A 288,358-nucleotide genomic window follows, 5' to 3' on the forward strand; every position below is an offset into this window, starting at 1 on the left:
GTGTCGAAGCCACCAAGGAAAACAGAGAACTCCATGCATTTCTGAAAAGAAGACACCCGTGGGCACTCTGCCAATATTTGCAGTGTCCTCTGCCCTCACCCCAAATGGATGGGGGCATCTCATTTACCCCTTCCTAGGGGCAGAAATCTGCAGCCAGGGAGGGCTACATAAGGTGCCCCCTCATCCACTTAGGGTGGGGGGGAGAGGGCCACCCCCCTTGCAAAAATCCCTGGTGGCTAGTGGTTCTACCCGCACCCACCCCACCCAAACTACTTGTGCGGGGAGGGCCGTTCCCCCTTTCAAACACAAAAAATCCTGGTGGTCTTGTGGCACCCCCGACCCCCACCCAAAACAAGTCATAATATATATATTTTTGTTTTGCCCTTCACTAGGGGCAGATGGGCATGCGTGTTGCCATCTGCCCCCAGGGGGGTCAAAACGTACTGCCCCAGGCTTGGGAGGGGTGACTCCGCCAATATTTGCAGTGGCCCCCCCCCCCACCCCAGATGGATGGAGGGCATCTCATGTACCCCTTCCTAGGGGCAGAAATCTGCCGCCAGGGAGGGCTACATAAGGTGCCCCCTCATCCACTTAGGGTGGGGGGGAGAGGGCCACCCCCCTTGCAAAAATCCCTGGTGGCTAGTGGTCCCACCCGCACCTACCCCACCCAAACTATGTTAAAAAAAAAAATATTTTTTTTTGTTTGCCCCCCTTCCCTGGGGGCAGATGATCACCCATCTTCCCCCAGGGTATTGCCCCCATACTTTTGGGGCCAGGGGGAGAGGGAAGCTTACATAGTAAGCAGCCCCTCCCCCCACTTCAAAATCAGATCCGTGCAGAACACACCAAACACATATTCTGGGGGGATAAATGACATTACATCCCCCCACTTAAAATTGTGGGGGGGATTTGTCCCCCCTGTTTCCCTCATGTCCTACGCCCATGCATGTGTCTAGCCTTTGCAGATTTCCAAGAGACTGAAATGCAACGTTATTAAAAAGTTGTAATTCTAACCTCTTGCATGGCGTTATACCCATTGAAGCAGCATGATGCATGTGTGCCCTTAGAACAGTAAGCACATCACAAAGGGACCTTCGGCGGCACAAAGTGAATTTATTAAAATAACGTAAATCCTTTTATTTTTTCCCCAGGATTCACTAAGCCAGCAAGTGTACAAAGAGTGAGGGGTAACGCTATATGTGGCTTTCAGCCATTTAGTTTCTTTCACCCACTTCGTATAATCCAAGTTAAAGTCAGCAATAAACTGTGAATAATCATTTACTTGAAGAGCCTTTTTTCAATGCCATGTCTGTGAGATGGGCTATTCTGTGTTCCTTGGAACGAGACATGTTTAAAGTAATTTACAGCTGTGCTCACTTTTGCCAGAAAACGCGTTTCTAGTTTATTTCTCATTCGATTCATTTTGCAACGCAGAAAAACGCTGTCTAAATGATCAAATGGCTCGAGGAATTTGCATACATGCAGTGACGGTGTTAATGCACACACGCACCCGCACCCCTACTGTTTTATTTCAAGTGTACTACATTTGTTATAACCAAATGTACCCATTGCGGTTTACCTGGGGTAGGGAGCTGGGGTGTCCTTTGCAGCAGACTCGGCGGTATGCGGTGGAGACCAGCTCATAGGGGGTAATACAAATCACTGGGATGGAGCGGCAGCCCAGACCCGCTGAGCCCTGTCGCTCCCAATGATTTGTATCACTGACTGCTGATGGTGCCATGGTGTCGCGGCCAACTGCCGCCAGCCCGCCGCATTCATCAAAGAAAGGTAACAGTTTGGTGTTACCTTTCTCTGCATCCGTGGCGGGCTGGCGAGGCAGCAAAGGATCTGTGTCTGTCGGTGAGGTGCTGGGGCCGGGTACTGAAGCCCACACCTGGGCTGGAATACGGCCCGGGCGTGGGCTTCAGGAACCAGCCCCTCCCTCCTTCTCTGCCTTTCCCCTTTTCTCTGCAAACAATGTTTCTAGACAAGTCCGATCTATGAAAGTCTCGTTGAAACAGGTTCACCCCTGTTCCTCCAAAACTATCAAGGACCACATCGACTCCCTGGCTCCAGCCCTGGCTGATTTCTGCAATTACTCCTTTGCCACTGGAGTCTTCCCATCCCCCCTGAAACACTCCCTTGTGCACCCTCTTCTTAAGAAACCCTCTGCCGACCCCTCCTGCCCAGCTAACTATCGCCCAGTCTCCATCACTCCCTTCCTGGGCAAGCTCCTGGAGAAACTGGTCATCTCCCAGCTTAATGTCCACACTGAATCTGTTGGTTGTTTTAATGACCATCAGTCTGGCTTGAGAGCTGCCAGAAGCACGGAAACTGCTCTCCTGAACATCCATGAAGACCTGCTCTCCAACCTCGACTCCAATACCCTGTGTGTCGTCATCTTGCTTGATCTCTCTTCTGCCTTTGAAACTGTCAACCACGCCATCCTGCTCAATCGTCTCCATGATAACCTGTGCATCACTGGTCACGCTCTGGCGTGGCTGACCTCTTTCCTCTCTGACCGACCCTCCCAGGTCCAACTTGGGTCCTTTCGCTCTGATATCTTTTTCTCTACCTGTGGTGTCCCCCAGGGATCAGACCTCTCTCCATGGCTATTCAACCAATACCTGGCACTCCTTGCCCACCGTATTGCCACTCTCTGCCCCAATTTTCAGTGCTATGTGGATGATACCCAGCTCATTTTCATGCTACCCTCGGCCTCCTCCTCTCCTTCCCTCATCTATGACTGTCTGTCTGCTATCCAGGAGTGGTGTGCCGCCAATGACCTCTGCTTTAATGCCAGTAAGACTGAGATTTTACTCATTGGCACACCTACTCCCTCCTTCCCTGCAGCTCTCTGGCCGGCCTCTCTTGGCCCTCTTCCTGCTCCCACCTGCCAGGCTAAAAACCTCAGGTCTTCTTCGACTCCACACTCTCCTTCTCTCCTCACATCTCTGACATCTTCAAGAAGTCACATTACCAGCTACACCTCCTCAGAGGTATTCTTCCTTTCCTCTCCTTCCCCCAGAAGCTCACCGTCTCCAGAGCCCTGTTTCTCTCTAGGCTGGACTATTGCAACAGCCTCTATCTAAATCTGCCTGCCTCTACTCTCCACCCTCTGCAACTTATCCAGAACAGGACTGCAAGACTTGTTATTGGCCTCAAGCCCAGGGATCGTATCTCTCTAGGACTGAAATCTCTTGACTGGCTCCCAGTGGCTGCGAGGATTAAGTTCAAAAACCTCTGCATTGTCCACAAGGCCTTCTGTGGTTTGGGGCCAAAATACCTTCAACTCTCTCTTCCTAAATATCTTCCTTCTCGAGCTCTTCGCTCATCTACCTCTAACTCCCTCAGGGTCAGTCCTTCTCCAAGCAACGAGTTGGTGGCAGATCTCTTTCTTTGGCTGGTGCCTCCCTCTGGAACAGCCTTCCTGTCTCCCTCAAACTTAAAGTGAACCATCTCCGGTTCCGGAAGCACCTCAAAACCTTCCTCTTTGCTTTTGCTTTCTCTCCTCCTCTCCCCTGCTGAATTCCTGACTGAAGCTGCACTGGTACCTGGCCACCCTATGATCTAGGGCCCAGGTCACCCCCGCCCCACCAGTTGCATACCTGCACTGCCTCCCTGGCAACCCCTGCACTTGTGGACTGTTGTCTGTATCCCTACAGTTCCCCTCCCAGCGCCTGCCACATGCACTTTCCCTTGCACGTGCCACCAGCTGGCCATATTTTTATATTGTTCTATTTTTTTTCCTATTCATCCCATGTACTGCACTTTCCCTCTCCCTCCCCCTCGCACTTTTCCCTTTCCACCTTCCCATGCATTGGCGCGGTCTGAATGACACCTGGCCTAGTAGGATCGTTGTCTGTCTTCCACTTGTTCCCCCTCCCTTGCCTCGTTGAGCCTCGAAACTCTTGTGTATAGGCGCGTTATATATGCCATATCATATATCATATCATAAAGTATTTGTTTCAAGCTTGGACATAAATGCAGACATGATAGACACAACCTTTGTAGTGTTGGCTTGGTTTCAATTTCAGTTTTATATAAATATGTGGGTAGATAAACTCTGCCTCTCTTTGGAATGCAGGGACGACAGTGCCTACCTCTCTCACTGATAAAAAAGGAATCAGGCTGACCATCACAACAGCCAAATACAATGTGTTCATTTTGGAATAGATATAAATTACTTTGTTGACTATAACAGGCATCTATCGCAAAGGTTGTCCACTCTACGTTTCATTTCAAGATGTCGAAGGCCTCCAGAGACCCAAAATTCCTGGGCACAGATATCTCGGGTTTCAATTTTTATTATCAACCACAAAGCATATATATTTGGTGCTGTATTCCCTCTTTGAGTGACATAGCTTGTAGAGAGGTTAACATAAATACATTTAATTCCTATCAGGGATGTAATTCATTCTTGAGACATTTGTCTAAATACTCTGGCATCCATGTATTTACTTTTGTTTGGTCTCTGAAAGCCCTTTGAAAGGTAGGGGCATCAACCGACTTCAGGCAACACCACTGTAAACATAAATCCTTCCCAAGTAATCTTTTTCTGTCTTGGAAAAGTCTTCTGTACTCAGTCCCATCTGCAAAAGGCCTTTGTAAGGAGATTTCATATCCAGTACTTCCGGTTTGATTCCAAAGCTGCTCCTACCAAAGTCAGACAGGGTGTGTTGCTTTTCTCCTGTTTGAGTTTAAATAACCATCAAAATGTACCTATGCAGATTCTTTTCATGAATCAATTTTGGGTTTCACAGAGTCTGTAATAGGTGCCCTTCACTTACTGATACCCCACAGGGCCCACCTCTTTGATTTAATTGGTCTATTGAATTCTCTGTGCTATAAGGGCATGTGCTAGCTATGAGTTAGCCCTCCCCTCAAGACCGAGGAATCAAATTGGAATGAAATATATATTATGATTGAAATTATACTTTCTCAATGTTCAGACGCTTTCTCTCAATTATCTATTTGTTGATTAGTAAAGCTGTCAGTGTAGAATGTGTATATCCATATGTGGGGCCCATTCTCACTGTGCCTGGAGATTCAAACTGTAAACTCAGTTAGAGGTTTGAAACAAAATCTAGTGGTTTTTATTATCATATGCATCAGGTACATGTCCTGGCAGTTTGGGCTAAGCTGCTTCTTTTGGGGGAAGTTTGTCTTACTGAATAATATTTGACCCCTTCTGTAATGGCACAGAATAGTGGAGTGGTAGTGTGGTTCCAAATAAACAAATTTCAGTGGCTCTTGCAAAGAGAGGAAAATTAACTAACTTGAGATTGCTGGTACTCTCTGGGGTTCTTGGGTATGGCATCAAGAGCAGTGATGGGAATTCTCAACAACTGCTGCCACTACAGGGGTTGTTACTGGCTTGTGAGTTGTTGTTGGAAAGAGGGGTGCCTTGATGTAGAGAATTGGTCAGAATTTGTAGAAATACCTTAACATGTCTCAGCTACAGCCCTTACGGCCTCTACAAATGACAACATTCTAAAACAAGATATTGTAAAATGTATTACAGCTTTCAGCACATAGGTCAATGATTTAGGTCGATGTGTCAGAACACAGTAAATAAAATCAGCAATGTTATTTATTTATTTATTCATATTTTTTAAAAGCGCACATCAGCCCTAGGGCATCGTGGCATATGTTGTGCAAATATAGAAGTGTCATTTGTGCTGTGTTCTTTGATGAGGTCCATGCCTATCAGTAAAGAATAAATCATGCTCACTGAGTGACGTCTAGTGTTTTTTGTTTGAATTCCACTAATACATCAACAAAAGTAAGGTTAATCTCTGAGGAAAGGGAATTACACAATACCATCTTTCAGAATGTACTGTGAGTTTCACAGTTCCATCTGAAGGGGTCAACATTGACCTATCACTGGAAATCTCGTGGCCAAAAACGCCAGCCTTAAAAGGACAAGGTGTCCCATCTTATTGCCTAAGAAGGACTTCAAATGGGGCCTCGGTAGCTCTTGTGAAGGTTTCTTTATGGACCCATAGTTATCTGTTGACCTATTTTGGAGGTCTAGATATGTATTTCCTATTGAGCTTTTGTCGTGTAGTGCTTTTGTGAAAAAGCAGTCTCAAGATAGTGAACATGTGGGATCATGAGGGTGGAATTTGTGAAAATGAACTTTGCTTCCTGGTGAAGTTGGAACTACAACAAATTGGCATTGTTATATTTTTTTACTTGAGTCCTGCGTTATACATTTGACTTTCTTATTCTTCGGTCTCAAATTGCAGGCACCAGTTTTTAAGGATCGGGGTTGTTTAACTAAAGGCAAACAGTTTGTTGGCGGGATTATTTGTGGGCTATTCCGCCGCAAATATGTTTGACCTTTGCTGAAACAACCCATTCGCTGTGCTGGTAGAAGCCTGACACTAATCCCCCCCACTTACCTCCTTGTCAGCCGCCGGTGCATCTTCTACAGCCCTGCAGTGTCAGTTCCATCCCTCTAACACGGCCGGAGCTGAAGCTGCAGGGGCCGTTTGTTTTGTAAACATTTATTTGGAGTCCCTCACTTCCCATGACTAGGAAACGGGGGATACCCCTGCAACCCCCAAAGCCCATAACACCCACGCAGCCTCTGCTCCTCATGTTCACTATATTAGGCTTTGAATAAAAGGTACACCCGAAATTCGATCAAAGCCTCCATACAGACAGTTTTTTTCTTCCAAACAAATTGGGTGTTACCATTTATAATAGTTGCCAAAATGTGTTTCCTGCAATTCCAAAAGTATTAATATGCCCAGTGAAAAGTGGCAGTGGTTTCAAAACCTAAGCGAATGCATTCCATTGTTTATTAATTCCAAAAAATTAAACAACCAAAACCTGACCAAACAATTATTGCATAAACACACGGGCCGATTCATGGAATAAATGTGCGCCGAAAAGGGGAGCACAAGCGTGAAAATTGCAGCACACGCGTGCCAAAGCCACGCACATCCATTCATGGAATTCAGTGCGCGTGTAAATCCTGGGATGTGTGCTAAAATCGTGGGTGGCGCATGCGGGCGCACACGTTATTAAACGGCATGTGCGATGCGCACAGGGAAAGCGCACATAGTGCAGTGCACACAAGAAAAGTGGGCGTTACGGGGGAAGTACAGGAGGTAAATGCTTGCAACGCTCACTCGCGTGCCAACAACACGTATTCATGGAATCGAACAGGGGAAAGGCGTGCGCCAAAAAAGACGCGCTAATCCGGAAGCAGGCGTAAGCGGCCCCGTGCAGCATAAAAGTGCGCACAAACAACAAACAAGCTCAGACGCTACGATGAATATATCGTTCCTCGCAGCAGCGGTCGTGGGACACCGCAGGAGGAGCAGGATAGCCAGGCCCCGCATTTTTTTACCCAGGACCAGCCTTTTTGGGATGCCTGATGACCAGGTGTATGGGAGGTACAGGTTTCCACCACACATAATCCTCGACCTGGTGAGTGAGTGGGAGGATGACCTCACATCACCCACCCTGTTCTCGCAAGCACTGAGCCCCTTGGAAAAGGTGCTCAATGTACTGCATTTCTTGGCTACTGGTTCATTTCAGCGGACAAGTGCCATAGTGGGGGGTGTGTCACAGGCCACGCAGTGACGCTGCCTACACCAGGTGTTGGCCATCATGGCTGCACGCCCCTCAGTCCGCAGTCACATATACATGCCCAGAACACCTGCAGAAAGGCAGGCCGTGGTCCAGGACTTTTACGGGGTGGCACACTTCCCCAAAGTGCTAGGTGCCATTGATTGCACCCATGTGGCTCTACGTCCTCCCAGGGCCACTGAGCACATATATCGAAACCGCAAGCACTGGCATTCAATCAACGTGCAGGTAGTATGTGATGCCAAGGTAATCATCACTTCAGTATATGCAAACTATCCAGGGTCAAGCCATGATAGTTTCATTTTCAGAATGTCACCCCTAACCCGGGACCTGGAAGCTGGGCGGCATGGCGACACATGGCTGATTGGTGAGTATAAATGCCTCTGCACATGCATGCATCTTCAGATACTGAGTAATGTGAAAACCCCACTAATGATAGCCATCATCACCTCCCCAGGGGACAGTGCCTACCCTCTGAGCACCTACATGATGACGCCAATTCGGAACCCCACCACACTACCCAAGGTAAGATACAACACAGCCCATATTGCAACCCGGGGCATAGTGGAGCTCAGCTCACATTCGGAGTGCTCAAGTCACGCTTTTGCTCCCTTGACCGCTCTGGTGGGCAGCTGCTATATGCGCCCCCAGTAGTGTGTAGGATCATAGTGGCAGCATGTGTCCTGCACAATGTTGCAACCCGCCGGGGCGTGCCGGTGGACATGGTGGTGCCCCCACATCCCCAACCACATGCACGGCTGCTGCGTATGGGAGGTGAAAGGGCACGTGGTGAGGCAGCCCGTACCCAGCTGGTGGCAAATTACTTCACCTAAAATCCCACCCCTGCGGAGTGCACACAGCCCTGGCACATACCAGCTGACAATCAATGATGATGACAAAAGGGACAGTCAACTGTCACAACCATACCATCCTGAGATTGTTCACCAGGAAGTGTTACACTTTGTGCATCCCTACCTACTTAAAGACACCCAATGTTGTGTCACAAAAAGACACGCATTCATGCAGCATGAATGACTACCCCCTTGCATAATACCACATCAAAATAGTGCCATGTCACCCAACCCCTCCCCATCTCAGCTACCCAACACACCATGGCATGGCATGCAATGTGAAAGCAACCAAATGAATGCACAACACATGACACAAGTGTCACAAAGTGCACTGTCCCTATTGTAAACAGGCCACAGACAATATGCTTTCAGTAATCAATAAGAAACAGCACACATGAAAAAATACTTACCAGCAACACAAAACATCAGTACGGGATGAAACAGTGGCAATATATGACAGCAAAAAATTAAAGTACTGCAAGTGTCACAACCTGACTAAGGCAGCACATCGACCCCTTCCAACTGCAGAGTGTTGCTGTCAGGCAAATGTGTTAGTGTACTGCATACAACATGAACTGCATCTGCAAAGAAGATGGGCTTGTTAAGACATGAAAAAGCTACATGTATATAAGGATAAAGACATGGTTGCACAAGCAAATATGAATCCACCAATCAGTGGAGAATCGAACAACAATCCCCACTAGGGATGTACACACAGTTTTGACTACAGACCGGTCACACAACTCATGGGAGCCCAATTTCACTGTGTAAGTTACTGTCACTTGGTCACACCCTTTGCAAGCCCATGGTAATGGGAATCAGGAGGGGTGTGTGTGTCAGGAACCCAAGCATCTAACCCAAAGACAGGACAAGCCTGCATGTGCCCAGCTGGAATACACAGTGGATGCCAACGGGAGCCACACAAAGCACACACTGTAAAAAAAATAAAAAAATAAAAATAAAAATTACCATGTGTGGACCGGGGGGGGCACCCAGGAGGGATGAGGTAAAGGGTGCACTCTAATACCCACATGCGTGGATGTTGAGAGAAAAAAAAAACCTCAATGGGCTAATAGCCTGCATGGCTATGCTACAGTGGGAGAACTGTCATCGCTGTCATCACCCTCTGCTGCTACTTCAGGAGGTGGCTGTGATATGGGAGGCAGACCACGCAAAGCCCTGGTATGGTCCTCCATGGCAGCAAGCATGCAGGTGTGGAAGGTTTGGTTCTGGAGGATAATGGTACAGAGATCCCCATACAGAACCTCACGGGTAGCACGCATTTCTGCCTGCATGGCCTCGCGTGATGCCTGGATCTCCTGACGGGTTGCCCGGAGCTCAGCTGACAGTGTACGTGTCAGCTTCTCCAGCTGCTGTTCTGCCCTTGTACTCCGGGACACCTCAAGTTCACCCAGAGTATCTCTGAGGGAGCTGTGTTCTAACCTGAGGTCTGCCTTGTGGGCCTGTGACTCTACAGATATGGCTGTGCGCAGAGTCTCCAGTCCAGTCCGTCGGCCCCTGTTGGGAGCCAACCTGTCCTCCCTGTGTGAGTAGCAAATGGAGGTCTGTTGCCTGCTGCTGGAGCTCCACCTGCCTTTCAGGGGGGAGAATGGAAGTGGCCACCCTATCCATTGCCTGAGCCATCATTTCACACAATGCCCCCTGTTGTGCTGCTATACTGTACATGGAGTTCTCCCACACAGTATTGCCTGGTGGCGCACGGCCACCGGGTTGGCAGGCACCACACCTGTTTGGGGCAAGGCGATGTGCACCTTGCTGTGCTGGCACTGCCTGAGGCTGCAGGACTGCATTCCTCCTTTGATCTGCTGGCCCAGGAACAGGAGCAAATATTGTGGAGTGTGACCCTGCATCCGTACCGCCACAGGCAGACTTTCCAACACTGAAATCCCCATAGAGGGGTCTACCCCTGGTGCAGGTGGGTTGGACAGGGCAGCATCCCTGCCAGAAACACTCACCTGCGACGGCACATATGTCTCAATGTCCGATTCAGCACCTGATTCATAGAGGTCTCCGGAGGTGTACCCAGAGACACCCATGGACAGCATGGTCTGTAGGACAAATGGGTTTTCACCCACCACCAAACCACGTCCTCCAGTGGTGCCCGGTTGTGGCTGTGATTCCTCCTGAGTCTGCACCATCTCCTCCTCAACAGTATCAAGTGCCTCATCACCTGCAAAAACATAAAAGATAAAAAATGGAAACAGGCATGAGCACCATAACACACACACATAGGCCTGACAAGGCAGAGATCCAGTACATAAATTGCACATGTCCCACATGACAATAACCCTGGCATGCATGCACTGTCAAAGAGTTGGAAGGGGAGGCAAAAAGCAGACACTGAGGACTCCAAGATGGAAAAGCAACACATGTGCTGCATGCTGGATATCACTGGCATCACACATTAGCCTGTGAGTGGCATGTCAATACACATACATGACACATGGCATCACACAGATGGCACGTAGCATAGCCATGGTACATTTGACAAGTACAGCCATATGGTAGGAAATAAGTACTGTCACCCATCCATGTGAGATGGACATCATGAGATAAAACATGCAAAATAGTGTGACAAAACACGCATGTGCCACACACTGCAACAAATCCAGTGTTCGCTGATGCAGTGATGGTAGGCAGATGGATACATCAATGGTTGGTCACTTCAACATGACAGAAGAAAGCAGTCATGTTCAACATTCAAACAGGGCCCAAAAATGATCGTGTGCAGGCCATTACTCAATCAGCCTGAATGGTTAAATCATTCCCATAACTAGGTAATAAATGTGGGCCATTGTGGGGTGTAATCTATGACAGAAGTATATTACGTTTGTGGCAGTACGGCAAAAAAATGTGTGTTAAAATAGCAAGGATTAAAACAATCAGGCTGAATGACCAGGAAAACATTTTGAACAATGTTGTTGCAAGATGACAGTTGAAGGGCAACTGCAGTAATCTGGTGCAAATTGGCAACTGTGGTCAGAAGGGATACTGTCATACCCAAACCCAAGACCGGGGAATCGTTTGGAGGGACCACATGGGTGACCCATACCAGTCATGACTACACAGCCCCACCTGGCACTCAATCAGAACACATCACCCAAGCAACATACACATGGATTGCACACACATGCATGGACACTCACCGGACAATGCTTCAAGATCTGGTAGGTCTCCCATGCCTCGGATCTGATCCTCTGTGATGAAGCCTCCAGCGACAGACTCATGTTCAGTGAGTTGGTCGTCCTCTGGTGGAGACCCACCGCCAGTCACCAGAGTAGAGGCATGATTGGAAGCCAGCTTGTTCTTTGCTCTGCGTTTCAGGTCATTCCACCGCTAGAGCAATCATCAGCTGTGCGCTTCACGAATCCAAGGGAACTAATGCGGTCTGCGATGGTCTGCCAGTGGGCCCCATGTTGAACAGGCGTAGTCTTGCACCCTGCAGTCACCACCATTTCTCGGCTATGTGCCAACACATAGGCCACAAGTGCATCTAGTTTGGCGTCATTGAAACTAGGCTTCCTTGACGTGCCGGAGTGTGTAGCCGTGTCTGGGGTCCCAGCATGTACTGCAAGAGCACCCTTCTTCTTCTTGGAAGGCGGTGCAGACCCTGAGTGGCTTACGCCGCTCTGGTTGGTAGGGGCAGAAGCGCAGGTGGACTGGGCACTGGAATTTTCCAAAGGCACAATGACCAAAGGTCTCACTGCAGGCATTGGCTGCAGGGTGATGTTGACAGGACCAACCTCGGTGTGATGGAGTTGGACCGACACTGTCCCGGCTGGGAGACTCGGAGCTGGTGTGGATTGAGCTGCAGCTGCCCCTGCAGCCTCCTCACCCTGGCTACTTGGAGCAGCAGATGACATTGCTGCCCCAGATCCACGTGGCCTGGTGACAGCAACTTTCACCGCCACACGTAGCTTAGACTTGGTGACACAGAAGTCAGCCTGGGAGTCATCCTGTGCCGGTTCAGTTGACAATATGGGCCGGTTTAACAAGAGCTGAGCTGGGATGGTGTCAGCTACATTTCCCCAAACCATTGGGGGCATGGGAGGGCATAGGTGTCCCCGATTGGTCCTCCACACTGGCCTCTTGGGCCACCCTGCACATCCTGGCCAAGTCCCCTACCGCACACACCTCTTTGAGCTCAGCCACCTTTGCCTCCCTTACTGCTTGGTCGCCTCCCAACCATGGCACTGATGTTGTGCGTATGGGAGTTGCAGTTAACAATTGTCCTGGGCAATTGGGGTGAAAGGGGTAGGGTACTAGATGGAATTCGTACCCTAGTGCTCTAGCAAGGCTGTCTGTGACCCCTGGGGGAAGATGACGGGTCACACAATGCACAGGCACCCCAAAAACAATACTAAACATGCATACAACCATGTAGACCACATGCATGGAAAAATGAACCGGCACTACGCTGTGGCACCCAGAAACACAAAAATAAGCGCACGTGTGATACACACAGCCTACAATGACCTTTGAAGGGGTATGCGACACACGGGGGCAACCACAGTTGGAAAATACGTGCGCGACTCACCGTCTGCCTGGTAAAAGAACGTGAAAAAGACGTGCGTGTGCGCGTTCGCGACACCCCGCCAAAAGAAGGATTGAACGCTGTCTGAGTAAACAGGGAGTACAAACTGGAACCGTTGTGAAGTAATCGCATGTGAACCGACAAGAAGTACAAGAATCACCCGTTCACTCTCCACAAAAAGCATGTACGAGAAAATTGTGTCATACGCGTGCCTTTTGAGCCAGCCCACACGTGCAATGTCACTTAGGCGCGTATGCGCTAAGGCCCTTTTCTCCAATTGCACGCAGTGACACACAAATGTGCGTCACGTCACAGACGCGCTTACGCGCTAAGGGCCTTTCCTCGAATCACATGCTGACATGTTGTTTTTTCATGTCCTGATTCACTATGCACCCGTGTTGAGGGAAACGCCCATGCACATTACGTCACAGACGCGCTTACGCGCTAAGGGCCTTTCCTCGAATTACACGCTGACGTGCAGTTTTTTCACATGCCAAATCACTACGTATCAAGCTGGCCACGCGACAACACACGGAAGAGCACACTCCTGCCCAAAAGGCCATTTTCCTGCCCCCCAGAGCCTCGAGCACGCTCCCACCTGCCATCTGCTGCTGCCTGCCTGCTGCCCACGTGCCCTGCTATTTGGTACTTGCACATCAGCCATCTGCAGGGGTCCTGTTGCTGTGTCCACCTCTGCTGCAACAGAAGACTCCTGACTGGGATACCATCGCTCCACAGCCCAGCCCCAGGACCCAGTTGCCCACCGACACCTGCCTCGGGGGTCGCCATGTCGGGGCAAACACCATCCGAGACCACTGGTGACCCCCAGCCAGAGTGGCAGAGGGCTACCAGCTTCACCGATAAGGAAGTTGGTACCCTGGTGGAGCAAGTTCTGGGGCATTATGATGCCCTCTTCACATCATAGTGCGCCAACAAGGAAGGACAGGAGAGGATCTGGGAGGATGTAGTGGTTGCCATCAACGCGGACGGGGTGGCAACCGGCAACATCAAACACGTCCGGAAGCGCTGGGAGGACTTCAGGTCCAGGACCCTCAACAAGGCCCGGTGCCTCTTGAAGGCAGAGGATACAGAGGGGTGCCGGGTCAGCCTGACCAACATCCAGATGAGGGTCCTGGAACGCATAAGCCCAGCGCTCCACGTCCAGATCCTTCAGAGGCAGACCAGCCTGGAGTTGAGCGGTAAGTGGCCATGCATTGCTGTGTGAAACAGGGCATGTTGCAGTGTGCTGGTAGTCAACTAATTGCCTGTATGTGTGACATAGGCCATGTATGGATGTGTGTGTGCAGGGACATCATGTTAATGCATGTGAGACCAGTAATGCGTGAACAACATGGATGGTGCATGTGTTCCAATGAGACATGGGGAGCAGCATGCGGAATGCACACATGAATGCATGCCTGTCTCTGTTCTTGGACATGGATGGGGTGTGATAGATGGGTGGTGCTCTCATGCACATGTATGGTGTACATGTCTGTGTGTCTGAGTAGCGTGTGTGTGACTTAGATACGCCATGGATGCATGACACATTTCCGTGACAATGTGTTGATTCACTTATGCAGTCTAGTCATCCTTGTATCCACTGTGTCTGTGGTGTACAAGCCCTGATGCATGACCCTCTGGTGATGTGTGTGCATGGGATCAGTATGAGCCATGATGCATGTGAGTTTGATGCCAACATTTCTGTCAATAGAGGCCCTTGTACATGGATGCTGAAGTTGAGTGCATGCGCCGTGCCTGTTTCTGCATGTGTGTTGCCTGCATTGACCTATGTGCTGTGGAGGGACAGGATGGAAGTGACGTTTGACAGTGCCACTAATGTGTTATTGCTTCCTGTCTAGGGGACTATTGTACAGTACCCTGATGCTTGTGTTCTATTTCTCCCTCTACACAGCATCGAGTGAAGAGGAGGGCGGAGACGGCGCTGTGGAGCAAAGCGGCGGGGATGTCTCCACCGGGCGGCGACGCAAGGCCCAGCCACCTTCCCAGGAATTGCCATCATCTGGGAGCGAGGGGACTGGTGCCTCGTCTGCCACTACGGCTATAGCGGAATGGCCGGGTGACCAGGGCTTGCGATGGCGGAAGACGGTGCAGAGACATCCAGGTCCCCTGGAATACACGTACCCAGCTCCCCAAGGCCTATCCTGTGTGATACTCCATGCGCACCCCTTGGAAAACACGTACCCCACTCCCCAAGGCCTATCGGGTGTGATTCTCCCGCGCACCCCTCGGAATACACGTACCCCGCTCCCCAAAGCCTATTGCGTGTGATTCTCCCCACGCACCCCTCGGAATGCACGTGCCCCGCTCGCCCAACGCCTATCGTGTGTGAAACTTCCCGCACACCCCCTAAATGCACTGTCCTGGCCCTGTGAACTGGTGCAGGGTTAGCGCGGCCCCTTGCGTTGAATTGAGGATTTCAATCCCTTATCCTTGCATAAGGGGCGTTCCTGGGGGTGTATCTTGCACTGCGGGATGTTCTCTGCGCCAGCGCTCAAAATGGCTTTGATATTCCATGAACATGCTGTTTAGCGCACACGGCTGGCGCACGCTGGCACACGCTAGCTCTCTGCGCTGCTCGCGTGCACTGCCTCTGCGCTGAAATCTATGAATTACCCTGTAAGTGTTGTCCTGTTGCTGCACTTCTAAAACAAGTGCTAATGCAGACCATAATTGTTTTGTCAAACAACAATGACGGAGATAATTAGAGCATGTCCCTAATGTTAGATGAGATGCAGTTTGGTTAACCTTCAGTAGACACTGGCAGACATTGCTGAATGGGGCATGTACACATATGGAGGCCTAAATCCGGAAATGTACTAATGGATTGATGGATACTATCTATCCCCAAGTATGGTGATGTTTAAACAGTATTTCTGAGTAATACGATATACCGTTTTGAAGACATTGGCCCTCATTCCGAGGTTGGTGCTAGTCATGGCGCTATTAGCTATTAGCGCCATGACTAGCACCAATACCGGTACCGCCACCGAGTTGGTGGTATGCGGACTTACCAGTCTATTCCGACCATTGCGGGACAGGTAAGTCCCCATTTCAAAAGCCATTCCCCATTCCCATTTGAGCCCCCATAGTGCTCAATGGGAAGGCATCAATAACGGTACCGTAAATTGCGGTACCGTTATTGACCCCGGTATCCCTTTGCCGGTCCCGTCCTTAACGCCTGGGCGTTAAGGAAGGGACCCGCAAAGGGACCTCGGAATAGGGCGCAAAGGGATTACCGGCACCGGTGTCATTACCGGTGTCCGGTATCCCTTTGCGCCCAGGTCGTAATGACCCCCATTAACTTTATAGATAATTGGAGGTAGAAAAAAACAGTTAAAACACAGTTCTCCTTTATTTTACTAGCATTCGGACTATTCATAGATTATTTTCTATTTATATATGAATAGGCTGACTCCACTCGCTCAGAGCACTACAATTGAGAGTGGAACTATCTCGATCATGCCCCTATGATGCCCATAGAGACTAACGCACCATTCCTGGGAATCAAACAGTTTCATGTCAGGGTGGAGGAGAAAATTAAGAAATCATTCTAAATCTATGAATCTTGGAATATAAGATGCTAAACTATGTAGGACAGCTTTAAGGAAGTGATGTATTTAAAATGATTGCAGGCAGACTTAACCCATGACAATGAACTAAGAGCAAAAGAGAGAACAGTACTTGAAAAGAAATTATCATCCAGGATAACGTGCATTGAAATAATTATTCATGTTGAAAATATGTAAGAAACGAATGTGTGTGAAAAGCATTCTGCCTGCACTCTTGGCAAAATAATGCTGAACTGTCTATTACAACAAAGCTAATATGAAAGAGGATGCTAATTTATCAGTTTATCATTTCATTCAGACAAGGCTAAGTTGCTTTAGAATCATAGAATTGTGAAGAACTCCCTAACGCATGATGACAAAGACAAATGAAATGTTACATTAAGAGAATTTCAGAACTTCTACTAAGAACAGAGAAGGCATGGATGTTAAGTAAATATAAGGACATATAGAAATGTTTCATCTTGCCTATATTTGTGCCCATAAGAGAGACAAACTTAAGCAGAATAATGAGAAAGAAGAATACATTAGTAATTCAGTGTTTATTGCATTTATGGTTTACAACCAAACATTTTGCAAGGAACAGATACATTAAGAATATATTAATAAAATAGAATACAACAACAAAATGTGTAAAACATCCATTAGATCAAACTAAAACTATCCGTTTAATTTAATGCATAATCTTGTCAGACTAAACCTTTGATAAACATTCTAAAACTACAATACTTAAGAAGATTTCATAAGGATTTAAAAGATGAAACCAAAAGTAATTTGTGGTCATAGTTTGTAAAAATCTGTTAAATCAAACGGAATCAATACATTTAATTAGAAGAATAAATTAGACATATATCACTATTGATATATGGGTTGAGTTCCTTTTGTTGATGAATTATCAGTCTATGTGGGAGAGTGTGACATGACTGAACCATTGTTATATTTGTGATAGAAACCAGTTTTTATTTTGGGAAGGGTTTTAATGACAAAAACTTAACATGATGATTTTATTTATTGACCAAGCGATAGTGTTCAGCTCTGGGAATACACTATTTAAATGCGGCAAATATATACTGGCATTCACAGGACAAGTGGCTCAGCGAGATGTTCCAGTTGAGTTTTTTTATTTTTATTGATGAATTGAACATTCTATTAACATGGCTACCTGGCTAAGTGGGGAGGATTGTGAGAATATCTGACGAGTTTGTGCTCAGACAATGTATTTATTTATTGCATTTGATACACGGCCAGACACTTGGGTATCACGGCAAGGTTACAGACAACTTAATAGAGCATACATTCAGTCACCCATTGTGGCGCAGTTGCATTAAGGATATTAGAAAGAGCAGTGTATAATAGTGAGAATACAAAGTTATTTACAATACAGAGATGTATATACAATTTCAGAAATATTAACATTTGTTATGCTGGCTGCTATTTTTAATATATATTGAATAGCCAAGTTTTTAGCACCTTTTTGAAACCTGAGAAGGTTTTCTCATTTTTTGATATTGAGCAGTAGAGAATTCCAGTGTTTGGGGGGTAGGTATTGGAAGCTGCTGCCCCCTGCTCTGGAGTTTTTGTACCAGGGTATAGCTAGAAGCACAAGGTTGTTAGATCTTAAGGATCTGGTGAATTCTTTTTTGGCAATGGTGTGGTTTAGATAGATGGAAGGATTTCTGTGGAGAGATTTGAAGGTGATGCACAGGGTTTTGAAGATTACTCTAGCTTTGATGGGAAGCCAGTGGTGCTCTCTTCTAGTTCTGGAAATATGGTCAGTTTTTCTTATTCTGAGGGCAGCTCGAAGGGCTTTATTTTGAATAAGTTGTAATTTATTGGTGTTAGTGGTAGAGGTACCAAGTAGTAGAACGTTGCAATAGTTGAGCCTTGATAAAATCAAGGCCCTAGCTAATGTGATGCAGTTGGTAGGGGTCAGGAATTGACGACTGAGAGAGATACGTTTAGAGGCATATGAGGTGGAGGATGAAAGGGTGTTGATGTGTTGGGTCATAGAGAGGTTAGTGTCCAAGTTGACTCCTAGCGCTTTTACATGTTTCAGTACAGGTATTAAGGTGCCATCTATGTTGATGGCTGTGTAGTCTGGATGCAGAGCGTTAATTTAGGATTGGGGGCCCAGAATGAGAATCTCTGTCTTCTCATTGTTGAGGCAGAGGCTGTTTAATACCATCCAGTTTTGGATTATGGCATAGATTGTATTGATAGTCAGGGTGTCTTGGGTCTAGTTCCCTGAGAGTGGGGTAAGGATCTGGGTGTCATCAGCAAAATTAGTGTAGATGACACCCATATCGTCCAGTGCTGAGAAGAGGAGTTTCATATATGCATTGTAAAGTGTGGGTGAAAGGCAGGAGCCTTGAGGAATGCCAATTGCAAATGGTATGGGGTCTGCAGCTTCTTTGCCTATGGAAACTCTGGATGTCCATTGCACAAGGAAGGATTTGATCCACGTGGTTGCGTCTGAGGAGAAGTTGAAATCACTAGCTAGGGTGGAGCAGAGTTTGTTGTGATCCACAAGATCGAATGCAGTGGAAAGGTCCAGAAGGAGGAGGATGCAGAGTTTTCCTGCATCTCTAAAGGAATCCATTTGGATTTTGAGATCTAGGAGGACTGTTTCCGTACTGTGGTTAGGACGGAAACCAGATTGTCTGGTGCCAAGGAGTTGGTTCTGTTCCAGATGTGTTTGGAATTGATTGAATGCTATTTTGTCGAGGATTTTGAGAAGAAGGGGGCCTGTTGTTGTTGGTCTATAATTGGTGGGTACAGTGGGGTTGAGGTTATTTTTTTTTTGGAGGGGTGTGACCCATGCTTCCTTGATGCTAGCTGGGACCCGATTAGTATTGAAGGATGCATTTATGAATTTAGTTATGATGGGTGTGCGTGTGGGCAATTGCTTTGGCTACTTTGGCTGGGACGGAATCTCCTTTGCAGTTTGATGCTTTGAGCTTAGATAGGGTGTTAAGCACTTTATTCTTGTAAGAAAGGAGTGTAGTGAAATGTGGGGTTGGTGTTCTAATTGAGGGTGGGTAGGTGATTATCCGTGACAGGTTTGTTAGCTAGAAGTTGTTTTTTGGTTGTGATCTTAGAAGCTAGCTCGTCTTGGACATTGGTACACCACGCTCTACTGGTGTTGATGGAATTAGTGGCTGGGTCTGGATTTTCCAGTTCTTTTAGGATTGAGAATAATTATTTTGAATCGGATGCAGCATTACTGATTCAAGCATTGTAGGCATTCACTTTGTGGGTGATGATAGCTTTTTTGTAGGTTCTATTAGCCTCATTGTAGGCTAATTCGGTCTCTGGTGTGGGATGTTTTCTGAAATTGTGTTTTAGGGCTTTGTGGGATATTTTTACCCATGTCGATGCACCCCACTGCACCCCTTTGCCAATGGGGAAAGAAATAGCCAAAAATTGGAGTGCTAACCCCGGTGCGCAAAAAAATCTGCCAAACTGTGCATGGGTCTCACTCACCAAAGGCTGCACACCCCTGCCACACAGTCAAAGTTGGGGTAAAAACAGAACTCACTGCAGGAGAATGCCATTGGGTGCTGTTACATGTAACATGAAGCAAGGCCGCAGAAGTGGGCTAACAACCAAAAAGGCCTTTTAAAATGCAGATTCCTCAACCAATTGCAACCTTCAATTTGCTGTTTTGGCACTAAATTCAGTCATTTTCCAAGTGAACTATTGAAATTAAGAGTTTGCTGAAATCACAGATCCTCCCGGTGGCTCAGAAAAAGCTGGGCCTCACTGACTGACACCAGCTAAGAAATGTATTTCATGAAAAATGCAACCCAGAAACATTTATTTTAGTTCCATAGGAAAAATGCGGCCAAAAGTGGCAACATATAATAATTTCAGCCGTGCAGAGAAAACTCCAAGCAAAGGCTGAATACGTATTTCCAGACTGCAAACAAAATTCCAGCACTCAAGGACAGAAATGGTGCTGAGTAGATGTGTATGCTGCAAAGGAAACTCTGATGTAAAAGACTCAGTTTAAATGTGCTTTTTCTCTGAAGAAGTGCACATTTTGCCTGTTTAAAAGCATGTTTTTGTGAAGGGCTTAATTCCTTTAATTGTTAAAATCCCTGATAAACTCTGTGCATTTTAAATCTTGTATAGGAAAGATTTTAGGTGAATCTTAAAGTAACCCAGTTTTGAGTTAACTGGTTAATTCTGATTGGACAGTGCCGAGCTGGGAAAGATGACACTTCATGTTGACACCATGCTGCTACCAGGAAGGTTTAATTGATGCTGGAGGATTTAGAACAAAGACCTCATTAGCCATTCGTCTTTGGCTGAACCAAGGACAAAGGACAGGCTGAGCAGTGACCCCTTCTGGGGAGGTGCAGGAAACTTCTCTACACCACACCCTGATCAAAGGAGTTTGGCAGCTGTTGTTTGTTGAAAGGAGAGAAATAAAACTGCTCAAAGCAATCTGTTGTTTAAAATGTATATGTGTGAGTTTGGAAAACCTTTAACTTTGCAACATGAAGGAGGAAAAATCTAAAAATTAGTAGTGGTAAATCTAATGTAAAGCTCTTTCTGTAGAGAGGTTAGTGAACACTGTACTGCATAAGGAACCAAAGTTACACCAAAACCCTAATTGTGGCAAAACTATTGATGCTGCAAATATGATATTGTATGCCTATGTCCTAGGGGTAATTGCCCAGATATGTATTGAATTAGAAATTGTTAGGCCAAACCGTTATGATTAAAATGGACAAAATTCCACAGAACGACAAAGACAACTCTCACAGAAATGGGAATTGGACATAAGGATAACTCACAAAATATATAATGTATGTGTCTGATTTTATTAGGGGGCATAATTATAGAAATGTGCATTTGTTCAAAAGTTAAATTGTGGTTCAAATCAATGTGGGAGTTCCCAAAACATATCATAAAGATGACAGCTCTTTTCTGACTTCCAACCAGAACAAGGCAAGTGCCTTTGACCACTCACAGCCGTGGGAGTGTGGTTTGAAATTCTGCCCCTAACATAAACTTTGTGATGTCACTTGGCATGAAAAATATAGGAACTTCACCACACATAGAGGACACTGATTCCTGACTACCTCCTTATTTCCGCGCAGTGATTGGTTCCTGACTTCTTCATCCTGTCCAGAACTTTTCATCTTGTCCTGATTCCAGACTTATTTGCAAAAACCAAGGCCCAGCAAATGCTGAACTCTTTTCAGCTAGGCCCAAATCCAACCATCCTAAACTTCAGGAAAGAATAATTCTGATCCAGTCTGGCTTGTTACCATCACGATTGAAAGCTGAAACACGCCATAACGCTAATCTACCGTGTCCAGTGACCAGAAGGGAAAATCCAAATCCAGTCTGAGGTGCAGTCCAAATTGACAAGAACCACCCAGCTGACCATCGTGCCAGAGGTGCCCTGCTGCCAGTAGACCCGATCCGGGATGACGAGAACCCTGACGGTTCAATCTTAAATTACAGTGGACTGTAAGTATAAACAGGAATCATAGTCACCCATAGTATATATTTGCCTTCTCCTATCCCAATCTTAACCCATCCCATCTTTAATTTCAGAACCTCTAACATTGTCTGAACCATTCTTGCACTGATTTTCTCTCATTTGTTTCATTAAACCATAACCCATTAGTGATTTGGATTCAATAAAGTAATTCCAATACAGAATGGAAAACAGAGTATCATACGTGAAGAGTTACAATCGGCCATGCGTAACTGTGGAGATTCACTTTGGCATTCTCTTTTTCTTAGTCAATAATATAGTTTAATAAAAACCAATCTGTCATTTCTAAAACCAAATTTCTACTTTCCTCTGCTCTATTTTTTCAAAAACACCTCTCACTAAAACTTACATAACTTCTTCAATTTTATAGATAGAAACGTAATTTCGACTCTCACTTAAACCTAAGACCCTTACATACATCCATGGAACAGTATATTTGACCCGTTGTTATGAAAAATTGCATAGTGAAATTTTGCCACAAATTTGCATTTTGCAAACGTTTTACATGTGCCTTTTCCCATTCAAAGTGTTTCTTAACTTCCATTCCGATCGAAAGTGTGTACTGTTGTTTATCTTGTAGCTCATGTTTATTAGAAGTTGTTTAGTATTGCTCCCATAGGAAATGATATCAATTTAAGCATTTTTGCAAATGCTTCATTGTTCACAAAGCCATTTCCTCTGTCAGTTTTTAAAAGTGTCAAAGTTCCAAAAGGTTTCTCTCTTGTTTGGGGAGGGAAGATAATATTCCAACACTGTATTCTGTTGTTTATTCCTGAATACCTGCTGCTCACTTACATCTGTGTAGAATTGCTCATGCGCGATTTAAGAACTTTGCAGGGGGAAATCTTAACCTAATCGTTATCTGTTCACAAACCAAATTGTCTTTTCCCTGTGTTTATCTTTTGTGCTGCTCAAAAGTGAATTCAATTGCCTTACTTATTTTCTGATTTGCATTGTCACCAATGCAATACAAATTGATTGCTGCCCAATATATATATATATATATATATATATATATATATATATATATATATATATATATATATATATATATATATGGTGTGTGATTTGAATTTTAAATAAATAAATATATATTTACCTTTACCACACAGCCTGATTCCTGGTCCACTGTGACCTGGGGGTATTTTGAGATGGGTGTGATATGAGTGGTATATCACTCAGAATATTGACCTTTAGACATAATAAATAAGTATTTATTTGTGCATTACATGCTAGGCGAGACCCGGGTGTGTGCCTGATTGAAATCCTTAACAGATTTTGGGAGCTTGTGCCGTGATTTTGAGTTTCAGTTACCACCCATTACAGTCTAACACAGCATACTAGCCTGCAGGGTATACACCTTGCTGGGTTGTGTACTGTGCTACACTGTACAAGCACTTCTCAAAATAAATACTTCAAAAATCAGGCTTGTTTGTAAAAGTAAATTCAACCTAAAATAAGTCATAAGGAAATTGATATTTCGAAATGGCGATCCCAGTACAAATGAATCAGGCTAGGGTGCACCTCCTGCACAAACAGTTTGTCAGGGGTGAGTGGCCAGAACAGATTGAGCAGATCTGGCTACAAGAAATCAAAGAACAGGTCACTGCATTGGACCTAGATAAATGGCAGGACAAGGGCCCATTACAAAAAGCTCTTAGAACTGTACATGGCACCAAAAGCTAAAGAGGAGCAGACAGAAATTGCCGGAATAGCGCCCTACCTATACCTCCACATAGGAGTAATACAGGAAAAGCATGCAGAAAACATAGTTCTGGCAAAGAAGCAGGTGGAAACACTAGAGAAAATCCAAACTGATTTGGACTCTGCAGGCCAAAGGCTACAGAAGAGCCAAGAATCAGAAACAGAGGCTAGGCAGTATCTGACAAAACTAAAGGAAGATCTGGCACTCCTACAGCAAGAGAAGGCAGAGCAAGATACCCAATTACAGACACTCCAGAAACTGGAGCAGCAATTAACTTTTAACAAAGTCTGTGCAGAACAGCTAGTTATTTTACAAGACCGGATAGACAAATTAAAAGAGGAAAACAATAAATTAATTCTGAAAGATTTAGAATCTCAAACAGAATTTGACGAGGAGCACCAGAAATCCAGTATTTGAAAAACAAAGGGACGACCTGGCTGAACAGAGGGGCACCCTAAATCAGGAGAGGGACGCCTTAGGCCAGGAAGTCAGCCAATTAAAATCTAAATTAGAGGAAAGAAAACTGGTCCTCCAGGAGCTTAGTGAAGTTAAAACTGAATATGAGAAGCTACTAGAGCACACCAGGGGGTGGAGAATGCTCTGGAAAAGAACACCCAGACCAATAATGATAAAAATCAGGAGGTGAGTCTCCTGCAGCAAAACTTGGCCCAGTATTTCCAAACCAGGCAGGAAGCACAGAGAGACAATGAGGCTCTCTGTGAAAAGAATGATAGGCTCCACAAATAGATAGCCATGCAAGAGCAAATCATTGCAACCAGTAAGGCCCTAATAGAGGAGCAAACCAGTCAGATTTTGGCATTTCACCAGGGAATAGGGGCTGAAAGAGAAGAGGTATGGAGGGACAGAGAAACCCCTGAACATAACATCAGGACCCCTGTCATCAGGGACTCTAACCCCTTCAGTACCATGGACTCTGCCACTTTGATGTTCACTGGCTCATATTAACCAAGGGCCATGGGGATGGTAGACTTCGGCAGAATTGGCAACATTGGACTGACAGATTAGCGTCTCCCAGAAATTGATGGGCGGGTATCTCTGTACAGATCCCCAAATGTTAAGGCTAGCCTCTCAGATCAGGAAGACTCCTGTGAGGGTAGAGTCAGGGAGTTGGATCCTCAAAAATACTGCCTACCAAAGCTTCAGTTAGTCAAATTTGGTGGGGAACTCCAGGAAATCAAAGTCAAAAAGAGTTTTCTGAGCGCCACAGGCATCAAGAAGCTAGGCCCCCCGCATTCTGCAAGTCCTTCTCAGGCTTGCAGAATCAGGGAGAGCCTAGAGGATCCGATAGCCACCTCCAATAGTAGTGCCTCTGAGTCAGAGGATGAGTGGACTCGGGTGACTAAGACCAAAAAGGCAAACAAAATTAAGGGGGCTCTACAAAAAGATCCCCTGAAACAGATCAAGGCCATTAGGAGTGTTATAACTCCCATCACAAAAATGCCAAATATTCAGTCTGGGAGCACCTCGAGTTATACGAACAGATGATGCATACTTTTCATTTGAAGGATTGTTAGAATTGCAACCAATATGTAAAATGGACATTTTCCCCTGTGTACTACAGCTTCTTTGCGCAGCTGGAGGATCAAAACCACTCAAGATGGTCCGCATACAGGGCGGCCATCTTAAAAAAAATGTTTGTCATAGGAACCCCCAAGAGGCCCACAAGGCGGCCTACAATCTGCAGTGTGGGGAAGATCAGGCCCCACAAGAATTTGTGCAAGAACTTAAACATGTCTTTGCGCAGACCACCAAGAGGGTGCGCACAGACAGCAGGGAGTTCATTAACACCTTCTTTCATGCACTCCCTAAATACATCATGACCCAGCTGGTGAGGGACTTTCACGAGAAGAGATCACTGGACTGGGTCATTGAACAGGCGACCGTATTTATGAAGTGCAGAATCCATCTAGCCAAAGAACCAGAAGGCCCTCGGGCCAATCCCAAACAGGTAGTCACGGAGGTATCCCACAAATGGGACCCCTGACTCCCCTGATTATATCAGCCCCCATTACAAGGGCAAAAAAACATCCTGGGGTATGTGTGGACTCCCCCAGCCCAAGGGGGGATCCAATCAGGTAGGCACCACCCCGGCAAACTTCCCTGCTAACTTTCCCAGGAGGGCAGTAATCCTCCAAATGCCGGGTTGAGCTTCTTTCCCCGGTACCTGCAAAACTTAAACCCGCAAAAAAAACCTTCTTTCTTTCCCCACTTTCCTGAGCCCAGAAAGCCCAATCTGGGAGAGGGGAGGCCAAGGGTGGAGGGTTACCAGAACTATCCCAACCCAGGGTATTATGGGAGAAGGGACAGTTACCCTTCCCGTGATCCACCTAGGATGAACAAGAGACCCCCGTACCAGCCAGAGCGGATGTCCCAACTGGAGCACCAGGTCCACAACTTTTCCCAGGATCTGGGTTGCATGTTGAGGGCTCAGCAGACCCCTCAGATGAACATGGTGGCCCAGAGCCCCACAAACCAAGGGCCTGGTACTCCAGAGCATTGACGGGGAGAGAACCCTGATGACCCACCGGTTCCAAAGGAGGAGGCACAGGGGAAGGTGGGGGATAAAGCCTGGGAGGAAGCTTCTTTCCCCACTTGTGAAAAGCCCCTGGAAACCCAGGAACTGGAACTAAAATCTCATGGCCCCAAAATTCTGCACCCGAAGGAACAGAGGGCGGGTAGGAGAAATAAAGGACCTAAAAAGAACCATTTTGCGGAAGAGGTTAGTGTCCTCCAATTTGAAGGAGAGGGGTCCTCAGGGGACTCTGGAAACGGATCTTCTCCTTGAGGGATGGGGGAACTCCTCCCAAAGAAAAATGGGTCCCGAGAGATCCTAATCAAGACTGGGTAAATTTGGGGACTGAGCTAGAACCGCCCATCTTTGAACACCAGAATGATAAGCCAGAAAGCCACCTTGCCCAAAATTATTCTGGGGACTGCCTCCAAAAAGGGGGTGGTGGCCCAGGATCAGAACCGGGGGAGCCCAAAACTCCCCCAACATCCAACTGCCATATTTTTCTTACAGATCTCCAAGCGCTCACACAGAATTCTGCCCAAACTACCCCTGTGTCAGACTCAAGAGCCAAGAAATTAACCCAACATCTGCCCCAAGATACACATTATCTTTGCCCCCTTGAGGAGAAGAAGGGAAGATTTTATGCCCCGGTCCAAGTACAAGGGCAATGTACATTTCTGGCACTGGTGGACACTAGATACCAAGCCACCCTTCTGTCAAAGAGTGCCTTTGATCAGCTGAATTCAGGAAGGGGGGAGAGATACAAGATCCCTCTCACCCCTCTTCCTGGACAATTTCAGAACTTTGATGGGAATGAAATTCCTGTCGAGGGGACTGCGGATTTGGAAATGAAAATTGGGCGACACATGGTGAAACACCCGGTCATAGTTGTGACTCCGGAGGGCACACCATATTTACTGGGGAATGACATCCTGCATAGGCTGTCTCCCCTCATAGACTGTGTAAAAAAGGTCCTCTGGACCTAGACTAACCGACCAATAAAATTAAAACATAGTGTCAACCATGTTAGTTTAAATGGCACATGCCACGTAGTTGAACAAAAACAGGATCAGATTGAATTCCATTTTCAAAACAACCAAATCTCTGATGTGACAGTAATTGCAGTAGGACAACAAACTGATGATGGGAAGTCTACTCTATTTTTGAAAATCAACCTTCCGTTCCAGTCTCAAGTGCCATTCCACACTGGAAGGAAATACTCTGAAATTATATACCAATTCACAATAAGAAAATCCCACTTCCATAGTCCAAAATGATGAGAAACCAGCTCAAAGCTTAGCTGACAGTTAGAAGTTTAGAGAACAGTTGTTCATCCCTATTCAGTTAAATGAGGGGAAGGACTCTGTTCTCGCCCGAGTGTGCTTGAACAATGGTAAGAGCTTCATCAGCAAAGCCATGTTCTGAAAACTCCCAAAAGATCCAGCCATTCCCACATTTAAATTGATAGTAAAATGGGAAATGGACTTGGAAACTCCCAATTCCAAACATCTCCTGCCTAGCAGGTGTATGCTCAAAATTTCGATAGGCAACAAAAATATAGTCCATAACTGTTGGGTTGTGCGAGATGTCCCTGCTGCATTTTATTTAGGCAGTGACATTCTCAATCGCTTTGCCATTAGTTTGGACCTGATAAACTTCAAAGCTTGGTCACGATTAGCGGGTAATCCCATGGACTTTGATGATCCAGAGAAAGCATTTCGGTCAGCTCAACTGCTGCCATATGCAGTTGAAGTTCAGATTGGAGAGGAAGTCAACATCCCAGAATGGACCCCACTATTCCCACTTAAAGTAAAAATTAAAAGAGGCGAGAAACTGCAAAATCCTGACACATATCTTCACCTCAACGCCCATATCCAACAACAAGGGTTGGGGGTAAACCCAACACCACTAGTCAATACAGAACATGACACCATTCAAATAGTGGTGGATAACAGCAACCCTAGGAGTATCACTCTGGGTGCAGGAACCATTATTGGAATGGCGGTTGATGACTGACATTTTTCCATAGATTTAGGTAATGAACTGATAGGACCAATTCCCAATGATTGTTTTGACAGTGGTAGCGACAATGACACAACACCAGACAGGATCTTCACCTGGCATGGGGGGAATATCCTGGTGTACTCTTCCTGCCCTTATGGTAAGGAAGAGGTGACATGTGACTTCAGGAGGGATGAGGTGATCTTTCAAGTCCACCAGGACTGACTTCCCCACCTCAAGCCATCAGTCCAAGTCAGTACTTTAACCAGGGACTTCTCCACCCAGCTGGAGGAGGCTGCTGAGATAGCCAAACCAGAAGTCTTCCCGGGCTTCAGGCAGATGGTTGAAGAGAGAGTCAACCTAGCTGATGCCTGTGAGACTCAGGAACAAAAGCTAAAGTTGAAACAAGTTTTCTTAGGTCTTCAGGTTCTCTTTGCGGTGAACTCATATGACTGTGGTCGCACCGAAATTCATACAACAACAATTCCCATGGACCATGGTATGACTCCATAGTTTGTGAAGCAATACTGCTTGCCTCTCGCATCCATGGAGTCTCTCACAGAAATAATTAAAAACCTTGAGTCCTGTGGGATAATCCGTCCAGTCCACAGCACCTTCAATAATCCGGTGCTGGGGATTTTGAAACCGAACAGCCAGTGGAGACTCTGTGCTGACCTAAGGGAGCTAAACAAATGGGTCCACACTTCCCGATGGCCTCTTCCCTACATTGACCAAGGGCTGGCCCAGATCCAGGGGTCAAAGGTCAAAGGTATACACTGCCATTGACTCGACAAATGAGTACTGGACTGTACCTGTCAGTAGGGAGGACCAATACAAGCTGGCCTTTACCTTTGGTGGGCAGCAGTACACTTGGACCCAGACTTTCTTCGGATACATCAACTGAATTTAACATCTTCTTGCATAAGGCCATTCCCGACTTGGGTGAAAGGGGTAACCTGGCCTATGTAGATGATGTTCTGATCAAAATCTCAACTGTGGAGGAACACATAGCAGAGATCTGTTATGTTCTGACACAGTAGAGGGCTGCCGGAGCAAAACTATCTTTCCAAAAAGCACAATGGTGACCAGTGGGTGTTCCCTACCTCATTCCAAAGCCTGATGCTAAGTCATGCCCATGACGCGGCCACAGCCGGTCATCAGGGGTTTCATACGACATTAGATATCTTGTGAGAGGTGCATACTGGCCACACATGCGGCAGGACCTCGACCAGTACTTGAAGGGGTGTCTTGTGTGTGCACAATTTCAGCCAACATCACTCATACACCGTGCTCCCCTCCAAAAGAGGGGGATGACACTGCTTTGGTCAGTTTTGCAAGTCGATTTCATCGGCCCCATGATTCTCTCCTCTAAGGCGAACAAGTACATGTTAACCGTAACATGCTTGTTTACTAAATGGGTGGAATGTCTCCTGGCCCCAAATTGCAAGGCAGAAACACCAGGTGCCCTGATGATCAATCTCATCTTCTCGCGTTTTGGATTACCCCAAAGGATTGAGTCAGACCGAGTCACTTCACTAGTGAAGTGATGACAAAGATGTGGGAGATACTTGGGTCAAAAAGGAAATTACACATTGCGTACCGCCGTCCTTTAGTGGTGGAGTTGAAAGGTACAATACAACCATTGTGAGCATATTAAAAAAGCGTGTGGCAGACTCTGGGCCAAGTTGGGATATTCGATTACCCCTTGTCCTGATGGCCATCAGATCTACCCCTTCTTCTGCAACTAAAATGTCTCCATTTGAGCTGATGACTGGACGAAGGATGGTGCTACCCCAGCATCTGCTCTATAAAACCCAAGAGCAGACATTGATCAATGCCTCTACAACTCATGAGTATGTTGAGAATCTGGGAAAACACCTTCAACATGCTTTTGCGTATGCTCAGCGGAATCTAGAAAGATCTGCAGACAGTATGAAGACCCACCATGACCTTAAGACAACCAAAATGGAATACTTGTACAATTTCCAAAGGAACCAAGCCAAGGAGCGCACATTTCTGCCTAGCTGGCGGGAACCATTTGAAATTGTGTACAGAATCTCACCAGTCGCCTACAGAATCTGCATCCACAAGGTAAATTTGACAGAAGGGGAAGACAAGTGGGTCCACATAAACCAGCTAAAAAGTTGCCAACCCAGGCATAATTTGTGGCAAATAGAAGAGCCTACCAGAAACCCAGAGGGGGAGAATCCAGACATCTAGGGAAAATATCAAATTGTCATTGATTATATGCAAGGAAATTGTTAAAATTGTCATTGAAAACATGCTGGGAATATTGTCAATTGTTAATGAATGCATGCGTCTCTCCCAATGCTGAAATCCTCCTGGGAACAGTAGTGGGAACCTTTTCATAACCGCATTATGTTCTGTTTTCTAGTACTGGCACTAAATACACATAATCACCAAGGAGGACCTCCTCGGGGAACCAGGAGGAAAAACCTAAGAAATCCAGAGGGTCGCTAGAAAAGGAAGCAGGGTAGAAGAGGGGAGTATCTTCTCATTCCAACCAGAACCGGCGAGGAGAGTGTGTCGCATCAATCGCTGACAGGTGAAGCAACCAGATTTCTTCGCAGGGACAGAAAGAAAAATCGCACGTGCCCAACTTCCCCACGGCTGGAAGTCAAGCCGAAGTCGGGGGGGCTTTGTGGGATATTTTTACCCATGTCGATGTGCCCCACTGCACCCCTTTGCCAATGGGGAAAGAAACGGCCAAAAATTGATGTGCTAACCCGGGTGCGCGAAACAATCTGCCAAACTGCACATGGGTCAGACTCACCAAAGGCTGCACACCCCTGCCACACAGTCAAAGTTGGGGTAAAAACAGAACTCACTGCATGAGAATGCCAGTGGCTGATGTTACATGTAACATGAAGCAAGGCCACAGAAGTGGGCTAAAAACCAAAAATGCCTTTTAAAATGTGGCTTCCCCAACCAATTGCAACCTTCAAAGTGCTGTTTTGGCACTAAATTCAGTCATTTCCCAAGTGAACTATTGAAATTAAGAGTGTACTGAAATCACAGATCCTCTCGGTGGCTCAGAAAAAGCCGGGCCTCACTGACTGACAGCAGCTAAGACATGTATTTCATGAAAAAAGTAACCCAGCAACATTTCTTTTAGTTCCATAGGAGAAATGTGGCCAAAAGTGGCAGCATATAATAATTTCAACTATGCAGAGAAAAATCCAAACAAAGGCTGAATACTTATTTCCAGACTGCAAACAAAATTCCAGCACTCAGAAATGGTGCTGAGTAGATTTGTATGCTGCAAAGGAAACTCTGATGTAAAAGACTCAGTTTAATTGTGCTTTTTCTCTGAAGAAGTGCACAATTCGCCTGTTTAAAAGCATGTTTTTGTGAAGGGCTTAATTCCTTTAGTTTTCAAAATCCCTGATAAACTCTTTGCAACATTTTATATCTTTGACATGAAAGATTTTAGGTGAATCTTAAAGTAACCCAGTTTTGAGTTAACTGGTTAATTTTGATTGGACAGTGCCCAGCCTGGGAAAGATGACACTTCATGTTGACACAATGCTGCTACCAGGAAGGTTTAATTGATGCTGGAGGTTCTCGCATATTCAGAACAAAGACCTTATTAGCCATTTGTCTGGCTGAACCAAGGACAAAGGACAGACTGGGCAGTGACCCCTTCTGGAGAGGGGCAGGAAACTTCCCTCTACACCCCACCCAGATCAAAGGGGTTTGCCATCTTTTGTTTGTTGAAAGGAGAGAAAAAACTGCTCAAAGCAATCTGTTGTTTAAAATGCATATTTGTGATTAAGTTTTGAAAACCTTTAACTTTGCAACATGAAGAAGGACACATCTAAAAATTGGTAGTGGTAAATCTAATGGTATGTTCTTTCTGTGGAGATGTTAGTGAACACTATACTACATAAGGAACCAAAGTTACACAAAAAACTTAATTGTGGCAAAACTATTGATGCTGCAAATATGATATTGTATACCCATGTCCTAGCGGTAATCACCCAGATATGTATTGAATTAGAAATTGTTAGGCCAAACCATTATGATTAAAATGGACAAAATTCCACAGAACGACAAAGACAGTTCTCATAGAGATGGAAATTGGATGTAAGGATAGCTCACAAAATATATAATGTGTATGTCCGATTTTATTGGGGGGCATAATTATAGAAATGTGCATTTGTGCAAAAGTTAAATTGTGGTTTAAATCAATGTGGGAGTTTCCAAAACACATCATAAAGATGACAGCTCTTTTCTGACTTCCAACCAGAACAAGGCAAGTGCCTTTGACCACTCACAGACGTAGGGGTGTGGTTTGAAATTCTGCCCCTACCATAAACTTTGTGATGTCACTTGGCATGATAAATATAAGAACTTCACCACACATAGAGGGCACTGATTCCTGACTACCTCCTGATTTCCGCGCAGCGCTTGGTTCCTGACTTCTTCATCCTGTCCAGAACTTTTCATCTTGTCCTGATTCCAGACTTATTTGCAAAAACCAAGGCCAGCATTTTCTGAATTCTTTTCACCTAGGCCCAAATTCAACCATCTTAAACTTCAGGAAAGAATAATTATGATCCAGTCTGGCTTGCTAACATCACGCTTACCTGCTGAACATCGCCATCACGCTAATCTACCGTGTCCAGTGACCAGAGGGGCCAATCCAAATCCAGTCTGAGGTGCAGTCCAAATGGACCAGAACTGCCCAGCTGACCATCCTGCCAGAGGTGCCCAGCTACCGGTAGACCCGATCCGGGATGACGAGAACCCTGATGGTTCAATCTTAAATTACAGTGGACTGTAAGTATAAACAGGAATCATAGTAACCCATAGTATATATTTGTCTTGTCCTATCCCGATCTTAACCCATCCCATCTTTAATTTAAGAACCTTTAGCATTGTCTGAACCATTGTTGTGCTGATTTTCTCTCATTTGTTTCATTAAACCTTAACCCATTAGTGATTTGGATTAAATAAAGTAATTCCCATACAGAACGGAAACCAGAGTATAATATGTGAATAGTTACAATCGGCTGTGCGTAACTGTGGAGATTCACGCGTGACATTCTCTTTTTCTTAGTCAATAATATAGTTTAATAATTGCGGAACAGTATATTTGACCTGTTTTTATTAAAAATCGCATAGTGAAATGTTGCCGCAAATTTGCATTTTGCAAACCTTATACATATGTCCTTTCCATTCCAATCTAAAGTTTGTACTGTTGTTTATCTTGTAGATCATGTTTGTTAGAATCGTTTTAGTATTGCTCCAATAGGAAATTATATCAATTTATGCATTTTTGCAAATTTTTCATTGTTCACAAAACCATTTCCAACTGTCAGTTTTTAAAAGTGTCAAAGTTCCAAAAACGTTTCTCTCTTGTTTGGGGAGGCAAGATAATATTCCAACACTTTATTCTGTTGTTCATTCCTGAATACCTGCTACTCACTTACATCTGTGTAGAATTGCTAATGTGTGAATTAAGAATTTTGCAGGGGGAAATCTTAAACTAAGCGCTATTCGTTCACAAACCAAAACTGTCTTTTCCCTGTGTTTATCTTCTGTACTGCTCAAAAGTGAATTCAATTGCCTTACTTATTTTCTGATTTGTATTGTCACCACATTGGTGATTGCTGCCCCATTTATACATATATATTAAAACTTATGTGTGATTTGAATTTTAAATAAATACATATATATTTACCTTTACCAACCAGCCTGATTCCTGGTCCATTGTGACCTGGGGGGTATTTTGAGGTGGGTGTGATATGAGTGGTATATCACTCAGAATATTGAACCTATAAACATAATAAATAAGTATTTCATTTGTGCATTACATGCTAGGTGAGACCCGGGTGTGTGCCTGATTGAAATCCTTAACAGTGTGTTTGGTTCTCCTGAGTGCAACAAGGGGTCGTTGTTGAACCAGAATCATGATCGTTTGTCAGAGCTTTTAGTTTTAGTGGTGAGGGGGGCTGCAGCATTAATTGTGGATGAGAGGCAGTTGTGGTAGGCCTCTGCTAATAGGCATGGGTTATCATTGGGTAAGCACAATGTTTCTATCGCTTTGGAGATTAATGGCTCTAAGTTCTCAGAGGTGAGTTTGCGAGGATTTCTGGTTTCATATGAGATATGTATTTTAGGCTTGGTTACAAAGGGTTCAGTGGCATTGATGGTGAACATAATGTTGTGGTGATCCGTCCAATCATGCAAGGATATCGAGTCGATGGAGATGTTGGTGTTGAGCGAGAGGATCCAATCAAGGTTTCTTCCTTTGATGTGAGTAGGGTCATTTACTAATTGTGTGAAGCGCATGTCCTTCAAGGAAGAGTGTAGTGCTTCTGCTCTGTGGTCAGCAGTGTCATTGAACCCTAGGTTCAAGTCTCCCAGGATGACACATTTCGTGTTAGGCTTTATGAGTGGAGCTAATAGCAATGGGATGTCTATTTCCGGATGGCTGTTGGAGTTAGGAGCTCTGCAGATCACTAATATGTTAATAATATTTTTTTCGTTTATAGGTAATTTGGCGAGCAGTATTTCGTAACCTGCCATGTTTTCAACTGTGCATGATCTTAGTTGGAGATTAGTCTTTGCAATGATGGCTACACCACCTCCATGCAAATGGGTCCTGTCCGTTCTGAGGACAGTATAGTCTGGGGGGTGGCAATCGTGAGGAGAGGGGCAGAAGCCTATTGGAGCCATTATTCGGTGATGACTAGTATGTCGAGCTGTGATTCTGTGATTAGGTCATGTATTTCAATGGCATGAGCTCCTAGAGAGCGGGCATTTATGAGGGCGCCATGGAGGATGGTTGGAGGTTTTAGCATAGGGGTTTCGGCTGACATGGGAGTCTTGGGTTTAGATGTTAGTCTAAGTTTGGTATTTGTTTTGGATTTAATGTGGTGGTCATACACTAGTGTCTGAGTACTTGGTTTTTCATTAGGTGGTGGGCAGTTCACCTGGTGCTGGGTTCGAGACCTTAGACGAGAGCATCTTGCTTTGCCTAAGACAGGTACAGTGTGGTTACCTTCAAGATTATTGGTCTTCTGAGTGGGCACCAGCCAGAGTCTGGTGGTAGGTTGATGATTGGTGTCATGTGAACTGGCATTTAGTTTTAATGTGTGGGTGCAGTTGGCGGCAGGTGAGAACGGTGGAAGTGAAGGTAGGAATGGTGTGGGACATGGGATGGGATAGTGCCTAGGGCAAGCATGTTTGAAGAGGCCATTTTGTACGCAATATAGTGATTCCCTGTGCAGGGTGTATTATTCGGGAAAAAACAAAACGGGATCATTATGATAGATAGCCAGCCTGACATGGTAGGGTGTGGATGGGGTGGATGTGGGAGGGGGCTTGTCTAAGCAAGTAGGCAAATAGTGCAAAGTCTAGGCAAATAGGCTAGACTGGCAGGCAGATAGGCTGGTCTAATCGTAAGGCAAATGGTCTAGTCAGGCAATTAGATGAGTGGGCTAGTCCAACAGGTTATTCATATAATTAAACCGGCAATTTAGCAATGGCTAGTCCAACAAAAACAGCACAAGTTAGGCACATAATCTAGCCAGGCAATTGGGTAGATAGGGGAGTAGAATTAGGCACATAAACGAGCAGGCAATTTAGCCGTGGCAGACACCAGATAGAGGATAATGGGCTAAGCCAACATGGTGGGGTGAACTAGATGAACAAGGGGTTCGGATGCCTAGCAGTAAGGTGAGCTGTACCCTTCGGTCTGATGGAGCTCAAAACTAGATAGCTGCAGTGTATATGGTGGGTGTGCAGCAGTTATAGTTATAGTGGTTCAATGCGTACACTATGGATAACACTTAACAGATATGACACCCTGCCGGTCTGGACTACAAGTGTTTCTATGGTGAGGCCAGGGGCACCGGGTTGAAAATAGTTCTGGCAGTGAGATGGATGCAATGGGATAACGACGTTCCAGTAATGAGATTGGGGTACTCACATATCATATGAATAAAGGTTCTGGTTGGCTCTAGGATTGGAACCTGCCCATGCTAAGCACCATTTATAGGTTGGAAGGTTTGTTCTGGTGTCGCAAGATCACAGGAGTGGTTAGGGGTTTAGCCAGGACCCCAATTTGGTGCGTATGAGAAGTGGGTTTACTCCTGGTTATCTTGTCTGATTTTCGGTATCAATAATCCTTCTAACACGGTAGTTAGTGCGATACAGGTTCGCTTTTATTGATGGTTTTTGAAAGATTCCACTTGATACAATGATTAGTGTGTAGAACACTGTTATGGCATTTTGTGCCTTGGTGCGGTCAGCCGACACGTGTTTCAACCCATAAGGGTCTTTCTCAAGGCTGAACAATATTCAAAGGTGCAAGGTGATATGTGGTAAAAGACATTTTGTGACCAGCATGTTTAATTAAAACCATTAAACGTGGTGGGTGATGTGTGGTGGTGGTAGGAAATTTAAAAACATTGCATAATTGTACATTGCATTTACAAGTTGGATTATTAAAACAGTAGACAGCAGAAAAATGGGGAGAGAGAAAAGAGAGAGGTTTAGCAAGAGCGGTGGGGAGGAGGATGGGCAGAAGGGGGATTGGAGAGATAGGTGGTCTTCTTACCAGGTATGTCATGCTGCGATCCCTAGGTGGGGTTCTTATTGTGTTGTTGGTGGCTGTCCTTGTGGCAGTCTAGCTCCTATTGGGCTCTGAAAATAATTCATGAAATAGTCCGTTGTTACAATTGGTAGATGATTTAGATTTGTATAGTTCGAAGGAGGTGGGCTGAGCCCTTCTTTAGGTATGGCGAGTTGCAGCGAGGGTTGGATCGAGGTGGCATTGCTTACCTTCGTCAGAGTAGTGTCTGTGATGAGTTGCTCCCTGCGGCTTCAGTGGTGAATGAATGCCGCCATGATTATTATACTTACGCATGCGCCTACCAGCCGTGGTTGGACTGGCGGCGCATGCGTGAGCGTGTAGTGTCCCAGCGGGTGCTACTGCGCGTGCGCGAAGAGATAGTGTTCTTAGGAGGCAATTGCGCATGCACGAGTGCGAGTTCGCGATACTGGTGTGTGCACAATTTGATGTTTATCTGATTGGGCCATGGCCCGGTAGATTGGGGTGGTGTTGTTGGAGCCCAGGAGGGCAATTAAAGGGGGATCAGAATGGAAGGGTGTAAGTGGTTGTTTGCTAAATTCTGTTATGAGTGGATAACTCATTTCAAGTGTAATTGGAAAAGTCATTACGGATGGTCAGTCGTGGCTTGCCAAGAATATGTCGATGTCCGAAACTGTTGTTCGTGTTCGTCGGTCGGGCCAGGGTGTGAAGCCCATTGGAGTATATCATAGTGGAGGCAGATTTGGTGGTTGAGAGGGTTACAGAAAGACATTGAGGTCGTGATCTCTGTTAAGACCATTTTTAACACATCTAAAGTGACAGATAAGTCGCGCTTCTTCTTGTCTGAGTTTCTGGATTCTGTCTCCTCCTCTCGGGCCCAGCCTGACGATTTTCAGTCCGATGAACCTTATTTCACTTTTGTCGTTCATTTGGTGGTACTTCTGCCAGTGATTGGCCAGCGGTAGTTTAGGATCTTGCGAATGCATGCTGTTCATATGTTCCCTTATCCTGATGCGAGCTTCTCGGATGGTGCTGGTGCAAGAGATTCTTGCATGCATTCTCGCTTGCTCTTGTTGTTCTCTGCAAGCGTGCTTAGGAGGTGGATGTCTTCAAGGTCTCTGATGGTGAGCAGGCTGGGTTTTGGTACCGTTTCTGGTGGTTTGTAAACCGTTGTTTTGGTTGCGAAGAATTTTGTGAGTTTGAGGCGTCTAGTAAATTTGAATAGATCTATTTGTATGTCTACAAAGTTGTTCTTGCTTGATGGTGAGAAGGACAATCCCATGTTGAGTACCCTTATTTCCAGATTCGTAAGTTCTCTGTGTGACAGGTTCATGATCAGATTTTGTTGTGTTTCTGTCCCACAGTTTTCTGTGATTGTGACCTTGTTTGTCTTTGTTCGATTTCCTCTTCCAGGTCTCTTGCGTCCTCTGTCTGTTCTTGACCAAACACTGAAATGCGGAACTTGCTCAATGTGCAAGTATGCAACACAAACTAAATGTGCCAAATTCGCAGGTTGCCCAATATTTAAAATCACGGAGCACATTAACTGTAGAAGTAAGTATGTGATCTATGCTTTGATTTGCGTATGTGACAAGATATATATTGGCAGCACCATCCGAGAAGCTCGCATCAGGATAAGGGAACATATGAACAGCATACATTCGCAAGATCCTAAACTACCGCTGGCCAATCACTGGCAGAAGTACCACCAAATGAACGACAAAAGTGAAATAAGGTTCATCGGACTGAAAATCGTCAGGCTGGGCCCGAGAGGAGGAGACAGAATCCAGAAACTCAGACAAGAAGAAGCGCGACTTATCTGTCACTTTAGATGTGTTAAAAATGGTCTTAACAGAGATCACGACCTCAATGTCTTTCTGTAACCCTCTCAACCACCAAATCTGCCTCCACTATGATATACTCCAATGGGCTTCACACCCTGGCCCGACCGACGAACACGAACAACAGTTTCGGACATCGACATATTCTTGGCAAGCCACGACTGACCATCCGTAATGACTTTTCCAATTACACTTGAAATGAGTTATCCACTCATAACAGAATTTAGCAAACAACCACTTACACCCTTCCATTCTGATCCCCCTTTAATTGCCCTCTTGGGCTCCAACAACACCACCCCAATCTACCGGGCCATGGCCCAATCAGATAAACATCAAATTGTGCACACACCAGTATCGCGAACTCGCACTCGTGCATGCGCAATTGCCTCCTAAGAACACTATCTCTTCGCGCACGCGCAGTAGCACCCGCTGGGACACTACACGCTCACGCATGCGCCGCCAGTCCAACCACGGCTGGTAGGTGCATGCGCAAGTATAATAATCATGGCGGCATTCATTCACCACTGAAGCCGCAGGGAGCAACTCATCACAGACACTACTCTGACGAAGGTAAGCAATGCCACCTCGATCCAACCCTCGCTGCAACTCGCCGTACCTAAAGAAGGGCTCAGCCCACCTCCTTCGAACTATACAAATCTAAATCATCTACCAATTGTAACAACGGACTATTTCATGAATTATTTTCAGAGCCCAATAGGAGCTAGACTGCCACAAGGACAGCCACCCACAACACAATAAGAACCCCACCTAGGGATCGCAGCATGACATACCTGGTAAGAAGACCACCTATCTCTCCAATCCCCCTTCCGCCCATCCTCCTCCCCACCGCTCTTGCTAAACCTCTCTCTTTTCTCTCTCCCCATTTTTCTGCTGTCTACTGTTTTAATAATCCAACTTGTAAATGCAATGTACAATTATGCAATGTTTTTAAATTTCCTACCACCACCACACATCACCCACCACGTTTAATGGTTTTAATTAAACATGCTGGTCACAAAATGTCTTTTACCACATATCACCTTGCACCTTTGAATATTGTTCAGCCTTGAGAAAGACCCTTATGGGTTGAAACACGTGTCGGCTGACCGCACCAAGGCACAAAATGCCATAACAGTGTTCTACACACTAATCATTGTATCAAGTGGAATCTTTCAAAAACCATCAATAAAAGCGAACCTGTATCGCACTAACTACCGTGTTAGAAGGATTATTGATACCGAAAATCAGACAAGATAACCAGGAGTAAACCCACTTCTCATACATATCATATGAACACTGATGTGGTGTGTTTGGCTTGGCGTCGATCCAGATTTACTAGTCTGCCCCCTGTCGCCCAGTGGCGAACAGGGCTAACAGGGCCTTTTCCTAGCCTTCTCCGGGCCGCCGGCTTTCCGCCTACCGGCGGAGGTTGTAGATTTAAATAATCTACACGTTGCTTAGCAATGTAGATGCATCCAAGCCTCCTTTTCAGCCCGTGAAGCGCCCAGCATTTTGTTTTGGATTTAAATGCGGGTGAATATAGAAGATCAGCTATGAATGGCTCTGGATGTTTAAAGGAACAGAAAGGAGCAAAATGTGGTAGGTTGGGGCAGCAGTATGCTCATGGGGCTATGCAATCCTCACCACGGTGGGGTCATCTGCTATGGCGAGTCACATCCCGCGCCGAGTTGCTGTGTCCCTGTGGTTGTGGAGACGCTCGGGGTTGGTGGGGGCTCCTGCCCTCTCCACCTTACTGGTGCATGTGCGGGGGTCAGGGCTAACAGGGCCTTTTCCTGGCATTCTCTGGGCCGCCGGCTTTCCTCCTGCTGGCGTAACTTGTAGATTTAAATAATTTACATGTTGCTTAGCAACATAGAGGCATCCAAGCCTCGTTTTCAGCCCGTGAAGGGCCCAGCATTTTGTTTTGGATTTGATTGCGGGCGAGTATCGGCGATCAGCTGTGAATGGCTCCGGATGTTTAAAGGAGCAGAAAGGAGCACAATGTGGTAGGTTGGGGCAGCAGTATGCTTATGGGGCTATGCAATCCTCACCACGGTGGGGTCATCTGCTATGATGAGTCATGTCCCGTGCCAAGTTGCTGTGTCCCTGTGGTTGTGGAGACACTGGGGGTTGGTGGGGGCTCCTGTCCTCTCCACCTCGCTGGTGCAATAGATATCTATGGACAAAGTGGGGGGACAGATAATCCCTCTATAGTTGAAAGCATCCATAGTACAAAGAAAATAGAAATGTTTGAATGAATGCACAATGAGAGTGGACCATGGAGGACAGTGATAGCTCTCAATGAAGGGTCTAGGTCGATTGATGTCACTAATGACGGCATATTTAGAAAGGACTTAATAAATGATGAAGTGATGTTTCTTTAGGAGCATCACACACTGAAAGAGAAAAGGGAAATCATATAGCATGTGGCAATGATGCAGCAGCGCTCAGTATATTTTCAGGAAGACTTGGAGAGAGTACCAAATGTCCTGTGGACTACAGGCCTTTATGACACAGATGTATTCAAACGAATAGGGGAACAGAATAAAAGTATAAACATGCAAGGGATCATAATATGAAACATATCATAGTTCCTCTCTTGGAATACACTATTTAAATGTTTAAATGCGACACATTTATACTGGCATTCACAGGACAAGTGGCTCTGCGAGATGTTCCTGTTGAGTTTTTTTTATTTATTTATGAGGTGAGCATTCTATTAACATGGCTACAAGGCTTAGTTGGGAGGATTGTGAGGATACCTGACAAGGTTTTGCTCACACAATAGATATCTATGGACAAAGAGGGGCGACAGATAATCCCTCTAGAGTTGAAAGCAGTCATAGTACAAAGAAAATAGAAATGTTCGAAAGAATGGACAATGAGAGTGGACCATGGAGGACAGTGATAGCTCTCAAGGAAGGGTCTAGGTTTATTGATGTCACTAATGACGACATATTTAGAAAGGACTTAATGGATAATGAAGTGGTGTTTCTATAGGAGCATCACACACTGAAAGAGAAAAGGGAAATCCTTTAGCATGTGACAATGATGCAGCAGCGCTCAGTATGTTTTCAGGAAGATTTGGAGAGAGTTCCAAATGTCCTGAGGACCACAGGCCCTTATGACATGGATCTATTGTAATGAATAGGGGAACAACATAAATGTATATACATGTAAGGGATTATAATATGAAACATATGAGGGTTTGAATTGTAATTAGACTAATTAATGTAAGATGATCAAAATAGATAATGATAAAAGTGCAGAAGAAGTTCAAAATTAAGAGACTGATGACAAGTCAGGGGTGAAATAAATAAATAAATGAAACATGAATGAATGAATGGATATTAATTGCTGGTTGCAATTAATTAGTGTATTTTGAAGAAAATAAAATATGATCAATGAAAGGCCAAAGGTGTATGGGTGGCCAAGATTGATCTAACAAAAATGATAAAATCTTTAGTAGAACTATACCAAAGAACATATGAGATCAAGTGACAAAAACATTTTTTGTATGTATATGATGTCGATTTATGTTTTACTGATGAAAACTATTGTCGTTATTGAGCACAGGAGGAATGTCTACATGGCATTAGCAGAGAATCGCAATATAATGAGAAGAAACATTATATTATGACAAAAGTGAGTATTAAGTGGACAAGTAGAGAAGGAAAATTTGAGTACCAGTTGACACAGCAAGTGTGTGAACAAACTATTGATCATTATTAAGAGTAAGAGGATCCATGTAAGTACAGAAAAAGGCAATAAGGGATACGGTCTTTGAATAGATAGCATTTTCCCAAGAGAGGTGCAAACAGGTGTGAGCATAGAATAGCATAGATATACAAGTATGGCCATATCTAACAGCGAAAACGAAGAAGACTTTGAATAGAAGGTGGAGTAAACTTTTTGTAATTCTGGTCAAAGAGAAGTGCCAAATAGGTATATTTGGTAAATGCATAAGGCTTTGAGGATAGGCAAAACGATATATGCCTATATGTTACACTTGCATGCATTTAATAGGAACAGTGCTGGCTTCCAAATACCATGGATAGGCAAGGTTAGTGTAGGTAGGATGACAAAAAGCTTCAATTATGTCTCAACAGAATAAACACAGCAAAGAACGAAGAGACCATGGTCCCACGCCACCAGCAGGAGGACTTCAAAAGTACAGAGAACATTTTCAGCATAGCAGGAAAGATTAAAACTTAGGGCACGTATCAAAAGGATGAAGGAATTTAAATGTGCACAAATATGTCTTTGGGGACAGAAAAGTAGGCCTATATTTCAGTGGGCTGTGAGGGTCAAGGGACTGAGTAAAGGTTTTCCCTGAGGAAATAATTGATCGCTTTGTTAGCTAAAACGTGACTGTGCCTCTATTTTGGTTTTCTACAGAGAGCAGGAACCCACACCAGCGTCTTCTTCCTCAGCTACGGATGCAACAAGAAGAAAGAAGGGGAGCGATGGAAGAAAATGCATCCTTTTTCAAACAAAATCTTTTTTGAATTTGCTATGTTGTCTGTCTTATTGTTTATTATTTTATCATAAAGAAGGAGACTGCATGACTCTTTGGTTTGAGAATTTCAACCACAGAGGAAGTGTTTTCTTTAGAGCACTATGCAGTGTGGAAAAAGAAAGAAGCCCATGAAAAATAGGGCAATGCAGAAAAAGTAAAAAATGTATATCTTTTGGTACCTCAGATCATAGCCACGTCCTGGTATCAGCCAGTATGTATGAAGTATAAAGCGACACCAAGATGTTAGCAAAGAGAGAAAGGAGCAGCCATCCTGTTGTATTTGAAAAAGAGAAAATGCAGTGGAGATTGTTAAGGAGGCAGGAGTGTTTAAAAGAAACATATAGGTATTTTAAGGGTTGGGTTTGAGGAGGCAGTACTGAAGTTAAAGACATATTTATTTTTCAAAAGAGACTCATTCAGTGTTATATTACAGATGACGAGAGATACCTACACATCAGGTGATTGACGGCAACCGATTCTGCGAGCAGGGATAAAAGATCGAGGGACCCAGCCAGATGCCTAATTGCATTCGCTTTGTGTTTGAAAGTTTGTTCCTAGGAGCCTCCCCCATCCTTGTGTTGAACGCCTCCCCTTTATCTGACTTCAAATCAAAGAACTAATAGTTCAAGTACTCTGAGATGTAAATAACAATGAAAACCAACAGGACTGGCCTAAGACAAAGGGCCTATAAATGTGCTGCAAAGCAGCTCAAAGGGCAAATAAAAATATATGAACTGAGCTTAAAGAAGGTCAGTGGATGCGGAATAAGCTAAAACAAGATGAATCGAGTGGAAGATGTGGCAAAGGAAGAAAATGTGCATGGGGAAAGAGCAGGAAACAAGGAAACGTGGGGTTGGAGGAAGGAAAAAGTGTAAAGTACAAATTGCATTAGGACTAAATCAGAGGAAGATGGGCTGGTGGGTTCACTCAAGGAATGATTTCTCTCAATTCTCGAGGTGACAAAAAGGAAATCACGTAATTGTGTATGTTATGTTTACATTTAACTGGGTAAAGTTATTCTTTGAGGATACGCGCATAAAGTTCAAAGAAGGTAAAATGTTGCAAGGATCATCTGGCAAAAGGAGATACATATATGTTTTAGAATAAGAGAGTACAAAATGATTGAAGACACTGTTGATTCAGTAGAAATGTTTCTATGATACCTCCTATGCTGAGATGAAATCACCACATTGAAGGGAGTGACTGGGACAGGGATGCATAGGTACACTAAGTATGGGGGAGGGTGGACACAGGGCATAGTGGTCGTGTATTGAACAGTGGCCGAATACCGACTTGTGGCTGGTGTGTAGAGGGGTACCAGACTCCCTGCCCTCTTAAACTGAGAGCAGATAACATGATAGGTTGATCAATGGATCCAGTATTGCAAAAATCAGAATTATAGGGCTTTTTAAAGATAAAGAGTGCATGTGAGGTGACACATATTTTTGTGGTCAGAATGATTTAGGAAGTGAAGGGTGTCTCAGGTATTATACACACATCATGAATATTTAAACATAGACTCTGAAAAATTGATAGAAAGGAGTTATGCTCAAAAGCAAATAACAACTCACCTTTGGTAGCTGAACATCTAGGCAGAACAGACTGAGATTTTTCTAAAATGGATGCCAAATACAAAATGGTGTCTTGGGAGCAGGTGTCAAAAGGCCTGAATCATGCTGATGTTGAATATTCTTTGACAGCTGTTCACTGTGAGATAAAGCACCTGTGGGATGGTATATTTAGAAATGTTGTCAAGGAAAGCAGGCAATGATTGATAGTAAATCAGATAAAGGCATGGGAAAGCTACCAATTAGACAGACAGCTGCTTACTTGGCAACAAATGAAATGAGCTCAGGGAGTTTTTCACAGTATGAGCTGCCAAGTAAATTTGGCAGGACCTCGAGCAGTAGATAAGGGCTGGTTCCTGGGAGGAATTGAGGATTTGACGTAATTAGGTCGGGCTGGGTCTCAAGTAAGCTTATCAGTCTATGGGGGTTATTCCGAGGTTGGAGGTAAGGGAAAAATGATGCCGGTAATGGATTACCGGCATCGTCTACCGCTACGGGCTATTCTGACCAACCAGACCGCTATTTACGGCACCATAAAGTACGATGCAGTAAATAGTGGCCTTGGATCACGCACGCGACATGCCATGCCGATATTAGCGGCATGGCGTAAACCGGAGATGATCACAAGTAATGCGCACATGTAAATAAAGGCCTCCTTAAGCCCATAAAGTACCTTACCGGCATGGAGTACATACAGGCATCTCAGAGAAGGTGTTAAGAACCCTGAACAGTGGTTCTCAGAGGCACAGGTGCACACAATCAGCACAGGTGTAGGCAATGGAGTCTGCCTCAGCAGAAAAGGATCACACCCACACACCACACCCCCTCCCACACCAAGATGATACCAATAGTAGTAGCATCACTGAAGCGTGAGGCCCTGCTTGCAAGGCCTCAACTACAATAATAACACCAACAACACCAGGCCCCACCACAGAGGAGACACAGGAGGAGAAGGAGGGTGAGACAGGCCCAGCATGCACCACCAGTGCAGCCACCGTTACCACCCCGGCAGCCCTCAATCCCACACATCAGGTCCAGTCCCTCGACCTAACCCCTGAGCAGATCCACACCCTGTACCAGCTTGACTGTGACACCATCACCACCATAGTCGACCTGAGACATGATGACACAGTGAGCATCATAGAAATACGCACTGCCATCCCCCGACAACTGAAGGTGGTGTCAGTGCTCCACTTCCAGGCCACAGGCACCTACCAGCACACAGTGGGGCACATGCATGGCATATCACAACCGTTCATTTCACGGACACTGAACCAAGTGCTGGATCACCTCCTCAAGCACACAAGGGACTACATATCCCTACCATGGACTACCCAGGAGATATACAATACAAAGGTTGCTTCCCATATACTGGCAGGCATGCCAAATTGCATAGGTGCCCTTGACTGCACCCACGTTGAGTTGTTGGTCCCACAAGGCATGGAGGTGGCGCATCGCAACCGCAAGCAATACCACTCCACCAACGTGCAGACGGTATGCAATGCAAGCAAGATCATCACCCATGGGTGGGGCTGACATCCAGGATCAACTCATGACTCAATGGTCCTGCTGAACTCCATACCACCTCACTACATGGAGTGACATGTAGGACGACATGCCAGGCTGCTTGGTGAGTTGCCTGACTGTGCCATGGCAGTGCATCGGTGTCATGGGGTGGGTGCCTGTATACTCAAACCGGGTGGAAATGTCAACACCAGTGCATGATGTGCACCCCACCAAACACTGTGCCACAGAGCCAGTGTAACGGCACATTACTACAGAATCCCACATTGATGAAGTAAGGCCCACACCTAACACTACATGACCAACAGGTGACAAGGCTACATCCCACAACACATGCAACACTCATCGGCGGCCCTCACACACCGTAAGGGCATGTAGGAAAATGCACTGCATATGCACTATGTGGCTGCCTCCAGCATATCACCACACTGGAGATTAATCCCTGGGAGTGGATTGAATTGAGGCCAGAAGGGATACCACACAGCATCACCGGTTCGGCACACCCATAGGAGTGCTGGAAGTCACCAGAGTACGGATCAGTGCAGTATGATGAATATGCTACTGACTACAGCCAACACACCCAACTACGGAATCTCACAGTACACGGCACTTCAAGGATCTTACCCCAAGAGTGCTGCATGCATAAACTATGCTTGTTCCTCAAGATGTGCGTGCCATAGTCCATAGACCATCTCGAAGATGCTACCCCCTACATCATTCCATTGCACAGGACACATAGCGGGGCCAGGAATGGGGTCAATGCATCCATGGACATGTGCGCATGGGCGGAAATGACCTGCTACCATGTAAGACTAGTTCAGTTGTCCACCATGAAAGTCAAAACACTTACCTTCATTCCCTACATATGCAGGTGATAGTGGCGGTCCCTTCACGACGTGGCTCAGGACCCCTGTCAGAAGCCAACTGAACAGACCCAAGGAGGCCTACAATTTTGCCCATACCCATGCACGTGTGGTGATGAAGCAGGCACTTGGCCTGGTGAAGGAACAAATAAGTCGCCTCAGCCGGTCGGGTGGGGCACCCATCTACTGCAATGAGAAGGTGTCCAAGTCCCCCATGTCATGTGTAATGCTGCACAATATGTGCATCCCTTGAAACGTGCCCCTGTCCCCTGACATGGGACTGTTACCACCAGATGATGATGAAGGGTAGGAGGAGGAGGAAGGGGCAGGACAGCATCATGGTGCCGATGCACAGGAGGGACATGCCGTGTGGCAAACATTGATTGGACATTAAAACCGAAACACAAGTCAGCAAAGGGTGTCATGTCATGGGGACATATGGCACTGTGTGTGGGGATACATGTACTCCATGCACTGTCAGATATCAGAATACACATGCTCAATGATGAATGTCCACACAGGTTTACCTTTGCAACACAAACGGTGTATTGAAATTGTACGTGCATAAGTGTATAACAAACCCTCCACCACCCCACCCCCTTCCCCTCACCCCAAACTCTCCAACACACCCTCCCCCCTCCCCCCAAACTCACCAACACACCCTCACATCCCTCCCCCTCCCCCCAACTCCCCAACAGTAGTTCCATGGTGTCCATCCAGGCCACATGTGGCAGGTATCCAAGTCAATGCGCACTCTCAGGGCCCGGGGTAACCATGTCCTGGCGGCGCTGGGAACAAGGTGAACGTCGCAGTGGGCTCGTCCGTGTTGGTTGACTGGTGGAGGGGGTGTCCTCCTGGTGAGCTGGCTGAGAAGGATGTGCAGCCTCAAGGGCATCAGCAATGCATCCGAGGACTTCGCATAGGCGGTTTGTGCTGTCTGTCACCACCTGCCGCATTGCCCTTAGTTCCTCCCGCCACTCCTCCCTGCCCTGGCGATTGTCTTGCATCGCCTCTGTGATGAGGGCAGTGAGCTGTGCTGCACGCTGTGCATCAGCAGATGGGATGTCATCCCTGCAGGGGATTGGGCTTCCATGCCCTGACAGGGCTTTGGCTGGGGGACTGGGCACAGGATTGGCCTGTTCCCGTGCTTCTCCACGGGCACATCGGCCAGGTGTGTCCGGCTCCCCTGAGTCGCTTCATGACACCTGTGGGTAGTTGCTGGGCTCTGGGGTGTGAATGATTGGGTATGAGTCTTCCTCTGCCACTCTACAGATGGACAAGGGGCTGTCCACGGTTTCCAGGGGGGCCGTGGCTGCCACCTCCCCAGCGATGTTGGACTCCGCCTACCTTGGGGTGGACAATGTACCTGCTGCCAATGCAGGGAGGGGCCTTGCACTTGGAACTTGCCTGGGTCGCAGTTGGTTTGGCATGATTTTGATGGGGGAGAGGGCACCATGCAGTGATTCCTTGTGCGGGCCTTGGTATTGTATATCATGGAATTGGCATTGGCAGTGTTGACTTTGGACACTCACCTCCATCATCGGACGACGGTGCCCCACACTCCATGTTGCCAACGCCTTCTATCGATTCCTGTCCTATTAGGCCGGCACACGTCTCCTCCCATGGCATAAGTTTCATCGGGGAACTTGGGCCCCCTCTGGTCTCCTGGGCCCATCTGCGGTTGGCAGAGAGGATGCTCCTCACCCTCAGCCGCAGGTCATCCCACCGCTTGCGGCAGTCCTTAGGGGTGCGGGGGGTGGTGCCGACTGCGCGGACCCTCTGGGCCACTAGTGCCCACATGTTCTTTTTCTGGAGCACCGGCTCTCTGCGCATGTCCCCGCTGAACACGATGTCAGCGTGCTCCTCAAGGGTGTCAATCAAGGCCTGCAATTCATCCGGACTGAATCACTGCTTGTGGACCCAGTCTGCTGTCTTCTTAGGTGCTTTTGGCATTCCTCCAGATTCTGATGGCCTTTTCCAGAGTTCAAAATGCTCCCAAGGGTGCTGCCTGTTGAGGATGGCAATGGATTGTGTTTTTAAAGATGGCCGCCGCGCTCCTTCCCGTTCCTGTGCGATGACGATATTTCCGGTTCCGTTATTTAACGGTGCCCGTAATTTACGGCCACCGTTATTTACGGACATCGCTGTTTCCACTTTGTTCTATGGCGGTATTGTTAAGTATGGTGCACTTCATGCTGGTAAGGGCTTTTTCGGCCCTTTTGCGGCATGGCGCTAGGTACTTTACCGGCATGGCGCAAATCACGTGCCTGCGAGGTCGTAATAGGCCGCAATTAGAGGTCTGTTACCAAATCGGACACGTTGTTTGCTCCATGCCGGTAAAGCCCAGTTCTTACCTCCAACCTCGGAATGACCCCCTATGTGTCAGTCAACCGGTGATTTCCAAAATTGGCTAATATGTGCTTTGTGAGGGACAGATAAGCCATCCAATCAGAGGAAAGGAGAGCTTATATTAAAGCTTTATGTCAGTGGAGAAAGCCTATAAAAGCAGGCTGATTGTAGCAGCTCTGTGTACCTTCCAGTATGTCTTTTTGAATCCTTATGAAAGAAGGCTGTGAATTTGTACCTGGGTGTCTGTTCCTCCTTTATCCAATCCCCAGTGCCAGAGTCTACAGATGTCAAAGCTGATGAAGTACAGAGGGTCCCCCTTTACACTGGTACTCTGGGGGGTTCTTTGGTATGGCATCGAGAGCAGGGACGGGAATTCTCAGCAAGTGCCACCACTGCAGGGGTTGTTACTGGCTTGTAAATTGATGTTGGAAAGAGGGATGCCTTGATGTAGAGAATTGTTCAGAATATGTAGAAATACCTTAACAATGGCTCAGCTTCAGTCCTTGCGACCTCTACAAATGTAAACATTTTAAAACAAGCTTTGTAAAAGGTATTACAGCTTTCAACACAGAGATCAATGATTTAGGTCAATGTGTCAGAGCACATTAATTGCAATCAGCAATGTTGTGCAAATGTATAAGGGAAATATGTGCTGTGTTCTTTGATGATGTTCATGCCTATCAGTAAAGAATAAATCATGCTCACTGAGTGATGTCTAGTGTTTTTTGTTTGCATTCCACTAATACATCAACAAAAGTATAGTTCATCTCTGAGAAAAGGGAATTACACAATATCATCTTTCAGAATGTATCATGATGTCTCACAGTTCTATCTCAAGTGGGTAAGCAGTGGAAAGTTCATGGCAAAAAAGGACAAGGTGTCCCATCTTATTGTCGTAGAGGGACTTCAAATGGGGCCTTGGTAGCTCTTATGAAGGTTTCTTAATGGACCCATAGTTATCTATTGACCTATTTTGGAGGTCTAGATATGTATTTCCTATTGAGCTTTTGCCGTGTAGTGCTTTTGTGAAAAAGCATTCAAAAGATAGTGAACATGTGGGATGATAAGGGTGAAATATGTGAAAATGAACTTTGCTTCCCGGTGAAGTTGACTGTACAACAAAATGTCATTGCCATATTGTTTTACTTGAGTCCTGCGTTATACATTTGACTTTTGTATTCCTTGCTCTCAAATTGTAGGCACCACTTTATAAGGATGTAGGTTGTTTGACCGAAGGCTAAGTCTTCCAAGTTCTTTAATCGCTACCAACCGGGATCTACAAAATGTGATATCAAGGATAGCTGCGTATAACTACTGTGCATTACAATGGATAACCTAAGGATCTATGAGTGCAATGGAGGGTTGCCAACATATATCCTTGAGCAAAATGGATGGGCTATCATTATAAGGTGCATCACAGGATGTCCCACCCAGATTGATCTAATTTCACACACTGCCCACCCTGTGATCCATCCAACTAATGCAGATCTTCTAAGTGCAATACAAGTGGCAGCCTTCAAAGTTCTTTAAGTGAAATAGGTGTGATAAATGTACAAACTGTCTTCTAAATGCAGTGTATGTGCTGACCTTCAGAATTCTTTAAAAACAGTACAATTGTTGGATTTTGCATTTCTTAATGTGCAATACATGTGCCAATCTACTCAATTCCTTCTAAGTGCAATATAGGTGCCAGCCCACCCAATTAGCTCTGTGTGAAACCCAATTTCCAGCCATCACTGTTCTTCATGTATAAAACAAGTGCTAGTCATACCCACATTCTTCCAAGTGCAATGCATGTGCTAACCCACACAATTGCCTCCAAGTGTTATACAAGAGCTAACCTCTGCAGTTTCTCTAAGGGCAATACATGTGCTAACCTACAACATATCTCTAAGTGCAATAAGTGTGCTGAACTACAAATATCCGCCAGGTGCAGTACATGTCCTAATCTTCACAGTCATTCCATGTGCAGTAGATGTGTTAACTTACAAAACTGCTCCAAGGGTAACACATGAGTAAGCCTACATGTGCTAGTTTTCTAGTTGCAATAGCACGCTAAACACATATCTAGGTACAAACCCAGGGCTGTCCTCACAGGAACTGTAGGTGTGAAAGAGGGGCTAATATCAAGAATCGGCTAGGTGCAACGCCAAGGCAGGGTACGGTAGGAAGATATCCTGACAGATCTTTAAGCACAGAAGGGGCAATCATAATACATCCATACATACACATAAAACGTCACTTTGGTAGAAGTTTGGCTATTGATTTCTCTTGTTGACAATCGCTTGGTGTTTGTGGTTTAGTCATTAGCCACAGATATGAACACAATAGTCAGTGACATATGCTGGAGTGGATTGGCAGGGCATAAACACCTCCCTCTTTGGAAAGAATTGTGTGAAGTGGTGGTCACCAAGAATGAGGGGAGAACTGCCATCAGGCACACCACCAAAAATGCCTGACATCATTGGGATGATATTTTGTGCTGGGAGCTGGACTTCCTTACAGACCTAGGCATGAGGGCTTGGGAGGATATGAAAACCAGGCCCACAACATATTAGAAGGCGACAGTAAGAGCAGGTTGACTGTGAAATGTGATTCTTGTTTGACTGCAAACCTACTTTTAAAAACGAAATTTGAAAATACTAACTCTAAACTCTAACCAGAAACTTTAAGACATAAACACTAAACAAACTGAAAACTCAAAACTATGAAGTCTAAACTATACTATATATACACTGAGCTATACTAGTTACTAATGTATACTATACTTGTATTCATACATACTTGTTTCCATGTACATAACCCCACCCCTCTATTTCCCCTGCTACCACTTGTCTAGTGCACCAAGACCATGTGATTAGGCCGAGCACTGAACACAACTTTGATTGAACAAATACATAAATACATTATGTGCACTAAATACAATACTTTTCTCAGATGAAAATCAGGTACCACATCTGAGAACTCCCAATGACACACGGAAGTCACTGTGTCAAAGGATGTTTGCTTGGGTGTGGGAACTCTACCTAACGAAGAGACAACATCCAGCAGTGACTCCCTCCCACCAAGCAGGCACCACTACCAACCCACAACCACCGGTAGATACTGTAGACACAAATATATGGGTATTTACAGAAACTCCAAAACCAGTTGGACCATATGGATGCTATGGTTGGGTGAATGGGGAGAGGCTTGACAGGGTCTTCTAGATGGGTGATGTTTTATAATTTCCGTTTCTCTTCTTCTGTTTGTTTTTGTTATTTATATGTGCCTGGATGGTGGTACACTCCTTTTTCATGTGGCGTTAACATTTGTGTTGCTGCTGTGAGATAACATTTTATTTACTATGTTTCTAATAAAAAATTTATTTACACCCCTTTGAGACATTTGTCAAGTAATATTGTTTGGCTTACTAGAGTCCAAGACCAGTGTTGACGTGTCAAGGTGAGTTGTGGCTGGATGTATGGATGACAATGGGGCAAAGTCATTTATGTCTTGTGACCTGTAGTAAGTATGTATATTGTTGTCTTCCTCAGTAGCTCTTACAGGTTAATATTTCACATTTGTGAAGTGATTGCTTACAGTATATTTCCATTTCCACACGTCACCCAGTAAATCACGTGAAATGCTTACCTTGAGGAACATGGAGTGTGGATTCAAAAACAAATTATATAAAAAATATATACATAGGTGTTTAAAGTCCAGTGCATCATTCATGCAATGATGGACTCCAATGCAATACAAATCAATTCAGAATTGACACTGGCAGCAGAGTACAATAGATATTTGATTGGCAGCCTGTTTAATATTTGGTCACTGCTCCATTTTGTTGTGCCAATAAAGCAGAGCATTGCCGTTTATGGGTAACAGCATCGTCTGTGAGATATTGCTCAAACATTTCCTCTGCTGTACTTCTTGATCTATGTAGTTGTTCTGTTGGCTGTATCATTAATTCGAGTTTGGCTAACCCTTTCCAAATAGGTTTTTCTGCTTTTAACATAATTCGAGAACCGCCTGTAAAAGAAGACAGACGTGACCATGTGCTGCTGTGTTAACTATAAATGATGAAAGAGATTTTGGAGAATCCCCAGTCCTTGCATTGTGCTAACAAAGGAGGTAGTGGTGGCAGTGGAACTGGGAAAACTCTATGTGAGGTGGTGCATCAGGGAGTTTCATCATTTCCTTTCCATCGAAGTTGCAAATGTTGCAAATGAGACCACTCCATCTAAAGTGCCGCAATTCAGTCCAGGATCCATGTCTTATATTTGGCCATATCACTGTCCTAAAAAAGTGGCCAATCAAGTTCTGTAGAATAGACTTAAAATTGTGGCAAGGATTAACTCCTCATAGCCAACTCTGTCGTGTTGATCTGACATTTGTTTCTAAGTGCTGATGTTTGCTGTTGACCAGATCTTCAAAAACCTCTTCTTCACTAATTTCCTGCCCCATAGTCTGAATCGGGTTTTTGGGCAGATGAGCGAGAGGTAAAGCATCCCTGATTGCGATGTTATCATTTCAGATAGCCTATGTAGCATATTCAAAAGGTGCTAAAAGCTGAATGCAGCGTTTTCAGTACCTATTACATGGAAGTTCAAAACATGGATGGCTTTGCTTCAGTGTTTCATTACACTCCATAGTAGTTGACAGCTCGATGCTGTTCACAGATATATTGAAGCATACATAGGGTTGAATTTAATTGGGTGGAAACCTCCTGCACAAGACACAGCAATGAAGGCCATTTGCATTTTTCAATTTTAAAAGTGCTTAACAGGTGTTGACAAAATGTTTGAAATTACCACACATTTTACAAAATATTGCCATTACATTGGCGTCTTCTGCGTTTTGTTTTCAGGAAGTCCTACACTATGGGGTTGAAACAGTGCCCAAAACAGGACACATGGTAGTAGATAAAATCCTCCATTGTAAGCATGATGTTACTGCCATTGACTCTAGCCACAAAACCAACTGTCAATCATTTTGTTTAAGCTATCCAAAATCCTTTGCTGTAATTTCTGCCAGGATGTTTTGGTTTCCGCTGTGTGTGCCTGCTGCATGGTAAACATTTCAAGAGTATTTGCGGTTTGGCAATTGAGGTAGTGGTGGATTGGGTGGCCAGTTTTCAGTTCCTTAAAAAAGATCAATGTGCCATGATGCACATATAAGTGTCATCAAAAGTTGGGCGGTATTCTGGTCTACTGGAAATAGGGTTACTGTTGTGCAGTGGTATTAGCGCTGCATCACAACCTGGTGTGAACGCATGGCCCACTCCAGCGGTAACACTAGTACTGACAGGCAGAAACTGTGCCAAAATAAGGGTTACAGCCAAAATATCAGCATAAATAGCGCTACCAATGGTGACCACTGCGCTATTAGCACTGGTGGAAATTGCGTAATCACCCGGAATTGGAAGCATTGAGGTGGCCATTGTGAAAAACACAATCCACCCAGAATCTCCCACTTCCTGCAGCCACCCAGACCTGGAAACAGTGCAATATGTCACATGAGAGGACGAGAGGCAAGGTGCCCAAAAATCACTTGAGGAAAGCTAAATTCAGTGAGGGGCAATTGGTGGTCCTCACTAATGAAGTTGTTGCCCACTGTGAGGAGCTGTATGGCAGTAGGCAGCAAAAAACCTCTGGCCAGCGCAGGACAGCCATCTGGCATGCCATCAGCATGAAGGTGACTGCTGTGACCAGCACAGCCCATGATGTGGAGGACAGCAGGAATGACCGGAGGGTCAGGGTGCGTGGACTCCTATCCCAACACCGCCAGGAGTCCCTGGCAACTGGAGGTGGTACTGTGGAATCCTGGTCCTCACTGCCTGGGAGGAAAAGTGTAGTATGGTTCTAGACATGGAGGGCATAGAGGGAGTTGGGGGTGCGGAGGTGGGTGCCAGCAGCCAGGAGGCAGGAGGTGAGTCAACCCCCCCAGCTCAAGTGCACTAACAAATGTCAGCCTAGCATACCATGCCCCATTGGACAGGGGCACATATCATCAGACCCACAAACTGGGCACGCCAACAGGGCGAAATGACGGGGTGATACATCAGCCACCCTCCACAGCAGCCATGGGGCAGGGCACCAATGGCACCCCTGAGCGTTACAGCAGCAGGAAGGGGTGGCAAGTGACCTATTCAAGTGCCACACACACCACACCCCTGCAGGTGCACCCTGTGCTAGCAGGATTGTGGTTTGATTGATTGATTTGTTATTTATTATGCACCTATACACAAGTATTTCAAGGTGCAACAAGGCAAGGAAGGGGAACAGAGGGAGGACAAGACAATGATCTTACTAGACTTTGTGTCATTGAGATTGTGCAAGTGCACAAACAAGAAGTGCAGGGGAGAGAGTACATGGAGAAGTCCCCCAGAGCAGAAGGGCCCTGAGTTAAGTGCTGGGTTGTTGTTGTGTGATGCGATGTGGCCATTTGTCTACATTGCTTTTGATTGTGCATGTTGCCATGTTTGCCACTACAAACACAAACATCAACTGCAGTCATGTTTGTGTTTGTAATTGCTGCTGAATGTGTACATCAGCTTATCCATCCAGGGAAGTCCGACATGTGCCTGCTCCCTGGGTTGTACTGTGACATTGGTGTGGGCAGGGCCATCTTAAGCATTTTTGGGGCCCTGGGCATGGACATCTTTGCCCCCCCCTCCACCAAACAAAAGGAATTAAATGTTCAAGAATATCTGGTGGCACTCCCCCCCCCACCGTGATCATAATCTATAGGTTGATATGCTGCCTCGCAGCATTCAAAATATGCATGTTTACTCCCTTTAAGTCCCCTTAACCTCTTCATTCTTGCTATAATCAGAATGATAAACATGGAACATTCTCTAATTATAAAATTACTGTTACGAAGACTCAGAAACGGGAAATGTGGTCTGATTAATAATTATTTGGGTATTCATGTAAACAGAGATATTGAATCTATAATACATATACCATCTGCCTGAAAATTACGGAAATAGATAGACTCTGCTGTAATTTTGAGAAGTTAAAATAGTGCTTATGGGGTAAAGTAAATGAGGTGAAGATGTCTTCCAAAATGTTACTATGTTTTTAGCATGCTCCCTTTGCCACTCTGAAAAAATCTATTGTTGAGTATGAATAGGTCCATGAATAAATGTATCTGGGGGGAAGGAGGCCATGCAGGAATCCCAAAAGATGTACTTCATAAATCTGTGCATTTGGGTGGTTTTGGTTATCCCGACATAAAATGTTATCATACTGCATTTATGTTACACACATTACACCATTGGTTGGCAGCTGATCAAGTTAACTGTCCAAGTTTGATTAAAATTGAGAAAAACCATTTTGCCCACCCCCCTAGATGTTCTTTTGTTCATGGACAAAATTTTGTTGGTTGGCGCAACTCCACCTTTTATAAAACATGTTGTGAAAGAATGGCATAAATGTAATGAGGTTCAGGATGAGAAATATTTACCGTGTGCAGATTCCAGTCTATGGAAAAACCAGGCTGTGAAGCAGAATAATAGTTTTATTGTGGACTTCATGGCAAAGGGCAGGTATCTGGAGAATTGGACAGGTGCATGATGGTCAGAATATGGTTGATTTTGAATTCCTTCCCTTTAAATATAAGATGAAAGCAACTGCGTTTCCTCGTTATAATGCATCACAGGATCATTTTGATGTACTTTTTTCATCAGTGAATGGTACAATGCACACAACACATGCAATATTATTTCTCTCCAAGACAATGCCCTTGTCTGCATCTACTTTTGTATACATTGATTGCACCTTCTACATCTCAATTAACATCGCAATGTGGTAGAGGGAATTAGGATTTAGATCTGGGTTACTCGTTGTCAGATATTGAATGGAACTGCATATGTACAGCTCCAGTTAAATACAACGTAGATTTAGGCCTGAGGTACACACAACTAAGAATTAATCACTATCTATACTGGTCTCCATGGAGGATGAGATTGTGCAAGTTGTGTAATGTCGATGTTTGTTGGAATTGTAAAAGAGGGGCGGGCACCACGCTCCATACGTTGTGATTATGTGGAAAGATATAACTATTCAGGGATGGTGCTATCAGAGAATGGAACTGGTTATGGATTTATCGCTACCTAAAGATCCGCTTCTCAGTGTGTTAGGTTTAAAAGCTTTAAATATTGTATTGTCTAGTAGTAAAATGTTCTGGGCATATAGAGCTCTTCTACTGGCTAAGAAGCAAATTCTGAAATTCTGGAAAAGTGACACATCCCCTAATGTTGTTGATTGGTTGCAGAGTCTGTCTCTTTTGTCTAGGAGAGAGAAAATATCCTTTAATGGCAAGGATCAACTCGATAAATATGAAACAATTTGGGGTGCGTTTAATGATCTTTATGCTTGGCTATGCACATTCTATGATTCTTGTTTTCTCTTGATTTTATATTTGCCTCCTTTTTTTTTCTTTCTGTCCTCTTCTCTCTTTTCTTTTGCTCTCTTGTTCACCTGGATTTCTATCTTTCTCTGTTGCTCTTTTTAAAATTAGGCTATTATGTTGCAATTGTATATGCATTACATTTACATTATTGTATTATGTTTTATTGTTTATGTAAAATTTTAAATGAATAAATACAATTAAAATATATATATATATTTATATCTTTTTTTCGATAGGAAAAAGAAGAATGATAAACAAGTAGCATTTGAAGGCCAACATTAGCAATCTACAAAGAGGTTACTTCTCTTCTAGTATAGAAACATGATTTTTTTAAATCAATGCTGTCTGTAGTATTAATGCAGGACTGTATGTTAAAGGTACATGTAAACCGGAATAGGCAGATAACTCACATTAGCTGCCTCAGAGAATGCAAAAGTGCTCAAGCATGGATACAGTAGACCAATTGTAAGGAAGGAGAAGGCTACACATAGCATGGATAGTGAATGCAGATTAGAAGCTACCAGGAAGGTGTAGCTATCCAGACAGACTGAGATTAGAAGTGGGACATGGTTTTCAAATAGTGTTGCCATTAGAGATCAAGGTGTGCAGTATAGCAGTATATCAATGCTCGCTATTATAGTGGAAGCAACCCTGGAGCCAGTGAAAGCATGAGTGAGGCTTTTATGAAGATGATACCCTGAGAAGGAAATCCCTCTGAAGGGCTGACCATTTTGAAAGGTTTAGGGACAGGCAATTCTCAGAGGTTAGGAAATAAAAAATTAAATGAGATGCCCAGGATCACACATTGCTTAAGGGGTGTAGCTGGGATTTGTAACAACTATGCAATTTCTGCATTTGAACACTTTCTTTTCCAGCTCTTACCATGTACTAAAACAATCTCATTTTATAAAACTGACTTGCAAAGTACACAAATCACAATTCCAAACCTGACCATTTTAAAAACCAGAATATTACAGACGGGTGTTATGTAAAATGGGAACGATTCTAGCTTAATTCTCTCCATAATCAAGGGAAGTATCTAAGTACCAGCATACCAAACAATGTGATTTAACAGATTTAATCTAGGTATGTCTTTTGTACTTTTAAGATTGAAATACTTCCAAAACAATGGCTTGTTAAATTGTCATTCATAAACGTGCAGAAAAACCTTTGACTTTTATAGAAAAAGCAAAACGTGTTTTGTGTCAAATGAGCAGACCTTAAAATATGCTTGCTCAAGGCCTACAACATCTAGTCTGCTCGCTCCTATCTACCACCCCTTCCACTCAAATGGCCTACATAAGAAATATCAAGTAATGAGCTAAACGATGCCACCAGCATGCAAGAAGGCAAAACTCACAGAAGACAGCACAGTAATGCAAGAGATATATGATTTGACCAGAATTACTGTATCGTCTGCCAGGATACAAGCATGAGCACTTTAGTTCCACAGTCTTGAATTTGGATACTTATTCACCAGTTGCACTAATAGTTTATGCTCATCTTTGGAGGGGATTGCCTAGGTTTTAGAATGCCTCACCTGAACAAACCAATTTCTAGACCTTCACCATACGAATGACATGTTAGTTTTTATAGCAACCCCTATCTGGTGCAGGAACATTGCTGATAATAGGACCTCTTATCCTGCAAAACTAAGTACATTTGCAGGTATGTTTATAAACTTCAGACACAGGAAAGGTGCAGCCAGCCTTGCTGGAATGTGCTCTTCTAATCTTTCCGATGAACACATATCTCTGCAATGAGTGCTTAACACACGCAACTAACTTCTGAACCATTGTGGCACTCAATTTATCAATATGGATTTCAACTTTGGCTATTGCACATGATCAACACAATTCCCACAGGAAGGAAAGTATGCTACAGAAGTTGTGCCGTACGGAACACACAAACTATGTATTCCACAGTGGACACAGAAAGCATTACATGATTAATTGATCAAGGCGGAATGTACTTGTCAATGCAGACAGGCAATAGGTTTAGCACCTCAGCAGCATGCCATAAAATCTTCTGGCATGTTCTATTTAAGTCTGGTGAACAATCGAATCTTACTTTAGATCAGGCAGTCTTGTGGGGGCCCCCTCCCTGGGCAAGTGCCCCTTTTTCCCTCCCATAAAGACGTCTCTGTGTTTGCTTGTCATGACATGCTTTGTGTAGTTATTCAGACACCCTTCCCTCATTTGGTCAGGTGCTTCACAGGCAATGTTCCTCACCCACTATCCAGGTCCATTGTCCTCTGTGCCTCTCCATGTATCCTGGCAGTGCGCTGTTCCGTAGGACCATAGAATTGTGTATGGAACCAGTTAGAGGGCACAGCAGTGGGTAATGTACAGGTTGGGTTTTCAGGTCACCTATACATTCAGGGAGTGGTAGTTTTTCCGGTTGAGGTACACTGCTTCGTCGGCCTGCGGGGCCACCAACGCAAGATGAGTACAGTCCAGGGCTGCAATCACATTTGTCATTTGGGCAATGGCATAGACCTTTGCCTTCATGGCATTAACGTGGGCTGGAGTGTTAGACAGTGAGATTTGGCATTACACTTGCCGCAGGAGGGCTTGGAGCACCTGGGCCAACACTGCACAGAATGTGGGCTGAGCCATGCCATGCATCATGGCCATGGCGTGCTGGAAGGTGTCAGTTACGAGGAATTGTAGGATGGACACTAGCTTCAGCAGTGGGGGCACAGCTGTCTGGATGTTGGTCATGCGCCCTATGTCATCCTATATTGTTTTGAGCAGCTTAGTAATTGTCTTCCTGTTGAGGTGGTACAGGCTGACCAACTAGCTGTCAGTGAGGGTCCAGGGTGAGGGCCTTGTTAACCCTTGTTAGGCCTCATCAGTGAGGTGAGGCTGTGCCTCTCTGAGCACAGTGATCAGGGAGTCCACGTCTGGTTGCCCCCAGGTAACTCTGGGTGACCAACCCCATGTTCCTTGCAAATACTTCAAAAAAGGCAACCAGACGTGGACTCCCTGCTCACTGTGCTCAGAGAGGCACAGCTCCACCTCACTGATGAGGCCCAACAAGGCTGAAACACGTGTATAAGGTTGCGGTTGGTACTCTTGTTCAGAAGGGAATTGCCATAGCAGTTCGGAGCTGGACTGCCCACGTGGGCGGGACAAAGACTGATATGCAAATGGTTATTTCCCATCTGTGAAAGGTACAGTGAGCAAAAAGCAGATGGCTGCGAATTCTCAAAGTGGTTAAAAACCACTGAACAGGTTATCATGCTGTGTTCTTTCGAGAGAGGGGCGCCTGCTAACGTTTTTGTATTTTGGAAGGAACTTGGGGTTGGTCACCCTAAGTTACCTGGGGCAACCAGACGTGGAGTCCTTGCTCACTGTGCTCAGAGAGGCACAGCTCCACCTCACTGATAAGGCCCAACAAGGCCGTAGCACGTGTATCGGGTTGCTATTGGTACTCTTGTTCAGAAGGGAATTTCCATAGCATTTTGGTGCTGGACTGCCCACGTGGACGGGACAAAGACTGATATACAAATGGATATTTCCCATCGGTGAAAGTTACAGGGAGCAAAAAGCAGATGGCTGCAAACTCTCAAAGTGGTTAAAAACCACTGAACAGGTTATCGTGCTGTGTTCTTTCGAGTGTGGGCCGCCTGCTACCTTTTTTGCTACCTTTTTGTACACTGACCCTTTAAGATGTAACTCACTGAAAGCTAAAGGACAGGCATGTCCAGATAATTGGATTATGGAAGGTCAGGCAGGCTCTACACTGACCAGACACCTGCAGCTTGTTAATCTTTTGCAAGTGTATAAAAGGTTGGGCAGTCAGCAGTGCAGGAAACAGCAGTGGGAGGCACAGCAACAGAGAGGCTGTGTGGCTGAATCCCGCAGGGGATACCTGACTTGCAAAGAACTTACATTTTTCAGGGAACCAGCAAGAAGGTGGAGAGAGCTACCCCCTAGCAGTGCAGAGCCTCTGGGGTGAAGGAGCAAATGAGCCATGTCTCCAAAGAGCCGGTGTGGTTAAAAAGGGAAGGCAGTGGGCAGGGCTGACCTTCCCTTATGTAAGCCGGGTATGCTCATTCTCCGGCCATGGCCAGGAGTGTCTGAGGGGCAGGTGCAGTGTTCAGAAAGCAGATAGCCAAAAAGTGTGGGAGACTCGAAATGTGATATGCGCTGCTAAATACTATTTAGCAAGTGCAAGCGGAATGAAGAGAACCCCATTGTCAACGCCTTCAGAGTGAAAGTACTGTATGCAGCAAGACAAATGATCGGTACCTTATTTGATACAAAGTTACCGAGTGGTCGTGTAAGGAAAATTATGTTGTCGAAAGTCTTGGTGAACTGAAAGAAGGAAATTGACATCCTGAATCCTGAGGGGAGCTGGGTGAGGTACGAAGTGTGAGCAAAGTGGTGCTGGCAATCGAGAAACACGGTGAGATCTGTCAGAAGGCTGTACATGAGAAAGGAACACTTTTAAAGGGCCGGAGCAAGTAAAGCCTAGCCATGTCTAGTAAACTAAGTGAACTGGCAAGGAAGGGGCAGAGCTAGAAGCCCCATGCCCTGGGTTTCGTGAGCTATAATGGGTGAACCGTGTGGTCCGATGTTAGGAAGAATTCTCAAAATGTGCTAATTTCCCTTACATTTTGAGACCCCCCAACTTAGCTGGATTTCTATAATTTGATTTTTTTACCTGGGAACAGTGTGAGCCTTTTTCCCCCACTCTTCCATGTATTTTGATGAGTGTTTTACTTTTGTGTTCTTTGGTTATGGAGTTTTAAAACAACTCCATGGGCATCATCTTTTCTGTGTGTCACACAGCACCTTTAGTGCAGTGGCACAGGGATGATTTTCAGACTTCCCAAGGTTTAAATACCTTCTCTGGAACTGACTACTGTCTCCCAGAACCTGCAAAGTTAAATTGACTTTACTAGTCTCTTTAAATTTACTGACCCATCACACACTATCTTCCTATAGCGTGTTGGAGGGGTGGCCTAGCTTTCCCTGAGTCAAAACACTCTTGTAACAGTCAAATGTTACCCTTTCCTACTTTAATTGGCTGGTGGCAGTGGTTTAGATCAAACTACCATGATTTATCTCGACCGCAAACAATGGTAGCTAAAAATCGGATCAGCCATGTTTTTCAATATGGCGCTCCAGACCTATCTGTAAAAACAGACTCCGGTCGACTTTTTTCTCCATTTCTTTTAGGAAAGGTCCTTCTGGTGTTTGTCTCTGCGTGCCAAACCAGGTTTGGTCAGTTTGTTTGTTGGCCTTTGGCGGGCTGCAGTGCTGAAACCCTCTTCTGGAGCCCAGGTGTCTGGGGTGGACAGAATGTGAGGGAGGTCCCCGAAACCCCTTGTGCTTAGTCTCCTAGGAGACCTGAATGCACTCTGGTGTGATTGGCCAGCTGGCTGTCCGGCAAGGACAGCCACCCTGCTGTGTGAGTGACAGCCAGGCTGGAATGAATGGGGTAAAACTGTTTAAAAGCAGGTCTCTGGGACTTGGAAAGCAGAGACGACTACTGGAACGAAAGAACCAAAGACGAGCTGAAGGAAGAGGACTGCGGCAACTCCTGGACAAGCAGTGAAGCCCTGCTGCAGGTCAGAATTTCCTGAAACTCCATCGACAGAGAAGCCCTTCAAGGTTAACTTCTTCCCTTGAATTTGGTGGGAACAACCAACTCACAAGCCACCTGGACACTGTCCCCCATCTGGTCAAATTTTCTACAGAGTGCTGGTGAAAACGGGATAGCCAGAGCGAAGGAAACTAGCTTGTGGACTTTAAGGCACTCACAACTTAAACCGACAGCTTGCTAAAGCTTTTGGCTTTTGGACGTCCTCCTTATTGACCCCGCGACCGAAGCTCAGGAACAGCAAGATCTGTTCAAACTGCCAGGAACAACTACCTCAGCTACAGCTCTTCTTCACGTTCAAGGTACTGTGCAAACGCGGTCCGGAAATCTTTTCGGCCATTGCGAAAGTTTGGGGAAACTTTCTCAACTTTGAAGACTTATCTTTCCCTAAACATTTGTCTAACTTTTTGCCTAGCCAAATTCTTCTAAACTATGTGCCAAAGATTTAACTGTTTACTACCAGACTGTGCTATCCTATACAAAGACTCTGAAGCATTGACTTTGGCCCAGGCCTATGAACTGAATTGCTGGTTGTAGTTTTCTGAAACCCTTTGCCCTGCCTATGCAAGTATGTGTGCTATTTATTCTTATAACCTTGTCTTTTTACCGCTTTTGAAAGTATCTGAAGTGCCATTTTGCTCCCACTTCAGGGGAGCTAAACTTGTTCATTTACTTATTGGTATTTGTGGTTCATTTGTGTGTGATATTGTGCTGCTCTTGCTAGTGCAATGTTTTCAAACTGACTGTGTAAATAAATGTATATTCTCTTACCAAGAAACCTTGAGTAAGTGTTTGAATCACTGTAATTGTTGGTCCTTTGTGTAGCTTGTTCTACTGCCTACTTTAGTCTTGAGATACGTCTGGCGCTCAGCCATCGCTACCACTTTACTGTGTAGGATGGTCTTGTACCAGAGGTGAAATTGTACTTACACTTGTAGTCTTAATTGAGTGTAGTGTTCCCAAAGGGTACTGCACATGATTCTGCCTAACATCTGACAACTACGCCCAGACCAGAGGGAGCCTGAAAGTGGAACATAAAGTTGTGAAAGAGAAACCCAGAAGTATTTGCGAATGACTAAAACAGCTACACCTAAGAGCTGAGACTGAGGGAAGGGACCCTGAGTCGAAAAGGTACGGTGGACATTACAGGGAAAAGACAAAGTGCTGCTTTCTGAATTCAGGCAAAAGAAGCCTAATAAACTAGCTGGACATTTGTCGTTTGTGCATCTGAGAAAGAGGAGACATTTCAGGGCTGGAGAGAAACAGTCCCTGAGCTTTAGGCCAATGATAAGTATTGCAGTCTTGTTCTGGATTAGTTGCAGGGGGCGAAGAGTAGAGATAGGCAGATTGAGAACGAGTCTGTTGCAGTAGTTCAGCCTAGAGGGAACCAGGGATCTGGTGACAGTGAGCTTATGGGGGAAAGTGAGGAAAGGTAGAATACCTCTGAGGAGGTAGAGCTGGAAGTGGGCCATTTTGACTAGGTATGTGATGTGAAGAGAGGAGAGGGTGGAGTTAAAGATGACACAGAGGTTTCTTGTCTCACAGGAAGGCGAATGTAGAGGGCCCAAGGAGGGTTGCCAGAGTGAGAGATTGAAAGCTAGAGCATGGGTCCCAATGTGAAGGATCTCCGTTTTACTGGCATTAAGGCAAAAGGACATTGGAGGCACACCAATCCTGAAAAGTGAACAGACAGTCAGGAATCAGCAAGGGAGGAGAGGAGGTTGAGGGAAGCCTGAAAGAGAGCTGGCTGTAATCAGCATAACACTGAAGTTAGAGGAGAAGGTGGAGATCAGGTGGGCCAAAGGGGCCAGATAGACATTGAAGAGCCAGGGTGAGAGGATAGAGAACTGAGGGACCCCACATGTCGAGAGAGAGGTGGTGGAGAGAAAGGACCTAAGTTGAACCTGGAAGGGATGGTCGCAGAGGAAGGAGGTCAGCCACACCAGGGCCTGATCCGTGATGCCCAGGCTCACATGGAGTCTGTTGATCAGGGTGGCATGATTGACCATGTTGAAAGCAGAGGAAAGGTCCAGAAGGATGAGGACAGGAAGGAGAGCTGGAGTCAAAGTTAGAGAGCAGATCTTCACGGGTGTTTAGGAGAGTAGTTTCCGTTTCCTCTGGCTGCTCTGAAGCCAGACTGATGGTAATGGAGACAGAAAACCGATTAGATGTGGTGGGTAAGCTTGGAGATGGCCAGATTTTGCAGGAGTTTGCCCAGGAAAGGAGTGATAGAGATCAGGCGAAAGTGTGCCAGACATAAAGGATCAGCAGACAGCTTTTTTAGCAGGGGGTGCAGAAGGGAGTGCTTGAGGGGAGGGGGGAAGGATCCAGTGGCGAAAGAGTGATTGCAGAAATCGGCCAAGGCTAGAGCGAGGGTGGCAATGTGGTTCTTGATGGTTCTGGAGACTCAAGGGAGCACCTGTTTGGATGACACTTTCATTGATCGGACTTTTCTAGTGACATCGTCAGGTGTATTCAGAGTGAAGGAGGAAAAAGGAAGAGGGGAGGGAGAGGAGGCTAGAAGGGGTCTGGGCAAGGTAGGGAAGAGGAAAGCGAGGACAGGATGTCCTGAGTTTTAGTGGTGAAATGAGAGTCCAGAGCCATATAGAAGGCCTGGGAGGGAACAGGAGAGGTGGAGAGTGCAGTGGGATTGGCAAGCTCCTTGCAGATTCGAAAGGGATTGGCCATGTTTTTAAAGGCCGCAGAGACGCTGTGCTTGGATATGGATCCTCTTCTTGGAGAGGCCAGAGAGTCTGTATTGCCTTTGGAGCAGACAGCAGGCTAGTTTGTCAGAGGATGCACCCGAAGACCTCCACTTCTTCTCAGCCACCCTGCACTTACGTTTCAGGGCAGCAAGGTAAGAGTCTAACCAAGAGTTGCACTTGGAGGTAGACTTCAGCTGTATTCTCATGACAGGGGCAAGGATGTCCAGAGTGTTGGAGATTGATAGATTCCATTAGAGAGGGCTCTGTCAGTGTGGAAGTCAGCCGAAGTAGTAGGAGGAGCAGAGAAAGTAGAGGAACATACATGCACTTACACTCGCGTCATGGGTCGAATGACCAAGAAGGAAGGTGGCACTGCTGGGGTAGGCTTTGCTTGAGGGGTAAGATGTTTCAGATGAGAGGAGAGCAGAAACTGGCTAGTCCAAGAGAGAGGAGTGGTGAGAGGGTTAGTGAGGGTGATGTTGAGGAGATGAGAACATCCAAGATGTGTCCAGCAGAGTGTGCCGGACCAGAGGGTAGAAGGAAATAGAGAGAGTTGTATAGGTTGCGGAAGTGCCCAGAGGAGGGATTAGAAGCATCCAGGTGGATGTTGAGGTCTGCAAGGATGAGAAGTTGAGAGGTCCAGGCAAGGAGGGAAGGAGAGAGATCAGCCGATTCTGAGAGGAAGAGGGTGACCTGACCAGATGGCCTGCAGATTGTGGTCACAGTCAGAGAGAGACCAGGAGAGAAAGAGAGCCTGCAGACTAAGCATTCAAAGGAGGAGTAGGCCTGCGTAGTAATGACAGATGCAGGGACCCAATCCAGAAAGATCAGAGCCACTCCACCTCAGGGCCAGTAGGTTCTGGGATCAGAGAAGATCTTGTAGCCCTCAGGGAGGAGAGTGTCAAAACTTGTGACAAAGCTGGCGTAAATCATGTCTATGTGAGAGCGAGGACATCCAGGTCAAAGTGTTTTAGGGGGTAGCAGATGTCAGAGGAATATTTGACAGCAGAGTGAGAGTTGAGAATAGCTATGTGGAGCATATTGCCACATTTAAAAGACTTGTGGGGTGCAGTGCAGGAATGGGTACAGCAAGCAAAGGCAGGAGAAGGGCCTGAGAGTGGGCAGAGGCAGTAGATTGAGATGGCAACGGGGCCAGACTAGAGGAGCAGGAGGGTGAAAAAAGAGGTGGTGGAGAAGGAAGGTGATGACAGAGAGGCCATAGAGGTGGTAGTTGGACTGGAAGGAGAATGGAGGAAATGGATGAGATGCAGGAGACATCTATAAAGAAGGAGGAGATTGGACTGAGAGCCCTGGACCATGATGGTACCATCTAGATAGACATTGATGATGGTCTTGGAGGAATGGAAGGGGGCCACAAGGACCTCCCACCAGGCGCCACCATTAATGGGAGAGGAGGAGAAAGGAGAGAGAAGAGAGACCATATGGTCCATATGTCTGGAGAGGGAATGACAAAGAGGATGTCGGTGAGAGTCTGTCTGGATGAAGGGATGAGATAGCTATCAGCGATAAGGAGCCCTGTGTTGGGGACTAGGATATCCCTCTTGAACTTTTGTCTTCCAGACTCACTGAGAGGGGTAGGATACGAGATATGGTAGCAGTTTGAGAAGATGGGAGAGATTGAGAGCATCATAGAGGGTGCAAGGAGGCAATAAGGGAGAGTGAGGGAGGAAAGTAGTACAGCCCACAGCCGAGCAACATATAACAAGGCACACAGGAGGCAACAAGCAGGCAGCACACCACAGGGGAATGCAGGAGCAGGGTGAACAGAATTCAATGGGGGGGACAGCACACTGCAAAAAACACATAGGGGGTCATTACGAGGTTAGAGGTAATGGAATAACGATGCTGGTAAAGGATTACCTGCACCGCATACCACTCCGGGCTATTCCGACTCAAGAACCCAGTATTAGCGGCGCTGCTGATACTGTGGTCACTAATAGCAGCATGCGTGCTGGCACATGGCCCTTCGGGCTGGCAATATCGGAATGCCACAAAAAGTGGAGGACATCACAAATCAGGCAGACACGCAAATACCAGCATCACGAAGGCGCTAATAAGGGATACCGGAATGCTGGAAATACCAGCATCACGGACCACCCGTAAACAGCTTTGTGCAGTGTTACCGACTGCCACAGATGCACACAATCAGCACAGGTGGAGGCAATGGAGCCTGGCCCAGCACAAAAGGAGCACACCCACACACCACACCACTTTCCACACCAAAATGATTCCACTAGTAGTAGCAATATTGGGGCAACAACAACAACAAAAACAGCAGGCACCACAGAGGATGCACAGGAGGAGAAGGAGGGTGATACAGGCCCAGCAAGCCCCACCAGTGCAGCCAGTGGTACCACGCAGGCAGCCGCCAATCCATCCCATCAGAGCCAGTCCATTCAACCTAACCCCTGAACAGATCCACACCCTGTACCGTCTGGACCGGGACACCACCACCACCATTGTGGACATGATACACAACGGCATTGTCAGCCTTATTGAAATACGCACCGCCATCCCCCTCTACTGAAGGTAGTGTCTGTGTTCCACCTCCTGGCAACAGGCACCTACCAGCACACAGTGGGGCACATGCATGGCATATCACAACCTTTATTTTCTCGCATGCTGAACCAAGTGCTGGATGCCCTCCTGAAGCACACAAGGGACTACAATACCCTACCACGGACTCCCCAGGAGATCTTTGACACAAAAATTGGCTTCCATGCACTGGCAGGCATGCCAAATTGTATTGGTGCACTTGACTGAACCCATGTGGAATTGGTGGTCCCGCATGCAACAGAGCTGGCGTACCGCAATCGTAAGCTATACCACTCAATCAATGTACAGATGGTATGTGACTCCAGCAAGATCATCACACATTGTTGTGCCCAATTTCCCCGATCAACTCATGACTCAATGGTCCTGCGCAGCTCCACGCTAACACGCTACATGGAGCGACATGCAGGACGATGTGCCTGGCTGCTTGGTAAGTTACATGACAGGCACATGGCAGTGATTTGGGGGGATAGATGCACACACCACCATGGTGTCATTGTTGTGGTGACAGCACAACGTGCACATCCCAAAACACTGTGCCCCAAAGCATCGCAAACTGAACATGACAACCAATTTCCATAGCAATGAAGTAAGCTGCACACCTATCACAACATGCCAAACTTAAAATCACCCCACATTCCACAACATGTGCACCACCCATCATCGGACCTCACCCTCCATAACATAATCCAGCAACATGCTGTGAGTATTCACAATGTAAACGTTTGCAGCAAATCACTACACAGGACAAGCATCCATGAGAGTGCACAAAACAAAACCACCAAGGGAATCCACTGCTTGTCACAGGGCCACCACCACAGTAGTGCAGCATGCAGCATGTCACTATGGGAAAAATCAGTGCTGAATGCCAAATAATGCAAAGGCTACTGCCAACGCTGCCAGTTAGAAAATCATACAGAACACTAGACATCACATATATATCACAAACACAGCAGTATGCGTCCACAATGCATGAGCAACATCAAGGCAGTGTACACCGTGTATCGTCTTGAAGATGCAATCCACACCATAAGACCATGGCACAGCACACATTGAGGGAAGGAAAAATGTGTGCATACAACCAGGGACATGTGCATGTGATCAACAAATATCTGTAGGCATGTGTGATAAGTACAGCTGTCCATCATGAATCGACTAACACATACCTTTTTTTGCTCACATGCAGGTGACAGTGGCTATCCCTTGAACCCATGGCTCCTCACCCCTGTCCGAAAACTGCAAAACAGGCATGAGGAGGACTACAATCGTTCCCATACATGTACCAGTGTGGTCATCGAGCAGACCTTTGGCCTGTTGAAGGCACGTTTTCGCTGCCTTAGCCGGTCGGGTGAGGCACTCCTCTACAGGCATGAGAAGGTGGCCAAGATTATCATGGCATGTGTCATGCTGCACAACATGTGTATCCGACGGAACGTGCCCCTGACATTGAACTGCAACCACCAGGTGATGATGAAGGGGATGAAGAAGATGTGGGCGCACATCATTGTGGTGCCAATGCACAGGATGGATGTGCTGTGTGCCAGTCTCTGATTGGACAATATTTCTAAGATACATGGGTGCAGAGGGTGATATGAAAGTGGGACAGAGGGCAATGGGTGTGGGAGTATATGTACACTATGCACCACTGTATAGCAATAAATGACACATATGCAATAAGGAATGTCCACTCAAGTATTTTTTCTGCTACACAACGGGTGTATTAAACGGTTAAATAGTACAAAGTGCTCAAACCCTCCACCTCACACAAGCTCTCCCTCCTCCATATCCCCCCAGAACTCCCCCACATACCCTCTCCCCCTCCGCCTCCCCCAACTCCCCCACACACCCTCTCCCCTCTCCCCTCCCCCACAACTCCCCCACACATGGTGTCCAGGCAAATGCTGCAGGAGTCTGCATCTATTGCCTTAATCAGGCTGCCCCATCTACATTTGTCCACTTCCCGCACCTGGTGGCGGCATGTCCGATCGCCGCAAGGTGCGCGCAGACCTGCGAAGGGGGCTGGTTTGAGTGGAGCTGGATGATGATGGGTTGCTGCTTGCTCCAGTCTGGGGGCTGGACGCTCAGCCTCCAAGGAATCCGCTATGCAGGAAAGGACCTGCCTCAGAGCAGACACCTCCTCGCATATACGCGTAGTGCTGGCCTCAAAGACCTGTCTCAGGGACGCAGTATTGTCACGCCCCTCCTGCCTTGCCTGGGCACCGTCAGAAACAAACTGCCTGACTAGGGCTGTCAGCTCCTCCTGGCGATGCACCGTATATTCCATTTGCTGCACCCCCGTACCGGACACCAGTGGAGGTGGATGGTGCATGTGTCAAATCTCCAAATCCGTGTGGCTCCCCTGTGGGGCTCATGCTCCCTTGACCTGTCTCCCCTTCAGACTGCTCCGGTGTGGCGTCATGGTAGGAGTACAATGGTATGACCTGGGGTGATGGTGTGGGACTGGGTGTGGCAGGTAAGTCGAAGAGTCATCCTCCACAGGGACACACACCTGGCCCTGGCTCTGCGCATCCTCATATGTCTGGGGTGCCGTGGCTGCCGCCTCCCCAACAGAGCTGTTTGTAGCTAAAAGAGCCCCATTGGCCACTGTCTCCTGTGCAGGGGACACAGATATTGTGGGGACTGTAGCAGTGGCCCTTAGCGCACTAGTGCTGTGGCATCCTGTGGTGTTTGCCCCTTCTGTGCCTGCCATGGCTTGGCTGGCCCTTTCGATGTTGAAGGTCTGTAGCCTTCTTCCCTGGCCCTCCTCCGGGGACTTGTTGCCTGTGGGGCTGAGTCCCGGACCTCGCTGTCAGGATCTGAGCCTGTGGGGGACCGAGAGAGGGATGACATCAGTGATGGTTCGACAAGCATCATGCATACATTGGTATTATTGCTGTTCTACACATTAGAGGGGATTAGGTATTGGAGTTTTGACACTCACGTTGCTTGCTATATGAGTGGAGCATGCAGGCATCCGTCAGGGTCACTCATGTTGGATCTGGTGTATGCTGTGTGACATGCATTTCTGTTGTGGACTGCGTGCAGTGTGACTTATTCCGTTTTCATATTTGTGTGGTGTGTCTCAGGTATGGCATTGCCATGCTGCATGCATGTTGGTGTGTCTGTGCTGAGGACGGCATCTAGGCAGGGATGTGTCAATGTGTATGCAATGGGCCATGCATTGCCTCTTTGGATGGACAAATTGGTGGACTTTCATCATACGTTGCATTACAGTGTTTTCTTAGGACACTCACCTCCACCCGCCGATGAGGTGGCGCCACGTTCCATCTCGCCCACACCTTCTGTTGCCTCAATGCCAATAGTGCTGGTGCAGAATTCCTACCACCGGCTTAGTTTGATGGGTGAGCTAGGACCACCGCCAGTAGCCATGCCCTGGCTCCGGTTTGCCGACATTATGTTTCTGACTCCCAGGCGCTGGTTGTCCCATTGCTTGTGCACATCCTTTACTGTGCGGGGGGTGTTCCCTAATGCACTGACTTTTTGGGCAACAAGTTGCCAGATCTCCTTTTTCTTCATCTGTGCCTCTCTCTTTTGAGGTTGTTGGCAAAGACATCCTCAGCATTATCTGCCAGTGTCTCTGCTAGCATTGTCACCTCGACCTCCGTGAAGCACACTTTGCACTGCCGGGATGCGCCTTTTTTGACAGCCTTAGGCATGATGCTGGTGGTGATGGTTTATTTCTGCAGTTGGAAATAGGCTCCAGGTCCTGTGTGGTGAGGATGGCAATGGATTGTGTTTTTCAAGATGGCCGCCATGCTCTTTCCCGTTCCTGCGCGATGACGCTACTTCCAGTTTCGCTTATTAGCGGGCACCGTTATTTAGGGGAGGATGGCAGCGGTAGTGCTGTCTGCGCTTTCCATGATGCCGCCAAGGGGCATTTTTGGGCATTACTGTCGATACCGGCATGCCGCTACGCTCGTGCACACAAACTGTTAGCGGGCTCTTTCCCTCACGGACATGGTATTTGCTCCATGCCTGTAAGGACTGTTTCTTACCTCCAACCTCGTAATGACCCCCAAAGATTTGACTTTCCTAAAAAGAGGGTAAAAGGCCTAGTTTTAACACAAACAGTGATGGAAAATCACCTAGATTAGACTTTCCTAGAAAGAGGGAAAAGGACCTCCTTTCAACACAAACAGTAATGCAAAACTACCTAGATTAGACTTTCCTAAAAAGAGGGAAAAGGACCTTTTTTCAACACAGACAGTAATGCAAAAAACACCTAGATTCGACTTTTATAAAAAGAGGGAAAAAGGCCTAGTTTCAACACAAACAGTAATGCAAAAACATTCCACCACATTGTTAGTATTAGAGGTAAGGGCAATTATAGGTTGTGACACAGACAGCATTTTACTTTGGATTTATAGACACAGGGTGGCCTTAGATACATCAGTTGAGGGAAGACCCCTCTGAGAGTTAGGTCAAGCTAGGCTTTACTCCCATCCTGACATTCTAAATAAAGGTTTTCCAACGGGATCTCTTGCGTCTGTGTCTAACTGTTGATACCATGTCTGTCTCACATTAGACATACATGCACTGTGCATGGCCTTGTTTGCATTTTCAGTATGCTGGATTTGTTCTAAAAAAAATGTTAAGGTACACACATAATTCATTTCTTTTTTTATTGTGATTTTGGTACATATACCGTGCACGAGTATAAAATACGCACAGAATAAAAACTGTAAATTATCATTAGCTACACTAGTCAACACTACAAATAAAAAAAAAGAAATTCTCAATCATTTCGGTTTCCATAATACACCTCTACAAATATCCAAATACATCAATAACTACCAATCAAATAATCAATTCACATCCCAAGTTGTTTCTAAAATTTCAATTCTTTGTCTATCCCCCGAATGCAGTCTATCCCACGAATGCACTTGTTTAAAAGTTTATTTTAAAAAGCTTGCCAGCGCTATTATTAATGAGACTTGTGGACCATTCATTCCCATAGACTTACTGAGAAAAAGGCAGCTGTTGATGCACAAATGTACATAAAAACGTTATCCTCAAGGATGCCTGCAAAGGGCATACCATTACAACATGGCAAATGGTTTCTATGCAATTCAAGTCAGACAGTCGACACACTCTCAGCTCCTTTGGAATTTGCAAATTTGTTCGAATGATCTCTAAAGTTGGTAGACAGTTTAGTCTGAATTGCATGTACCATGTTCCAATTTCATTGGAAGGGAGCATTTCAAATACAGTTTAATATCTCTTGCAGTTGTATACCTAAAAGTCTTCTCTTAATACCATTTACGTTTTAGTCAGTCATTATTGTTTGCAATCTTATCCCACCTCCTTAACTTCTTTTTTATCACCCATTTTGAGACCCCACAATTGAGGACGGCTTCCTTCATAAAACCATCACATTGTTTTCGAAGGTTGAAAATAAAAGTGCTTGAGTTTTCTATCATCATCTCTCTCAAACATGTACACAAACTCGACCCATCTAATTTCATAACTATGTTGTATAACCCAATCTCCTTATTTACATACACAGACCACCAGGTTTGGAGACCCTGTTCCAATCTTACAATACTGATTGGTAGAGATTTAGGGAAACCCAAAACAATCTTCCAAATGCTGCCTTCCAGCATATCAAAGTCTTTCTCTTTCCTATTAGTTATAGATAGTAATTCTAACACATATAAGAGCAATGATGTCACTTTGGCCCTATAAAACTCGTTTAAGGGTAACAATGAAAAGGCACATAATTCGCTATTTATCACTTTCATCAAGATAATACATGCCATGACTTTTGCCTCCAAATTTTCTTTTTGTTTCACTAAGCTGATCTTTGTCGAAAGAATTATAACTAAATATGTTAAAGATTCTGCTTCTTTTATTCTTACATTGTTTATAGTCCAGAAGTAATGTTTCCTAAATATCATGTTGCTTATTCTCATGAATTGGGGTTGAGCTGCATTAATAACCATTTTATTTTCAGATAAAAAAGGAAAAATCTCATTCAATGACCGCTGAAGTCCTGCAAGCGTAAAATCAAAACAATTCAAATCATTAGCGTTTGCTATACAGTTCTAGCTGAGACTATTCCATTTTGGCAGAAAAGTACCACACTTTTTACTCTTTTCCCACAAATGTGTCATATATAAATGAAAAAGTGTGGGTGCCATAACACACCCTTGACAAACCCCTCTTCCTGTCTGCATTGCTCTGGATAAATCACCCTCCGCATTAAGTCGAACTTTAACCTCATTATTGGAGTAGAATAGTTGCAGCATCGCTAGCAAGCTGGGATCTATCACGCAAGCACTTAACCCACAATCCTTCTCTATCAACCTTACCGAAAACAGAGGATACATTGACGCTTGTCACATACAACGTTCTCCCTGTTCCACAGCCTGCTTGAGGGAAGCATGTCAGAACTGTCATAGCACTGATGATAGTGCCGATCCCTTTCCTATACCCAGAATGTAAGGGGCAACGTTTGGGTGTACTCTATGCCTGCTTTTTTTCGATACTTCAACACAAGACTGGCTAATATCTTTGACAAATTATCTATGAGAGAAATAGGTCAATAACTTAAAGGTGACTCTCTATTACCCTTTTTATGAATAGGTATAATAATACCCTGAGTCCAGGCCACTGGAACAGTTACTGACACCACAAGTTATGTGTACAGATTGAATAAAATATCTGCCCATAGGTCTGAGTTATTCTTCAGAAGGGCAGTTTTCATCCCATCTGGACCACTTGTTCGCAAACTATTTAATCTTACTATCTCAAGCTTAATATCATCTTTATCAAATGTAACTGTCCCCCTGGCCCTCAACTGCGTGCTTTCCTCGCATAGTCTTTTTTCGCTGCCACATGCACCCACAACGAGGTAAAATGAGTCATCCAATCTTGTTCAGGAACACAAGTAGATTGTGATTTCACTTGGAATCGTTCTTTTTTTATTTAATTTCCACCAGATGCCTCATGCATCTTTTTTTAATGAAATCATTTAATATTCCTTGATTCTCTGGAATATACAGTTGAATTGTATAGAACCTTATCGAGTTTTCATAGGACTGACAAATTCGTTGTATTTTTTCTTTCTTAACCATTTAATCCACATTGCATGATCTAGTGACCTTCCTTATTTGTAATCACATATCTTGTTTCTTACCGTTTATAGTAGTATCAAAGTTCCTACCTTTATTTATGCATTGATTTTTGCCTCCACCTAACTTCTATTTCTTTCAATTCTTTTAACTTAGTCAGAGTACTCATAAACTCTGCAGGGGGGTGGGGGAGGTGCCATAGCTATTAAACTATCCCACCCCTTACTAAACTGTAATAACGTACACCCCACTGGCCTCATCACATTTCTACATGCCGATATTACTACACACATTGTCAAAGCTAATCTACAGAATTTCAAGGCAAGGAAAAAGTGGTCACTCAAATGCATCTTGACTACTTCAGAACTACAGATATCCTTTAGATTCACTTTTGCCACATTGATATAATCAATGGTGGAGTCTGATAAAGGACCAAACCAGATTGGTTCTCGACAAGACCACTTAGTAAAGAGAACATTCTCTTGACAAAATCACCATAGAGCAAGGAATGTTGCCAAAATGAAACAACTCTTAACTCGTTTCATTGGACCCCTTGAGACTATCAGGTTTCTCTCCCTTCTGTTCTGATCAAAATTCATCAAAGGGAGTCTCGAAATTGCCCCCACCACAATTTCCATGCCTTTCTCATTGTTTTTTAATGAATCAACGAGAATATGTTCCAACTCATCAACAACATCAACTGTATTGACATGAACAGGATTAACGTAAATGTTGAACACAAGAATCCCTGCTTCCGTTCCACCCCTATAATCCAGGACACAGTTTACCAAAAGTGCCTCTGACAGTATTTATCCTCTTGATCGCACATCCCTAGGCAATTTTAATTGCAGTTAACAGTTCAATGTGCTTGTGAGTGTATTGGACATGCCCATGAATCTGACTGAGTTCTGGACATGAATGGAGCAAATGCTGCATGAAAGAAAAAATGAACATATTACTCTATGTGTCATTAAAGTGTGTGAACATTTATTTAAATCTTATATGAATTGTCAGTCTCTGTTTTTTCTTTCTTCTTTCTCACTTTTTATGTAGTAATGATTAAACAATCTTTTTTCATCTGCCATCCCCCTTTTGATTATTTACTATGCCCACTATAGTCCGAAAATGTAATCATTCATTAAAAAATAATTTATGAAGAAATAGCATAGTGACAAAAATAATATCGATCAGAGATAATAATGTAATATAAGTGGTCTTGTATAGAACCGTTCTGCCACTAGTGTTGGCCTTGCTGCCTGTGATAGTCACAGCCTATTAAAACATGTTGCAATTCATGAAAATTACTGTAGTGATAAAACAAAAATAAAACGGATCATAAATTGTCATAATCAAGGTAAATTTAAAAAGTATAGTAAATTGTTAAAAAACAACCTAGTGACAAAACAGTGCCAATTCATAAAAAAGACTACTGTGACAAAAAATGTTATATTGATCAACAATAATAACAAAGAGGGGGGATAAAAAGGTAGACATTTATTAAAAAATACTACAGTGACAAAATTGCTAATTAACAGAAATACTAAAGGTGAATAAATATCATTGTAGTAATTCATGAAAAATACTCTGCTGTCTCCCACAAGCCTTAAACTCATCTCACACAGTAAACACAAACATAGGCTAAACTGGAATTCAATCCACCCTCACAGGCCACTACTCACCAAGTGTTGAGGCAGCACTAGAATCTCACTTTCAGAAGCATGCTGCAACCCAGCTATGGGTTTTTCACAATTAAATTAGAAAGAGAAAAGATAGAAGGTGGAGTTTGACTTATAGGGGTGTGGCAGCTGCAGGCAGATGAACTTAAGCATGCTGGCAGTGCGAGAAACAATGTTTGGTTGGGGGGGGTGATAGGGTGAACAGTCCAATGACACTGCAATCTCGAATTTGCGGTCACTTTGCCCTCTTACTAGCTAATTAAGTATCTCAGCCTGGGCAGCAACTACATGATTCAAACAGGGCAAAAGCAGGCATACAGTTATCATATAATTTTAAGGGCTGGTCTTTCAGAAGTCAAGGGTGATGCATGCACAGCGGGGAGCTGTCCCCATAGGGGGTCTCCTTGAGCCAGGAAGGAACCGCCCCACCCATTAACAGCTTTTGTGAACTAGAGAAAGAATATGGGCTACCTTTGTGTTGAAGTTTGGGGTGGGGTGGACTGAGTTGTGCTCTGGGGTTTCCAACTTTAGATTTCCTTTGGTTGACTGGTAATTGTCTAACTTCTTGTGCTACAAGGGCTCTTCATTTAGGGGGATAGCTCTAGCGCCTTCGGCTTCATCATTTAAGGTACAAATTATATGATACCACTACCACACCCATTCACTGTAACATCCTGATGCCTGCATACTATACCCTTGCACCCTTTCCACGACAGTGACTAGAATCATATACAGTATCTGGAAACCATTGAACCCTGCCTCTCTGGTGAGGCAGGACACACCCTAGCTCACCTCCTCTATGCTCTTCATCCTTGCCTCATGAAAGGGATCTCCTTGACCACCATTACTGTTGGACCAACACTAATAACACAAGGAAGCCACTGCCTGTCAAAAATAATCTTGATAACTACTGATGACTCAAGATGCATTATAGTCAAGCCCTGTCAGAGCAATATGGAGTGTTGCTAATGCTGCCATGCACACAGTATCAGTACTATGCAAACGAGCAACATCATCCTGAGTGTAACCCTCATATTACACGAAGAGGCCAAGCTCAAGATCTTCATGTCCCACTTCATTCTGCACAAATACAAAACCCCATCAGTTGTTGCACGCCTCATGCCCTTGGCCCCCTTGTATATCCCTACAACATGCACACATTACTTTTCTCTTCGCAAGTGGCATTACAAGTGGACTGGCTGTTTGGCTGTTAGGGTGGTCGTGCTTAAACAGCCGTTATACAGCTTTACTTGCTGTTGGCCCTGCCCCCTTTCCAAGAAGCGGATAAAGTCAGCTGCTCGCACGCACCAGCGTGGGCGCACCAGGCGAAGTACCTGAAGTGCCTCTTTGCCTCCCACGCTGACCTGGACATGTTGGATTTTGTATATGCTTCATTGCATTAATTGTCCTTAAACAGCCGTTATACGGCTTTACTTGCTGTGGCCCCGCCCCCTTTCCAGGAAGCGGATAAAGTCAGCTGCTCGCGCGCACCAGCGCGCGCGCACCAGGCGAAGTACCTGAAGTGCCTCTTTCCCTCCCACGCTGACCTGGACGTATTGGATTTTGTGTCTGCTTTGTTGCATTAATTGGTATTTACCCTCACAACAACACTGAAGTTGCTTGTACGGACTCACTAACATTTACAATTACTTATAGCATACTTCTTTGCTTTATTTCAGTGCTTAAACAGCCGTTATACGGCTTTACTTGGTGTGGCCCCGCCCCCTTTCCAGGAAGCGGATGAAGTCAGCTGCTCACGCGCACCAGCGTGGGCGCACCAGGCTAAGTACCTGAAGTGCCTCTTTGCCTCTTCGCCGCTGAGGTGCGGCGGTGCGGCGAGGAGGCACTTCAGGTGCTGGCGTATCGTGTTTGAATCGTGTGATGCAATTACGTTCGTCCAAACAAAACTTACTGCAGCCTCGTTTAAGCCCCCTTTCATTCAGAGGTAGAGGCATGTCTGTATCCAAGGGACTCTTGCGCCCGACCTCTCATCTGGCTTCTACGCCAGTTCCATGTATCAACAAGCAAGCTCTGCTTGTAACAGAAAAAGTATTGAGAGATGCGGACATTCGTGCCTTTTACAAAGACATCACAGGAAAGTCTTGTGTAAACACTAAGCCATCGGCACTGACGCAATCCGCCAAGCTAATGGTGAAGACGCCCAAGATTGCAACAGTAACTACAGCAGCTGTAAAGGCACATATGGACACAAAATGTGACTCAGTTGATGAGGCTGAGAGGTGTAAGTTGCCAGTTTCCTCCATTTCTGTGGTGAATGATACGAGTGAACTGAATGCATCTAATGTTGCTAATGTGGCTAAAATGTCATCTTATAATCCATCTGTAACTGATAGCACGATGTTAAAAGCGCTACCTCCAACTGCAAAATTAAACTATAAAAACAAATTGGAGGGGAAAAGAGCACAGGATGCACAGGTAATTGATCTTGAAGATGAGGGATCGGGGTTCTCTGGGCAAACGCTGCCTGACAATTTGTCAGCATCACCAGTAATGTTTGGAACTCCGGAACCCAACTACACAAGCTCGCCCATAATTGTTTCCTTTTTGCGTCCCACCCCAAGAAGACCTACTTCTCCCATAAGTAAAAGAAGTATGGCGCAATCAGGCTCGCATGGTGAGCGGATGTTGGAAGCCACCTTGCCGGCTATGAATTTCGCCATACAAACATTAGGGAAACTATTTGAGACACTAAATATTAAATTAGGGAAGCAGGCTGTTTTGTTGGAACAAATGTACAATTAGCAAAATACCACTGGCATGGCAATTAGTGCTGAACTACATAGGCCAAGTATCCCCAAACATAAAGACACAGCGATGTTGTCAGTAGCTGCTCAAACCTCTGTAATAACACAGAAATTTGATCTTGCTATCCCTTTGATTGAAGGGATCATTGTTGAGACCCCCTCAAGTGAGAATCCGCTGTCTAACAGCGGCCTGGAGAGTGTGCCTGAAGTTAACCTGGCGGCCCCCACAACTACATCAACAACAACAAAAAAAAAGTTTATACCATCTTTACCCCTGCTAATGGAAAGATAAATAAAAACACACCGGCCCTCATTACGACCCTGGCGGAAATCGAAAAACGATGGCAGAAATGTAATACCGCCATCGAATACCGCTCGGTGCGATTATGACCCGTCACCGTAAAGTACGATGCCATCAGCGACACCGTAGTGAACGCCAACGCTAACTGCACCAAGTACGCGCACGCGCGCCATGCAAAACCGTAATTACCACCATAGCGCAACGGTACGCGAATTCTGACCCTAGCGGACATTTACTTAACGCCATCAAGCATGGCGGAAAGTACCATTCCGCCATGGTGAGAATTACGGCATCGTGAACCAACCGTAAATGGCCCGACTGAGTGCCTGTACACCACTCCCTGCCCACATTGCACAACTCCTCGTAGGTGCAATGAAGTTACACAATGCAACCAGTGAAATGTACAAGTTACCCATGCATGCCAACGAACAAATGAATGTAGGGGCTCCAAGTGCCTTGTGAGTGGCCATCCATATTTGGCATGGCACCATTGCCGTACTGATGCAGCACAGGCATGTGAAGGTTCAAGTACAGCAATATGAACAGAAACATGAGACAAAACAACAACAGGCCCCCATCGCTTGACACCAGTGTAAGGCAACATTCAAAGCAGTATCCTGAGGGAGACTGCACCAGCCCTGTACCCTTGCCAGTAAACAAACCAACCATCAGCATAAGCATGTACCACACAAGTTGGCAGAGTGACTGAGCAGCCAAGCTCATCTCAAGAGGGGCCAATGGGAGCTGCAGGGCACAGATGGCACGAATACAGAAGCTATTCCAATGGACATGACCTCAGTCTCCCTCCAAGAAACGCACGCAAACACAGGCACCTGTGACCAGCCATTTTCTGATAATCACATCATTCCACCAATCCACCTGGCTGACCGGCATCTGTTACACAAAAGCTAATCCCCCGCCCCTGAGCATGACATCATTAAAACAGTCATAATGGCAGCCCCCATCCCTGACCTTACTGGGCTTCGTAGGCAAACGCGGCCAGTACAGTACCACGCAACTATACTCAGAAGCCGGAACCCAATGCAGATCTTCTCACAATACATCGCTCCACAAATAGGAATATGCTACATTACTTGCAAAGAATAACGCTACACGGTTGATATCAGAATCAAATTTTAATGCACATCAAATTCACCAAGCCCATACAGCTATTAGGTCATAAACTCCAAAATATTATTCATTACTGTGGGCTGCATCCGCAATAAATGACCAGCTTCTTCTTGTGTGACGCCCTGTTCCTTCATGGTACACAGGGGCTACATTCACGTTCAAAAAGGCAACATGGAAGCGCCTAGAACCGCAGGGCCGTCCCATTAGGTAGGCACTAGTCCAGCTGAAAGGTTGATATGTAGCTCCTAGCCACTAGTACTGCGTAAGGGCATGTGGCCCATTGGCGATCGTCCCATAAGATCGTAATGGTGCTCCACTGATTAACTCGAAGCAGCAGGTGTCGGGAGTAAAAGCCATCTGCAGGAGTGGCATACAGATGGCAGCGGCAAAAGGGGAGGAGATACCTGTCACCCAAATGAAATGAAAAAGAATAGTATGGGCATCAGAACTTCATTTGTATTACTCACTTCAATGATCACACTAAATCTACAGCCATATGCATGCTAGCCCACTCAAAAGGATTATTTCCACCCAAAAATCACTTGCGAATCATAACTATATAAATCGAGGTGAAAACACTATTACAAACGAGTGTTTGTGTGCATGCGTCTGTTAAGACAGAATCCATTAGATGGGATTAGTAACGTGCATAGACACAAGTGTTTGAAGGCGCGTCGAGACAGGGAGGGTTCAACAAGGGCAGATAGACGATGGTCCCACTATGGCAGCTCTGCATCACATAGCGCAGGGGAAGGGGATAGATTCCAAAAAGCCATGTACATGGCAAACTCTCAATTAAATCATCTGTCCATGCATCCATACATCATTCCCTCATCCCGGTATAAAAACGCCTGATTATTTACTCACATCACATTTGAAATTTCCATTGAGTCTGTGCGTAATGCAGTCTGCAAAATCCACTGTGCTCCAGCCCGGAATTATAGTGTTGTGAAGTAACATGTATTTGGGAACGTCCTGCCTTATCGTCCACTACGCTATTGCGCATCCCATACTATTCATATCAATCATTGCATTCTCGCCATGGCCCCTGTCCCAAGGACATTAAACAATAGAACGTTATATTTGCAGTCAGACCTGTGGGCGTCTCCTCGCCGCTAGCTGAAAACCGAAAGCGCTGTCCTTCGAATTCCTCATTTGCAACATCACGTCGAAAAAAGGCATCTGTGACCGCTTGAAATCACAAATTCATCCATGTAGTGCGGCAGTGTGTGAAAATGGCAACTGGCTTCACTCACATATGGGACGCCCCGCCCGTCGGTGAACCTCGGTACAGTGCTGCATGAGGGTCCACCGTTAATCGAGTACTACATTCCACTGACCCTTCACAAGTTTGTTCGCGACTGCAAAGATAGTATGTGAAACAATGGGACCATAGCAGAATGAACATATAAACCAATATTTCACTGCCATCGGGATTAAATACATGATTGTAATAGCAAGATGCCATGCGTCACATTGCAGCGTTGTGTGCGGGACGTGCTCGCCCAAAGGGGATTGCAGCTGGCACAGGTGGAATGAATCACCACAGGTGGAGGCTATACAGCCTGAAAACACATAAATTGCACACCCAACCCCCTCCCACAACCACACCCACTCCAAAATGCTACCGGCAGGACTAGCGATGTTGGCCCTGGGCGACCTGATAGCACTGCAAGTACTACAACTTCAAGAAGAAGACGAACACCAACTACTACAACAACCGGCCGCACAGAGGAGACGCAGGAGGAGGGGGAGGGCAAGGCAGGGCCAGCAAGGGCCACCAGCACAGCCACTACCACCACGCAGGCAGCCCGCAATCCCACGCCTCCGAGCTCATCCGTTCAACCTCACTGCTGAGCAGATCCACACCCTCTACCGTTTGGACGGGGACACCATAACCGCCATTGTGAACATGACACACGCTGACCTTGTCAGCATGATAGATAGCCCAACCGCCATCCCACCCCTACTGAAGGTGGTGTCTGTACTCCACTTCCTGGCCACAGGCACCTACCAGCACACAGTCGGACAGTTGCATGGCATTTCACAGCCACTGTTGTCACTGACACTATCGCAAGTGCTCGATGCCCTCCTGAAGCACGCAGACGACTACATCTCTTTACCACGCTCGGAGCAGGAGATTACAAACACAAAAGTGGGATTCCATGCACTGGCCGGCATACCGGGTTGCATTGGTGCCATCGACTGCACCCATGTGGAATTGGTTGTCCCACATGCCATGGAGGCCCAGTACCGCAACCGGAAACAATATCATTCTCTTAATGTACAGATGGTGTGTGACTCCAACAGGATCTTTACACATTGTTGTGCCCGATTTCCTGGATCAACCCATGATTCTATGGTCTTGAGGAACTCTACAATACCACGCTACATGGAGCGACACGCAGGGAACAGATCCTGGCTACTCGGTGAGTCTCATTTCATGCATGATAATGTGGGGTATGTGATGCGGCAATGACCTGGCAGGAAGGGGGGGGGGATGCGTACGTAGCAATGTCATTCCACAAACATCCTTTATTGTCCACATACAGGTGATGCCGGGTATCCACTGAAGAGATGGCTCCTTACACCACTCCGGAACCCACAGAACCAGCATGAGGAGGACTACAACCATGCCCACTCACGTACCCGTGTAGTCATAGAACAGGCATTCGGCCTACTGAAGGCTCGTTTCCGCTGCCTCAGCAGGTCTGGCGGGGCACTCCTGTACCGCCATGAGAAGGTTGCAAAGATGGTCATGGCATGTGTCATGCTACACAACATGTGCGTACGTAGAAATGTGCCCATGCCCCCTGACGCAGAACTGCAAGCACCTGAAGATGGTCATGATGAGGGTGGGGATGTGGCAGCACCTCAAGGAGTCCGCGAGGCACAGGAGGCCTGTGAAATTCGTCAGAATATCATAGATTCATGCTTCTAGCACTCACGCCTGGTGGCTGATACATGGACACGGGACTTGTGGCACTGTGTGTGTCTGGAACATGCACAATGTGGACTGTACGCCAATGAAGGCCTCGTACACAAAGATCAATGTCCACACATCTCATTGGATGATTATGTAATGTTTATAGCATATATGAAATTATATTACACACCCCATCGACCCGCCACCCAAGAAAGCCCAACACCCCCCCTCCACCCTCCTACCTCCCCCCGAACACCAGTGTCCAAAGATGCTCATTGTCAGTGGGCAGACGCTATTGCAAGCCCCCTCTCCGGGTATCAGGGGCACCCCTGCCTGTGGAGCGCAGGTTCCTCCCAGATCTACGTTGGGGGCTGCCCTGGACGGAACTTGCAATGGATGATGTCTCTGCCTGCTCACGTCCATGCATGTCCCTAAGGGTTTGTGAGAGCTCAGTGAGCACACGGCGCACAGCGGAAAGTTCACCACATACGTCTTTGGACGTCGCATGCAGTTCCCCCCTCAGGCTCTCGGTGCTTCTCTCCATTTGTACCCTTAGTGTCTCTGTACTTCTCTCCATTTGTACCCTTAGTGTCTCTGTACTTCTCTCCATTTGTGCCCTAAGTGTCTCAGTAGATGTTTCTATGACTGCCTTAGAACCCCCACATTCATCAGCATGCTCCTTGAGGAGCGTGGCCAGTTGCTGCTGTTGCACGATCACCTGGTCGAGGGACTGTTGCCTCTGCTGGGCCATGGCCATTTGCGGTGGTGTCACAGAGGGGCTGATCACCTCATGTTGCCTTGCCACAGGGCTTGTGGGGGATGGCCAGTCGTCGTCTTGTGGGTGCCCCTGCGTGGTATCCTCATGGTGTACGGGATGAAACAAACAGGGGGATTGAGACAGGTCATGGATGGGTCCTACATCGACAGCACCGTTTTCTGTGTCGGAGCATGCTGCCATTATTGCAGTGTCACCTATGGTGCTGCTGCCACCAGAAGCAGTGCCTTCTGTGGCATCCATTGGGGGGACCTGTGGTGCTGCTGTTGTGGGCATGCTGGCTGCTGGGGTGCCTGTTGAAGTCCCCTCCTGTGTGCTGCCACTTGATTTGTGCTGCTGCCGTGTCTTGATCCGTGCAGCTGAGGTGGAGGGTCTTTGGCCGTTGGTCTTGGCCCTCTTTGCAGGTGTGCTGGTAGGGGTGTCCTGGAGCTCGTCGTTTGAATCGGACCCTGTGGTGGAGTAAAGGAGGGCGAGCGTTATTTATGGGTCTGTGGAAATTGGAATGGCAATGTATCACATGCATTGGGGTGGTACCTGAGGGTGATTTGGGTCAGGGCCTTGGAGGTGGTTTCATTTTTGTGTGGATTGAGGATGCAGTTGTTTTGCAGCCTGCAGTTAGGGTGTGCATGCTGCACGTGTAGAGGGTGTTTTTAGGATTTTTGATTATTTATGTATTTAATGTGACTTTTAAAGTGCGCTATCAGGCCAATGTATGTGGACGTTCTCCTGGACATGTGTTTCTGTTGCACTATGTGGACACATGGTACTTCACATGATTGGACATTGTGGATTTAGCATTGTTTTATTTGGCCCACCTACCTGATTCTTCGGATGTCTGCACTCCTTTCTCCATCCCTCCGACTCCCTCTATACTCTCCATTCCAATGGTGGAGGCACAGATTTCTTCCCAGGGGGTCAACTTGATGGGTGATTCCGATCCTCCCCCGGTAGCTGTGGCAATGTTATGGTTGGCTGATAGTATGCTCCGTACGCGTATCCGCAAGTCGTCCCATCGCTTTCTGTATTGCTGTGGGTTGCGGGGTGCGGTCCCCACCGCACTTACCCGCTGTGCCACCAGGGCCCATATGGCTTTCTTGTTCGCAAGTGCCGTCCTGGTCATTTGCGTCGAGAAGACGACGGCAGCATTCTCCTGGAGGGTCTCTGTGAGCACGGTGAGTTCCTCATGGGAGAAGTGGACCTGCCGCTTGCGGTCGCACGCTTTTTTAGCAACTTTTCCCATTTTGATTGTTTTAACTAGGGTGGCTAACGGGTTGGGATGTGTCTCAGGGTCGGATTTGTAATGGTTGTGTTGGGATTCTGATTTTGTAGGTGTACGGCATGCTGTTTCCCGTTCCGGCCCCATGTTTTTACTTCCGTTTCCGTATATTTACGGTCACCGTATTTTGCGATTACCGCTCATTACGGTGACCGCTATGATGGGTGGCGGAATTGCACCTAGGGCGCCGTACGACGGCGGTGAGGGGCGTTTTGGGGACATTTCCGCCATCGCGGACTTTGCACTTCCGCCATGGCGTAATGCTTGTGCCCGATGGGTCAGAATTAGCCGCACTTTACTCCATCGTGCAATGGCGGAAACGCTATTTACGCTATGGCGGTCAGGTCAGTTACTTTCCGCCAGGGTCGTAATGAGGGCCACCGAATGGTAAGTTACCTAAAAATCAAAGTGCCCCCAAAGTGGTTTCAAACTCAAGCACTAAGCAGTTTTTTAAGGCCCTTACACTCCCCCCCCAAAAAAAAGTGTCACTATGGCATCTGAAGCCATAAGGAAAAAATATAAACAACAGATGCAGGTCAAATCTATCAGTCCAGTAATTCACCTGAACCTGAAGATTATGCACCTTTGAATGCACTGTTGAAGGAAGTGAATCTACATAGTGCCGCAATCTTTCAGAAAGCAAACAGGGGGGTGACACTGAACTCTGTTAATAAAAGGCGGGCTAATTTGACAGAATGGAGAAATGAAGATGCTATTCAGGCTTACAGACATGAAATTAGAATGGCAGTGGATGCATATATGTCTGATCAAGGCTTGATAATTCCATCAAGGTGGGGTGTTGAATGCCTCGCTTCTAATAGGGTGGCTGAGCAGGAGGTAAGGATGGACTCAGATAAAAATAGTGTAAAATTTATGGACCACCCTCAATCCACAGGAACTGATACACAAATGAACATGCCCACTCCACAACTGCCGGTGACATACACTCCGAGTCGAGTTTGTGACCACCTAGACTTGAGGGAAAGTCGGCATCAGAAATCACCAATACAACCCCCTCATCCACAGGGGACGAATTTAGCATTGGAAATGATGGGTTTAGTAGAGATTGCCCTAAAACAAATTCAGGCGAAAACAAAAAATGAACCACTGAGAGATCACCACAGTAACAATCAGACTCCTCTACTCCCTGTGAAAAAGTCACAGGTGAAAAAAAGACTGGCACCATACTCATTAATTTTGGCTTGTAGAACAGTACCGTGTAAGCAATATGACCTTAACAGAAGATCTGTTATGGCCATATTTTCTGAAGTTGTACAGTTGGAAGATATTAACTCAGCCGATATTGAGTATGTGGAGTTTGTGAGTGATGAGAATCTCAATAGTGTGAGATTGTGGTTGAACTCGCGGGTTGTGCAAAATCTTATTTGGTCAGCAAAAGTTCACCTGTTCAACCTGGGATTTGAACTTATAGCAGAAAACAAGACAACTATTCCAGCTACCACTAACCACCAGGGTTCTGTAGTCGTTCAGAAAGGAAAGGGAGAATCTACAAGAATCAACACTTGTCTCTGTAAATGTTCCCAGGAAAAAATGAAACTAGACCTTGTCCATACACAAGAACAAATCTCATTGCTGAGTTGGAACACTAGAGGGTACACTCATCTTCTTAACAATGATCCAAATCAGCTTGGAATGTACGATCTAATTCTTCTACAAGAGACCTGGCTTATAGATCCTCCAGTCTGGAATGGCTTTGATATTCATATTAATCCCGCTTACAGGCCCTCTGTTGGTAGACCATCTGCTGGCCTTCTCACAGCCATCAAAATCCAAAAGAGAGTGTCATCGGAGCTATAGGCCCGTCCAAACAAACACATGCTTTTGGTAAAGGTTAGGGCAGAGGGCACACAATACGCTGTCCTCAATGTATATTGGAACACTGCGGCCATAGGTGATAATGTCTTCTTTGATGATGTCATAACGCTGTTGGATTTGGTTGCCGTAGATAAGTCAGTCACTCATTTGATTATTGCTGGTGATTTAAACATCAATCTCCTTAGTAAGAAAAATTCATTGGGTAGAGGCAGAGCCCACAGAGCCCACAGATGGCACATGCTAACTAAATCTCGTGACTTACATATGCTTAATGGCACATTTAAAGACGACACACCTGCTAGGGCAACTTGGCGCAATGGCCAAATGGATTCAGTGATTGATTATATCTTCGTGAGTCTTTCCTTACTGCCCATGATTAAGAGTTTTGATATTGTTGATACTAAACAAAGTGATCATAACATCTTAGCAATGAAATGGTGGCAGAAAGACCTTAGAAAAACTGATCAAAGTGGCCAATCCCAAGGTGCGCTAATTGTGACTTCAGGGCTTAACAGACTATGATGGTTGGAGGATACCTTATATCAATTTAATCAATATTTATTAAAATCAATTTAACAAAACTCTACTGATGTCAATAATTTGTGCATTCAGTATAGTAACACTATGCAACTCTTTCAGAACCCAAGATCGAATGCACGACCTAAAATTAAACATCCACATACCTTTGACTTCATTATGAAATCAAGGAAAACCGAAAAGCGTGCTGAATTGAGGCTTGCTTCTAAGTATCCTCCGGTCATCAGAGCCCTACTGGTTAGGAAAATTAAGCTGAAATACACAAACTGGGTAAGAAATAATTTTGTCAACACGATGGTGCAGTTATGTTGAACACATTAGCAACTAAGAATACCGCAAAAATGTGGTCTATTATCAACTGTGCCACGGGGTCGACACAATTGGCAGCTCAATCAAATGCGGTGTCTGAACAAACTTGGGTACAGCATTTTTCTGACCTATACTCAGTTCCACAAGGTGCCATAGCTTTTGATGCCTCTGACCCGAATGGCCAATTTAATCTTGAGTTTGATCATGACGATATTGTGCACTAATTAAAACAGCATCCAACTCCAAAGCAGCTGGACCTGACGGACTCTCAAATTACACCTTAAAGTTGCAGCCACTATTGTGGGCATCGATATTGCACTCCATATTCATAGCAATCAATGCAGCCCAAGCCATTCCAAGAACATGGACACATTCCATCACTGTTCCAATATTCAAGAAGGGTGATCGGCAGGCGCCTAGTAGCTATCGTCCGATCTCCCTTCTTGATGTTCCAGGAAAACATTTTGGTAGATTGTTACTGAAGAAATTTAATGCTTGGTCCTTTCAGGCACAAGTAAGAGACAGTTTTCAATCTGGCTTTGTCTCCGGTTTGGGTACAATCCAATCATAATGTGCCTAAATTTGATTAAAATGCAATACGCTACTAGAGGTCAGCCATTATATCTGGCATTCATTGATTTTCGGGCAGCGTTCGATTCTATTGATCGGGCGCTGCTCTATAAGAAACTCAAAAGTTATAATTGCCCAAATTCCCTTTGAAATCTGTTGATGTTACTACATTCAAATACTACAATGCAGGTATGCCTAACGCTTGAAGGCATATTATCTGCAACTATAGAGACTATGAGAGGTCTAAAACAGGGTTCCCCCTTGGCCTCAGGTTTATTTAACTTCTTCATCTTTGATATGGGAGACATCTTTGGTACCATCTGTTGCGATCCTCCAAAATTAGGTATTGACAAAGTCAGCTATCTTCTTTATGCAGATGATTTAGTACTGCTCTCGCAAACACCATATGGACTACAACAAATGCTAAATAGGCTAAATCAGTACACAATAATCATTCATTTGCAAATAAACGCAACCAAATCCCAAGTATTAGTCTGTCACAACACTCTTAAACGTAAGAAAAAGAACTATGCTTGGACAATTCAGGGCAAGGAACTTGTTGTGGTGGAACAATATAAATACTTGGGTGTCACCTTTACTAATTCTGTCGTGTCAAAGACTGAGACTTGGGAACTACGAAACAAACTGCAAACCTTGACCTCTCAGACAAGGATCCTTGTTGCTAGATTTGGTAAATTTTCATTTAAAAACGCATTATCTTTTTACCAAATGAAGGTAGTACCAATACTATTATATGGAGTTGAAGCAGGAAATCTACAAAATCGTTTATACTGGGACAGAATAGAGGGTAAATATTGGAGACAAGTGTTACAACTACCCAACTGTACTCCACTACCTATGATACGTTTTGAGTTGGGTGTATTATCCCTGTATTCACAGATATTGTGAAAAATGTGTGCCTTTTTGCGGAAGTGTCTGTTAAGCCTTAATGTACCGAATGTATTGGGCATAGTAGCACAGTACATGCTCTCAAGCTCAATTGGATTCTCTAATAAGTGGTGTACACTACTGTACAACGAAATGGCTGAGGCTGCGATAAGCATTGAGATACTGGTCTCCAATCCAGATTCAGCAAAAAAAAAAAACTTTTGGAATATGACTGGATTAGGAATTTAGCAGCGTGTCGGACTTATAAAGACTTCGACACTGAAGTTTTTGGCTTAAAAAAATACAAAGTCCTGGCGGAATATCTAATTAAGTGCCCTTCGCCTCATATACGACGACAATATATGAAAGTTAGATTTAATCTATGGCACACCCGCAATGTATTACAGAGGAGAAACCTAATTGCCCCAAATGAGAATTTCTGTCGAAATTGTTTAAATCAACAACAAACAGAAACTCTTCAACATTTGGATGTTGCATGTCCTTGTTTAAAGTTGATGCGCATGAAACTATTTCAAAATGCACTGTTGTTGTTCTCTGAGTTGGATGAGGGCACACTTTGGAAACTCCTTTTCACAATTCCAAGATTGGCTGTAAAGGCGCGATGGTACACTTCTTGGAGGCCACTGTTCCAGAATTTGCATGCACATAAAAGACAAGTTGTTAATAAGAGAAAAATGTGTCTAGGTAAGAAAAAAGCATTTGCAACAGATGGCATTTATTCATTTTCATAACAATGTTCCATTTCAGCTATCTAACAGCTATCAACTGAGGTTGAGGCTACCTGACTAATGTTTGAATTACTCATGTTATGACTGTGGTCTTGACCATGCTTTGGTTTTAAGGAAAAATGCATATAACAGCTATCAACTGAGGTTGAGGCTACATGACTAAAGTTTGAATTACTCATGTTATGTTTTATCTGGATGTGAACAAAATTTTAAACATTTGAAAAGTTGTTTTAACAACTAACCAAATAATAAAAAAAATGTTCTTTACCTAACAGGCACTAAAGTAGGTCCCATGGGCTACTACCTGTCACACATATACTCCAGGATCTCTTTGAGTAACTGTGCCACCTATGCCACTCTAACTACACATGTCTTTATCACTCAAAGGTCACCCACTATCAGAAGCAAACTGGTCAAGTTATACAGGAAGATTGTATCGTTCCTGTGACTTTCTAGTAGTACCTCTTTGCAAGTTCAAGGAAACACCACTCAGGCACTCATCCCCAGAAACATGTCAGTGTTTGTGTATCACTTGCAGCCATGTTATCAACTAACTGGCAGGCACTCTACCAGTGTGGCGTCAAGCTACCCTCACTCAGCTATCTACAATGTACTGGCCCATACGCACAGCCTACTTATCTTGCCTCACCATATAGTGCTGGTGAATGGGTGCCACTATGACGAACCATCAAATCCTAGCATGGAGAGTACTTCACATTGCAGGCGCTGATGACATCTCTAAAGCTCATGCTCTTTCATTACATTCTATTGACAAGCACATACCCTGAAGCTTAACATGCAACAGAGCAGTGACGTTCAGAGTGTGTGACTTTTTTAGTATGGTCACATGCATCTTTATTCCAGAATACTGTCTGACATGGCTATCCTGAGATGAATGGGCATAGGAAATGCACAAACATATACTCAGCAAGCTGCATTTGCCACAAGGTAGTATAAGGGCGCAAGCCTAAAACATCCTCCTTTAATGTGTCAGAGGACACACCATTTTACCAACATGTCAGTGGCGAACAGTGTAGCAACACCTCAGTGTGTACTAGCAGATCAGATGGCAAACCTGGAACGATACACCACATGGCCCATTATCACTGGTACATTAATAATATCAAAAGTATTACTGAAAACATAATGGGGAATGTAAGTCCAATGCTAATTACAGTTAACATTACCCCAAATGCATCAGTTTCCCTGAATCTGTCAAGAATCTAAACACATGCAACTGTAGCACTAAAAGTACTGCTTTCTCCAAACGTCGATTATAGGTTGTGGATTGTAGATGTCACTTTATCGAAACACTGTGTAGCAAAACTGTTGATATTGACAGTGGTGGATGACAAACAAACATGAATACACACCCATTGTAGGGATCCTTTATTAATCACTTTTTTTATGATTTGCTAATTTCGGTACTGTTATTTGCTCCTTCCCCATTCCCATTGAGCCCTATGGGGGCTCAAATGTGAATGGGGAAGGGCCATGGTGAATGGGGAATTACCGCCCTGCCAACCTTGGAATGGGGCGGTAATTCCGCCATTCACCATGCCGGATTCCGGCGGCAACCATGGCGCTACTAGCGCCATAGTTACCGCCATCCGTGTAATGAGGCCCTATGTATTTTGTTAATGAAGAGAAATCCTTCTATCAATAAAAGGCTTAATTGTATAGTCTGTGTTTCACGTGTTGACCGTAGAAGGCTTATAATGGCATCATTGGGGCATATGAGGACGTACGTGGCTGTTTTGGCAGCACCAAGCCATGTGACACTATAACTTACGTAGGTTGGCTATATAAGACTTATGAGGATATTATTTGAGGCTTATTTGACATACAGTGTTATGGCAGAACCTGTGGGGCTATCCTTCACATGTAATGACTTCCATTAAGGAATTATGGAGGAGTTCAAGGTTGGACTTAGCATATAATAGCAGCACCTGGACATTGGGGTTATGCCTAAGTATATTGTAACTATAGCAGACCTACGATACTAGGTCTGTTACATTGTCCAAGTGCCGCGAGCTTGGGCACCAAGGCAGCTCATAGGCACGGGATAATAATCAGAGTGGGGGATGGAGCAAGAAAACTGGACAACTGATGAGACAATGGCTGCTCAGCAGCCCTTGTCACCAGCAGGGAGGAGCGGGCACCTCACCCCCACAGCACTTGTCACACTGCAGGGAGGGGGAAAATAAACAAAAGCACAAGGTGTAGGCAGGAAGGGAGGGCCAAGGTCACACACACACAGGTGTGAATGGCCGTTGGCGCCAGAAGGCCATGACACAGGAAGCCTCTATTGTCTTGCTTGCCCGCAGGCAAGCACGAAAGAGAATATAAGGGAAGGCCTGGCTGTGAGGAAACCAGTTCTCTTTGGTACTTTGTACTGAGTATCAAACAAGTCAGCTGCGTACGCAGGATAATTCTTTTGTTTTGCCATAGCCCTGCCAGACTTCGAGCCATGATCTTTGCCTTGCTCTGGAAATACTAGTGTATTTGCATACTCAAGAGCTTTACCTTGCTTTGAGTAAATGAGACTTTGCTCAATACTGGCAGCAAACCTGTGGCGGAAGATTTACTGGAGCACGCCGAAAGCAGAGAGCTGTTTTCCACCTTCCAATCCGAAAGGTCTAAAGCGGATCAACAGCTGTTGATGAGGGACGTATGGAGCGAATGCAGCCTGCCGCTCGTACACCATTGGGCCAGAGTAGAAGGAAAGGGAAGTTCGGCTTGAGCGAAGCAAAGGTTTCAGCTTGGTACAGCATCAACAAGAATCAAAGAGTGTTTGGTTTTGCATGCGCTATGATCGACACATTTTAAAACATAAAACCACCTACCTTGATTACAGCTGAACAAGCGGCAGCAGGATGCGGCTTAAGGAGGGGATTAACATGAGGCAGAGCAGTTATCAGCCGGGAGAAGACTCAACAAGCATTCTGATTGGCTCTCGCCGTGTCATTACCCGGCCGAGAATCCTTTGATTCTCAGCCTGGATTCCAGCCGCTTTGTCCCCGGCGGGGGGCGTGACAGCCAATGAGGAGCCAATGAGGAGGCTCGAAGCGGGGCCATCCCCGCTACCTTGTGGCAAGGAAAACACACTTGGCAGTGAACATGGTTAAAAGGGCGCAAACATTATTTAGAGCGTGGAACAGCGAGTTGCGGCAAACAACGAAATAGTACGTATTTTCACATGGCGTAAAGGCACACAACAAGATTGACATTTCGGCAACAGCTCGTAAAAGCAAGATGGCAAATGCGAGTAAAAAGAAGAGCGCAGCAGCGGGCAAAATAAACACACTAGCGGAGAAACAAGTCAAGAAGCTGGTAGAGTGGACAGCAGAGGCAGAGAAAATTCATGGACGGCCATGGGTACGAAAAAGACTGAACGAGGACTCTGATAAAGAGGAAGAGATTGTGGAGCTAGAGGAAGAACCCCTAAGGAAGAAAGCGAAAGAAGGGGAGATGACAGCATCATCAAAAGTAACAGACAGCATAAACAGCCATCTACAGGCATGGTTGGGGGATAATGACATAGGAACACCCCAGTGAGAAAGAATGCTATGGAAGGCGGAACTGCACTCACACCCACTGTAATTATAAGCAACCTGAACGGGGGGAAGTCACTGCAGGGGATACAGGGCCTCCCCCCAACAGAAATGAACACAGGCAACCTTAGAGACAATGCTACTAATGAGACTAACAATGACACTACTTTAGAGGTGAGTGCAGAATTACAGGCATTGATACCTTCAATAATCAAACAAGTAGAAAAGGCGTTACAGAACAAATTCAAGAAATCGCTAGTATGATATGATATGATGTGGCATTTAGAACGGACTATACACAAGTGTTTCAAGGCACGAAGAGGCAAGGGAGGGGAAACAGAGGGAAGACAGACAGCGATCTTACTAGGCTCGGTGACATTGTGATTGAGCAAGTGCAAGGGAAGGGGGAAGGTGAAAAGTGCAGAGGGGAACATTGACCAGGAAGCAAAGGAGAAAATCTGCAGAAAGGAATTTATTTAAATGTTTTCATTACTAGAAGCAGAAATAAAAGCTTATGATGTCTATAGAGATCCCAAAAAGTTAGAAGCAAAAGAGTTTAGCACGGAAAGCCCAAGTGGCACAAAATCATGATAACTGGTGCAAAGCATTTAAAGGAATAGTGCGCTCATAATGTGTATGGTCTTAATAGAGGGGCAATAATAAAAAATATATAATAATCATCTTTTAAATGAAAGTTCCTATGTTAAATGTAACACAAATAATGTTTAAACCCCTTTAATATCAAGCACTAGGAGGCGTCCATTTTGTGAAATGGTCGAGCATCCTGTGCTTGAGTTAATTTCTGCCCTTGCAGCACTAATGAAGCAAAAGTCACCTGCTGGTAGCTTTTATTACAGCCAGTTTTGCTTCATTAGTGCTGGGGAGCAGAGAAGTGCTTTTAGAAATACAACATTGTTGTATTTATGTGTTACGCTCACCTGGTCTCCACGGGGGCACCACACGATACTGGATGGGGGTCTAAGCGCTATAACAGACCCCTCTCTGCTTGGTTATGTGCCAGACGTTGGGTAGCGCCATAGGTTTTTGTGCGTTGAACTCTCCGTCCTGCATCTCTGTGCAGGGGCACATAGTTGGTGCGGGCGTTCTGTGAACCTAGTTGCTTCACTGGTCCGTGTGCCCTTATGTCAGGTCCAGACCGGCTGTGACTCCGACTCTGCTTGCTGTCTTTCAGGTGAGTTATAATGTCTTTTCCATCTTTATTCTGTCTATTTCTTTCCCTCCATTTTCTCTGTCTTCTCTGCGTATTGCTCCGCTACGCTGTTCCCTAACTATGTCTCTTTTTGTTTTTCACAGGGAGGGTTGTGATCTCAGAGTTGCTGCGCCGATGGCGAAGACCACGGTGAGTTATTGATGCGCGGAGTGCTGCGCTGTTTATTGGTGCTAATTGCTAACCTGTGTTCTCTTCTCTTCTTTGTAAAGGTTGCAGTGATGTTCCGGAGTGATGACCGATCGAAGCGCTGCTTGCCCAGGTAAGTGCTTTGTTAATGCTGACCTTGTTTCTTCTCCCTTGCAGGTTGCGGTGAAACCCGGAGATGGGTGAGTTAAGAGAAGCGCAGGGTGCTGACAGGACATGCTGCTTGCTCAAGTAAGAGTTGTTATAAATGCTGTCCTTGTTTCTTTACCTTTGCAGGTTGCGGCAAACTCCGGAGATGGGTGAGGTAAGCGAAGCACAGGATGGATTCAAGGCAGGTTACTTCACAGGTAAGTGTTCTTGCTTGCTAATGCTGTTCTTGTTCTTCCAGGTTATTAATGGAATCTGGATCTAGGGCTTCAGGATCGGGGCCGCCGGAGAAGCAGATGAGCAGGAGCTGGACACGGTGAGCGTTAGGCTGCAGGAGTGTAGAATAACTTGAAGCGTGTTCTGCTGTTTGGGTGTGGTTTAAATAGCTCAGGTAAAGTAGTTTCAGGCCAAGTAGTTCCAGGCCCAGCCACACCCAAAACACTAGACCGCATGGCTTGGTTCTAAAGAACTGAGCTGTGTGATAGGCCTCCATGTTGGATTAAGGTCCAAAACTGGCATTGGTTTATTCCTGATAATGAGCCTGGTGCCAAAGGTGCCAGGACTGACTCATGTATGTTTCTGATGGAGTTTTAAGGCCCTTGGAGCCAGTGTGAAGGGCTTTAGCTCCACTGCTGTCCGGGGGCTGTTATACCTGAGGGGGTCAGGGGCATGGATCATGATAGCACTCCCCCCTAATGCCCCTGTCAAGGTATTTCCTCCGTTTAGCCCTGGTTTGGTTGGATTGTGCCGATGAATTCGTCTTACCAGGCATGGCGCATGGACGTGCTCGCTAGGCTCCCATGTCCAGTCCTGAGGCCATATCCCTTCCACTCCACTAAGTAATATAACTTGGACCTGGTGAGTTTAGAATCTAGGATGTCCTTGACTTCAAATTCGGGTTCTCCGTTAACCAGTACTGGATTTGGTGGTGTTTTGACCCGAGTTCCAGGCTGAACAGGTTTTAAGAGTGACACATGGAATACGGGATGGATCTCCATATTTGGTGGTAAAGCTAACTTTACTGCCACTGGATTTATAATAGCCTTGATGGTATAGGGCCCTATATATCTGGGACGAAATGTTCCAGTTCCTCTTATGGGCACGTGCCGAGACGCCAACCAGACTTCATCTCTGACTTGGTAGTCTGGGGCTTTTCTTCGCTGTTGATCAGAGAATCTTTTCTGTCTTTCTTTGGCTTGGATCAAGTGTTCTGCTGACTTTTTGAAGGCTTGAGTGATGGTCGTATGTAAAGTTTTCACCGCAGGCATTTCCAAGGCTATGGGGGTATCTAATTCGGAAGTACGTGGGTGCCATAAATAAATAAATAAATGGTATAGAATGGACTCTGTCCGGTACTGGTGAGTAGCGAGTTGTTGTGGGCATATTCGGCTATCCACAGCACATCCTTCCAGCTTTCTTCCACTTGATGTAACATGCACCATAGGTATTGCTCTAGTGTCTGATTTGTCCACTCCGTTTGGCCATCAGTTTGGGGATGGTGACTAGTGGACAGACGATTATCGATTTGGACAATTGCACAACTCTTCCTCCAGAAATTAGACATGAACTGACTCCCTCGGTCAGAAATCAGGACGGAGGGTAAACCATGTAATCATACGATTTTCTCTAAAAACACCTTCGCCAGACTGGATGCGTTTGGTAGACCCTTGAGCGGAATGGAATGGGCCATTTTAGAGAATAGGTCAACAACCACTAGGATAGTGTTGAACCCTTGACAGGGAAGCAGATCTGTGATGAAATCGAGGGAGAGTGTGTGCCAAGGTGCAGATGGAATTTCCAGGGGTTGAAGAAGGCCCGCAGGTCTTTGTTTCTGGGATTTATTCTGTGCACAAATGCCACATGACAGAACAAACTGTGTAATGTCCTTTCCCCAGGTCGGCCACCAATAATTTCTTTTCCCCTTGGCTAGGGTCTTGGCAATTCCTGGATGTCCTTCTATCAGAAGGTCGTGATAACCAAAAATAACTTGTTCTTGTAGTGCCTTATTCGGTAGATATAAACGCCCTCTAAAATATGGGAGTTGGTTCTTTATTGTGTAATGTTCACCTTGAGTGGCCCAGTCTTGTAGAGCCTCAGTGTTCATTAGGAGCCAAATTTCCTTTTGGAGTTCGTCCAGAGATAACGGTGTTGTCAATCCTAGTAGTTAGTCACCTGGAATAATGGCCACCGGGTCTGGGGTTGAATATGCGCTATCATCAATACCCATGCAGGATGGGGCGTCGGCTTTTCTGTTCTGGACTCCAGGTTGGTGCGTGATTATGTAATCATATTCTGTGAAGAATAAAGCCCATTGGAGTTGACGGGATGATTGAGCCTTTGCTGTCTTGAGGTATTGTAGGTTGCGATGGTCGGTGATTACTGTGATGGTATGTCTGGCGCCTAGGAGTTAATGCCAACAAGCCTTAAAGGCCTTGATCGCTAGGAGTTCCTTGTCTGTTATTGCATAGTTAAGTTCAGGTGTAGTAAATTTTCGCAACCAAAAGGCCACAGGATGTAACTAGCCTGTTTTGGGATCCCTTTGAAGAAGAACAGCCCCCATTGCCATGCTGGAGGCATCTGTTTCCACTACATATGGGAGATCTGGGCGGGATTGTCGTAGAACCGGGACTGAGGTAAATCTTTTCTTGAGTTCCTGGAAGGCCTTCTCCGCCTCTTCTGTCCATTGGAACAGTTTGTTGTTTTTTCATAATAAAGAAGTGATCGGGTGCACAATCTGGGAGAAACCCGGGATGAATTGGCGATAAAAGTTTGCAAAGCCGAGCATACTTAGGACACCTTTCACTGAATACAGTGATAGCCAGCTAAGGATGGCATCTGCCTTGTACATATCCATCCGGGCGCCTCTGGGAGTGAGGACAAAACCAAGAAACTGGACTTTGGTGACATGGAAGAAGCATTTTTCAAGTTTGGCATATAGCTGGTGCTGTCTAAGTTTTGCAAGGACAGAGCGAACGTGCCTGACATGGTCCTGTTTAGAAGAGGAGAACACCAAGATGTCGTCGATGTAAGCTAGGGCACATACGTGGATCAATTCCCGTAGTACATCATTCATGAAGTACTGGAATGCGGCGGGAGCATTGCAAAGCCCAAAGGGCATCACCTGATATTCGTACAGCCCATTCTTAGTAGGAAAGGCGGTCTTTCATTTGTCTCCTTTCTTTACACGCACAAGATGGTATGCCCCCCTGAGGTCCAATTTGGTTTAGATTTGCACATCCTTGACTTGGTCCAGCAGTTCTGGGATAAGGGGTAGGGGATAACGTTTTTTAACTGTTACCTGGTTTACTGCACGGTAGTCGATGCACCTTCTCAAGTGCCCCTCCTTCTTGGGTAGGAAGAATAGGGGCGAGGCTGCTGGGGATTTGGATGGACGGATAAAACCGATTGCCAGGTATTGGTCCAGATATGATTTCAAGTGGAGATTTTCAGGTTGGGTGAGTGCATAAATTCAACTACACAGGATTTGTGCACCAGGTACAAGGTCGATCTGACAGTCATATGGCCTATGAGGGGGTAAGGTATTAGCCTGTTCTTTTTGTAAAACGTCTTGGAAATCGTGGTATTTGCTTGGTAGTGTACTTATTACACCTAGTACCAACGCCTCTTTATCTTGGACATGTGTCTCTGGGTAAGACGATGGCATTTCCACTTGGTAGCACGAATGAGCACACTCATTGGAGAAGGCTAATTTCTTGGCTCACCAGTCGATATAAGGATTGTGAGCCACCAACCACAGCATCCCTAGAATCACCCGGAACTGAGGGGCCTTGATAAGGTTGAAGGCAATGGCTTCCCGATGTCCGTCTTGGCACATAAGGGTCAATTCTGCTGTGTGTTGAGTTACAGGACCAGAAGCTATCTCTGTGCCATCGACAGTAGTGACCTTCTCAGTTGTCGTTTTCTGACAGAGGGGAAGCCCCATCCTTGTTGACAGGCCTTGGTCTATGTAGTTACCAACGGCTTCACTGACTATGTATGCCTCCACAGCATCTGAGACGGTTGTTGGTGGCTGATCAAAATCACAGGTAGGGCAAGGTGTGAGGTCTGTGGCTCTTTTCCTTCGCTCAACAAACGGACCTCTACGCTTGCTGGGCCTGGAAGTTTTCTGACTCTTGGTCTCCTCCTTCTTTCTCTGTAGCTCCAATTGTTCTCCGAGGGGGTTTTACGGGACATTCTCAGAGGAAGTGCCTGATTTCCCACAGTACAGGCAGATTTGCTGTTGTCTCCTTTTGTCTCTTTCGGCCTTGGTTAATGGGCTCCGTACCCCCCCAATTTGAATGGGTTCCGAAGTATTTTCTGATGAATGCGGATTGTTCACCTTTGAGCGTACATACACAGTCCGATTCTCCATTCTGGCTCGATCTGTCCTTCGATCTTGCAGCCTGTGGTCTAGCTGCACCACTAGGTTGATGAACTCCACAGTCTTTTGGCAGATTTACCACCTGAGCTAGGATGTCTTTCAATTCCCCCCGTAATCCTCGATGGAATAACATTGTTCGTTTCTCCTCAGCCCACCCAGTTTCAACGACAAGTCTGTTAAAAGTGGCGATAAATGTTAACAAATCTTGGCTGCCTTGGCGGAGGGACATAAGTTCATTATCCAGAGCTTGGCCCTGGGTATGTCGGGCAAATAGCTTCTCAATCTCCTGTTGAAACCCCCTGAAATCCCACAGGAGTGGGTCATCCTGGCTTACTAACGGTATGGACCAATCCGCAGCATCGCCACTCAGATATGACAGAATGAAGGCAACCCGCGACTGATCTTTAGGAAAGGTTGTGGATCTACAAAGAAAATGGAGGTGGCATTGGTTCATGAATACTGCATATTTTCTTGGGTCCCCGTAAAACGTTCTGGTGGGTCAAAAGGAACTGCCCCAGGGAGGACCACCTGCACTGGATTGACGGATGTGGCTGGAACCAACGGAGTACTTCCTAGCAACAAAGCCTGCCCAGCCTGTGTTTGGAGCAATTGTATGGCTAATTCATCGGTGAGGTCCTTGGTGACAATCAACTCCCTCCTAAGGGGATTGGTTTCCTCCTGGGCGGAGTGCACCTCGGCCTGTAATTCTTCCAGTAACTGGGCTAGTTGGTCAGTCTCTGATGTTTCCATGACACCCAGGTGGATGTTTTAATTGAGGATTCGAGTTCTGTTATGGTCACCTGGTATCCACGGGGGGGGCGCCACATTATAATGGATGGAGGTCTAAGCGCTATCCCAGAACCCCTCTCTACTTGGTTATGTGCCACACGTTGGGTAGCACCTTAGGTTTTTGTGCGTTGAACTCTCCGTGCTGTGTCTCTGTGCAGGGGTGCAGGGTTGGTGCGGGTGTTCCATGGACCTAGTTGCTTCACTGGTCCGTGTGCCCTTATGTCAGGTCCAGATCGGCTGTTACTCCGACTCTGCTTGCTGTCTTCCAGGTGAGTTATAATGTCTTTTCCATCTTTATTCTGTCTCTTTCTTTCCCTCCGTTTTCTCTGTCTTCTCTGTGTCTTGCTCCACTACACGGTTCCCTAACAATGTCTCTTTTTGTTTTCACAGAGATGGTTGCAATCTCGGAGTAGCCGCGCCGATGGCGAAGACCACGGTGAGTTATTGATGCGCGGAGCGCTGTGCTGTTTATTGGTGCTATATGCTAACCTGTCTTCTCTTCTCTTCTTTGTACAGGTTGCGCAGATGTTCCGGAGTGATGAACGATCGAAGTGCTGCTTGCCCAGGTAAGTGCTTTGTTAATGCTGCCCTTGTTCCTTCTCCCTTGCAGGTTGCGGTGAAACCCGGAGATTGGTGAGGTCTGAGAAGTGCAGGGTGCTGCCAGGACTCGCTGCTTGCCCTGGTAAGAGTTATTATTAATGCTGTCCTTGTTTCTTTAACTTTGCAGGTTGCAGCGAACTCCGAAGATGGGCGAGCTAAGCGAAGTGCAGGATGGATTCAATGCTGGTTACTTCACAGGTAAGTGTTCTTTCCTGCTAATGCTGTTCTCGTTCTTTCAGGTTATTAATGGAATCCGGATCTAGGGCTTCAGGATTGGGCTGCCGGAGAAGCAGATGAGCAGGAGCTGGACACGGTGAGCATTAGGCTGCAGCAGTGCAGAATAACTCGAAGCGTGTTCTGCTGTTTGGGTGTGGTTTAAATAGCCCAGGTAAAGTAGTTCCAGGTCAAGTAGTTCCAGGCCCAGCCACACCCAAAACACTAGACCGCATGGCTTGGTTCTAAAGAACTGAGCTGTGTAATAAGCCCCCATTTTGGATTAAGGTCCAAAACTGGTATTGCTTTATTCCTGATAATGAGCCTGGTGCCAAAGGCGCCAGGACTGACTCCATGTATGTTTCTGATGGAGTTTTAAGGCCCTTGGGGCCAGTGTGAAGGGCTTTAGCCCCACTGCTGCCAGCGGGCTGTTATACCTGAGGGGGTCAGTGGCATGGATCGTGACATTATGATTGCTGTGGTTAGAAAACCATGGAAATCATAAATAAAACAAAGTTATATTTATAATTTAAGTGGCTTTTGCTTTTGGGTCTCCCAGGCTCCTCCGACCAGGGGGAGCCTGAGAGACTGAAAGTGAAAGCCACTGCAATCAACCATGTTGTATTTATAAATACTGTGGTTTTCTTTTTATGTTTCCCAGGCTCCTCCAGCCCGGGGGAGCCCGGGAAATTTATAAATGCAGGTACTTTTGTTTTGAGTCACTCGGGGTGCCCCGGCTTGGAGGAGTCCGGGAGACTCAAACCGAAAGCCGCTGCAATGATAAATACAATGCATTTGTATTTATAATTGAGTTGGTTTTCTTCTTAAGTGTCCCAAGCTCTCCCGAGCCGGAGGAGCCCGGGAAACTTAGAAAGAATAACCACAGCAATTATAAATACAACAACATTGTTTTATAAATGCAGGTACTTTTGTTTTGAGTCACCTGGGGTGACCCGGCTCAGAGGATCCCGGGAGACTCAAAAACGAAAGCCGCTACAATCAGCCAAGGGAGTCCAGGAAACATAGATACAACACTACAATCATAGATACAACACTATTTATGATTGCTGTGGTTTGCATAGAGAAAGTAAAAAAAATCAGCATTAGCGGCAGCAGCCTTCCTGCCTGCATTCTCTGCTCTCTGCGTCTCCAGCAAATAAAAGATACCAGCAGGTGGCTTCTGCTTCATTAGTGTCACGAGGGCAGAGATTAACTCAAGCACAGGAGGCTTGTCCATTTCACAAAATGGACGCCTGCTAGTGCTTGATATTAAAGGGGTTTAAACATTATTTGTGTAACATTTTACATAGGAACTTTCATTAAAAAGATGTTTATTATATTTTTTTTATTATTGTCCATCTTTTAAGACCATAATAATTTTGAGCGCACTATTCCTTTAACCCCTTAAGTGCCGCCGATGTGGTATCTTGTCCTTGGGATTACCTCCCTGTTGCCAAGGACGAGATACCTCGTCCTTGTCAATTAAGGGGTTAATGAAACAGAAAATGTTAGAAGGCATTGAATGGCAAAATACCAAAATCACCAAAAAATGCCTTGGCAATGGGGGCGGGGGACCCATGGCAGTTAAAAGGTAATATCATGGCAATTGGTCATATTGGAAACATTTCCAAAGGCAGGCATGGCGCTCTTTGCATGTCAAGACAAGATTAGGCAAGTGAGGGAATAATTTGAAGGGGATGCATGGCTTGCTTATGATATTGAATTCAGAAGACACAATGCCATTCACCCAGAAATAGAATGATATGAGAGGTTATTTATATCGCTCTTTATACCCAGAGGTTTCTAATCGAACCCATGTTGCTCCATGTTGTCTTGCTTCCAAGGTGAGCACGTTGCCCCTGAGCTATCCTCCTGAGACCGGAATGGAAAGGGACTAGGTGGATGCAAATATAAATACACAAGTTATTCAAAACCAAATCCACATGTTGCACAGGCAAAAACCTGGTACAGACCAAAAACACACAAAATAACAGTGTGAAGGTCACTGACAATGAGCAAAAGAACAAAGGGGAGCTGCCCTTTCATAAAAATCAGCCATGGGGGGCTAAGTCAAATACCTATAACCAGAACAATGGAAAGACCTATAACACAGGTAGAAGTAATGTCACATGCTGGAAATTTGAAAAGGGTTGCTGTTCATGGGGCAAAGATTGCAGGTACAGACATGCTTGTACCAAATGTGGGGGGGAATCACAGCAGCAATGGGTGCACCAAGCTACCCAATAAGAACTGAAGAAGAGAAGAACCATAAATTAAATAGAGGAACAAGGGGGAATGGGGAAGATGCTGAAGAAACTGGTTTACAAAACGAAATGCAAATGAACCCGGGTAAAACACCCACAAGAATAAACAGCTTCAAAAACGTATTGAAAATCTACCCTGACAAATACATAAGCCAGTCCATATTAAAAGGCTTCATGGTAGGTTTTAGCATCCCGTTCAAGGGTCAAAGATCTAATATAATACCAGCTAATCTAGAATCTGCCATTTAAAATCCCACACTGGTGGAACAAAAAATACAAAAATAACTGAACTTGGGTAGAATTGGGGGTCCCTGGGAAAAATACCCATCAAAAAATACATATGTTCACCCCTGGGTTTAGTACCTAATAAAAGAGCCAGGGCAGTACAGGATGATACATCATCCGTCATACCCAAAGGGCAAATCAATAAATGATGGAATACCCAACACAGAGACAGCAGTGTATTGCACACAAACAGGAAAAAATGCATTAATGGCCTTGGCTGGGGTTCACATTTGGTGGAAAATGTTATTCAGGCAAGTGCTTACCCATGGGGTGTGTTATATCATGTGCATTGTTTGAGCAATTCAGTTCATTTTTTCTATGGGCTTTTTAAAACGGAACACAAGGGCACAAGCAACCCATTATTTAGATGACGCGCTACTGGTAGGTCAGCCAGAAACTAAGGAATGTGAGCAAACTCTGGGAAAAATTATAGCAATGGCCAAACACTGGGTCATCCCTTTAGCAGGGGGAAAACAACACAACCCAGTACAAACAGAATATTTCTGGGAATTGAAATAAATTTAAAGGCAGGGAATGCAGGATTTCAGCAACAAAAAGAGATGAGCTACTCAAAAACATTTCAGCCATAAAAAAAAAAAGACAAAGGCACAGTCAGGGCACTACAGTCATTGGCAGGTATCTTACATTTCGCTGCCAGGATAATACAGCAGGGTAAAACTTATGCAAGAAGTTTAGAGATAAAAACCAGGGGGATGCAGGAACCACACCTACATATAAGGTTAGGTGGGAAGGTGAAAAAGGATTTGGAGGTATGGGAAACATTTTTGAAAGATTTCAATGGAAAAAGAATATGGTGAAAGCCATTAAAGAGCAGCAATAAATGGGTTCTGTTTACAGATTCTTCGGGAAGTAAAGGTTTTGGAGCTATATTAGATAAAGCTTGGTTTGCAGGACCATGGCCAAAACATTGGACAAACAAGGCCTGACTAGAACATAACCTTACTCAAGCTCATACCAATATGGCTGTCACTCCAAATACGGGGGGAGCGCATGTCCAATTCAGAACTAACCTCATGGTCAGACATCATGGCAGTGGTGGGAATCATGAATAAGAGATCAACCTCATGCCAGTCAGTGTTAAAAATTCAGAGAGCAATTACTTTATCGACACTGAAACACAATATCAATATAAGAGCCAAACACACAGCTGACACAGACAATAAAATTGCAGATGTTTTGACTCGCATCCAGTGGGACAATTTTTGCAAACTGAAGCCAGAAGCAGAATCCCAGATGACAGAAATACCTGAGGAATGCTGAGACATACTAGCATGATGAATTCAATTCACCCAAGTCAACGCTGGATGGCAGGGACCAAGGTGAGAACAATTTCAGAACAGCCACCTCAGAAACGGGCGCCAAAAGAAACAGGCCGCGAAGCAGTGGCACAGACCCTGATATGGGGTTCCTAATAGGGCTGGCCAAAAAAGCACTAACAACAAATACTGTAAGACAGTACAATAAGTGTCTGGAGACGGTGCTAAAAGTCACACAGCTAGAACACGTAGAAATGTTAACAACAAATCATATCAATCAGTTTTTGAGATGTGCTTATAAGAAAAACAAGAGAAAAGAATGGGCTAAGAGGCATTTAGCAGCAGTAGCATACTTTTGAAAGATACAAGGAGGGGCAGACCCAACCCACAGTACACTGATAACATACACATTAAAACGGTGTGGGAAGTTGGAGGGCGAGCACAAGGATAAGAGACACCCACTAAACTTTGAAAAACTAGTAATATTGTTGAAATTGCTATAAACAGTATGAACGATGCGTATGAAGTACAGCTTTTCAAAACAGCCTGGCATGTTTTGGGGCCTTCAGTGTCAGCGAACTTATTGCATCAAGCACCAAAGCTGCTGATGGTTTGGGTATGCCAGAAGTACGGGTAGAAAGTGAGTACATGGCAATGAACATACAAATGTCAAAAACAGAGCACAGTAGGAAATGTAAGATTTACTGTATTGAGGGCAGCGACCACTGCCCAGTGTACATAAGCAACCAATACCTCAGAATCTGTCCCAAAATCGGAGGAGGTTTTTTAGTGCACTTGAGCTGGAAAGCCTTAAACCAATACCAATTTCATGCGATCCTCAAAACAACCATTAAAAGAGCAGGTTGTGACAGCAGAGAGTTTGGAACACACTCTTTTCAAATAAGCACAGCCACAACGGAATGGCAGGGGGGTCTGGAGGCAGACCAAGTAAAGAAAATAGGAGGGTGGAAATGTGATTGCTATAAATGATACATAAGGCCAGATTTAACATAAAATGTTTTTTTTCCCAACAGAGCATGACGCTCCACTCAAATCGGCATGGAGTGTAGGTCGTTCCTTTGTTTTTAGGATGGGGAGATGGTCCGAAGAGACAAAAGAGAGGCTGGCTTTTAGGAACATCATTACTTCATGGTGGGATTATAGGGGTTTAAATTGGGAAGAAATCCATGATAGACTGGCGGATTTGGTGGCGTTCAGGGATTCACCAGAGTTTTTGATAATACAATTTGGGGGGCAACGATCTGGTGAAGCAAGGCAGGAAGAAACTGTTTGCGGACACATGCGCATCATTGGCAGGAATTGCGCACATTGGAGGTACACACACATATTTTATTCAGCCATGCTACCAAGAAAATCATGAGAGGGGCAATTTCTTGCAAAGCAATTGACATTGCAAGAAAAAAGCTCAACAGAGGGATAGAAAATGTTTGCATTAACATAGGAATTTACCTGTCGGTCAAAGGAATGGAGAGGTTTCACACTGAGTTTATTGAAACCTTAGCAACCAGAGGAGGCAAATAAAACCGCAATTTTTGGGGGTAACCTGGACGGCCGTGAACCCATCCAGGTGTGGCGGCAGACATCATGGAGACGCCACTGGCCCGGTGCCCAAAAGATTACAGTTGTTTATCATTGTGTTTGTTAGGTTAAATAAATGTACCCAATTGTCATATGATACTACTGTCTGCAATAAAAAGCCACAACCGTTTTATTGCCAACCACAAACAAAATGTCTCGGGTAACTTTTTATTGCAACACCAAAAATAACAGGTTTGGACGGCTGTGGCCTCCTCAGATTATGTCCAGGTGCCGCAAGCTTGGGCACTAGGGGAGCTCCAGGGCACAGGGAAATAATCAAAGGGGGGACAGGGCAGCGCTTGTCACCAGCAGGCAGGAGAGGGCAGCCCGGGAACCGCAATGCCGGGCACCTCACCCCCACAGCACTTGTCACACTGCAGGGAGGGGGAAAAGAAACAAAAGCACAAGGTGTAGTCAGGAAGGGAGGGCTAAGGTCACACACACAGGTGTGAATGGACGTCGGCACCAGCCGCCCATGAGGCAGGAAGCCTCTAGTGTCTTGCTTGCCCGCAGGCAAGCACGAAAGAGAATATAAGGTAAGGCCTGGCTGTGAAGAAGCAAGTTCTCTTTGGTACTTTGCACTGGGTACCAAACAAGTCAGCAGCGTATGCAGTAGACCTTTCTTCTTTTCCCAAAACCCACCCACCCTGAATGGAAGGAAGAAGAGAATACAACAGGGCAACGAACAGGGCACACAAAGTTGTGTGAAGAAATTGGCGACATGGGCCGGGTAGACGCCACTGGCCCGGTGCCTAAAAGATTACAGTTGTCATATGATACTACTATCAGCAATAAAAAGACACAGCTGTTTTTTTGCCAACCATAAACAAAATGTCTCAGGTAATTTTTTATTGCAACACCAAAAGTACCAGGTACGGACGGCTCTGGCCTCCTCAGACTATTGAAGTTGCACTTGACATATAGCAGCCAGCCTTGACTGGCATTGAACATGCTTATTTGTTTTTAGTTCGGATTGGCTGAGCCACACTTCTGCATCTCCGGTATTGCATTTTCTTCAGTGATAAATATACTGTATTCCTGCACTCGTGTTAAGGAGCCGGCCAACACGACAAAGGGTGATGAGCTTGTGACTAAATTTATGTGTAAAAAGAAAGTTGATGTGAACAGCTTTGATATATTAAGGAGGTAGCAGTACAAAGAACTAAAAGTAGCACAGGCTGACCGAACAGGTTTTAACTATGCTCTAAAACAACTATCAAACAGCAAACATATAGCGCTTTCTAAATGTTATTCAGCCAACCATTTAAATGACAAGTAAGGCTGAAATGCAATAGTGAGTTAGTCGTGTTTGACGAGTCCGCCATGGTGCAATGGGAAATTACCACCCCATTCCAAGGTTGGTGGGGCGGTAATTCCCCATGCACCATTGGCCCTTCTCCATTCCCATTTTTGCCCCCATAGGGCTCAATGGGAATGGGGAAGGCGGTAATTACGGTACTGCAAATTGCGGTACCGTAATTACCTTCACGGTCACTTTGCGGGTCCCTACTTTAACGGCTGGTCCAGACCAGCCGTTAAGGTCGGGAGCCGCAAAGGGACCTCGTAATTAGGCGCTAAGGGGTTAACGGCGCCACAGCCTTTTACGGCGCCGTTAACCCCTTAGCGCCAGGGTCATAATGAGGCCCAATGAGAAGGTCTGATTTTGCTCTCGTAGTTGGAGACAGCAAGGCATCCTATGATACGGTGAAGGGGGGACATTTTAGAAAAATTCACTTGGATATTGTAGTCAAACATGACTAAAAATACATTTTACTTGAACCTCTTGAGAACTCTCTCTGTGCGGACTTGTAAGTAAAATAAATTAATAACTCTAAAATTAAGAAAAGGTGGAATGGCAGCCAATGTATCCATAAAAAAAGCATGCAGACTGAAATGCGAGACACATATTTTATAATTTCATGCCTCATCAGTTAGTTTCGTCAATGAAATGGAAATCCTTGTTTGGTTCCTTCAGATGAATGAAATCGGAACCAGTCTGGCATGCACCATTCACTATGCAATTATATTTGTGAACTGTGAACTTTGAACTTTCTTTAGAGAAAATTCCTTACTAGCTAATATATTTCCCTCACAAGATTCCTTATTGGGACCTAGTCCTCTAATCGGACATTGGTAAAAATATGGCTACAAACTCATCAGTAATACTGGAGGCTTGGAATGGATGTGCCCCATGGAGGCCCTATGCTATTAGTGCCTCATGGATGAGTGGCTACATAACCAGTTGATCTGGTAGTCTTGTAAAAATGTAAAAGCAAAGGTTGTAGGTTAACCTTTCAGTGATCAAAGGCACTGTACCATGAAAAAAGAGGGGATCCAAGTTGGCATCAAGCACTCTATGTACTTGGACAAATAATGTATGCGACTTTGCAATTTAGCAGCATTACCCACTCAAACCCTACATTAGGTATAAATAAATATTTAACAGCCATGAGTAAGGAGTCCACTTCCAGCCTGATGGGCTTGCAAATGAAACTGAAAAGAATCTGGAGGATTTACCAGATTCTTGAGAGATTAACTGCAGGTTGAAGTCGCACCCAAACTCATATGCAATGTTGGCACGCAGGCACTCACAACAAGCTTGCACACGCGTTCAGGCAATATTTTGCATGTGCTTGACCACTGTGCATGCAAAACAATGCTGCAAGTGACTACAACTATAGACACAGTCAAACATTGGATGGGGCCTTCTTTGCACATGCTCAGTGACATCTCATATGTGAATATGGGATTGGTATTGTAGTCCTTAGGAGGTCTTCGGTAGGAGATTGAAACACGTGTCAGCAACAAACCCGTAAAAAATATATGCCAACATTGGAACTTGCCTGAACTTATTGAAACTTATATGCAACAACGACATTATCTTTAGGGTGTGGCGCAACAGGCCTGGAGTTTACTTGTAGTTGTGTAAGTTTAGTGACGTAGGGTTAGTGGTCACATTTGTAAACCAGTGCTTGCCCCTCTTTGGACATTGTAGATGGCTCTAACTTGGTAAGAGGAAGTTCAGTGGAGGACTTAACCATTCTATGTATATTCTGCAAAAAAACGATTTGCACTGCTCTGTTAATCAGGGCCAGTTCAACGTGTTTGTTGGCAGTGCAAAGTGACTTTGCAGCAGTGCAAAGTCACTTTGCACTGCGCTAAATGTTCCATGAATTAGGCCCTTAGTGAGGTACTTCCTGTTATGATATGGATTCTGATTCACAGAAGTACAAGGATGAGTAGGGGTAAAATGACCAACTCAGCCCTCACACTTCTACAAACCAAAACACAACCCAGTCAGGGACAATTAAGAGATATACCTCCTTCCTTTTGTGTCAACGTATACTGAGGGAAAGCTATGCTCTTAAGAAGGAAGAGAAGATGAACCAGTAGTTACCCAAACAACACAGTATCACAGTCCAAAATAAAGGGAATGTCCAATCAATTTCCATAAAAATATAAACATGTTAATTGAACACACCATCTGCATGAAGAATGAAAATAGATTACTACTCAAAAACCCACCGCAAATGAAGAACAGAGAACAAACTGGAGAAATACTTCCAGAGGGTGGTAGGTAACGTACTAGCATAAAAGGAAATCTTGTGGAAAACAGGAGCAATTGTGACTTAACAAGTCTCTAGGGCGCAAGTGGGCTGAGAGGGCTTTTCAAAGTAAACATTACCTGGATTCAGTTCTTGGTGGGCTGACACAACACAGCCTGACCTGGGGTCGAACGTCAAACATTGATGCAAGCTGATTAGGCTCAGTTCAGGCATGTAGGATCATGGAGGCCCTGGCAGCAAGCGGGCATCAAGTAGGGGCAGCAGAATGGCGGTTCTTCTGTGATGCAGGTCTGGGCGGTCCCAGGAACGCTTTGCAGTTGGTGAGGCAGAGTGAAGGTTTAGCTGGGAAGCGGTCGATGAGTGATGCTCCAGTGGTTTGAGTCGGCGTGTGGCAGTCACTGAAGTGGTGATCTTGGGTGCTTCAATGCGCAATGCATGAGGCGGCAGTTCAAGAACTAGCTGGATCGAGCGGTGGATGAAACCCCCAGTTAGGGTCAGTGAATTACTCTCCAGTGATTCGGTCTGGGATACAATGCTGAGTCGAGCTGGTTTAGATGCAAGCAATAGAGTTTGGTTGGTTGGAGGAATGCATACAATAGCACAAGTGCCTCCCCTCTGGCTCAAGATGAGGTGAATATGGAGCAACTGGTTCGATGTAGTAGAACAGGGAGCTCTAGTTGCTCTGAGTCCTCCATAGAGTACTCAAGGATAGGATGCTTTTATTCAGGATCTGCTCCGCAAGCTTGAGGAGATCCATTGCAGAGTGGTTGGTCCTGGTCTACAGCACTTGTCACTTGCCATGTGCCCTGGGACTTGTCAGAGGACAGGTCTTCCTTCTGTCTTGGAAAGCTGCTTCTTCACCTCAGGCGGAGGGCTTCAGACGATTACAATTACTGTACAACTGTCCCAAAGGAAGTCCAATGAGACCTTCAGATGAATTTGTGACCTTAAAGGATCTGAGAGGATCTGAGAGGAATCAAGTGGTAAGTGCCCCTTCTTTAAAAGGCACATGTCCCCAGGTGATTGGTCTAAAGCTATCCTGCTATAGTGGACCAATCCCTGCTCCTGGCTAGAGTGGACTTTGCCTGTTGATGTCACACCCAAAGTGCTTTGCTCCAAAAGAAGTGGAGGGTACAGGAAAGAGAAAGAGAGAGACAGTGAGAAACAAGATGGTGGAAGGTTTCTTCTAGTGACTTGATCCCTCCTGCCTATCCTACTTATGCCCCTTTCCCTCCTAACAACAAAGGCCTTTAGACATGCAGCATGCTGTTGCAAGACTATTCCTTCTGAATGGGTGTGTTCCTTTGATACATGGGCCCAGGACAGCTGCCTGCTCTGTAGCTGTCTCTGGGAGAGGGTGCTACCGGCCCTCAAAAAGGGGATCAAAGAGAGGCTTGGTCCTCTGGGTTTCTGTCTTGCTATTTGGAAGTATCAGCCCATTTGACCCAAACACACATTCCCTTCCACAGCAGAGTGACTCACAGGAGCAGACACACATGCAATATCAATTTGAATGTGGTGGCCATGATTATAAGTAGTGCCATGCACTATGTCTGAACTCAGACACATCTTATTTTTAGAGATAACACGGTCACCAAGTACACATGATCATTGTATCTTTGGTACATGGGGCATATCTTAAATGCCTCCCCTCTGCTGCAGTGACTTAGCTGTTGCTGTGGCTGTCGATCGGGCATCTTTTGGCCTTTCAACCTGCTATGTGACACGAGCAGAGCAGGTGCTGTGGATCAGGGAACTGATGCAGCTGGGCAAAAGTACACCATACTTTAGGCATGGAGTCAGCGACAAAGGGGGATCTGGTTAGAAGATTATCCTTTGGAGAAGAAATCACCTGCATCATTTTATGTATGAATAAAAATAAAAAAGCCAGGGCGTTGTACCCTTGCCAGATGGCAATTCCTCACATTTGCATTAATATACTTGTTGGAATCTAAAAAGGCAGTCACAAGGCACCAGCTGACAATCCATGCATAAAAAACAGGAAAGAAAAATGTAATATATGCGCCTTAATTTCTGCTTTTTGGTGAAATGACTGGATTCCACCCACTTTGAAGAGTATGAAAACATATTGAGATGCCAAAGTTGAAAAGTGCAAGATTGAACTCAAGAGGAGTTTGCAAGATAATGTGCTTACAGAGCAGAGCTATGCGGGGCAGACAGCAGCCGAGAAATGCCAATTGAAAGTAAAAAGACCGGTATCTGGTAGATGACTGTTTGAAAGTGCAACTGTGTCGGTACAGGGGAACCATTTATAAAGTGTGCAACTCTCACACATGCACCATTGTGGTACTCACTTCCTGATTCTGCCTTTTTGAATAATTCTGGGTCTGTGTGTATGAAAGGTAAAGCAGAAAACTAACTGCTGCACAGATGGTGAATGCAAATTTGAGTGACACATGTCAGCTCAGAAAGTATGATGAGTCATTGCAGTATTCTTCAAGCAGACAGTGTGGTCAGCGGTACTTGCCCATGTTGCCACTGACATCCTAATCTGCCCCCCAATAGGGTGAAATCAGGATTTGTTTTCAGTGCTGCTTATGCAGCCTTAAAATGTTTTGTCTCTGGCAACATGAGAGGTCGCTCTGTACCTCATGTTAAACAACTGCATTCATCAAAATAAATGGATGTCATATGCCAGCAGACTTTGCAACATCACAGTGCCTTTGCAAGGTCAGCCACAATAGTGAGTGGAAGGAGGGGATATTTTGAACTCCACCTCCCCTATTCCTGCACTTCCTAGGAAGGCCCAGTCACGGCTGCTTTGGGTTCAGGGCCCAAGCCCAAGAGCACTTGTGCGGGACTACCCCTGGAACTCTGAACCCCTTCTTGTGATGCCCCTCATAACAGTATAAAATCAGAGGTGGATAAGACTCCATTTTATAAAGCACCAACTCCATTTTTGTAATGTTAAAACAACTGTGAGATTCCAACGCGAGCCTGCAGCTCTCCCAGCCAGGCGGGCACACCGAGCAAGTTCCTCCCCTAACCTCCTCCCCCTTTTGCCGTCTCTGCAGATGTTCGGTTCCCATGAGAAGACTGTCTGCGAGAATGCGACAAAATCCACACTGTATCTTTTGCATTCCGTCTTACTTCACTAACCCAGATACAGCCCTGAGCAGGGGTTAAGGCAAAAGCTATCTGTCTCTATAAACCTGCCCAATACCCCCACAGACCCTGGGCATACAAAACATGATACCCCCCCAGGAAAGAGTTAACAGCTAAGAGTGACCCTTGAGTTTGTTTCGATCATTTATGCTCTAACATAGACAGAGCCAATATACCTCTTGCAAACAGGAGCATGTAAATCCAATGTGGGCCAATGTGAATATGAGTGAACAATATAATATGTATGTATAACCGGAAATTCTTATGTTAAACATTAGCGGTGAACGTATGATGTATATTAACGCGGGACATAAGAATGATCATGGCGACAATGCAATGCATAATCAGTTTAACCTTGTACACACCAGCACGGAGCAACCTCATGCTCATTAGTCTCTAAGTTTAAATGTAGATATACGTGTAACATTGTGTAAGAATAATATAGCAGCTAGTCCCTCCCAGCAGCCACAATCCCTGCTAAAGGTGCGCATATAGGCTGTAAGTCATGATCCGCCTCTTTATTTTCATATATATGTAAAAGATGAACATTGATTCAAGTATGTGTTTTTAAATCTGAAGTGAACTCTGTTGTTTTTCTTCATTGGAATAAGAATATCAAGCTGAATGGGAAATATAGTATGTTTTAAACTAGCATGACTTAAGTGTAACTCAGCAAGCCAACTGTAAAAAGCCTATATGTACAATTGCGTTCTTAAAAGCCCTGTTTCATTGTGCAACAATGAACTATACCGCAGTCTCAATTCTCCCATGCCATAAGGGTGTCAAAATAGGTCAGCAAAGAGTTAATGATGTTTGGACACTGAATTACTGAGCCCCCACAACAAAATGTATACCCATAATGATATGTGCGTTTTGTGACCCAGTCATTTCAGCCATATATTTAGAATATTCTTTGTTGTTACCAGGTGGACACCCCAGACCATATAATGACCCCATGGGCTCTACCCCCAAACAGTATATCCTGAACTGTTTAAACAGGTCAAGCGTGGTATCTAGCAGATGAAACCCGATCTGTGACCAGTAATAAATAACATGCCTTTGAACTATGCTTTTGTAAGGATTAAGATACAGGTCTCTGAGGTTACCGAACAAACAAATCATGGTAGGGAATGAATGGGAATGTGTGACCACAAGGGCAAATGTTACATGACTTCAGTGATACAAGAAACATAAGTCTCAACACGGCATATCAACATGATGAGGCCAGCTGACCGATTGACCCGGGACACAACGTCATCTCACCACGTGCCTTCAAGCCAATCAAGCACCTCCGACCCTATGGCAGCTATAGGTGACCGCTCTTAGTGTCCAATCCCGATTATTTCTGTGCCCGCTAGGCCTTCCCACAGCTGAGGACGTTTTTTTTGTATATAACTAAGCTGTAACATGTTTTCTGCAGAGCTCTCTCGGCATGAGCAGAGTAGATTCTGCTTGCCCTATTTTAGATAAAGCTTTCGTTACCTCCAGCACTTGGTCTTGGTCTCATTCCCTCTTGGGATGCGTCATTATTGACTCCATTGGGAGGTTTAACTGTATTTTTGGGGTCTCTCACTTACATTGGTGCCCCCGACGTGATTGCATTCTTTTCCGTCCTTCTGACACGAGACGTCCCCCTGCTTTGACCCAGAGCACGCTCCCTCACGACCTACCCACCAACGGCAACCGGTACACCTAGATGTGCGCACGCAGTAGGGCGAGAAGGTACAGGGTCCCCCTTTACAAAACCCAATGTACCACTCACCGGAGCCAGGCATGGTCTTTGAGCGAGGAGAAGTGCACTGACCGATCGGGTCCAGAGGGTCTTGGATCAAGATGGACATGTGAGTATCAAGTACGGGTGGTACTGAAAGGTGGGTGGGAGTCCGATCAGAGGGTATTGGGACAAAAGACATAATTTGGGTGAAAAAGATGGAGAAACGTAGAGCATAAGGGAGAAAGGTATAGGGGTCAGGAGCCATTTCTTTCTTCTCTATATTCTAACCTACTTTGTCTATCGCATATGGCCATTAGGACAGTGATGGAAAATAAGGTGTAAAGAGGTTAAGGTATCCTATTTCCATTGGGGGGTTGAAGGCATCGCTGCATAGTGCTATCTCGACTAGTACAGGATAAATAAGTGTGGGAAAAGTGAGGAAAAAGAGTATACGTGGGGGTTTTAAAGGAAGACCCAGAGTAGTTTTAGAAACGCTTTTTTCCAACGTTGTCTTATCTATCACTTTCTCTCTCTCTCTCTTTCGGGTGGGCTGGAACAAGTGAAGGGGAAAAGTAACTTGGAGGGGGTGTAATTAAGTAGGGGTAGAGGGGATATTAGGGACGGTAGAGTACAGTATATGTCATTTTAATTTTTTGTTATATGTGAAGTCTGTTAAATGTTGGTTCTTTTATGGAAAATAGTGTTGTTTATGTGGATAAGTATTAATTAATAGGTTCAACATTCTATGACATGTGTTGTATTCATAGAGCTGCTGCCTCAAAGTGTAAAAAAAAAAGTAAGTGAACAGTTCAATTTGTAAAAAGGATTGCATAAGTGTGTCGAGTTCATTATATAAAAGGTGCACGAGTATATGTAAGAATTGGCATTTGGATTACATTGAGAATAATGTACAATGGGTGCAGAGACACCTCTCGCTCATATTTGTAGGACCCTGCCGGGGTATGCAGAAAAAATAAATAAGTACCACGACCAGTGGGTCGTGGAGCTGAAGGGAGAAGGGTTACCCCAGATTTGGCCAGAGGGAGGGTCTTTTCATAAAATGGTACTAGACATGACCGCAACCAGTTTGTTCATTAAATATAAGGGGAAACTGTTGCAAAACAGAAGAGAAATATTGGACTTGTGGCACCTGTTTGAGGAAGTGACCCCGGAAAAATGTAGTGAGAAAAACACATCTCCCCTGACAACAACTGGCAGTGAAGGACCGATCACACAAAGCGAGGAAATGGTGGAGGTAACACGTATCTACCCCTTATTGTCAAAACCAGTACCTGCAGAAGGATATAGTGATCCTGAATATGTAGCACAGCCCACAGCGCCTCCCACAGTAAAACCATCTAGCACTGCGCCACCCCCTTATGAGAGCTAAGAGATAACTAGACAGGTGAGTACCACCACAATTGATATTGAAAAGCTCACACAGGATCTAGACTCACGATTAACAATGGCTCAAACTGAGTTATCCCACCTAAGAGCTATGGGAGAACAAGGGGGGTCGCACACCCCTCGAGCAGAATGTGATGAGACGCCCCAGCCAAGTGTAGGGACAGGCGAAGATGAATGGAAGAAGGGAGAGATATTATTTTGAATAAATGACCCACCCACGTGAATCATAGAAATAAACACAGCTGACAGTGAACGTGAGATCGAAAAGGGAGGGGTGACATCAGATCGAGAGGAGGAATATTGGAGTGACTTAGAAGAGCAGGAGAAATAAGGAAGGAGGTTGGGGATTGCCACCGGTGGGCTTCTTTGGGAGGGGGGTTGTCTCACATGGAAGAATGGAGGGGGAGGTTAAGGAACAGAACCGGGCGCATGGCTGTGACCGGAAAGAAAGGGATGAAAGTGATTATTACAAAGGGGGGGAAGGGTTTACAGCTGCCACTAATACACAGGGGGACAGGGAGGCCAAATTACAAGGCCAACCTACTCAAACAGCTACCCCCACTGTCAGGAGGCCCCAGCAAGTGGATATATACATTTGAGAAACATACAGCAGGAGTGCCCTTAGCGGTGGGGGATGTTAAAAGCCTGCTGGTATCTGCAGTGGGAGACCAAGCCAACAGGGTCTGAGCTAAGGTGGGGTTCCCCCGAATAACATTAGACTGTGACTGCCATGATGGGGCCTCGTTCATCACAGTGCGAACACGCTCATGAGATGCATTGAGAGAAACGTTCCTAGACACTCCAGATTTACAGTCAGTGATGCAATGTACAATGAATGATGAGGAAGATGCAATGTCCTTCATTCTCCTGGTGCAGGACATGTGGAGAGCAGAAACGGGAACGGCCTGGGATCAGTCAACATTCCTGTTTTACCTCATTATAAAGAGGGGGCTCCCAAAGGAAGTGCAGAAGGCCCTTGATAAAATAGCTGGGATAGATGCCAAGGGGTGGCCTGAAATTCAAAGCATCATAGTACACCACTGTAAAAGGATGAAAGGGAATGAAAAGGAGGTAGCCCAGCGGCGGTTGGCAGACAAAGCTAAATTAGTGCAAAGTAAACTATTGAAGGTCAGTGCAGTGATGACAACCAGCGTAGCAGCCAGGGAGCGGGAGGAGGAAGACTGCCATATGGGAATGCCAATGCAAATGGTGGCAAATTGTACAGGTAATGGATCAATGTTTCGGGGAAAATCAGTATGAGGGACCACAGTGCCCATCGAGAGGGGGGAGGGGCAATAGAGGTGGGTTCAGGGGATCAAGAGGAGGAGGCGCAGGGTATGGAGGGCCTCGAGGGGGAATGCAAGGACAGTGTTGGAATTGTGGGAGGTGGGGACATTTTTTGAGAGAATGTCAAAACAGGCCCAGTAACCCCTACCCAAACGAACACCAGATCGGATACCCCCATCCAGGGAGCCCCTACGGGCTACCGATGGGCGGGAATAGAAGAGACAGCCAGCCTGATCCAAGACACATGAGTAAGCGCCCAATGCCAGTGCAAAATAGATCTTCACACCCTCAGTGCCATGATAATATTACCCCCATGCGCAATAACACTTATGCTACAACAGCAAATAGTGCACCAACCGCACCTTGTAGAGGGACAGCAATGTTAACAAGAAATGTTTTTGATGTGGATGAACTCCTGTGGCATTCAGCATAGGACAGACCACAGAGAGCACTTACGTGTCCTGTACTGTCGACGACCCGTAACGCAGCAGAGGAACCACTGGTGGGGACGGCGATAGGAAACAAACAATTCATATTTATGGTGGATTCGGGAGCAGAAAAATCATGCCTCAAGGAAGGCAGGTTCTCGCTTTCTAATCGGACCTTGGAAAGGGAGGGGTTCTCTGGGGCAGTGGTTGAGGTTCCATACACTGAAGAGCTAGACATAATGGTGGCAGGAAAAACTATACATGCACCTCTGCTGTATTACAAAGAGTCACCCATTAATTTAATGGGGAGGGATCTTCTTAGCAAACTCAACATGACTATCTCCTTCACTGACAAGGGATTGTGTGCTCTACACCAGGCATATGCGCAATCTGCGCCATGTTAGTGATACACACACAAGCAAATTTTCCTCAAACATGTGGCATACCCGTGAACCCATACATGTTCGTGCAGGGGTTGAAAATTCTCGCAAGGGTAGTGCCAGAGTTGAAAAATGAAAAATGTGGAGTGCCCTCGGAATTTGTTTTCCGCCCAATCACAGACCCAGAAATAGTGCCAGGAACCATAGTATCCCTAGACATATATGCAATACAAGTGTCATCTCGCATAACAGTAATAACAATGGATATGGAGGGATGCCAGTGGAGAACAGTGCTGTGCATCAATGCCAATACAGCCCTGCGAGAGTTGACAGATGAGGAGCTTTTTTATGACTCAGAAGATGAAGGGGAAGTGATGATGGAAATCGCTATCCCTTGTGATGTTATGATCCAAAGAAGAGAAGTAGCACTACCCCTCGTAGCAGTGATTAAAGCCCCACCAGCATTCTTTCAGAAAGATATGTCCCAAGTGCCACAGCAGCTGTGGACCACAGACCCACATGACGTAGGGCTACTACACAAAGTGACCCCAGTGAAAGTCAAGCCTAAACACAGGGCCATTTTACCTCGGGTAAAGCAATATACCCTGTCTAGGGAAGCTAAGGAAGGGATAAAAGACACAATTTATGCACTAATGACACAAGGAATAATAGTGCCATCTAACTCGCCCTGTAACACTTGCATTTACCCAATCAAAAAAGCTAAGGGAGGGGCGTGGAGGATGATTCAGGACCTAGGCCCCCTCAATGACATAATACAAAAGGAGTTCCCTCTTGTCCCGAATACTGCTTCAATCTTATGTAGTATCCCAACAGAGGCCACTCACTTCACGGTAGTGGACCTAAAAAACGACTTCTTTTCAATTCCACTTGATCAAGGTTCATGGTACCTGACGGTATTCACAGTAGTGGGGAAGAGATATGAGCACTGCAGCCTGCCAAAAGGTTACTGCGAAAGCCCTAGTATTTTCAACAGAATATTGCATAAAGACCTTGGAAACATACACACAACCAGTCCCATAATTCAATACATAGACGATTTGTTAGTCTGCGGTAGGGATGAAAATGAGTGCAGAAAGGATTCTATCACTCTGCTAACACAGCTTGCACAGAAAGGGTACAAGGGGGACAGACAAAAACTGCAATATTGCTTGACTGGGGTGCTATACTTAGGTCAATTAATATCCAAAGATGGTAAAAGAATCATACTTAACAGAGCAGCGGCAATAAAAGCTGTAAAAGAGCCCAACACAGTAAAAGAGATGCAAAAGTTTCTCGGCATGTGTAATTACTGCCGTGCCTGGATATTGGATTATGCAGCAAACACAAAGCCCCTTTTGCAGGCGCTCAAGGAAGCACAATGGGAAAATACAAATTTACAATGGACACAGAAAATGCACACCGCTTTTAACAATCTCAAAGAACTGATATCCACTGCCCCAGTTCCTGTGATCCCTAATTATGAGCATGAGTTTTATTTATTCTCACATTGTAATGGCACACTCATGACAGCTGTACTGAGACAAAAAACATCTTTGGGTCACAAGCCCCTAGCATTCTACAGTGGAACGCTAGATGCAGTAATGCAGGGACACTTCGCATGCGAACAGGCTCTCGCAGCCTCCGCATTCGCCATAGAAAAAAGCTCTACCATCGTGATGGGATGCTCTGTCACATTGTACGTAGAACACTCCCTGTTTGCCATCCTTGAAAGATCAAACAGTACACTAACTTCTCAAAGAGCCACAGCGTATGAACTGATTATTTCTAGTGCAAACATTCACATTGTGCGGTATGAAAGTGTAAACCCAGCCACATTTATCACAGAAGAGTGCACAGAAGAACACATGCAACAGCATGACTGCGCCACATACACAGGAGATGATGATGACACACCCAAAGCTCATGAGAACACACTGTCAGATGGAGAAATACTTTGTGGATGGGTCAGCCTCTATAGATTGTGAGACGGGAGAAAAACACGTAGGAGCAGCAGTAGTGAGAGTGGAGGACGGTGAGTTTGAAGTAATCGTGCAAAAACGACTACCGCCGCATATTTACGCCCAAGCAGGAGAACTGGTTGCGCTCTAAGAAGCGCTGCACACCACAAGGCGGTGCATAGTAACAATCTATAAATACTCTGCCTATATGGCAACAACAGTACATGGAGGGTTAGCAAGATGGGGGAGAAGAGGGTTCCAAAGGGCAGATGGGTCCCCAGTTTAGCACGCAACACTACTAGGGGAATTAAGCGATGCATTAAAAGAACCTGCACTTGTAGCAGTTGTGAAATGTAAGGCCCATACGCACGGTGATGACGTCATCTCATTTGGAAACGCGGCAGCGGACGCATCCGCAAAGGATGCCTCCTATTTGCCAAAACCCCCACAGGCGAGTACATATTACAGAAGGTAGTGGAAGACAACCAGATGGGTTCAACTCATTACCAGTCTCTCAAATCATTGAGCTAAAACAAGATTCATCAAGCGAAGAAAAGGAGATGTTGGTGAAAAGAGGGTGCAGTCAGTCATCCACAGATCTGCTATGGAGACAGAATAACACTGGCAAGGTGGTCATACCAGCAGAATTTTTAAAGGTTGCATTTAAACAGTTGCACGTCCCAGCCCACAATGCAAAGCAGCACATCATCGCACACATACAGGAAAATTGGTTTGCCCCCAGAGTACAGGAACAGGTGACCAAGCTGATAATAGAATGTATCACCTGCCAAACGTACAACTCTGGCATGACATTACAGACCCTTAGGGGAACGTTGCCAAAACCCAAAGGGCCCTTCAGAGAAATACATAGAGACTATGCAGATATGGGAGAGCGTTGTAATGGGGCTTGATATTTGATTGTTGTTGTATGCCCCTTTTCCTGGTGGGTGGAAGCCGGACCCTGTGCTCACCCAGACGCACGGTGCACCACCAAATCTCTTGTGAGAGAGGTATTTCCCTGCTGGGGTATCTGTGACATCATACATTCCGACAACAGAACGCACTTTGTGAATGACATGTTTAAGCATATTACTGCGATGCTAGGCATAACCCACAAGCTCTGTATGATTTATCATCCGCAATCAAATGGGGGTGTAGAAAACATTTATGGATTGCCCAAGAGTATATTGTCAAAACTGTGCCACACCCTCAAGAAGAACTGGGTGTATTGTTTACCCCTGGTGCTTTTTGAGATGAGAAACCAACCCAGCAAGTACCACCACCTGTCACCCCATGAGATTGTGACAGGAAGAAGAATGCACACGGCCCATTCTCCCCTGTGCAGGCAATCAGACGCACACCAAAGCGCAACAGTTCTAGGAGAGGAATTTCATGAGTACCTCAGAAATTTGAGAAGAGCGGCTCAAGTCATAGCCAAAAAACTAGCAGCCCCGTTCACACAGGTAAGCACTACTGACACAGTAACACCAGCCACAGACAGCCCGGATTGCCAGTTGATGACAGGCAACATGGTATACGTGAGGAGTTTTGTGCCAATATGGAACAGGCCAAGGTCCCACGGTCTATACAAGGTAATAAACTGCACGTCTACCGCAGTTAAGGTTCAGTGCTTGAAGTACTGGGTGCATTTGACAGATGTTCATAGAGCCCATGGAAGCACAGACTGCAAGAATCACGAAGGTAATAGGGACGAGCATAGCACCCAAACGTAAAAACTGGGAACTGTGGGAATCTAAGGAGAAGTGTCAGGAAGCAGAGAAGAGTATAGAAGACATAACTTAAAAAAGGTGTAAATAAATGTATAGTTTCTCCAAGCATTGGTGGTATGTGTAACAAGATAAAATACAAAATGAAATAGTCTCTCGCTCTCTCTCTCTCTCTCTCTCTCTCTCTATCTCTCTCTCTCCCTTTCTCTCCCTCTCTCTCTCTCTCTCTCTCTCTTTTTATCTTTTTCATTCCCGATTTAATGGTTGAAAATGTCTATAATAATTAATTTTCCTTCCTCAGTAATAAAGTTAATCAACGGGAACTTGCCTCCCTCGGTTCCCCTCCCCCAGACTTGAGGTGTGGGAGAGGAAAACGGAAGGATGCAAAATAGTGAAATAATGATGTCCCAGAAGTACACCTATGAAAGCAAAAAAGAGGGAACAATGAGAATAAAAGGAGACGAGTTTAAGCGGCAAAATGTATGATATGTAAATTATAAAATGGTGATATGCATGATTAACAAATGTTTATATTTCATTTATTAGGAGCTACAATGGCCATGGATGAGGCCCCGACTACCACAACTAATAGTGTAGATATAAATAGAAGAAAGAGATATGTTTATCCTAGTTATTCATTTCAGTGCATGTTGTTTGTGTGTGCAGTATTATTCTTTTCCACACTGTTTGGCCTTTTCTTGTATTGGGTCATTGCATATATTTCAGTGAATACTGGCCAGGGGGGTGTGGGTATAGAGACTATCAAAAAGGGGACCCATCTGATTTGGGAGGGTACCAAGTTGATATGGGCATACAGGGACCAAGAAAAAGAGTAAAAGGGCACTCCAGATATTACACATGGTACAGCTATACAAGCCACCCTCCAGTCTTCATATGTGAATAAATCGAATTTCAGTGTGTACACAATGAATGACCGAACTCCCTCAGAACTTACATGGGTACAGAATCACCCATACCCAAAAACCATCTCAGTTTCTGGAACAGCCACGGCAAAAGACACTTTTTGCATCAGGTATATTTTGACTGGGAACTGGAGTGTGCGCCTCGCCTTCCTCACTTTTTCTCATAATGATATGGGAGTCCCGGGCTCCAGAGGCAGCAGTGCAGGGGTTATTATGCCCCACTTTGGAGAGCCATTATAATGGTTTTCCCCCCTTCCCCAATTTTGGGAAAGATGTGTAGTCCAGGAGGGGTGTTGGCTCCTGGTCACCTGAATTGAAAACATGTTCTCACTACAACTCCCAGAAATTTTAGAGACTGAAAGATCAACTAAATTGGCGACACCTGAAAAGAAACACAGCCTCCCTGATGATTGTTTGTGACAAGAAAGCGCCTGGAGGAGAAGAACTAAAGAGCAACTGAATTGCAGCACTTGGGATTTAACCCTGTTATTACTTGCAACTGTACTGCAGCACTTGGGATTCAACCCTGTTAATACTTGGTTGTTCTTGGGATTTAACCCAGTTATTTTTTGCATCTGGTATATTTTGACTGTGAACTGGAGTGCGCGCCTCGCCTTCCTCACTTTTTCACATAAGGATATGGGAGTCCCGGGCTCCAGAGGCAGCAGTACCGGGGTTATTATGCCCACTTTGGAGAGCCATAATGATGGTTTTCCCCCAACCCCCAATTTTGCGAAAGATGTGTGCTCCAGGAGGGGAGTCGGCTCCTGGTCACCTGAATTGAAAAAATGTTCTCACTACAACTACCAGAATCCTTAGAGACTGAAAGATCAACTAAATTGGTGACACCTGAAAAGAAACACAGCCTCCCTGATGATTGTTTGTGACAAGAAAGCACCTGGAGGAGAAGAACTAAAGAGCAACTGAATTGCAGCACTTGTGATTTAACCCTGTTATTACTTGCAACTGTACTGCAGCACTTGGGATTCAACCCTGTTAATACTTGGACGTTCTTGGGATTTAACCCAGTTATTTTTTGCATCAGGTATATTTTGACTGGGAAATGGAGTGCTCACCTCGCCTTCCTCACTTCTTCATATTCCAAGAAATAGTCTTGTCAACTTGCTGGTTTGAAGTTTAGGCACCTGAAGAATGTGACAGTGCCACATGTCTGTCTCCGTCAAGGTCCAGACTCCTCTCCTCCCAGCATAAACAGCCTATTACGGCAGTACCTGAGCCAGACCTACCCCAGATGTGGTGTGGGGTAGTTGCGTCGGACCCCCATTACAAGATCCCTGGCATGGGTGGAGATGTGTATTTGCATTGATGCCTCTGTCTTTGACCAGATGCCTGTTATCCTCTGTCTTGGCCAGACCTATTCTCTTCTTTTTCAAATGAAACACAACATCTAAAATAAAAATAAAACTCCTCACACCCCTGGGATGGATAAAGATTCACAGGAAGCAGCACTGTGCGGAGAAAAGCTACAAGTACCACAATGTACCTCAGCACAATGGACAAGACCCGGCCAAGAAAAGGAGGAACAAACTATGTACCCAAATGAAAATTAACTAGGCTTCCCCCTTTAGGTGCTGAATGGGAGACCAAATATCTACTATAGACAGCCCAGGTGAGCAGCAGCAGACATTGAACCAGCTGTGAACAACACAGTCCTAGGGGATACCAGTGAAACCCCCCTAAATACTTTGTGGACATTTACTTACTTCAGAAGAGAACCAGAGAACAAATGAACAAATTACTGAAGTGACTGCATGCCTAGGTAGAGTAAAATGGACACTGGAAAGGAGTGGGAAAGACCCTGGGGAAGTCCTGGCCAGAACATTAGTAGATGGGAGGAGTTGGAGTTGGGATTAGTATAGGCATAGATTGGTCCTGGGAAGCAACTGATTTGGGTAGCAAATGGGAGCAGAGAGTAGCTTCTAGGAAGGAAGGGTAGGGCTTTAGAAAGTCAACAGAGTGCATTGTTAGTGAGAGGGGTTTGTGTTATGTTAGTGATGCTGGAGGAAAGGAAGACCACAAGACCAGACAGAAGGAGGTAGCAGGTGGGGGTGGACTTGGAGGACACATTTAGAGTGTTTGGCGAGAGGCAATCTAAGGTGATGGTGCCAAGAGAGTGGTACCAATGTAGCTGTTTGTGTGTCAGTGAGTGATATATTGATTAAAGGTAATTTTGCAGGGAGACCATGTGGGGGGATGAGAGTAGGAAATAGAGGGAGAGAGAGCAAGAGAAAAAGAGAGAGATAAAACAAGAGCAGAAAAGAAAGAGAGAGAGAGATAGAGAGAGAGAGAGAGAGAGAGAGAGAGAGAGAGAGAGAGAGAGAGAGAAAGAGAGAGAGAGAGAGAGAGAGAGAGAGAGAGAGGAAACCAGAAAGTGGGTCATCAAGAAGAAAGGTGCACCGATGTGATTAGACTACACTGCAAGGTGACCTAGGATGTCCTTGAGAATGTCAGAGAGATAAGGCCACTGCCTTCAGGCCTCTGAAGGGAAGGGACAGACCAGACAGTAGGAATACCTTGGCTATAGTAAATGAGTACTGCATCAAGACCTTTGAGGGTATAAATCCTGGTCTCTGGAGGTAGGAGCCCCCTTCAAGGATGGTGAAATGTGGACATGGACCACCCCTAGACTTGAAACATTAATTTTCTCTTTTGGTATATATTGTTATAATAAAAACCTAAAACATATCTCTGGCATCAAGTGGCTCATTGAGGACATTGTCACAAGAATTAAGTTGATTTGGAATTTTGATAAATGTATTCCTCCAGCCCTTATGGCCCTTCAAAGCAAAAGCTGTTAATAAATTAAGAGAATAATACGGTGGGTGGCAATAGAAAATCAGCAATATATGGAATTAGGACAGACACAAATTTGAGCAAATGTGAATTACGATCTTGTTTTAAAATCTGAGAAAAAATGTTGATTTGCCACGAACCTCTGTGGATACCTTGCAAAAAAATAAGTAGCAGTTTGCACTGTTATGAAGAGAAATGCTGGGCAAAGACCTACTACTGTAAAATAGGCTACAGTTGTGTACTGCAAGATAAACTAGCAGCAGGATTAGGAACAACAGTCAAAGTGGTGAAACAGCCACATTGACAGAACTGAGATTGTGTACAAATCAGTAAGTCTCCTTGACCCCGATATTTCATGGGTAAACAGCAGCTCCGTTAAGCTATTGCCTTCTCAACCAATCTTGATTACTCCCTTAATACCTTCTGCAGTGCATATACTGTGGCTTTCAGCTTCAATCCCATTCCCAATATTTTGTGTAAAACCACATTTAAGTCTCTGTCAGTGGTTGGAAGGGTTTTCGTTCTTGCTTGTTTGCAAAAATGTATGTTGGCCCAATCCACCTATTTGGGGCAGATTTCTAAATTGGTGCTGAGAAGTGTTTTAGTTTATTCTTTTAAATTCACTCTGAGGGTTCTTGTAATGTACAATTGCATATCTGCCATAATAGAGTGCAGCTTCTAACAATGTATTAAGAGTGGCATATGTGGTGTTATGATAGGCTATTTTCACAGGAAGCTCGTCTTGGAACTTGGCAGGATACGCACATAATTTAGGTAATCTATGGACAATGTTAAACAAGTCTGTTGAGCTCCGTGGTGTATGTAAAGTCAAAAATGTATTTCCTGCCCTGGGATTTGTCTTAAAGTGTATTTTGCAGTAGTAGTTTGAGGACCGGTGGTAAGGAACCCTTGTAAAGTTGAAGAAGCACCTACTGTAAGAGTCCTCAAAAAGGATAGACAAGCTTCCTCAATGACATAATATATCAAGGGCTGAAAGCGATTATAAGGTGGAACCTTCAGTCATAGTATAAGGGTAGTGATTGAACTTGAGGAACTTTTGGTGATATCGTTTGTGTTGTACCTTCACAACCTGAAAATTGTCTCAGATCTTTTTAGTTTCTCTCTGTGTTTTTAGTTCAGGTTTTTGTATATGTCCTTTGGTGTGTCGCATAGGTGTGTGCAGCTACGGAGACTTAGAGTTCCTTGACTCCATTGGTAAAAAGGGAAATTGATGTGTGTGAGCTTACACCTTTTCCTGTGCCAATCATTTAATTCCTTCTATTATAATACTTTCACTTTCCAGTTTTAGTAAATAAAGATTGCAATTAAGTTTGTTCATAGGATATTTATTTGTGGTTTTGGCCTTTTGGATGACACGTGTTTTGGCATTAAGACTCTGGCCCTCATTACGACCCTGGCGGAAAGTGACTGACCGGACCGCCACCCATCACAGCGGACACCGCAGTGTGCGCCTACCGGAAAGTACGGTGACCGGAAATATACGGAAACGGAAGTTAAAACATGGGCCCGGAACGGGAAACATCCCGCCGTACACCTATAAAACCACTAAAACCACACAACCACTAAAAACACTACCCAGAGACACACCCCAACCCGTCATGCACCCTAGCGAAACAAAGAAAAATGGGAAAAGTAGCGAAGAAAGAGTGCGACCACAAGCGGCAGGTCCACTTCTCCCGTGAGGAACTCACCTTTGCTAACAGAGACCCTCCAGGAGAATGCTGCCGTCGTCTTCTCCACGCAAATGACCAGGACGGCACTTGCAAACAAGAAGGCCATATGGGCTCAGGTGGCACAGCGGGTAAGTGCTGTGGGGACCGCACCCCGCACCCCACAGCAATGCCGAAAGCGATGGGACGACCTGCGGATACGCGTCCGCAGCATACTCTCTGCCAACCGCAACATTGCCACAGCCACCGGGGGAGGCCCTGATTCACCCATCAAGTTGACCCCCTGGGAAGAAATCTGTGCCTCCACCATCGGAATAGAGAGCATAGAGGGAGTCGGAGGGATGGAGAAAGGAGTGCAGACATCCGAAGATTCAGGTAGGTGGGCCAAATAAAACAATGCCAAATCCACAATGTCCAATCATGTGAGGTACCATGTGTCCACATAGTGCAACAGAAACACATGTCCAGGAGAACGTCCACACACATCGGCCTGATAGCGCACGTTAAAACCCACAATAAATACATAAATAATTAAAAACCCCTAAAAAACGCACTACACGTGCAGCAGGCACACCCTAACTGCAGGCTGCCAAACAACTGCACCCTCACTCCACACACAAATGAAAGCACCTCCAAGGCCCCGACCCAAATCACCCTCAGGTACCACCCCAATGCATGTGATACAATGCCATTCCAATACCCACAGACCCATTAATAACCCTCGCCCTCCTTTACTCCACCACAGGGTCCGATCCAAACGACGAGCATCAGGACACCCCTACCAGCACACCTGCAAAGAGGGCCAAGACCAACGGCCAAAGACCCTCCACCTCAGCTGCACGCATCAAGACACGGCAGCAGCACAAATCAGGTGGCAGCACAGAGGAGGGAACATCAACAGGCACCCCAGCAGCCAGCATGCCCACACCACCACCACCACAGGTCCCCCCAACGGATGCCACAGAAGGCACTGCCTCTGGTGGCAGCAGCACCATAGGTGACACCCCATTGATGGCAGCATGCTCCGACACAGAAGACGGGGATGTCGAAGTCAGATCCATCCATGACCTGTCCCAATCCCCCTGTCTGTCCCATCCCGTACAACATGAGGATACCACGCAGGGGCACCCACAAGACGACGACTGGCCATCCCCCACAAGCCCTGTGGCAAGGCAACATGAGGACAACAGCCCCTCTGTGACACCCCCGCAAATGGCCATGGCCCAGCAGAGGCAACAGTCACTCGACCAGTTAATCGTGCAACAGCAGCAACTGGCCACGCTCCTCAAGGACCATGCCGATGAATGTGGGGGCACTAAGGCAGACATAGAAACATCAACTGAGACACTTAGGGCAGAAATGGAGAGAAGTACAGAGACACTAAGGGCACAAATGGAGAGTAGCACCGAGAGCCTGAGGGGGGAACTGCATGCGACGTCCAAAGACGTATGTGCCGAACTTGCCGCAGTGCGCCGTGTGCTCACTGAGCTCTCGCAAACCCTTAGGGACATGCATGGACGTGAGCAGGCAGAGACATCATCCGTTGTAAGTTCCGTCCAGGGCAGCCCCCAACGTAGATCTGGGAGGAACCTGCGCTCCACAGGCAGGGGTGCCCCTGATACCCGCAGAGGGGGCTTGCAATAGCGACTGCCCACTGACAATGAGCATCTTTGGACACTGGTGTTCGGGGGGGAGGTAGGAGGGTGGAGGGGGTGTGTTGGGCTCACTTGGGTGGCGGGTCGATAGGGTGTTCAATATGATATCACATATGCCATAAACAGTGCACGATCAACCAATGAGATGTGTGGACATTGATCTTTGTGTACTAGGCCATCATAGGCGTACAGTCCATATTGTGCATGTCCCAGACACACACAGTGCCACGAGTCCCGTGTCCATGTATCAGCAACCAGGTGTGAGTGCTAGAAGCATACATCAATGAGATGCTGACGAATGTCACGGCCCTCCGGTGCCTCGCAGACTCCTTGAGGTGCTGCCACATCCCCACCCTCATCATGACCATCATCAGGTGCTTGCAGTTCTGCGTCAGGGGGCATGGGCACATTTCTACGTACGCACATGTTGTGGAGCATGACACATGCCATCACCATCTTTGCAACCTTCTCATGGCGGTACAGGAGTGCCCCGCCAGACCTGCTGAGGCAGCGGAAACGACCCTTCAGTAGGCCGAATGCCTGTTCGATGACTACACGGGTACGTGAGTGGGCATGGTTGTAGTCCTCCTCATGCTGGTCCCGTGGGTTCCGGACTGGTGTGAGGAGCCATCTCTTCAGTGGATATCCAGCATCACCTGTATGTGGACGATAAACGTATGATGTGGAATGCCATTGCTACGTACGCACACCCCCCCCCCTTCCTGCCAGGTCATTGCCGAATCACATACCCCACATTATCATGCATGTAATGTGACTCACCGAGTAGCCAGGATCTGTTCCCTGCGTGTCGCTCCATGTAGCGTGGTATAGTAGAGTTCCTCAAGACCATAGAATCATGGGTTGATCCAGGGAATCTGGCACAACAATGTGTAATGATCCTGTTGGAGTCACACACCATTTGTACATTCAGAGAATGAAATTGTTTTCGGTTGCGGTACTGGGCCTCCATGGCATGTGGGACGACCAATTCCACATGGGTGCAGTCGATGGCACCAATGCAACCCGGTATGCCGGCAAGTGCATGGAATCCCACTTTTGTGTTGGTAATTTCCTGCTCCGAGCGTGGTAGGGAGATGTAGTCGTCTGCGTGCTGCAGGAGGGCATCGAGCACTTGCAATAGTGTCCGTGAGAACAGTGGCTGAGAAATGCCATGCAACTGTCCGACTGTGTGCTGGTAGGTGCCTGTGGCCAGGAAGTGGAGTACAGACACCACCTTCAGTAGGGGTGGGATGGCGGTTGGGCTATCTATCATGCTGACAAGGTCAGCCTGTGTCATGTCCACAATGGCGGCTATGGTGTCCCGGTCCAAACGGTAGAGGGTGTGGATCTGCTCATCAGTGAGGTTGAACGGATGTGCTTGGAGGCGTGGGATTGCGGGCTGCCTGCGTGGTGGTAGTGGCTGTGCTGGCGGCCCTTGCTGGCCCTGCCTTGCCCTCCTCCTCCTCCTGCGTCTCCTCCGTGCGGCCGGTTGTAGTTGGTGTTCGTCTTCTTCTTGGAGTTGGAGTACTTGCAGTGCTATCATGTCCCCCAGGGCCAACATCGCGAGTCCTGCCGGTAGCATTTCGGTGTGGTTGTGGGAGGAGACTGGGTGTGCAATTTATGTGTTTTCAGGCTGTATGGCCTCCACCTGTGGTGATTCATTCCACCTGGGCAAACTGCTCTCCCCTTTGGCCGAGCACGTCCCGCACACAACGCTGCAATTCGAGGAATGGCATCTTGCTATTGCAATCATGTATTTGTACCCGATGGCCGTGTAACATTTGTTGATATGTACATTCGGCTATGGTCCCATTGTTTCACATACTATCTGTGCAGTCGCGAACAGACTTGTGAAGGGTCAGTGGAACGTAGTACTCGAGTAACGGTGGGCCCTCATGCATCACTGTACCGAGTTGCAACGACGGGCGGGGCGTCCCATTTGTGGGTGAAGGCAGTTGCCATTTTCACACACAGCCGCACTCGATGGATTAATTAGTGATTCCAAACGGCCACAGATGCCTCTTCGACGTGATGTTGCAAATGAGGAATTCGAAGGGCGGCGCTTTCGGTTTTCAGCTAGCGGCGAGGAAATGCCCACAGGTCTGACTGCAAATATAACGTTCTATTGTTCAATGTCCTTGAGACAGGGGCCATGGCGAGGAAGCAATGATTGATATGAATAGTTTGGGATGCGCAATAGCGACGTGGGCGATGAGACCGGACGTTCCCAAATACATGTTACTTCACAACACTGGAATTACGGGCTGGGGCACTGTGGATTTTGCAGGCTGCATGACGCACAGACTCAATGGATATTTCTAATGTTATGTGAGTAAATATTCAGGCGTTTTAATCCCGGGATGAGGGAATGATGAATGGATGCATGGGCAGGTGATTTGATACAGAGTTTGCCATGTACAGGGCTTCTTGGGATCTATCCGCCTCCCCTACGCTATGTGATGCAGGGCTGCCATAGTGGGACCATCGTCTATCTGGCCTTGTTGAGCCCTCCCTGTCTCGACGCACCCTCAGACACTTGTGTCCATGCACGTTACCAATCCCATCTGATGGATTCTGTTTTGACAGACGCATGCACAGGTACACTCGTTTGTGATGGTGTTTACACCTCGATATAGATAGTTATGAGTCGCAAGTGGTTTTTGGGTGGTGATGAACCTTTGGAGTGGGCTAGCATGCATATGGCTGTGGATTTAGTGTGATCATTGAAGTGAGTTGTTGGAATGTAGTTCTGATGGCCATTCTGTTCTTTTTCTTTTCTTTTGGTTGACAGGTATCTCCTCCCCTTTTGCCACTGCCATCTGTATGCCACTCCTGCAGATGGGTTTTACTCCCGACACCTGCTGCTTCGTGTTAATCAGTGGAGCAGCATTACGATCTTATGGGACGATCGCCAATGGGCCACATGCCCTTACGCAGTACTGGTGGCTCGGAGCAACATTTCAGCCTTTCAGCTGGACTAGTGCCTCCCCATTGGGACGGCCCTGCGGTTCTGTGCGCTTCCATGTTGCCTTTTCGTACGTGAATGTGGCTCTGTGTACCATGATGGAACAGGGCGTCACACAAGTAGTGGCTGGTCATTTCTTGCGGATGCAGCCCACAATGGTGAAATGTGTTTTGGAGTTCATGGCCTGATGGCTGTATGGGCTTGGTGATTTTGTTGTGCATTAAATTTCTATTCTGATTTGGCCCGTGTAGCGTTCTTCTTTGCAAGTGATGTGGCATATTCCTATTTGGGGAGCGATGTATTGTGAGGAGATCTGCATTGGGTTCCAGCTTCGGAGTTTAGTTGCGTGGTACTGTACTGGGCGCGTTTGCCTACGAAGCCCGTGAGGTCAGGGATGGGGGCTGCCAATGTTGTCATGCTCAGGGGCGGGGGATTGGGTTTTGTGTAACAGATGCCGGTCAGCCAGGTGGACTGGTGGAATGATGTGATTTTCGGAATATTGCTGGTCACAGGTGCCTGTGTTTGCGTGCGTTTCTTGGTGGGGGACTGTGGTCATGTCCATTGGGATGGCTTCTGTATTCGTGCCATCTGTGCCCTGCAGCTCCCATTGGCCCCTCTTGTGTTTCATTTGTTCGTTGGCATGCATGGGTGACTTGTACATTTCACTGGTTGCATTGTGACTTCATTGCACCTACGGGGAGTTGTACTTTGTGGGCAGGGAGCGGTGTACAGGCACTCAGTGGGGCCGTTTACGGTTGATTCGCGATGCCGTACTTCTCACCATGGCGGAATGGTACATTCCGCCATGCTTGATGGCGTTAGGTACATGTCCGCTAGGGTCGGAATTGGCGTACCCTTGCGCCATGGTGGTGTTTACGGTTTGGCATGGCGCGCGCGCGTGCTTGGTGCAGTTAGCGTTGGCGTTCACTACGGTGTCGCTAATGGCTTCGTACTTTGCGGTGACGGGTCATAGTCGCACCGAGCGCTATTCGATGGCGGTATTGCATTTCCGCCATCGTTTTTCGATTTCCGCCAGGGTCGTAATGAGGGCCTCTGTCTTTTTCAAATCCGTGCTGTTCTATTTTACAACAAAAGAAATATTGAATGTAATTAAAGATTGTTATGAACTTTTGTCCATACTGATCAATAAAAAGTATACAGATTCGGACACCCATAGTGATTTGCATGTTTCCAAAAGTTTCCTGTTTGTGAACATAATAAAATAAATACTGTGATATCCCCAAATCATAAAGCGAGAGCAAGAATAGGGTTGGGGTCCGGGTAGTGCATGTTGGTTTGTGAGAACTCTTATGGTTGCAACGAAAACTCATGATGGTCCTCAACCTTCTTCCCTTTTGGTTTGGATCACAATTTTGCATCATTTGTTTATGATTTCATGATTCTATATTTCATTTTTGAGTTTATCCCACTGTTATATTTTTGTTGTTGTTTTGATTGATTAGTATCATGGTTCTAGGGTATTGCATATTATTATTTAAACCACTAAACTCGAGTAGCCTTGTAAACCTCTCCCCACCAGGTCGGAGTTTAGAAATCCATCTTAACAGTTACAAGCGTACCAGGGAAGTGACAGATAAAGTTGACTATACCCTTTCCTGTTTTAGGGACTGTCAAATTTTCTTGTTTGATTCTCAGTTTCTTCACTTTCTCTTGTACCTTCCCTTTTACATATTTCAGGGCGCAGGTGTTTGATTTAGCAGTCGAAAATGCATCCCACTACCTGTTTTGGACCTCCAAACCTCGGCACTCAAGAGGTACCTCTTAGTTAAACATCTAAATTAAATATACCTTCCTTTGAGAATTGCATAGTGATGTCACATCATAAAGAGTAGTGCCATTGATCCAGAAACGTGTCAAATCTTGGGATAATAGTTAATTAACATAAAACGAGCTGGGCTCCCTTTGGGAGGGAGGGTCACTTGCTTCAGCTAACTTGTTTTCCCATTCTTACAGGGTTAAGACAATAGTTGGCTTATAAATAAGGTTGTGTCACTCATCACAATACTCAGAAAAATTGTGCAGACTCATTGATAAGCCCAACAATAGCTCATGACTACCATGCAGTTACTGTGCCCCATGCTCTATCATTCAGAAACAGCATATATTCAAATTATCGGTCCAGAGACAGGTTAAGGAACAAAACAGGCTCAGTCTAACATGAGGCTGAAAAATAGTGATGCCTGATCCAATCCAATTGATAGACTAGGAAAGAAGGAAATATGAAGAAGTAGGGGCTAGATGAGTGTAACTGTCACTGATGTTGCTTAACAGACGTCACTGGAACTGGAGTGACTCAAACAGGGGGTCCATGTCACTGGTGCCTTGCAATGGTAAACTCAGAAATTGGGATGAGTCAACAAAGTTACATATGCCGAGGCATTGAGCTTTGGCTGCACACATTAATTGGGATCTGGAAGGGAAGACAAATGGACAACTTTAAATCTTGCATGCAGGTCACTTTTTGCCAAACATAGAGTATTGTATGTAGCCAGCCCTGAACAACAACCTAGCCCGGGTTATACCCCCTGTTGGGAGTCGTAGAGTATGTATGATGGTTGTCCAGCAGGTTTGAATTCATACAAGAATACTGACTCCCTACACTACGTAACTCCACTTAGCATAGTGCTTGAATGCAAGGAGACTGCCCCTTGGTGGTAGCAGTGAGCTGTATAAATCAACATAGCATAACATAGCAAGTGCTTTGTGAGTCAACTGGCTGTTCCCTGACCAAATGTGGTTTTAAGAACGTTCATCCAGACAGAGCCAGAGTAGCAGTTCTAAAGTACAGACTAGTAAACATGCTAAACATTTACTGAGCTAACCTCTGAATAAAATGTCTTTTTCTCCAGTTGACTAAGTGCTCCCCTGACTCGTGGGTGCTCCCTTTAGTAAATTCCCCATTCCTACAAAATTGCATTCACTTTTCGGATGGACCATAAAATGTTACCGAAGAGATCGCCCATGATCGTTCTGGGGTGCCTTCTCGGACAAAGGATCTGAGTCATAATATCAGATTTAGCGGATAGCAAAACACTGAGATTGACTTCTTCATGAAATCTTTAATTTACAATACAGCAGAAACATACAGACTACGAAATACACAGGGGCACATATACCCGTAATGCTTCAAATAATACCACCCGCTCCTCGCGTTAGTGCTCTTTCAATGTAAATACTGAAAGTGGAATATTAGCATGATGTCATCGAGAGGGTTGGTCTTCCACAATTACGACAATAACTGATTCTGTGAAGCCAGACTGTCCCAGACACCCAAGGTGAGAAACTAAGTTTATCAAAGATCATTTTGCAGCTGTGTGCAAGTGATATAATTAAGCATTAAATCCTATTTTAATGGTAGCAGCATGAAAGCAGCTTATCAGTGTAATTCCATCTTATTTTGAAGGTGAAAGGATTCCTATCAACAATTTTGCAGGTGCAGCAAATTCAGACACGTAAGTAAATGTATTATTCTTTTCAAAGTTGTTTGTTTCTATTATGCTTGAATGCACATAATTCAAGATTTTGTGACTGATTTGAGACGTAGTCCAAAAACAGAAAAATCAATTGTGGATAAATAGTACTGTGTCCTGTCAAACAATTCATTTCCAAAGTTCCCACTGAAGCATACAATCATAGACCTTGGATTGTCGTTTAATTAATTAATTCAATTGCCCTTTATTGTCAATAAAATGATATCTGAATCATGGTATCACATACTAAAATGTTTGTAAATATGTCCCAGCCTATTCGTGTTTCGAGCAAATTACTCTCCATCAGGGCATCAAATCAGTCTTGTGTTAGTATTGCACACTGTGCAAAACAAATGATTGTATTGATTTCATTAAAAAAAAATCCTATGTGCATATTTCACATTCCCTTGGTAAAGTGGGCATAGTGCCTCTGCAGATTGTCTACTGCAGATCACTACAGGTGGTCTTGAGCAGCAGACTCATGTCATCAATGTTCTCTACCTGTCTTTCTTGAGTGTATTCACTTATTTGTCAGGATAAAACCTAGCCAGAGTGTTTCCACCCCCAACCTACCTCCCCTTTTAACTGCCTGAGTAGAAAATACTACCCAGATAAATGTTAGTTCTATGCTTGGAGGGCACGTTTGTAAACGTTTGCATCTGTTACTATGCATTTCCCCACATGTATTGTGTATTCAGGGCGTTATCTTTACACCATTTGAAATACACTAGGAGCATGAAGGCTGAAAATGCTAGCTCTCCATTTCCTGTATTTCTGGCAATAGTTACTGCTGGTCCAGATCACCCTATTAAAAAAAGGAAAAATAATTTCTAGACATAGGCCTAAATAATGTCTTCTAGATTACTAGTTTTAAATGTACCTTATGTATACCCTAGGTTTACTGGGCCAGGGTGCTGTAGTGAGCTAAAGTGGTCTTTGGAGGGTAACAGTTTTCTTCCCTATCGTATCATAAAAAGGGCTGCTAGGCTAGTTTGCACTTATTTATTTGGCGTTAATAATGTATAATTCTACCTCGTAGCACAAGCAACCATTTTTTAAACGTTTGGTTCAAAGTATAAAATTATAAACTGAACCCAAAGCAGGCTTTAGATTTTTTGGAAAATCAGACATCCTTTGCCATTTAGCTGGAGGATCGCAAAGTTTCCTCTGGTGGGCGACCGATATAGAACTCATGCAAGAAAATCTATATAGGTGGGACGGCTCCGCTCTTCACGAAATCCCTCCTAGTTTCCACAGGTGCTGAGTGGACCAAAGATGACGGTGGCTGATTGGAGGAGGGGACGATCACGAGGATCTTGAATTGAAAAGCGAATGGTGAGTTGATTGGGGGGACTGGCAAAATATGGGAATGGGGATTGTGGTATGAGAAAAGTAACAGGGGGTTGATTAATATATGACAAGGAGTGTCAGAGATATATGACAAGGAGCGTCAAAGAGCTCATTGTCCTAGCTCAAGGAGCTGTAAAAGGAGTCATTTAAATACCCAAGTGGGTACTTAGGCAGCACGTAAACAGGTTTTATGATAGGGAATGACACAAGCTCCAATCAGAGTATTTTAGGGCTGAGAGAAAAACAGTATCATGATGAGATGGTATCAGGTAATATTATCGCTATATATATGGTCGCCGTATATAATATCGCCGGGAAAAGGTTGTGGCGATATTATATCGGTGACCATATATATAGGGACATGGGCAGCAGGGATTGCGGGGGTGTCCCCCACTCCCCATGAAGAAAAAAAAGGGTTTGGGGTTCCATGTAATAATGTCCCCACAAAAAAGGCCATTTTTTGGCGTTTTTTTTTTGCATGGCGATATTTTTGAGGGGACATTATTACATGGAACCAATGAAATATATGTAAAGTCTACTACTCTCTCTGTTTGTGTATTTTGAAATTGAAAAAAAAAGTGTCAAGGAGCGACAAAAGTAACATTTTAAGGTTAACAAAGAGATAGAACTTTGTTATCTATCTTTTAGTCATTGTCAGCGCCGACTGAACAGGTAGATTGAAATAATTGAGAAGTAGAGGCTTTGAGCGGCGAGGGTCGTGCACGCTCATATTTGTTATTTTTCTGAAATGTATTCTATGTAAATCAACGGTAAGTAGCAACAGTCAATTAAGGTTTGTCACAATGGGGGATGTTACTTCACTGATGCACCGGTGCACGACACTGCCAAAACATACACCTAAGCTCAAACAGTATAGTACAGAATGGGTAAGGGGTACAGCAGACAAAATGATCATGCCATGGCAACAAGGAGGATCGCTGTCAAAGGCGGTTTTGCAACACATGACCACATACTTGCACGCTGCATACGCAGGGAAGCAATTGGAGAAAAGGCTAGCTAGTTTAGAACTCTGGAAGATGTACCAGGATGAACGGGAAGAACAGCCTGCTGAGGACTGGATGCTTAATCAGTGCAGAGAGAAAGGTGCTGAGCCTTCTGCTAGCTTTGCCTAGCCCGAAGTAAATGGCGATAGTACAAATGATGAAGGATTGTATTGATTAAATACAGATATAAAGAAATAAACACAGATATACAGAAATAAAGATCTTTAATGTCTTAAAAGACAAAGAGGAGAAAAGCGAACAACCAAATGTGACCCTAGATATAGAATGAGAGATTAAGAGATGGAAAGGAGCAAAGGATAAAGCTGACGAGGTAACGCTCATACAGAATGAAAAGATGGGTGGACAGATATTGATGAAGCTCTATGAGAAAAGTATTGAGGAAGTTGGGCAAAGGGAAATATAAAGACACCCAGGATCGAAAAGACAGGGAACGAGAGAAACGATTGAAAGAGGACAAACAGAAGAGAAAGGGTAGACAGAGGCAAGAACAAATATCAAGAGGAGCAGTAAAAGAAAGAAGAAAGTGCAGAGGAGCAAAGGAGTATGTCAATAGGTAGAGACCAGTCAAAGAATGAGATCGGCCAGAAAAGAAGAGAGAGGAAGAAAAGCTCAGAGATTATGGGATAAAAGAATGCAAAGGCGAAGGGAAGAAGAAGTGTGTAGAGAAAATGAAAGAAGGGAAGAGGAAATACAAGAAGAGAAAAGGGTTAGTTGGGAAGCGAGAAAGCAAAGGGAATTAGCTGAATAAATGGGGCGAAAAAGGAGACAGAGGGAATGCGATATTGATCACATTCAGAAAGAGTTAATGGAACCGAGTCCAGTAATATCATGGAGTTATATAGAGAAGTTAATCCCGTCACAGGGAGTAATGGCAGAACCATCTAGGATAACACTAGAGGAGTTTCTCCCGTCACAGGGAGTGTCATGATACCTACCCCCGGAGCATCAGGCCAGGCCCAGCACCCCCGGAAGCAGGCATCATGCCCTCGGGTAAAAGCCCAGCGGCCCCTTATAGGGACTCTTTGGACTCAGTCCTGGCGCCTTTGGCGCCAGGCTCATGTTGGAAATCAGTCCTGGCGCCATAGGCGCCAGGCTCATAAAGGGAGGTGTTTTGTGCACTTACCTGATGCAGACAATGCTGCATGCTTCAGGCCTCCCTGAGACCTGAAAGGGACTATTTTTTCATAGGGACTATTTTTTCACTCGGGCGTGGCCAGGGAAGGATACATACTTAGTTGGGGAAGGATACATACCTGGGACATCTTTGGGGGCTATTTAAGCCACACCCAGACAGCAGCTCATGCTGCGCGTTGTTCTGCTTCCTGCAGCTTAACGCTCACCGTGTCTGCTCCTGGACTACAGCCACGCCCGTCTTGTACCTGCAAGACCTGCAAGGAAGGAAGAGAAGAGAAAGGTGAAAACCAAGGATTACTTCAAGCTTCTTACCTGCATCCGGAATCTTCTCGCCGGCATCCCTGAAGGAAGACTTCAATTTAAAAGCATCGCGTTGCTCGCTGCAGCGCCACGCTTCACTCACCTGTCCTGTCCTCGAGACATCTCCCGGCTCCATCGCGGCTGTCAGCATCGGACGCCACATCTCTGCACCTAGGGGAGAGAGGAAGAAACAAAAGGTGAGCAGAAGGACACACAGAAGGAAAGCCTGATTAACAGCCATAATACTTACCAGCTTTTCTTCTTCCACATTTCGGGTCAGCGCCGCCCCGTTGGCAGGTACCGTACCCCGGCCCCTATGGGGAAAGGACTAGAGACATTTCAGAGGAATGATAAGGACATCTAGAGGGATCGCCCTCATTACTACTCACCTCGGCAGGTTAACCCCTCGACGCATCGCCTTCATTCTGCACCTGAAATAAAGGACAGATCACAGATGAGAAAGACAGCATAAAGGGGGCCTCACTTGAACTTTGAACTTTCATACTTACTGCGCATCGCTCAGGAAGGTCAAGTGGATTTTGCCAGCGCCATTCTGAAAACCAGTGAAGTAACTGGACGAACGCGCGCCCCTGCACCGGAAGCAGGATGGAGAGTTCAACCTTCCAAACCATAAGGTGAGCTTAAACCGGGTTTGGAGGAATAGAGAGGAATGGAGGGGGGAATGGGGGAGCTAGCACACCATTCTGCAGACTGTTAATCCCCTTTCTCATCTGCAGAAGGATATTCCTACGGGCCAAGGAAGCACGATTTGGAGGTCCTGTCCAATCGGTGTTCCGGGTCCTGCGCATCACGCTAGAAGAGGCCGCAGTAATCCAGACTAGATCAGCGTCCCCGTGGGAACCAGGTGGGCGCTACAGAATGCGAAGCCTCCCTACAAATTTCCACCCAGGCGCTATGGAAACTTCTGAGACTGACCAACTGGCCCAACTACTGGGGGAATTACTGGCCGAGGTACACGCCGCTCGTCAAGAGACTAATGCCCTCAGAAGAGAAGTGATTGTAACAAGGGAAAGGACTGATGACCTGGCTAGACAGCTTTTGCAAGCTCAAGCTGGACAAACTCCTTTACCCGGTTCCGGGGGGAACCCCACTCCTGTGGTTTCCAGTAACCCTGTGCTGATTAATCTACCTGCAAACATGCCGCTGGCCCCACCCGAACGCTTTGCTGCGGACCCCAAACGATTCGCCGTATTCATGAATCAGTGTCGTTTGCACTTCCTATGCAGACCCGGGGCCTTCCCTAATGATCAGACCAAGGTAGCCTTTGTGTTGTCATATCTCAGCGGCTGTGCTGCCGATTGGTCAGTCCCACTGGTAACTCAAGATGACCCGATTCTTCGTGATTTTCAAGGATTTCAAACAAGCATGGAAAGGTTATTTGCTCGACATTCCCAGGGACAGGCTCTGGCTGACGAACTTCTATCTCTGCGACAGGGCAATCAAGACCTTCTATCCTACATTGCAACCTTCAATAGACTAATTGTGGAAACTGGTTGGCCAGAGGATAAAAGAATCACGTTATTCTATCGAGGTCTACGCGGAGATCTTAAAGATGTCCTGGCACAAGTTGTAAATCCGCCCCAAGAATGCAGTGAATATATAGACTTAGTGGTCCAGTTCGATCACAGGCTGCAAAACAGAAAAGCAGATCGGTCCAAGTTTGAAACCCGGGTGTGGGCCAAAACCCACGCTAACCCCAAGGGGGCTGATGCCTCGGAGCCTATGCAAATCAGAGGAGTTAAAGGACCCCTAACTCAAAAAGAACGGGAAAGAAGACGACAGATGCAATTATGCCTTTATTGTGGGTCCTCAGGACACTTTCTACGAGATTGCCCGGTTAAGCCGCCCAAGAGGGTGGTAGGAACCGCTGATAAAATCCATGGAAACTCTGTATCGGGAAACGACCATGCCCGGCAAGCGTAGGGGTCCGCTTGCCGAGCTTGAAAACTAACTCTCAGACCTCGCATTTCATTGTGCCAATGGTCCTCATAGATCCGGAACAGCCAAAACGGTTGCATGCTATAAAGGCATACATCGATAGCGGGGCTATAGGAAACTATGTGGATCGAGAATTGTTCTCTAGGATAAACCTCCCTCTGCGTCCTAAAACCAGCAAAGATGTCATCACCACTGTAGATGGAACCGAAATTGCCTCTGGACCAGTAACACATTCCACAGCTGAGGTGACACTTGTAGGTCCGGATGGCCATCGGGAGGCAGTTGTGTTTCATGTGATCAAGGCTCCACAGTTTCAGCTTATTCTCGGAGTCCCTTGGTTAGAGACACATAATCCTCGAATTGATTGGCGAGCGAAGAGAATAACCTTCCCGGATTGTGCACAAACCTGCTACCCAGAAAATCCAAAGATTAATCTAGCATCAGTAACCTCTGTCCCCATGCAACTACCTCCAGAGTACCAAGACTTTCAGGACGTCTTCCAAAAGGAACAGGCCAACATGCTACCTCCCCACAGATCGTACGATTGCCAAATCGATCTGGTGCCCGGTGCACAACCCCCTTGTAGCAGGATTTATGCCCTTACTGAACCTGAGAATCTGCATTTGAGACAATATTTAGATCAATACCTCGCCAATGGTTTCATTCGCCCGTCAAAGTCCCCGGCATCTTCAGCTTTGTTCTTCGTGCCTAAAAAAGAGGGCGACCTTAGGACTTGTATCGATTACCGCGCATTGAAACAGATAACTGTTAAAAATCGTTGCCCTCTGCCTCTGATCCCTGAACTCCTTGACCAGGTGAAGGACGCTTGCGTATATACCAAGTTAGATCTCCGAGGGGCTTATCATCTGGTACGAGTAAAAGAAGGCGACGAATGGAAAACGGCCTTCCGTACAAAATATGGACTATTCGAATACCAGGTGATGCCTTTCGGGTTGTGCAACGCGCCTGCTGCCTTCCAATTCTTCATGAATGATGTCCTTCGGGAACTCATTGATGTCTGTGTTATCGTGTATATCAATTACATTCTTGTGTACTCCTCTTCGGAATCTGATCACAGAAAACATGTCAGGGCCGTCCTAGAGAAACTGCGCCAGCACAAACTGTTTGCCAAGCTGGAAAAATGTGTTTTCCATACCACCGAGGTTGAGTTTCTCGGATTCATCCTGACACCTAAAGGGGTCCGAATGGATTCACGGAAAGTGGATGCCATCCTCAAATGGCCATCACCTAGTTCAGTGAAAGGTGTCCAAAGCATGCTTGGTTTTGCCAACTTTTATCGCAGGTTTATCCCGGAGTTTTCACGTGTGGTGCAACCCATCACTGCACTCTTGCGAAAAAATAAACGTTTTGAATGGACCGAGAAAGCCGAACAGGCCTTTCAGGAGTTGAAAGCTAAGTTCACGTCTGCACCTATTTTGTAGCACCCGCGTCCTGATCTCCCATATATAGTCGAAACCGACGCGTCCAGCTTAGCCATGGGAGCTGTCCTGTCTCAGAGAGACCCTGAAACCAACCAACTGCACCCCGTAGCATTTTGGTCCAGAAAGTTCTCACCCCCGGAGATAAATTATGCGATTACCGATAAGGAACTATTAGCCATTAAGACCGCCTTTAAGGCTTCGTGGCATTATCTCCTCGGCGCCCGTCATACCATCACCGTGATCACTGATCACCGAAATTTACAATATTTAAAAACTGCCAAGACCCAATCGTCTCGACAGCTCCGATGGGCTTTGTTCTTTGCTGAGTTCGATTTTGTAATCACCTACCGCCCCGATTCTAAGAATGGTAAGGCGGACGCTCTATCCCGAATTGGAATGGAAGAAATAGACACAAACTCAGAACCTGTGCCGATAATTCCCGAACAAAGAATTTTGGGAATAACCACTTTACAAACCCTTGAAGACATTCAAGCACGAGTAAAACAAGTCCTGGACTCTTCAGCCTTGCAGGATTGGATCAAAAAGGGGTCTAACTTTTCAGTCAAGGATGGCTTACCTTACTTCCAAGGATGCTTATTTTTGCCAGAAAAGGAATTGCAAGAACTGGTTATTTCCCGTCATCATGACACCCTGATGGAAGGACATCCTGGCATTGCCAAAACTGAGGAAAAGGTTAGACGACAATTCTGGTGGCCTTCCTGGCGGAAGGATATTAAATCTTTTGTGATGTCCTGTGGAGTTTGTGCCCAAAACAAAGGTCAAAAGACAACACCCGCCGGTCTTCTTCAGCCCTTAGACATTCCACCAGCACCTTGGCACACCCTGTCACTAGATTTTATCATAGACCTGCCCTCTTGTAATGGTTACAATACTATTCTGGTTGTGGTGGATTTATTTTCCAAAATGGCCCACTTTATTCCGTTGAAAGGATTACCTTCAGCCTTTGTTCTTGCCAAGGAATTCCTCGAGAATATCATCCGTTTGCATGGATTCCCGTCCATACTAGTCTCCGATCGGGGAAGCCAGTTTATTTCTCATTTTTGGAAAAAGTGTTGTCAGCTGGCACAAATCGACGTAAGACTCTCGACCAGCCACCACCCACAGACCGATGGTCAGACGGAGAGAACGAACCAGACCCTTGAACAATTTCTACGATGTATGTTGCACCAATCGGAGGGTAATTGGAAGGATATTCTGTGGGTGGCTGAATATGCTTATAATAACTCGATACACTCTGGAACGGGTCAAAGCCCCTTTTTTACCCTATATGGACATCACCCTCGTACTTCAGACTTGGACTCACCTTCGAGCCTTGAAATGCCCGCAGTGGATCATTTGCATTCTACGATAACTCAAGCCTTCAAGGATGCAACTGCACATTTGCAACATGCGAAAGAGAAATACAAAAAGAATGCGGATCTACATCGAAAGGAGGCGCCTCCGTACCAAATTGGGGATCAAGTATGGTTGGCTACCAAACACTTATCGCTCAAGGGACCTCAAACTTTTAATCCAAGGTATTTAGGCCCTTACTCAATCAAAGCTATAATTAACCCAGTAGCAGTCAAGCTCGATCTACCAGCCAACATGCGGATTCACCCCGTTTTTCATGTGACACTTTTGAAACCAGTACAACCAGGAACCAGATTAATAAAGCCACCAGACCCAATCCTGATAGATGGAGAGCCAGAATTCGAAGTAAAGAACATTTTGGATTCCAAAATCTTAAAATCAAAGCTTTTCTATCTAATTGATTGGAAAGGTCTTGGGAACCCAGTGATCACGTACATGCACCTCAACTGGTAAAAAGGTTCCATCGGAATTTCCCAAACAAACTGAAACCTCCAGTAGGAACGACCTTGGGAGGGGCCTTGGGGGGGAATGCTGTCATGATGCCTACCCCCAGAGCATCAGGCCAGACCCAGCACCCCCGGAAGCAGGCATCATGCCCTCGGGTAAAAGCCCAGCGGCCCCTTATAGGGACTCTTTGGACTCAGTCCTGGCGCCTTTGGCGCCAGGCTCATGTTGGAAATCAGTCCTGGCGCCATAGGCGCCAGGCTCATAAAGGGAGGTGTTTTGTGCACTTACCTGATGCAGACCATGCTGCATGCTTCAGGCCTCCCTGAGACCTGAAAGGGACTATTTTTTCATAGGGACTATTTTTTCACTCGGGCGTGGCCAGGGAAGGATACATACCTAGTTGGGGAAGGATACATACCTGGGACTTCTTTGGAGGCTATTTAAGCCACGCCCAGACAGCAGCTCATGCTTTGCGTTGTTCTGCTTCCTGCAGCTTAACGCTCACCGTGTCTGCTCCTGCTCCTGGACTACAGCCACGCCCGTCTTGAACCTGGAAGACCTGCAATGAAGGACGAGAAGAGAAAGGTGAAAACCAAGGATTATTTCAAGCTTCTTACCTGCATCCGGAATCTTCTCGCCAGCATCCCTGAAGGAAGACTTCAATTTAAAAGCATTGCGTTGCTCGCTGCAGCGCCACGCTTCACTCACCTGTCCTGTACTCGAGACATCTCCCGGCTCCATCGCGGCTGTCAGCATCGGACGCCACATCTCTGCACCTAGGGGAGAGAGGAAGAAACAAAAGGTGAGCAGAAGGACACACAGAAGGAAAGCCTGATTAACAGCCATAATACTTACCGGCTTTTCTTCCACATTTCGGGTCGGCGCCGACCCGTTGGCAGGTACCGTACCCCGTCCCGTATGGGGAAAGGACCATAGACATTTCAGAGGAATGATAAGGACATCTAGAGGGATCGCCCTCATTACTACTCACCTCGGCAGGTTAACCCCTCGACGCATCGCCTTCATTCTGCACCTGAAATAAAGGACAGATCACAGGTGAGAAAGACAGCATAAAGGGGGCCTCACTTGAACTTTGAACTTTCATACTTACGGCGCATCGCTCAGGAAAGTCAAGTGGATTTTGCCAGCGCCATTCTGAAAACCAGTGAAGTAACTGGACGAACGCGCGCCCCTGCACCAGAAGCAGGATGGAGAGTTCAACCTTCCAAACCATAAGGTGAGCTTAAACCGGGTTTGGAGGAATAGAGAGGAACAGAGGGGGGAAGAGGGGAGCTAGCACACCATTCTGCAGACTGTTAATCCCCTTTCTCATCTGCAGAAGGATATTCCTACGGGCCAAGGAAGCACGATTTGGAGGTCCTGTCCAATCGGTGTTCCGGGTCCTGCGCATCACGCTAGAAGAGGCCGCAGTAATCCAGACTAGATCAGCGCCCCCGTGGGAACCAGGTGGCCGTTACAGGGAGCACCATCAGGGCCATCTAAAGTTAAATGAGAATTTTCAGATAGGAAGCATTGGAGATATGATTGATAAAGCCTATCAAGATATGAGCGCAAGAAGTGAATCGGGAAGCAGAGGAAAAGGAGATCAATCTATAGTCACCCAATCACAAGCTGAAGAAGGAAGTCTGTTTAGTCTGGAGCATAGATCCTTGTCCTTAGACCGGCTGACCTTATATAGGGATGAAAGAGACAAGAGTCATACTACTTGGGGACTAGATATGTCAGCTGAAGAGAGATAAACCATCCGTAGGGAGGAGGGAGAAAGTGCATGTGGTCCTGAGGGATGTCTGTAGAAAGACAAGGAAGTGAGATGGTCTGATATAGAGCAACCTAAGTATAGGATGCTAGATCCCATGGCATACCCAGAGCAACCTAAAAGACGATCACATAGTGAGAAGAGAGAGTCACCACCATATGTAAACAGGCTGAGGTCATTGCCAGGTAGAAGGAAATCAGGAACCATTATTCCCACTATAGAAAGACAGACGATCAGAGCCGATTGCGGATTTGGGTTCACGTAGTTCCCTTTATTGGAGAAAGGAGGGGCCAGGCGGCAGTATATTCCCTGGCCCCAAATGGACAAGGATAATTTAAGATGTAAACTTCCTAGTTTAACGGTGGGTGCAGGAAAATTGATTTATGAGCTAGAAAAGATGACAGGAGGAAATACTCTGGCTATAGGAGACATTAAGGGTCTCCTAGCAGTCATTCTTGGTGAAAGGGCTGATGACATTTGGACAAGAATAGGCTTTCAAATGTCAGGGCACAGAACACAGCTCATGACAGAGCAACATTTAATAATTTCAGAGCAAATGTCTGCAGGGCACTCAGTATACAGTATGTTGATACATCAGAAATGGGTGCAATTATGGCATATACGATGAAAGATGACGAAGATTCTCTTGGGATTGTGCAACTATGTTAGAGCATGGGTATTTTATTATAGCTTGTACACTTAACCCCGATTGCAGGCTCTGAAGAAAGCCTAAGTGAACGAGAAAAAAATAGAATGGACTGAGGAAATGAATGGAGGATTTGAAGAATTAAATTTGTACAGCTCAAGTTTTAGGAATTCCCAATTATTCTAAGGAGTTTTTTCTTATTTTTGCACACAAATGGGACAGGTATGACAGCAGTACTTACACAGAGGACTACACTAGGGTACAAACCTCTGGCATATTATAGTGTGATTTGAGATCCAGTTATGAGAGGACACTTTCTTTGCGAACAATCGATGGCAGCAGCAGTGTTGGCCGTTGAGAAGGCTACCAGCATTGTGATGGGGTGTTCCATGGCATTGTTTTTTGCACATGCATTGTTTGCCATTTTGGAGAAACCTAAGGGTATGTTGACATCTCAGAGGGCTTCTGCATATGAGGTAGTCATATCGAATCCAGCAATCAAAATAGTCAGGTATAAAATATGAACGTTTGTAGCCGAACCTGTGACAAAGGGTGAGCAAGTGCATGATTGCTCAAATTACGAGAAGTTCTACGATGATATCCCAAGGCTAAAGGAGAATGCTCTAGCAGGGCGGGAGGTTCTCTTTATTGATGGGTCTTCACAAATTGATCAAACTAATGGGCAAAGGCATTCAGGTTCAGATGTGGTCAGGCACAGAGCAAATAGGGAATTTGAAGTGGTAGTGAGTACAAGACTACTGTCTCACTTTTCGGCACAAGTAGCAGAATTAGTGGCGCTTATTGTCGCATCCGAGAAGCATGCAGGGCCAGAAGTAACGGTGTACTGTGACTCCTCCTATGTGACGTCAACTGTGCATGCAGGGTTAGCACATTGAAAAAGGAGGGGCTACCCCCTAGTGAATGGCACTCCAGTGCAGCATGCATCATTATTGGACAGGATTATTAAGGCTATACAACTCCCAGTAGCCACTGCAATAGTTACAATACCATCTTCATAGATTCCTCCTCAAAAAACATTAAGAAACTCCTGATTGTACAAAATAACTCTACCAGAGCAGCACTCAATATTCCGAAGTCAGAACACATAACTACATTCAGAAGAAATATTCACTGGTTACCTGTTAGAGACCCGCATAAATTTAAAGTACTCTCACTCACCTACAAATGCCTATCTAACACTGTTCCTCGCTACCGGTCAAGCCTGATCTCTAAAACCCAACATCCAGACCTACCCGCTCAGCCTACCTAGGGCAACTGACTACACAAAGATACAAAAGACAAAAAGCAGGTGGCTCCAGCTTCCCTATTATTATGCCTAATTAAAAAGGACTGACCTCTCATTATGGTCCTTTCGCAAAAAACTAAAAACCTGGCTTTTCAAACAGGATATCAAACATCAACCTCCTTAGGCTTGCCCCTGGGCCTGGTAACCTGTTATCCTGCATCTGTTTGCTAACCTGTATTCTACTTTGTAACTGTACTGCATTACTGTATTGTATAACTAAGTAACTGTTTAGTAAAACCAAGTATCTCAATTGTAACCATATTCCTAAATTCAAGCGCCCAGATGCCTCAGGGTTAGGTGCGCTATATAAATACAATAAATAAATAGCTAAATACGTAACACATACTAAGAGAACAGACTTTATCTCACACGTAAACCAAGCTGCAGCTGAAGAGGGTTGCACATTCACCAGATATTTTTAGTTTTGATACTCCAGATGTAAAGAAAAAAGTGGTCAGAATTATGATTGTAAACAAAGGGTTTAATCACTTGTCCAGGACACATTTAATGGAGGTTCAAGGCAGTGCTCCACAGAAAGAGCAAAAATTGTGGAAACACAGGGGGTGCACTTTATCCTCCTCTGAAGCAGTGTGGTGACAGGACAGCACTGGTAAACCAGTGATGCCTGTAGCCTTATTAAGGGTAGCGCTTGAACAGCTGCACCATCCCTGTGCATGTAACTATGGAAAGCCTTGCAGCAGCTATTGCAGAGGACTGGTTTGTACTGAACCTGTTAGAACACGTTGCATTTTATGTAGTAAATTGCATCGTATGTCAAAAGTTTACTGCTGGGTACACACTGCGAACAATCAGAGGAGTGATTCCTTGACCAAACGGTCCATTTCAGCATTTGCATATTGACTATGTTGATATGGTGCAAGTATGTAGTGGAAATAGGTGTATGATAGTGGTGGTGTGCCCCTTTTCAAGATGGATTGAAGCTGGTCCATGTACACACCCTGATGCCACTTGTGCAACAAAGTTTTTAGCCTGAAAAGCCTTTCCTTGATGGGGAGTATGTGAGGTGCTTAGATCCCACAATGGTCCCCATTCTGTTAATGAAGTATTTGAAAAGATTAGCTTATTGCTTAGCAGAAAACACAAGTTTTTTTTCTGTTCATCACCCACAAGCGAATGGATTATGTGAAAAACTCAATGGTCTTCTCAAAGAAACAATCGCTAAACTCAAATTGGCATTGAAAAAGGTATGGCCGTATTGCCTGCCCCTTGCATTATATGCATTAAGGAATCAGCATGGGTCGGACCACCACCTTATACGCCTTGAGTAAGTGACAGGAAGACAAATGAGAACACCCTTGTCTCCTAGTCTCCTCCATCGAGGAGCAGAAGTGATGCCCAGACAACTGCAGAATTGTTAGGAAATGAGTTACGTACATATTTGACATGTATGACCACTAGTATCTCTGTCATTTCAGATCAACTCAAGTGTAAGGGGTGTCAATCTCAGGACACAGATGAAGACCATCTAGCAACCGGATATAAAGAACTACTACCTGTGCCCAAAATATTGATTATAGATCCAGTCCTAGTGTGCAACTTCACAAGGACGTGGCACAAGCCCAGATTTAGTGGACACTTTGTAGTTGAAAATGTCATTCCCTCAGTAGTAAATGTCCAAGAAAGGCATGCCTGGATACACTTGGGGGACATGAAGCTGTATCCTGGTGAGACCGATGCACCTCCATTGATTCAGAAGCAAGACAAGAAGAAGTAGTTCAGCACGTGCGGACTCGATCGATGACAAAGAAGAATGACGCTAAGATTGCTGATTAAATAAATGCAAGTGTGCATTTGAACTATGGCGCACACCGTACACTCTTTATAGATAGTTTAGCAGGAGTGCAAAAGCAAATGTTCCTGAGCCGCAGGTATTCTTGAATTGGACTTCAGAAAGCATTGCCATATCTCGACTTTGAGTTTGAGGACTGGAAAAGGGAGCAGTTTCCTGATTCATTCCTAACTGAGTTTCTCTTTGGTTAGACGCATGGTTCTATCTAATGCCGATGCCCATAGACAACTTATTGCTATCTTTGTATACATACTCCACGCCCATCCTTATCTTGTTTGGCGTAATCCTAACATGTGTGTGTTTCTGCAAGATCCTAAGAATCGCCCTGCAATTAGAAAGTTACTTATGAAGATAAATTAGCAGATTTGGCAGCTACCTGACCATTTAACGAGGCTGCCTGATTAAAAAGGTTTTTTCCTTCCATCAAAGTAGTACACAGGCACAATGTGAACTGTTGAGAATAATGCGGTTCCAGAAAATGAGCAAACTCAATGACTTTTGGAGAATCGGAAGTGGTGGGGACTGATGTATTGATGCATAATATATGCATGCTCATCATTTATTATTGTTTTTCTGATTTTGTTAATCCACACTGCTTATTTTATTGGTCCAAAAAGGTAGGAGTCCCCTTTATTCTTCCCACACCAGTGACCTATGGAGAATTATCTGTGTCAAAAAGTCAAAGGCCATACGTGATTATCCCTACACCAGTGACATATGTGAAGTCACCCATTTCGCTCACAAGTGTTCCTATGATTCCCCCTGTAGGATGGTCTGTTTTTTATATAATCCCTGATCATTATGCACAAGCTCATTTGACATGAAAGAGACCTAAAAGAAGTGCAAGGGAAGATGATTATGAGTTAAATAATTATCTAGACAGTACAGCACATTTGGGGAACAACATGTGGTATCAGAACATGGAAGACATGGGAAGAAGAACCTCTGAGGAGGGTTGCTATGTTTGTGCTCTCCGACCTTATGCTACAGGGAAGTCCAAGATATTCATAGCTATAGAAATATAAGCCCAGATAGATCACTGCTTGACTCACCTTGCACTCTGCCATGCAAGAAGTTGGTTCCAGGGTCGAACAGCATCCTTGGTATGGGTGACTGAATGGTCAGCTCCAGAACAAGGTGATTGTGTTCAAGATTTGAAGACAAGAGCAAGAACACACACCAGAGATCACGTGATAAGATACTAACATCCTGGAATGAAGGGAGCAGGAATCAGATGGGAAATAAATGAAAAGCTCAATTGCCAAGGAAAGAATAATGAAGAAATACAAAGATGCAAGGAGTGAGGCCAGCTGGAAATCTGGGGAACAGTGCTTTCTCCAGATGGATGGGAAGAAGGCATAGTTGTATGTAGAGTTGTGGCAGTAACAGGGCATCACAAACCAGTTATAGATTGTGTGAAAAAGGGATGCAAACCTCTCTGGCCAAAGATTGTAAAGTTGCTGATGTGGGTCAAAGACAAAGAAGGCCCATTGACGATAGTGCCTCTGGCTAAATCAGAGCTATGCTTCAGAAACAATGGCACAAGAAAAGTTGGAGAGAACCAGTAGTGCGGTCAAATCTTTGATGTACCAGGAATGAAAGATGGACCAATGGTGGAAATGGATCGCTACTGGGCCTGTAGATCCAGAGCATACATGAAACTTCCCAGGGACTGCGGAGGGCTGTGTTCTATAGTATTTGTCGATGTTCCAGCGTTGGTGATTCCGAAGAGTGTACTGAACATTGGAGAATTTACAAAAGCAGATGCTCACCTGAGAAAGAGGAGGTCAGTTGGATTCCTCAATCGAATAAAAAGAGAGAACTACTTTTCAGCTAAATCCATAGAAGCTTTCAATGACATTCCATACGAATAGACATTGTTCAGCCAGACTTCAGCGTTATTCACAACAATCTTTATGCCAGGGATACTGATAATGGTGAATGCCAGATGGTTACAGATGTCTTGCTATCAAGGAAGTGCTGAGAGCCATAAGACTGAAGACTCTTCAGAACAGATATGTCCTGGATATGATTACAGCTATTGGTGGAGGTGTTTAAGCCAAAATCAGAGAATCATGTTGCACATTCATGCCTTCTCATGATGAAGAGAATGGGACCTTGACAGAGGCCATAATGATGCTGATGAAATTGCACATCAAGATGGAAGGTGAAGTGGAAGACATTGCAGATGACAGCTGGTTTGCATCAATCTTCTCACGGGTTCCACAATGGATGGCGAACATCTTCAAGTTCCTTGGGGCCTTGTTGGTGATGATCATGTTTAGATTCTGTGTGATCAGAATAATAATCACACAGTGCAAGAAGACAGCAAAGAAAGCAACAGGGATGAAGATCATGATCGATGTTGAGTCAAGGTTTGGACCCAAAGAGCTGACAGATGAACAAATTAGAGACTATATGAAGGCCAGTATTCATGCACCTGAAGGAACGAAGTTCTTGTATCCGAGAAACCACAAGACGTATGTGGGAAGATGGATTTACTGCATCCGAGAATGGACAATGTAGTCTCATGACCTGGAGTATTGATGAGCATGTAAAATCAGCAGGATCTCTGAAAGGAGTAATAAAGATATGGACTACAAAGAAGCACTTCTTCAGACGAGGATGTCTAGATGTGAAGACTGATAGGAGAGTGGTTGATGAATCAACCAGAGGGGGGAGTGTAGAGGAGGAGCCACTTGACTCTACCGGAAGTCTCGCCTCCATTTTGCCTATATGTTGGCAGCCGGAAATTGCGACATGCACAACACCAGTGATAGTACCTATACCGAGAAAAGTCCTTGAAGCAAGGTTTCCATTGAGAAAACCCTACATGATGTATCTGCAAAGAATTACAGTCTTCTGAAGGAAGTTCTGGAAGAAGTGTGAAGATGAATGAAAGAGAAGATTGGTGACATCACATGAAGCAGAAATGATGCACTTAGAAAAGAGGCCAATGAAGAGAGTACATCGATCTTACAGAATCTGATGGCGAAGTAAAGGATCGAAGAACATTTTGGGAGCAAAATGAAGATTGCATGTGCGGTGAATCACAGAAGAAAATGCAAAGCCGTTTTATAATTGTAAAGATGCAGTGATGCAAAAAGGCTGGATATACTTAGTGAATAGTCTGCAGGCGGTGCTGCCAATTTATATATAAGTGTATAGAATCTGGATGTTCCACGACGCATTTGAGCAAACCTGGACCCCATGAATAGAAGGGCTGTAAGTGTGGCACAGTAGAATAAAACAGCTGATAGTGAAGGAAGAATCAAGAAGGCTTTCCTGGCCCAGTGTCAAGAGTTGGGGCCGCCAAGAACTTGGTTTTCTAATCAAGAAGATACAATGAACGTCAGAAGCGAGTCGAGCTCCAGTTTGAGATGTAACGGAAAAACACTAGAAGGTCCATATTTTATTCATTTAATGGTATTAAATACAACGAAGGAGCTCAAAAGGTGGTCTCCTGTCACATGGTCAGATGAAAATAGACTTTGGGTGAGCTACACCGAAACCAGAAGATAAGGCCATGCTCCCACTCCCTTTTATTCTCAGGCACAGTGATCCTTTGCAAGGCTGAGTTCAAAGAACTAATTGAATGGCAGACCGCAGATGTGATGACGATGTTGGGCTAATTGGATGGGGAGGGATGGTCAGGCCAACCCGTCCATCACCTGGGGTAACAGCTTGCATGCTGCTAGCGAGTGGAATATTCCAGAAGGGTACAAGCGTGCCAACCAATCCTAGAGGGCCACATAGCAAAGATCCCTATAATTTGAGAAGCCAATAAAACGTTGTGTATTAGTATGACACAGAAGATGACTTGCACTAGGGGTGGGCATAGCTGTCCACCTGACCTTAGAGACCCAATGACAGTCCAGTCCCCCATAGTATATATAGATGTTTTCTTTAAACCTATCACATCCCCAAGTAGGTTTTCTTATTTTGTCACGTAGTATGATGTCAGTGATGACACATTTGTTGTATAAAGCTGTGTTTTTTTATGTAACATATTTGAGAATGCTTGTGCAGTGTCCGTTCTACTCCCTGTTTTAGACAATTGCAATTATAACAGTTGTGTTTTTGCCAACTTCCTGAGTCGGTCTGATTATTGATGTATGAGTAAAATCTGCATCCCCATCCATCTCAGATACTGTTACCTCGTCTTAAAGGGCCTACGGGTTCAGAACGGAATATTACAAGACAGCATCAATGTGAGTTTTAAAATGAAGTGTTATAAGAAACGGTGAAGAAAATATATCACATTTGAGGTACTGACTTCTTCATGCACTCGGAAATGTCTAGTACATGCAGAACCTGCCGTGGCCGTACACTAGATGGCAAAGACAATGAGTTCATGAAAGCATTTCTGTCTTGACTTCGCTGCCCATTGCGCGAGTCTCTTTTATTTAATACATTCTCAATGTGTTTCCATTTATTTTAATGTGCATAGAAAATGTTCAGAAATTGCCAGTCAAGCGTTTTACTGCAGAACACGTTCTCCACAGCTGGGCCTCTATGACGTAAGGCTGGCATCCGGGAGGTCATCCCGCTCATGGTTAATGAGACCTGTGCGAGTGTTACAGACTCCTGCTAACTACTCAGAGTGCATGCGTAGTTAGCCACGTCATTTGCAACTGGTGTTGGTGCAGTGTTCTGGCCAGCAGTAAAAGCCATTTCGCAACACCTGCACCCCACTAAAACCTCAACAGTCCGTGCAGGACTTCGATCAATAGGCGGGAAATAATATTCGTCTCCTGTTTCTACAGACCCAAGTTATTCGCTTTTCATGTGCCCCAATTAGTAACTGATTTACTGCTACTTTTTACGATAATGTAACATTTCGTATGCTGGATACAGCAGGCTCCCATGACGACCTTTACAATCTTTGCATTACAGTCTACGTGTGTTGTTCGATATAATCACAAGTCACACAACTATATTTTGCGGGCGTGCCTCAGAAGTCTCTGGCACAGCTCAGGAATCGCAAGTAGCTCACAGAATCTGCAAAAGACGGGTGGCCCATTCATTCACCCGCCAAAAAGGCTCTTCCAAAATAACAGTCACTCCTTTTCACTCCCACAGCAAATGAAGCATAGTGTCATTTCCCTTACCTCGTGCCAGCATAAGTCATCAACACTACAGCCCCACTTCATCATATCCAGCGGTTTGCAGCACTTCTGCCAAATAGCTTTTGTTTCGTGAGTTTCATATTTAAGTCCAGAGAGTTGAGGAAACAAGTTTTCAGCATTGCAGATCAAATCATCAATGTGATGTGTGCTGACAAATATCCTCCATCCCTCTTCTCTGACTCCAAGATTCATCTTTCAAATCATGCGGGAGTTTCAATAATGTATACATTTGAAATGCGTTTAACACTTTCTGTGATTAATTAACCGAGCCGCAATCCTTCCTGCACGAACAAAGGTAGAGTATATGCAGAGCTAATGGTAGAGTATGTGTAGAGCTAATGGTAGAGTATATGTAGAGCAACCCTATCAGCAGGTGATTCCTTGAGTGCTTCCAGGGAAGCAGGCCATACAGGTCCTGCAGATGTTGTAAATGGACCATAATTGCTAGGCCTGGAAAAGATCAGGGGCTAAGCGAATGTTGGGATGGGCGGGACTCAGGGCTACATAGCATTTCGGTTGTAGCACCTGAGCTGCTATCCGGGGCTACAACCAAAAGACCCGGGGCTATAGCCTCCTCAGCCCACCCTAGCAACGCCTCTTGACCATTCTTACAATGCAGTACGCTGATCCTGTTCAAACCTGCGGTGTGGAAAAATATGTATAAAAACGGGGTGCAAAAACACTGAGTCAGTCTTTACACCTATTTACTGCTCGGGGCATGTAAGAGGGTCGTTTTGAAATTGATGGTGCATTTAATTGGTGTGAAATTTGATCGCATTCAGAAGGTATCCTGTCCACCAATTTACCTCAAAAGCTTTCCCAATGCCTTGTGGGGTGTTAAAGCACTCTGCCTCCCATATCTTATTTGAAGTCTACCTACCCCTGCACATTAGACTAATAGGAAGCATGGCTGTATCGGTATATAATTATGCTGGCGACACCAAACTATTTATTTATTTTGACCCAGGCTCTAAACCCCTTTACTTGGAATTGCTCCAAACAACTACTAACAAAAAAAACTGACTGGAACAGCCAGCTAAACAGTTGATCTTGTGCTGTACCCCTAACGGTGTTACTGGAAACTTGACAATGGTATGAGTAAAGTGCATCTAATGTATCTTCTCCAGTTTGACTCATTGAAAGTATTCAAAAAGTACTCCAAGATAAGGTAAGTAGTTTAATATCTGAACAAAAGCAAAGGCCAGGTGTGGCCCAAAAGTAAATATGAGAGCTCTAATGCCAATGCATTTCGGAGTTTTCAAACTCCTTCATCAGGGCCAGGCCCTCTATTATATGAACAGTCATATTTAGGTGTAGATTACGTATGTGAAAAATGATTAAAAAAAACCTACATGAAAAACACACAGATCATAAAATAAAGATGACATATACATACCAAGAGGGGTTTACAAAAATGGCGTTAAAAAAGGGAAGGAAGAGAAAAGAAAAGAAAACATTTGTTTTAGCCTTCAGATAATTATACAATATTTGGCCGGTTTATGTATGAAACATGTGTTCTTGTAAACAGTTACCTCCTGGGTTTGCCACGTTGTTCAAAAGAACTAAAAGCAAATCATCTTTGCAGGTATGAAAAGCTCTCTGTTCAGTAACCTGAAGGCAAAAAGTCCAGATTGCTGTAAATATAAATGCTCACGTTCATAGTTAACGGCGCAGTGGAATGAAAGGGTATTCACTTACTGAGCTCATGCGTGCTTTTAAATAGTGCATTCACTGTAACTGAACTATCTCCCACTCACGGCTGGAACGTAGGGCTATATAATTCAAGAGATAAAGGGCATTGTGTCATTGTTTTCGTTAAGGAGTTTGAGTATTCTGCAATCTAATGCAGAAATACGTGGGCTCTGCACTTACCTTTCTTGTGAAAACCTTTGCTGAGTCGCGTAGCTATGGGAGCATGGAGAGCGCGCATGCAGCGCTTCTTCTTCTTCTTCTTGCTGATAGATTTGTATCCATCAGCGGTGATTTTTGGATACAGAGGCTTGAGCCTCATTACTCCATCTTCTCGGGTTGAGTATGTAGTTGTGGGTTTGTATTCTTCTTGGTCTTTGTGGTCTTGTCACAGTAGGGCTGGTTTCACAGGGTCTTCACAGTGATGGGCCGTGGGTAGCGGTCAAAGGGGTTTGCAGTGGTGGCAGTGAGTCTTCTGATCAGAGGGTTCGGGTTCTGATCCAGTCCTTGGCAGAAGTTCTTACTCAGCTTTGCTAGATGTTCGTCCAACATCTTGATGTCCAGGTCTCTGTGAAGGTCTGCTTTCCTTGTGAAGATAGGAGCTCCAGATGATATTGTTCTGGACTACCTAAAGACTCTTCCGGTGTCGCTCATGGCAGGTCATCCATGCTGGTAGGCATACGTCAGCGTTGGTCTGATGATCACCTTGTAGACGTTGATCTTTGTCTGGGGGGGCATGGACTTGGTCTTCAGGAGTGGGTACAGCGCTGCCATCTTTCCTGTTGCCTTCTGCTGGGTATCCTTGATGTGGCTTTCTGCGCATGCAGTGCTCTGTCAGATGTTTTTGTACCATTGCCATGGTGTTTGAAAAGACGCCTAGAGACGGCACAGCCAGGGGTGTGTCACAGGTCCAGGCGCCTCATGTCCCAGTCTCAGCCATAGGCAGAGATTGGGACGTGCAGAACGCCGTAAAGTGAATATGTGATTACTCGTAATGAAGCAAACACATGTTTTTCTTCAAGAATCGCAGCTGAACAGCAAGCATTTCACAAGAAGTGGTTCTCACAATGTTACCATAATGTGAGAATACTGATTTAGAAGCAGGCACACGTATGTGTTTAAGAATGGCTGCTAAAAGCAAAGCATTTCACAGAAAGGCGAGAGGTAGAGATCAGAACGTTCATTCACCATGATCCTTATGTGTGAAATCTGATTAGTACTGTGCAGTCCCAGATAGACATGCACATTTTTTAAGGGGTAAGTACAGAGGGGTGAAAGATTCCCAAAAGTGCAGGAGCTAAAGGTTGATGATACAGGCGGAGCCCACACATATTAATGTCATACTAATTAATAGAATGGAAATGTGATAGGGTGAGGTGGCGTGCGGGTGCAATGCGCAGGAAGATGCCAACGTGCACTGTGGGCTTGTTGTTATGAATCAAGATTCTGTGTGAGGTATTTCTCAGTGGTGCATATTGATGTTAATACAGGGATGCGAAACGATTCATAACCCACAATTCCATACATTGGGTGAGGACTATAGATCTAATTAGTAGGATTATGTCACATGTTGCAAACCACTTATGGGATGTGTGTTGAAATCAATTCGAGATTGCAAATCAAATCCTCACACCCAATTGCTGTTGTTTGTCGTAATCGACAAAAATGTTGTTGTTGGTATCTTTTTAGAGATAATACATGTGTGATTAAACTATACATAGATATGTATTAAGCAGATAGTAATATACTCCATTAATGCTTATTGATTGGGGTTGCCTGTCAACTGTTCCCTGGTAAACAGTTTTTCTAAGAGCAAAGTACAATTCCAGATAAAAGAATGGTGCACTAGTGCTGTCTCCATAAATGCACACAAGGGGAGGCTGCACTCTGATTAGTAAACCCTAGATATAACAGAGAAAGTTGATTTCTTCATTAATGCCGTGTGGGTCTGGCGTGATGTCCGCAGACAGTGGACACGTGCGCTGATTGGATGTTGAAAAACGTGAGGAGCGTCAGATAATTTGAAACGGACACCATTTTGGATTCTCCAACAGCGCCTATACTCTGCAGATATTGCTGCAAATACATATTAAAATATACAACATTGCACTTGTCAAACTAATGAAACAATATCTGGAGAGGTGAGGGGTTATGAAGATGGGATGCGATATGGCCATACAAAGCCACAAAATTGTTTTTTTTTTGTTTTTTTTTTTACTTGCATTTAATCATATACGATTTTTACAAGAATGTTTTGAACAGGAAAGAACAAAATCGTGTAGTAGAGCAGTGTCTAATGTTCAAGACTGGAAAGGAAAAAACGCGCAAGACAAACGAAAAAGTCTTCTATACAAATATGTTTTCAGGTGGAAATTGCAGAGGGATCCAAGATGGTTTTACCTTGTCCATAGCTATGTCAAAAGTTTAGCCGTCGCTATTAACCATCTGGTTTTATTGGTGTTATTCTTCAACGAGGTCCGCGAACATGTCAGATGTTCGGGTACATCGATGCATATTTTTGTATCACAGGGTTGGTGAAAAGCAGTTTTTTGATGGCTGATAACGTTGTCCCTATTCAATGAAACTGCATGAAACTTTATGATTTTATTCTAGACTTACTTGGCTTTGAATGGTTCTATACAGTTTGGTGCTATTTTGCCAAGAGGGAACAAAATTAGAGGGGGGTCCCAAAATATTTGAAAGGCTTATACATTTGCTGCCATTTTACGAATGTGCACACAAATTTGCAAAAAGATTTAAGACCAAGATTTGAATATTTTTGCAAAGTTTGGTGGGATTTTATCAAGAGGGGGAAAATTACAGAGGGTCTCAATATTTTTAGATGGCTTATAACTTTGTTGCCATTTGACAAATGTGCACAAGAGGTGTTAGAATTTGCATACACCCAACCTTGAATTTTCTGCAAAGTCTGAATGGATTTTATCAAGTTGGTGCTAAATTATATGACTATTGTATGCACATATACCACACTTAAATGGAATTTCAGAAATGTGATTCTTAGCATATGCCACACTCAGATGGAATTTCAGAAATGTGATTGTTAGCATATGCCACACTTAGATGAATTCTCAAGCTTAGCCTGCGCCAAATCTAGACAGAAATGTGATTGTTAGCATATGCCACACTTACATGAAATTCTCAAGCTTAGTTTGCAACAAGTCTAGGCAGAAGTGTGATTGTTGGCATGTGCCACACTTAAATGGAATTCTCAGGCTTGGCCCGCGTCGCATCTAGATAGAAACATGATTGTTAGCATATGCCACACTTAGATGGAATTTCTCAAGTTTAGTCTGCGCCAAATCCAGACAGTAATGTGACTGTTAGCATATGCCACACTTAGATGGAATTCTCAAGCTTTGCGCCAAATCTAGGCAGAAGTGTGATTGTTGGCATGTGCCACACTTAGACGGAATTCTCAAGCTTGGCCCAAGTTGCATCTAGATAGAAATATGATTGTTAGCAAATACCACACCTAGATGGAATTTCAGAAATGTGATTGTTAGCATATGTGATTCTTAGCATGCACCACATTTAGAATTATGAACCTAGCTTGCGCGGCATCCAGATAGAAATGTGACTGTTAGCATGTACTGGACCTAGATGGAATCCCACAATTGCAAAGACAGCAATGCCAACTAACCAACCAACTAACAATTCCATCCCTCTGCATACACCTCTCAAACTATAACCAAACACAACCACAAGCCTTAAACGCAGCAATCCGCACAAACTTCACAACAATGCAACAACAAAACAAACCACACATAGACTTGCACAACAGCACACGACGACTACGGACCATAAAACACCCCAAGCCCAGCCAACGGACCCACCGGGCTGAGGCTGCCAACAGCACATCACTGCTCTCTTGCACTTTTCCAGCTCATTCCCACTAACCCACCCCCTCCCCTCTCCTTTTTCAGAGCCGCCAGAGCGCCAGGGGACCACTTCGGTGGTGATAGTGCGCGGTACAAATATCCTTTAACATTAAGATTAACATACATTTTGACACTTTTCAAAAAATAAAATATGGATGGATTTGCAGCAAACCTGTGCAAGGAGCATTTGCAAAGAAGTGAAAGCATGGTTTTGTCTGTGTTTTATTTTTGGAAAAGTGTCATAATGTAGGTACAAAAAAGGAGTTATATACCTTTGCTGAGTGAGGTACAGCAGGTGGCCATGGGCAGTGGCCAGATTGTTCGAGTCATGACCAAAGGCTATGGCTGTCACACTCTGGCTGCTGGCCATGACTGCAATGCACTGGCAATGGGGTTAAAGTGGGTATGGCCACCAATGATCGGCTATGTGGTAAAGTTTTTTGTAATCGGGATAGGTTTGAATGGGAATACAATTCTGCTCGTGGCTACAGCCTGAAGTTTTTGACAGTGTTGCAGCAAACATTTGCGAGGAGTATTAGCAAGGACCTGAAAGCATGGTTTGCAAATCTGTCCTGTGTTTTATTTTTTTTCTAACATGTGAAAATGTAAGTACAACAGATTTTGATATAACTTTGGGGCCTGAGCAATGGGCCTGGTCCTGAGCAAAGACAAATGTGTAATTTGATTCTGAAAGCATGCTTTTGCAAATCAGTCCCGTGTTTTTCTTTTTTGTAAGTTTCGAAATATAAGTACAAAAAATATTGATATAAGTTTGTTGCTGTGGGCAGTGTACGTGCCCCTCGGCAAGGAAAAATGTGTACTCTGATTTGCCTATTGTGTTATGAGGCATGGTCGAAGCCCAGGCCACATGGATTGTGGAGATTGGCCATGCAAGCTATGAGCACTGGCCATTGGTCACATTATGAGGGAATAGGGGACACTGAACTAGGATGCTGGGTAGGTGCAGTGGATAACATGGGTGGTTTGGTGGGGCTGGGGTCGTTATCGAGTCTCATGCCCTTGGCAATTAAACAATGACTTGTATCCCCAGCATGCACGGCTAATAATGACAAACGTAAGTATGCATTGCAAAACATATGTTTGTTAAAAGAGCTTTATAGTTCTTTGATATATATTAAAAGAGGAATTATTAATAAGTTATATACAGTAATGTAACATTATGAAAAATGTTCACTTATAAAAGCCTATTGCCACTTCCCTCATGGGCTGTCCCTTTTATTCATGAACTTCTCTCACTGCACAATGCATATGTGCATTTATGGGAGCACTATGTATATTTTCTGGTATAAATATAGGAAATGCAGATGCAAAAGATGGTGTTGCTAGGCTATATGTAGAGTTTTCTTAACTGATTGGTGGATATATGTGTGAATGGTTAAAAGCAGGCAATGAGGGAGTATTACAAACATAACAGTACAAAGAGTAGAAGGGCTCTTTTGTGTGATGGTGCACATGTGCACTCCAGGTTTTTTGCTAAGGCATGGGCTAGAAAGGGGAATTCAGAGACTGTGGATAATCATAAATGGAAATGGTCTTTATTGTATACTAGAGAGAAGAATTTCAGACAGGAAATTGTTTCTGTGCTTTTTTGGTTTTCTTTAGTATACAATTGTCCATTACATTAGCATAGTAGAGACTGCTAATCAGAATGTTGGAAAATTTTATTGAATCTAACTACTTCACTGAAAAAGGAAAAGTAGATGGTGTCTATAAGCTTATTTTTTTAGTTGTATTTTCTAACTGAGAAAGGTGATTCCTAAGGAACCTTTTTAAAATGTTTGCCGAGGGGTTTGTATTTTTATTTGCAGAAGAGGGCCGGGGTGGTGCTCAGGGGAAGATGTTGCACGTGTGTTAAATCTAAGGTAGGGTGCAGTGTTTCTCAAGTTCCTTGATTACAGCTTCAAAAGCACTTTAAAATTGTTCCCCCAAAGGGTGATGTTTTGCAATATATACAGAGGACTGTTGTTTTCGAAAGATATGGATCAACAGCCTCTTTTATCGCTCACAAGGTAGCCTTGTGATTTTGTGTCCCAGAGAAGTAGGCTGTGTGGTTACAGTATTTGTTGAGGAGGATCAGGTAGAGGTAGAGGAAGACAGACTACTACTTCCTGAGAAAGGAACATCCTTTCTCAGAGCACTGCAGTGGTTGGATTTGGTGTGGCGGTGCATGGAGGTGGTCCCGTAGGAGTACTGGCCAGTTTGGCCATGACTGAGTACAGTGTTGCACTCAGTGCATTTCACTTTGGTAGCTTTAGCCTTTGGTATATACCCAACAGTCACAAAGAACTGCCACACCCATGATTCTCTGTGGGTGCTAAAGGTAGGCACTTCCTTTATCTCATTGTCCTGGTCCTCTCTATTGCCTTTGAAAGCATTGCACTTATTTTGTTGTGTCGGTTCTCCAGCTGGTGGGGGTGGCTCTTGGGGAAGAGGGATGGCAATAGACAATGCCATTCTTTAAGATAAATAGCAGTTTTGCTAATATTCTTCCAAGTGTGTGTGGTGTGCTAGATTGTAAATGATAATGAGTAAGAATAGGTATAGGTGCTGTGCAAGGGTACATTTTGAGCTTCAAAGTTCCTAGATCAGTTGAAAATGCAGTTCCGAACTGTTGGCGAAGCACAGACATGTTCACGAACACATCATCATGTCGCACTCGCAAGGTTACTTGACACTGTCCAAGAAGTCTGCAGTGACGCCAGACGTTCGCGAACATCAGCAAACACAAAAACAGATGAAAAAGTGGGAAAAAGTGTACAGAAGTGTTAAAAAAAGATGCTAGAATATGGGGAATGGCAGAGTTTTAAGGTGAAACTTTTTATATTGGACAGCAATACTGCTATATTGGGGTAAGTATGAAATTAGGAAGGAGTAGCAAATTAGGGTGCACTGGTAAAAAGCCATGAAATTCACTTTAAAAACAATGTTGTTAAAGGGATGTTATGGTGCACATTTATGGTGTCATCTTTGATGTCCTGTGTGTTAGTCTTAGCAGTGCAAGGTGGTGGGGCGAGTTATGGTTGCTTACCTTAACATAACTGGTAAATTTCTGGAGGGTTTTGTTTATTTTTCTAACCATATTGTCCCTTTAACAAGTTTTCTTTATTGGATTTGAAACCAGAGCCCTCCAACTGGTATTTGTCAAAAAAGTGACAACACAGAGTGATTGTGGTATGCCAAATGCAAGGTAAGCAGTTTACTGCAATAGACTGGGGAAAAAGCAAGATAAAAGCCAACCTCTCACTCCAACATTTTCCAATGTTTGAAAAGAAAACAGGAGGTTATATAGTACAAATAAGTCATTGTGATGTCACAGTTATGAAAACCCATTGGATTGGACAATATTTATCTAAAATCCCACCCATGGACCTTCCCCTAAAAAAGTGCTACCTCATCATAACTGGAAATTAATTGGTAGGCCCTAAATTACTTCTGCAGTGAAAAAAGAATCATGTGCTTCATCTGTCAGAATGTGGTCACACTATCCATGAACTGGCTGCATGATGACACATTTATGTAGGTGAGAGAGCGAGAGAGAAAAGTGCATTGCCTTATTTTAATTAAATCAAATAGCCCATGTTAGATTCCATGCCATGAGTCGTTCAGGCTCAAGGCCTTGTTCACAATCTGTGATCGCCATCCTGCTTTTGACATATTTTTGAATAATTATTTTGTGAGTCATCCTGCTTTTACCCTGCTAAGATCGTATCACTGTCATTAGTTGTTTCTCCTTTAGTCACTTCTTGCTCCTTCTGTCATGCCTAGCCGACTGCAGAGACATTAATCTGCCAACTCCTCCTAACTTTCTGGGATGCTTAGTTCGTCCCATAAACTTGACACGGTTTGCCGTGCCTCCACAACTCAATTTATTTGACAGCTGACCGCACACAATCATTTCTTGTTCCAAAGTCCTTGGGCTGTTGACATTGATTTTAATGTAGCTACCATCTAGCCGGCTACAGCATTTTCCCTGATTAGTTCAATCATGCTTAACTGGGCTTTTCTTAAAGCAGCAGCGCTCAATTCTCTGCTGCTGGTGCAATTTAAAATGGCAAATTCGGTTCCTCTGCAGGACACATTTGCTCTGCATTTATTTGCTGCCTACTGAGGCCTGGTGTATGCCTGGCACATAACATTTCTACTTATGGGTACGTTGAAACCTCATCCCTACCTGTAGAAATGCTGCCCTACTCGTGTAGTGAGTCCCTCATCCTTGGTACACGCTTACCTGCCACCTAGTCTATTCTATTTAAAAAGACAAACCAATTGTGCAAGCTAATGCCACCTCTGTCCCTACTTGTGTAGTGACACTAACTATTCTTTGTGCCAGCTGCAATTCCGTGTTTTCTGGGGAATGCAGGGGGGCACCTGCTTCCTAGCCAACAATTGCCCCACTACAGATTATAGGTTTTTATTAGTGCAACTGAACCATAACTTCCGTTTAACAAAGTTTTTTCAGTGAATATGTATACGTCTTCAGAGGTGAGGACAAGATGCTTCCACATATGCTTTCTTTTTTTTACTTCCCCCATAGAATATAGTCGATAATCCCCCTGGTCTTATCACATCTACACTAAACTGAAGATGTCTTCTTGGCCCTGCCAATGTATCAGATCAATACATTCAATGTGTTCAGAACTCAGCCCGCTCATCTTTTTCTGCACCCAAGTACATTTTACAGGATGTCCCATACTTTACCATCATTACACTGGCTATGAGTAACACAGACTATGTAGGTTTCAATGTGTTGTGTGTGGTTCATCAAGCAATACACAATCCGGGCACTCACAAACTTGCTGAACAATTTCACCTCTACACTCTCATGAGAACACTGCATTCAATGGATGATCAGAGTCTGATTATTCCCAGGACCAACAAAATCAGATCCGGTGTCCATGCTTTGTCGGTAGCAGTAGATAATCTGCATCCTCCCTCATAAAGTATTGAGGTCCATACATTATTTAGAAAACATATCCAAACCCACGTATTGCTTAAATATGTGTCAATTACAAGGTATGGGGATACCTTTAGGCACCTACTGGAGCAAGCCTACTCCAAATGAGAGCAATACCCAAGCGCAGTGGAACGTAGCATTCCACTGCTTTCCTGATATACAAATGAATATGGCCTTCTTTCCTATTACTCTTTGGTAAAACAGATAAGTGGAATATCTGACCGCCCACAAACATATCTGAGTAACCCATAGATCACAGAACCAAATATGGGGAGTGGGTACTCAGCCTTCGACAGTTCTAAAGTCAAATACGTAGAGCTGAGAAATCCATGCCTGAATTTCAATCCGTGATCTACAGTTTGCAGATAAGAGTATGCAACACCTCTGTTTACCATTCAGCTTTATTTATTTGGTACTGGAACATAGGAGGTATATTTGAATTTCTCTTTTCTGCAAATCAAATCAGCTCAGATCTCTCCAAATACTAAAACATCCCCTTGAGGTGGTTTATTTACAGTGAGATTCATGATTATTCAAAGGTAGTCACACTAGGCAAGCCTCACCCTAGTGGGATGCAGTGCCTATGGCTCTGTCTGTCACAGATGTTGCATCTGTGAGTGCAGTGAAGTGGCAGGATCAGTATGGCGGTAGGACTGTTGCATTTAAGTAAAATATCTGCTCAATATTGCTTGCATGTGACGGCATATCATTCACTGTGCACATACACTGCATATAGCACGGCGCCCCTGAGCACACAGCTGCATCCCACAATGTCCAGATGTCAAATAGATGTCAAATAGTCTTCACTGTATGCAAGAATATTGCATGTAAAGTATAGGAAAGTCCTCAACTGTACATGGTTTCTGTAGGAGTTCATACTTGTCATTCGCACTACTTTTCTCCAGTAGCACTTTGCCTCATAGCTGTACAGCTGAGGCCCATGAAATAAATGTGGTCCTGCTGTCAGATATCAACTACAATGCATTCTTTGCCACTTCTATATCCACTTGTTGGCTTTGAATGTCTCCACACTAGACATTTCTGCTTTTTGTACAGTGCCAGCACTACAACTTCTGTTGCATATATTGCATTGCTCATCTCTCCTGTCTTTTCAGACAACAATCTGCTAAAAGGTCATGCTTCATACAGTGTTTGACAAAATTACATATGGTCAGAGATGCAATACAAATATGGGATAGCATAACATTACATAACATATGACCCTATCACTGGAACTAGAATCCTCTAATTTGGGATGGCAGTGAAACACTGTTGGGAAGATCCCAGGGCAAGCACAGTAGATGGTAGAGAAGAGAAGGAACCCTATGTATGGCTTGAGAAACACTAAGCTTACCCTTCTCAAATGACATCAGGAACTTTCTTGTCTCAAAACACCACCTCTGCTGTTTGATGCCCTCTCAAATAGCTTGAAATAGTCACATTAAAAAGATGGTGTTGAGGGGTAGACTTGAAAATGATGTTCATTTTCAGGGTAGCAGTCAGTCCAACATATCAGAGAGTCTATGTTAGCCCTGAAATTAGAGTTAGAGAGTTATTAGCTCTTCTTCAATTACATCTGTTTGCATTGGATCCACAAATGAAAGGAGTAGTATGTCGAGCGAAGAGCTACCTATTCCAGGGATCTAATTTCACCGAAATGCCAGGGTTAGCTGAAGTGACATCACATGAACCTTAACCTCTGGTGACAGGAAGTGATGTCATTTGACCCCACCAGGAAGTGACATCATGGGAAGTGATGGAGCATGACCTTTCACCCCTTGATAAAACAGGAAGTGACATCACATAAAATATGGTTATGATATCACTATAATGTGATATGCATTTCATACAAAAATGGATCACCATATGTATCATTAATATCAGTATGTATAGGCCCATATTACAAAATTACTGTGAATGCAAGAAGACTTCCAAGGCCAAATGATACTGATGTGTTATTATATAGCACGTACGCTTAAAAGCTATAGATAGAACAAATATACATACAATTTCACCCAATCTTTCGTTGGTACTCGTCTATCGACCTCAGAAGGATGAAAGGCTGTGTTGAGGTGCTTAGGAACAGATTAAATCAGTGACTCACCCCCTGAAGTGTGCCTGAAATAAACCTTTAATGAGTCTATCAATTATTGAATAGAATTCCACAACAACAAATGATTTGTTATTCTTATTCTTTCTTATTTAGGCTCACTGCTGTGTTACAGTTGTAGATCCCCCTGTTGTTATGAGGGGCCTGAACAAGAAAGGTAGCCACTCCAGAAAAAAAGAGCCACATAGTGCCGGCCACAGCCCAGGAGATTACATTTATTAAAAAAAGAAAACATATCTTTTTTTCCTTTTTTTAGAGGTAGCAAGGGAGACCACAGGGTAGCAAGGGAGACCTCTGGTGGAGCTATCGTAGTATATTATGCTTTCACACTCAACTCAGGGAGTTCCTTTCCCCAAAATGAATGTGGAGAACAATAACTCACAATGGTTTGTTAAAGTTCACTTTGGCAAAGCCTCCAACCCGTCTCGCTCAAACCCCAACACATACCTGATGCCTCAACGGACAAGGAACCAGGTTGGCGTGTAGTAAGAATATAGTTTTATTAAATTATTTAAACCAAATTTGACAAAAAGACTAACGTCAGCCAACAATGCTGTGACAATAGTAAAACAAAACTGACTTCCGTAATGGCACCATCACAGAGATAATAATGAGATATGCAGTCACAATTTCCCACAGCTTCCTTTTCAAATCACCCACCAATACAGAAAAAGAACAATTCAAGAAACAGTGATTGCTGATTTGGTTATAATACTTTTTTCTCCCAGCAACCCCCACCCACCAAACATCAATTAGACTTGACCCCTCTGAATTGAAGGCCAGTGGCAGAGAGTGTGAACACAGCAGTAAAGTCGTTAACTTTATTTATGTTTACCACACAAAACTTGTTTTAGCATGGTTCAAAATTTAGCACTGTCACCTTTAATAAAAGTCGGGAATCACCGTTGTGGCATATACGCTGCCCCTTGTATACAATAATATGTATTTTTCTAGCTCCAGTTTTTTTTTTTTTATTCGCTTTCAGTTTCATTTTCTCTTGAGCATGTGATCAGCCAGAAGCTGGCTCATGTTTATCTTCACCTCTCCCTTCAAAGCCTACAACTCTAATGAACATTTTATTGGAATTGTGATCTCAAGGTCACTTCTGCTGAAAGGAGAGTCATGGCCTTATCTGTTTCCACAGTGGGATCAATCTTGGCAGGGTAAATCTTTCTATATTTTTAAGCAATGGAAATGCATTGCGCATATCTTCACACTTTTGAGATTCAAGCCCACTTTCTTTTCTTTGAGATTTAGGCTTGTTTTTGGTTCAATAGGTCTCATGCTGACATCAACATTTCTGTGCTGTCCTTATACTTCAGCGGGACTTCCCAAATCACTCTGGCCTCTTTATTTCTGGCATTCAGGGGCTATATGTCACCCCACATTGCAATGGGGATCTCAGGGTTCGCATCTGCAACCCCTGGCAACCCCCAAATGAAGCCCCTGACCTATTAGTTAAATCATGAGTGCTTATTAACAAAGGTTATATATGAAAATGATCTCTACCTAGTTATAGGACATTTCCAATGATGATCATGCGATAATGGTGTGCTGCCTCATGAAACGATTACAGAGATACTAAATGGTTAGAGCTAAGCATGTTATGCCATTCATTCAGATGAAAAGGGCTTTGTAAATGATAACATTCTAGTCACAAGCATGGGCATTACTGAAAATATAAAGTGATATCTATTCAATACTTAAGTGAAATTCTACAAGGATAAAGTCTAAAGAGACAGGTTATCCAAAACCTTAACTTTGCTGAAAATACTGTTGTTCAATCTTAATTATGAAAACATATGTATCAAATCCCATCCTCAGTGACATCTGTGTGTACCTTTGGTTCTGGCTTTCATGGGATGGGGTGTAGAGTCAAACCTGAGGAGAAACAGCTATTTCTGTGGTACCTTGACTCCTGGAGGTATCATTCACACAGTAGAAATGTTAGGAGCTTTTGCCTGGAGCACAGTCAAGCTTTAGAGACAACATTGTTTTCTAGGAGCAGTAACTCTCTGAGGTAGAACTTGCACAGTAGGAATACGTGTGTGTGGGTGGGGACTACTTTGTGGAGTACAGTCAAACAGTGTTTGCCATGCGGTATAGTTCTGCTTACAATGGCAACTCTGTGAGGTACTCGAAACAACAACATCCGCACTATCTCTGGTAGGATCTGAGGTTTGGGTATCAAGACAGAAGAAAGCATCATGCACGCACTGATGCCAGAATCGGAGGGTGTCAAGCATGCCATGCTACCCCATGAATCCTAGACGGAGTGCTTGCTACTGCTGATGGTTGCCTGGCCTTCAGCGTACACCACCATGCAGACTCAAGCACATTGAAATTGGCTGAGTCTAAAAACACTGAAAGCCTAGAAAGTGCCTTTCTTTGCACTCTTTGCCCATATGCATGGACTCTTGAGCCAACTTCACACTGTACTAGGCCCTGTTTCACCTGAACTCTACTGTATGAGCTGTCTGTGCTCTTTCACTCAGGCTTCTCCTCAACACTGCCTCCCTCTCAAGCTTTTCCACTATGCCCCTCAGCAGCCTCCCCTCCAACACCCCATCACCATAATTCCCATCATCAGTTCCAACACTTCCAGTTATCACATGACTATCATGCAAGCAATTCAATCAACTTATGTCAACCCTGCTCCAATGAGTGACCCTGATGGCATTTGCTTGTCATTTATAGTGAGAGTCACACAGAGGTAACCGCGTGCCTTTGATTAGTTACCTGTGTTCCAGTTCCAGAATTCCAGTGCTGGTTTGCCTTAGAACCTTCTCATTGATTTCTTTTCCACTCCATTTCTTTCCTGGCTTATATCTTTTTTATTGCATTTCCTAAATATCATCAAGAGTACCAGTGAGTTTGGAGGCACTTTCCCCTCACACAGATACCACCTTTGCTCTCTCTTTGTTCATAGAGCAGAGTATAGGAGTGTGTTACCGTGACTATCTGCAAAACAGTCTGGTTTTACTGGTTACTTGCTGCGAACTTATGCACAACAGTCTGGCTTCATTGTTTGTTTCACCTGAGAGGAGCTATTGTGGAGTATTGTAGAAGTGTGTTACTGTGTGTAGTGCGGCAAAACAGTCAGGTTTTATGGGTTGCTTTCCTCAGCTGCGACTATCTTCAAAACAGTCTGGTTTTCCCTGTTGCCTGCTGAGAACTTCTGTACAAGAGTCTGGCTTCATTGTTTGTTTCACCTGGGAGGAGCTAAAACATAAAAACTCCCTACCTGACGTGGAGCATATTCAAGCATGTCAGAGTGATGTAGGAGTATGTTACTGTGTTCCTGTGCTCCGGTGCGCTGAGTGTGGAGCCAGTTGTTTGGTTCTTTTTGGCTGTGGCCCTAGAACCTCGAGTGGCTTGAAAGAATAAGCCAGACACAGTCTTTGTGGAAGTGACTTTAAGTGTGAAGCACAATTTTCAGTGCAGAATCTCTGGTGATTACTTCAGCGACCTTACATGTATGGCAGTTGGCAGCCAGTAAATTGTCATTTGAGTAATAAAGATTTTCTTTTTTTAATTTTGAAGCGGATTCATTTTAAGCTACTTGACTAATTTGACGTTCATTTTATTGTATTTTACTGGATTTTAATGCATTTGTTGTATGAAATTATGAAATGTATTATTGGATTGTATGTTACTTGTGTGAAGGGTCATGAATGTAACCAGATGCTGGTCTACTTTGTAACAGCAAACTGCTGTAATATAGGTTTGTGATTACTCTACATGCGAGCCTAAGCCTTGTCAGAAGGAAACAGAGTTTTTTTAATGAAAGTAGGGAAGAATACTGAAAGAAAAGGGGAGCAAAAATAAGCAAAGAGGACAGTGGGGTGGGAGAAATATAACCTGGATTCAACCGCCTGCAATGTGTCCCTTGAAGAATAGGGTATTCAGTCTGAGTCTCAAGGTAACTTACATTTTCACAACAAACAAGGTTTAATTTCTTGCAAAGTATTTGTGTCTTTTAGGCTCTTCATTCAATATGACATGACATGACATGAAAGGTTATTTATAACACGTTTAATACCCAGAGGCTTCTAAGCGCGGACCCGGGCCGAATCTGCGAATCTGTAGTGCTCCGTGACGCCTTGCTTCCGAGGCGAGCACATTTCTCCTGAGCTATCCTCCTGAGACATGTATCAATTATAGCGCCATCTGCAAAACTGTGACCTTCACCTTTATTCCTTTGACAATTTCCTCCTCTCAGTTTTTTATTTAAATTCCCACTGTCATATCAAGTAAGTTGTAACAGTAGGATAGCCGAGCAACTGTCTCCTCATTCCAGTGCTCTTTGCAGAGCAAGAACCAGCTTGCTCTTTCTGCATACTTCATTCAGTCTAGTAATTTTCTCAACCCTGCCCACGTGTTGAAAAGTTCATAACTAGTATGACATTAGTCCTCATTCATCTCTGTTGTTAAGGTTCATGTGCAGGTCCAGTCAGATGTGAGTCCTCCCAATAGTTTTACACTTATCAGTTGAGTATATAGAGTGTCCTTGGGCCGAGTGCATGTGTGACTTGTGCAATGTCTTTTGAGTTTGTTTTGATATGCCTTTCTCTAGGGTGTTGGTCAGGTAAATGTGGTGTTTGTTACTTCTATTTGAAGGTGATGAAGTGTGTGCGACCAGACTGTGGTGCATTTGTGACAAATTGACTTCTGCTCTGCAGGAGTACAAGGCTATGTTGAGGCTAATGCATACACTAAGATCATACTAAAAACCAAGGGCCAACACAATCATGAAGGTAAAACAGACACAATCAAGAGATATAACTCCTTTGCCTATTGTGGTAATATGGGCCGAGGGAAAGCTATTCTCTCAAGAGGGGTGTGAATGCGGTTCAGTACCAACCTTCAAAATAAAGGAATAAAGGAATACACCATGTATAATAATAAACACATTGTAACAACCAACACCAGTAGAAAGAACACATAATATACAAATATATTCTCTCTCTACACCCCTCTCCTTGCCCCTGTTATCTCTTCATGTGTTATCTCTCACCATTTCTATGCTGATGACACCCAACTCTTCCTCTCTTTATCTTCCTTCTCCTCTGACCTCCATCTTAAACTCTCCTCCTGTCTTACTGCCATTAAAAACTGGATGTCATCCTGTTTTCTTTCTCTCAATACTGATAAGACTGAAGTCTTGTTCTTTCCCTCCAATACTCTTCCCCCTCCCTCTCCTCCACCTTTCATTCACTTTCCCCCCTTCAATCTTCGTATCTCTGCCCACGCTCACAATCTAGGCATTCACTTTGATTCTTCCCTCTCCTTTGCCCATGATATTTATCTTACCTCCCGTGCTTGTCGCTACCACCTCTTCAATATTCGCAAAGTCTGCTCCTCTCTTACCTTCCATGCAACAAAACTTCTAATCTCCTCCCTCATCTTCTCTTGCCTCTTCTACTGATCTTCCCTACTCTTTGGACTAATTACCTCTCATATTGCTCCCCTCAAATCTATCTACCACTCAGCTATCCGTACCCTCTGTCTCCTTGCCACGCATGACTGAATTTCCTCTTCGCTCTTTTCTCTTGGCTAGCTTCCCTTTCACTCCCAACTTAAATTTAATCGCCTCTGTCTAGTCTTTAAATCTCTCCATGACCTGGCTCCCCCTTATCTCTCCTCTCTCCTCTCTTTCTATAATCCCTCCCGCTCCCTCCGGTCAGCCGACCACTTCCTTTTCACCATTCCCCCTTCCCCATGTGCCTCCTCCCGTTTCCGCTCCTTTCAGCTCCTAGCCCTCCTCCACTGGAACTCCTTACCTCTCTCGATCCAATCCACACCTACCTTTTCCTCCTTTCGCATTTCCCTGAAATCTCTCCTTCTCCATTCCCCGCCTTGAAACCTTCCCCACCTCTCATCCTCTCACCTTCCCTCGAATCCTCCCTATGATCCTCTCCTCCCTCCCCCTTCGCCTTATCCTCCCTCACTTCACCCTTATATACCTTCTGTTCCCCCCTCGCCCCTTCCCCTCCTCTCCCCTTCTCCTTCACTGATGAATTGCTGTGCTTACTGTTTTTATTGGTTTGATTCATTGTAATTTGCTTCTTCTGTTATAATGTTCTATGTATTCTCTTGTTATAATGTAAAGTGCTTTGGATGAAAGCGCTATATAAACATAATAAATACAATACAAATACAAATATAGACAAGATGTAGCACTCTGGGTAATAGTACATGGGGAGAAAATGGAATAAAAGACCAGAGTGTTCAAATGATATGTTTTGAGCTTGCAAAAATGAATTAAAATGCCATAGCCAGTATCTAGTGCCTAAAGATGGACCAGGAGGGCAGATTCCAAAAGGCTTTGACCAAGGCTTCTTGGTGCAGATAGCGGTTTCTCTTTGGTTCAAAGATACAGCCATTGTGGTGTTCCAGTCTCAAGCTGGCATTGAGTCAGGATCATATGGAAACGTAGCTGCAGTCGCAAATCATTTACTCAAACTGTATGATCAGGCAGTCGCCAGATTCATTTTGGCTGTCAAGGATTGACAGCGGTTGAGTTGGGTTGAGATGTGCAGGTGAGTTGATTCTATGCAGTGCTCAGAGATTGTGGTGCAGGAGGCACCAGGGTGAGGCCAATCTATGTACAGGAGAGCCGGTGACAAGACTGATGCTCTGGATGGAGACTCAAGCATTGCAAGGCAGCAGTGCTTTGTTGGTTCAAGCTGAGGCAACGACGTGCATCAGCGGGCATGGTGTGGATGGAGAATGAGTATAACTGGCAATAGCCGTTCAAAGACCAATAAATACCAAAACCAGTGTTGAAGGATACTGATAGTTTGCTCTGTGTTGAATATGTCGAATCACGGCTCGTAGTTGGTCAATGTCAACAACAGGGGTCACATCTGTTTTGGCTTCCAGGTGCTGTGAGTCCCTCTCCCGGGTCTCAAGGGCTAAGGTTAGTTTCTTCTCGACGGGGTAGCTGCCACATACCTTCCGGATTCCTGCAACACAGTGAGATCTCAGGCAGCAGGGTAACTGGCAGAGATGCAGTCTTGGTCCAGCAGCACAGGCCACCCCCAATGGTCCCTGTTGATAGTTAGGGGACAGAGCTTGCCTCTGCCTTCACCTCACAACTGGAAGACCCTGGAAAGGACTTCTTTGCCGGCAGGGTACAAAGAAATCTTCTTTCAGGATTGGATTCCAAAGGATGATTCAAATAAGAGGTGTGAGATTCCTTCTTTTAAAGGTAAAAGTTCACAGGTAATTGGACTAAAGCTATCCTATTTTAGGGGCCCAATTCATGCTCTTGAAATGACTGGACTTTTCCCTTCTAACATTACACCCAGGAAGTGGAGGGGAGAGGAAAGAGAAAGAGAGGCAGAGAGAAACAAGATGGCAGAAGTTTCAAAACCTGGATAAAACTCCCTTTGGTTACACTAACAACGCCCCCTCCTCTTCTCAATAGAATCAAAGGCCCTTTAGAAATGCAGCACCATGTTGTGATGCTTAGCTCTTTATAAATCGGTGTGCTGTTTGATTCCTGTTCCTAGGCCAGCTTCCAGTGGAGCGGCTGTCTCTGGGGAAATAGTTTTACCTGCCCTTACAAAGGAACACAGAGAGGCAATCCCCCAACGCTATAGTCCTCCCATTGGGCAGTGGGAACCTTATCTGGAATGAATACACATAACAACTCCACAGCAAACTGAGCCCACAGGGCTGACACATGTGTGTTATCACTTTAATGTGGTTAGGATAACTATTGGGGATGCCGGCCACCATACCATAACTCAGATATGGCTTCTATTTACAGTTTACAGTGCCACCAGCACAGGATCCTGAGAGTTATGCAGTTTTTGGTACAGGGGTGCCTATCTTAAACGCAGACCCTGCGCTGTAGAGACGTGACTGTCCCCATAGCTATCAAGAGAGTGCCTGCGACCTCTGAACATGCTCCGTGTCACTGGTAGAACAGGTGCTGCAAATCAGGATACTGATGCAGCAGGGCACAAGGACACACTATGCTTTTGGCATGGAGCCTATGAAAGGGGAATCTGGTCAGCAGATTTCACTTTCAGAAAAGGAATTACCTGCATCATTTTATTATTTAATAAAACTCAAAAAAGCCAGCGCTGCTACACCCTTGCCAGATGGCAATTCCTCTCAGTATGCAGCATTTTCTTGCATGTTGTGTGGGGATGTGTGCTGTGTGGGTGCCAGATTCATTTAAAAAGAGAAGCTGTGGGTAGGCATCTTTTTAATCAGACTGTTTTATTATTTAATAGGTTTTCATGCATAAAAGTGTGTGTGTGTGTGTTAAAATTAATTGTTTAAACAACTACTCTCTGTGCTCTGATGTTGTGTTTATTAAACACGTTCACAAATAGTTACTAGCCATTCCGGTGCACTACCATAAAAATACATTCGTTTTGTTCAATGCAAAATATGACAGAAAATCTGGTGTTTATTTTAGATATTTTTATGATCTGTAAAGTGTGACATACAGGTACAGTTCAGGGAGGAAGGTTACAGGCTGCATGTAATGGAGTGCACAACACCATAAACAGAAGTACCGGAGGGCCATCATTCTGGGAACATTCGAGCATTCAGAGACCACACAGAAGTGTCAGGTACAAGCAAAGTCAGGAGAGAGAGAGAGAGAATTGCAATCATATAAAGAGAAGAGCTAAATAAACGACAATACTCTCATTAAGAAAGAGGTTGGTCTTGTGTTGAATGTTCTATGATAACCCTGACGTTTGAGTTCCTTCCCCCTGCTATGTTGTTCCAAACAATGAGACCTTGGTCCGCAACAAGTTTCTGTCGTGGTTTCACTTTCTCGCAAGGTTTAGACTGCATGTACATATGGAAAATGTATCATATACGGAATAAGCTTGTTTTGGTACTCTATGAATTTTCAAGCAAGGTTGTTTTAAAACATTTTCCAGAGCTTTTAAATCAAGTCAGTGTTGTCAATGATGTGCCACTTTTGTACATTTTGGTCAGTACATTCTGGATACATTCAATTTGACTCCCCATGGAACATCAGTTTTCAATTTTGCCGTTCGCTGAGTCAACAGGATCACACATCATACATCATACCTTTCTCTCCAAGGAGAGGGAAACAGATGAATAGACATTTTAAACCATATCCATAATAAAAGAGATGACTTCGGCTGTTCCGCTGAGCCCAAGATTCTTTATGTTTAAAGCTTTGCCATCTGCGAATGAAAAAGAAATACTGCAATTAAAAGTAATGACCTTGTCTTTTTCTTGACTATCCATTCTTTATATTTGTAAAAAATAAATATATAACATGTTTGCTTAACACGAGAATCGCTTTAATGAAGTGCCATTTCTCCCCAGCTGACATATCATTTTACAGTGTCATGTTCACAATTTCCCTTTTGCATGAAGTTCTTTCTGCAGCTGTTTCAATGAAAATGGCCAGAAGGGGACTGACTAATGAAGCCCCGGATTCCCCGCTGTCTTTGAAGAGGCGCTCGCAAGCCATCCAGCATCCCTTTCCCCCCTGAATTGCCCAATTAGGGCCAGCATTTGGATCGAGTTGGCTGTGGCACCTGTGTCCTTCAAAGCAATCCCAGATCTCTGGCGTTTCAAACAGCACAGCAATTACAAACTAGTTTTTTTGAAAGATTTATGTTAACTGCCATCTACTGGAAACCTCTTGGTGACACTTTTCACCTCAGCTTTCTAAATTAACACCATGTGTTTGGAAACATGACAGCGATTTCACCTCTCATGCTTTTGAGACACATTAAACGCGAAGCCAAGTTTCGAAAACACAATGAAGAGCATAAGCACTGTTGCTTTCGATTTATTAAAACTCAAATAATATGCTTCGCTTTGTAAAATCTCCCTGTGAAGTTTTCATTCAGGAAATTGACAGCAATGGGAATTGCTGTCCACACCGATGATGAAGAGGAGTTACAAACTTACAAAACCTCCAGCTGCAGCAGACAGGCCGCACAATGTACCAGCCACATTTCTCTAATGTATTCAGCCTCTTGTGATTGTAATTGATAACCTAACTTTGAGGTCCGCTGCAGCCAATCACATTACTCGGATCATACTCTGATAAATGTTTGACACACAATTGCCCAACAATACAAATAAAAAGCGGTTGTGTCCATTTTTTGAAAGAGTTACATTGTTTCCATGGCTGCCAATGTGTTCTCCCATTGGTAAATTTGTTTTCAGTTAAACAAGATTTGAAAGTGAAATTGCCCCATCTGGGCATTACGCTGGGGTGGTTAGTTGCAAAAATACCAGGAGGATCACTTAGCGCCAACATGTTTGTCTTGGAAGCAAGACAACACAGACAACACAGGTTTCAATGCCAGTCCCATGATTAGAGAATGGTCCCCAGTATTCAGCATGTTATAAGAGATTGATACATTAAATTGGTAACAATGCTTAGTTAATTTAATGTTTTTAATATTATTTGGATTTTATTGAGTGTGAACCTAGCTTAGGGAAGCATGTGTGCACTGCAATTAAATGCCTGGTAATACAGCTGTTGCTGTCTGTGGGCCTGATTCATGGAATTATCTGCACAGAAAATAAAGTACTTACGCGCGCAACTGCACGCAAATCCGCCTTCATCAATTCATGGCATCGAATATGCAGTACTTTTCCTAGACTTGCGTGGAGTTCGCACTGGATTGGCATGTCTCTGAGAGCGGTCTGGGACCTTGCATGGGACTCCAAGCAGAGTGTAGACTTGGCTTCCGCAGGGGGCTGGAAAGGGGGAAGAACTTGCAAAAAAGTGGCTGTTCCAAGGGATGGCCTGCAGGCAGTCTCTCGCACGCCCACAATTGCACGGCACTAGACTTATTCATGGATTCCATCGAGCAACGTCTCGGCCTGGAAATGGTCATGCAAGTCCTTCATACGATCTGCCACCCAAAGGCAGGTGTAAGCACACTTGTGCAAAGGATTTACAGCACAGAGGTGGGCTTGCATGTCGGATTTTTGTGTGTGTGTACCAAATCGCGGTTCCAATGTAATGTAGCGGTGCGCGTATGCAGTGTAGTGGTGTGCAGGAACGTTTTATGGGGGTTCGCATGCAGATTTCCAGAGATATTGAAGAGTTATGCTTTTTTATATGCATGTTATCGGGGTGCCAGCTACAGTTACGGGGGACCCCGCCCAGGCTCCCAGAGTCGTAGGCCTGCATGCGGGGTACCCCACGCACTGTTTGAAGGGTGTGTGTATTTGCGGCCCAGGGAGCACGCAACAGTAGCTGTTGTGGCTGTTTATGCTATGCGTGTGCACGTGACTCGGGGCGTTCCGGGTGCGACTTGCGAATATGGTTACTTTGTGCTGTAAATTCCATGAATATGTGGGGCGCGCATTTTTCTTTCTGCAAGCAGGATCGCAAAGTGTCCTTCTCGGAAGTGGCCCTTGTGCACACATTTGCATGAATCGGGCCCTGTGTGTCTCTACGCAACAGCAAGAAAAGGGTAGGCTAAATTGAAGGATACTCCTATCCCCTTGCCACTACCCAGGGCTAGGGACATCATTTAGGGGTAAACAGGGCTCGCACATGCAACCTGTAAGGTCTCACTTGCTACCCCTGTGGTCACTCTTGCTACCCCTAAAAAAAAGAAAATATATATTTGCTTTGCATTATTTTTTTATGGAAGTTCCTGGGGTGGGGCCAGCACCATGTTGCTCTTTGTTTCTGGAGTGGCTGGCTTTCCTGTTCAGGCCTCTTAAAAAACAGGGGATTCCACAAGTGTACCACTTTGAGCCATGACCCTAAATAAGAAAGAATAACAGTAGCAAATACTTTGGGCCTCATTACGAGGTGGGCGGAATGGGTTTAATGGCACCGGCAATGCTTCTGGTGCCCGTAAACCCATTCTGCCCTATTACAAGGTTCTGGTCAGACCAGATGTCCTTTGCGGGTCCCGCAAGGGGACCAGAGAGGTAATAACAGGCCCGTTGTTAATGGGCCCGTTATTAGCTCCCTCCCCATTCCCATTGAGCCCTATGGCGGCTCGAATGGGAATGGGGATGGGTTTTTTGAATGAGGAATTACCGGGTCCTCCAAGTTTGGAATGACCTGGTAATTCCTCATTCAAGGAACCCGGACCCGGACCCGAGATTGGAGGCAGCCTTGGCGCTAATAGCACCATGGCTACCTCCAAACTCGTAATGAGGCCCTTTGTCTTTCTGGAATTCTATTCAATAATTGCTATACACTTTCAAGGTTTATTTCAGGGATACTTCAGGGGTGAGTCACTGATTTAGTCTGTTCTAAAACACCTCAAATTCACAATGCAGACAAAATCCTCCAGAAAGCATTTAGAGCAGAATAAGCATCCATTTCGGACTATGTATTTTGCTTTTTGCAAGTTGCAGTTATAGCATGTTTTTTTTTCCTGCTGTTGACTCTGTTATGATCATCACAAGACATTCCATCTCGGTTTCCTTGGTCACTTGACAAAATCATTGTGCTTAAAAGCCGGTGTACAGTGTAGAAATGTTTGACCATAGCACATAAAGTGGTCATTGATTTCATTGTGCCAAAAATTGATGCCTTGTTGTAATGTGCATATCTTTCTTATCTCCATGGCATGCTGTTCAGGATGTTTTTTTGCATGTATGAGGTAACAAGTGCCCAGAGTTTGGGATGCAGTGTGAGGCCAACCTTTGAAGCAGGAAAAGTAGATTCACGAAGGCTTGGCATTTGGCCAACTTTGCACCAGACCTGCAGATGAACTGCCTGCTGTTAAATCTGTTACCAGTTTAATGGTATCCACTACAGAGTGTAATTTGCTTTCTGACATTGAGAACATTCAGACATGTAATTGCTCATTTTACTATAGCCAGGTAGCTAGCTATAGCTGGGAAGACAGCTAAGTGAGTTGAGTGCTCGCTTCAGCGATGCGTGTGTGATCGGCAGGTTGCAGGCCTGAATCCCAGCCAGGCCAACTCAGCCATTTATCCTTCCGAGGTTGATAAATGAGTACCAACTCAGGTTGGGTGATATTGTGTGTATATTGGTTCTATATAAAGCGTGTAAGTGCTATATAATAACACATCATTATCATTTGGCCTTGGATGTCTGCTTGCATTCACAGTAATTTTGTACCATGGGCCTATACACACTGATATTAACGATACATATGGTAATCCATCGTTGTATGAAATGTATATCACATTACAGTGATATTGTACCTATATTTGTCGTAGTGTACTTAGGAATAAATGCTATGTGATGCCACTTCCCGTTTTGTCAAGGGGTGAAAGGTTGTGTTCCATTGCTTCCTGTGATGTCACTTCAGGGTAGGGTCAAATGACATCACTTTCTGTGATGTCATCAGAGGTCAAGGGCTGTGTGATGTCACTTGCGCTATCCCTGGATTTTCGGTGAATGGCATCCCTGTACAGGGCTGGTATTGCCTGATATTTAAGAAAGATTATACTACTTTATGATACATTTGAAAACATGTGAAAATCAGAAATAAGTTACTCTAATTTAAGATGACACAAGATGTACACTTGTTAAACTTTTTTTAGGTAACTTGTCATTGGACTGCCTTAAGGCATTGAATAAATATTGATCACCAATTTTCAAGAAAAAAACAATTTTTAATTCAACTTGTCCAGCTCAACACATTTTGGGATACAGTCCCTTCACCATGAGCATCAATATTCAAGCTTTCCAATATCCACTCTATTAAACATAAAAATAAGAATCACTACATTCAGAGAATATATATCAATATTGTACATAATGTCAGCAAATAGTTTTTAGTACAACTTGCATGGTCATTTAGATCAATATTCCCTTTTAATTTGAGGAATGAAATGTTCAAAAGATGGTCAAATGAAACATTAGTCAGGGTCCACTAAGAATCTAGTAGTTCCTCATTAAATTAAACAAGGTTTTCCTATAAGGAAGACCCATGCATTCTGTAGTGCAAGAGAATATATGTTTTGAGAAACGATCTATAAGAATCATCCACAAAAATTATGACTTCTAAGATTAATAATGTGTAACATCAGCTTACCTCTCTCACAGAGAGTGGTGACATTCAAAAAGGATTACTTGAAGCATACCATGAGGTTGCAATACGTCTTTTGAGTAGAAGATTGTGTATCAATGTCAAATAAGAGAATAACCGTTAAGTGTACATCAATGTGTGGATATCTTACCAAAATAATGCTAAGGTCACTAGATAGTAAAAGGTTACACGTAGAGCGGTGAAACATCCCTGTCAAAGTAGCAAAAAAATGGGTGTTAATAATATAATGACATCGTATGGTGTATAACGTGACAACATCATGACAACATAACAGCGTTTTCCCTCATGATGCTGTGTGTTAGTAAATATTACTGTGCGGGATTTCAATATTTAGGGATAGCAAAGACAGCTATTGGAAATGTTTAAAGTATGTCAGACCTCTAAATATGATGATAGAAAGGTGTAGGTGAAACACTTAGAGTCAGTTTATGCATCATATTGCAAACTATTGTCATAGATCTAAAGATGAGCAACAATCTAAATAATTGAAGAAATAGATTTTTTTATGAAAAATGAAAGAAACATAGAACAAACATATCTATGACTGCAAGAAATTGGAGATGGAGTATATGTCAAAATTTGGTAATAAGTAATTAGAAATGTAGTATGTACGCCAAGAAAGGGCAAATTGATCTAACAAGCACATATCATCTGCAAGGTGAATCAAGAGAATAAGTACAGAAGAACATAACTTAACCTTCATGGTATGTGATATAACAATACATAATAAAGAAAAACATCCATCCAAGCTCGAACTAGGTATACAACTGGTAATATAAATCCCAACAATATTTCACAGACATCAATTTGTGGATGTCCTTCATACTTGAAGATGCTGTATTTGTGAGTGAATGTCTCTAACACAATTTTAAGGTAAATCTTGTATAGGAATACACCAAAGTTGAACTCTTCATTTATCCGCCTTGAAACACTTGTGTATAGGCGCGTTATAAATGCCATATCATATCATATCATATCCCAAGTGGGTAAACTGAATCACGTTTATGTATCCAATATAATTCCCTCTGGGGCAGTCTCGTATTAAAATATCATCCCCTTGGGGCAGTGTGTACAATCTCCAAAACAACACATCTCAATTGTGATATGGTATGTATATTCTCATGAAAGTGCATATACCCTGGGGATTTGCCATTGGCCATACGTATACTGGACTTATGTTCCATCCAACATTCTTTCACTTTTCATGTTTAACCCATATATTATTTCCTGCATGTGCTGCAAAGTCCATAGATGGCATTGCCACATGTTGCAAAGTGTTGAAGTTTGATCTTGCGTCCTTTGTTTGGATGCCTCATAGAGTCACCTCTCATGATCTTATTACAATTCAGACAGTTTAAACATGGGAATGATCCCCTTTTCTGTTTATGAAGGAATTGCTGCACATCTTGAGTATTTCTTTCTCCCTTGACCAATTGGTCTTTGAGGTTTCTCCTGCATTTAAAGGCTATGATCAGTGGTTTTGGAAAAAGGTGTGCCAGCTGAGGGTCTAACTGTATAGGTCTCCAATTCATTTTGATGGTTCTTGATATTTGGTATCTCTGAGTGGAGTATTTCATGGTATGTAAGAATGGGAATAGATCAGTTTTTGGTTTAAGTACCATAAGTTGATCTCTTGATCTCTGTGACATTTTTATCAATGGTTGTTTTAAGTATTGAAGCTAGGTATCCTCTAAGTGAGAACCATTCATTTTAAATCAGGTTTTCATTCTCTAAGGTACAGGTATCTGAGATAATCCTTCTAAGTCTCAAAGGTGACTGTAAGGCAGACTATTTTTGAGATGCTGAGGATGAAAACTAAAATAACGAAGAATATCTGTGGGCTTTCTGAAAATAGTGGGAGACAATTCACGATTTCTCAGTGTGATATCCACATCCAAAAAGCGCAGTTCAGGTTTAACTATCTCAAGGGAAAATGTGATGCGTGGATGAGATGTGTCAAAACTTTCTACAAACTGCAGCAATTCCACTTCATTTCCACACCAAATACCCAAACATATCAATATATCTGTTCTAGTGAACACATTTAGTGGACCATCTTTCATGTCCAAATATCAATGTTGTTTCTAAATGATACATAAATAGGTTTGGATAGGCTAGTGCCTTCACAGAACCCATTGAGGTGCAGGTAGTATGTTTTTGCAGAAGTGAAACAAATTATTACAGTGAGTGATTTTGATGAACTCTAAGGTAAAAACGTTGTTCACTTGAAAAGTATCTTGTTGGAGAAGCAAATATTTGAGTGCTTCTATTCCCTTCTCATGTGGAATCGAGCTATACATACTTTGAACATCTAGAGAAACAAGTATTGGCAATGCCAACAGTTCAGGCATTTGTGAACAAGATACTTACTACATTTCCTTCCTAACTACATTGATATTAGTCCCTATTTATCAACGGTTGCCTTTGCCCTACTCCTATCCAGTTCACTGCTTAGCAAGGTACAAGCAGTGAGATATCCCCATCCTCTGACCCTCAGAAAAGCAAAATCTTCAACCAAATGCCCTACGGTAGATGGTTGTCTGGGTCCACCACCTCTTACCTGCACAATTGCTATTACCTGCCTGCATCCCTTCATTATTCTCACATTTGTTAACCTTTGATTTGACACCTTTGGTCTGCACTCCTGCATACCCCCGCTGTTCCAAGAGGCCTTTAGATTGGCTTGTGTATAATGTGTACAATCCATGAGAAGCACAGAATGCAAACTGCAATTGCAAGATGATTTTTGGCGCAGTCAACTGCAGAGGCATTCACCAAACTGTGGCTTCTTTGATTGACACAAAGACCCATTTCTGTCACCTTCTACCACAATTGCACAGACAAATACACCAGGATAATGCTACAAAGCTTAATCACAGCAAATGTTCATAACATAATAGGCAGTAGGTTGATAAAATACCACTGAATTTTGCATTTGCAAATATTTGTATTAATTTCACTAACCTTCAATTAATTGTACAGAATCTAAGCAAAATTATTTCATATCTGGAACTACAGTTCACTTTTTTTGAAGTAGGTCACTAAATTCATTGTACTCCCTGGACTTCTTCAAATGTTTCACTAATTGCGATGTACATACTGCTGCCGTACTCTGGCATGGTTAGTTACGCATGCACGCTGTGATACTTACTATGTCTTAGCATCTGAAGGGATTCACGTGAACACAATTGGAAATGTGTGCCTTTGTTTGACAGCTCTAAGAGTCAACAGGTGAAACCCAGAGTCCATTTAAGCTATTATTATAAGCCAGTGGGGGTCAAGTGTTTGGGTGATTGTTGCCCGCTGGGCCCGGGAACAGGAGGAGCAACCTTTGCTGCCAAAGCCTGCCCACCAGCCTTCACCTACTCTGCAATGAAAAGGACCTGCTTCACCCATTAGGGGGAAACCCGCTGGGGTCAAGGGCTCAGGTGATTTTGCTAAGAGAGAAGACATTGTGCACCGAGAGACTCCTGTTAGTCTGGGTCAGTAAGCAGCCAGGTAAGGAGGGGGTGACAATGCACCATTTAAACTTCGACTTGAACCCAGTGCTTTATTTGGGATGGAGCCAGCTGGGGGCAGGCCCCAGCAGTCTCCAAAAAGTGGGGCTGAGCCAGGGCCCTGCCGGGGCACCCCAGTCCCAACGCAACATTGGCAGGACACATTATCCCGCCGATGCCGCAGCCGCAACGGGAGATGCGCCCGCCATTAAGTCAGGCAAGCTGACAGAAGTGCCAGCCAGCCACTCAATGGGTTCACCAGAGGAAGTTACAGTCCTTTGTTTCCCCACCCACTCCCCAGGTCGCCGAGGTGTCTTTAACCCTCGGCAATCCTGGGGACGCCTTGACGTATTTCGAGGTTTATGAAAGATGGTTTGAAAAGTACACAATTCAAGCCATCTTTTATAAAGCTTTGCCGATAGATAAAGACGCCTCGAGCTTTGTCCATCAGCAAAGCTTTATAAAAGATGGATTGAATTGTGTACTTTTCAAGCCATCTTTTATAAACATAGAAATGTTTTTAAAAGATGCCTTGAAAAGTACGCAAACCATAAGGTATGGACACACATATTTATAAATGTTATATATTTGTGTGCGTACCTTACTATGGTTCGTGTACTTTGCAAGCCATACTGAAGTGCACAAACCATAGTAAGGCACGCAAACAAATATATAAAAGTAAGCATTTACATGTTTATGTGTGCACCTTACTATGGTTTGTGTACTTTTCAATCCATCTTTTATAAACATAGAAATATGTTATATATTTCTGTGTTTATAAAAGATGGCTTGCATAGTACACAAACCATAGTAAGGTACGTACATTAATACATACCTTATGGTTTGCATACTTTTTTAGGACATGCCCATCCTACAAGCCACGCCCCCAAATGATGGCCCCTCCTCGATTTCTTACCCCACTTAAAGCCCTGCTTCAACCTCTTGAAACTCTGTGTCAGCCCGACTAAGATGAAAGGCTGAGGATTAATAGATCGAATAGACCGAACGAACGGGGGTTTAGCCACCTGAAGTTTGTGATTTTCTAGCCTATTGTGTGCTTATTAAGCTAAGCCATCCCTTTTAAGCCTCGTTTAACTCGTTTTATTGTTCACGATGCAAGACAGTTCATTAGAGAGTTTCATTAGAGAGTCACAAGATGCTAAGATTTAAATGGAGAAAAGCCATTGGACTCCTCCAACGGGGCATTGATAATGCTGGTTCTGTCACTGAGGGTGAAACTAGCTGCCCTACAATGCTCACAGGAGAGGCATATTCACTGATCAACAAAATCCGTCAATTCCTTGGGACCAATCAGGACGCCTGGGAAGATGCACCCATCAGGTCAAAGGATGAATGCCACCCTGGCAATGATAATGGATCGTCAAACTGTAGACTGGATCATCAGGCACTGCCAGTCCAGTAGAAAATGTTAACTCCCCCCCCCCCTGGAAGGCGGCCGCAGCCCCCAGTTGGGACGCGCCCCGCAGTTTGAAGGCCGCTAAGGCTTAGCTTAATGTGGAGAAGCAGCTGTGCAAAGATCCACAGCCTACACTGCCGCGCTTCCAGCGCTTAATACATTTCAAATTTCGTTTCTCACTAACAGACATGGGTTTGCATGAAGTAGCAGACACCAAGACACAATGTGCACACATTACACGTGCCAGCAACGAATGTGCTTTCGGTTTGCAGCACAGAGAAAGAAAAATACTTATTTCAAATCCTGCCCACTTAATACTTTGGCCTCATTAGATTTCCCGCCAGCGAGCAAAGGCACAAATGATGTGCACTCAAAATGCATGGTAAATCAGCAAACAATGAGGATGAAACCTATCCGGGGAGAATACCCTATTGCTAAAGACTGTGCTCTTTGCAAACAAAAAGGAAAGTAGATCTACCACGTACGCACACAACATGGCCCACAAAGACTCGCCCACTCACTTCAGCCATATAAAGACATGACAGACTGCAAAAAACATACATTTGTCAGCTGGTTGCCCAGCCAGCGCTGGTGCTCTCCAGCCTAAACTCTTATGAACTGCTCACCTGGCTGCAAGGGTGCTCTCCAGCCTCAACTCTTGTCACCTGTTTGCCCGGCCAGCCCTGGTGCTCTCCAGTCTCAACTAGGGGAGGGATGGGGTACGCTGCTGCCTGCCTCGGCTCATCCTCACAGTAGCAAGCAGTCTGTGCCTTACACAGGAACTCAAAGAGTCCCGATGCAGATTACTTTTGGGTTAGTCATAGTGATTAGCATGGTTGGGGGCAGGGAATGAGAGGGTTTATAACCAAACAACACCTAATACACTGTGTATCCCTCCTCAAAAGTCATTCGTCTATGGCTCTCGTCAGATGCTGTTCCTCCCTAGGTATACATGAATCTGTATTTGAATGCAATAGTTTGGGCATTATATTTGTCGCGAGCGACACGTAGCAATCCACACTAAAAAGGATCTGGTCTGTTTGTATGCTATGGAGTTCATTAAGAGTACTAAGTGTTAGGTTCTCACTGAGCATTCTGGCTAAGAGGAGAGGTGCAAGGGTCAAAGCCTGTTGTGGAGATTGAGGTGATTGGCAAAAATATGTTTTCCCTTAATTTTAGCTATGCAGGAGTCCGGTGAAGTCCCTATCCAAGATGGTGGGGATGACAGTCAGTGTTGATTGGCTGAAGAGTGACAGTGAGGTCGTTTGGAATCTTGAAAAAGATTCCAAACAGCCCTTCATTCAAACTATGAACAGATAATGTCACAGAAACTGAGAAAAGCAGAGTAAATCATCTTTGAGAGACTGAAACTCAAGAGTTACAAATCAGCAAGACTCCAGAAGATTACTAGAAGGACAAGATAAGCACAGGTTTTCATTTCAATATAAATAGTTGCAACGTGTAATAGTTAACAAGTTATTTGCAACCTACAGTACTTTAAAGTTATATTGAAAAAAACACGTGTGTAACGTATTAGAAGCAGTGAACAGTCAGTTTTAGTAAATTGTTTAAATGTATGGCGTGCAGCGGTCTGGTGAGCACACGGATTACGGCACGTATCTTCCCTGGTACTGAATGCATGCGTATAAAGGGAACTATCATGAACGATTTCAAGGAAAGGACTCTGTTGCGTGTGCATGTGTGGCGAGCATTCTGGAAAAAGCGGAACAGATCCGCTGTTTCAGCTGTGAGTTAGGTACACGCAATGACAGCGAGGAACTACTATGAGTCACAACAAGCGTGTGGTGATCTGGCTTGGCTTAGCAGGGTGTGTATGTAGCAAGGCTGTGATGTCATCATTTGGAATGTTTACTGTCAATATACATTCCATGTAGTTAAGTGTGAGAGTTGGGGCCAGCTCACCACCGGGGCTGGTGGATGCCTTACCTCTCGTACGTGAACTGATTTAATACCCGTTCTTAACCAATAAAAAAACCTAAGAATATATTGCTGGCTCCTAATCTTGATATACTGTAGTGAACTTTACAAAGCACCAGAGAAGGGGTTATTTAGCGCAGGTGCAGAAACAGCGAGAATCTGATTTCAGGCATCAACAAGCGTCTGAGAAGGGCTTTATAGTGGGGAAGTGGCACTCAATGAGAAAATTATGATATGATGTGGCATTTATTATGCACCTGTACACAAGAGTTTCTAGGCGCAACAAGACAAGAAGGGGGAAACAAGGGAGGACAAAATAACAGTCTTACTAGGACTTGTGTCATTCAGATTGCTCAATTGTGCAGAAGAGGGAAGGGGAGAAGTGGCAGGGGGGAGGGGGAAGTGCATTTAACTCACAAGTTCAGCCAGCGGGTGGCTCATAAGTCGAGAGAGAAGGGACTGTAGGGGTGCAGATACAGACCCTTAAGTGCTGGGGAGCCCAGAGGTAGTGTGAGGTTAACTGGACATGCAGGAGGACGGGCCCAAGTTCAGAAGGTGACGAGGTGAACAGTGAGCTTAGCAGTCTGGTGCATTAGCAGGGGAAAGGAAGTGAGAAAGCGAAGCAAAAAGGAAGATCTTCAGCTGCTTCTGGAACCAGAGGGGGTTCTTTTCAAGTTTGAGAGAGGCAGGGAGGCTGTTCCATAAGGAGACCCCAGCCGAGGAGATAGATCTGCCCCCAACTATCTGCTTGAAGAAGCGTGTGATCCTTAGAGAGTTGGAGGTGAATGAGAGAAGAGCTCGAAAAGGATGATGTTTTGGAAGAGGAAGTTGGAGGTAGAAAGGTCCAAGGCTGGAGAAAGCCTTGTGGACAATGCAGAGGGTCTTGAAGTTGATCCTTGCAGCCACTGGGAGCCAGTGAAGAGATTTCAGAGCTGAAGAGATGCGATCCTTGGACTTGCGGACAAGTCTTGCAGTCCTGTTCAGGACAAGTTGTAAAGGTCGAAGAGTAGAGGCAGGAAGATTTAGAAAGAAGCTGTTGCAATAGTCCAGCATAGAGGGGACCAGCGCAATGGAGACAGTGAGCTTCTGGGGGAAATTGAGAAAAGGAAGAATACCTCTGAGGAGGTGCAGCTGATAGTTTGACTTCTTAGAGACATCAGAGATGTGAGGAGAGAAGGAGAGGGTGCAGTCAAAGATGACACCAAGGTTCTTAGCCTCACAGGAAAGAGCAGGAAGAGGGACCGGAGTGGGTGGCCAGAGAGAGAGAGGGAAAGGAAGGAGCGGGTGTCTCAATGAGGAGGATCTCAGTCTTACTGGCATTAAGGCAGAGATCAGTGGTGGCACACCATTTCTGAATTGCGGCCAGACTGTCTGGTATGAGAGAAGAAGCGGAGGTGGCTGAGGTGAGCCTGAAAGAGAGCCGAGTGTCAACAGCATAACATTGACAATCAGAGCAGAAAGTAGCAATGTGGTGCGCAAGAGGTGCAAGTTAGTGGTTGAAGAGCCAGGGAGAGAGGTTAGACCCCTGGGGAACACCACAAGCAGAGAAAGAGATAGAAGAGATGAAAGACCCCAGATGGACCTGAGAGTGTCGGTCGGTGAGAAAGGAGATCAACCAGGCCAGGACCTGATCAGTAATACCAAGGTTGTCCCAGAGACGATTGAGCAGGGTGGCATGGTTGACTGTGTCGAAAGGAGAGGATAGATCAAGGAGAATGAGGACAGAAGGGAGACTAGGGTCAAGATTGCAGAGCAAGTCTTCACAGGTGTTCAGGAGAGTAGTTTCTGTGCTTCTGGCAGCTCTGAAGCCAGACTAGTGGTCATGGAGCAACCAACAGATTGAGTATGTAGATTAAGCTGGGAGATAGCCAGCTTTTCCAAGAGTTTGCCCAGGAAAGGAGTGATGGAGATCGGGCAATAGTTAGCCGGAGAAGAAGGATCTGCCAAGGGCTTCTTTAGAAGGGGGTACACAAGAGAGTGCTTAAGGGGGTGGGGAAAGACATTTGGGGCCTCATTACTAGAATTGCGGAATGGGTTAACGTGCTCCGCTAATGGTGGCGGGCCCATTAACACCATTCCGCAATATTATGAGGTCCCCTCGCGGGACCAAGTAAGGACGCCTGGTAAAACTAAGCATCCCTACCAGGTCCCGTGAGGGGACCAGGGAGCTAACAATGGGCTGGCCGTAATCGGCCTGTTGTTAGCTCCCGCTCCCATTCCCATTGAGCCCTATAGGAGCTCAATGGGAGTGCGGAAGGTCCGGGCCCGGGTTCCCTGAAGGAGGAATTACTGGGCCCTCCATACTCGGAATGGCCCAGTAATTCCCCATTCAGGGAACCGGGACACGGTTTTGGAGGCAGCCATGCCCTTGTTAAGGGCATGGCTACCGCCAAACCCGTAATGAGGTCCTATGAGCGAGAAATTAAAGCACACACATTGTGAAAGAGAAATAAAGCACATACATTATGAGTGAGGAATAAAAGCACAGGCATTGTGAGAGAGAAATAAAGCAGAGACATTGTGGGTGAGAAATAAAAGCACAGACATGGAAATCCCTCTGGATCAGGAGAACACAGAGACACAGTACATTACATTTAATTAGTGATCCCCCAAGCTTTGACAGAGGCAATTGCGTAAAGAAGGGTGGAGGTGTAATTATTACTGAGAGAGCAGAAGCTTCTGAAGGAAATAGTAATAATGAAATGTATCTAATTGCAGATCTCCAGGTCATGAGCAAGAGTCCAGAAGATAGAGGGCTACTAGCAGGGACATGATCTTTGTTGTTTTATCCACTTCCCCTTTCCCCCTTGGTGGCCAACTCATCAATTGTAACTTAAAGATTGCTGGAAAGGCCATACGAAGGGTTATGGTGGATTCATCGTCTGCTCATGCAGGAACAGTGAGCTGGGACCTTACATTCAGGAAATTAGACATACCAAGTACATGGATACATTTTGTACAAGAGGTTTTAGGACCTTATCAAAATAATTAACCAATGGGTCAAAAATACTATGTGTACCCACCACTATAGGTTTAAATGGCGGTTTTGTTGGATTTGTAAGTATTGTCCGCAGCTCGTAGAATACTGGAGTAATGGGGGATATTTGTGACAGAAAATCTTTGGTTCTTGGTGTAATCCAACCATGCTCCAGGGCATTTTCAAATGCACTCTGTATCAGATACTTTATGGAACTTGTTGGATCGTGATCAAGTTCAATGTACATAGTGGTGTCTTTGAGAACTTACAGACAGCTCTTGATTTAAGAGTTAGTACCCATGATAACAATCATGCCACCCTTACCTGCCGGTTTGAGTGTTATAGAGCAATCATCTACCATCTCTTTGATAAGTCGAGATTGATGTTTTCTAATGTCTATGACCCTGTGACCCTGGTATTTTATAACATGTAAATCCTTAATCATCGTGCTTTCAAACATTTCAATTGCTGGATTGTGAAACTGAGGATTATAATTGCTTATGGGTTTCATCTCAAAATAATCAAAAGAAACTGGCCTCTCCTCTTACATTGATTACATGCCAAAGAGGATTTTCATTCCCATCTTGTGAATCAATCTAGAGAAATTGATATGTCCTTCAAATAAAGTGGTATTCTTGGTGGGGGTAAACAAAAGAACCAAATAAAGAATGCCCAATTGTGTACCATTGAGATGTTTGCTTGAGATATTCAAGACTAACTGATTGAATTTTTGTTTTTGTGTCCTAGATTTCTTCTGCCCCTTCGGGTCTTCTCGCATCTAACTGAAGTTGCATTAGATGAGGAAGTTGTAGGAATAGTGTGTTCTAACAGAGTATCAACCCTGGGTGGTATAGGGGTCCGTGTTGGTTTATTGGAGTATGTTTGAGGTTGTGGTTCACCTCCACTGCTGGACGTATCACTACTTTATTTGCTGTTTTTTTGGGTTTGTGGTTGTGGATTTTCTTGCTTTATATAGACCTATTTTGATGGTATAATGTCCACCAAATGTAAACTATGTCTTGTGAGTAATCTATGGTGTCCCTCCTCAATTTTCTAATATTTGGCTGTTCAAAATCTCTCCGGTAGGAGTCTAGTCTACCAATATTATCCCCTAGAAGATTTAGTAATTGTTCACCTGATGGAAAAGAGGATAATATCTGTTTAAATTCTGTAATCAAATGATCTTTTTGTGAAAGGGATTTTGCAAGTTCTTCGATTGTAAGGTGGATAAGGTCAAGAGAACACTTATTCAAGATGTTTTCCTACTTTTTGACAAATTCTGAATTATCTTTGCATAATGTGGGCTCAAATATACACTCAGACCTTCAGGGATTCTTTGTGATTTGTAATATTGTAATATTGTGCAAGTGCTGAGGTATGCAGTTTCTCTGAAATTGCTCACTTAATCAGTCTTTCCATATGAGTTCTGGGTTTATTGTGTGGTATTATTCTTGAGTATGTCTGTAATTAATGAACGTTTGCATGTTGCTGCATCACTGAAGGCTAATGCTGCAGAATGTATAGTCGTAATTGCATGTATCTTGGAAAAGGACATTCTTTGTGATAATGGAGTAAACAGGTGCTAATTGAAAAATGTGCCACTTCCTAAAAAAAAGGGGGAACAGTAATGCTAGAAACAAAGCTTTCCCAATTGCACGCCAATAGTATAAAAGTATTTTATGTTGCTTAAGAACGGCAGAACGGAATTTAATAGTGTAGAAGTGCAGGAAAGAAAATAACAAACCTGGCACAAATAGTGTAAGTACAAAATGACAAGAAGAGGGCATCCTATTGTAAAGTATACTCCCATCCCCTACACACTATCCAGGGCTGGCATTGCCTGATAAATAAGAAAGATTTTAAAAAAATGTGAACGTCAAAATAAGTTACAGTAATTTAAGATGACAAAAGATGTACACTTGTTACGAGTTTTTTAGGGAATAAGTGATGGGACTACCATAAGGCATTGATTAAATATTGATGGTCAATCTTCAAGAAAAATATAATATTTTTATTCAGCTTATCCAGCTCATATATTAATTCAGCTTGTCCAGCTCAATGCTTTTTCGGGTTACAATCCCTACATTGGGAGCAACAATGTTGAAACTTTCCAAAACCCACTGCATTAAACAAAAAATAAGAATCACTACATTTCAGGGAGTATATCTCAAAGTTGTACATATTTTCAGAAAACCCTTTTAGTAAACATTTTTGGTCATTTAGATCAATTTAGCTTTCAATTAGAGGAATTAAATGTTCAAAAGAGGTCCAATGAAACATCAGTCAAGATCAGTCAGCTTTTAATAATCATTCATCAATGTCACTACTCGCTGTGAGAGAGGAGGGCTGATGTTACACGTTATTAATCCTAGAAGTCATAACATCTTTTGACGTCTCAGGTAGATCAGTTCTTAAAACATATAGGGGCTGATTCATGGAATTATTTGCGCCGAAAAATGGGGATTTGTGCGCCATTCTGCCCGCAAATCTCCATTTGCTAAACAGGGAATTGCGGGCAGAATGGCGCACAAATCCCTGTTTTTCAGCGCAAATAATTCCATGAATCAGCCCCCTAATCTCTTGCATTTTAAAATACATGAGATTTCCTTCTAAGAAAACTGTGTTTCATTTAACAAGAAACTACTAGATACTTAGTGGATCCTGACCGAGGCCCTCATTACGATATCAGTGCTAAACCATGGCGCTATTAGCACCATGGTTGGTGCCAGTATCGTAACGTGTCCGCCATGGTGAAATGGGGAAATATCGCCCCATTCCAAGTTTGGCGGGGCGGTATTTCCCCATGGCCCTTCCCCATTCCCATTTTTGCCCCATAGGGCATAATGGGAATGGGGAAGGCGCTAATTACGGTACCGCAAATTGCGGTACCGTAATTAGCACCAAGGTCCCTTTGCGGGTCCCTAGTTAAACGGCTGGTCTACACCAGCCGTTAAGGTGGGGTCCCGCAAAGGGACCTCGTAATTAGGCGCTAAGTGGTTAACGGCGCCGCAGCCTTTTACGGCGCCGTTAACCACTTAGCGCCGGGGTCGTAATGACCCCCCCCCGAGTGTCTTTCAGGATTTCTATTGTTTTACAGCCTTAGATTGTGCTGTCTTAATTAGTTGTAACTGGATTCATTGTGTTCAGTGTTTAATTTTGCTAAATTTGCACACTAGTATTTACTATCATTTGATAGTATGGGGAAAAGGAAAGCTGGGAATGAGTGGAGATTGGGGGAAGTGGGAAAGTGTGCCAAGAAATCCAAACCTGGCAAACCAGTAAAATCAGGGAGAGAGCTGGTGAAACCTAAACCCAATCCAATACAAAGGTCTCTGGATTCCCATAAGTTGTGTCATCTGCGCCGATATACGGTTAATTTCGTTTGGTGCGCTTTACAAATGTAAAAAATCAAATCAAAATCAAATTAAATCATATAAACGTAATGGCATGTAAAATAGTGAGCTGCATGAATGCGGCAGAAAAGTTTGCAAGGGAGGTTGTCCCTGACCATGGAGGGAGCCGTAGGTCTGCCAGTGATGGTGAACTGGGTGGTTTTGGTGGGAACCATGTCACGGGAAGTGAGCACTGCCCCAGACCAAAGTGTAGGTCAGGAAGTGGCCAGGGAGGGGCTAACAGTGTTGGAGGATTTGGTCCTGGGGTGGAAGGAAGAAAACACATTGGGAGGGTCCCAGGTCGGCAGTCCTATATGTGAGTGTTGGCGAAGAAAATGTGGCACTGACCTGGATTCCTCATCTAACAGAGATGATTATAAGGCTCTGGTTAGAAACACTGCTAGATGCAAAACGTAAGCCCCTCCAGTTGGTTCCCCAATCTTTACAGGCACTTAAGGCTGGGGTATTGAGCAAACTGGCAATTATGGATGACTATTAGAGCTTTGTCAAACAAGGTAGCAGATTTGACCATGGACAGGGTTGTAGAGGAGGTGGAAACCGGGCCCAGTAGGGTGGGGATAAGGGATGGTCCCAAAGTGAGCTGTGGTCAAGGAAGAGATTTAGCAGCCATTGTCAGCTGTTGTGCAATCGAGTGTGCTGCAAAATGAACTGAGGTTCCCGTAAACACCACCCCATGGAGGGGAAGTAGGAATGAGCAAGTCTCAAGGCGTGGATTGGGAGCTACATGGACAAATTCTTTTCCTGGGGTGTGGGATCAAACTACCCTAAATTTGCCCCCTGCAGCTGTCCCTTTTGTAGAGATAATAACAGGTCTATCTGGGCTTCCAAAGGGGGGCTTTGAGTCAACCGCCTTCCTAATAAACAAAGCTACGCACTGGATTAATACCAATCTGATTGGCCCCAAAGTTGACCCAGGCATTATTCTTGTGACAAGAAGGGTAGGTTGGGTCGGTACAAAGAACAAGCATTTGGAAGGGGATTGTGTAGTGGTGTCTTTCTCTGACCCAATGGTGGTTAGCTACCTGATCAGTTCCAATCTTTCTAGAGGTCGAAAATCAAATAGGAGCAGATTTCCTAGTACTCTACTCTCCCTGGATTACTTTTACTTGGGGTTGGAGACCGAGGTTTGTTTGTTTTATTTGTTTGTTTATTTATTTGTATAGCGCTCCTGACCCAGGGGTATATGGGCGCTTAAACATCTGGTTACAGGCAAAGGTAAGGAACATTAGTATAGTTGTACATCATATGTAAAATTGGCAAGAACGCAGTCATTACAGATATGGTGGCAAGCAGACATAGTAAAGGATACATTCATGCATTCATACATGAGGCACACATACATAGTTGGTTATTTACTGAGTAACCAAGTGATAACCTTAGTTCTGAATGGTTGGAAGGTGGGGGTGCATTTGATAGCCAGTGGAATGGAGTTCCACAGTTCAGAGGCTAGAACTGGGAAGCTGGATCCACCGGCTCTTTTGAGGGAATATTTGGGCACAGTCAGTTGCAATGTATTAGAGGATCTAGTGGTTCTAGTATTCTATCTAAATGTGAATTTATTGGTTAGATAAGGCGGGGCTAGGGGATTGAGAGCTTTGTAGGTAAGGCAGATGGTTTTTAGGTCTATTTTTTGTTGGATCACCTAAGCATCCATTTACATGGGAAGTTTCAAGGGTTTGTGCTCAGTATTAGCGTCGGGAAGCAGAGTTGACGTTAGCCCCTGTTGTAGTATTTGTGAGATAGATGGGACAAGAGATTAATCTGTTCTATGAACAACTACCGGAACTAGACATTCTGATGATTTGAAAGCACAGTGGGGGGTGTGTAGTAAGTGTCTGCGGGAGTATTATCTGCATCTGTAAAGTAACATTTTTGCATAGTGCGGTCTGAAAGTAGCTGTTGAATTTTCATTGTTAAACTAGCATACGTCGCGAGTGGGTGGAATTTCAGTGAAGCTTCATCCAAAGTCAGCACATTGCACCTGGACGGAGGCACAGGTCTTGTGTCAAATTGAATGGCAGAGACAACTCAAGTCTGTCTCCCGGCTGGATTGGGTTTTGGGCCGTCCTCGGCATTTCAGTTTCCAAAATGGGAGACTCTGAAATCGATATGCTGAACATATCAAGGTGCGGAGGGAAAGACATTGCCTTCGTAAGCTTGAATAAGGACATGGAGGCATATAGAATAGGAGGCAACCAGCGGGTACGAGAAAGCAGGCTAGGGAGTTAGGAGAGGTGTCTGAGCTAATTATCTACTGTGGTTAGAGTACCGAGACCACGTGCCGACCTGCAGAACTGATGTTCTGCAGTCTGGTACTTTACAGTACTCATGCCGGTGCGCATGCCAGTGAGATTTTGTAGAGGATTGCTGGGAAGTGGACGTGGTCAGAGTAAACTGAGGAAGTAAAGGAAAATACAAACGTTAACTGGTTAGTTGGAGCAATAGAAGTCCTTTGTATATGTAGTCCAATAAAGTCTTTAGCTAAGGAGAACCTTTTGATGGTGAGATTCGATTTTCAGCAGTTTGGAACAGCATTCAAGTCCGGGAGTACGTAGTAACCGGCAGGTCTGCAGTCTGGTACTCTACGGTACTCTTGCTGGTGTGTGAATTGGTGTATTCTGCTTGTTGATACTTTATGAGTCTTGAAGGGCATCTTCAGAAGAAATTTCATTTTTGCAGGTGGATTTTAACTTTTGTAGTAATGGGAAGTAGTATTTCAGTATTACGGTTGTAGTTAGATACCAGTTGGCGTTTTCTAACTGTTCACATTTTCACAGTTGTGTAGATTATGTTTTGAAGCACCTTCATTCCAATTGGTGGATTGAATTTTCCACTACTGCCAAGTGACATTGTAGTATTATGGGTGCAGTGAGATGGAAGTTTACCATATTCATTGAAGTGGTATGGGCACAGTTAGAGAGCAGTTGGTTTATTGTAACAGTTGATAGTGTTAAAGGCGAGTGAGCACAGTTTGTAGACCCTCATACTCAGTACGTTTTAAGTACTATGGGTGAAACAATATTAGTGTGTGTTTTCTACAGTTGTTGTTCTGGAGTGTATAATCATTGGGGAGAAAACTGTACAGCAGTGAAACTGATGTTCTAATGGGCCAGTTGGTGTATGCTAAATTGTTACAGTTTCACAAGGTAGACGGGTATTTTTGCTTTGCAATTACATAGCTGTCAGTGGATATCAGGCAGTAGGCTATGCTATTTCTATAGGTCAGTGATTACATTCTGGTTTTAGGAATATTAAGTAGGAATTTCCTAGATTTGCTGGTAATCTCTGCCTCAGAGTAATAGGAAGTATCATTGCATTCAAACCACCCACATTTCTTTTAAATGTATGCAGTATAGTGACCTGCACTGGTTGTGGCACCCGTGTGGTAGATTATGCCTACTGTTGTGAAGGTTTTCTTGCCAAGTGATACTTGCCCGTGTGAAGCTAGTAAGCTTGCAGTTGTTTTTGGTACCATCTGCATTGTATCTTAAAAGAATTACTATGACATATTGGCTATGTGAGTTTCTGTATAAGTTGGAACGATTGTCTGAATTGCAAACAGTGCATATTATGCCATGATTTCCTGTACATTAGAAATGTGTTTATGGCGAATCTCACCATTCCCGCTCATTAGTCCAATTCCTGCCTTATTCCTGAGACACTGTAAGTGTTGTCAGGATTGTTTGTTGCATTTCTATGAAGGAGTAGCATTTGCAAACACAACTGGTCTGTGCCGTTCAACTAAATGTTTTCCACAATTGGTGGCAATTGCAACAGAATATTGATTGCTACATTTGCATAGCAATTAACACCAGTTGTGTTGGGAAATTTTAATGGACCTGACAGTTCTGTGTTTGAGTCATTTACTGGAGCTCCACTTGTTTTTTTAAGACATACTTCTCTTTGGTTGTGCTGTTGGATGTGCATTTGTGGTCCCACTACATTGTTTTGTGGTTTTGCTATTTGATGGCGTAGCAGCTGTTTTCAATTTCTTTGGTGGTACTGGTGGTACTGTTGGGCGATCTCTTATAAGTTCTGTTTGCATTCATTGTCTTTTAACAAGTTTTCCTTTTTGAGGAACCGGCTAGTTATCGAGATGGGGCGTGTAGAGTGCACGTAGTCTGTTGTACTCTACGATGCAAGAAATGTCAGCTTTGACTTTGTTTGCATCTACATTGACTAGAAAGAGTCCTTCAAGTGCACATAGCCATGACAGTGCTGCGTAACTCATACCTTCTTTAAAGATTGTGCTGGCAATGTCAATCAATGCCTGATCTAGGGATAGACCTTGCGATTTATGAACAGTGACTGCATATGCAAGAGACAGAGAAAAGTGTTCTCTGTGTAAATACATGTCTTTAAAAAGAATAAATCAGCCTGATGAGCGTGCTAACCTTTCAACTTCAGAAAGTTTGTCAAAGTGGATGTTGACAAACTGAATGTTGTTGTCTCATGGATATGTCTGGAAGCCAACAACTGTACCAAGTGCTCCATTAAGTAAAACCTTGCTCTACGTCAAGGTTACTTTTTTAGCAATTATTTTCTCCAAATCAGCTGTGTTGGAGATAGAATGTTCTAAGCTATTTAGTTGCTCTGTGGTTTGTTGATACACAGGCATTGTCATACCGTGTCAAACCTTTTGCTGAAACTGGTCTATGGAAACTAAAGCAGCATTTGGTGTAGTATTTGCCTTTGTTTTTATATCTGCATCAACAGCACTTGCCAAATGTATGACTTTGAAATCGCAAAATTTGTACATGTCGCTCACTAGGTGTGCTTTCAGAAGGGATTTCACGTGACATATTTGTGAATGAACTGCAAAATAGTGTCATCACTGTGCTGACCAAATTTAGGAGCATCTTTTATCCACAAAAGCATGTGGAGGTCTGGTGCTCCTGTTTATTGATATTCTTTTCTCCATAGAATTGTTGTACTTCCCTGAGGGGAGGAATTCTTTTATTCCAGATGAAGTGCAGCATGGCAATGAAGCAGTGATGGAAGTACCTTGACACATTCACAGGGTCAAGAGAGCAGAGTTTTCCGGGTGTTTTCGTGTCTATCCCGGTATTGTTTTAATTTGCTATGTGCAGGAAGTTGTGCAAGTCTTCACATGCATACTCTGCACAACTTAAAGTGACAAACCATATGGGTGGGCTAAGGTTGCGTAGCAGACACCGTACATCTGCGTTCTGTCATAACCAATATTCTTTCGTGTCATGCATGTTTGCAAAGAGATGTGTGATACTTGACTGCAAAACTTCATCTTTGTCTTGCACCTTTTGAAGTAGTTGCATAGCTGACATTTTTAAAAAATTGGAACCTGTTTTCAATGTGTGTGCAACTCCGTAACATAGAGTTGCTAGTTCACTTTGAAACAGGAGGTGGAATATGTATTCAATGTTTTGTCTGAATCTGGGGTCTTCAGAATAAATTTGTAAAGAGCGGTATTCTGATGCTGATATTTGTGTGCATCTTTCATCATACCTTCCCCCTTTTCCGGTAGGAAAGAGGAGAGGAAAGGCTTGTTCTTCTACACTTTTTTCCCATATGCTGATTAGAGATCCTCTGGCTTGCTGCATTTGATATGGGTCTAGTGCATCGTCTATGCTGTCTTTGGAATGCAGTGGGTGAATTGCATACTGGTGTAAAGTATTGGATGCTGTAATAGGATCTACAAGTTCAAATTAGCCAGTTGATGAGGAATCCTGAATAATTTCTGTGGTTTCTCTCAGGTTTTCTTCAATGTTTATTTCTTTGTAGTATTCATTGTTCTCTTCAAGATATTGTAGGGCTTCTCTAACTGTGTTTAAGTCTACTGGTTGCTGCCAAATTATTTTGTCTTTTGTGGGTACACCATTCACTATGACAATCAAAGATTGACCTATTGCCCGTTGCACTTCTAGAGTGTCCTCATTTTCTTCAAGATCCAATGGCAAATAAACTACTTTGCCACAAATGCCTTTAGCAATTCAGAAGAAGGAAACTTGACCGTTTTACGTTGAAGGCGTGTTATAGCTTGAAATGGGTGTACTGTTTGGATTATGATGTACTCATACAAATTTAGCAGTTGGAGCGGTTTTGGAAGTGGAAATAGTTGCAAGTAATTACTGATAGCCCGTGAAGGAATTTGATTATAATGAAGCTTTGCAGTGCAGTATGTGCAAAGTATTGAGGGTTTAGTAATTTCATATTTGTTTTCTGCTATAAGGTATACAGCTAATTGGAACCATTGGGATTCCTCATTTTTTTCTATTTTGTACGCTATATCTGCAGTTTTGGTGCTCTTTGTATAAAACGTTCTGCAACAACACACACATACCTGCTTTGGTACTTCAGCAGATGTGCTTTTAAACTTTGCTATTTCTTTTTTGTATGTGTGTTTTTTTGTTTGTATGTGATTTTTTAAGTGCTCTTCACTTCCAAAATATTTGCTTTGGATGTGGTCTATTTCTTCCAGGAGTTCTTTGGCTGCGCCATGTAGGAGATGTGATTTAAATGCTCCAGTTCTAAATCAGGACTTTTTCCATAGTACAGTCTCTGGATGAGATTCCGTACAGTGGAATGGTGTTTTGCTAACATTTTGATGTGGTGGAAGACACTTTTGCAATCAGTCCAGGAAACGAAGGCTAATGGATGTCCTCGCAGTCCTGTGTATTTGCACACTGGTCATGAGTCCAAGGTTTGCAACATTTTCATTCTCATTTTCTCTTTGGCTTTCACATACTGATTGAGGAATTGCTGTACAGATTTGAAGGATTGTTTTTGTATGTTACACATCGAGGTGCACAGCCATTTGTAGATGGGACGGATTGGTACCATGTAATGGAGAGTTGATGATAGGTTTGTTGGGGATATTGTTTTAATGAGGATTTCCTCTGCCATGATGGTTTTGTCTACCATTTCATGCCCTTGGCTACTGCTATGTATGGCAATTAGGTTTGTTTGCTCTTGTTTGTATGCCTCTTCATTGAAATCTGGCAATTTTTTCAATTTTGAAAAAGTACATTTTTTGGAATGCTTACCTGTGGCTACGTTAACATTGGTATATGCAGTGTTAGCAGTGCTAGTAGTTGCATTCTTCTTAATACATTTACATTTTGTAAGAGGGGTCACAATTTCTTTCCTGCTAGCTGGTTCAATTTTGCTCAGTGAGTGTATTAGCTGTTTTGTTTGAACGTCCAGTCTTCCGTCTATCTTCTAGTAGAGACGTCACTGGCTTTTGTGAGGCTGTTCTTCATTGCAATTGTGAAAGAAGGAAGTTAGTGGGTATGTGTGTTAATGACACAGTAATTGCACTAGGAAATACATTTTAAATTGTATGAGGATTTGTTGGCAGGGAGAGTTAGTGTGCGTGTCCTATTGTACATCACTGCATAGGAGTGGGGACTGGGAGCATCAGCATCATTGCTATGGGGACAGTGGTGTAGTGATAAGTGTGCCTTATGGGGCTGACTTTTTGCAAGTTTGCAAGATGCTGTTGCACTACTTGCTTTGGAAATGGATTAGTGAAAGTCCTAGTAGGGGGAGAAAAAGGGCCAGAAAGATGTACAGATTAGAAAGGAGAATGTTACTGTGTGTGGAATTTTATTAACTTTCCCACACATAGATGCTTGCTTCATGAGTGCAGAAATCCTTTCCTGTTCTTGCATTTATTTATTCAAATTTACAGATAGCACGGTTGTCAATGTACACATGCATTTCTTTGCTTTCCTTCCAATGATGCATTTTGGTAATTTTGCAATGTAAGTACTTGCCTTGCTTTGCTAACATGCATGCAGTTTCCCTTTTCTGTGTGCATTCTGGGCATTTAACATAGGATCTACCATTTGAATTTGCTGTGCAAATGTTCCCAATGTGGTTTTCTTTTTTTGTTTTATAACAACAGAGAGAGTGGTGATACAATTGAAATAAGTGGTTTGCAGCTGTTATGCAATTGGGCATTAAAATACAACTTTGAAAGCACACAGCATTGTAATTAACTGCCACTTAATGCCAGGAGAGGGACAATGAGAGTACAATTATTTGTTAGGTTATGCAGGGTAAGTGGCAGGCAGCCTGTTGACATGCATTTGTAACAGAGTTGCAAATGAACTCTACAAAATATATGTATACATTTAGTTTGTGTTGATGGATGAAGAGGTGGATTAATCTGGAAGCATACATCTTGGAGGAGAGCATTTGGGCTACATCAGTGCTCCAAGTTTGGTTTCTGTACTGAAGTTATTAGTGGAAGAACTGATGCTGCTTTTTCCGACACAAAGGTGTTTTTTTCCAAAATACCACCTTGAGCACAATGGAACAATCCCAATGTTCTTTGTCCCCAGCAAAATGCTGGACGGTGCGCCATTAATAGAGTCATGGTAGTATGTTTTTGACATGCTCAGATGTTCGGTTTCCCTAATAAGAACATTGATTCTCTGAGACTGCATTATTTCACTGCAGATGGCATTTAGTTGTCCGTCCTTAGAAATGCTATTTTTTCCTTGTAATTTACGGGATGCTGTGCAGAGGCTGATGTAAGGCAGTAAGGAGGAAAAGAAGATAAAAAACATGGGAAAAAGTAGAAAACGAAAGGTATGTGTTAACTAGCACCTAAAGAAATCTTTTTTTTTAAAAAAGGCTCTTTTCAGAGTGACCACTACAGAGGAAATCTCCTACCGTGGGTTACATTTCTCTCCCCACCGCCTTGAATTGGCCGCTTTATCCATGAACGCTGCAGTAGTTCGTGGATCACACATGCCTCATCCAGGACTTTTGAGGATGGTAGGGATGGAAATGGGACTGTCGAGGCCAGGGGATTGGCCAATATGATTTTCTGGGTGAGGTGTGCAAGGAGAGAGTGTGGCAGAGGCTCTGTTTGCTGAGAGGAGTTCAGTCGGCTATGGCTATGGCTGTGTGTTTTAGGAGGCAGAGTGTCTGGATTTTGGGGGACTCTTAGATACATTGGTTGCAGGTGTATGCAGAGAGCTGTGGAGTGGCGCACATCTTGGATTCCCTCATGTGGATGTGCACTGGCATGAAGTGCATGGCATGAAGTGGCTGGATTTGGTTCTTTTTTGTGCCACTTTGGTGATGCAGCATCATCCTGCCATTATTATTGTTCATTGTGGAGGGAAAAGTTTACGCCACTTTACTGGAATCTCTCTTCAGTGTGCGATGAAGGAGGCACTTGTGAAAGTCATGGACATGTTTCCAAACTCCTGAGTAATTTTTTTCCGCACTACACAGAGACAGATGTAGCTGCGCTCTTCTTCATTTGGTCCGCAAATGGAGAAAGCCAGGCGCAAGGTCAACAAGGCTGTTTGCGCATTTTTGCTAGATATTGGCATGTTCTCCTTCCACAATGAAAACATTACATTTCGTAGCACCAACATTTTTCGCAGAGATGATGTCCATCTTACTGATGCTGGCAATCATCTTTATTTTGCGAACTATCCAAAATGCTTTGCAGCCCTTTTTCCAAGTATAACAAGCATTTGTGCAGTTGGTGTTGGCCACTTCAAACCTTCCAAAAACAACAAAAAAAAACAGAAAGGCTCTTTTCAGAGCCACCAATTTCCCATGGAAAAGAATGCAATGTTTTTGATGGCACCACCCCCTACATTTATTAGAAGTCTGCAGACTACTGTGCTGTCTTAGGACTTTGCGGACTGCGCAGGGGTCTGCACCAATTCATTGGCACTTATATTTTTAAACCACCACAGGGATGAAGAGGAAGGTGGAGAGAGGAACATGTTGGATGGGCCACATGGAGGTTGTCAGCACTTTCCCTCATGCTCCCGGACTGTAACCTGAAAAGCACTGTGGAATTGCTCACCCCTGCAGAGTACCACGTCGCAGTACATACACAATACAGTGACCTTTGAAAGGTAAGGGTCTGCTGCGGTGCATATGGCTGCTAGGCTGGTTCAGGAATTCGCTGTCCCACAGGAGTGTCACTTGTGGTGACAGCAGCAGATGTCGAGGATGATGCAGAGGAACTCAGCCTACTACCCTGTTCCAAGGGGACGACCCTCCGAACTGCTGCCAGGGCTTTGGCTACCCCCCAACGGTGGTAAATAGCCTCCACACCCATGACTCACGTTGGCAGCTGGTAGTGGGGACTTCCACTACCTCATTCTCTTCTTTCTCCCCCTCTGCATCAGCACGCCTCTTCCCCTCCCCATTCCCTCCAGAAAATGCTGATGGTGGTGGTGAGGGTGGAGGTGGTGCTGAAGAGCCAGCAGCAGCAGATGCCGCAATGGATGCCATTCCTCAAGAACATTTGCAATGCAGCAAACCAGGAAACCAGCAAGCAGCAGTCGGGCTCAGTGCTCTCTCCTGGGTAACTAAAAACAGAATGAGGAGCAACACTGGGGTTTGGCATTTTATAGGGATGCTGGGGAGCACTCCACGAACAGTTGTGCACACTGCGAACATTTCAAACCCCAAGCTGGGTTCAAAAAGTTCCAAAAAGTCTCTTGATGGACCAGGGCATGGTCTAGGACCTCTACAAGGTTGACGTTGTAGCTCAAAACACCTTGGATTGCTAAAAAATCACCTTTTTGGTATCCAGGGGCCCAGACAGAATAAGGACCAATGCTCATCGTGGGTGCGGTCACGTGATATGATATGATATGATAGGTTATTTATAACGTGCTTAATACCTAAAGGTTTCTAAGCCCGGACCCGGGGATCGAACCTGTGTTGCTTCATGTTATCTTGCTTCACAAATGAGACAGCTGTCCGTAGGACACATATTGCACAGGATGTGGTGTGCGCATGCAGCGAAGTGTCTGTAGGACTGGGCCGGGATCCATGGACTAATTAGATGTGCGCCACGTTTGGCAGACAGATCCGGATAGGCACAGTGTTTCGGAGGGCACAGGGGAGCAGAAGCGCATGCACTGAGGTGTCCGTAGGACAGGGAAGGGATCCTCAAAATAATTAAAAGTACACCACAACTTTACGGATGGGCGCGGTGTTCGCAGGGCACTGTGGATCAGATTGTGCTTTTAAAATTGCTAGCTGAATAGACTGCTTTTTGTAACATTTAAAGTGGAAATGGTGTTTTAGTACTGGTCGCTAGTTCTTAGGCTTTATATATAACTTTTAACTCATTGTACTGCAGAATTGTTTAATTTATTTTTAGCGCATAATCCGGCCTAAACAACATTAGCAAAACTGTTTAACAACATTTGCATAGCTTGTTTTGAATTAGTGGTGTGAGTAAGCTGCTTCGACCGCCGTAAGAGGGTTTTGATACTAAGGAACTACAAATCCCAGAATTTTTGTAGTCCTTTGGGCTTTTTGAGACGACGTCAGGCGCATTAGTGCCAGCTCGTCATAGCCGGTTTTCTCCGGTTCGCTACGGGAGTAGGGTGAAGGGCCACCCTCTTGCAGGAATCTGTGAGTATCCAATATGGGGATTAAAGAAGCATTGGAAGCCATCTGGGTTGCAAGAGAAAAGATTGACTCTCGGAGATATCTTAGTACACCATCACAACATATCACACGAGCCACTCAAACAGAGGTACTCAGCACCGCCCCTTCACAGCCATTCTTCTCAGAGAAACCTTCTAGGGAATATATTGGGGCATCAGACAACCTTATTCAATTTAAGACACCACAAGGCTATCATGAGAGTACTACATTCATGCCTGTCTCTGACTCCTGTAAGCCTCAGGCCATAGCAATGCTACAGGCTGAGGTTGTTAAGACACCACTAATTCTATCCAATATTCTGCCAGGTTTCTCGTCGGACGTACCTAACTCAGAATTCAAAGAGGATTTAGTACGAATTACGCAAGGGATCTCCCATTTGAGTAATGAGACACATAATGTCCCATTGGTTGCGTGTGGGATGCCCATTTCCACCAAAGTTGACCAAATTAATATAAACTCTACCAAAACTACAGGTAACCGTATGACTAGTTCTAACCCTAGTACCCCGCTATGCTCTCTCAAATATCTGTTACTTAATACTAGGTCACTCCACAAACATGCTACAGAGGTAGCTTCGATCATAGAAGAATATAATCTTGATATTTGTGCCCTGACGGAAACTTGGAGTCATGAAGCTGCTGATCCCACTTTGTCACTTGCCATTCCGGAAGGTTATTACATGATCAGTCAAGATAGAACCCAGAATAGGGGGTGGAGGGGTAGCGTTTATTATTAAAGGCTCTCTGAAAATGTGGGAAACTAAGATTGATTCTATCCCAGGTTCATAAATTCTATTTATTAAAATTGCTATTAGTGCAGAAACCACTCTGAATGTTCTTTTACTTTATAGATCCCCTTAAACAGACCCCTCCTTCCCCACTGCTTTAAATATTTTACTACTCTCCTTTTTGAAGCCCAATACCAAACTGATTCTGCTAGGAGATTTCAACCTTTGGCTGGGTAGCGACGTGGACAAATCAGCAAAGACAATGGAGAATACCCTTGATGCTTTAGGTTTTGTCCATCATGTCAGAACTGCCACACACATGACGGGTCACACACTGGATTGGTTATCCACCCTTAATGTTTCCATAACTAATATAGATGTACAACCCTGTCCGTGGTCAGACCACTTCAGTATTAGTTTCCAATCCAAAGTGGATTCCTTTAGGACCAAATCTTCACCCCCCAAATCATTCTTTACCAGCAGAAATTGAAAAAGTTTGAATAAAGAGGCGTTACTTCCCTGGGCTCAATCCATGAATACCGATATAGGTAAACTGGAGGATTTAGATGCTATGTCAGACATGCTTACAAATTCACTGAAAACAGTGACCGATAAGCTCGCCCCCATCAAAAATAAAATGAAGCGAACTGTTCATACTAATAACTGGTTCTCTAAGGAGTTATCAGAATTAAAATCCAAGAAAAACAAACTCTATCACGCGTGGAGAAATGATAAATCCTCCAGTAATTTAAAATTATATAAAAATAGTGCTATAAACTTTAAAAAAGAGATTATAACAGCCAAAAAGGAGGCACTAAATGAGAGGATCACTAATGCCAAATCAGACTGCAAGGAGCTGTTCAAAATATTAAAAGAACAAACACACACGTCAGGACCCACTCCAGCCCCTATTATTAAAAATAAGGCTTGGTGTACAGAAATTCAATCAGCTATGTCTAACAAATTAGACAAGATCAAAGAAACTATAGAGACTAAAAAACTCTCCCTGAATATATCAGAGCAGCAGGAGAAGATCATACACTCCACAGCTAAAGATAAAAATCAACCTATATTTAGTTTTTTGCCCATATCGGAAGCGGAATTGGCAAAAACTATTAGTGAATTTAAGAGCACAAATTGTAAAGGCGATCCCTGTTCGGCCATCATAATTAAGGAATGCCTACCCACCTTAATATCAGCTCTTACTAAATTTGTTAATGCCTCATTTGAGTCAAAGGTAGTGCCTGCTAATCTGAAAAATGCATGGATTACACCTTTATTAAAAAAGCCCAATCTATGTCCGCTTACCCCTGCTAGCTACAGACCTATTACCAATACTGCATTTCTCCTCAAGATACTAGATCGGGTGGCATACAATCAGATCTCATTATTTCTGGAACAGAACCAAATTCTACATAACTATCAATCAGAGTTCCGTGCCAATCATGGCATGGAAACAGCGCTTCTCGCCCTTAAATCCCATCTTATCCAGGGTATGGATAAAGGTCAGATTGCCTTGTTGATGATTTTGGATCTTTCTGCGGCATTTGACCTGGTGGACCATTCGATTCTGTCCACCAGGTTAAGAGAGAATGCGTCTTTTTATGAAGAGGCCATTCAATGGATATCTTCCTTCCTAAAGGATAGGCAAATCAGAGTTGCCAGTGAATTAGCAGAAGCTGATCCTATGCTCTTATTATATGGAGTCCCCCAGGGAGCATGTGTGTCTCCGTGTTTTTATAACATCTTCATGATCCCCTTCTTCCAGATGCTGGAAGAGGAAGGGATCGTGTTTGTCAATTACGCGGATGACACGCAATGCATCCTACCTATCTCAGGAATATATCAAAAAGATGAAGGTTTCATTAATGCAATCTATTCGAAGATTCAAAATTGGATGGTGCCCAACGGTTTGGCCCTGAATAGGGCCAAAACTGAGCTCCTCCTTGTAGGTTCTCCAAGCAAATTGGATAAACTAGGAGCGGAATATAAGAATATTAATATTAATGTTATTAAAACTCTGTCCAAGGTTAAGACTTTGGGCGTATGTCTGGACAGACATCTAAACATGAAGGCACAGGTGAATAGCCTTGTCTCATCAGCCTCCTATTTTCTTAAACTTTTCCGCCATCTTCGCCTGTTCATCTCTGAAAAAAATTCAGAAACACTGGTGAGAGCCATCATTGGCTCAAAATTAGATTATGGCTGCAGTCTCTTGGTGGGTATCCCCCAGACGGGGATCCATCGTCTCCAGTTAATCCAAAATGGGGCAGTAAGAGTAGTGAAGAGCCTGAGAAAAAGAGACCATATCTCTGAGGCCAGAAGGAGCCTTCACTGGTTACCGGATGGAGAGAGAATTTGGTTCAGGCTCCTTCTGATCACCCACAAATGTATTGTTGGTCCAATGCCATCATATCTGAAGAAAGCCATAATCGTGAAAGACAAGGGAAAGTCACTGAGATCAGACAACTCTAATATACTCATTGTTCCCCGGCAAAAGACCAACAAGACAAGGCAAGGGTCTTTTGAAGTAGCAGCCCCCACTGCCTGGAATGCCCTCCCAACTTCAATAAGCACGTTGGTCTCAACAGAACTTTTTTTAAAAAGCTGAAAACATTGCTCTTTGCTTAGAGCCGTGCTAGAAGTAACAACTGACAGCTCTTAGTTCTGCTGTGTATTTAGTTTTGCTGTGTGTTTGTTAGTCTGCGCCCATCAGCCTTCGGGTACCAGGTGCGCATTACAAATTTCATAACATAACATAACATACGCATGCGTCCATGTGCTCAAAGGGCAGGGGCGGGATCCTCGAACTAATCAAACTACGTCACGCTTCTGCAGACATCTGCGGACAGGTGTGTTGTCCGGAGGGCACAGGGCAATAGATGCACATGTGCCCAGGTGTCCATAGGGCACGGGCGGGATCCCCCAACTAATTAAAAGTGTGACAAAACTTTACAGACTTTTGCAGACACACACAGTGTTCAGAGGGCACAGGAGATCAGATGCATATGTGCTCAGGTGTCCATAGGACAGGGACATGGCCTCCGAACCATATAAAGGTGCATCATCATTTTGCAGACATGTCCGGACAGGCGCGCTGTCGGTAGGACATCTCAATTTTGATTGCAGACAGCCTGGACAGGTGCGGTGTCCAAAGGACTCTGCCATTTTGATTACGGCTCTTTTTTTTAAAAACATGCACACAGCAACAGGAACCACATACAAATGAAGTGAGACTGATCAAAAACATTTCATTAGGAAAGGGAAGGGGTAGCAGCATGGGAAACGTACACAAAGGAAGTGGGGTTTTTCACAGGCTGGTTATCCAGGGAGGAAGGTATGGAGATCTCGTCTTTGCATCTTTGACTGCAGGGAATTTCTGGGGATGGTTGGCTGGGATAGGGGCAAGGGGTACTGTTGTTCAATTGGTCCATTTTTTTCCATGATCACTAGTTTATTTCCCACACTGTCAGTTTGAGCTTGTATATGCACATCCACTTGTGGAGCAGCTCGTGCTTCCGGGCCATTCACTTCATTTGCAGTATGCACTGTTAAAAAAAAGACATGTTTCAGTCACATGTGAAGCAATGTGCATTCATTTTCCTACTTTTCAAATTGCTCTGTGTACCATTAGAGTTACTATCGTCACACATTTCATCAAGAGGGAAATTCTCCTCAAGCCACTCCAAGGTGCTTGCCATTTCTGTGTAAAGAAAAAATATGTGTTTTACTAGTTATGTACACAGATCAAACTGCACAGTTACATGAAGAAATACAGTGTACTTACCACTTTCTAGTATGGTTCTGCTGTTACTACGGTGCACTTCTCCCATTGGCAGTTGCTTCTCAGTGTGTATGCAAAGCAGCACTGATATAATACTGTTGGATGCACAAGTTATTTTCCTGCTTGGCGCATTCCAATATGTTGCACATCCTATATAATTGCACTGCTGCTTCCATAAGTATAGAGTTTGTAGACATACTTCATGTTTCCTTATAATACACTTATGTGTTGCTCTTTTCACATGTTCAGTTTCTTTAATGCATGCTATGACAATGTAAGACAACCCCATAGCTTTTGCGCACTGTGGATACTGCCTGAGGTCCGCGGACAGTCACACAATCTTACAGAGTTTTGCATACTGTGAAACACGTCATAAGTAGCTGAGAATGCCTCATTTACTACATACTAGTACTACTACACACAGAACATAAAGAGACCACTGTGCATATGAATATGGAGCATACACAGGGAAAGTAAAGTAAGGAAGCAAGCAGCAATATTATCAGAAACTATTCGTAACCTAACTGATTATCTTCATGCACAGAAATGATTGTTGTGTTCGAGGCCTGCTTTTTCCTCTACATATATATATACATCATATGATGCACATGAACCCTAAGGAAAGTAGTGTAAGAATATATGAGAAGGGTAATGTCTACAAATATAGTACCTTTTGAATTTTCAGTTCCTGACTGTCGGTGAAGAAAAGCACTTTGCCTAGATATGTCAGTGAACAAAAAAGAGGGAGTCAGACATGTGATGTCATCAATGACATTTGTGATGTCATCTTTGATGTCATGGGTGTTAGTCTTAGCAGTGCACGATGGTAGCGTGAGTTATGGCTGCTTAGCCTACCATAACTGGGGATTTTTTTTTTTAAATTGTTTTTATTTGTAGCCATAATATCCTTTCTACACACTTTCTCCACTGGTTTGGATAGGCCTTTATTAGTGCAAAGTAACCATAACGTCCCTTTAACAAAGTGTTTTCACTGCATGCTATACTCCTTAGTTTGAGGGGAACATGCCCACATAAAGAAATTACAATTATAATGTGGGCACTAATACTAAGACAGATAATAACAGAGATAAAATCTCACTTATGAGGCAGATGTCCCCCGCTAAATATTAAAGAACGAATATGTGTCCATCTAATAGAAACTTTTGAGGCATTTTACTTCTTATCCTCACCATCAATTTCACCAAAATGGTTTCCCTGTCATATTACAGAATATATAGAAATTTCTGTGCAACTGTTTGTACATATATATTTGACATAATTCTCCAAGTCATCCGACAGGCAGGACTGATCTATTTTAAAAGATGTGAAAATCCGAAGTCTGTCTTTCAGAACTATATTTGAAAATTTGAATGACATTTAATATTGTTGAGCAACCACAATATTGCATTAATAGTTCCACAGAACATGTCGCTGACAAAAAAGAATCTAACTGTAAGGATTAAAAAGTCTGTGTATCTTGTGACACCTGCCCCTAACCACCTTTGGGATTAACTGATGCATGGATGAGGCTGTCTCTGGTACAGTGACTTCAAATGCAGGCACACGCAGCACGCAATGCCAACAATTACTTATGAGGTGATTAGATCAGCATTATACTTAATATACTTCCATGGGTCTCATTTTCAGCTACTGATAAAAAATAATGTGAATCCCTCAAACTCATGTCAAAAAACAAAAGTCGTCTGCACCTGCAGAATTAAAATGCATTCATTCTTTATCGAATGATGGGCATTTGGACGGGAGATTACAGTATTAGCTTCTAAGCTTTTAAGCCAGTTTACTTGAAGAGAGCAGTCTGTAACACCTGGGCTGCTGCTGCTTCTAAAGTTGTTGTGGTTTATCAGAGGTGCACACATTACTGTTGCAGAGAAATATGTGTGGCTGCTCAGAGGAGGGGATTCAGCATCTGCACGTGCATCCTAATTATAATTCAGTGTAATGTCCCCAAATTTACCAGAATTGTTTCCGCCATCGCCTTCTGTAAATATTTCAAAAGACATATTAGCACCTCCAAACATGTTTGTCATTACATTTTCTTGGGGAATCAGTGTTGTGTCTATTCTTGTCAGAAGTCCTCTGAACAGACCTGAGATTGTGCTTACTCAGGAGAATTCTTCAAGTCAATTTTCATTAATGACTCAAACGCATGCTAACCACTTAAAAGGTTTGTCCATTTAGGTGAAACAGTCATTAATATGCCTGACCAATAGCCTAAATGGTTAATTGTTAGTTTCTGGAAAGTAACATACATGATACGATGAGTCGATGAGTTAGCAAGTTAGTCAGTGGCTATAGACAATTTCTAAATCATATCTCCTCAAATACACTCAAAGTAAAGAAAGCATTGATGTAGTCTTCCGAGCATTGGTCATGACGTTTTTTTGAATTATTTATGTTACTCATAGATGGGTTTTTTTCTGCTAGTTATATTACTGACAATGTTACTTCTAATTGCTGATGCAGTCCAATGTTATCTCTGCAGTTCAGCTGCCCCTTTTTAGTTTGGGCTATTAGGTGTCGCTTGCGATACCAACAAGCTGAAACTATTGCATTACAGTACAGATAGGGAGGAATGGCATATGAGGAGGATCACACAGCCTGTAGGTGTTGCTTGGTCATGTGCCTACCCATAGATGGTCCATGGCCATTCTAATGCCTATGGCCATTCCCACCCAGTTCTTGCCCTTCCCCACCCAAAACTCCTCCTCATGTGAACTCCTTGAGCTCGCTTTAATCAAGCTTTACCATCAAACTTTGCACTCGAAGTGCATGGTAGTTTTTATTCAAAGCAGTCTTTTGAGAGTGAATGACTTAATTGGAGTTGTAAACCCGCTACTGGTGTAATAAACATGTTTTACCATGTCTGCTTTTTTCCTTCACTGAATTTGAGATTGGTTAGATTGGCTAAGAAACGTCGACATGCTGTGCGATGACGTGGTTGTGCGATGACTCATTGCTGGTGAAATATTTTCTGGACTACTGGATAACAGTTTGTCTGGCTACCCCTGCAGGTGCTGGCAGGCTCTGAAAAGGCCCAGCCATGCTGTTATTGCACACAGGGAAGTGGGGGCCCTTGCATAATGCCACACAGTCAGACCAAATTTCTTGGAGATCCATTACAGATGGATATAAAGCAGACTCCAAGCTCCTTATACAGAATATGTATCTTCACCCAAAGGAGGATATAAGTATTGTTCTATCTCCCAACGGATGTCTGGCAGATCTTTTGCTAAGTGAATGCGAATCAAGCATGCTCATGGTATGTGACTTTAATGCCAAACTATCAGATTGGGTGATACCTTCTGTGAGGCTACTACTAGAGGATGCCATGGGGATGCCAAGGGGGAGCAACAATCTGACTCCTAGTGATCCACGGGGCACGCTACTGGACTCTTTCTGTAATGCTACTGCCCTGGTCGATTTAAATGGAGGTCTGCAGGGGATGACCCCGCGAAGTTTACTTTTAGCCGTACTGGCAGTAACTCCCTAATTGACTATTGTTTGATCGATTGCTATTCCTTTTGGAGGGTGCAGCATTTTGAGGTATGTCCCCACCCAGAAAGTTACCATGGTCCTATAATTATCAGGCAGAATATGGAGGCATCACTCCCTGTTGCCAAGCCCACTCTTATGGATGACAATCTGCTCTCAACATACCACTCTAGAAAACTGTCTAAAGTAAAACTGGCAGAGATCCTGGATAATGCGTAGCTGGCAAGGTGTGACTTTCTCTCACAAATATCGGCTAAGAATCCCATGACAAGTGTATTAGCTGGGGGAAACTGGTGACTTTGATCTCCAAAAGAAGTAGGTATTATGTAAATCATTTATTAGCTGATCAATCAAGGAGAAAGTCAGGGCCATGAAATGGCGCACCATGGTTTGACGCAGAGTGTTGCAGAGCTAAATTTACCCTGTGGACAGCAGCCAGAACGACAAATACCACAGCTGGGACCAGGTCTATGGCTAAGTGCAATTATAAGAAGATTTTGAAGCTAAAGAAAAGATTGTTTTGTGAATCGCAATGGGAAAGATTGGAAGCATCCATACAGGACAGAGACGCAAAGGGCTTTTGAAATCTAGTGTCCCATGGCTTCCGGGAGGTTAAGCAGGGTATGGTCTGCCCAATATCAGATCTCGAATGGGCCAAGCATTTTGTGGCCATTATGTTTGAAGATGGTGTAAAAATCACTGCTTTGGGAAATGAGGGCACAGGCATCGTGTTCTCAATTGTGGAAGTGGAGAGTGCTATTTCTGGGACCAAGACTGGCAAGGCACCAGGGCCGCATGGCATCAGGCCAGAAGTATATACATGGTTCCCAGAATTATGGTCACTGATTCGATTAACACTCTTCAACTCAGTTGCTATCTCGATGACTACTCCTCAGTCTTGGTCTCTGAGTTTAATCAAACCTATCTTTAAAAAGGGCTCGAGGCTAGACCCGCACTGCTGTCGTCCAATTTCATTACTTGAAAGCATTTAAAAAATGTATATCAACTCTCTGCTGGTTAGGTTAGAGACTTGGGCGGTCGAAAATAACATACTTCCTATTTACCAAGCTGGATTTAGAAGGGGGTTTTCTACAACTAACCATGTTTTTGTCCTCTGAGCCATTCTAGATAAATATGTAAAGATCAGGAGAGATGTGGTGTATGCAGATGTTCTAGATCTAGCCAAAGCATTTGATTATATTGATGGCCAGCTTCTCTGGAATAAATTTAAGAGACTTGGAGTCCCTGTCTCTCTATTACAACTAATTGTGCATCTGTACTCCCACCAGTGCCACTGTAAGAGATAATCCCAGAGGCAGTCCTACGCATGTGTTCTCCACTAATAAAGGTGCACAACAGGGCTGCCCATGGCTCTGCTTCTATTTATTATTTTCTTATCAGATTTGATGTCAGTCTCATGTATCCCAGGCTGTTTCTCACCCTCGCTAAATGGGGTAAAGTACCCTACCCTTCTTTATGCAGATGATGCTACATTATTGAATCTGACCGGAAAGGGAATTTTTAATAGTCTTAATTATGCATCAGATTATTCAGACAATGGTCTGAAATTAAACTTAAAGAAAACTAAGATTGTTGTTTTAGGCTCAAAAAAAGAAAACACCTATAACTGGTGCATTGATAAGGTGAGGTTATCTGTGGCTGACTCATACTGCTATTTGGGTGTTACATTCTCAAGCAGTTGCCTGTGGTCTGCTCATAGCATCAGCAGAAAACCACCTAGGGACAAGGCTGGGATGTTTTAAGAGAATATGTATATTCAGGTGCAGAAAGATTTATTCTGCCATATTGTATGGCAGTGAGATCTGGGGAAGTGTGGGTTGCACCTCTTTGGACCGTACATTATATATCTGTCTGAGGAAGTTGCTGGGCACCCTGCCCAGCACCCTGGGACCTCCCCTTGTGCTGGAGGATGGGATTCCAAACATTGAAGTCCAGGCAGAATGCAGGTTTCAAGAGTATTTTCATAATCTCCACTCTGCTTCGGCAGTGAACCCAACATCTCAAATGTAAGGGAAGAATTAGCAATGGCAGCAACGTATGCTACCTACCCTTGGTATAAGAGGTGTACAATTCTGTGCAAAAAATCGGATATCGTATTTGAAGAATGAATAGGTTGCCAGATCATAATACAATATTTGATTATGAACGCCCAAAGGAGGGAATCTGATCTAGCGTTAAACCGCATGAATAATCTTGTCTCTCTTGGCCACCTGATGAGGGCTTGTGCCATTTATTGCGAGAATTTTTCACTGATTGTCATTTGCTCCCCGGTGCAAAGACGCCTCATTGCGATGATACGTCTGAATGTTCTGCCAATGAGGGTTTGGATGACATGGATGTTCAAAACAAAGCTCTGTACTTGCAGAAGTGGGGCGGATGACGATCTAACTCATGTTTTATTTATATGCCAAAAGTTTCTAGGAGCCATTTCTGGGCTAATAATATTAGGCATGTGGTTGATGCCATGAATTGTGTACAGTCTTGTGTCGATGTTTTTTTTATTAACAACTTATTTAAATATATTACTGCAGTTTTTAAACGCATGGAAAGAAAATGTTAAGTTTTATCAAATGTTGTATATTGTATATTTTAACAGCTTCGTTTCTGTATTATGAACTGTATCGTTTTCACGTGAGGCCAACATGATGACTCTCTTTCAAAGATATTTCTTAAACTGTATTGTCTCACATTTTGATGTAAAGGTTGAAAGCCAAATAAAGTATTTATCCATCTATCTTCACTGAATTCCTGTTAAAACAAGCCTTGACAAAGTCAACAGTTTTGGCTTAATGTATACGTATTAGGCATTTGCCAGGTACTGCAATTAGATGTCCAGGTATTCGCACCATTTGCACCTGCTACCATCAACGGCCAGTTAATACCACAACGGTTGTGCCTGGCAAGTGCCTTTTCCATGCCTATACAAAACCGTGTCATACGTGGGGAAGTTTCTTGGTGAAGCCTCATTATTCCTCCGAGGGTGGGAGGTGAGCGCTGGTTTTGGGTTGCGTACCCTGATGATCTGTTGCTCTGAGATAGGACTCTGAGGTCTGAAAGGCTACTCAATTGTTTCACAGTATGTACAAACAAATAGGCTTGCAATGAATCCAACTAAGTCTAGTATTCTATGTTCTAATAGAAGTAAATTTAAGTAAACACATTTTAGATGGCATCTTGACTCTACAGTACTAACTGTAACCCTGCATATAAAATACCTCAGGTTCACCTTATTACGACGAAGGAATAGGAACACTAGCACTGTGGGCTGAAGGGAATCAGTATGCTGGACAAATGAAATATATAAAAAACACTATTTCTGATTTACACTTCAGACTTTGGTATAATTTTATATAGGCAACATTGTACGTTCCATAACATATGGTCTAAGAATATTTAGCCATTGAGAAAACATGGACCTAAATAAACTTGAAGGGATGATATGAAGGAAGGTTCTCCCTGTCCCAGTTTGTGTACCACTTTCTGTTCTCCACTTTGAATTGGGCTTAATCTCCTTACCAATCTCTTGGTACTGTATGGTCAACTATGAAGCGAGGGACTCATTAGTGGATACACTACATGGGTTGTCTCTTAATTGTGCACTTTTGTGAGAAGTCATATTTGTTACAGATCATGTTTCTTTGTTCATTTACTTCTCCTTCAATTATCAGACATGAAATTACCATTTTATGTGTGTTATTTTGTTGTTTCATACCTATGACATATATAGTTGGCTGTTTTTTTTCGTAAAAGAGGAGTCCTCCTCTAGCTGTTTTAAGGGAGTTCGATCGGCCTTAGTGAGCCTTTTGATGATCTTTGGTTTTAAATAAGTGTTTGACCTCTCATAGTATTTTATTCTCGAAGGCCAATATCTCAGGAGAAACCATCATCGAAGTTGGTGTAAATAAGGTCGGAAGTTTGAGACCTGATTTATTATCGCTTGGGAGGATCCTTTCACTGTAATTGCGGTAGAAGTATTTCAGCCTCTGTGTACGAAAAAAGTTTTTCATATAAATTTCTGTTTTGAATTTGTTGGCTTTTTTGGTCGGAACCAATGAGAGACCTTTACTAAGTACACTAGATTCAATGGGGCTCAGGATGTGTGAGCTTAGGTTAAAGATGGGATCTACCAATTCGTTGGTAGTGTTTGCCACTGGCGGGTGCGTGTTGTGTGGTTGCCCCATTGTCTTGTTTTGCCTCATTTCCCTCATCTTTGAAAACATTGTTGTTGTTGGCCCCTTTGTTGTTGTCTTCCTCTACTAGTAGAGGGTTAAAAAGCTGGAACAAAAATTGATCTATTACTGAGATACATTTCTGTTGAGTGGAATCTATTTATCCACTAATGAGTACCTCAGTTCACAGTTGACCATACAGTACCAAGAGATTGTCCTCTAGTCTGCTTATATAAGAACTGGCATGCACTGTGTACATATTTGTACTGCCCTTTGACTATATATATCACAGGTATGAAACAAATATTTGAAGGAGAAGTATTTAAACAAAGAAACATGATCTGTAGCAAATATGACTTCTCACAAAAGTGCACAATTTAGAGACAACTCATTAGTGTGCTGTATACACGGGGCTGCCCAAGATGGTGGCCCTGTTTACTAACATTAGTGGGCGCCGCACGCGCAGTCACATGACCATTAACAATGAAAGAAACAAAAGATGCACTAATACAGAACTGAACCATCCGGCATCTAAGCAATTCCGTGTTTCAGGAAACTCGCATGGCGGTGCCATATTGCAAGGAGAAATGGCGGCGTGATATCATTTAAAATGCATTGTGGATTCTTGAGACGCCCTATGCCGTACAGTATTGAAGGAATGGCACTGACATTTCGTGCAGAGACATGCAGAACCCCACAACTATTTACATTAGTTATTTCAAAATGAATTCCCACAAATATTCGCCTTAAAAGCATGGTTCTGATGTCAATTCATTAGTGTGCCCCATATCCAATACAACACAAGATTGCAACAATAAAAATGTTGAATGTTCACTTTTCCTTCTAATACAGTTTTCAAAATAGTACATATTTTTTAAAGTACATATTTTCTCTAAAATGCATATTTTTTCATATTACATCGGTCTATATTCAAAAAGCAATATGTTGGCAAGTTTGAAAAATGTAAAACAAGGTTGAAAAGAGATTCAGGAAGGGGAAAAGAAACAGCAACAAGGGTTTAGGGTCTAAATTGTAATAAATTATATATTTTTGGATGAATTATGTCGTACTATATCTATTTTTTCAAGGTATAAGTGCCGGAACATCGATCAGAGAGGTTTATTTGTTCCCATAGGATATCTGAATTTGTTCATTGTTGTTTGTGTTCCTATCTCTCCAAGGGCCATTGTGACATTTTCTTAAAGAGACTTTCTTTTTCACACATATTTCTTACACATCTTTGGGTTGCAGATGAAGGCAAGGTTAGGTTTTTCTTAGTATAGGCCATCTTTATTTGACAAGACTGACTGACTGTTTCTTTATTAGTTAATGGTCAAGAATACTCCCATTCTAGTTATAGGGCCCGACATGAGTTTTCCAACCTGTCACTATTTGACCAATAAAGGTTTTAAAACTTGCAGCTCTTGTGTCTGTCTCATACTTGTGATACCATGGCTTCCTTACATAACGCGGGGTGCAAGACTGGAAAACAAGCCCTATTCATGAATCTCCATACGAAGATAGCAATGTACCTTCACTCCCTTTAAATATCTGAAGAAGAGAAGAGCCAGCAAGGTCAACTACAAATGAGAGACTTTTGCTTAGGGCCTAACTGAGGGACGCCTGTGGATGAATTGTGAGAGAACCCTGGAACGAACCCTGGAAAAGTGAAAGTCAGTCTCAGGCCAAAAAGAGGGATGTCTATGGTTGAACTGTGAAAGGTCAATATGTGAAGTAATTCAAACTCGATAAAAAGAACTTTGTGAACTGAACCAAACTGTTTTGAACTATATATGAGAAATACAATAAGAGCCACGGCCTGCTAGACGCAAGGTGTGTCAGTAAGCCTGAGTGTGACAGAGAGTCCAGAGTGTGTTACCTATCCAGTGGAACCTTTTTTTAGAAGCTCCCCCTCCCATGTTATTGAACGTGGGTAAGGGAGACGGCCAAGAGCCATTGTGACATTTTCTTAAAGACACTTTCTTTTTCACACATATTTCTTACATATTATTTGGTTGCAGATGAGGGTAAGGTTAGGTTTTCGTTAATATAGGCCATATTTCTTTGACAAGACTAACTAGGACTGTGTCTTTATTAGTTAACGGTCAAGAATAATCCGCTTTTAGTTATAGGGCCAGACAGGAGTTTTCCAACCCGTCACTATTTAACCTATAAAGGTTTTAAAAAGTGCAGCTCTTGTTTCTGTCTCATACTTGTGATACTATGGCTTCCTTACATAAGACAACGTGCAGGACTGGAAAATAAGGCCTATTCGTACATCTCCAGACGAAGATGTACCTTCACTCCTTTTAAAATTCCAAAGAAGAGAACAGCCAGCAATGTGAACTACAAACAATCATCTTTGGCTAAGAGCCAAATGAGAGATGGTAGGCTAATTAGCTAAGAAAGACAGTTGTCTGACGTTGTTCCCCTACACCTGGGTTTCGTTGCGTACATGCTGCTAATGAGCCGGATGTCCAAGGTTGCAAGAGAGTACCAACCTATCATGAGGGTCTCAGTAATGATGTATTATTAATTGTTGCAGAAGCCTATCCACTGCTGGCATTATGCTATTACCAGTATTTATGTAGTTAGAGGGCATTTAAGGAATGCTTACCAGATAAGGAGCAGCCAATGATGTTACTAAAACTTAGATAGAATATAGGAATATATATATATATATATATATATATATATATATATATATATATATATATATATATATATATATATATATTCCCCTAACCAATCGGTCCACCCTGATAGGTTTTACTGCTTGCCAGGTAGGATGACGTCATAGATGACATACATTGAGTTATAAAGTCTTTTGTGCAATGGAAATGAGGTGAGAATGTGTGAGCTACAATCTGCTTGTCCACTAGGTTTCCCTAATTTATTAAATTTAGAATTTAGTAGTATTTTTCCCTATTCTTTGTAGTCGGTCTGGTTATTTGGGTCTGAGATCATGTATTGGCAATCCCATTCGGCACTTGGAACACTCCAGGTGCTATTACACATTTTGGTAGCAGTGCGCTATGGTTCAGAACCAGACTCTTGGATTGTTTAAGTCTTCCACCATTAGCCAGTATTTTGCAGAGAGCGGAGAAAAACACACCTGCCCATATGATGTGGGTCAATTGAGTGGAGCAGGAGCAGTCAAAATAGATCTTAACCCAGGAGCAATTCTACCATGAGCAAAACAGTACCCAATGTCCATAGAAGCAGATTAAGGTATATTTGAGACCATTTCCCTATTAGTACAACAGGGAATACTAGTAGCATTAGACTCCAAAAGTAACACAGCTATATACCCAGTTAAAAAATTAACGTGATGGAGTCATTGAGATTTATTCAGGATATACAACCTCTAAACAATATTGTTGAAGCAGAGTTTCCTCTGGTTCCGAAACCAGCTATCATTTTATGTAACATTCCAGCAACAGCCAAATATTTTACAGTAATACATTTAAAGAATGCTTTCTTTTCAATTCCTCTTAAAAAGGACTCCCAATATGTTACCTTGTTTTGTATAGAAACCTGTGGTGGAAACATACAAGATTTCCACAGGGGTGAGTCTCCATCCATCTTAAATACGGCTCTAAGTAATGTACAACTTGAGAGCACAATAATTCAGTACATAGATGGCATATTAGACTCAGTCCAGCTAATGACAGTATTGGCAGAAACATTATACAAGGTGAACGAAGAGAAATCACAGTATTGCCAGGAAGAGGTCTTGTACATAAGACAGTTAATCTCTCATGAGGGGAGAGAAGTGACACCTGAGAGAGCGGAAGCAATCATGAAAACTCTAAGACCTCAAACAGTGCGGGAAATGCAGAATTTTCTAGGTCTATGTAATTATTGTAGGGCCTGGGTTTTTTACTACAGCACATATATCAGACCACTTTTGAAAGGACTTAGAGAGGTACAGATAGGTAAAGATGACATAGTATGGACAGATGAAATGACAGAATGATTTAAAGAGTTGAAAAAGGCAATTTGTACAGCCCCTGTGTTAGAGATGTCAGGCTATAGTGAAGAGTTCTATTAATTCTCACATACAAATGGAGTAGCAATGACTGCAGTCCTCACACAGAAAACATTAGGACATGGACAAAAACCATTGGCTTATTACAGTGGAATTCTAGACCCAGTAATGAGAGTCCATTACCCTTGCGAACAAGCATTAGCTGCTGCTGCTTTTGCAATTGAAAAAGCTTCAAGTATTACAATGGGATGACGTTATTCGTGGAGCATTCCTTATTTGCCATTTTGGAGAAACTGAAATGCAGATTACACTACACAAAGAGCGTCAGTATATGGGCTAATCAATTCAAACCCAGTGATAAAAATTGTTAGATGCCGATTAGTGAATCTAACGACATTTATAGCAGAACCAGTAGGAAAGGAGGATTATGTCCATGATTGCACAACACATACTGAGGTTTATGAAGATATTCCACATGTTAAATAAAATGCAGTAGGAGGGGGGAATTCTATTCATTAATGGTTCTTCAAAAATTGACCAAACAACAGGAGAAAGGCGTACTGGGTCAGCAGTAGTGAAGTTGAAATAGAATGGTGAATTTGAAGTAGTGACAAGTGTAAGATTGCCTTCACATTGTTCAGCACAGGCTGCATATTTGGTGGTGCTTATCGTTGCAATTCAGAGATATGAGGATGAGGAAGTGACAGTGTACTCTGACTCTGGCTCTGTGTCATCAACCATACACGCAGGATTGTCATGCTGAAAAAGGAGGGGCTTCCTCGCCACAGAGGGCACACCAGTGCAACATGCGTTACTATTGGACAAGCTTATTCTGCCACTAAAGCTCCCCTTGGCTATCACCACTGTAAAGTGTGCAGCTCATACTAAGAGGTCAGACATTATTTCTCACGATAACAAAACTGAAGATGAAGCAAAAAGAGCAGCATAGTTTCCAAAAATGTGCACTTTGAAGTAGAAAGTGTTAAGAAAATGTCAGAACGTTGCATGATGATGAAGAAGGTTTTACCATGTTATCTGTTGTACAGATAATTGAGCTACAAGGTCGAGCTCTCCAGGAAGAAAATGATTGATGGAAGAGACAGGAGTGTTCTTTATCCCCCACAGAGGCTATATGGAAACAATATTGTACTGGAAAGCCAATTATGTTTCTCTAATTATTGAGAGTTGTGCTGGATCAGCTTCACTATCCTGCGCATATAACCAGAGAGAATCTTGCTACCACGATCACAGAAAACTGGTTTTCACCAAATTTATTAGAACACGTTGCACAGTTTATTGTGAACTGCAATGTCTGCTAGAAATTCACAGCAAGGCATACCTTGCAAACAGTTGGGAGGAGCAATAATACCCTGCCCTAATGGTCCTTTTCAGCATCTAAGAATAGATTATGTGGATATGTTTCAAACATGCAATGGCTACAGATATATGCTTTTAGTAGTGTGTTTTCCTGATGGATTGAGGCAGGTCCATGCACGCACCCCATTGCTACATGCACTGCCAAGTTTCTTGTGCATGAGGTGTTTCCTAGATGGGGTGTATGCAAAGTCCTGAGGTCTGATAAAGGGCTGCATAAGAGGACTCCGTAAAGAGAGGATAGCTAGAATCAAGATGACTTTGAAGAAAGGATGGCTACATTGCCTACAACTTGTTCAATATGCCTTGAGAAACCAGCCTGGCTCAGACCACCACCTGACTCCTCATGAGTTGGTAACTGGACGCCGCATAAGAGTGCCCCTTGCTCCTCCCACTTAACTGGAAACTGATGCCCATAGTGTAACAAAAACATTAGGGGATGAGATGCATGATTATTTGACAACTACGACCGCTAGTGTTTCTTTTATTTCCAAACAGCTCAAAAATCAGAGGGAAGGGTCAAAAAAGATTGAAGAAGACAGCTGAACGGTCAATCCAATAGAACTGTTGAAGCCACCTAGTTTGAACTTGGGGGACCAAGTACTTGTAAAAGAGATTTGTTTGCACTTTGAATAAGTCCCGCTTTGAAGGACAGTACCAAGTACAGGGGGTCATCCCCACAGCAGTGAAGCTCCAAGGAAGGTGTGCCTGGCAGTGAAGCAAAAGAAGTTCTGCGAATGATAACTAGATCAGCTACCAAGAGCCAACAAGAACAGATGAAATAAAGACTATTTTAATTTCTGATTGCTCCCAAGTTTAAAGTAAAATGAACACATTTGCAGTGTTCATAAACATTTTTCCTGATAGGTTAAAGATACTATGCTTTGAAACTAAAAAAGAGGAAAAGCACACAACACTTTATGTTGCCTATAATGTTACACTCATTCTACACACATTCTTGTATGCTGTTTTCACTTATATACTCTGATCTAATCCAGCTCTGGTTAGACGAAACTTTGACATTGCCATCTTTTTTGGAAGTTCTAAGACAGTACCTATTATTCAAAGGATCATCATTGCAATCATATTACAGTTTCTGTTATAAAAAAGTGTGATTATTTTAAAAAAATAACAGGAATTATACATTGATGAAAGAGAATGGGAGTTGTCCAGTTTGTGAAAGACACATTGCTAGCAAGAAGACGTATTGATTCACAAAATGCAGTAAGATGTATGAATTCTTTTGCAATCTTTATTGTGGCTGAGTTTTGTACAATGTTCAGTCTTCATTTCCTTATTATTATATCATTTCACCAAATGATGTTTTATAATACAAATACAGTGTTTATCAATAAGACATTTATTTCTATCCCTAACAAAAGCACAAATGATATTTTCCCTGATATTTCTAAACACATTTTTCAACTTAAGAGGGATGCTCAGGAAGATCATGAGGACATGAATACATATTTTGTTAACTCAGCACATTTAAAGAATAACATGTTGTATTAGCACATAAAGGAAATTGGGAAAAGAACATCAGATGGGAACTGCTACGTGTGTTCTCTCATCCCTTATGCCATGAGCGTAGCCTGAACATTTTTAGCAAGAGAAAAACCCACACATGATGTGAAATGTGTCTCAGTCATTTAGCAGCATTCATGACAAGAAGACAATTTGAAGGAAAATAGTCAAACCTATGATGGAGGTCGAATTTTTTTTTCACATATGAAGATGCTTAGATAGAGACGAAGAAGATTGGAAAAGCAGAATGCTCCTGGCCTCGAGCCCAGGGATCGTATCTCTCGAGGACTGAAATCTCTTCACTGGCTCCCAGTGGATGCGAGGATTAAGTTCAAAACCCCTTGCATCGTCCTCAAGGCCTTCTGGGGCCTGGGGCCTCAATACCTTCAACTCTCTCTCCCTAAATATCTTCCTTCTTGAGCTCTCTGCTCATCCGCCTCCAACTCCCTCAGAGTCAGTCGCTTCTCTAAGCAATGAGTTGGTGGTAGATCTCTTTCTTCGGCTGGGGCCTCCCTCTGGAATAGCCTTCCTGCCTCCCTTAAACTTGAGGAGAACAATCTCTGGTTCTGGAAGCACCTCAAAACCTTTCACTTTGCTTCTGCTTTTTCTCCTCCTCTCCTCTGTTGACGTCCTGGGTGTTACCAGAACTGCACCGGCTACCTGGACACCTTCTGATCTCGGACCCAGGTCCCCCCCACCAACGTCAAACACCTGCACTGCCCACCTGGCAACCCACGCACTTGGGGACTGTTTCTGTATCCCTACAATCCCCCTACCAGCCCTTGACACCTGATGTCTGCAACTACACATGCACTGCCACATGATGGCCGTTACCTTACTTATTGTTTTATTTATTCCTATGTAATGCACTGTCCCTGCCCCTTTCCCACGTACTTGCGTTATCTGAATGACACCTGGCCTATTAGGATTGTTGTCTGTCGTCCCTCTGTTTGCGTTATAAATGCCATATCATATTATATTGTATCATATCATATCATACTCATTCAGTGGTTTGACTGGAGAACAGATGAGGATTGTTGACCAAAAGGGACTGAATTGTGCTAACACATGGGAGACACAAGTATTGCCAGGAGGCTGAGAGGGAACTCAACTATTGGTACATGGACGTGTATTCACCAGTACAGGATGGGAAGAAAGAATGTTGGGATTCAGTGCACACTTTTTGATGACAGCACCAGTACAGATAGTGCAAACCATGAATGATGAATGCCTTGAGGGGTGGGCCAAGTACTCAAAATTATTAACATTGCTCGAAAATGAAGCAGGGCTGTGTCCATACTGCCAATGAAGACTGTGTCACTGTGTTTCAGAAATAGCGACCTGACCAAAGTTGGAGAAAACAAAGGATGCAGACTAACAATTGATGTGCCAGGAATTAATGAAGGAACTGCCGTTATAATGGACCACTATTAGGCCTGTGGATCCAAGGCTTATATGAAGCTGCCTAATACTTGGGGAGGAATATGCTCCATAGCGATAATACATGTTCCTGCATTAGTGGTCCCTCAAAGTGATCTCCATATTGACAACTTTCCAAAAATGGATGCACATCAAAGGAAGAAGAGGTTGCCCGACCTCATCAGAGAGAAGAGAGGTAACTATTCTTTTACAAAATCCATAGAGGCGTATCACGACATCCCAGATGAGTACAAATATTACAGTTGAATGGCAGTGATATTTACAGCAATATTCATGGCAGGAATACAAACTGCAGTGAACTCCAAGTGGTTATGACTCATCAGATGGGAGCTGCTACAGAAAATTAACACAATAAAAGAATTTAACACAATCAGATTTATGACCCCCCAGGTAAGTATGCCTTGGACTTAGCTACAGCAATGGAAGGAGGCATGTGCGCGAAGATCAGGCCTTCTTGTTGCACATAAATACCTGCCTATGATGGAGAAAATGGAGCCCTGACAGATGCAATAACCATGCTGTCGACTCTGCATACAAAAATTGTGGAAGAAGTAGATGAGAGTGAAGATGAAGATTGGTTTTCATCTATATTCTCGTGACTTGGGTGGCAGATGCCTTCAAACGATTGGGAGCAATACTGGTGTTAGTGTTGCTAGCATTCTGTATTATAAGAATAATCATAAGACAGTGCAAGAAGACAGCAAAGAAAGCTGCTGGGATGAAGATAATGATCGATGTAATGCTGTGACTGATGAGCATACACAGACCAAAAACACCACCCGTGAGCACCTGAAAGGAAGTACCCAGGCACCCCCAGCAACATGGTTTTACTATCTCAAGGATCATAAGAACTATGTGGGACATTGGGTGTTCTGTCAACTGACTGTGGAGTGTTGCTGGATGACCTGTAGTGTGGATGAGCATATAAAGAATGCAGGTGACCTGAGGGGGGTGAAAAAGATATGGATTCCAAAGAACCACAGTGTGAAGATAAGGTAAAGAAAATTGTGGAGGTGGTCGAGAAATCAACCAGAGGCGGGAATGTAGAGAGTCAGATGTACACGTCATCTAGAGAGCCCTCCCCCTCAGCTCTGTCATATTGGAATAATAGCAAGAGAGCACTGTGTGTAACACCTGGTATCATCCCAATAACACATTGAAGGTATGACAGACGTTATGCGCTCATACAACCATACCAGATGTACCCTCAAACTGAAATGTGAGTATGAAGAAAACCATATGCACATTGAAGATAAGTGACATGAGATATGGTAGATGTATGTATAGGGAAAAGAGGCATATAATGTTATGTGCAAGATCTCAAAGTTCATTAAATTGAAGTTCCCTTCATAATCTAAGACCCAAATAGAGGGTGCTATTAAAAAAGAAAAAAGGGGGAATATGTAAAATTGTCCTGGAAGGCTCTATTTGGCTTTAGAGGATAGGAACATGACACAATTCTGGAAATTGGCTACCCGGGGAGAGGTGGATGGAAAGCAGACTATCCATTGTTGTGTCACAGGAGATGTATTTTTCCAGCCTGTATGCAGTCCTGGGAAACACATGGGCTGGATAAAACCAATGATTTTATCCACACTCCGCAGATACATTGTTAATTTCTAAAGCGGATGTGAAAGAGGCCTTGGTCTGACAGAAATTAGGAAAAGCAGCAGGTCTGGACTTGATACCACTGGATTTCTATAGAGATTAATTGACATCTGGATCCCGGTCTTGAGTAGGGTTTTTAATGTTGCAATCTACTTGAGGCAAGTCCCTAGACCGTGAAGGGAGACAATAATAGTCCCAGTGTATAAAAAAGGACAAAGAGATCAGGGAAACATTTGGGAAAGTGCACCAAATTAAATGTCAAAAGTGGGTATATGACTCAGGGATTATCATCGATGCCCAGGCACGATTTTGTGGGGGTAGGGGTACGGTAGATCACTGCTTATTATTAATACAGAAATACACCAGATTTCTCAAAACAATGTATGCCATCTTCTTAGATCTCAAAACTGACTTTGATACAGTACCAAGAGAAGCCTTGTGGCAAGTTATGGAAGGCAGGAAAGCACTGGTTCCACTAGTTGATGCAATAAAATTACTATATGTGTATACACAGGACATGGTCCTCTATGGGCTTGGCATAGAACAATCAAAACCCTTTGATGTGCAGAAGGGCGTCAGCCAGGGATGCGTCTTGGCACTGCTTCTCTTTTCAATATATATCCAGTGAATAGTGGATGCACTAGCGGTGGGTGCCTTGGATGTGCCTAGGATTGCATCTGCGAGGTGGCCAGCCCTTTTTTTGCAGATGATGTGGTGATCTTCGCAACAGCACCAAAAGTGGTTGAAAACATCTCTTGATATTTTTATTGGAAAGTTCAAGGAGCAAGGATTAGAATTGAATGCTAACAAAAGCAAAGTCATGGTTTTTAAACCACCTTTTGCTCAGCTCTTCCCCGAGTACTAGAGGTAGGTGGCTTAAAGTTGGCTTAAAGTTGGAGCATACTAAGTTTCTGCAATTATTTGGGGATTAGATTTAACAAATCTGGTGGTTGGTCGGATCAACTCCTCAAAGCCAAAAGTAGCTTAAGTATACATGGTGGGGGTATTTATTCCTTCTTTTTGAAACATGGTAGAGGGGCAATTCCACTGGCTATAGAATTGTTTGAAGTTTGTGAGTACCTATAACCCAATGACTAATCAAATCAAAAAGATAATAACTAGAGACTGGCACATCTTATTAAAAATGCCAAATCCAATACAAATACCTAGATGTGCATACAGAAGACGGAGAAGCTCAAGGAAATTGTAACATTTAATGATGTCTCAGAACAAAATCCAAAACGAAAAACCATTACTGAACAATGGGGAATGAACACACCAGTGGGACACAGTCCATGTGGCAGTTGTATATGCTGCACACAAACTGACAGAACCGCAGAAATAGATAATGGCCTGAAAGACCCCTGACATTAAAGGAGGTTTACTAACTGTAACACCATGTGGGTAATTTATGTAACCTGGTGTCCCTCCAAGAAAATATATATAGGTGCTATTTGAGCACAGGTTCCTCTTTTTTTTGTTTATAGGGGCTTGTGGGTGAGGACAAGTACATAATAATATAAAGTTCCACAAAGCTTACCCACTCTTACACGCAAAGACATGGACAGTTATATTATATTCAGTGCAGGTCTATCAAACCTTACTAGGTAAAGCCATGGGATCAGAAACAGTTTCAACACATGTTATTCATAAAGCAAGATAAAAACACTAAAAATAGGATATGATGCATAATACAAAACTCTGGTCGCCGTGTATCAAATCAAAGATATACAGAACACCAAAAATTGAATTTTCATGTCATCTGCCTCCAACAATTTGAAGCAGTTATGTTTTAAGTGTTGTTAGTAGCACATGTGAGAAAGCTATTTACAATGTCAATCAAAAATAGCAATCTCTTATGAGTTTCATCACGGAATTGGGTTTCTGGATTCAAAGGGGGACACATGTAGGCATATCACTTCCTTTTCGAATGCACCCTTGAATCTGTCTTCAGGACACAAAAAGATAATAGGTTATGGGATTGACAAAGTCTTCTCCAATCACGTATTGTTGTGCACAAGAGACCCTACATAGAAAAAATAATAACATACAAATATTTAAAACCTGACCCCTTTGAAAAACATTTTGAAACTGACCTACTCTATGTGTCACCCACCTTCAATCTCTGTGTTGTGCGTGGGGTTGAATATTTTATACGTACATCATCCCATGATGTAACAGAATAGTCTGCATTACTAGGAGTTAGAGAAACAAAAACACTATTGATGTGGCTGCTGTGGTATATTTCGCATTATTCACATTATCCCCGGGAATAAATGTTACCTCTCTATCCTTGTCTGCTGTGCTCTGTTAATGTGCCATGTACACGGATGGTAAATATTATTATCTCCTGACTGGCCTTCTCAGGATGTCTAGATCTGCTGTGTTGTAAAACACGTCACGTTGAACTCTATGGATAGTGCACTAAGGGAAGAACCTGCAAGAACATATACATAGAGAAAACAGATTGTAAAATCAAAACACACATAGGGGAACACAAAAGCTGTATGAGAAATAAGACTCCTACAGCCCCCATGGTTGGGAATTTCATAACAGCAAATCATGATTGAGACAAACTAATGGTAAGTATTGAGAAAAATGTGTGTCACAACAGAATAAATTGAGTCATGACTTACTCTCCAGAAAACTGAATACATATTGCAAGTATATGTATTACAATGTGTGCATCCAATAGATAAGTGCGTTCTGCCACCAATACTAGATCTTACAAGATGGCTGCCACATTTAGCAACATCCTTTAGCTTATAGAAGCAAATGAGAGACTTTATATAACCGACTTCTTGAGTATATTTGAGCCGGCAGTAATAGACACAATCCAGTGTTACGCTGGATTGCAGCAAAGCACAACACCAGTCCAGGTAAGATTATCTAACACTTCTCTTTCCATCGAATTGAGAGTTTTAAATGTAGCGAAAACACATGGCCAATACGAATACATAGAACTCTGCACCTCCAACTATCCAGAGAAACTGGCTTTACTGGCTTAACAGCAGTGCAATAAGTTTGAAACTTGTAGCAAATGAGAGAAAAGGGAATTACACCCTCACCTGGTGGATCTTTCTACACACACTTTTCTGCGTGTGTACTGCAAGCAAGCTCCATTTTCAGCTAACATTGAACAAGTTTGAATGACTTAAAAATGCTAATCACATTATCTACACCTTAAATATGTATCTCAGGCATGAGACAACTAATTAGTAAAGACGTATGGATACATTTGATTCAATTGCAGACCGCTGTTTCCTACACTTCTAGGTCCTTGGGAACCAATTAATGACAAGAACCACGAAGACCATTGCAAGAAAAGATTACATCATTTAGATGAACGGCTTAAGCAAATTCAATCAAGTAAGTGGGCATAAAGCCACGTACATATATTTATAACATTTCACAAAATCTTGGCTATGTTGGTCTGGTCTAACTTTGCGACATCTCCCTTGTATTGTTGAAATTCTGTTTGCTCACAAATATTTGGCAAAGGTCGCGTCTCACTTGGTTAGTGGTTTAGCCAAGAGAAGACCACATATAAATGTTTAGAAAAAGAAGGAAAACCCAGGATGAGACTGTGCCCAGTTTTTCAAAACATGGTTTTATATGGTTTAATATGTAAGTGCCCCTTCAGATGACACGTGTTTCGGTCCCCTTTAGGACCTTCTTCAAATCAGGGTTGATTAAGTATATTACTGAAAATCTTTTAAATATATTCCAACATTAACAACATATGGTATGTTCATTCACATATTAACAAAAGAAATGCTAGTGATATAAATATATATGTTTTGTTAACAGAAAATGATAATTATTAAATCAAAAAACCAAAGTGCCAGACAAAAATGGGGTAGGGGATAAGGAAGGATAAAGGGGGTTAAAAGATAGACAGAAACACCTTAATTAGTCAGTGCCGAATATATTGTCACATTCTTATTCAAAATATAAGAGTAAATGTTTCTGTTTTACCTTGATTTGGCCAAATGCCCCTTATTGGGTTAAGCAGACAGTATCCGCTCTTCAAATCTCGGGTTAGATCTCTTTAAAAAAATAAATCAATCATGGTATCACCTTTAGCATTTTTACGGAGTCACTTAAAAGTCTCATATCATTTGGTGGTAAATCGCATTTCATCCTTATCCTAGGGTCCATCAGTTCGATTGAAATGGTACCGTTATCTTTGATGCGTATACTCTAACATTAGATCCTTAAACATGGTGCTCAGTATCCATCAAAGTTTGAAAAATGTTCTTTACTCTACAAAAATAAGCCTTCCTTTTTGGCGGGCATGCAGTTTTCACTATGAACCGGCGAAATGAATGCATGTAATTCTAATAGCATATTGAAAAGAGCTTTTAATCATTATTTTTCCTTTCTTAAATGCATTCAAAGATAAGTGCTCATTCCTGTTTACAATACTATGGGTTCTGGAAGAGGGTCTAATCTGTAATGTTTTATAAGGGTATTGTGTTCGTGTGCGCCGGAACGCCATGCTGGGCAAGATAGTGGTAATGCCCAAAGTGTTCTTAAACGCGCACACAGACTCTCGGCAGAAATGTATACAGAGAAAACAGTGCGCCGCTCTTCAGAGACGGTCTCTTACCTAGTAACAGTGGTCTCGCGTACAATCGCGTGCTGCCGAATGTCCAGAGGGGGCTTCAGTAGGCGTCCTCTCCCTCATTATTGTGTTTCGGTTGCCATGGCAACGGACCCGAGCACTAGTCCGTTTACCATCGTAAAGGCAACTCCTCCTTTGTAATAATAGAGTGGCCATTTTTAGGAGGTGTAATTAACCATTCTCTATAGTTCAAAGCGTATTTGAATCTTGGTACTTGCACTTTATACACACTTAAGTGTTATTTTTTTTATTTTTGTATTTGTTATTTGTGTATGATTCTATTACAAAGTAACAAAATCTTTACAAAGTAGAAATGTTTAAGTAAAAATCGGAGTATATAACAGGCATTGCAAATTGATTAATTCCTAAATTTAAAATTTAAAATCTTCATACAATAGAAAAAAAATATAGACACAAACATACACAGGTTTGAGATGTAATATCGATGGTATATCACTTCACCTGACTTGAGGAATTAGCCTATTTGACCTCTCAATCAGTGATGTTAGCATACTTGTCTAATTCTTTTTCTATCGATTTACATAGACTTGTTAGGGCGTATATGAGAGGTTTATAATTGCCCTGCATCATTCTGGCCCAGAGGAATACTAGACAATCAGTGTAATTAATGTTTACAAATTTCCTTAGTAAAACAGTTCTCTAACGTTTAAAATGAGGACAATATAAAATCAAATGCTTTAGTGTTTCAGTAGTTTCAGTACACATGGGAAATCTGCAATGCTTATTTGCAACATTCATCTTGTAACCAGCCCAGTTTGAGATTCTTTCCTTGGTATGTAACAGATTGAATTTGAACCATAGAAAAGTCTTGCGGGTATAGTTACAAGGAAATAACACAATATGATCGTATCTCGGTATAAGTTTTCGTGTGAATAGGTGATATTCTTTATAAAGTTTGTATGTTCCTATTTGATTGATGGTTATGCACCAATCGAATTCGAACAGCTTTTTCTTAGCGTATGCAGGTCTAGTGTAAACGTCATCCAGTGTGATATTGATTTCATTGAGGATGACATGTACTCTTTTCAAGTATTGGTCCATCGAGGTCATTGGCGTTAGCTCAATTGTTTCGTCGTAGGATAGCTTATTTTGGCAAAGTTTGTTAAGAGTCGCCATTTCCAATGAGTGGATAGCGCTACTAGGCCCAGCTCATACCTTAGAACTGCATTGGGTAGTGACATTGGAAGGGACATAACTCGTTTCAGAGATGTTCCTTGCAATTGGTCCAGTATCATTACCATTTCACCCAGACATATATCGAGCAAATAAAGAATAACGCTTTCAAATTTCAACATGAAGAACTCAATGAGAGGAGTTAGCGAGAACTTGCAATATTTTGCATATATTATTTTTAACTGCGATATAAGTGGTCTGATTTTATTGTTAAGAAGGTCAGTCCACAGTTTGATGGAATTCTTCTCTGATAGATAATACCCTAGGTAGATCGTTTGTACAATAGAGGGAATGGTAGTTCGCATCATATGCCATTGGAATTTTCCAGTTCGCTTCTGAACACCAAATTTCATTACTGCTGTTTTGGCAGGATTAGGCAGTAAGTTGTGTGCTTTTGTGAATTCTTCGAATAACTGTAGTTTGAATTGAAGGCCTACCGGAGTCGGATCGAATATTATGATGTCATCAGCAAAGGCGAGCCATTTAGACGAATAAGGCCAACTTTTACAGAAACATATTTTTTACATCCCATTCTTTGTCGAAATCTGCAAGGTATAGATTGAAAAAAGTAGCGGCTAAGTTGCAACCTTGCTTTAGGCCTATTTCTGTGGTGATAGGTTTGGTTGTACGCCCTTCCGAGGTAAGTTTTATTTTATAAGACGTATTGGTGTGGAGGGCTGTGAACCAATAAATTAGCACTGGAGGAATTCCCATTTCAGTTAGTTTTGCCCACAGTAGGTTCCATATCACAGTGTCAAAGGCTGAAGACATATCGATGAGCGCAATGTAGACAGGATTTGATGATGTTTTTTTTTGCTTCTGCAATGGTGAATGCCATCATCATGGCGTTGAGAGATGTGCTGATTCCTTTCCTGAACCCGGTTTGGTATTTGGAGTAAAGTTTGTGCTTTTCGATATGTTTTTCAAGATCGTAAAGTAGAAGAATAGCAAATAGTTTCGCTATAGTATCAATTAGGGCAATAGGCCGGTAATTCTGTGGCAAAGCAGCGTCTCCCTTTTTGAATATCGGTATAATGTTAGCCGATAGCCATGAAGCGGGAATGATTCCTGAGTTGAGAATGGCCTGGAATTTGGTGTTTATAATCGTTGCCCAGAGATCCGGATCTGCTTTGTACAGGCATGGAGGAAAGCCATCAGGACCAGCCGATCGGGAATAGTTAAGTTTGGATATAGCCAACTTGATATCGGCGATGGTCCAATTTAAGCGTGGAAGATCTTTATATATTAGCAGAGTGGCGGAAGTATTCACAAATTGATCTGGCAGCCGAAATGTATTCGTGATATAGGAATGCCAAGTGGATTCTGATATGGCATTGGGTGTTGACAGCGACACTTGATCATTATTGGTTTTAATTGTTCTCCAAATTGTACGTGTATCATGAGCTGTTATAGCTCTAATCAGATTACAGTTAAGTTCATTGTTTCTTAGAATCCTTATATGTTTTAGATTTTGCTTATAAGAGGCCACAATCCGATTTCGCAGTGTTAAATACATTTCTTGACGTGTATTGTGTATTTATTGATTTTTCTGCTGCGTTCGATACGGTGCTGAGAAATAGACTGTGGAAAAAGCTGTCTGATTGGGGCATTCCACCTGGCCTCTTGAGGATGCTAATGTTGTTGCATTCCGACACTTCAGTGCGTATTCGTTTGAATGCAGCGGGGAAATTGTCAGCTTCTATGATGACTTTTAGTGGTGTCAAACAAGGGTGTATGGTCGTGGCGACACTGTTTAATTTGTATCTTGCAGACATGGGAAAAGCTTTCTGTAAAGCAGCAGCTAACCCAGTGAAGATCACTGAGGTGATTCTTGGATGGTTGGCATATGCCGACGACCTAATTCTGCTTGATTATACACCGGCTGGTCTTCAGTTGATGCTAGATGCTCTAAGCAGCTATTGTATCGATAACGGCTTACAGATCAATCTAGACAAAAGTAAAGTGATGGTCTTCACAAAAAAAAGGTGTCCAAAAAAATATGTGTGGTCACTGAATGGTGAAATCTTAGAACAAGTAAATACCTATAAATATCTTGGCATCACTGTAGATGACCGCTTAACTTGGAAGGCACACTGGTCTATGCTTCAAGCTCGGTGCATGGTATCTACCAATACGCTGAGCATTTTCGTCGGAAGTAATAGTGGTTATTCAGTATCTGCAGTACTGACAATTTATATTGCAAAGATAAGAGCAGTCCTATTGTATGCTATTGTTATATGGGGCCATAATTTAATTAAACGTGTCGAAAAATTCGAAGTTTGTTTGCTTAGGAAGCTGCTACAATTACCCAAATGTGTAAGTGCGGAACACATATACCTTGAACTTGATCTGGTGGCAATCTCCTATGTATTTGTTAACCATTGTGTTATTAACTTTGAGAAGCTGAAACATCTCCAGATAGACACAATCATTGGTGCATATATGGTTGCCTACTTGTGCTTAGTGCGTAACTCTAAATTTGGAATAATGGGTAAATTACAAAAACTTCATAGCAAATGGGATTGCCAGAATTCCCCATATAGAGTGATGAGTATGCCCCTCATGAAGTTAAAATTAAAGCATGTACTGAAGGAAGTCTGCTATGAACAGCAGATGATAAATCTCTCCACAAAAACATTTAGTGGAATCTATTATAATGAGCGCTCATCACGTTGCAAACTCCCTAGTTATATTAATGCATACCCGAGCCCTCAAACGGTGCGGCAATATTTGTTACTAAAATTTAATATTTCTGAGGCATTGGAAACACATGGAACACAAATGGGTATTCCTCGTGACATGCTTTTCTGTCGATTGTGCAGCCATAATGTCACAGAGACACTACACCATTTGCTAATTGTATGTGATAGTCTGTATGCACTGCGATACAAACATATGAAGTCATATAATAATACCATTAATCCTGACGAAATTGAGACACTGTGGCCATTGTTTATGAGTGGTAATGACATAAATCTAATTTATTTTATGGTGATATTTTATAAGAAAATTGTATTGATATTACATTGTATTGTATAATTATGTAGGGTACCTCAAGACTGTCGTATGAAATCAAATGTGTTTTTTAAATGTGAGTTATTAGTAAATTGGTATATAATCTTGTATTTTAATACTGTAATAATGTGTAATCTCGGTATATAAATCATTTGTTTTGTTATATGTATACCTAATAAACTAAAACTAAAACTAAAAACTAAATACATTTCACGGGAGAGTGCATTACTTTTTTTCAAAGCTCTTAGGGCCTTGTTTTTTTCCCGCTTCTGTGTCTTGCAGAGAGGGTCAAATAGATGCTGATTTTTGGTGGCAGCACTTTTTTTTTTGGAGAAAGTGTAGTAAAGCCGCATTGATTATTTCAGCATAATGTTGCTCGATGGCGCTCACAGAGGTTCCTTTGATGGTGTGGCGGTTGGCAATAGCCAACTTTACATATTGCATGAATTGTTTGCATAAGGCTTGGGTCCATCTAAGAGAAGTTTGTGGACGATCTATTTCGCACAGCGTAGTAGAAGGATCGATAGCTGTGAAGGAAAAGTTGGATTTTGGACTACCCAATAGCTGTGTGTGATCTCCAAATGGCATCTTAATGATTTTTAGAGGTAGTGATATTATAAGTAGGTTGTGACTGACAAATATAAAGTCAATCGTTGAACATTTGGCATCTCTTGACCATGTGGTCCAATTTAATTTTTGGTCGGGTGGGATAATATCTAGATCCCAATCTTTTTAAAAGGTCATCCATGTTGTGCCTCTACGTTTCGATAATGTGTATCTTGTAGAGCTATTAAGCTCATCATTAGTCCTACAGTCGCAATTCAAGTCTCCACCTAGTATTATTTCAGTATGCTGATATTCATGAGTTACAAATTCCAAGCAGTTCCCCACTATTTCAATCATCTCTTCAATGGAAGTATGCACGGGATTCCAATAAATTGCGATAATAATTAAGTGGGGATACTCTTGGATGTTTGTCTCTAGCAGTATCGCAAGCAGATTGTTAGCCTTCCAAACAATTTTCGTGTTGAACATTAAGGAGTTATCTACTGCTATCAAGATACCCCCGGAGGGGTGACCAACGGAAGTGTGTGTGACAGGGATGCAATGCGTTGTGTAATCAGGTAAAGAAAAGGCAGTGTTTTTCATAGTTTCTTGAATCATTACTATTGATGGACGATTAAGGTAGTCCAGCATTGAATGCCATTTCATAAGGTTAAGATATCCACACGGGTTCCACGATTGAAAAGATAGGGAAGTTTTTAAGGGGAGCTACGATGTAGAAGATAGATCCTTAGATTTGAAAAAGGAATTAAGCATTGGAGCAAGCCACGGAAGGTCATGTGAGATGCCTGCTTTGAGTAGAAGTTCATTAATAGCTTCATTTCCAGTCTCATTAGTTTTGGATCGCAGGATAGGTTGTGAGTCGAGAGTAAAGGCCTGTGGAGATTTATATTGAATGAATTTCATTGCTTCCTGTTCATTTTCTATTGAGTTTAGGGCAAGGCCTTCTTCCTTGATGCCTTCCCTGTTAAACCATAGATATTTCTTGGCTGCCTCAGAGGACAAGTAGCACACGGCACGGTAGTTGTTTTCCGTAAATAATGATACTCTCAGGATATCCTCTGATTGAAACATCTGTAGTTGGGGGATTCGACTGAAGAGTGTCAAAAGGAAGGCTCGATTGATACGATTTGTACCAAGTAAATCACGCTTACCTTCGCATCCTATAAGATGATTTTTTTCTGTGATAGTGCCTTCTGTCTTCTCAGGTGGGCGATCGAATGATTTTATGTGAGGGTCGGAGGCGTTGTCAGAAGGAGGGACGTAGTTGGTCGCACTAATCACATTTCCATTTGGTGAGTTATTATCAGAATTGACTGTCATGGATCTCACATATAGTTCTTTCCTCAGAATATCAAGGATATCATGATGAGTCAACGTTGTAGCAGTTTGAGGTTCTGAGATATATTTATGTGCTGGGGGGCCGTACACCAATGTGCAGTTCTGAGCAGAGGATAGGAGTGCAATGTGTGGGTCTAGTTTATTTGTACTCGGAGGCGATAAGTTCATAGTAGGTAATGATGTGAGTGATGTTACCTTTCCGAGGCCATTGACTACTATCTCAGGTCGGGCTATACTGGAGAGGTCTATTTTAGCAGACCCAATAGTAGAGCAGTTGGATTCAATTGTGGGCGCAGGAGGAGCAGATGATGGTAATTTGTTACCAATCGGATTTGCAATACTCAGATATAAGGATGGTGTTTGTACTGGTAACAGTGTTGGTGTAGATATCTCATTATCTCGCCCGTTTGTTCCGGTCATGAGGGCAATTATGTTAGGAAGGTTGATGTTTCCTGTGGAAATTGGTGTGAAGTTAGAGTTATTTGAGCAGGCTTTGCTGTAAGTTTTTATCTTTGAAGTAGTTGGAGGATCTAAAGGCAGAAGATCGTCATGGCGGGTAGTACGAGGTCTCCCACATATTGGAAAATAGTTAACCAGAGTCGGTTTGACTCCCATTAGATGGGCCGAGCGCTGCTCGTTGGTGGGTTCCAAGGATACAGGTAGGTTTTTTATTGCCACATTATTTTTTTTGTTATTTCTTCGTTTGGTTGATATTGGTGCGTCGTTGGACTCATTAGGATTTGTTTCCATTTATTTATTGTCGGAATCAACCGGCTTGTTTACTTTAATAGCGTTTGATTTGGCAGATAGCACAGGCGTTTTCCATGTATTTGTTGGTTCGTCAGTTGATTTCAGTCTGGATGTTGTGGAAGGGATCAAGGCTTCTTGGCTTTCTTTTGAAAGTTGTTGAAGATCTATGTGGTCCTCGTCTGTTGCTGTTTCAGCAACAATAGATGGAAGCTGTTTACTTGGATCAGTTTGTGGTTCGGAGCTTTTCGTTTGTGCAACATTTCTTCTTTTCGCATTCCTTTTGATGGCCCTCTGGTGGAGTTTTTTTTGCTCTTCGAGACATGAAACCGGAGGTCTTCTCGGTGAGAGGGGGTTCCTGTGGATCTGACTGCACTTGGTCAAGTACTTTAAGCATAGCAGTTGGACTATCAGAGCCATCTTTGGGACGAGTAGCTGTTGGAATTCATAGTGCTATGATAGAATTCATTTTTTCTATGGCTGTTGTTAACTTGCTTTGAAGATTTGGACATTTACATGCGACAGGATTTAACAATGCTTCTATAGGTGATGGGGGAGATATAGAAGTTTGCTCAAGACAGCACTGGATGTTTTTGTTTTTCATGATCATGTTAGTCACAGGTGAGCGATTGGAGGTGGGTTCTGAATTGAGATTTTTTAATGTTTCAGCTGCCATGGTGAACGCTTCAATACGATCCATCTTTGAGGACATAAGTAAGAGCATTGATTTAATGTCCTTTAATTCAAGATGAGTTAAGTCGTGACCTTTATCGAGTATGTCTAAGATTCGAATAATCACAGGAAAGGAACCAGGGGAATGTTGAATTTGACTCTCATTGAGAGATGGTGATGGATGAGCAGTTTTATCATGTGTTAGCACTGGTTCAGGAGAAAAGGTAATTGGCGGTGGAATTTCCTCTTTGTTTATGTTATGAACAAGTTCAGTGCTCATGTCCAGGAGACTTTTAGAGCGCTGTGGTGAGAGCGATTGAAAAGCCATGCGTTTTTTTACTGAGTTGAATACTATTGGTGTCAGAGTACTGATGGAACGACAAACAGCTTTGTCTAACGCCTCCATTTTCTCCATTGTTAGATCAAATTGACTTTTATCAGTCTTGAGTGCCAGGGGTGATTCAGAACAACTTCTGAAATCATCAATGGCTTTGCATACTTCGGGGCTAATGGAGGAAGGAGAAATAGGAGGTTCAACTGATTCGTGAGACAAAGGTTGTGTGGAGATCAGTACGTTTTCGTGCGCATGTATCTGAGCAACATGTGCAGCAGGACAAGGCTTGGATGGCTCTTCTTTAAGGAGTGTCACCGTGTGAGCTTCTAAAGCCACTGGTTCGGTGTATGCGGTTTGCCAATACATACAAGCGAGTCTATATTACTGGCTGAAAGCGGAAGAGAGGTGAGTAGTTTGCCCTTAACACTTCTCAATCCGCTTGCCATAGTTATATCAACAGCAGATCAACGTAATGGATCTAGGGAGGTGATAGTAATGATTAGTGGCGTTTGAAATTAGGTTATGCACGTATTAACAGTAATTAGGTGGAAGCGATGTGCATGCTAAGCAGTTCCACAGCACATATATAAGTGGCAGAGTCTACAAACAAATAGCTAAATGTATATGAAACTAGGCAAACAGGCAATGAACAACGGTTAGATGCTCCCTTACCGAGTTCCCATCGTAATGCACGATTTTTAGGGGGTTGGTAGCAACTAGCGACCAGCGAACAGCAAACAGCGCTACTTAGAGCGCGTACTTGATGTGCGTGCAGAGATGCGTGCAGGCGTCAGTAAATAAGGGCTTCTGGGTAAAAGGGGCGGAGTCACCTACAACAAAGGTAAAGATAGATAAGTATGCAGAGTATGTATGATATATATATTAGAGTATATATGGTAAGGGATATTCCATTGGAGTGCAGTAAGTAAATACTGTTGTAGTTCCCAGAGAAAAGGTCCACAATTAATTAAAGGCGCAACTTTCCCACGAAGTCCTCAGCAGGGGCAGCTTTCCTGGCCAGCAAACAGCGCTACTTAGAGCGCGTACTTGATGCGCGCAGGCGTCAGTAAATAAGGGCTTCTGGGTAAAAGGGGTGGAGTCACCTAAAACAAAGGTAAAGAAAGATAAGTATGCAGAGTATGTATAATATATATTAGAGTATATATGGTAAGAGATATTCCATTGTGGTGCAGTAAGTAAATACCGTTGTAGTTCCCAGAGAAAAAGTCCACAATTAATTAAAGGCGCAACTGTCCCACGAAGTCCTCAGCAGGGGCAGCTTTCCTGGCCAGCAAACAGCGCTACTTAGAGCGTGTACTTGATGCGCGCGCGCAGATGCGTGCGGGCATCATTAAATAAGGGCTTCTCGGTAAAAGGGGCGTAGTCACCGTTGTAGTTCCCAGAGAAAAAGTCCACAATTAATTAAAGGCGCAACTGTCCCACGAAGTCCTCAGCAGGGGCAGCTTTCCTGGCCAGCAAACAGCGCTACTTAGAGCGCGTACTTGATGCGCGCGTGCAGATGCGCGCAGGCATCAGTAAATAAGGGCTTCTGGGTAAAAGGGGCGGAGTCACTGTTGTAGTTCCCAAAGAAAAAGTCCACAATTAATTAAAGGCGCAACTGTCCCACGAAGTCCTCAGCAGGGGCAGCTTTCCTGGCCAGCAAACAGCGCTACTTAAGTGTTAAGAAATCTTATAGGTGTCAAATTTTAACATATGCTGATGCGGAACGACATTTGATATGGTATAAAATCACGCTTGGTCCGTAGTGCCTAATATAGTATCTGATAGTCGTCCGGTGCATTCTTAATGGGGTGAAATATACTTCACTAGTGGTATTCTATGCTATTGATATTCATTATTTTCTAGGAAGCAAAGATTAACGTTACAAAGTCATGAGTATTTCAATAGAGATAGTGAGCACCGTTCAAAAATAATAATCCTTATGAGAACTTAATAAGGTTAGATACGTCCTACATCCTATCCAGAGTATAAACATATTAAAATCATGTTGGTTCACTTCATTAGGTATGTACACAAAAATCATTATTGTACGATGAGTTACATTTAGATCTGAAACAGAAATGAGGTCCCTTTATAGAAAGGACACCATTTTGTTGTCCGTGTTCAATCCGAGAACTGTAGAATTAAGTTTGCAAATTGTTCTCGCTTCAGCTTGTCTCAATTTATTTTCCTTGTTCGCACCTCTTTTGCCTAATGTGATCTTCTGGAGGCCAATAAATCGTATGTCCGCTTTATTGTCCATTTGATGTTTTTCCTGCCAATGGCATGCCAGTGGTAGTCTTGGATCCTGGCTGCCGATTTTGGCTAAGTGTTCTCTGACCCGAATCCTTAATTTTCTGATGGTACTGCCAATGTAGACCAGATTGCAAACCCATATGATTCCATAAACTATGTGATTTGACCTGCAATTGATGGATTGTAAAATTTTCAAGGTTCTGTTGTTGGTGCCAGTAAATGAGTCCGTTTTGTTATGTGCAAATTTGCACATTGTGCATGATCCACATTTTCTAAATCCAATAGTTGGCGCATTTAACCAGTTCGATGGTTCCTCCACGATTAAATCTGGTAAGTTCGAGGGACTTAATGTATTCTTCAAGGTTTGCGTCTTCTTGTAGATAATCCTTGGTTTATCATCCACATTATTCGCAGTGTTCTCATCAAGTTTAAGAAGGTACCAATGTTTAGCTAAGATTCTGTACAGGGTTCTGTGATCACTGCTATATTTAGTAATAAAGCTAATTGTTGGTTGTTCTGTCACTTTAATCTTAGTTGTTAGCGTTTGTTCCTGAGTTATTGTAGAGCTTTTGTCCAAGGCTCTTTTAACACATTGTTCTGTGTAGCCTCTTGCCAGAAATCTTGATGTTAAGAGCGTACACTCCTTCTGAAAGTGAGCACCATGTTTAAGGATCTAATGTTAGAGTATACGCATCAAAGATAACGGTACCATTTCAATCGATCTGATGGACCCTTGGATAAGGATGAAATGCGATTTACCCCCAAATGATATGAGACTTTTAAGTCACCCCGTAAAAATGCTAAAGGCGATACCATGATTGATTGATTTATTTTCTTAAAGGGATCTAACCCGAGATTTGAAGAGCGGATACTGTCTGCTTAACCCAATAAGGGGAATTAGGGGAAATCAAGGTAAAACAGAAACTTTTACTCTTATATTTTGAATAAGAATGTGACAATATATTCGGCACTGACTAATTAAGTTGTTTCTGTCTATCTTTTGAACCTCTTTATCCTTCCCTATCCCCTACCCCATTTTTGTCTGGCATTTTGTTTTTTTGATTTAATAATTATTATTTTCTGTTAACAAAACATATATCATTATATCACTGGCATTTCTTTTGTTAATATGTGAATGAACACACCATATTTTGTTAATGTTGGAATATATTTAAACGATTTTCAGTAATATACTTAATCAGCCCTGATTTGAAGAAGGTCCTAAAGGGGACCGAAACACGTGTCATCTGAAGGGGCACTTACATATTAAACCATATTAAACCATGTTTTGAAAAACTGGGCGCAGACTCATCCTGGGTTTTCCTTATTGTTCTATACATATATTTATAAATTGCAACCTTGGACACTAGACACTAAACTATGGCTAGATCCATGTGTATCTCAACAGAAAGAGAAAGCAAGAAGAAACGTATATTCTTCTCCACCTACCTCAACTACTATTTAATGCAATAGGTAAGTGTGAGTACATATGAAAGTTTAATGTAATGATTAATACCTTGCATGAAGTGAATAAGTAATCTTTTCACATAACTACAATGGACTACTAATTAATACAAGTTCATTTGTATCTCTATATAAAGGCGACCATGAAATTTGAAAAGGAGTTATTGACACCATTTAGTCAAGCAACCCTACCATAAAAACAAAATAACTGTCATTGAACATTCCCCTAAAGAATTTCCTGAAACTAATGAGAACGGACACGAAGAATAGAAACATCTTGGGATAACATTAGCCTAAAGTAATCCTGTTAGGCTATTCATCTTTAAACACAAGCTAATAATTGATAAATTCTTTGATCTACCACGTGAAATGTTTTATATGTATTTGTATATGTACTGTGATCGCATTTTTTGTTGATAATTTGTCTATTCTATGCTGGCACTTTTTCTGTTTAACAAATATGGTTCTTACAAAGTTTTTCTAACAGGTTACTTATATAAACAACCTGTAGTTTTAACAGACAGTATTTAACAATGTTTTACTACTTGCTTATTACTTTTTCATTATTTAAAAATAAAAATAAAATTCCATTAAAATGAATGTTTTACACACTTGATTCTTATTAATAAAAGTGCTACTTGAAATGAACTAATACAAAAAGGCAAAAATGTAATACTTTTGTTCCTCTTTACATTTAGATTGTATGATCCTCTGTATAAGAAATCAAACACACCCGGTTTCCATGTAATCACTCTATAACAAATTTAATCAGGACTGACTGAGGCATATCCAGTCCCGGTGTACCCTCTAATATCAGTGAAAAACTACCCTTTCTAGCACCACTTTATGGCTCAAAGATTTATACCAATATAACATCCCTATCTCCAACTGAGAACAATTTTCTAAAGAAGCTATTGTTGCTACCGAAAAATGCCCTGACTTCACTGGTCCTTTTGGACCCAGAAATCAGGCCTATAACCGATCAGATTGCCCTGAACCCAGTACTATATTAGGTAAGACTTTGGTCTTCGCTGAGACTAGTTCCCTACAGAGAGGCACTGATGAACTTTTTACATTTGGAAGGTGCCAAAAGCTGTGGATGGGTAGTCCATGTGAAACAAGTGATAATTAAGCTGAATGCCAAATTATTTTCGGATAATCCCCCGAAGTGCCATAGAACACTAAACGTTGAACTTAAAGAAAGTGCAAAGAGCAATGTATTGTAAAGCTAGAGGCAATAAGGTTCCCGCTGAAGAATAGCCCAGAATTTCTACATTGTATTATGATGGGAAAATGTAAAAACATCTAAGAAGAAATTCATCCATCGTATAAACGCTCTTTATAGATTCAATTTAGGTTTGGCATACTGCACACAGTATGGTATATTTGTTTTATGACCCTATGACCATAAAATGAATATCTCGAGATCTGGTGTGTGCCCCCTCTGTAAGTCAGCAAATGAAACATTGACCCACTTTATGTTAACTTGCCCTGCCTTGTTAGCCCTTAGGTGAAGGCACTTAAAAGTTCTACTGATTGAATCCAGGATCAGAAACACACGAGAAGCCATGCAGTTTTTAACTTGTACAATGGAGTGGAAAGTGGTGTTTGCCTCTGCTAGATATGTGCACCATACCTGATTACTAAGAAGCAAGCTGATGGGCAATATTTTATCTAATATTTTGGTAGTATTGTGAGGTTGCAAGTTTGCTCTCCTCACAGGGGGAGTAGGATTGAAAGGTAATAACTGTATATGTTTTGATTTTAATCTTTATGTGTTTTTAAGGTTTTATGTGCATCTGAACATTGAAAAAAATGATCCGTCTTAGAAGATTTTAATGTAATGAATTGCGCTGAAGGTCTATACTGAATAAAGCAAATTAAATGACTGATGCGCACAGAAATGAAAGGTAGATAAGATGACATAGAGGCTGACTAAAGTAGGAAATATAACACGAGTAAAGCAGCCATTTTAAGAAAATGGACGTCAGCATCGTATAATACTAAGCAAAAAATATTGAGGAGGGATACCAAGGGTGCAGAGCTGACAGGCGCTGGAATACAGCTTTATGTGAGAACAAAGAGTATTTGCTTGGCTCAGGATCAATAATGCCATAGCAAGAAGCAAACGCAAGGAACGAAAGGAGTCAAAGAGGATAAGCCTTGTACATAAGACATTTTTCTTTCAGATTAAGTAAAGGAGTGCATATTTGTGAGTGGCAAGTATTGGACAATCAAAGATGCAGAAAGTGCATGTAAAATGGAGCAACCAAGTCTACAAAGGCCAAGAGGAGTAAAAGCACCCAATATAATTGAATTAAATAGAACTAAATAAAAAGTTTGAATGGACAAAATCCTGGTCTCCTAACACGTGGTGCAGTACTTGAAAACAAGGCCTATTCATTAAGCTGCAGACGAAGATAGCAATGTAACTTCACTCCCTTTAAAGTTCAGAAGAAGAAAACAGCCAGAAAGGTCAACTACAAATGAGAAGAGTTGGCTTAGGGCCTAACTGATGAGAGATAGTAGACTAATTAGCTAAGAAAGGCAGTTGTCTGACGTTGTTCCCCTGCTCCTGGGTTTCGTTGCTTACATGCTGCTAACAAGCCAAATTCCCAAGGTTGAAAGAGAGTGCCAACCTATCATGAGGGTCTCAGTAATGGTTTATTATACATTGTTGCAGAAGCCTATCTGCTGCAGGCATTATGCTATTATCTGTGTTTTGCGTAGGTAAAGGGTGTTTAAAGCAGGTTTACCAGATAACGGGCAGCCAATGAGCTTACTAACACTTATATAGAATATAGGTATATATGTTCCCCTTACCAATCCCTCCACCCAATATGTGCTACTGTTTGCCAAGTAGGATGATGTCATAGCTGACGTACATTGAAGTATATATTATTTTGTGTAATGGAAATGAGATGAGTGTGTGTGAGCTACAATCTATTTCCCTACTTTATTAAATTGAGAATAAAATGGTTATTTCCCATATTCTTTGAGTCTTTAGGCCTGAGATCATTTATTTGGTAATCCTATTCGGCACTTGGAATGCTCCAGGTGCTATTGCACACAATCTGTCACAGAAACCTGCAACGCGCCCTGAAGCTGCCTCAACCATGTTGAGCATCAACAATACCTACAGCACAAGGTACATTGTGTTTCTGTCCCTCTTGTCCTTCCCAGAAGGGCCTCAGAAACATATTAAAACCCATTGCTCTCTTTGTGCTGAAGCCAAGAAATGTTAAACTGTTGTGTTTATTAACCATACCGACTACCCTCTTGTCAGTATCCAGAGTGCTTCCCTTTTCCTTCTTGAAACTGTGTTGTAATTCGTAGTGTTGCTAGAAATGTCTGTTGTGATGTAACTAAAGTCAATATTTTTTATACAACCTTGACTGGACAGTCCCTCTTTATCATTGAGTAATAAATGTATTTTCATTGTGTTGCAATTAACCAACGTTCCTCGACCTTCCGGAGATAAGCCTTCTGTTCCATCCACGATACCAAAATTGGGCAAAAAGGTTTATAATTTGCTTGTTATTACAATCTTTTTAGATTACTTCTGGTGTATTACAGGTGTGGGGCTGATTGACAGTTTAAAAACTGATATTCACCCTTGGACCCACAGATCTGCTTTAAAAAGTTAGTGGCTGGGTCTTAAATTGTTGATATGGTCATTAAAACTATTTAGGCCAACAGAGCTTCGGTGAATACCTTAATTTTCTTCTTTTGTAGCTTGATAGCATGGAGTTGGGCTTCTGAGCATTTTCAAATGGGACACATCAGCATCAAGATTGTTGAGATAGTGCTACCAATGGACTGAGTCAGCATCTACTCATCCTATAGCAATGGGGTATACAAGATTAACGCAACAATAAATGAAATGACCCAGTCCTGAAGAAGGCCAAGCAAATAATTTAGAAAAGGATACTAGAGATAGTGTCCAATCGACAATAATGGCTGAGTGTCACTAGAAGGTCCTCTCTGTCTGTCAAAAGTGGAGGATAAAACTTAGTCACTCCTTCTATTTATAGGATACCCAGCTAGATGTTCTCACCTCTAAAGATTCCATCTTCTAAATACTGCTGGAATATTACTTTGCTCACGCCCTCCCTCTGTGTAAGTGCAATACTGGTGACAACATTTTTAAAAAGAAAGTTTCTAAAAAAATGTTTTTAATAGTAAGTTATGATCAATATAATGCTGTTAATACATTATTTTATTTGAAATGTATCCCCGCCATGGGTCAAAAACAATGTTCCTGAAATATATTTTTTCTGTGTCATCAGTAGTGTATCGACTGATCCTATACTAAAGGGGTATACACAATTAACGCATCAATAAAAGAAATGATACTGTCCTGAAGAAGGCCAAGCAAATCATTTGGAAAAAGATACTAGAGATAGTGTCCAAAAGAAAATAAGGTCCAAAACAAGTTGACTCTCTACAAGACCATACATTAGAAAGTCTCTTCTGTGATCAGAGACCAAGTCAGGTTGCTATGAGGCTATCTGATTGGGAAATATCTATGAAAAAGATTTGTCCTTAATAACTGTTATAGCAAGATATCTGAGAGTTTCTGTGATTTTTGATTATGATATTGACGATGAATTACAGTACAATAACATAACAGCTATCAAAGTATCCCACTGTGTTTGATTTTGGTTTGATTTTTAGTGTTTGTTGACCTCATCATATGTGGTGTTTTTATATATATATATATATATATATATATATATATATATATATATATATATATATATATATATATATATATATATATATATATATATATGCAATGATACATAATAAAGTCTATTTTTCTATACATAGAGCATTTTTGTGTCTTGTGGTGGAGATATTTGACAACTTGTTTTTTTGAAACACAAGAGTGTTTTGAGTTAATTGTCACCAGTCAGAGTTGGGGGGGGGCGGAGAGAGGGGGAAATCAGTTTCCCACTTCTCTTTCTTAACTAATATGGAGGGCCCATATGCCAGAGGAAAACATCCATCACTTGGAGTTTAGGAGGCTGGTCGATTGACAAGAGGAGGAGATAGACACAGACAAATCAAGAAGGAAGGGGTTATCTATTGCCCCAATCACACTATTGAAATCAGTGTAAAATACAACTAGTCTCCAATAGCTGTGTGGGGGGAGGACAGTTTCCCGAGAGCTGTTGTTATTGGAAAGATAAAAAGAAAGAGAGAGACAAAGAATAATGGAAACAGAGAAACAGAGAAACAGAGAGAAAGAGTGAGAGAGAGAGCGAGAGAAGAGTTTCTGATCCAGAAGACAAGGATGCATGCTTCTAAAGGGAAAGGTTAGAGATGCAGGAGAGAAAAAGGCTGAGGTGATACCATCAATAAAGAAGGGAATTCATACATATTACTGAAGAAAAAAAAACGAATGGGAGATTTGACCGAATTTCGGCTGTGTGAAAATTACAGAAGACACAAAATGTCAACCAAGTCTCCCATTAGTTTGCATTACAGTGAAAAAAGGGCAGCAGGGTTTGCAGAGTCCCCCCCTCCCATCCCAATAAAGTTTACTTAAAAAATAAAAACAGAAAGTTGACCCTAAGGCACTGGTTGGAAAAAAAAGGTATCTCAAGAAACTCGAGATACAAACAAGGGCACAGCACTCACAACCCTAAAGGTTGTAACCATAATTAACAATTCAAGTGAATTCAAAAGGATTTTTCAACAAATTGTATTAGTTATGTAGCAAATGTTAAGGATTTTTAAACAGAAAAAGTTTTTTTCAAAATAACAATTCCAAGACATCTTTTTGTTGTGAGTCTTGAGAAACCTTTTCTTTCCATTTTGTTCCATGATCTGGTAGCAAAGATCAAACAAGGTAGCACCGTAGAACCTTTATATAGAATTCTGGTTTAATCCATTCAAATACTATACATTTACACTACTGACACAGTGTTCACCCCTACAACCTACGGCGCTGGCTCCCATACACGCAAGTGAAGGGAACCAGCGTTGCAGAGGGATGTAGAGGATGTCAGCACATAAAGAGGTGTGTCACCCACAGGTAAGTAAGGGCTGGGGGGAAGGGGATAGTCTGAATTGTTCGGGAGAGAGAAAACTGAAAGTTATTTTCAGTAAAATTACTTTTGTTTTTTCTCATTCGAAAATTTCAGCTTCAAATTAATCTCGGTAATCCAAAAGAAGTTGTAGGAAGGAACGAAAAATGAAGAAGAGGCATGCACAAGTGTCTGGACCTTGGTAGGATCACAGTTGTGGGCCCCCTCCTTGCCCTTCATGGTGGGTTCTGTGGCACCTGAAGGAATTCTGTAAATGTTGCTAATAAGTTTATTTCTCAGTGAGTTTCATGTACATATATATGTACATGACATCTTCACGCAAAAAGTTATCCAGCATACACAAACCAGAATTAAACAGAGGGATTTTTCAGCATTAAGTGCTCAACAATGCTCCACCACATGATGCCCTTGGATGTTACCTGATTTTGTAACTATTCCTTTCTTGGCCTCGTCTGTATTTTGGTTTGCTCTTTCTCCCTCTCTACATGACAGGGTTGTTGCCTCTGCCGCCTTGCTTTTTCCGACTCAACCTGTTCCTGCCTGTTGAACTGCTTCTTGGATTACTCCTGGACTCTTGACAAGCTATCCCCCGCACCTCCTAATGGACCTTCTCTGGGCGGTGTGGTCTTTGTCAGACTGTCGAGGCATCCTTGTGTCATTGGCTAGGCCACTTATTTTTTTTTTGTCCTCTTTTTGTGTTGCATCTTCTTTTGTTTGGCACTGGTCTGGGCTCTTGACTACTTGTTTTCTTCTCGTCGACTCTTCCCTGGATGTCTGGTTCTTTAAACATAGGCAGGTGAGAGTTCAGTGCTGCTACAGAGGTATGGAGGGATGTGTGGCTGTGACTAGTAATATATTTTAATCAACTGTCTCTTTTTGTCCTTCCTCCAGCCTAGGTGAAGCACTGCAGCTGTAAAGTCAGTCATATGTTTCCCCATGTTGTTGTCTACAACTAGTGGTAGTCCCGCAGGTGTCCAGAGAGGTTTGAGGGGCAACCCCAGGGTTGGACTGGGACAAGAAATAGACCTGGTCACCTAAAAAAAAGTGGGCCACCGCTCACCTCATAAAAGTGGCCCACTCCTCTCCTCACGACCCTTGATCTCTTATGACATCACCAGAAGTGATGTCCTGGGAAGCGATGAAACACAACCTTTCACCCCTTGACAAAATAGGAAGTGGCATCAAATAGCACTGTTCCTAAGTACACTAAATTACTGTGAATCCAAGCAGACGTCCAAGGCCAAATGATAATGTTATTGTATAGCACTTACGCTTAAGCTCTTTTTTATAGAACAAATATGCATACAATATCACCCAACCTGTGTTGGTAGTCATTTATCGACCTACGAAGGATGAAAGGCTTTTAAAAAAAAAAATTGAACAAACAACAAAGTGTTTTTGTTTTCGAAACTGGCCCAGGTATGGCCAGAAACCGGCCCCCACTCCCCAGGGACGATTTCGGCCCTGCCACGGGCCGAAAGGCCGAGGGGCCAATCCAACCCTGGGCAACCCTCACAGACCTACACAACCATGACAACAAGGAAGAAAAGAAGATGAATAAGGAGGTGATGCCAAGGTCAGAGAAGAACTCTGAGAGTGACTCAGCAGCACTAAGCTAGTGGTAAACACAGGTATTGCAGGAAAGAGGCAGAGAGTTGCAGAGTTGAGAACCGCCATGGAAAAATCAAAGGAGGGCAAGCAGAAGGAAAAAAGGTTTAGAGGGTAGGTCGCTAGACCACCGGGACACAGCTGGAAAGAAGCCAGGATGCAATGGCAAATCAGGTAGAGTTCTCTGTGACATGAGCCGAAACTGGTAAGTTCCAAACCCTGAGAAACCCAGAATGATAGACAGCGCGCATCCCAGTGTGCCTCCTGAGTGCTGTTAACTGATGTAGTCTGCTTTTCTGCTTCTGCAAGGAATTATACGTGCAAGCAGCGTATGTGAAAACTGCATTATACTGCTGAAACCCCTAAACCCCACCCACAAGCCACCTGAGGCATCCCGGAGTGCCTCTTGAGTGCCGTTACCTGTTGTTACCTGATTTGGTCCGCTTTTCTGCTGCTGCAAGCATTTACTTGTGCGAGCAGCATATGGTGAGAAACACACAAACTTTCATGGACACTCTGGACCTTTGGACTGAGACAACAACTGTGGGTTAGAAATCTTTCTGTTTTTATATTTACAGCGAAAACTGCATCATACTGCTGAAAACCCTAAACCCCGCCCACAATCCAGCAGAGGCACCTTTAAATTCATGGGTCACGGGCATCCACGTGCTCATCACAGAGTGCTCCTGAGTGCTATTATCTGTTTGCTGGTATAGATGCCACAGTCTATCGCGTGCTATGGCTATGCCCCTTCCCCCGTCTCCTAAGGCTGATGATAACACTTTGGAGTCAGGTGGGCTGGAGGAGTCAATTAGCAGCATGGCAAATGTAATGAGTGCTGTGGTTCATGAAATAATTTCTGCAGATATAGCTTTGTCCTCGGGGCAGGACCTGGGGACTTTACTGCAGGAAATTCACAATCAAATGAATGGTAAAGAGATGCATGAGATCCCATCTCTTTTACCAGGATTAAGGAATTATTCCTTTTTAGACACCCCAACCCTCTTCTCCATGGGTGAAGTGTCGTTGTTGGCACTTTCCAAAAACCTGCGGGAAGAGGAGTCCGGTGACTTCAGTTTTACCCCTGCTCAGAGACAGGAATGTCACCCCCATGGAGCAGTAGGTGATCCTCTTGCTCATGTTCTGCTCTTCTGGCGGTGCAAACTGAACTTGCCCATGAGTCGAAGGTACACTCGAAACATCTACAAGATATTTCTCTTCATTTAGCTTCCCTGAATCTTATGTTGAATGGTACCTTTCGTGAACATTTAGTCAGACTAATGTCTTATTACCAGTTATGTTATGATATGATAGGGTATGGCATTTGTAACGCACCTATACACAAGTGTTTCAAGGCGCAACGAGGCAAAAACAGAGGGAGGACAGAGACAACGATCTTACTAGGCCAAGTGACATTGGGAGAGTGCAAGTGCAGGGGAGGGGGATGAGAAAAGTGCCAGGGGAAAGGGTAAGGGGCAGCGCTGTACATGGGATCAAAATGATAACAAGAAGTGCGGCCAGCAGGTGGCAGGTGCAAGGGTACGTAGGACAGCAGGTGTCAAAAAGTGCAGGTAGGGGGACTGTAGTGTTACAGGTACAGACCCAAGTGCAAGGGTTTCCGGGAGCCAGTGCAGGTGTGCAACTGGGCGGTTAGGGACCTGGGCCCAAAATCAGAGAGTAATCAGGTGACCAGTGCAGTATCAAACAGGAAATCAGCAGGGGAGAGGAAGACAGAAGTCAGAAGCAAAAAGGAAGGTCTTGAGGTGCTTCCAGAACCAGAGATGGTTCGCCTCGAATTTAAGAAAGGCAGGGAAGCTGTTATAAAGGGAGGCCCCAGCCGAAGAGAGAGATCTACCAATAACTTGTTGCTTGGAGAAGCGACTGACCCTGAGGGAGTTGGAGGTGGAGGAGCAAAGAGCTCGAGTAGGAAGGTATTTACGAAGAGAGAGTTGAAGGTGTTGAGGACCCAGGGCCCAGAAGGCCCTGTAGCCAACGCAGAGGGTCTTGAACCTAATCCTTGCACCCACTGGGAGCCAATGCAGAGATTTCAGGGCTGGAGAGTTACGATGCCTGGGCTTGAGGCCAAGGACAAGTCTCGCAGTCCTCTTCTGGATGAGTTGCAGAGGGCGGAGAGTAGAAGCAGGCAGATTTAGAAAGAGCCGTTGCAGTGGTCTAGCCTAGAGAGAACCAGAGCTCTAGAGACAGTGACTTCTGGGGGAAGGAGAAGAAAGTGCCCTTTGGGTAATCTGATTCTATGACTTCTACTGAAACTGTTGAAACTGATTTAGTTTCCCCTTTGGGTGCGCCAGTCATTGAATCAATGGGGGTTTCCACTGATCATGATGGCAACCCGAACATTGTAGCTCCACCTACTGGGCAACATAGTAATGTAGCAATGTTACCTAGTAAAAATATAAAGAAGGGTAAAAAAGGAAAACAGAATAACAGAATGGAAACAACTTGAATAATGTGTCACTAAATATAAATACGAGTTCTTGTTAATGTATGCGTACACTTGCACAAAATGACTTTGGGAACTGTAGTTGCCTTGAGGAAGATGCAATGATAATTGACAAAATGCAAGTGGAACGATCAGGTGAATCCTAATTCGGAGACACCGGTGAACATCACTTTGAATAATCTGAGGGAGCAGGGGGTCCAGGTGGACTCAGCATCACAGACAGATTCTGATTTAAGATTAACAGATGCTATGAAGCACAAATAAAAAGTAAACAGGAAACGCCCAGAATCGGTTTGCGAAAATTTTAAACAGATGAAAAAAGACAAGATCTTGAAAGTAACTGCTGAGGACAATCTAGCCCTAGATTGCAGTGTAATAGTACCAGATAACACATCTAAAGACCAATATTCTTACAAAGGTAATATGCTAGGAAAAGATAAGTCTACCGCTATGTAGCTCACAGACAGAGTTATAAGGGAAATTTCAAAAACTGCACTGAATCAGAAATCAGAGACATCCTCCATCTTTTCCCTTGTTCATAGGGACCTTAAGGTGGCCAGTAATGGGGAGAAATGTCAAATTAAGGGAAGTAGTAAAGCTATACCTTTCAATGAACAGGTACTGGTGTCTCTTCCCAATATGCCCTATGATAGGGAACTATGAGTGAACGCAGGGGGATCTATGTACAATACCTGAGAGAACCTATCTTTCCAGATGAGCTGAGCGTGGTGATAAATTACATGTTTGATGAGGGATGTCCAAGCTCTCTTAATAGAGGGCAACTAGTGGCTCTCTTTAATGAAATACCAGCATTACGCCTCATTACGTTGAAAGATATTAAATTGGTTGATTGTATTCACTTAAGAAGACATGATCATGTTAGATTGGTGATTCCATCTCAGATAGTTTATGAGTTATTACTAAGTGAAGCACCGAAATGTCATTGATTGGGCTACAATGTGGTACCATTTATGCTCACACAGGGTAAGAGGGATGTTTCTGTTGATTCCCAGTCACTCCCCTCAACAGTATGGAATCCAACACTATTAAAAGTTTCAAGCAGCTGCCACCGAACTGCCCAGGACAGAAGATGAGGGGGATACTGATTGCAGTTGGTTGGCAGCCTCGTTAAGAAATGCCATCACAGAACTATGGGATCTCAAGAGCCCACTTTAGTAAGGAGGGATACTGTTTGTTACTGTCCTGAAGCAATAGGAGATTCTCTTCTCTTTCTTCACACATTACTTTGTTCCCATTTGCGAGCATTCTCCATCATCATGTTACAAGAGACATGGATGGTGAGTTCGCCGGTGTTTGATGGATATTTAATCTTTACAGAGCCCGCTATTCGTGGTGCTGAAGGTAGGCCCACGGGGGGTTTGCTAATTGCAAGTAATTCTAGTTGTTACCTAAGGATTAAAGACCAATAGAAAGTGTCAAGGGGAATTCTTGCTGTGGCAATGGAAGAGGCTGCGGGGCTTACGCTTAGGAAGTTATTATTAGTCAATCTATATTATAACCCTATTGATAATCTGGAGCAAATGCTCAGTCTCCTTAACGATATCCTGTTATCTTGGCTGATTTGTTTCCCCAGAGGGGACACTATATTCGCTGGAGACTTCAATTGTGATTGTCACTCTACTAGTGATTTTGACTTTGTATTCCTAGATGCTGGGAAATCAGCTGATGATTTGAAGCTGGGGGAATGACTGAGCCAGGCGATCATTACAAGTTGGTGAAAACATCTAAGAGGAAATCTGTACAGGGTCAGAAGTGGTGACAAACTATGGAAGGTTGGGCCTGATTATGTTAACAAAATCTAATGATGGTCATAACCACGTCCCTAAGTCGGGCGTGGGAATTCTGCTTCAAATATCGACTATATTTTTGTGTCCATTAACTTATTTGTGATATTTTCTAAGCTGGATTGTTCATTCAAATCATTTAGTGGCCATTCAGTGCTTAGTATGTGTTTTGAGGGGAGTTTTTGCTTTACTTTACTTTACATTATTTGGTAGGCAAACCAAGAAGCTTGGAGGCATACAGGCGCAAATCCTTTCCATAACACATCCATTAGTAAAGATCCAACCTACACTTCATTTAAACAGTTGTGTTTTGAGTTTGTTTTTAAACTCCTTAATCGTCAAACAATTTCTTACAGCTGCTGGTGAGGCATTCCATTTCATCGGGGCAATCGACCAGAAGGCACCCCTTCTAACTATTTCCAAGGAAGTTTTTAGGACTTGTAGATTCCTGTCCCCATTTGATCTGAGTGTATTTACTACCTGTTTGACTTTTGGTCTATTGGCAATGTAAGGAGGGGCATCGCTGGACAGTGCTTTGTATGTAATAGTAAGCAGCCTAAACTCCAGCCTTTCCACAATTGGTAGCCAATGTAGCTTGCTTCTTACCTCCGACACATGCAGAAATGTACATAGGACCATAATGCTCTTATTACACTATTCTGCACAACTTGAAGTTTTGTAAGTTTCGGCCTTTTTTACTCCAATGAGGAGTAGGCCACACCATTCAATTTTTGCAGAAACAATGGCTCTAGCAATAGATTCACATCCATTTTGTCAGAGCAGCCTAATGTAATAGGCTGATGCTGCCTCCAAACTATTTACATGAGCTGACATACTCAATGTCTGATCCTAAAATCATTTTTTTTTCCTTTACCGGAATATCATGGTCCGCAATACGAAATGATTGATATTCTGGCACGAGTTTGTTAAGTCTATGTTTGGAGCAAACTAACATGAGCTCTGTTGTCCCATGATTCAGAGCCATGCCATTAGCATCCATCCATTCACGTATAAAATCATATATCTTTGAGACCATACTGGCATCCTGCTCATAGTCCCCTTTTAGGGTGATGAGGCACTGAGAATCATCTGCATAATTAGAAAAGCATATCTTCTTTTTTTCTAATGCATCAAAAAAAGTAGGCATGAAAAAGTTACAAAATATTGGGCAAAGTGCTGCTCCTTGCGGAATGCCGTAACTCACTGAAACAGGGTCTGCTTCAGCTTGTTTGCTGCATACCCGCATCGTCCTTGTTCCTAAGAAGGATTGCATCCAGTTTCCTGCGGAATCACTAAAATTAGCTCTATTCTTCAACCTATACAAGAGTAGCGGGTGATCCACTAAATCGAATGCCGCCGAAAGGTCCAAGGACATCAGTAGCATAGTGGAGCCCTCATTGATGTTAGCAATCATATTTACTTTTAATTCTAGAAGGGCCAGACAATTGTTTGAACGCCACTCGATCCATAATTTTTAGAATAAATGGCTAGTTGGTAATTGGTCGATAATTTTTTACATTTGTTGTCAGACTTTTTAGCAGGGGTTAATCCAGGAACCCTTCAGCCTAGTTGGGACTTTACTCTCTTTAAATGAAGCATTTACAATCTTAATTAGATAGCCAATAAGAAATTCAGAACAAGCTTTAAGAGCAGTGGCTGGAACCTGGTCGCCTTTGCATGTGGACGGCTTCAGTTTAGCTAGAATATTCCGAAGTTTATCTTTGGATATATTCTTAAAACTGAATTTAGGTACGGTTGCGGCATATTGTATAATTAATCCTGTACCGCCTCCAAAGGAAATAAGGGCTTTGTCTTTCTATTTTGTTCAAAATTAGTTTTAATTTTTGTGGTCTTATCAATCATAGCCTGTTTTATTTGAGTACACCACTCCTGATTTTTGCTAGGGCTACTTGGTGAACCACATCAGGCTTCTCCAATTCCCTTAGGATTGTAAAGATTTCTTAAGTGTCATATTGTGCTTCATGAATTCAAGCTTTATTTGATTCCTTTTTTTGCATTCATAACTGTCTTTTTGAAAGTATTTGGCGCTCCCATGTAGATTAATCTGTCCTCTTCCTCTTTGGTGTTTTCCAATTATAAAATCCTTTCCTCTTTATTATTCCCAGTTGTTTTAGGTCATCCATGAACCAAATGTTTTTTGTGTGCTTCGAGACCTTCCTATTCTTTATTGGAGCAATCACGTCATTCAAGAGGGAGTCAGTCAGTTCTTCCACGTTTCCTGTGGGAGATGAAACGTCTTGTGATGGGGGAGTTCCTGCATCCCCCTCTTTAGGTTTCTTGATGTGATCCACTTTTGTTTATTATACTTGGATTTTTTCTGATCTATAATATCAGCCTCAAATTCTATAAAGGTATGGTCCGACCAAGGACATTCCGATATATTGGGAGTGCTGATTTTCAAATTGACTGAAAATACCCAGTCCAATATAGGGCCCTTGGAATGCATGGGTACATGAATATGTTGTGTAAAACCCATAGCCTTTGTGAATCTATCTAATTCCCTGGCAGCTAAGTCTTTAAGGTCATCTTTCCGGAGATTCAAATCTACCATTATAATCCATTTAGCATGTCCCTTCACTTAAGAGAGAATCAAACTATTGAGCTGTGCTATAAAATCTGGCATAGTATTAGGTGCACAGTACAACAGTAAAACATTCACCCTGCTGTTTGGGTCTGGCCTAATTTTAAAGCACAAAGATTCATATCCTTCAATTCCTTGTATATCATGTTTCCATATCCCTACACAATTTCTGGAAATAATTGCTACCCAGCCTCCACCCTTATTGACCCTGTTAGTACATAGGGCAGTAGAGTTACCTAACTTCTGACAGTCATTATTATACCTCCCACCTTGATACTAATACTAGCCGTAACCGCATAAAGTGGCATGATGACAACATTGCGAAACTCAATACATTCATATTGGAATACTTTGAGAGCTTCTCCTATCTGTCCAAATTGGATACTTATACTGTATAAACAATGGATTAGTATTTAGAATCAGTGTTGGGGTCTTTATTTTGTCCTAAAAGGAAGCAGAAAATAGCTCAGAAACATTGCCATAAATTTCACCCACTACTATAAAAAAAGAAGAGGGTTTGCCATAAAGAAATGTGTCTACTTAAGGCTTCCTCTGTAAAAACAAATGATATTCTGTTAAAACGATATCTCACCAGAAATCGAAAAATTGGTTAGAATACTATCATTACAAATTGTACCAAGGAGATGGGGAAGACATGTTGGCAGCCCTATGAAGTCACAAGAATGCACATTTTTGGTCTTTTTTTAAACTTCTCTTTGTTGATTTTACAACAATCAACGGGCTGGAGTCGGGACAATTTGTAAGCCAAATTAATCACATTTCTGAAGAAACATGGTGCAGTTATTCTTTGGGACTATATAAAGCTAAGTACCCCACAGGTGTCATTTCTCTGTCCCTCCAAATACTAGCCTGTCTTTAAATGTGTCAGTAGAAGCAATTGAACATCTGATTGTAAAGTCCAATTCCTCCAGGGCCTGCGGCCCAAATGCCCTATTGAATGCAGTGTTTAAACAGAATTCCCTGCTATGGTCCATTGTGTGCTATTTAGAGATATTGAAACTCAGAATTTACCTAATTTATGGAAGATATTGTGCATAATACCAATTAGGGATAAAAGACTTGTTAGCAATTATCAGCCCATAGCTTTAATGGATGCAGATTTGAATATCTTTGCTGAACTGCTCCTGCAACACAGAGGAATGGTGGCTCACTAACAAGATCCTTAGGTTTCAGAAAAACTATTGGAACCGATTGTGGAGATGTTTTGCTAAAGTTGATCGTCCAACATTGTGGGGGAAACTTGCTAAATTGGGACTACCCTCCTGAGTATTCTAATTTTCCTACACAAAGATTCTTGTATACAGGTGAGGACGAACAGTGATGGCCTGCTATCTCGTCCCATATCCATGGAGAATGGTTTGAGGCAGGGATGCATATTCTCACCTGTGCTTTTTAACATCTCTGTTGCGGATGTGATGGACACTTTAGCCGTGGCTTCTTTTGTACCCCTTAGAGTGGGTAGGGAAAAAATTATGTGGGCTGCGTATGCAGATGGCTTTCTTCTTTTTGATCATACCCCCATTGGGCTTCAGCGTCTATTTTTGGCATTTGAATTTTATATGGAAAGGAATAACCTTTCCATAAATCTGCTTAAGTTCATAATTCTGCAGATGGGTAAATAAACTGGTGCTAAATCTTTTTCCTGGTCTATAGGCAACACAAAATTGCTAATGAAATCCTGTGTGGCATATTTAGGTTTTTCCTTCATTACCATACCCAGGAAATGTTTCTACAGGAACTATGTGAGGGAAAAAACCGTGGCTCTTGCCAGACAGATGAAAAAAGTTGTCATGAAGTATGGGAAATGTTCTGTTATTCCAATACATTATATTTGGCGAATGTTCTACCTACGTTAATCTATGGTTTAGAACTCTTTCCAGAATGGATTCTGACAGAATTAAGTTTGTGGGAAGCCCTAATATGGTGATCAGTTTTTATTATCTCCAAAAATGTGTCCCTATTAGTGCTATAAGACACGAACTTGGACTGCAATCTTTACAGAGTTTGGTTGTGTGGCCCAGACTCTAACTCTTTAGGAAATGTTACATTAATCCTGAAGGAAACTTGTACTCCATAATGAGTAGGGATGTGCGAGGTGGCAACCTTATCTTTGACTCCTGCAAGGAATGTCTGTCCAGTTTAGTAAACCTGGACATCACAATTGAAACCCTACTTAGGAACCCAGATAAAGCTTATAAAATCATAGGTCATAACGATTGTCCTAACACCATTGACACCCTTACGAAATGTGGTCTATGTAAGCAAATCGGATCTCCCCACAAAGAACTGGGCCATGTGGAACGCTACTCATGTCAAATTCCTAGCAGAAAATTACATATCAATTTTATGCATTTTATATTAAATATTGTATCTACTAACGAAATGTTATGTATTTGAAATATGCAACCAGAGTGCAATTCTGCCTGTCAATGTTATAAACACATATCAGAAAAGGAAATCTTGCCACATCTACTACTGTATTGTATTATTCTTATGTCACAGCAAATTGAATATTTTGGAAAATGTGTAAGTACTACAGAACTGATACAGATGGAAATTTTACGGTGGTCTATGTTACATGGGAAACCAGTTTCTTTAAAATTGGCAGTATTGAGATTGTCATCCCATGTATGTAAGCTTTTTTAGAGAAATAGGATATTACTGGCATGTTTTAAATGAAATGTATAAACTGTAATATTAGTTGTTTAATATCATGTCATATATTTTATACATATTTATATTATATATTTTGTAAAGGTTTATTTAAACCAACAAAAATAAATAAATAATAAAGATAGACGGTGAAAATGGAGCTGAAAGCTGTAGCCCGTACCCTATTTGAAAGAAGAAGCCCACGTGGCCACTAAAGACAATTGCTTTGTTTGAGTGGCAGGTAATGGGCTGGGAAACTGTATTCAGCACACTATCAGCATCGAACACGTACATCATGTTAGGAATCTTGGAAAGGATACAATTTTAGAATTATGGATTACTGGTGTATATGTGATGGGCAGTAGATGAAATGTATTTGTTATATTCTATTCCTGGTGTAGCTATGCATCTGAACGCACCCCACATTTTGGATTTTGATTCCTCATGGAATGGTTGATACATTTCTAGCTTAAACATTTGTAAGTTACATTACTGCTGGATAAAAAATGAAAACGTTGTTGTAGCGTAGTCTTCGATCTTATATTTACGATGTTAAAAGCATCCCTGAGGAACAATTGACAGCATCATGAGAATGTTAGGGGAATTCCACATGCAGCAGAGGTTAACTTAAGGGGACACCACAGGCAATGTTGTCCATGTCCGTACTCTAATTTGGGGGCCCCAACCTGGATGCCATTATGCAGGTTTTAGTCCAGCCTCTCAAACAGTGCAACTTGAAACTACAACATCTTCTCTGTTTCATTGGTGAATATGCGCACTTTTGGTTATTGTAAACTTAATCTTTGACTAGATTATGTTTCCTGACTTCACTAGTCTTCATAAATGCTCTGGGTATTGAAGAACACATATTTATGAACCAATTCCTTTTCATCAAACTTTGATTATGTTCAGTTTTCTTATAGAACAAATCGGTTATGAGGAAGCCTTGGCACAAATAACTTAAAGCCAACAATATATGTTATGTCACTGTGCCAACGTTCTCGGTTACCCCTTGCATTACCCTTTAGTCCAAAATCTGATCACTTTTCAATGTATGTATCAGGATAGTTGTTATGGACTAGCTATGGTATGTGTGTTTGTGTTTCCGAGGTTGTGGTTTTTAGGTGCTGTGTCAGTTCCTGGAGGAGTGGAGACTTTGCCATTGTATGAGAGAGATGTTATCTTAGGAGAGGAGGATGGCCTTACTGGTGCATTACAGGCCCTCTTGATAAAAACATGCAATCAGAAATGAGACAGGACATAGATGTTATATCCATTATGTTTGGTGTTTTCAGAGGACACAGCATTGGCGCTCCAAACGTGTTATACTGTAAACAATCCTGTCTCAGTTTTCAAAATATCTCTTACCACTGAGGTGAAATGCCCAGAGGTAGAGGGCTGACCCTGTCGCTTCGTTTCAGGTTAATGGCCCAAGCAAAGCATTTCATTAATTGTTATGTAGATCAGGAATACCTGGGACGAGTCTCTAATGAATGTATCAGAGACACTGCCATGTTTTGAGTCTGTTCCTATCTGTCGAGGACTGGAGAGATAGCACCAATGATCTAACCAGACAATACGATGTTGAAGAACTTAGAAAGTTTCAGATCAAAAATCAGATGTTAAATCAGTGGAACGACCTGTATATGTTAAAATAGATCAAACTTGTACTAACCCCCTGTCACAAAGGTACCCTTGATTAAAAATAAAGAGTTCAATTCATCAATTTATATGTGTTTTGCGTGTTTTTACATGTTTTATTTTGATGAATAAAGGAGATATATATTTTTTGTAGGAATATTTATGTTTGAGAATTCCCTGTTATAGAGATAATGAACAAGCACTACACCTGCTAGGTTCTTTATATAGAGGTTTACACTGGAGCAAGTTGGAGGCATGTGATTTGTTATTGAGTGTTGGGGGACCACCTGACAATCAGAATGCATGTTATTTACAGCATCTTCAGTAAGCATTGTACTTTCAAATCCTGCGAAACAATGGGCCCCATTACATGTAAGGCGGTACACAATCATGGCAATGCAGTGACAACTCTATTACCATGGCATTACCGCCACATTACCGCATTGCTGTATTACAACTTTGGTGGTGAGACAGAGGAAAAAACCTCAGGCAAAATGCTGGAGGTAATTCCACTGCCTTACCACCAAAAGACTGCCAAATCGGCGAAATTACAACCTAGGTTAACTTCACTGGAATTCCCATGAAAGTTTATGGACTCCATAAATGGAACTAACACCATACCATCACGTCTAATCCAGCAGTAATTCTGATGGACCAAGTGTTGGTACCGGTAATTCCATTTGGCAGCATTCTGGTGGATTTACCGCTGGAATACTGCCAATCTTGTAACAAGGCCCAATGTTCTTTTGATTTTCTGTATTATGGTGTACTGTGAAAAATAATTTTACACCTTAATATTTGTCTTCTTTACCAATACAAAATATATCCGAAGTGTGTTTGATTCCATCTTATTTTTTAAAGTGATAATAACGATTCTCACTGCAACAGACTACCCTGTTATATTGTATTTTCTATTCCTAAGGGGATAACGCGTTTAAGTATTGAACTAGCCCCCGGCCCACAGTAAAGCCACTGCCTAGATCTGAGAACAGACATCCAAGTCATGCTGGCGTTATGTTTGCAAGTAGACAGGAATGGCTTCACTGCTAAGTGTTAATCGAGATCTTCAGCGCAAAGTCACCTTTTGTGGCAACACAACAGTAACCCCAATGCACGCAGTCAATACAAAAAGATACACATTAGCTTTGCAAAAGGTCTTCCGACATGACCATGATCCTTGCAGCATTTAAAATCAAGAGATTCCAACTTGGAAACCTTACTGTTGGTTGGACTTGGAACACATTATTTGTCAAGAAACAATATGTTGATGTTCCCAGGTAGCACACATACTGCAGGTAAGTTTGTGGATGAACAGACTGGTGCTGAAGTATGAAATACTTGCCTTCTAAAGAAAGAGTGCTGAGAAAGGGAACACCTGCGCCACTGGGCCCAAGAATAAAAAAAGTCCTAAGTCCTTCATGAAGCTGAAAGTAAGTTACTGTAATTCTGTATGCCTCTCCCATTTCATTCAGTCAGTCACACCTTACTGTACAGTGTCTCTCTTTCACCCACTGTACTGTGCAAACTGTAGTGCTGTATCCATGCCTTTAACATACTTTTTATTTTGTGACAAACTCCCCATTAGCAAAGCTGGTACCTGAGAATGTTTAGCAAGAGGCATCACACAGGAAGCCACTAGAAATAACTAGCAAGTGTGAGGATTGGCACAAGCCTGAACATCCCTTTGATGCAATCACCTTTGCTCTTTTATGCTCCATTTTTGTAAAAAAAATGCAATGATGCCTACATTTACGCTTTGCAGGTGGCGTTTTATCCCTGCTATTTACCATGGTGGCGTATAACCAGGTGCTCTTCCAAAACGGAGGAGGAAAACAAAGCGGAGATGCAAACTTGGCCGTGAGCCCCTCCTACGCCTTGGAAGGGCACGGAAATGCCCTGGAGTGTAAAAGTAAGGTGTAAATAGCTTCCATGCCTTATACATTAAAAAAGTATCCCATATGTATGATCTTGGGGTCATGGGGACCCGACTGCCTGGATAATTCAACGGGGGGAGGGGGGGAACATAGCGTGTGCTGGTCTGCATACCTATGTTAACACACATTACATCATCCAGCAAAAGTGATAGAAGAAATAACACAGGACTTTCACTCTATCATCCTCAAACATCAGTCGTAGGGCACTTCACGCTGTCTTCTTCTCCACGTTTTTCCCACAATCGCAGCCCTGAAACGCATCTCTCCACACTCGACACCCTGCCAAATTGCTATGACTACCTCTCACTGTGTCTTCAGTCGCCATGACAGAATCCACACGATCAACATACTCCACATCATCTCCCACTGTGCACCAGACACTGGCATGCTGTTAACTCGTTGAATATATCGACACCCACAAACGCAGCTGTCCTGGTTTTTGCCTGTGGTCACACCAGCAATCACTCTCACTGTCAGAAGATCTGCAATCTGTTGAAACATGTAATCAGGTTGGAACACTGCCAGTAATGGTTGGAAAAGTTATCCTCAGTGGGTAGGACTGCAAGACAGCTGTGTCTCTTAATCTCTGGAGTACAATTTTGTTACTTAAAACAATTGTATTGAATTCCTTTGAAGTGTATTGATAAGCATTAATTTAAAAATCCCAAGCGAACCTCCCAAAACAAAAGGCATTAAATAAATCATAAACATGTAAGAACCGACTAGTTTGAATGTGCTAGAGAGATTGCAAAGGGTTATGCGGTTGCAAGAGACAGCCTTCTATCGTCACATAGCCATTTCCCCGCTACTGTTTGCCTGTACCATAAACAGCCACGGCTATGTCAGTCAAACATAGGATCAGCAGTGCAATCCTCACATTGTAAACCCACCTTTCCTCGCTCGAACAGAGATCTTACCCATGCATGTCTAAGCTTGTTTTCGGGGAAGAAGAGAAACAAGGGGCTGAGGTTTTCATCATTACCACGACACTGGCAGCAGCAAAGATCGTCCGTGTGACATCTGTATGCTTCCATTTCAAACGAGATTCTGGGTTAACTTGAAATGAGTACACTAATGGTGCACCAGTGCTGGGCAAATTACCCTCACATAGTCCTCAAGCCCAGGACTTATCGTCGTATCAAACTAAGGGAGTCACGTCTGACTTCTGCCAGCCTCCACTTCCCATACAATTGTACTGAACTGACCATCCCAAAACCAGTCCAGCACAATATATGTGTTGCTATTGAACCTGGGGCATTCCAGGCCAACGCCTGACCTAGAGGGGTGTGGAATTCAGCCACAGTCTTGTCCATTGTCCATAGCCTCCCCCAAAATCTGATTGGAGCTAGAACCAAACTGACAACAGATGAGGTCTAAATACCCCCACACTGCTGGCAGCTGCAAGAGAAGCCCTGCCGAAGAGTATCTGAGGAGGATTTGAGGTTGTAAGACTAGAAGATCAGAAGACCAATGTCTAATACAGAGACATTTACAGGTGGCAAGGATGATACACCGGCCAGAAGATTCTGAATTCCCTTGTACAACAGCCATGAAATAACCTGGAGTGGAGAATGGCCCAAACCATAAAGGGTAAGGGGGGTATTGCTGAAAGGAACAGAGCCAGAGAATACCATGAAGAGGCAGGAGAAAATGTGCAATGTGTTGTACAGAACAGAGTTGTAAGCAAATCTGAGAGGATGCTAGCACTGGAGACCCAGTGAGAGGAGGCCATACACCCTGGGACTGAGACCCAGAGTTCCAAGTGTCTTTGAAAAATAAAATTGAGATTCAATACTGGAACCCGAGAGGAAAGTTCTTTAAGCCTTTGGGATACTTGTAAAACACAACTGAGAAATATTTAATACATCTTCCCAAAAGGCTGCATGAGACACTGTGGTGGTAAATTGAGAAAATTCTGAAAAACAGAATCAGGAGAGGAATACGCTATGATGCGAAATTGAGTGATACTAAATACAGTAATGAGGAGATTAAGTTTCAAAAGTCTATGGCGAAAATATGAACGCAGGTAACCGAGAGAGAACGTTCCTACAGCCTATCAGAAGCTTTGTACATCTAATTAAAGAAAGAACAGATTGAGAACATGTCTAAATGCGGGTGCTGGACTGTTTTACCATAACTGTCTGCAAACGTAGCAAGTAGCTGGGCTATTTTACCACAATGTATTTCATACCTATAACACATATCAGGGCTGTTTTACCATAATTGAATACCTAGAAGAAAGCTGAGCTGTTTTACCGTAATTAGCTGGATACCAAATACATAACAGCGCTGTTTTATAAACACTATCTACATGCCTAGCACATTGCTGGGCTGTGTTATTATAACTGGTAGCATACCAAGCACATAGCTTGGCTGCTTTACAATATCAGCAGGCTGAGCACATAGCTGCGCCACTTTCACATAACCTGTATGCATACCTAACAACGAGCTGGTCTCTTTTACCATAACTGGCTGAATACCTAGCACAAACGCAGGCTGCTTTACCTTAATTGACTTGATAACAAGCACAGAGCAGGGCTGTTTCATTATAATTATCTGCATACCCAGGCCATAGATGGAATGTTTTATTATAACTGGCTCCCTATCCAGCAGGTAGCTGAACCCTCTTAGTATACATGTTCGCCAACACATAGCCGGGCTGAGTTATTATAAATTGCTCTATACACTATCAATATAGAGGTGAGACCTCAAATGTGAGGGCATGATATGTCTCTAAACACCACCATTTATGGGTATCACAAATGCATGGAAACTGAATTGCTTGATTCTACACTGATACAAATCCATTCCAAAAACACAAACACATCTCAGTAATTTGCACACTTCATAACTAAGTGCATCCAAACACAGGTATACTCCTCTGCCTAATACTATATTACCTTTCTAGGGACTCTCAGACATGAGCACATTACACTACCCTATATTGCTGCTCCGATTCAGGGTTGCCCACCTAAGTTTTTCCCCAGACTCAAGGGCTTCACAATGCTTTACCCACCCAGACTCAAGTATATTGCACTGCAACATTATAGCAAGTATCTCTCAAGGTCAAAACTTTGAGGTACCCAGCAGTATCAGATAGAGCAAGTTGCACACTAGATCCACAATCTAGCCACTCCAGCAATTGACTCACAGCATTGTCATAGCAAGAGAAGGCATACCACGTGCCATTTTCTCAGAACACGCAAATTGCCTACAAACAGAGGGTACTGTGTTTCTGCACCTCAACAACACCACCTTTTTACCAATCAATAACAGATGGAGTGACACAACTGACAATCAAAAGAACTACAGCTACTCCAGTGACCTTACGAAAATGCCTAAATACAATTAAGACAAATGGATAATGAGGGAAACAAAGCCAGAAAGGAATCAAATGCAAGAGAACTTTCAAACTCCAAGAATGTCCCTCTGAATCTCACAACACAGCAGAACCACCACCAATTCCCAGTGCAAGAAAAATATCCCTTTGCAAAACAAGACTTAATACCTCTTACATTATGCAATATCTTTCGACCAATACATTTTCCAGAACAGTGACACAAAGGCTCACAAGAAGAGTGGGCCTAGCGGATGACCCCGTTCAAACCTCCAACAGAATCAGCCCACTGAATGGCGTGCTTCAGTTAACAGAACATCACATCACCAAAAGGTCCCCAGAAAATGTGACTTTTCAACATATAGAACAACAAAAAAGTACACCACGCTTAAGACCCTTTCATGTCTAAAAACAAACCATAGCCCCCACAGGCAATGATGATAGACTGATCCCACAAGCCACCTACTGGAATATTTCAACAAGGAAACAGATGAAATGTATCCAAACACTAGAACCCCCAACAATGTTCAATCTGCGGTCGACAAGCCAACAACTCTGTCATACCCATACCACTCGGAAAATCATACACCACTAAACAATGTAAAAAGAACACAACACATTGTAGCCTTTCCATGCAAATGTGACACAGATGCCCTTTTCCTGATAGAAACAAGGCTATCGGATATTGACAAAGTGGTATCCCATGAAATCCTATCAAACAACTTAAAACTCCTACAAACAAACAGGGAAGACGGAAGAGAAGGAGGCCTCGCCATGGCCCACAAGAAGCACACCATCTCAACCATCAACACACATTGAAGTTTGTGAATCTCTTATTGTCAATTTCAAACTCGTTGGCCAAGTAAACTTACTTTTCCTACTCATACACAGACCACCCACAGACACTCAACAGACAATCTGCACATCTCTATGAAACCTACAGATGCCATAGCCAGCCTAGTGTCAAAACATTGTACTGGGAGCTTCAAGCATCTGGTTTGAGAGAAGCACCCATCTGGCGAGCCTTCAATTAAAACAAATTACTAACTGATCCATCCACCTTGCCAGACAAATACTAGAAGTGATTTTCTGCAGCGATGGACATACTACTACTGCCTCCTGTAGGGATATGTGGGTGCTAATTCATGCAAATAACAGCATCTGTATACAGATTCTAAGGAAAGCAAAATGGGTGTTTTATTTGAAGTGTTTAAAAGCAGCGATTTTCGTAATGGGTGCAAATGGCAGCTTTTCTCAGATGCAGCCAGTTAAATGGATGTTCATTTTTAAAATACTCAGCAAGATTTTTCAGTAGCAGCCAGTAAAATGGATGCTCATTTTAGAAATTCTAAATGAAAAAGGCAGTCATTTTAAAGTGGGTCAAATTAGGGATACAGTTCAGCATGGTATTGGATTAACCTGGAGGTAGAGAAGAGTCGGGACATTACATGGAGCAGGTGAAATGTCACATTAGGGTTACATTAATAAAAAACAGAATGCAGAAAAAAACAGGGTTTCAATGTGCATATTTACAAATTAACGGTCCGATTCATGGAATTAATGTGCGGCGAAAATCTCTGCGCAAGCGTGCGAAAGCATGCGAATCGCAGCACAAGTGCGAAAATCACAGCGCAAGCTTGTGAAAGTCACGCACATTGATTCATGAAAGTCCGTGCGCGTGTAAATCCTGGGATGTGCGCTAAAATCCTGCGTGACGCACACGTCATCAAACGGCGTGCGCTATGTGCAAAGCAAAAACGCACATGGTGCGGCGCACACAACAAAAGTGGGCAGAACACGGGGTGTAACACGCGGAATGGGGAACAAAGCGTGAAAATGTGGGCGTTACGGGCGAAGTGCAGGAGTAATGCGCGGAACACCCACATGCACGCCTACAATACGTATTCATGGAATCGAACAAAAAAAGACGCGCTAATCCAGAAACACGTACGCCAGCAGGAAGCAGGCGTACGCGGCCCTGTGCAGCATAAAAGTGCACGCAAACAACAAACAAGCTCAGACGCTACGAATATACCGTTCCTTGCAGCAGTGGTCGTGGGACACCGCAGGAGGAGGAGGATAGTCAGGCCCAGAATTTTTGCACCCAGGACCAGCCTTTTTGGGAAGCCTGATGACCAGGTGTATGGGAGGTACAGGTTTCCACCTCACATAATACTCGACCTGGTGAGTGAGTGGGAGGATGACCTCACATCACCCACCCTGTGCTCCCAAGCACTGAGCCCCTTGGAAAAGGTGCTCAATATACTGCACCTCTTGGCCACTGGTTCATTTCAGCGGACACGTGCCATAGTGGGGGGGGTCACAGGCCACGCAGTCACGCTGTCTACACCAGGTGTTGGCCATCATGACTGCACGCTCTTCAGTCCAAAGGCACATATACATGCCCAGAACACCTGCAGAAAGGCAGGCTGTCGTCCAGGATTTTTACGGGGTGGCACAATTCCCCAAAGTCCTAGGTGCCATTGATTGCACCCATGTGGCTCTACGTCCTCCCAGGGCAACTGAGCACATCTATAGAAACCGCAAGCACTGGCATTCCATCAAAGTGCAGGTAGTATGTGATGCCAAGGGAATCATCACCTCAGTATATGCCAACTATCCAGGGTCCACCCATGACAGTTTCATTTACAGAATGTCACCCCTAAACCGGGACCTAGAAGCTGGGATGCATGGTGATACATTGCTGCTTGGTGAGTATAAATGCCTCTGCACATGCATGCATGTCAGATACTGAGCAATGACACAACCTCACTAATGATACCCATCATCACCTGCCCAGGGGGCAGTGCCTACCCTCTGAGCACCCACATGATGACGCCAATTCGGACCCCCCACACGACCCGAGGTAAGATACAACACAGCCCATATTGCAACCCGGGGCATAGTGGAGCGCACATTAAGAAAGCGCACAGTCACGCTTTCGCTCCCTTGACCGCTCTGGTGGGAAGCTGCTGTACGCGCCCCCAGTAGTGTGCAGGATCATAGTGGCAGCATGTGTCCTGCACAACGTTGCAACCTGCCGGGGCCTGCCGGTGGACATGGTGGTGCCCCCACATCCCCAACCACATGCACGGCCACTGCGCATGGGAGGGGAAAGGGCACGTGGTGAGGCAGCCCGTATGCAGCTGGTGGCTAATTACTTCACCTAAAATCACACCCCTGTGCAGTGCACACAGCCCTGGCACATACCAGCTGACAATCAATGATGATGACATAAGGGACAGTCAAGTGTCACAACCATACCAGACTGAGATTGGTCACCTGGAAGTGTCACATTGTGTGCATCCCTACCTACCGAAAGACAAACAATGCTGTGTCACAAAAAGACACACATTTATGCTGCATGAATGACTACCCCCTTGCAAAATACAACATGAAAATAGCGCCATGTCACCCAACCCCTCCCCATCTCTGCTACCCAACACACCCTGGCATGTCTTGCAATGTGAAAGCAAACAAAGGAATGCACAACACATGACACAAGTGTCACAAAGTGCACTGTCCCAAATGGAAACAGGCCATAGACAATATGCTCCCAGTAATCAATAACAAACAGCACACATGACCAAATACTTACCAGCAACACAATACAGCAATACAGGATGAAACATTGCCAAAATATGACAGTACAAATCAAAGTAGTGCAAGTCTTAAAACCTGAATAAGCCAACACATCGACCCCTTCCAACTGCAGAGTGTTGCTGTCAGGCAAATGTGTAAGTGTACTGCATACAACATGAACTGCACCTGCAAAGGAGACAGCCTTGTGAAGACATGAAGAAGGTACGTGTGAAGAAGGAGGAAGACATGTATGCACAAGCACATATCAATACACCATGCAGTGTTCAATACAACAACAATCCCCACTAGGGATGTACACACAGTTTTGACTACAGACTGCCCACACAGCTCATGGGAGCCCAATGTCACTGTGTAAGTCACTGTCACTTGGTCACACCCTTTGCAAGCCCATGGAAAGGGGAAGCAGGAGGGGTGTGTGTGTCAGGAACCCAAGCATCTAACCCAAAAACAGGATAAGCCTGCATGTGCCCCGCTGGAATACACAGTGGATGCCCAGGGGAGCCACACAAGGCAACACACTGTAAAAAAAAAAATAAAACAAAAATAAAAAATGTCCATGTGGGGGCCAGGGGTGGGGGGAGGCCACCCAGGAGGTTCGAGGACAGGGTCCACACCAACACCCACCTGCGTGGATGTTGCGAAAAAAAAATGCCTCATGGGCTCATGGCCTGCACTGCTACGCCAATGTGGGAGAACTGCTGTCGCTCTCTTCACCCTCTGCTGCTGCAACAGGAGGTGGTGGTGCTATGGGAGGCAGCCAACACAAAGCCCTGGTATGGTCTGCCATGGCAGCAAGTATGCAGGTGTTGAAGGTCTGATTCTGGAGGATGATAGTGCGGAGATCCCCATGCAGCACCTCACGGGTTGCCTGCATTCCTGCACGCATGGTCTCGCGTGATGCCCGGATCTCCTCACGGGTTGCCTGCAGCTCAGCTGAGAGCGAAAGTGTGTGCTGCTCCAGCTGCTGTTCGGCCCTAAAATTTCGGGAAGCCTCAAGTTCAACCAGACTCTCCCTGAGGAAATGGAGTTCTAACCTCAGGGCTTCACTGTGGCCCTGGGACTCTAGAGATATGGCTTCATGCAGAGTCTCCAGTGCCACCCGCCAGTCCCTGTTGGACCCAACATGTCTTCCCTGTGTGATTGGCAAATGGAGCCTGTTGGGCACCACTCCTGTTTGGGGCAAGGCGATCTGCACCTTGCTGTGCTGGCACTGCCTGAGGCTGCAAGACTGCATTCCCCCTCTGATCTGCTGGCCCAGGAACAGGATCAGATGTTGTGGAGTGTGACCCTGCATCCGTAACCGCCAAAGGCAGACTTACCAACACTGACATCCCCATAGAGGGTTCTACACCTGGTGCAGGTGGGTTGGACAGAACAGAATCCCTGCCAGAAACACTCACCTGCAACAGCACATAAGTCTCATCATCCGATTCAGCACCTGAATCATAGAGGTCTGGGGAGGTACAACCAGAGACACCCCTGGACAGTATGGTCTGCAGTAAGAAAGGGTTTTCACCCACCACCACACCACGTCCTCCACAGGTGCCCGGCCGTGACTGAGATTCCTCCTGGGTCTGAACCATCTCCTCCACCTCAACAGCATCAAGTGCGTCATCACCTGCAAAAACATGAAAGACAACAAATGGAAACAGGCATGAGCACCATAGCACACACATAGGCCTGACAAGCCAGAGATCCAGTACATGAATTACACATGTCCCACATGACTATAACCCTGGCATGCATGCACTGTCAATGAGTTGGAAGGGGAGGCAAAAAGCAGACACTGAGGACACCAAGATGGAAAAGCAACACATTTGCTGCATGCTCGGTAGCACTGGCATCACACATTAGCCTGTGAGTGGCATGTCCAATACACATACATGACACATGCCAGCACATAGATGGCATGTAGCATAGCCATGGTACATTTGACAAGTACAGCCATATGTCAGTGAATGAGTACTATCACCCATCCATGTGAGATGGACATGATGAGATGAAAAATGCAAAATAGTGTGACAAAATATGCATGTGCCACACACTGCAACACATCCAGTGTACAATAATACAGTGATGGCATGCAGATGGATACATCAATGGTTGGTCACTTCAACATGACACGAAAAAACTATCATGTTCCACATTCAAACAGGCCCCAAAAAGTTTTGTGAGCAGGCCCTTACTCAATCAGCCTGAATGGTCTAATCATTCCCATAAGAAAGGTAATAAATGTGGCCCATTGCGGGGTGTAATCAATGACAGAAGCATGTCACATATGTGGCATTAGGGGTGAAAAATGCGTTGCAAAAATGGGAGAATTGAAACAATCAGGCTGAATGAACACTGAAAAATTCAGAACAATGTTGTTGCAAGATGACAGTTCAAGGGCAACTGCAGTAATGTTGCGCTAATTGGCTACTGTGGCCAGAAGGGATACTGTCATACCCAAATCCAAGGCTGCTGAATGTTTTGGAGGAAGCACATGGGTGACCCATACCACTCTGGACTACACACCCTCACATGGCACTCAATCTGAACACGTCACCCATGCAAACATACACATGGATTACACACACATGTATGGGCACTCACCGGACAATGCTCGGTAATCAGGTAGGTCTCCCACGCCTTGGATCTGTTCCTCTGTGATGAAGGTTCCAGCAACAGACTCATGTTCAATGAGTTGGTTGTCCTCTGGTGGAGACCCATGCCAATCACCAGAGTAGAGGCATGATTGGAAGCCAGCTTGTTCTTTGCTCTGCGTTTCAGGTCATTCCACCACTTGTAGCAATCATCAGCTGTGCGCCTCACAAATCCAAGGGCACTAATGTGGTCCGCGATGGTCTGCCAGTGTGCCCTACGTTGACCAGTTGTGGTTTGCACCCTGCAGTCACCACCATTTCGCAGCTATGTGCCGACACATAGGCCACAAGTGCATCAAGTTCGGCGTCATTAAAGCTAGGCTTCCTTGACGTGCGGGAGTGTGTAGCCGTGTCTGGGGTCTCAGCCTGCAGTGCAAGAACACCCTTCTTCTTCTTCTTGTAAGGTTGTGCGGATCCTGAGTGGCTTACGCCGCTCTGGTCAGTAGGGGCAGAAGCGCATGTGGACTGGGTAACAGAAGCCTGTAAAGGCACAATGACCATAGGTCTTGCTGCAGGCATTGACTGCAGTGTGATGTTGGCAGGGCCAACATCGGTTTGATGGACCTGGACTGACATTGTCCCGGCTGGGAGACTCGGAGCTGGGGTGGATTGAGCTGCAGCTGCCCCTGCAGCCTCCCCACCCTGCCTACTTGGGGCAGCAGATGACATTGCTGCCCCAGATCCACGTGGCCTGGTGACAGCAACTTTCACTGCCACACGTGGCTTAGACTTGCTGACCTGGAAGTCAGCCTGGGAGTCATCCTGTGCCTGTTCAGGTGCCAAAATGGCCCGGTCCACCAAGGGCTGAGCTGGGATGGTGTCAGCTACGTTTCCCACAACCATTGGGGGGGCATGGGTGTCCCCGATTGGTCCTCCACACACGGGGCTCTAGGGGCACCCTGCAAATCCTGGCCACGTCCCCTACCGTGCCCACCACGCCCACCTTTTGGAGGTCGGCCACCTTTGCCTCCCTTACTGCTTGGTCGCCTCCCAACCATGGCACTGATGTTGTTGTGTATATGGGAGTTGCAGTGAACAATTGTCCTGGGCAATAGGGGTGAAAGGGGTAGGGTACTAGATGGAATTATTACCCTAGTGCTCTAGCAAGGCTGTATGTGACCCATGGGGGAAGATGACGTGTGACGCAACGCACAGTCAACCCAAAAACAAAAGCACACGTGCATGCAACCCCTGGTGGACCACGTGCGTGGAAAAATAAACTCGCACTACGCTGTGGCACCCAGAAACACAAAAATGAGCTACGCACGTTACACGCAGCCTACAATGACCTCTGAAGGGGTACGCGGCATACGGGGGCAACCACAGTTGGAAAATACGCGTCCGACTCACTGTCTGCCTTGAAGAAGAACATGAAAAAGACGCGCGTGTGCACGTTGGCAACACCCCCACCAAAAGAAGAAAAGAACGCAGTCTGAGGAAACAGGGAGTACGAACTGGAAATGTTGTGAAGTAATCACGTGTGAACCGACAAAAAGTACAAGATACACCCGCTCGCTCTCCACAAAAAGCACGTACAAGGAAATAGCGTGATACTCGTACCTTTTAAGCCAGCCCACATGTGAAACGTCACTTACGTGCTTACGCCCTAAGGCCCTTTCCTCCAATAGCACGGTGACATGCAGTTTTCTCACGTGCTGATTCACTATGCACCCGTGTTGTGGGCAATGCCTGCGCATGTAAAGTCACTGACGCGCTTACGCGCTAAGGGCCTTTCCTCGAATTACACACTGACGTGCAATTTTATCACATGCTAAATCACTCCGTATCATGCTGGCCACGCGAAAACACACGGAAGACCACGCTCCTGCCCAAAAGGGCATTTTCCTGCCCCAAGACCCCGAGCACACCCACCAGCCATCTGCTGCTGCCTGCCTGCTGCTCATGTGCCCACGTGCCCTGCTATTTGGTGCCTGCACGTCAGCCATCTGCAGGGGTCCAGTTGCTGTGTCCACCCCTGCTGGAACAGAAGACTCCCGACTGGGATACCATCGCTCCACACCCTAGCCCCAGAACCCAGTTGCCTCCCCATGCCTGCCTCGGGGGTCGCCATATGGGGGCATACACCATCTGAGACCACTGGCGACCCCCAGTCAGAGAGGCAGAGGGCCACCATCTTCAGTGAGAAGGAAGTTGGTGTCCTGGTGGAGCATGTCCTGGGGCATTATGATGCCCTCTTCGGAACATCATGCGCCAACAAGGAAGGACGGTAGAGGATCTGGGAGGACGCAGTGGTTGCCATCAACGTGGAGGGGGTGGCAACCCGCGACATCAAGCACGTCAAGAAGCGCTGGGAGGACCTGAGGTCCAGGACCCTCTACAAGGCCCCGGCCCTGCGGGGGGGGGCCGGAGCAGCATGAGCAACATCCAGATGAGGGTCCTGGAACACGTATTCCCAGCACTCCACGCCCAGATCCTTCAGAGGCAGACCCGTCTGGAGTTGAGCAGTAAGTGGCCAAGCATTGCTGTGTGAGACAGGGCATGTTGCAGTGTGCTCGTAGTCTGATACTTGCCTGTATGTGTGACATAGGCCATGTATGGATGTGTGTGTGCAGGAACATCATGGTCATGCATGTGAGACCAGTAATGTGTGAACCACATGAATGGTGCATGTGTTTCAATGCAACTTGGGGAGCTGTATGCGGAATGCACACATGAAAGCATGCCAGTCTCTGCTCTTGGACATGGAGGGTGTGTGAGGGATTGGTTCTGCTGTCATGTACATATATGGTGCACATGTGTGTGTGTCTGAGAAGTGTGTGTGTGACTTTGAAACGCCATGGACGCATGACACATGTCCGTGATGATGTGTAGATTCACTCATGCAGTGCCATCACCGTTGTATCCACTGTGTCTATCCACTGTGTCTGTGGTGTACAAGCCATGATGCATGACCCTCCGGTGATGTGTGTGCATGGGATCAGTGTGAGCCATGATGCATGTGAATTTGAAGGCAACATTTTGGTTAACAGAGGCCCTTGTACATGGATGCTGATGTTGATTGCAGGCGCCAGGACTGTTTCTGCATGTGTGTTGCATTCATTCACCCATGTGTTGTGGAGGGACAGGATGGAAGTGACATTCGACAGTGCCACTCATGTGTTATTGCTTCCTGTCTAGGTGAATATTAATAATAATAATAATAATAATAATAATAATTTGGCATTCATATAGCGCTACGAACCATCAGGTATCTGTGCGCTGCTTATTACCCACGGTGTGTGGTGCTCTTTTATCGACCTCGGAAGGATGAAAGGCTGAGTTTGGCCCCGCCGGGATTCGAACCTGTGTTAGCAGGCTCTGCACAGATGTCAAAGCGAGCGCTCTACTCGCTGTGCCACTTGACCGGCTATATTGTATAGCCGGTCAAGTGGCACGTTGTATTGTACCCTGATGCTTGTGTTCTATGTCTCCCTCTACGCAGCGTCAAGTGAAGAAGAGGGCGGAGACGGCGCTGTGGAGCGAAGCAGCGGAGATGCCTCCACCGGGTGGCGATGCAAAGCCCAGCCACCCTCCCAGGAATAGCCATCACCCGGGAGCGAGGGGGCTGGTGCCGCATCTGCCACTACGGCTGTAGCGGAAGAGCCGGGTGAGCCCCCACAGGGGCTTGCAATGGCGTAAGACGTTGTGGAGACATCCAGGTTGGAGGTCCCCACAGAGGAGGAGGAGCCCACTACTGAGCCGCACATGGGGCCTGGTGGGGGTAGTACCACTGGTGCAAGTGGTGCAGTATCCAAGGTAGAGCAATGGCGTGGCTACATTCATGTCTACCTCATCAGGAAAATCAGACATTGGATCCAATATTGAACCTTTATACACTAAGTAATAGTGATGAATGCCTTTGTCTCTTCTGGACTTGCCTACAGCAATAGTATCTGCATGGGAATGCCAAATAATACTTTGGACTAGCTACCAATAAAAAAACAAATAATGTTTAAAAGTCTATGTATTGTGTTTAAAAGCTTGAAAACACTCATGGACACCCCTTTGTCAACTAGATTTAGTTTGTACACCCCCAAGCGCTGCCTGAGATCAGGGAATGAAAGACTAGTAAACATTCCAACATACAATAAACAAAAGAAAGTTGGACGTTCCTTTTTGGTACAAGCCACCAAATAATGGACCTCAATAACACTATCACTCCAGAAAGAGACGGGCAATATGTCCTTCTGTAAAACCTACCTATTTACTGTTCATTAACAATAATTCTCTATGACCTAAATCGTTTCATTGCCTACTCTTCAACAGCACCAATATACCCTCGGATGGCCATTGCGCTTCACAAAACCCTGCATACACATACAAATAGACAAAGGACCAATAATGTGTACACTGACATGCACTTTGGACTCCTCTCTGCATTTGAACTACAAAGTACAAAAACATATGTTAATCCTTGTGGATCCAGATAAATACTAATTGTTTGCACTTTGTTGTTGAAAGAAGAGTAAAAGCATCCTGCAGTGTTTGCTTTAGGAAGTCATTTACAAAGTATTTCCATGGAATGTGATTGCTTGACAATGTGCAGCTGGCATTCATGCAATGTATTTTGAAGCCAGGGCATATGGGGAAGGCAGAAATGGTAATTATTTCCTGTGCTCCTGCTCTGCTGCCAAAAAAACAAAAATGCCCAATGTGTTAAAACAGGGGCAGGTTTTTACAACTGTTTTAACACTCAAATTACCCTAAAAAATACGTTCTGAAACCTATCTGAGACATGTTACTTCTCATAGGCTGGACAGAGAGCTCCTAAAGTGCATGATAGCATTTTGAAACAGGTAGTTTTTAGACCTTACACATATGCATTAGGAGAGACGGATCCCATTGTGAGATTCTATAAGAACCAAAAGCTTGAATATGAAGACCAAACATACCCATTGTGGCAGTCTAAAACAACAAAACCATCAGAGCACTGATCATCCCAACATTGGACCCCGAGCTGACTTCAATAACAGGAATGCAGCCTTTGAATCCTCTCAGTAATCGGCCGCAAACAGCACCCAACAGAAGAGCAGGAAGAGAACCCAGCCCTTCAGTTCACCCCTTATTTAATTAAGCTGCCTGTCAATCAAGACCAGAGCTGCCTCTCCTCTGATGTATCTCAGTAACTCCTGGGCCCCTGATTCCGCTGTCCAATCACTCACAAGGGCATGTATGTATCAACTTATTTCCTGTGGAGACAAAGAAATCTCAGAACACAGAAGTGCAGCCATTCATTTTTTTACAGTGCATATTTCTCCTTTCCATAGATAGAATTGTGAACATTAGCCTGCGTCGCATCCAGATGGAATTGTGAATGTTAGCATGTCCACACTTAGAACTGGGAACATTAGCCTGCGTTGCATCTAGATGGAATTGTGAATGTTAGCATGTCCACACCTAGATAGAATTGTGAACATTAGCCTGCGTCGCGTCTAGATGGAATTATGAATGTTAGCATTTCCACACCTAGATAGAATTGTGAATATTAGCATGCCCACACCTAGATAGAACTGTGAATACTAGCATGTCCACACTTAGATAGAACTGTGAATACTAGCATGTCCACACTTAGATAGAATTGTGAACATTAGCCTGCGTTGCGTCTAGATGGAATTGTGAATGTTAGCATGTCCACACTTACATAGAACTGTGAATACTAGCAAGTCCAAACTTAGACAGAACTGTGAATACTAGCATGTCCACACTTAGATAGAACTGCGAACATTAGCCTACGTCGCGTCTGGATAGATTTGTGAAGTTAGCATGTCATTGGCAGATGCACTGGCCACTAGAGTCTAAATGGAGGATAAGGGGAGCTATCAGAGAGCATGTTAGAGGTGGGGACTAGAGGAGTATGGAACCTGTATGCCAGTCAGACCCAGATCAGGACAGAGCCGCAACAGGGAGACTACGCTTCAATGCAGTATAGAGACGCAAACTAACCAACCCTACTAACAATTTCCCTTTCTGCATACACCTCTCAAACTCCAAACCAAACACAACCAAAACCTACAGCACAACAAACCGCACAAACTTCACTACATTGCATCAACAAAACAAAAACACACATAGCCTTGGACAACAGTACACAACGACTACCGGCCGCAAACACTCCAGGCCCAGCCAACGGACCCACCGGTCTGAGGCCGCCAACAGCACATCACTGCTCTCTTGCACTTTTCCTGCTTCCTCCCACTAACTCAACCTCCCCTCCTCTTTCAGAACCGCCAGAGCGCCAAGGGACCACTACGGTGGTGATAGTGCGCGGTACAAATGTCCTTTAACATTAACATTAACATAGAGCGAGAATAAAAAAAAAACAAGACAACATTTTGATCTGTGTTTTCACTGACATTGCATTGCAATGTTAATCAGGAGAACTAATTAATTACTGGGGAGTCATTTAGTAGGGAAGTTAGTTAATATGGGTTATTTTCTCAATGCAACTTTACACAGATGGGAATTCTCATAATTTCATACTTTTATAGAATCCACTGTCTTTCTGCAAACATTCTGCTTTTCCATTGAAGGCCTGATACACTGTCATCTTTTTCCTACTCTTCTGCTGGGTGCTGTTTGCGGCCGGTTGCTGAGAGGATTCAAAGGGTACATTCCTGGCATTGAAGTCAGCTGGGGGTTCAAGGTCAGGTTTTGCAAATGCCAGTGACCGTGTGGGGCTTGTAACATTTAATCACAGACGTGAGAATGATGTTTCAACTCCAGGATACGTTCAGATGCCCAGGACGGAAACAGGAAGGAACAATGTCCACGCTCGGAGGCACGGAACACCGTGACTCGAGCGCAGGTTAAAATCCAAGAAGTTCGGAGGTAAGTTTGAGGAAAGGAAGGAAAGGAGGAAGATTCAAGGAACCGGGGGACAGCATATGGGGAAAAGCCCTGAGCGAACTCCAGCAACACACGTCCAACTACAGGGAGTGGTAGCATTGAGACGCGCAGAGCATTATAAAAAGACAGCATGTTTATTTGTAAATTTGTAAGATATCTGCCTCTCTGCAAACCTGTACATTTTTTTCTTTGACTCCACTGTCATACTGTAATACTGTAATGTATAAGCAACCTGTAACCAAGCTTTGACTAACCATACTGCTCATGCGCCCTCATACCCTCGGGTCTGGTGCGCAATACAAATGAATAAACTAAACTAAACTTAACTAAACACCAATATCTTTTCGGGGCCCAAGAGATTTGTCCATTTTCACGGCCGGTCACACAATCATTTATCAGTCCAGTACGAGCTGTAGTGGTTGCAGGCATTGCAGTTTTCAAACAAGAAACCCCAGTGTTATTAGCTGGCGACCTCCCGGCCGCACGACTTCTTAGTCCTTCCACAACCCTAGCCAACAGAATCCACTTCTCTCAAACAATTACTTTGGCAAAAAGCAAGCCCTTGATGAATTTCCTTTCCTCTTCGAATGCACAGCCGAACCGTGCCGTAAGTCTATTTCCTTGGACGTAAATTGTACCGTGCTGTTCCCGGTACTAATTGATCTGAGAACAATGTGTTGTCACTTCCCGTTGGAAGCGGCGTATCAAGAGCAAGTGAAGATTCAAGATCCGGAACGACAGTTTCCAAAAGCGAAACTTTTGGAGAGTGTGGAGATGAAATGACGGGTTCCCCAAACCTCACAGGCTCAGAGAGATTCTCCGACGCACTCTCAACGCTATTTACTGCTTCGGGATCGTTGGTTGCAGTGTTAGCGAGGGGTTCTGTTTCTTCTGTATCGTGTGGCACTGGGTGAGGAAGTCTCTTGAGATGCGTCGCATGGATCCAATTTTTTCGGCCTGCAACACGCACAGCCGTCTGTGTGACCAGCAGGACCTGGAATGGGCTCTGCCAATGAGGTGCACGGCAAGAAGAACACTCAAATGCCTTGGTGAGCACCCAATCTCCAGGCCGAATACTGTGGCCCGGGCCCTCGTATCGCACAGGAAAAGCCTCTCGCACCTGGTGATAAATAAATACAGGTTTTTAGTCAACTGGCTACAGTAATCTGAAAGAAGTACATTTTCGACATTTTTTAACGATCAACATTTCGGAAGGTTGCAGCTATTGGCAGGTCTCCCCATTACCACCTCAAATGGAGAGAGCCCAGTCTTAGTTTGAGGGGTTGTACGCATGGCTAGTAACACGATAGGTAAGGCAACCGTCCATTTTAGTTTGGTGCCGGCACACGTCGTAGCAGGTTGTTCTTGATGATACCGTTGTGTCTTTCTACTAGTCCGGCACTTTGAGCATGTCTAGTCGAATGGAACCGTTTGTCGATTTGTAATGCCGCACATAACTGCAGAATTACAGCAGCGACAAAATGTGGACCATTGTCCGACCAGATGACTCTTGGTAGCCCGAACTTAGGAAAATATTCCTTTAACATAGTTTTTGCAGTAGTCATGGCTGTAGCGTCCTCAACAGGCAAAGCCTCGACCCATTTGTTGTAAGCACAGATGACAACTAAAACGTATTTCAAATTATTAAAACGTTCCATTTCAATAAAATCAAAGTGGATGACCTCAAAGGGGACAGAAGGTCGCCCAAAACTTCCCCTTGGAGTTGATGTTCCCTTTCCCACATTGTGCTGTAAGCAGATCATGCAGTCTTGGATATAGCGCTGAGCTATTTTCGAAATTTTGTCATTCACCCAAACTTTTTCTAGCATTTTCGTAACCTTCTGGGCACATATATGTGTAGGGCCATGGGCCATAATGACCATCATCATCACGTATGCGTCAGGAAGTAGCCATTTCCCATCAACCACATCCACCCAACACCCATCATCATCGAGTTTCCCCAAGCCCTTAGCCCCCATCTTGGATTCTCCTAACACCCTCGTCCATTGCATAGGCATTTATAGTCTCCCTTGAAACATACATCTCCGTAAAGAGATTGGTGGCAGTATGTTTAGCTATCTGATCAGCGAAAGCATTCCCTTTTACTATATCATCTATAACCTTTCGATGTGCTGCACATTTCACGACAGCTAACTGAGTAGGGAGCGCAAGCGCTGAGAGAAGATGTACTGTTAGGGAGCCATGCTGGATCTTTGTACCATGTGAAGTTAAGAACCCTCTCTTTGACCAAAGTCTCCCAAAGTTGTGAACCACCCCAAAGGCATACTGACTATCAGTATATATATTTACTGTAAGCCCTTCGGAAAGTTCACAAGCTCGGGTCACTGCTATAATCTCTGCGGCCTGCGCGGAGTTATGCGTGATTCTCTTGGTTTCCACAACCGTGCACAATGTAGTGATTGCATAAGCAGCTGTGGACGTACCATCCGGAAGTTTGAATCAGGAGCCGTCACAAAACAGCTCCCCTTGTGGATTGTTCAAAGGAGTGTATTTCAGATCAATTCTACCCTTTGTCTCTTGTTCGGTAGTATACAGACAGTAATGTGACTCTCCGTCACTGCAAGCAGTACTTTGCGAGAAAGGTAAGAGTTCAGCCGGATTAAGAACGCAACACCTCTTAATTTGTATGTGAGGAGCAAACAAGATCAATTCATATCTCGTCAACCGTGCGTAAGTGAGGTGTTGTGTTTGGGTTTTGATCAGTAGAACATCTACAGAGTGAGGCACCATCAGGGTTATATCATGCCCTTGGACCATTCCCTCACTCTGTTTTACAGACGCAGCAGCAGCAGCGACAGCTCGCAAACATCTTGGCAAAGCGCATGCTACAGGATGAAGGGCGGAAGAAAGTAACCGCATGGCCTATTCTTCCCTCCATGCTCCTGCGTTAATACAGCCAAAGCACATCCATCACACTCATGCACAAACAACACAAAGGCCTTTTCATAATTTGGTGTGCCCAAAACTGGAGCCGAGCACAATGCAGTCTTGAGCAGATCAAAGGATTGCTGGTGTTCCACGTTCCACGGCAATGGCGAAGAAATGCCCTTCTTCATCAAAGCCAACATCGGCTTAATCACTAGTGAGAAGTTTGGGATCCACAACCTACAGTAAGAAGCCATATCTATCAAGGCTCTAACTTCTTTATGCGTATTTGGGACAGGCATGCCAGAAATGTGTTTTATTCGTTCAGGTGTTAATCTTCTTCCCTCCTTTGACAGGAGATAGCCTAAATAGGCGACCTCCTGACAACAATATTGAAACTTTTTAAGCGAAGCTTTGTGACCTTGTTTAGCCAGGTGAATAAGCAACAACACAGTGCCCTCCTTACAAGCGCTCTCAGAGTCAGCAGCTAAAAGCAAGTCATCAACATACTGAAGCAATGTACAAGAAGAGGGCAATTCAAGGATATCAAGCTGTTCTTTCAAAGCCCTAGTATAAATGCTCGGACTTTCCGTGTACCATTGCGGTGCACGGGTGAAGGTGACCGAGTGTCCCCCTAAGGTGAACGCGAACAAGTATCTACTGTCCTTGTGTATAGGAATACTAAAGAAAACATTCTTCGGATCCACAACACTGAAGTAAATAGCTGTAGCCGAAATCATAGTTAATATTGTCGTTGCATCAGGCACAATTGGAAATTGCGGAGCAACGACCTTGTTGATGGCACGTAGATCAATTATGAAACGAAAAGGAATTGCATTATCGCCTTTTTTGTACACGGGCAAAATTGGACTATTGCTCAAACTACCTGCAACTTCATCAATCACCCCGCGGTGCACAAAATCGGAAACAATGTATTTCAAAGCTTGCTCGCCCTCAACTGAAATCTTATATTGTGGTATGCGTGGCAGCTTTATTCCATGTTTCAAGACTATTTTAACAGCCTCGATCTGTAAAACACTGACATCATTGTCGTCAATTGCCCATAAACACTCTGGTACATCTCTGAGTTCTGGTGGCAAAGGTCTGGTTAAGAATTGAGAGACAGAAAGTTGCTGTGGTGAAATCGTCAAACGCACTCCATCAGAAGAACAATGAATGACCGCATTTAATTCCTTCAACAGATTCAACCCCAGCAAATTCTCTCCACAATTCGAAGTCAAAAGGAATGGAGAGTGGTCCGTAAAGGGACCCAAAGAAATAGGTACCGGTGAAGAAACTGGACAAATAACTGGTGTGCCAGAAAAACCTACAGAAACATTGGTTTGCCCTGACAGTGGAATGTTTGGAACCCGAGAATGATCAATGGAAAACTTCTGTGCCCCAGTATCTACCATGAATAGATGTTTCCTATTTCCCACTACCATTTCAACGTAGGGACCTTTCTGATTGACGGGAATAGGCGTAGGTTCCAA

The sequence above is a fragment of the Ambystoma mexicanum genome, chromosome 7p, assembly GCF_040938575.1.
Source record: "Ambystoma mexicanum isolate Mex_15411 chromosome 7p, UKY_AmexF1_1, whole genome shotgun sequence".
Taxonomy (NCBI): domain Eukaryota; kingdom Metazoa; phylum Chordata; class Amphibia; order Caudata; family Ambystomatidae; genus Ambystoma; species Ambystoma mexicanum.